The following is a 288,358-nucleotide window of genomic DNA, read 5'->3' on the forward strand; positions in this document are numbered from 1 at the left end:
CACCACCATCAGCATGATCCTCCACATGGCATCCAAGCACCGTAATAAGTGGGACCAATGCGTAGGTCCACAATCTGTGTCTGCGGGTCACACCACTGCCTCCTCTTCCCCTATGTTACGTGCTGGCCAATCCCCTGTTGAAGGCGCAGGCCCGGATGCCTCCCGCCCTGCACCTGGACATTCGCAAGCACCATCAGCGACCACATCTACTTCTGTGTCCCAGCGCAGTGTCCAAATGTCCTTACCCCAGGCCTTTGAACGCAAACGCAAATATCCAGCCACCCACCCACAGGCCATAGCACTAAATGTGCAGCTTTCAAAATGACTGGTCCTGGAAATGTTGCCATTTAGGCTTGTGGACACTAAGACCTTCCGCAGCCTGATGTTGGTGGTCGTTCCGCGTTACGCAGTCCCCAGCCGCCACTCTTTTTCAAGGTGTGCCGTTCCCACCTTACACCAACATGTGTTCCGTAACCTCACACGTGCCCTGACCAACGCAGTTACTGGGAAGGTACACTTAACAACGGACACATGGACAAGTGCATTTGACCAGGGACGCTACATTTCCCTGACTGCACACTGGGTGAACGTCCCAGGCCGGGAGCGAGTCGTAACCTGGGATGACACAGGTGCAACTGACCCCAAGGATTGCGGGCCCTACGTTGATCAGGGTTTCCGCCAGCACCTACATTAGTGGCCCCAATCCCCACTTCTCCTCCTCCTCCTCCACTTCCACCTCCTAATTATCCGCGTGCAGCAACAGTCAGCCATCAGTCGGTAGCTGGAAGCAGTGAAGCACTGCAGTTGGGAAGTGGCAACAGGCAGAGCTGAAGTTGATATGCTTAGGGAACAAACAGTATACTGCCGCAGAGCTATGGCAGGGGATAAGAGACCAGACTGAGGTGTGGCTCTCGCCACTCAACTTAGAACCAGGCATGGTTGTGTCTGATAATGGCCGTAAATTAATGGCGGCTTTAGAGCTCGGCAAGCTCACACACATCCCATGTCCAGCCCACGTCTTAAATTTAGTGGTTCAGCAGTTTCTCAAAACCTACCTAAATTTGCCTGAGCAACTGGTGAAGGTGCGCCGTGTGTGCATATTTCTGCGAGTCATCGACAGCTTCAGCAGGTCTGTCAAAGCTGCAGCAGTGCTGGAAATTGCCAGCTTACTAGCTGTTGTGCGACGTGAGCACACGCTGGTTACACATGTTGGCCAGGCTTTGTGAGCAGATGAGGGCAGTAGTGGAATACCAGCTGCAACATGGTCGTCTCCTTTCCAGTCAGCTTCCGCTATTCACAAGCGAGGAGTGGGCATGGATGTCTGACCTCTGTGAGGTTTTACGGAACTTTGAGGAATCAACACAGATGGTGAGCGGCGATAACTCTATTATAAGCGTAACCATCCCACTTCTGTGTCTACTGAAATGCTCGCTGCTCACAATTAGGGATGATGCTTTGCATGTGGAAGAGGTGGAAATGTGGGAAGATGAGCCCTACGTAGTGAATAGGGCGGTGGGAACACTAGTCCGCACCACTAACACTAAAGAGAAACACTAGGGAGAAGACAGACAATACTGACAAAACATATAGTCCCAGGTGGGCGACAACAAACAACCAACAGGGATCCGGAGGGTAATGCTCTGGTACGACAACCAGGGATAACAGCAACCCAGCTCCAGTGGGTCAGTATAGAAGTCCAGGCAGGAAGCTCTATATCTGGCAACCAGAGAAGTGGGAGAGGGGAATAAAAGGAGGTTGGGAGTGCTGGACAAGAAACAGCTGAGGAGAAGAAGCTACGGATCACTGAGTGAGACAAAAAGGATTGCAAGGCAAACCCAGAAAGCTACCATTAAGTAACAGCACTATCTTTAGACATGAAGCGCGCAGCCACCCGCTGCGACTTCCTGACCCCGGGTATAATAGAGTCCGACGTGGCTCTTGACACCCTCCGCGACCCGTGCGTTATACCATTTTAGACAACACGGATTACTGGTTATTCACCCTTCTCGGCCCCTGCTACAAAGAGAACTTCTCATCTCTCATTCCTCTTATGGAGAGGCTGAGCAAAACGGTGCAATACCAGAAGGTCCTTATTGAAAAATTGCTCCAAAAATTTCCATCTGACAACACTGGCGGCAGAGTCTGTAGTTCCTTGGCTAACGGAGGAGGGGATACAAGGGGAACACACAGCTGTTCCAACAGAGGCAGGGCAACACTCTCCAAAGCCTGGAACAGTTTCATAACACCCCGCCAGCACCCTCACCCTGATGCTCAGCCTACTGTCACAAGGAGGAAAACATTTTGGAAGATGGTGAAGGAGTACATAGCAGACCATGTCAGCGTCCTCAATGATCCCTCAGTGCCTTACAACTACTAGGTGCCCAAGCTAAACACGTGGCACAAACTAGCGCTCTACTCCTTGGAGGTGCTGCCTCCCCTACCGCCAGCATTTTGTCTGAGCAGGTATTTAGTGCTGCTGGTGGCATTATAACAGATAAGTGTATCTGCCTGTCAACTGAAAATGCTGACAGGTTGACTCTTATAAAAATGAACAAGGCCTGGATTAACCCTAACTTCTCGACTCCACCAAAGCTGATGAACATAAAGGCACTTTAAATGTGTTGTTTATAATGTACTGAATACACTGTATTCCCATGCACCTCTTCCACCAAAAAATGGGTATATGGTTGAATCTTCCTTTTCTCATCCTCCTCCTCCTCTTCCATCATATCAACATGCCTTTTCATCGCATATAATGCCCTCGCATATATGCCCTCGCATATAATGTTTTACAGGGTCAGCTCACCTACAGGCCCTCACCTACAATCTTTTACAGGGGCAGCTCAACTGCATTCCCCCCGCATATAATGATTTAAAGGATGAGCTCACCAGCAGGCCCTCACCTACAATCTTTTACAGGGTCATCTCTCCTTCAGGCACTTGTATATCATTTTTAGAGGGTCAGATCACCAGCAGGCCCTCACCTACAATCTTTTACAGGGTCAGCTCACTTGAAGGCCCTAGCATATAATGTTTTACAGGTTCAGCTCACCTGCAGGCCCTCTCATATAATATTTTACAGGGTCCGCTCACCTATAGGCCCTCACCTACAATCTTTTACAGGATCAGCTCACCTGCAGGCCCTCACCTACAATCTTTTACAGGGTCCGCTCACCTGTAGGCACTCGCATATAATTTTTTAAAGGGTCAGCTAACCTTCAGGCCCTCGTATATAATTTTTTAGAAGGTCAGCTCACCAGCAGGCCTTCACCTACAATCTTTTACAGGGTCAGCTCGCCTGCAGGCCCTCACATATCATGTTTTACAGGGTCAGCTCACCTGCAGGCCCTCGCATATAATGTTTTATAGGGTCAGCTAACCTTCAGGCCCTTGTATATAATTTTTTAGAGGGTCAGCTCAGCTTCAGGCCCTCACATATAATGTTTTACAGGGTCTGCTCACCTGCAGGCCGTCGCATATAATGTTTTATAGGGTCAGCTCACCTGCAGGCCCTCACCTACAATCCTTTACAGGGTCAGCTCAGCTTCAGGCCCTCACCTACAATATTTTACAGGGTCAGCTCACCTGCAGGCCCTCTCATATAATGTTTTACAGGGTCCGCTTACCTATAGGCCCTCTCCTACAATCTTTTACAGGGTCAGCTCACCTACAGGCCATCGCATATAATGTTTTACAGGGTCTGCTTACCTATAGGCCCTCTCCTACAATCTTTTACAGGGCCAGCTCACCTGTAGGCACTCACATATAATTTTTTAGAGGGTCAGCTAACCTTCAGGCCCTCGTATATAATTTTTTAGAGGGTCAGCTCACCAGCAGGCCTTCACCTACAATCTTTTACAGGGTCAGCTCGCCTGCAGGCCCTCACATATAATGTTTTACAGGGTCTGCTCACCTGCAGGCCGTCGCATATAATGTTTTATAGGGTCAGCTCACCTGCAGGCCCTCACCTACAATACTTTACAGGGTCAGCTCATCTTCAGGCCCTCACCTACAATCTTTTACAGGGCCAGCTCACCTAAAGGCCCTTGCATATCATGTTTTAAAGGGTCAGCTCAGCTTTAGGCCCTCGCATATAATGTTTTACATGGTCAGCTCACCAGCAGGCCTTCACCTACAATCTTTTACAGTGTCAGCTCACCTGCAAGCACTCGCATGTAATTTTTTAGAGGGTCAGCTCACCTGCAGGCCCTCACCTACAATATTTTACAGGGTCAGCTTACCTGCAGGCCCTTACCTACAATCTTTTACAGGGTCAGCTCACTTGTAGGCCCTCACCTACAATCTTTTACAGGGCCAGCTCACCCGTAGGCACTCACATATAATTTTTTAGAGGGTCAGCTAACCTTCAGGCCCTCGTATATAATTTTTTAGAGGGTCAGCTCACCAGCAGGCCTTCACCTACAATCTTTTAGAGGGTCAGCTCGCCTGCAGGCCCTCAAATATAATGTTTTACAGGGTCTGCTCACTTGCAGGCCGTCGCATATAATGTTTTATAGGGTCAGCTCACCTGCAGGCCCTCACCTACAATCCTTTACAGGGTCAGCTCATCTTCAGGCCCTCACCTACAATCTTTTACAGGGCCAGCTAACCTGAAGGCCCTTGAATATAATGTTTTAAAGGGTCAGCTCAGCTTCAGGCCCTCTCATATAATGTTTTACATGGTCAGCTCACCAGCAGGCCTTCACCTACAATCTTTTACAGTGTCAGCTCACCTGCAAGCACTCGCATATAATTTTTTAGAGGGTCAGCTCACCTGCAGGCCCTCACCTACAATATTTTACAGGGTCAGCTTACCTGCAGGCCTTTACCTACAATCTTTTACAGGGTCAGCTCACCTACAGGCCCTCGCATATAATGTTTTACAGGGTCAGCTCACTTGCTGGCACTCGCATATAATTTTTTAGAGGGTTAGCTCATCCGCAGTCCCTCACCTACAATCTTTTACAGGGTCAGATCACCTGCAGGCCCTCACCTACAATGTTTTACAGGGTCAACTTACCAGCAGGCCATCAATCCAATTTTTTTTAAGGGTGTATGATGCCCTCCTTTATGTGTAATAAAGGGTGTATTGGAGTGCCAGTTCCTTGTAATTTTTGGAAACCCTTTAACTAAGTGCATAGGCTTTATGAGTGTAGGAGTCCCACTACCTGAACAATTGTACCACAATGTGAATGAGGCCCTCCTTTTTGTGATATACAGGTTGTATCGGAGTGCCTTTTCCTTGTAATTTTTGGCAGCACTTGTACTTTATATACAAGTAAATATACAGGAAAGAATGTTTCCTTACAATTTTTCCTCTAAAATCGATTTTATCTTCGGTTTGGTGTGTATTATTGTTAGTCTGTAAAAGTGACGTACTACTCGGACAACATCGTTCCCAGCAGCGAACTGGGAGTCCAAGATGCATCCAGACATCCTCCCTATGCTGTTACAGAACCATTTCAGTGGTGGTTCCATCAATTTCTGACTTTTTCCTATGAACCAGACACCTCCCCTCTTCAGAGCAGGGGTTGCCTTGCTTAATGCTCGGGTTTTCCCATTGACTTCCATTGTGCTACCAAGCACCCGAGAATCCCGAGGTGTTTGGCCCGAGCACCTGAGCACTTTGGTGCTCGATCAAAACTAGTTGTATCTATTTAAAAAATTCCACATCTTTAAACTCTGTTTGGAAGGATTAGCCCCAGCATTGATACACGTATATATTTTTTTGTAAATTGAAGTGACTGTGTGGCTTTTTCTGCTTCAAAAATGTAGGTTGACCCTTAAAGGGAATCTGTCAGCTCATTCATTGCTATCTAACCAAGGGAACTGTATAGTAGCACACTGTACCATATTCATAACTGTACAACTTCTTATAGCATTTATTATTATTTTATGCACTTTTATAGTGCTACTATATTCAGCAGCACTTTACAGACTTTGGTTTGGGCTGTCCCCAATTGGGCTCACAATCTAAGGACCCATCAGTATGTCTTTGTAGTGTGGGAGGAAACCCACACAAACACGGGGAGAACATGCAAACTCCATGCAGATGTTGTCCTTGGTCAGATTGGAACCCAGGACCGCAGTGCTGCAAGGCACTAATACTAACCACTATGCCACCATGCATGTGCTGTTTTCAAAATAACTTTGATTGAAATGCAAATTAGGCTGCAAAGTGTCCAGCGGGGTGGGAATTTCGGCTGTAAGAGCCCTGTCCCGCCTCTTGCCCATGCCTGAGCTCACCTTCATGAGTGCCCTACTGTTAAGGAGTTAAGGATTTGAGTCTGTTGCCCTCAGCACTCAGTGCGCAAGCCCATGCAGTCTCCTGCTCTGCACATGTACAATATGTCTAAGAGAATGTCTAGGGAAAAGACTGGTGGAGTTTGGGCAGCAATGTGACTTCGCAGAGTAGCAGACATATATAATGTTGTAGAGGGGGTTCTCTGTGAACTTGTCGACAGGTGGGTTGCCTGCCACTAGCTTCTTGTACACTGCCAGCATGTTGCTACACTGCTGATGCCCCTATCAAAAGACTACAATGTTGCATCAGATATAAAATAAAGTTAAAATACAATGTATGTAAATTATCAGATAAGAGTCTGGAGGAGAGCTCATCAATATCCAGGTCCAAGCGCATGCGCAGTGCAGCAAGGTTTACTAACTTTAGATATAATTTTGCACTGCACATGCACTAGATGCCACAGCACGTTCAGTCAATCACTCATCATTGCCAAATTTACCTCACATATTTTAAACATTTAAAAATGTTGTTAGGGTTTAAAATAAATGGAAAAATATAAGCAAGCGTAGAAACTTTTGCATTGATACAACTGAAAAAAATTGCTTCTGATGTATTTTTAGTCTAAACGAGCAAACGCTGTTGAGTGATTTTTCCTACCTTGCTGGCTTTTTCTCTTTTTCTTTCCCTTGTTCATGTTTTTGTGATATTTCAAGCTTTATCTTTATATTTTTAGGGTTCTCAGCAAGTATTCATCATTTATTGCTTTTTTAAATATTTGGAGTGTTAAGTTCATACGTTCAAGGAAGCTAGAGTACGTCTGGGACAGTTTTTTTTTTAACCTTATCAGATTTTTTATTTATTTATTTTTATTCATTTCAATTTTTTATTTAATTTTATTGGTTACCTTTAAAAAAAAAAAAAAAAAAAAAGAAAGACCTAGGAGCTCACAAGCGAGTGATTTTCCCTTTGGTTTCTGACAATTTGTAGTGAGCGAGCAGCATATAGGTCCAAAATATACCACTCCCTTGGCTCTCCAGCAGAAATGAGGGGGAAAAGTGTTCATCTGAGCTCTTCTGCCCTTCTTTGAAGGTCTCAGCAACCCGGACCCCACCGATCACTATAACATATCAAAATCCCTTTAAAGAGGTTGTCTGGTTTAAGTTTGATAAAAAAACATATTTTTTTAAAGTGAACCCCCAGACAGGAAACAGATTTACCACTATACTTTTGAAACACTGTTGTAGACATAGGGTTTTTATTGCCTAAAAAGCTGCCAACTATCATTACTGGTTTCTTCAGAGGCATAATATTAAATTCATATATATCGCTATTCAGTAGGGAGCATGGTGGTACCAGTGCCTTATAGCTTTGGGGTCCTGGCCCTGGGTTCAAATCTGACCAAGAACAACATCTTCATGAAGTTTGTATATTCTCCCTGTGTTTAGGTGGTTTCCTCAGGGTACTCTGGTTTTCTCCCACACTCCAAAAATATACAAACAGTTAAATTGTCTTCCTATAAAATGGACCCTAGTGTATATTGGGGATAGGGGCCCATATGGCAGCCACTGTTATCCTAGCAACATAACCATCCCTGTGCTTTGAATCCCCTGTTGTATGTGAAATAAGTGTATTACAAACATTTGTTATTTAGTAGCTTTTTAGGTACTTCTACTTTCCAGCTTTTCTTTTATGGTAAAAGAAAACCTTTAAAGTAAAAGTAAATTTTTTCTGCATAGTTTATGTTACAAAAAAAGCAGAGAAGAAAATACGTTTCCATAAATGCATTTTTGCAACCTATTTACCATCAATAATCACAAAACAGACATAAGACATTATTTATGGTGATTGGTAAACAAATTTATTTTACACATTTTATATGGCGCTGCTATATTCTGTAGCACTTTACAGCCATTAGCATCGAGCTATCCCCAATGGGGCTCACAATTAGAGATGAGCAAATCCAACAAAGTTCAATTCTATCAAAATTTCAGTATAGATTTGAATCGCTGCGAAGCCGAATTTCCTTGTACTTCGTGGTAGAGAATCGATTTAACCTGAAGTAGTTAAAAAAATAAAATAAATCATACCTACCTCTTCCATTTGCTTGCAACGGGCTGCCAACCGCATCTTGATTGAAGATCTTGTGTGAAATCTCGCGGCCTGAGATGACAGGATTTCGGCTGAGATCTTATTATTTTTTAACTACTTCAGGTTAAATCAATATTTTTTTTTTCTGTTAATTTTAAACTGTATTATTACTCTTAGATGCCGTGATCATGTATGAACACGACATCTGAGGAGTATAATGATGGGGAGCGGCACTATCGCAGCTCCCTGTCATTGCATCCATTACTTACAAAAAATGTCTTTGGAGTGTGGGAGGAAACCCCCAGAAACACAAGGAGAACATACAAACTCCATGCAGATATTGTCCCTGATCGGATTCAGGACCCCAGCGCTGCAAGGCACCCATGCTAACCACTGAGCTACCGTGCTGCCCAAATAAAATAAAAGTGGTGAAATTGTATTTTCCCTTAATAAAAGTTGCTAGAACTTGTAATCTTACCAATTACTATGTGTTTAGTAAAATGGCCTGACAAAAAAAATGTTATGGCTGTTATGGGTATGACTGTGAGAAGAGCTGGTGGTGGTCACACAGTTTGCGTGTATAGGGACCTGAAATTCTTGACGGCAGCCCTGGGTGTAGTGGAATGGGATGAAGATGTAGCATGGAGGCCAGGTGAGTTCAGACTAAATTTCCTACCTTTTGGTATCAAGTAGAAGTGACTGTGGAAAGAAGCAATAAATGACAACACTGTTTGACTATTTCCAGAATACAAACGCATACCAAGAAAAATATCAGTGAGCGCTGGCAGGTTGCACGAGAAGTGAAAGATTATTATAAACTGGTTTTTAAATGGATCAGGTATTTACAGCAAAACAATGCAGACGATTTATTTTAATCTGTGTAGATTGTCATTATTTAATTTGCATCTATTACGATTTAACCAAATTTACTTAAGCTGCTTATTATTAAATCCCAATGGATAGAATCCAATAAAAACAGTTTGGAGTATATCCGGCATATTGACATTAGATTATCATCAGGGTTTGGCGATCACAAGTCTCGTTTTCTTCTGTTAAAAGATGATTGTTTTTTTATTTTATTTTTTCTTGTGCTAAATCACAAAAGTATGTTGAAAGAAATAAGCGATTCTCCAGGGAAAGTTTTCAGAAACTGGTGTGACATGTATATCATTCAGCGGGAGAGCAGTCCTCGTTCTTGGTGATGAAACACTTGATGGTTACATGCAGCCCATTTATATAGAAAGTGGTAGCTACAGGGCATACGGACTTATTCCTCAAGAGACCACTGAAAAAAGCCTGTCTCTCACTCTCATTGTACCCCATGGTCCTCCTAAGAATCTTGTTATCTCATTCTTGCTCAGTTCTGAACAGCTCTATCCAATGTCATACACAGGTTAGGACTTCTCTTTTTTGGCACCATAGATATATATTACTAAAAAATAGTAATAATAATGTATATACTAGATAGACACATGAGAGAGATTAATACATGGATGAATAGATAGATAGATAGATAGATAGATATTGTGGATCGATAGATAGATACAGATGTGATATAGATAGATATGAGATGGACATAATTGCATAGATATGAGATGGATAGATAAGCGAAAGATGGATGGATAGATACTGTAGATAGATATTGTAGATAGATAGATAGACAGATACAGATATGATATAGATAGATATGAGATAGACATAATTACATAGATATGAGATGGATAGATAAGCGATAGATGGATAGATAGATACTGTAGATAGATAGATAGATAGATAGATACAGATATGATATAGATAGATATGAGATAGACATAATTACAAAGATATGAGATAGCTAGATAATAGATAGATAATAGGAGATAGACATATGTAAGATTGATAGAGATCAATATAGATATAGATCAATAGATAGAAACAAAAATCTGGCAGAACTTTGGAATTGGTCAAATATATAACATTTTATTTTATTAAATCCACCTGCTGCACTGACTTTGCCTAATTAATGTGGTGTAAGGGAAATAACTCGTAAACTGTATACCTTGCTGTGCTACTGTGTTTCCTTAGCTCTCATGCACTGCAATGGGAGCTACTGAAATAGTGAGCATTGGTGTGCTCTGCTGTTTCCCGGCTGGCTGGTGGTTGGGACTGTGCCCTAGTAAGACTTACTGTGCCTTAGTAAGACTTACTGTGCCTTAGTCCATCTTTAGCGTCTGGACATTCTCTAACAATGCTTTAGCTTATGGGTATGCCAATTATTTTGTAAGGCATTGTTATCAATTGGAACAACCAAGGGCCTTCAGTGTTCAAAATAACATCAAAACGAAAGACAATGCAAGTGTAGTTCTTAATTCTACAGAGGCTGTGCTAGAAAAAGTGGGTTTTCTTACTATTTTACAGTGAGAGCGAGAAAGTGAAATGAGCGAAGTTTAGAAAAATTTGATTCAGCAACTTTGCTGAAGTTCGCCAGGAAATCAATTAGTTATGAATTAATTTTCCATGAATCGCTATAAATCAGGTATACCCATGCCACTCTGCCTTAGGGTATGGCTACATGGAGCGGGCGTGCTGCGGGCAAGGTGCGGCCATGCTGCAGTGAAGAACTGTGTGGCCAATTATCCCACACTGTATTTTCGGTATTCATTGTTAATGGCCATGTGGCATCTTTAAATAGGGGCTGTTACTGGTATGAGGCTTGACTGGTTAGATGGGGGCACAATAAGCATATTATTGCTGTTTTGGCCTGCAAACACAGACTATTAATCAGCTGTGGCATACCCAATTCTCCAACCCCAGCGCTCTCCAGCCCTACAGGTGGGAGCCCTTCTTCTGCCATCTGCTTTTCCTCCTTTTCCACATCATTTGATATTGATGAGAATATGTCATCAGGAACATCCAGCTTCTCCTCTCTCTGCATCTTGCTCACTTTTCTAGGACATGGAGACATTAAAGGAGGATTTGGAAGAAGTAAAGCCAGCAAAAGATGTGGATGGACATCATTAAGACCTGGCGCCCCTATGGGTGCAGACTAGATGGTATTGGTTGGCACGCTGGCAGTGGAATAATAAAGGTTTTGATTTTATTGTGTAGTGCCCCACTAGGTAAATGTGGGCACTACACAAGGGTCAATTGGGCCACGTTATTCTCCAACTCCTGAGGAACAGTGGCATTGTATTTTACAGTCCATTTTAATGTATATTGCTATGCTTTTATGAGTATTTTTCCCTGTTATGTGTGTATCAGGCCTATCAGGGTGTAGTTCCTCCTCCAAGACAGTAGAGGGAGCTAGGGAACCCCTAATATATATAGTCAGGTCCTGTTCAGGAAAAGTAGTCTGTGTAGTCAGGAGTCTGTGTAAAGACAGAAGAGAGTGTGCACTTTAGCCAGAGAGGAGCTGAGGGCCACCTCCTGACATGCAGCTAGACAGCCCATGCTTCTAGTGACCACCAGGAGAAGAAGTTGCCTCCTGAGAGAAACCTGAAGTTCCCACAACCAGAGCAGAGCAGAGCAGAAGCGTTACCAGCCAACCTGAGGGCTGAAGGGCAGAAGAGTCTAATTAATGCAAGGATATATATATACCTGAGGAAGTTTCTCTACCAAGGATAAAGCCATCAATAGGACATACGGGCCTTGGGATAAAGACAGACAGGATTCAGAGGAAAAGTGCAGCCTGGTCTGTAAGTTGTTTTAACCCTCTGAGTATCTTGCAAGAACATTGTGCCTGCCATTTATAAAGCTTGCTTATAATTGCTACTGCCTTATGGAACTTTAACCAAAAGACTGTACAAAGTTAAGTGTTTCCAGTAAAGGAAGTTTTGGTTCACCATAGCAATGTGTTCCTCAACTATTACTATCATAAATCGGTGTGCCACCGTTAACGGCACTGGCGTCACAAATCTTAAAGGGACCTTGCCCTCGGCACATTAAACACCTGCAACATCCAGGGCACCTCATCTACCATCAGGCCTGGTCCCTATACACAGAGAGTGCCCCAGAGGTCTCCTGTGCCAGCCTCTCCATCACTGCTGTACGCCTGCCCAGGGTCTTTCAAGAAACTGTGAGTAACCCAGAGCAACCCTCGTTTGCCTAAGTAACCGTGACCTCACCATCGCAATACCCTGCAGGGCTGCGTACTGCAGTTGATATTGAATTACATTTATGGATGATGTAAGAATAAATAAATAAGAATAAATAAATAAAACTGATGCAGAATAAGTCTCCCTGCACTCTCCTTGTAGTCTCCCAGCATTCTCCCTATGATTTCCTTGCAGTTTTCTTGCACTTTCCCATCCCAATATTCTTGTATTAATCGTTTTCAGCAACACTGTCCCTAGCGCATGAGCACTTGCCACGTCTCTCCCTATGCTCAGGACCATAGTGGAGACCGAGTGGGATGAGGGTTTTATAGGGCTGTGGCATCACAGGGGATGGCTAGCTGAACAGTATTATGGGTGATCTCGCGTTCCCGGGATTCTTACTTTCACTTTGTAACGTACAGCTCTTCAAACAGCTGATTGGTAGAGGTGTTCAACTTTGGGTCCTCACCGATCAGATACTGATGGGCTATCCTGAGTATAGGTCATTAGTCTAAAACAGTCAGAAAACTCCTTTAATGGGAGCAGCTTATCCTTGTCTGCCTTCTACTTTATGCTACTCTCTGCCAGTCCCTCCCTCTACTTCTTCATTGACAGGGCTGGGTTCCTGCATAGTCCTGTTATTTGGCCCATCAATCAAGAAAGAGAAGGAGAGGCTGACAGATGAAGCAGGAGTAGCAAGGGTGCACTGAGTGGCATGTTCCCGCCCTCGGTGCACTTAACTTCTCATTTACATATGGATTAAAAGTACTTTTTCTCTAGAATAAAGCTATGGATCACTAAGTAACAGGTATAATTACCAACAGCTTAACTAGCCCTACAAGGCATTGTAACTCATTTTTTGTGGATCAGAATATGACCCAGTCATTTCTATAGGACCACAAAAGATGTGGACAGCACAATGTTTGCTTCCATATGTTCTTTACGCAGCCTCGCCAAAAAGATACAACTTGTCATATTCGTGTCCATATTGCGGACATGGTCAGGCCTTACAGTGAATTTCCTGGTAAAATTATATTATTTTATGTCTGCAGCCACTATTAGGAGAAGAAAAGATCTTACTGCAAACTGTCTATACTTTGAAGTCAGTAATATCACAGTATGCAATAAGCTCCTAAGCTCCTTCTAGTGGGGGCAGCCAGAATTTAGTCTTTTTATTCTGTAAATGCATGAGATTTGGAGCTCTGTGTCAATGGTGGACATTCCTTTTGTTGCAGGGTCTTTAAAAATAATGTTGCCCAAAGGCATTGTGTATACCAGGATGAGGTGTATTATAACTATTGTGGTTGGTTGGATTATTTCCTGGGGAATCGCAGTCTAATAGGATGTAATCTTTGGAGACATGAACTTCTTTTGCAAGCACAAGATCAGAAGTCAGCTGAAGGACCCTTTTAAGTAAGGACTATGTTAAGTACAGATTATGAGTAGTGATGAGCGGCAGGGGCAATATTCGAATTCGTGATATTTCGCAAATATTTTGTAGAATATTCGTCATATATTCGTGAATTCGAGATTAGATTCTTGATTGCAAAAATCGGCAATATAATATTCGCGTAATGCACGCGAAATACCAGCGTAGGTCACTTATGTTAAATTTTTCATGCTGGTATAAGTTTCCTGAGACTGGAGAAAATGGTTGGCAAGGCAGAACATTAGAATATCTTTATATGCAGATAGAGTGCAATATATTGGCGCTTGAGAAGTTTCGGCAATTAATGATGTGCATATTTTTTCGCAATATGTGCAACTTGTGACATCACAGCACTATGTCTGTAGCATGTATGTATGGACAGCAGAACCTATCACACTACCTAACACCTGTCACGCTGGACAGGATACAAGATACAACAGAAATCCACAAACAAGTGTCTAGGCCAGAAGCTGGGGATAAAGGTAATCTCTTTACAAATCCCTACCAGCTCTCCCTAGACTTCTGTGCCCACGTTCAGACCCTAGAGGTGGGAATAAACGTGCCCCCATACCTAAGGCTGAAGATTCCCTAAAATCCCTAAGATGGTGACCGGGGGAAAGAGACAGCTTGCTTCCTCAGACCTGGAGGAGGCAGGCGTCTCTCTAACAGCCTAGACAGAACACACACAAGAAAACAAAACCAACTTATCTTGTCACAGAGCAGATACAGCAAATCATTCTTTCCTTTCTTCCTTACACTGAGCAAGATAGAAGCTATAACCCGCACAGGACACTGGGAAGGGGCGTAATTTAAACTCATACAAACGACCCCACCCAGTGCACCTGAAGGGAGGCAGATACAGCTCAACTCCAAAACAAAAAACTACACACGTGCTGCTAACCTGGCAGACCTCTTCACATAACCTGAGCAGGGCATGACAACACCCTGCACTGGAACCTATCAGCTACACTATAGATCAATCTAACCTACACTGACTATCTCCCCCCAACTATCTGAATTATATATAGAAGTTAACTGTCTAATGTAATACAACTACAACAAAGCACAGAGCGCAGCAATGACACTGCTGTCTCTTTCATAACTGCAATAAACTTTACAAAATAGCTGCTGGGGAGGTTCTTATTGTCATGGAACCATGAACCAGACGTACAACAGAGATGAGTGGAAATAAGAAGGCTTTATTGGAAATCAAGCCGTAGCAAAAGTCCAAACGGATGGCTAAACCGAAGCAGGGTCTTGCGTAGACAGAGGTCAGGAACCAGGAGGGTGGTCAGACGAAGCCAGGATCAGGAACCAACGGGGTAGTCAGACGAAGCCAGGATCAGGAACCAACGGGGTAGTCAGACGAAGCCAGGATCAGGAACCAACGGGGTAGTTAGACGAGGCCAGGATCAGGAACCAGAAGCAGCAGCAGTCTTAGAAGCATGTGAACACAGGAGGACCAAGCAAGGAACTGAAGCCACAGACCTTCTATATATATGAGCTAGGCATCCAGCTCCTCCCAGTGGGAAGGAGAAGCCGCAGGGTGGGAGGCTACAAGAAACCCAGAAACCAAGATGGCCGCCAGCACATGTCAAACGAAGGTAAGACTATGACAGTACCTCCCCCTCAAGGGCCCCTCCTCCGCGGAGTAAGGAACGGTTTCTGAGGGAAGCGTGCGTGGAAGGCTCGGAGCAAAGCAGGAGCATGGACATCTGCGGAGGGAACCCAGGAACGCTCCTCTGGACCATAACCACGCCAATGGACCAAAAACTGCAACCGACCGCGGACCAGGCGTGAGTCCAGGATATTGCTCACCTCATATTCCTCATGATTGCCCACTTGGACCGGACGGGGCCGAGGAACCGAGGAAGTGAAACGATTACACACCAACGGCTTCAACAGGGAGACATGAAACACGTTGGAGATCCGCATGCCAGGAGGAAGCGCAAGGGCATAGGCTACCGGGTTTACCCTGCAAAGCACTCGGAAGGGACCAACAAAGCGAGGCGCCAGCTTGGGAGTGGGCACTCGAAGGTTGAGGTTGCGGGTGGACAACCATACACGGTCTCCGACCTGGTTGGAAGGAGCGGGCGCTCGTCTGCGATCAGCCTGGAGTCTCTGGCGCTGCGCAGAGACCTCAAGGGACCTCTGGATCTGTACCCAAGAAGCACGTAGGACGGAAAGGTGATCCTCCACAGCCGGAGTATTCTGGGGAGAGAATACCTGCGGTAACACGGCAGGTTGGAACCCATAATTGGCCATGAAGGGAGACGTCCCAGAGGAAGAGTTCACCGCCGTGTTCCTGGCAAACTCAGCCCAAGGCAGGAGGTCAACCCAATTGTCTTGGTGATCGGAGACATAGCAACGAAGGAATTGCTCCAAGGCCTGATTAGATCGTTCTGCGGCCCCATTGGACTGAGGGTGGTAGGCCGAGGAGAAAGAGAGATGAATCCCCAACTGGGAGCAAAAGGCGCGCCAGAACCTGGACACAAACTGACTCCCCCGATCCGACACAATCTCCTTGGGCAAACCGTGCAACCGGAAGACCTCCCTGGCGAAAATCGTGGCCAACTCTTGTGCAGAGGGTAACTTCTTGAGAGGAACACAGTGGCACATTTTGGAAAACCGGTCCACAATCATGAGAATGACCGTATGGCCTCGGGATGCAGGGAGGTCCACAATGAAATCTATCCCCAGGTGTGACCATGGGCGCTCCCCGGTGGCTATGGGTTGCAAAAGGCCCAACGGAAGGTGCCGAGGGGACTTACTCTGGGCACAAACGGAGCATGCCGCTACATATGCGGCGATGTCGGAACGTAGAGAAGGCCACCAGAACAGACGTGAAACAGCCCAGGACAGCTGGTTCTTTCCAGGATGCCCCGCGGCCTTGGAGTTATGGTAGGTTCGCAACAACCGAGTGCGCAACTCCTCAGGCACAAAACACCTGCCGTTGGGTCTCCCAGAGGGAGCACCAGATTGAGCCGCCAAAATCTGCTCACCCAGGGGAGAGGTCAGGCTGGTGCGAATGGCGGCCAGGATCTGATTCGGAGGTATGACCGAAGTCGGAATCGACTCCTCCCCGGACAGCTCGGAGTACTGCCGTGATAAGGCATCCGCTCTGATGTTCTTGGAACCGGGTAGGTAGGAGACCACGTAATTAAAACGTGACAAGAACAGAGCCCATCTGGCCTGACGTGGTGTCAATCTCTTGGCCTCAGAAAGGTAGGTCAGATTCTTGTGGTCCGTCAGGATGAGAACCGGAACCACCGAGCCCTCGAGCAAGTGCCTCCATTCTTTAAGGGCCTGCACGATGGCCAATAACTCCCTGTCACCAATCTGATAGTTGCACTCCGCGGAAGACAGTTTCCGGGAGTAAAACCCACAGGGAAGCAGAGGACCCTCTGGTGTTCTACGCTGAGACAGAAGGGCGCCTACTCCCATCTCAGACGCGTCCACCTCGAGGACAAAGGGCAACCCAGGGTTGTGATGCGACAGAATCGGAGCCGACACAAAGGCGGACTTTAGAGCCTCAAAAGCTCGGATGGCCTCGAGCGGCCAGACCTGGAAATTACTGCCCTTCCTGGTCAGATCCGTGAGAGGCTTGGCTAGCATGGAAAAGTCCCTGATGAACTTCCGATAATAATTGGCGAAGCCCAAAAAGCGCTGCAGGGCACGGAGACCACTGGGCTGGGGCCACTGTAAGACAGCCGAAACCTTCTCAGGATCCATGGAGAACCCCTCAGCGGAAATGATGTAACCTAAGAAGGTTACCTGGGATCGGTGAAATTCGCATTTCTCAAGCTTACCGAACAGCCTGTTCTCTCGTAACCGTTGCAACACTCGTCTGACATCCATAATGTGGGCCTCCATGGATTCAGAATATACCAAGATGTCATCCAAATAGACCACCACACACTGCTGCAACAGGTCACGGAAAACATCGTTGATGAATTCCTGGAAGACTGCGGGCGCATTGCACAACCCAAAGGGCATAACCAAGGATTCATAATGACCGGTCCTGGTGTTAAACGCGGTCTTCCACTCATCGCCCGCCTTGATCCTTACCAGGTTATATGCCGCCCTCAGGTCGAGTTTGGTAAAGACCGTGGCCCCTTTGAGGCGATCGAACAGCTCGGAAATCAAGGGTATCGGGTAAGCGTTCTTGATCGTGATGCGATTGAGACCCCTGTAATCGATGCAAGGCCTCAACTCACCGCCCTTCTTTTTCACAAAGAAAAATCCAGCCCCTGCCGGGGACGAGGATTTGCGAATGTGTCCGCGTGAAAGCGCCTCCCTCACGTACTCCTCCATGGCCTCATTCTCCGCTACCGACAGTGGATAGACTTTGCCACGAGGAGGAACGGCACCGGATTGTAACTCTATGGCACAATCGTATGGGCGGTGCGGAGGTAGGGCAACCGTGCGCACCTTATCGAATACATCCCAGTACTCTTCGTATTCAGGAGGCAACAGAGAGTCCGAGGAAGTACACAGCAACTTGACAGGCCCATGGATGCAACTAACCCCACACTGCGGTGACCACGAGAGGATCTCGACCGATCTCCAATCGAAAGTCGGATTATGCTTCTGGAGCCAGGGGTACCCCAAGACCACCGAGTAGTGTGGAGACGAAATAACCTGGAGACAGACCGACTCTCTGTGAACGGCACCAATGGCTATCCCCACTGGAAGGGTCTCATGAGTCACGTGTGGCGGCAGAAGGGGTCTGCCGTCTATCGCCTCAAGAGCCAGTGGGGAACCTCGAGGCTGCAGAGGAATGGAATTGGCGGCAACGAACACTCTATCAATGAACAAACCACCAGCACCAGAGTCCACCAACGCCTGGGTCGTCACCGAGCCCCCGACCCAGGAGAGGACAACCGTGATCAGTGGTTTGTCAACACGGGAAACCGGGGACGAGGAGACTCCACCCAAGATCTGCCCCCGACAGGACCTCAGGTGCGAGCGTTCTCCCGGACGGTTCGGACATGCCAACCGAAAATGCCCACCGAGACCACAGTACATGCATCGGCCCTCGCGTCTCCGGAGTGCCCTCTCCCCCTCGGACAGGCGAGCAAACCCCCGCTGCATGGGTTCACCCCCAGACAAGTCATCCCCAGGAGGCGTGGGAGGAGAGGGAGGCACGGGTGGGACAGCAAACGTAGGCGCCAATCTGTTAGGAGACCTCCGCAGGCTCTCCTTAAAGGAAGGTCTCTCCCTGAGTCTGGTGTCAATCAAATCAGGAAAGAAATAAGAGACTCGAGCTCCACTGGTAGGTCCTTAGCTGCAACCTCATCCTTCAAGGCATCCGAGAGACCATGAGAGAAAGCAGCGACCAGAGCCTCATTATTCCAGCCCACCTCTGCTGCCAGGGTACGAAACTCAATGGCGTATTCAGCTACAGATCGTGAACCCTGTCTGATGGACATAAGGAGCTTCGCAGCAGAGGCAGCACGAGCCGGCACATCGAATACCTTCCGAAGAGAAGCAACAAAACCGGAAAACTCGGCAACCACCGGATTGTTGTTCTCCCATAAAGGGCTGGCCCAGGCCAAGGCCTTGTCCGAGAGCAGCGAGATCAAGAAGCCCACCTTTGATCTCTCAGTAGGAAAGGCATGTGGCAGCAACTCGAAATAAATGCCCACCTGGTTAAGGAAACCTCGGCACTGAGTTGGCTCTCCCCCAAAGCGCTGTGGAAGGGGGGCAGAACCGGTCATACCCCGAGACACCGCAGGCGCAGCAACAGGTGTCGGGGTAGACTCTGGCGCAACAACCGGGGCGGCAGTAGGAGCGGGCCCAGGAGCGACAACCGACCCATCGGCAACGGAAGCGAAATGAGCCGTGCGTTCAAGCAGGGTTTGCAACGCCACAGCGAACCGACCCAACAGGTGATCCTGCTGATCAAGTCTGGCAACCAGCGTAGGTAGCGAGGATGGCCCTGTACCGTCAGAATTCATGGCTTGGTCCTAATGTCATGGAACCATGAACCAGACGTACAACAGAGATGAGTGGAAATAAGAAGGCTTTATTGGAAATCAAGCCGTAGCAAAAGTCCAAACGGATGGCTAAACCGAAGCAGGGTCTTGCGTAGACAGAGGTCAGGAACCAGGAGGGTGGTCAGACGAAGCCAGGATCAGGAACCAACGGGGTAGTCAGACGAAGCCAGGATCAGGAACCAACGGGGTAGTCAGACGAAGCCAGGATCAGGAACCAACGGGGTAGTCAGACGAGGCCAGGATCAGGAACCAGAAGCAGCAGCAGTCTTAGAAGCATGTGAACACAGGAGGACCAAGCAAGGAACTGAAGCCACAGACCTTCTATATATATGAGCTAGGCATCCAGCTCCTCCCAGTGGGAAGAAGAAGCCGCAGGGTGGGAGGCTACAAGAAACCCAGAAACCAAGATGGCCGCCAGCACATGTCAAACGAAGGTAAGACCATGACACTTATATAGTAAGGGGTAGGCAACTTTTCTATTGTTTGCTAGGGATGTTGCTAAGCTGTGACAAAACCTTCTCATTGGCCCACAAGCTAGAAGAAGGGAGGGATGATCACCTGATGTGTACTGTGTTAAAAAAACAAAAACGAATATACGGCATTACAAATATATAGCACTATATTCAAAATATTCGCGAATTCTCAAAGTGCCGATATTCGCGATAAAAATTCATAATACGAATATTCGTACTCAACAGTAATTATGAGGTGTGACACAGGGTTTAGTAAGCTAGCCTTTGCCCTGAATGAAAAGAATGCTTTAGCTATCTGCCATTTATATGTGTATTATGTGACAGAACAGACGTATTTTAGTAAAACATGCTAATTTTAAAACATTTTTTTTCAAACAAGACACCTAAAAATTGCCATTCAGGGGACACACGCCTTGTCTTGAGATCCTGGCTGATGTCGTCAGCTGGATTTCACTGAATGGGGTGAGGTTGGCAGGTGAAACCAAAGTGTACTCTATTCACCCTCCGGCAGGAAAAACTGGATGGGTGGCTTTACCCTGTGGTTCCGGCACCACTGTGAACTTGTCAAGTCAAAATGTGTCACAATGTGTTTGCGTTGATTTTTTTTTCTCCTCTGCCATACAGAAGCATGACCGTGTTACGTCATTTTACGTTATGGAAATCCTGAATGGACGAAGAATGACTGAGCAAACACATGCACATTGCACACTCCTCAGAAACTGCTACAACTTCTCTTTCATCTCATGAATGCAGAAGATAGTAAGGCAGGACTTTTAGAATTGATCTATTTCCCACCCCATGTCTACAGTTGGCCATAGATTTTAGATAAATGAAACTTGATAGCTTCTGCCAACAAATCTCAATTCAATTCAACAATTCAAAAAACAAATTAAAAAAACTATTCAATTCAAAAAACAATTCAACATCTAGCTTCTCCCAACCCCCACCATACTTGTTGACACCCAACTTGTATGGCCAGCCAGTCCAATGTGTATGGCCAGCTTTACCATACAGTTCTTTAATAGAGAGGAGTTTTGCAGATTCTCACCAACCAGTAGCAAAGGAGGTGGAACTAACGAGGGTTAGATACCCTTAGGACCCAACAGAACCATTATGGGTTGACAATATGATATGCACGCCCTTGATTTTTGCATATGCAGTGGTGTACCCACCATAGAGGCAGACCATATAACTGCTATGGGTCCCTGAGCTGAACTGCTACCATTAGCATTTTCCATCAGCCACCACTACGGAGAGCTCAGTGCAAAGAGATTATTTACAGCTTCCACTGAAATCAGTGATAACTGTATATATTCCTAGGCACATAGCTCCCCCTAGTGGTGGCTGCAGGCAGCCACTTTTTTATATACTCATGTGAGAAGGAAGCAGGAGCAATAGAAGTCAGGTAAAGTAGGTGAGGCTGAGGGCTTCTTTTTTTAAATTAAAAAAGCTAATTTATTAGAAATATTATTTGGACTTTGCATTCCACATTGCCTGGGAGTGTTTTGCACATGCATACTGAGAAGCTAGGTGGGGCAGGCTCCCATACTAACTTTTGCTCTGGAGCCCTATGAGATTTGTGTACGTCTCTGCATGAATAATCATTATATCTTCTATTGTTGTGTTATTAACTTCTATATTATTTCTTTATATAATTTTATTCTTACATAGAAAATGAAGTTTGAGGTAACACAACCTTAATATACAACTGGAAGTGTAGCTTCATCTGCTGGTTTTATGACTGTTCTTCTGTGTATGACCTTGTTATATGTACAGATTTTAAAGAGGAGCGCAGCTGGCAACGCTAATAGACTCAGTTATGCTGAGCACAGCATCTGATGGGCCAGTACATGACTCAATGCAGGGACATTTTAGTACATTGGTGGGCCGAGTGGAGAAATCAACCCTCACAGTAGTTATGCCCCCTTAGTGCATCCACAGTAGGTATGCATAATGTCAGCTCACTTTAGTTATGTCCCTTTAGTTCTCCCTCACTGTAGGTATGCTTGCTTAGTGCTCCCTCACAGTAGTTATGTCCCCTTCTTGCCCCCTCACAATATTTCTACCCCTTTAGTTCCACCCTTACAATAGTTTCCCCCCTTTATGCCTAGCGAAGCCAAAGCACCTGTAGTTTTAATAAAATAAAAATGCACTTTTGATCTCAGCCCTGTTCCCTGAATGAATGGAACACATTCTCCCCGGGCTTGCGATTTCTCCTGCTCAGTGCACCGGGTGCAATGACGTCACCACATCGAGCCTGCTGTTGGGGAGCGCTCAAGTCAGGGAATGAAGAAGCAAGGAGCTGACATACTGCATCTATCCAACCATTTCACTGGATTTGGGATGGTTGGGAGGCATGAGTCATGTGAGCTGCTGCTGGTGGGCACGGTGCACTTTTACCATTTGCATCATGATTAAAGTGGCCCTGACTCAGTGACTCAAAAAACACCAGGTATGCTATCTAGTAGTGACTTGCCATAGTGACCATGTGTGGATCCAAACCACCATATTCATCTCTTATTACATCTAAGGCATATAGGGATTGTAATCTACTCCAACATTTTCAGTTTGCAAAACTAACCATGGCATGAACTACAATCAATTCTCTTGTTTCCATTGTCAACCATTGGTGGACCAGAGGGCCAGAGTCATATCTAGGCTCTCCTTCAACTAGGGCAAAGATCTTGTTCACTGTCCTAGTCCTGCATCTAAATACCCAAAGAAGAGTGGCTTTTTGGCATGCCAGGCACCTTGACTTGCCGTCCCCTTTCCCATCTATACCCTGCTACAGCCCCAAATGTCACTTGTCACTTGCATAATAAAAAATCTTGTACATTGGTTGATGCTGTGGTCTTCCACATTCGTCAGCTATAGGAGTGGTCCACCAATGTTAGCGACTTTGCATCTGAAGTATCTGTATTAGCCAAGTGTTGCTCATTCCATCCTTTGGAAATGACTACTGATATGGATATTTTAGGGATCCAAAATTACCTTCAATGCATACTATCATCAGAGGTGATACCAATCCTAAAGGAAAATATGGCCAATGGCAACAGATGTGGCTGGAGTCTCTATTGTTATGCAGCAATGTCTCTTTGGAGGCATGCAAGAGGTTAATCCTGCTGAATGGTGCCACCCTGACAAACTGTCGTAGCCCGAAATAAAATAAACAGCCATCATGTGAATGTCAGGCTCTTCTAGCGACAATATCAGTAAATAGTTACAAAGTAGCCCGGGCAGAGCCATGCGTCTGCATTAAAGAATTCCGCCTCCCTCAGAAACGAATGGATGCTTTCAACTATCATGGCACGGCTGCTTTATCATTCATATGACTAAACAGACAATCAATTCAGCCGCAATGTACTAGAATGAACAAATAAGCTATGAATGATGAGAAGGGGAAGAAAACCGGCCTCCTCCTATTTTCCCTTTTTAATGGCTCTAATACTGTCAGGGACAAGACCGGCAAGAGGAGGTTAATGAATTGCAAAGATCCTCTGGAAAGTGATTGACTCGTATTGGAGCCCACTCAAATAATTCATAAATATTTACTTTTATTAGCAACAGTGGGTGGCTTGTTATTTCAGATTGATTTCCTCCCCACCACGAGCCGATGAAAACCTACCACTGTGACCATTACAAAGTGGTGCCTTTTGTCAATATCTCCAAGATTAACATAGAAGATTAGAGACTTATTAAACGCACTTGTTTACAAAGCTCCTGAAAGGCGAAAATGATCCAGAAGTCGAGGTTTTAAAAACATCCTATTGTTTTAGTGTTTTCCGTTTGACATTTTGTTGGGATCAAGTTCAGATGAAAAGGGTGACTCGGACCCATTCATAGCAGTAGGCTCTTCTGCAAATTGATGAAAGAGGTTGTACAGGATGATACAAAAGTGCCACTCCTTTTTTCTAGGTTGTGTAAATAAACCAGTGACTCCCTGGACGTGTGTTATCTGCTATGGCGGTCACCACCATCCCATAGAAATGAATGGTATCCAGTGGAGAATCCAAAATTTGTGTCAGAACAACTAATAAAAAAAAAAATCAAGAATGAGCCCAGTATTTAGTCTGGGGCTAATCAGCGACATGTGTCATGAAAATCACATCAAATGATCGCAATATGACACACTGCAACTGACGAGCTGTTGTTTTACAGCCAAATCCCGGCTCTAAATTGATTGCAATTTGCACTCATAAAAAGTTATATCTTAATGGATACAACCTTACAGATTTTTGCATCAGATTGCACCCCATAACAATAAATGGGTTCAACAATGGATCTGTTCCTAATTTTTTTTATACAAAAAAGAAAAAAAGATTATATAGAGACAAAATATAATGTGAACTGTGATTCTCTATTAACCAAAGGATTTGGATACAAGAAAAAAAGAAAACGTAAGTGTGAATGTAACCTCTTATTGTCTTTGATTATAGCTAATTTGTTTATGAGCCACAGGTTGAAATATTTATTAAAAAAGTGTAAATTCTAGTATAACAAAGAGTTAAAGCCGCCATTAAAGCTAATTATATATATGTAAAAACACTTTCCTGGAAATCTTTATCCTCTAAACTATTTTTTTTTGTATTCATATTATGACTAGAGTTGAGCGAACACCTGGATGTTCGGGTTCGAGAAGTTCGGCCGAACATCCCGGAAATGTTCGGGTTCGGGATCCGAACCCGATCCGAACTTCGTCCCGAACCCGAACCCCATTGAAGTCAATGGGGACCCGAACTTTTCGGCACTAAAAAGGCTGTAAAACAGCCCAGGAAAGAGCTAGAGGGCTGCAAAAGGCAGCAACATGTAGGTAAATCCCCTGCAAACAAATGTGGATAGGGAAATTAATTAAAATAAAAATTAAATAAATAAAAATTAACCAAAATCAATTGGAGAGAGGTTCCATAGCAGAGAATCTGGCTTCCCGTCACCCACCACTGGAACAGTCCATTCTCAGATATTTAGGCCCCGGCACCCAGGCAGAGGAGAGAGGTCCCGTAACAGAGAATCTGTCTTCATGTCAGCAGAGAATTAGTCTGCATGTCATAGCAGAGAATGAGGCTTCACGTCAGCCACCACTGCAACAGTCCATTGGCATATATTTAGGCCCAGCACCCAGGCAGAGGAGGGAGGTCCCGTAACAGAGAATCTGTCTTCATGTCAGCAGAGAATTAGTCTGCATGTCATAGCAGAGAATGAGGCTTCACGTCAGCCACCACTGCAACAGTCCATTGGCATATATTTAGGCCCAGCACACACACAGGCAGAGGAGAGAGGTCCCGTAACAGAGAATCTGGCTTCATGTCAGCAGAGAATCAGTCTGCATGTCATAGCAGAGAATGAGGCTTCACGTCAGCCACCACTGCAACAGTCCATTGGCATATATTTAGGCCCAGCACACACACAGGCAGAGGAGAGAGGTCCCGTAACAGAGAATCTGGCTTCATGTCAGCAGAGAATCAGTCTGCATGTCATAGCAGAGAATGAGGCTTCACGTCAGCCACCACTGCAACAGTCCATTGGCATATATTTAGGCCCAGCACCCAGGCAGAGGAGGGAGGTCCCGTAACAGAGAATCTGTCTTCATGTCAGCAGAGAATTAGTCTGCATGTCATAGCAGAGAATGAGGCTTCACGTCAGCCACCACTGCAACAGTCCATTGGCATATATTTAGGCCCAGCACACACACAGGCAGAGGAGAGAGGTCCCGTAACAGAGAATCTGGCTTCATGTCAGCAGAGAATCAGTCTGCATGTCATAGCAGAGAATGAGGCTTCACGTCACCCACCACTGCAACAGTCCATTGGCATATATTTAGGCCTAGCACACAGGCAGAGCAGAGAGGTCCCGTAACAGACAATCTGGCTTCATGTCAGCAGAGAATCAGTCTGCATGTCATAGCAGAGAATCAGGCTTCACGTCACCCACCACTGCAACAGTCCATTGGCATATATTTAGGCCTAGCACACAGGCAGAGCAGAGAGGTCCCGTAACAGACAATCTGGCTTCATGACAGCAGAGAATTAGTCTGCATGTCATAGCAGAGAATGAGGCTTCACGTCAGCCACCACTGCAACAGTCCATTGGCATATATTTAGGCCCAGCACCCAGGCAGAGGAGAGAGGTCCCGTAACAGACAATCTGGCTTCATGTCAGCAGAGAATTAGTCTGCATGTCATAGCAGAGAATCAGGCTTCACGTCAGCCACCACTGCAACAGTCCATTGTCATAAATTTAGGCCCAGCACCCAGGCAGAGGAGAGAGGTCCCGTAACAGACAATCTGGCTTCATGTCAGCAGAGAATTAGTCTGCATGTCATAGCAGAGAATGAGGCTTCACGTCAGCCACCACTGCAACAGTCCATTGGCATATATTTAGGCCTAGCACACAGGCAGAGCAGAGAGGTCCCGTAACAGACAATCTGGCTTCATGACAGCAGAGAATCAGTCTGCATGTCATAGCAGAGAATCAGGCTTCACGTCAGCCACCACTGCAACAGTCCATTGTCATAAATTTAGGCCCAGCACCCAGGCAGAGGAGAGAGGTCCCGTAACAGAGAATCTGGCTTCATGTCAGCAGAGAATCAGTCTTCATATCATAGCAGAGAATCAGGCTTCACGTCACCCACCACTGTAAGAGTCAATTTTCATAAATTTAGGCCCAGAACCCAGGCAGAGGAGAAAGGTCCCGTAACAGACAATCTGGCTTCATGTCAGCAGAGAATCAGTCTTCATATCATAGCCTAGAATCAGGCTTCACGTCACCCACCACTGTAAGAGTCAATTTTCATAAATTTAGGCCCAGAACCCAGGCAGAGGAGAAAGGTCCCGTAACAGACAATCTGGCTTCATGTCAGCAGAGAATCAGTCTTCATATCATAGCATAGAATCAGGCTTCACGTCACCCACCACTGTAAGAGTCAATTTTCATAAATTTAGGCCCAGCACCCAGGCAGAGGAGAAAGGTCCCGTAACAGACAATCTGGCTTCATGTCAGCAGAGAATCAGTCTTCATATCATAGCAGAGAATCAGGCTTCACGTCACCCACCACTGCAACAGTCAATTGTCATAAATTTAGGCCCAGCACCCAGGCAGAGGAGAGAGCTCCCGTAACAGAGGATCTGGCTTCATGTCAGCAGAGAATCAGTCTGCATGTCATAGCAGAGAATGAGGCTTCACGTCACCCACCACTGCAACAGTCCATTGGCATATATTTAGGCCTAGCACACAGGCAGAGCAGAGAGGTCCCGTAACAGACAATCTGGCTTCATGTCAGCAGAGAATCAGTCTGCATGTCATAGCAGAGAATGAGGCTTCACGTCACCCACCACTGCAACAGTCCATTGGCATATATTTAGGCCTAGCACACAGGCAGAGCAGAGAGGTCCCGTAACAGACAATCTGGCTTCATGACAGCAGAGAATCAGTCTGCATGTCATAGCAGAGAATGAGGCTTCACGTCACCCACCACTGCAACAGTCCATTGGCATATATTTAGGCCTAGCACACAGGCAGAGCAGAGAGGTCCCGTAACAGACAATCTGGCTTCATGTCAGCAGAGAATCAGTCTGCATGTCATAGCAGAGAATGAGGCTTCACGTCACCCACCACTGCAACAGTCCATTGGCATATATTTAGGCCTAGCACACAGGCAGAGCAGAGAGGTCCCGTAACAGACAATCTGGCTTCATGACAGCAGAGAATCAGTCTGCATGTCATAGCAGAGAATGAGGCTTCACGTCACCCACCACTGCAACAGTCCATTGGCATATATTTAGGCCTAGCACACAGGCAGAGCAGAGAGGTCCCGTAACAGACAATCTGGCTTCATGTCAGCAGAGAATCAGTCTGCATGTCATAGCAGAGAATGAGGCTTCACGTCACCCACCACTGCAACAGTCCATTGGCATATATTTAGGCCTAGCACACAGGCAGAGCAGAGAGGTCCCGTAACAGACAATCTGGCTTCATGACAGCAGAGAATCAGTCTGCATGTCATAGCAGAGAATGAGGCTTCACGTCACCCACCACTGCAACAGTCCATTGGCATATATTTAGGCCTAGCACACAGGCAGAGCAGAGAGGTCCCGTAACAGACAATCTGGCTTCATGACAGCAGAGAATCAGTCTGCATGTCATAGCAGAGAATGAGGCTTCACGTCACCCACCACTGCAACAGTCCATTGGCATATATTTAGGCCTAGCACACAGGCAGAGCAGAGAGGTCCCGTAACAGACAATCTGGCTTCATGTCAGCAGAGAATCAGTCTGCATGTCATAGCAGAGAATGAGGCTTCACGTCACCCACCACTGCAACAGTCCATTGGCATATATTTAGGCCTAGCACACAGGCAGAGCAGAGAGGTCCCGTAACAGACGATCTGGCTTCATGTCAGCAGAGAATCAGTCTGCATGTCATAGCAGAGAATCAGGCTTCACGTCAGCCACCACTGCAACAGTCCATGGTCATAAATTTAGGCCCAGCACCCAGGCAGAGGAGAGAGGTCCCGTAACAGACAATCTGGCTTCATGTCAGCAGAGAATTAGTCTGCATGTCATAGCAGAGAATCAGGCTTCATGTCAGCCACCACTGCAACAGTCCATTGGCATATATTTAGGCCTAGCACACAGGCAGAGGAGAGGTTCATTCAACTTTGGGTAGCATCGCAATATAATGGTAAAATGAAAATAAAAATAGGATTGAATGAGGAAGTGCCCTGGAGTCCAATAATATATGGTTATGGGGAGGTAGTTAATGTCTAATCTGGACAAGGGACGGACAGGTCCTGTGGGATCCATGCCTGGTTCATTTTTATGAACGTCAGCTTGTCCACATTGGCTGTAGACAGGCGGCTGCGTTTGTCTGTAATGACGCCCCCTGCCGTGCTGAATACACGTTCAGACAAAACGCTGGCTGCCGGGCAGGCCAGCACCTCCAAGGCATAAAAGGCTAGCTCTGGCCACGTGGACAATTTAGAGACCCAGAAGTTGAATGGGGCCGAACCATCAGTCAGTACGTGGAGGGGTGTGCACACGTACTGTTCCACCATGTTAGTGAAATGTTGCCTCCTGCTAACACGTTGCGTATCAGGTGGTGGTGCAGTTAGCTGTGGCGTGTTGACAAAAGTTTTCCACATCTCTGCCATGCTAACCCTGCCCTCAGAGGAGCTGGCCGTGACACAGCTGCCTTGGCGACCTCTTGCTCCTCCTCTGCCTTGGCCTTGGGCTTCCACTTGTTCCCCTGTGACATTTGGGAATGCTCTCAGTAGCGCGTCTACCAACGTGCGCTTGTACTCGCGCATCTTCCTATCACGCTCCAGTGCAGGAAGTAAGGTGGGCACATTGTCTTTGTAGCGTGGATCCAGCAGGGTGGCAACCCAGTAGTCCGCACAGGTTAAAATGTGGGCAACTCTGCTGTCGTTGCGCAGGCACTGCAGCATGTAGTCGCTCATGTGTGCCAGGCTGCCCAGGGGTAAGGACAAGCTGTCCTCTGTGGGAGGCGTATCGTCATCGTCCTGCCTTTCCCCCCAGCCACGCACCAGTGATGGACCCGAGCTGCGTTGGGTGCCACCCCGCTGTGACCATGCTTCATCCTCATCCTCCTCCACCTCCTCCTCATCCTCGTCCTCCTCGTCCTCCAGTAGTGGGCCCTGGCTGGCCACATTTGTACCTGGCCTCTGCTGTTGCAAAAAACCTCCCTCTGAGTCACTTCGAAGAGACTGGCCTGAAAGTGCTAAAAATGACCCCTCTTCCTCATCCTCCTCCTCCTCCTCCTGGGCCACCTCCTGTTCCATCATCGCCCTAAGTGTTTTCTCAAGGAGACATAGAAGTGGTATTGTAACGCTGATAACGGTGTCATCGCCACTGGCCATGTTGGTGGAGTACTCGAAACAGCGCAACAGGGCACACAGGTCTCGCATGGAGGCCCAGTCATTGGTGGTGAAGTGGTGCTGTTCTGTAGTGCGACTGACCCGTGCGTGCTGCAGCTGAAACTCCACTATGGCCTGCTGCTGCTCGCACAGTCTGTCCAGCATGTGCAAGGTGGAGTTCCACCTGGTGGGCACGTCGCATATGAGGCGGTGAGCGGGAAGGCCGAAGTTACGCTGTAGCGCAGACAGGCGAGCAGCGGCAGGATGTGAACGCCGGAAGCGCGAACAGACGGCCCGCACTTTATGCAGCAGCTCTGACATGTCGGGGTAGTTGTGAATGAACTTCTGCACCACCAAATTCAGCACATGCGCCAAGCAAGGGATGTGCGTCAAATTGGCTAGTCCCAGAGCTGCAACGAGATTTCGCCCATTATCACACACCACCAGGCCGGGCTTGAGGCTCACCGGCAGCAACCACTCGTCGGTCTGTTGTTCAATACCCCGCCACAACTCCTGTGCGGTGTGGGGCCTGTCCCCCAAACATATGAGTTTCAGAATGGCCTGCTGACGTTTACCCCGGGCTGTGCTGAAGTTGGTGGTGAAGGTGTGTGGCTGACTGGATGAGCAGGTGGAAGAAGAGGAGGAGGAAGCCGAGAAGGAGGAGGTGGCAACAGGAGGCAAAGAATGTTGCCCTGCGATCCTTGGCGGCGGCAGGACGTGCGCCAAACAGCTCTCCGCCTGGGGCCCAGCTGCCACTACATTTACCCAGTGTGCAGTTAGGGAGATATAGCGTCCCTGGCCGTGCTTACTGGTCCACGTATCTGTGGTTAGGTGGACCTTGCTACAGATGGCGTTGCGCAGTGCACACTTGATTTTATCGGATACTTGGTTGTGCAGGGAAGGCACGGCTCTCTTGGAGAAGTAGTGCCGGCTGGGAACAACATACTGTGGGACAGCAAGCGACATGAGCTGTTTGAAGCTGTCTGTGTCCACCAGCCTAAATGACAGCATTTCATAGGCCAGTAGTTTAGAAATGCTGGCATTCAGGGCCAGGGATCGAGGGTGGCTAGGTGGGAATTTACGCTTTCTATCAAATGTTTGTGAGATGGAGAGCTGAACGCTGGCGTGTGACATGGTTGAGACGCTTGGTGACGGAGGTGGTGGTGGTGGTGTTGGTGGTACATCCCCTGTTTGCTGGGCGGCAGGTGCCAACGTTCCTCCAGAGGCGGAGGAAGAGGCCGAGGCGGCAGCAGCAGAATAGGCCGAGGCGGCAGCAGCAGAAGAGGTAGCAGGGGGAGCCTGAGTGACTTCCTTGGTTTTAAGGTGTTTACTCCACTGCAGTTCATGCTTTGCATGCAGGTGCCTGGTCATGCAGGTTGTGCTCAGGTTCAGAACGTTAATGCCTCGCTTCAGGCTCTGATGGCACAGCGTGCAAACCACTCGGGTCTTGTCGTCAGCACATTGTTTGAAGAAGTGCCATGCCAGGGAACTCCTTGAAGCTGCCTTTGGGGTGCTCGGTCCCAGATGGCGGCGGTCAGTAGCAGGCGGAGTCTCTTGGCGGCGGGTGTTCTGCTTTTGCCCACTGCTCCCTCTTTTGCTACGCTGTTGGCTCGGTCTCACCACTGCCTCTTCCTCCGAACTGTGAAAGTCAGTGGCACGACCTTCATTCCATGTGGGGTCTAGGACCTCATCGTCCCCTGCATCGTCTTCCACCCAGTCTTGATCCCTGACCTCCTGTTCAGTCTGCACACTGCAGAAAGACGCAGCAGTTGGCACCTGTGTTTCGTCATCATCAGAGACATGCTGAGGTGGTATTCCCATGTCCTCATCATCAGGAAACATAAGTGGTTGTGCGTCAGTGCATTCTATGTCTTTCACCGCTGGGGAAGGGCTAGGTGGATGCCCTTGGGAAACCCTGCCAGCGGAGTCTTCAAACAGCATAAGAGACTGCTGCATAACTTGAGGCTGAGACAGTTTCCCTGGTATGCATGGGGGTGATGTGACAGACTGATGGGGTTGGTTTTCAGGCGCCATCTGTGCGCTTTCTGCAGAAGACTGGGTGGGAGATAATGTGAACGTGCTGGATCCACTGTCGGCCACCCAATTGACTAATGCCTGTACCTGCTCAGGCCTTACCATCCTTAGAACGGCATTGGGCCCCACCATATATCGCTGTAAATTCTGGCGGCTACTGGGACCTGAGGTAGTTGGTACACTAGGACGTGTGGATGTGGCAGAACGGCCACGTCCTCTCCCAGCACCAGAGGGTCCACTAACACCACCACGACCATGTCCACGTCCGCGTCCCTTACTAGATGTTTTTCTCATTGTTATGGTTCACCACAACAACAAATATATTATTTGGCCCAATGTATTGTATTCAAATTCAGCGGGATATAAATTTGAGGCCTAGTATTTAGGCGCTGGGTGACCGGTATGGATTTAGTGACAGAATTAGACTTGGAAATGCACAGAAGCGTGTGTGTGAAGTTATTCTGAATGACCCTATGTGCACCTTCAATATTATATACCCTTTTAGGGATAGATTTCAAATAGCTCTGATATAGCAGAAACCACTAAATTATGAAATTGCTAAATTGGGAATTGTACTTCAACCCAGAACAAAAAATGTGCTTTGACGGACACTAAATATCTTGCCCAGCAACAACAGTACAGCGGTGGGTAACGAGAGATTTAGAGGGATTTAAATTTGAGGCCTAGTATTTAGGCGCTGGGTCACCGGTATGGATTTAGTGACAGAATTAGACTTGGAAATGCACAGAAGCGTGTGTGTGAAGTTATTCTGAATGACCCTATGTGCACCTTCAATATTATATACCCTTTTAGGGATAGATTTCAAATAGCTCTGATATAGCAGAAACCACTAAATTATGAAATTGCTAAATTGGGAATTGTACTTCAACCCAGAACAAAAAATGTGCTTTGACGGACACTAAATATCTTGCCCAGCAACAACAGTACAGCGGTGGGTAACGAGAGATTTAGAGGGATTTAAATTTGAGGCCTAGTATTTAGGCGCTGGGTCACCGGTATGGATTTAGTGACAGAATTAGACTTGGAAATAGCACAGTAAGCGGTGTGTGTGAAGTTATTCTGAATGACCCTATGTGCACCTTCAATATTATATACCCTTTTAGGGATAGATTTCAAATAGCTCTGATATAGCAGAAACCACTAAATTATGAAATTGCTAAATTGGGAATTGTACTTCAACCCAGAACAAAAAATGTGCTTTGACGGACACTAAATATCTTGCCCAGCAACAACAGTACAGCGGTGGGTAACGAGAGATTTAGAGGGATTTAAATTTGAGGCCTAGTATTTAGGCGCTGGGTCACCGGTATGGATTTAGTGACAGAATTAGACTTGGAAATGCACAGAAGCGTGTGTGTGAAGTTATTCTGAATGACCCTATGTGCACCTTCAATATTATATACCCTTTTAGGGATAGATTTCAAATAGCTCTGATATAGCAGAAACCACTAAATTATGAAATTGCTAAATTGGGAATTGTACTTCAACCCAGAACAAAAAATGTGCTTTGACGGACACTAAATATCTTGCCCAGCAACAACAGTACAGCGGTGGGTAACGAGAGATTTAGAGGGATTAAATTTGAGGCCTAGTATTTAGGCGCTGGGTCACCGGTATGGATTTAGTGACAGAATTAGACTTGGAAATGCACAGAAGCGTGTGTGTGAAGTTATTCTGAATGACCCTATGTGCACCTTCAATATTATATACCCTTTTAGGGATAGATTTCAAATAGCTCTGATATAGCAGAAACCACTAAATTATGAAATTGCTAAATTGGGAATTGTACTTCAACCCAGAACAAAAAATGTGCTTTGACGGACACTAAATATCTTGCCCAGCAACAACAGTACAGCGGTGGGTAACGAGAGATTTAGAGGGATTAAATTTGAGGCCTAGTATTTAGGCGCTGGGTCACCGGTATGGATTTAGTGACAGAATTAGACTTGGAAATGCACAGAAGCGTGTGTGTGAAGTTATTCTGAATGACCCTATGTGCACCTTCAATATTATATACCCTTTTAGGGATAGATTTCAAATAGCTCTGATATAGCAGAAACCACTAAATTATGAAATTGCTAAATTGGGAATTGTACTTCAACCCAGAACAAAAAATGTGCTTTGACGGACACTAAATATCTTGCCCAGCAACAACAGTACAGCGGTGGGTAACGAGAGATTTAGAGGGAATTAAATTTGAGGCCTAGTATTTAGGCGCTGGGTCACCGGTATGGATTTAGTGACAGAATTAGACTTGGAAATACACAGTAGCGGTGTGTGTGAAGTTATTCTGAATGACCCTATGTGCACCTTCAATATTATATACCCTTTTAGGGATAGATTTCAAATAGCTCTGATATAGCAGAAACCACTAAATTATGAAATTGCTAAATTGGGAATTGTACTTCAACCCAGAACAAAAAATGTGCTTTGACGGACACTAAATATCTTGCCCAGCAACAACAGTACAGCGGTGGGTAACGAGAGATTTAGAGGGAATTAAATTTGAGGCCTAGTATTTAGGCGCTGGGTCACCGGTATGGATTTAGTGACAGAATTAGACTTGGAAATGCACAGAAGCGGTGTGTGTGAAGTTATTCTGAATGACCCTATGTGCACCTTCAATATTATATACCCTTTTAGGGATAGATTTCAAATAGCTCTGATATAGCAGAAACCACTAAATTATGAAATTGCTAAATTGGGAATTGTACTTCAACCCAGAACAAAAAATGTGCTTTGACGGACACTAAATATCTTGCCCAGCAACAACAGTACAGCGGTGGGTAACGAGAGATTTAGAGGGATTAAATTTGAGGCCTAGTATTTAGGCGCTGGGTCACCGGTATGGATTTAGTGACAGAATTAGACTTGGAAATGCACAGAAGCGGTGTGTGTGAAGTTATTCTGAATGACCCTATGTGCACCTTCAATATTATATACCCTTTTAGGGATAGATTTCAAATAGCTCTGATATAGCAGAAACCACTAAATTATGAAATTGCTAAATTGGGAATTGTACTTCAACCCAGAACAAAAAATGTGCTTTGACGGACACTAAATATCTTGCCCAGCAACAACAGTACAGCGGTGGGTAACGAGAGATTTAGAGGGATTTAAATTTGAGGCCTAGTATTTAGGCGCTGGGTCACCGGTATGGATTTAGTGACAGAATTAGACTTGGAAATGCACAGAAGCGTGTGTGTGAAGTTATTCTGAATGACCCTATGTGCACCTTCAATATTATATACCCTTTTAGGGATAGATTTCAAATAGCTCTGATATAGCAGAAACCACTAAATTATGAAATTGCTAAATTGGGAATTGTACTTCAACCCAGAACAAAAAATGTGCTTTGACGGACACTAAATATCTTGCCCAGCAACAACAGTACAGCGGTGGGTAACGAGAGATTTAGAGGGATTTAAATTTGAGGCCTAGTATTTAGGCGCTGGGTCACCGGTATGGATTTAGTGACAGAATTAGACTTGGAAATACACAGTAGCGGTGTGTGTGAAGTTATTCTGAATGACCCTATGTGCACCTTCAATATTATATACCCTTTTAGGGATAGATTTCAAATAGCTCTGATATAGCAGAAACCACTAAATTATGAAATTGCTAAATTGGGAATTGTACTTCAACCCAGAACAAAAAATGTGCTTTGACGGACACTAAATATCTTGCCCAGCAACAACAGTACAGCGGTGGGTAACGAGAGATTTAGAGGGAATTAAATTTGAGGCCTAGTATTTAGGCGCTGGGTCACCGGTATGGATTTAGTGACAGAATTAGACTTGGAAATACACAGTAGCGGGTGTGTGTGAAGTTATTCTGAATGACCCTATGTGCACCTTCAATATTATATACCCTTTTTGGGATAGATTTCAAATAGCTCTGATATAGCAGGAACCACTAAATTATGAAATTGCTAAATTGGGAATTGTACTTCAACCCAGAACAAAAAATGTGCTTTGACGGGCACTAAATAACTTTCCCAGCTACAACAGGACAACGGTAACGAGAGATTTAGAGGGATTTAAATTTGAGGCCTAGTATTTAGGCGCTGGGTGACAGGTATGGGTTTAGTGACAGAATTAGACTTGGAAATACACAGTAGCGGGTGTGTGTGAAGTTATTCTGAATGACCCTATGTGCACCTTCAATATTATATACCCTTTTTGGGATAGATTTCAAATAGCTCTGATATAGCAGAAACCACTAAATTATGAAATTGCTAAATTGGGAATTGTACTTCAACCCAGAACAAAAAATGTGCTTTGACGGACACTAAATATCTTGCCCAGCAACAACAGTACAGCGGTGGGTAACGAGAGATTTAGAGGGAATTAAATTTGAGGCCTAGTATTTAGGCGCTGGGTCACCGGTATGGATTTAGTGACAGAATTAGACTTGGAAATACACAGTAGCGGGTGTGTGTGAAGTTACTCTGAATGACCCTATGTGCACCTTCAATATTATATACCCTTTTTGGGATAGATTTCAAAGAGCTCTGATATAGCAGGAACCACTAAATTATGAAATTGCTAAATTGAGAATTGTATTTCAACCCAGAACAAGAAATGTGCTTGAACGGACACTAAATAACTCGCCCAGCTACAGCACTAGGGACAGATTTAGCTGGATATAAATTTGAGGCCTAGTATTTAGGCGCTGGGTGACCGGTATGGATTTAGTGACAGAATTAGACTGGGATATGGCCAAAAAATGAACAGACTATTGCTGGTTAAATGCACTTGGTGTGACAGCTTCACCCTGATGTAGGCTTTAGCCAAATAACAACCACACCATTGAGGGTTAAATGCACTTGGTGACAGGCGCAGCTTGCCCCTGATTTTGTATATGGCCAAAAAATGAACAGACTATTGCTGGTTAAATGCACTTGGTGTGACAGCTTCACCCTGATGTAGGCTTTAGCCAAATAACAACCACACCATTGAGGGTTAAATGCACTTGGTGACAGGCGCAGCTTGCCCCTGATTTTGTATATGGCCAAAAAATGAACAGACTATTGCTGGTTAAATGCACTTGGTGTGACAGCTTCACCCTGATGTAGGCTTTAGCCAAAAAACAACCACACCATTGAGGGTTAAATGCACTTGGTGACAGGCGCAGCTTGCCCCTGATTTTGTATATGGCCAAAAAATGAACAGACTATTGCTGGTTAAATGCACTTGGTGTGACAGCTTCACCCTGATGTAGGCTTTAGCCAAAAAACAACCACACCATTGAGGGTTAAATGCACTTGGTCGCAGCTTGTGCTGGCGCACCACAAGACACAAAATGGCCGCCGATCACCCCAGAAAAATGAGACTGACAAACGGTCTGTGCAGCCTAAAAACAGTGAGCAATTGAGGATCAGCAGCTCAATGATCCACAGCTGCAGATCGATCAGTTAATCAAGTCCTTTGGAGGAGTTAATCTGCCTAATCTCGCCCTACTGTCGCAGCCGCAACCTCTCCCTACGCTAATCAGAGCAGAGTGACGGGCGGCGCTATGTGACTCCAGCTTAAATAGAGGCTGGGTCACATGGTGCTCTGGCCAATCACAGCCATGCCAATAGTAGGCATGGCTGTGATGGCCTCTTGGGGCAAGTAGTATGACGCTTGTTGATTGGCTGCTTTGCAGCCTTTCAAAAAGCGCCAAGAAAGCGTCACAAAAGCGCCAAGAAAGCGACGAACACCGAACCCGAACCCGGACTTTTACGAAAATGTCCGGGTTCGGGTCCGTGTCACGGACACCCCAAAATTCGGTACGAACCCGAACTATACAGTTCGAGTTCGCTCATCCCTAATTATGACAATTCTGAGGAATTTGTTGAATGAAGCTTCTGTCAACTGTTAGAGGTGGAACGAGTCAGATCATCGCTGTCAGCGGAAAACACAATAAAAAGAATTTCTTCTATATAGCCGCAAAGAGTTAATGCTTCCTTGGGCAGACAAGTTTCCAATTCAATTAGTTTTAATGAACCTTCTGCTCACTGGTTACTGAACTAGAAAGAACAGCAATAAATGCCCAGAGGAAAGAGTGAGGATATTAAAGGAGGGTCAGTGTATAGTATATAAATCTCATAGTTGACTAAAAGAGTAGACTTGGTCTAGATGTGGGATATAGGGGCTACCAGAAGATGTATTCCAGGGTACTTGGACTATGAAGAGATCATCCTGCCAGTGACTGAAGAATTTAATATTACTTTTGGTAACTGTGATACTTAGATATTAATTAGGAATTTTACACAAGGACAATTATATAGCATTTGGAATCTGGACAGAATCTTGAGAAAATCAAAATGACCAAATGGTATAAATGTTCTGGACTTTTTCGATAGAAATACCGTATTTTTCGCCCTATAAGACGCACCGGCCCATAAGACGCACCTAGGTTTTTAAGGAGGGAAAAATAAAATAAAAAAATTTGAACCAAAAGGTGTGCCTAATGGTGTTATGTGGGATCTGGGGATGGCACTGTTATGGGGGGGTTGGTGGATGGCATTGTTATGGGGGTCTGTGGATGGCACGGTTATGGGGATCTGTGGATGGCACTGTTATAGGGGTCCGTGGATGGCACTGTTATGGGGGGTCCGTGGATGGCACGGTTATGGGGATCTGTGGAAGGCACGGTTATGGGGATCTGTGGATGGCACGGTTATGGGGGGCACTGTGGATGGCACTGTTATTGGGGACTGTGGATGGCACTGTTATTGGGGACTGTGGATGGCACTGTGGATGGCACTGTTATTGGGGACTGTGGATGGCACTGTTATTGGGGACTGTGGATGGCACTGTTATGGGGGATCTGTTGATGACACATAAATAGCATTTTACGCTATGTGTCATCCACAGACCCCCATAACAGTGCCATCCATAGAATGACCCCCAATAGGGATGAGGGGCCGGCATCCAGCTCTGTAACTACAGCAGGCCCGGTGCAGTCACTGTATTCTGCTACACCGGGCCCGCTCACTGTAGGAGTCCTAACTGCAGGCAATGCTAACAGTAGTCTTTTATGCAGCCTGTACTTACGATACTAACTTTCCGGCAGGCAGCGGGCAGGAGGCTGAACTGGCGGGCGGGCGCTTACAACGTAACTCACTATGTCACGCGCCGGCTCTCCCTTCATTCATAAAGTGGGCGGAGCCGGCGCGTGACATAGTGAGTTACGTTGTAAGCGCCCGCCAGTTCAGCCTCCTGCCCGCTGCCTGCCGGAAAGTTAGTATCGTAAGTACAGGCTGCATAAAAGACTACTGTTAGCATTGCCTGCAGTTAGGACTCCTACAGTGAGCGGGCCCGGTGTAGCAGAATACAGTGACTGCACCCGCTGTAGTTACAGAGCTGGATGCCGGCCCCTCCTCCCTCATCCATGCCTACTAATACACCCGCCACCGCGCTGCGCAGCATGCGGTCGGCGGCATACAAACTCAAGTATTCGCCACATAAGACGCACTGCCTTTCCCCCCCCAATTTTGGGGGGGGGAAAAGTGCGTCTTATAGGGCGAAAAATACGGTAGTTAATAGTTAATAACTTATCAAATGGTCAAGTTCATGTCTTGTTACTATAAAACAGCCATCGACCAAGTTATTTTCTAAAAATGTCTTTCATAAAGATTTTAATTTAATTTAATTTTTTTTACATTTAATTTAAATAGGGCACTAACTTTTTGTTTAGCAAATATTAACAGCCATAAGTGAATATTCTATATATATATATTTTTAATAAAATGCAGATAGAAAGTCTTCTGGCTATCATTTTTTCACTTCACTCCATGTATTCTACGTCCTGTCCTGGCTCTTTAACTTCCTCCTTTGTTTTGACTTTACACACAGCAAACAGTCTTGCTTAACTTTCTCAGCCAGACCATACCTCGGCTAAAAAGGAAAGGGGGTGAGTGACTCAATTATAGTATGACACGTTGCACTGATAAGTGCAACACTCTTCTGTGGCCATCTATATCTATGGAGCTGTCAGTACAACAGAGCTGTGATCACAATTCTACTAATCTACTATTATACTGACAGATAACATCTTTCCCTCACAGCAGCAGTAAACTAAACGCTGCATTACACTGGCCGATATTTTGTCCGATAATTGCTGTCAGCTGACCCACTGAGATGCAACCACATGGAGCTCTGGATATTAAAAACTCACCAAAAATGCAGGTGCAGTATGAACAAGCACCAAACATCTTTGCTGGTTACCAGAAAACCTAAAGCTCAGGCATCCTCTGTCTGGAAAGGGTGCATTAGATACCTAAGGACCTTCAGCCATTGGCTGGGGAAGGATTTGGGAACACACACACTGGCCCCTGGAGGTGGGACTATCAGGCAGCAGCATGGAGAGGATGCTGGCAACCAGGATACTGCTGGCATGGAGAGAGCCACAATCCATGCCTACAAGAGATATCACAAACTGCAGACCTAGCATATTAATTTGCTTCTTTCGGTAGTCTGTGGGATTACAGGTTGTCCAGCTACCATATACACTGAGGAACAGAAGTATTTGAACACCCTGCGATTTAGCAAGTTCTCCCGCTTCAAAATCATGGAAGGGTCTGAAATTCACATTGTAGGTGCATTCCCACTCTGAGAGACAGAATAAATAAATAAAAATCAGGAAATCACATTGTATTATTTTTAAAGAACGTATTTGTCTTGCACTGCTGAACATAAGTATTTTAACACCTGAGAGAATCAGTGTTAATATTTGGTACAGAAGCCTTTGTTTGCAATTACAGAGGTCAAACGTTTCCTGTAGTTCTTGACCAATGACCGGGTTTGCGCACGCTGCAACAGGAATTTTGGCCCACTCCTCCACACAGATCTCATCTAGATCTGTCAGGTTTCAGGGCTGTCGCTGAGCAACACAGAGTTTCAGCTCCCTCCAAAGATGTTCTATTGGATTTAGGTCTGGAGACTGGCTAGGCCACTCCAGAACCTTGATATGCTTCTTACAGAGCCACTCCTTGGTTATCCTGGCTGTGTGCTTTGGGTCGTTGTCATTTTGAAAGACCCAGCCACGATCCATCTTCAATCTCTGACTGAGGGAAGGAGGTTGTTGCTCAAAATCTCACAATAAATGGTCCCATTCATCCCCTCATTAATACAGTGAAGCTGTCCTGAAAAGCACCCCCCATAGCATGATGTTACCACCCCTATGCTTCACAGTAGGGATAGTGTTCTTGGGATGCAACTCATTCTTCTTTTTTCTCCAAACACGACGAGTGAAGTTTAGACCAAAAAGTTCTACTTTGGTCTGATCTGACCACATGACTTTCTCCCATGACTCCTCTGGATCATCCAGATGGTCATTGGCAAACTTCAGACGGGTCTGGACATGTGATGACTTGAGCAGGGGAACCTTCTGTGCAATGCATGATTTGAAGTCATGACGGCGTAGTATTCTACCGGCAGTGACCTTTGAAACTGTGGTCCCAGCTCTCTTCATGTCATTGACCAGCTCCTCTCTTGTAGTTCTGGGCTGATTCCTCACCTTTCTTATAATCAGTGATACCCCACGAGGTGAGATCTTGCATGGAGCCCCAGTCATTTTCTAACAATTGCTCCAACAGTTGATCTATTTTTACCAAGCTGCTAGGCAATTGCCCCGTTCCCTTTTCCAGCCTTGTGGAGGTCCACAATTTTGTCTCTGGTGTCTTTTGACAGCTCTTTGGTCTTGCCTATGGTAGTAGTTGGCGTCTGACTGACTGTGGGGTGGACAGGTGTCTTTAAAGAGCTCAGACAGGTGCTACTAAGTTAGAATAATGAGTGGAGTAGAGGTGGACTTTTTAAAGGCACAGTAACAGATCTTTGAGAGCCAGAATTCTTGCTGTTTCTCAGGTGTTCAAATACTCAGCAGGTGTTCAGCAGTGCAAGACAAATAAATTCTTAAAAAATCATACAATGTGATTTTATTTTTTTCAATTCTGTCTCTGGGAATGCACCTACAATGTGAATTTCAGACCCCTCCATGATTTTATTTTTTTTTTCATTTTTTTTCAATTCTGTCTCTGGGAATGGTGCATTCCCAGAGACAGAATTGAAAAAAAATGAAAAAAAAAATGTGAATTTCAGACCCCTCCATGATTTCTAAGTGGGGGAACTTGCAGGGTCTTTAATCACTGTTTCTCACTGTAGCTCCCTTGCAATCCACATTTTCCATAGGCAAATACTGACAGAAACCTTCCAGGCTCAAGCCTAAACGAGACAATCGTACACCTGCCCCTTAGTTGTCTAAGGGTGCTGTACATTATATAACTGTGTAAAAAAATGTGATGTGAATTGAGCCTAAAGGCTCCTTCACACCGATAGATTTAGCAGACAATTGTTAGGAAGGAAGCGTTCCTTCCAGTCAAGTGCCTGCTTGTCAGTGAAGGTGATTGTTACATTTACAGGAAAAAACCTCCTCCAGAGAATGGGGAGTAGTGATCACTAATGCCATTGCTTGTCCCCATACAGAATCATTGATTGACGGCAGAAGAGGCTGTTTAGGTGGCGCGATCTGCTGCCGGCAAACAATAATTTTGGTGACTGCACAAACGTCTTGCTCGTTAATCAGGTAATCGGTGGCACCTTTACACCAGCAGATAATCGTTAATAAGTGTTTGTATGAACGCTTGTTAGAGATTATCTAGCCAATGCTCAGCCAATGTAAAGGGGCCTTTAGTTTTATCCTCTATACAGTAGATTGGCCATCAACAACATGACAATTTTAAAATTGTTGCTAGTCATCTTTTTTCTAGGGTGCTGAAGGAGGTCTGTCCGGCTTGAAAATCTTCTACAAAGGTAGGAACCTTTGTTCCTATGTTCACTCATGGCTGATTTGTTGCAGATATTTCTGTGACATCAATTCCATTCATCCAAACAAGGTTGTTTTTGGTTTTTCTAAATGCCTTTCAGATAAATGGGACAGTTGTAGAAAAGAGAACCTGTTAAAACAATTTTTGGACCCTATGCGTCATCATGCTTTCAGGAACTGACAGTATTTCTAAACTAAAAGGACCTCCTCCTGTACTTCAAAGCCCAAAATGAGTGGGAATTTTAATGAATGAAATACAAGTTTTACTGAATCTTTTCCCAAAAACCTAAATGCCAATCTGCTCATCTCCGTCTTTATAATATGCTGCCCAAACACCATGTCCACCATGGTGGGTTCCCTTCAATACAAGATTGCTTTAATCCCCTCTTACTTATGCACCAAAAAAGTATAAAAAAAAAAGCTCATCGAGCTTCAACAGGGAAAGCAAAGTACTTGAACGAAAGGCATTGTAAGCCATGTGCAGTACTTCCTATGTAGAAAGCTTCGGGAGACAACATATAACAAACAGAGATAGACTTTCGTGATTAGGGACTATTTTGCAAATGTAACATTTTTCACCCGAACACTTTGACTCGCACCTTCTGTCTTGAGCATGAAAAGGAGCCTTGGGGAGGGTATGTTCCGAAAAAATGTCTCTAAATAAATAAGAAGAGCTGAACCTCAACCGCGTCGCAAACCAAATCAATCCTGACTTGCAGACTCCGAAATCGCAACTGCACAGTAAGAAAACTCCAGAAATTGCCTCAAAGATATTACAATAACTTTGTCAAGTTGCACATGAGAAAAAGAGTGCCCCTAGCCATACAGTAAGCACAAAAATTCTCTTTGAGTATTGACATGACAGTTTTTGAAAGTTCAAGCAGAAAACCAATTATAATGAGCACCGAAAAGCCCCAAGCCCTGCTGTTCAATAAATAAAAAGTACAACAAACTATTCTCCAAAAAGGTTCTAGAGAGTTTCCTCTTGTCCCGCTACTTACAATATGATTACATAAATAGTCTCTATTTGCCGTCGTCTTGCCAGGCAGCTGTATTAAAGCACAAATCAAATCAAGTCAGGATTAGACAGTAAAAGAGCATGGTTTAAAGTAAGCTATCCCCTAGGAACTGTTCTCAGATTCATCAAACAGAGCTTAAAGTACAGTATATCTTATACCCCTGTGTTTCCAAGCTGCACCATAGCAAAACCGGTTATTATTTTTGATATCTAGAGAATGTTGATAGTAGCTTTAGAAGACCGGCTTGCTTATTAAAAATAAAAAAGTGATATGAACCACATCTAACACATATTATCATTTCCACCGGTTGGGATTCACGAGATGGACGTCAACAGATAAATGGTTCCCGGTGGTCTCTAGTGTGAAATATTAGGATTATGACTTTCCCTGTTTTTTTTTTCTCTCTATGTGTAATAATTATTACTAATAATTAAGAAGTGTTTGTCATTAGACGTTGAGTCCATTGATTAATGGCTGTGGGTAGCTTTGTTTTGCGCATCCTATAGAAATGATTTGGAAACCTTTCTGATTGAAGACAGATTAAAAGTGGAGAATTAAATTTACAGAAATATTTCAGCTCATCCATTAAAGGCAATGTAGACTGAAAATATGGCATTGTTGATTGAAATACAATAAGTAATTAATGACGTAGGACAACATGGTTGACACGCTGAGAAACAGCATATTGTACATCAGAATGAGAATGAATAAGATCAAGGCGAGGAGGCATCATTGAGGTCTCATTGACGGTACCAGAGCGAGCGTGCACAATTTGGAAACATTTTAGTTTAAAATGTATCTATGACATTGTGCTTTCAGTAAGTAAGAGTAGCTTAAAGACATGAGGTCATTTTTGAATTTCTTTAACCCCTTAAGGGCTTGTTTTATTTTTGTTTTTGCATTTTTAATTTTTCCTCCCCATATTCCAAGATCCAAAACATAATAATAATATTTAATATTTCATTTATAATATGTTTTTTGGGACAATTTCTATTTTTTAATTGCACCATTTAATTTACCGTGTCATGTATTGCAAAACGGGAAAAAAGTATTTTGTGGTGTGAAACTGAAAATAAAATAAAAATAATTCCACCAAGGTTTTTTGGGTTTTGATATTACGCCTTTCACTGTGCAGTGAAAATGACATGACATACTTATTTTGTGGATCAGTATGATTATTGCGATACCAAATTCGTATAGTTTTTATTTTGTTTTACTACTTAATTTTTTCTTTTTTTTTTCTTTGCATCACTATTTTCTGACAGCCATACAGAGCTCTACAGAGCTGTGTGAGAGCTTGTATTTTGCAGGGCCAATTGCAATTTTCATTGGTACCATTTTTAGGGTATGTATAAATTTTTTCATTGATTTAAAAAAAAAATATTGTGAATAGGGACTACAAATTGCAAATTGTGGATTGCCGGGCCAATCATCGCTAACGAACGTTCGTAGGAATGCTCCTTAGCGATGATCTGGCACTGCAATATTGACGTGGATCACCCGACATACGAGCAAACTCTTGTTCATCGGGCAATCCAAATCATTTGACAGGTTTAAAAATTATTGTTTGCCAGCAGCAGATCATGGTGTCTAATCACAATCTGCCAGCAAACAACTGGACAACATGGGGACGAGCGATAATATAATGATTGCTCCTCCCCAGGCTGTGCAGGAGATCACTGCATGTTATAGCAGTAGTCTCCTCCGCTAGCGAGCAGGCAATGCTTCCTTCCCGACAATCATAGGCAGAATTGGACTGTGTAATACAACCTTAAAACCACTGATTGCCCTGAATGTGGGGGAATGAAAAAAAAACCAACATAGGCAAAAATGCAGCTAAAGCCACAGATTACAGTAAATTGCTGGGGGTCCAAGTTACACACCTTATGATCAGCTTATATTGAAGAGAACCCGCTTAACAAAAAGGTGTTGTCCAATGTGGGGCTGCCCTATCCTTATGCTTTACAATGTCTGCTCAAGGTACACGGTCAGGGGCAGATTGGCCATAGACCTTACAGGTAAATTTCATGGTGGGCTGATGCCCAAGGGGCCGCCTGGGCCCTCCTCATGGCTGGCCAGTGGAAGTTTTTGGGGATATTTTTTGTGCTGCTGGCAGTATTTTGTGATGGACTGTGGCATTTGGCTCTGTTGGGATGATATACTGTGCCACAATCTGGTATTGCCGTCCATCAATTTGGACCCAACTATAAAACGGGGCCACTTTTAATATTTTTTCCAGGGGCATTTTAAGTTCCTAGTCCACCCCTGTACACAGTACACTGCTTTTGTGATTCAGAACTTCTCAACACAGTCCTCAAATTATCCTACCACATCTTTTATGCAATTTTAGATGTATTACATGAATTAATAAACCTATGGAAAAAGGAAATGGGCAAAACTTTCCCATCTTGGGGGGCAGATGGGGACTGGAGTTAGGAATCATTGAAATCTAAATAACTTATTATATGAGTCGACAATTGGGGAAAAACAAAAATGTATATGAACTCTTGTTGCCCAATCATTGCCCCTTGTAAACATGCCATTGATAACCCAAAGAACGGGTGTTGGGTGATCACATCTTTAAATTGGCTTTAAAAATCATTAGTTGTTGCTAGCACATCTGTCCACGTAAATAAGGATATGCTGCCAACAATAATGGATGTGTCTGAATGATTGCATTAACGATCCCTCGGGCACATACAGTGCTGATGATTGCTCCATGTAAATGGAGCTAAACGAGCATCAATCTGCATGTACTGTATATCTCATGTCCATTTCAAGGGCCCTAAGCCATGCATTATTTAAGAAAGCAAACACTAAGAATAGAGATGAGCAAATATCTTAAAATCTTAAAATTTAATTTGGATCTGATTCTACTGAATTGGCCAACTGATTGAGGTCTGAATATATTCAACCCAAATTTTAAGTGTCCTAATTGCCTGGAACAGTCTCTTTTGATTTCTTTCTCTCTGATCTTCCTGAATTGAATCACATAAAATTCAAATTTGGTAGAATCAGAACTTTTTGGAAAATGTGGGTAAAATTTCTGAATTTCAGAATCAATTTGATAGATCTATAACCCAGTATCCTATCTTATCCATGGGGATTTGTGGTGATCCAAATTTAGTGAAATCCAATGTGAAGCTTCTGGGCCCCCAATGCAAAATCTGTAGTTGGGTCCCCTACCTACTATGTGCCATATGTAATAGTGGACATTTGGCCTCCAGGACTCAGATGTTATATCCATGGGTTCATAAAGACTGCGATGATACTTTATTGCAGTCGAAGTGTAGCATCATGAAGCAGCCTTGATCTGATTGACCAGCTATAATCATGATAAAATGGAAGCAACAAAATGTGTCCTTCCAGTTCCTTACATAGTGGAATGAAAGGATCAGTGTTAATTTTAAATTTTCTTTGAGCGGGTGAAGCTGTTTCTGTTGTGTGCCCGGCTCCCCCGTCACAGGTCATTGCCTGGTGCGGCGTACCATGAAACAAACAAATAGAAAAAGGCACCTTCTGGCACTTTAAGCTTTGTATTTTTTTTTTTTATCTTACTACAGATCCAGTGGTTCCAAATTACAAAAAAAAAAAACACAGTCTTACTACATTCCATCTCTGGTTAGACTGGGAAAAATGAGTATGATTATCACATGTATTGAGAAGGGCAGGGAAGACAGCTGGAGTCATCTCAAAACTCGGGAGGCAAGGAGAAGACAAGAGGTCACAATTATGCTCCTGTATCACACTTCTCCTCACTCAGATCTGATATATTCTGTGTGTTCCTGTATAGTGCTTAGGGAAGTTCTAATTAAGGAGAGAAAGAAATTTTGACACATCTGAAGCAGAAATCAATATTTAGCGCTATAATCAGCAATTCCTGATGGCTTGACAATGTCACTATACACATTGTAACTCTCCATATTATGCTTTCAGAGAAGAGAGCCGAATGGGGCAAAGACACTATGTGCAAGATATCAGGAATCACACAGAGTTGTAGCTCATTCACTGCTTCTTCTGGAGCTGTCACTGGCATCCGAATATCTGAATTGTAACCTGTACAATATCCTGTGAAAAATTGTTATAGAAACTATCTATCTATCATTTATTTGTCCATCTATTATCTATCTATGCTATATCTATCTATCTATCTATCTATCTATCTATCTATCTATCTATCTATCTATCTATCTATCTATCTATCTATCATTGTCTATCTATTATCTATCTATGCTATATCTATCTATCTATCTATCTATCTATCTATCTAGTTAGCTATCTATTTATTATCTATTATTTATCTGTATATCTATCTACCTTTCTACTGTATAATCTCTGTAGCCACGTTTAATACATTGTCATATTGGTGGATCACAAGAGACAGCCATTCTGATTGTCCATCTAGCATATCATCTATAGATACTACTGTATCTGTAAAATAACCCCAAAGAGTGATAAAGCCCTGGCCTTCAGTTCTCAGCTGAGCTTCCTGGACCTTATATGACTTGGACCTTGATTAAGTCAGACCCTGAGCTCACCATTTTGTCCTCCGTGCCCCAGTTTCACCCTCTGTACATATGTTTAATGTGGATTCAGACTTGTGTTCTGTGGTACTTGAAAAGCACAGATGTTAGGAGTGGTTAATGGAGGTTCAGCACATTGTGACCGTCTCTGAGAGCAATCAATGCTAGGATGTGATCAATTGCACTGGATCATCACATGGAGGTTCCATCACTAATAGTAGGGTTTTGCTCTTAATTTATTTCTCTAATATGAATGCAAAGATTCACTTTAAAACAGGGTCCAATTGGACCTTACAGCTGCCACATTATCAGGTACTGTGGATCAGACAGCCATAGATAAGTATATAAAACTCATGTGTAAGGATAAAGAACTTCCAAGGAGAAAGCTCAAGACTAAAGGCTCATTTAAACGGTCTGAGATGCAGCTGATTGTAGGGAAGGAAGTGTTCCTTTGAACGCCCGTTTCACTCATTCATCGACTGATCAGCTGCACTTTAGATTGGCAGATTGGCAGGAATGAGCTCAGGAACCCAATAATCTGCCCGATTATTGCCCCGTCTAATTCCAACTTAAAGGGAACCTGTCATGTGGATATTTTATTATAATCTAACTAATTGTATACAATCATTAACTACTAAAAAGTGCCTTAGATGTATTCACTTACTGGTGTGACAGATGGTTACCTCATAATATACACACAAAGATGCCACATGCCGCATGCTAATGAGCTGATTTCAGTCCAGCGTGATGTCAGTGAGTCCAGCGTTTTTTAATTCAGAGATATAGCCACTCCCCTGCCCACCTGCTGTTGATTCATATGGAAAATAACTGTCAATCAGCAGCAGGTAGGCGGGGAGAGTCAGGAGCTCATTAATATTCAGGACTCATCATTATGAGCTGGAGCTTTTCAATACAAGATGTTGGCAGATTGACTGGGTCAATTAAAGAAAGTGACCCAGCATTTTGCTAAGAGAATCAGTCAATTATTTATGTTGCCCTTAGTTAGGACACCATAAAACTGGTGACAGGTTCCCTTTAAATGTTAACATAAAATATACAACTTGTAGTTTAATTGGAGAACAATACTCTAATTAATGTATGGCTCTTGTGCTGGAAACAAGTGCCAAGTTATCAGATTTATCTGGAAGATTGGATTAAAGTAATATCATGCATCTGTTTGCCTGACTATACACCTATTTATCATTCTGTCTATATACTGTAGGAAAGCGGGTCCGTTATTGACGGAAGGTATGTGTCACCGAGATTCCTGGCCTCGGTGAGGTAAGAGCCGGTAATTTCATGTGTCAGCGGCAGCTAGTGCTGGGTGACATGGTTTTGCTATTTAGTATGACTGTAAAGCCGATCCGGGCCTGCTCTTACTGGGAGCAGCCAAAGTGCAGGGTGGGTGGCTTCTCCCCACGTTCCAGGCTGGGTCTTGGTTTGGGCTATAAAACACAGGCAGCACTGTCAGGTTGTAGGAATTTACTCCTTTCTGACAGTGAAGCTCTGTCAGTCTCTGTGTTGGGACCTGGGAGTTTGGGACTCCTTGTTGGCATGAGAGCAGGTGGTTTCTGCTATGTCCAAGGACTTCTGTGTTGCTTATCCTTATGTGTGAATAAACACTGAACTGTTTAAGTTAAAGGTGTTGTCGTTGCCTCTATACTGCGTCCGCAAGCCTGTCTACCAGAGCAAATGCTCACAATTGGTGTCGGATGTGGGCAAACGCAGTGAGGCAGGCCTGAAGGCCAAAAAGTTTTTGTTTTCCCCGGCACAAGTGCATGTCCTACATTAAGCAGGCAAGGTTACGACCCATGTCCCCTGACAAAATGGAGGCGGTCGTGAAGGCCCTCGTGGAGGCTAACTTGCAGCAGCGGGAGGCTAACAAGCAGCAGCAGGAAACTAACCAGCTGCTATTACAACATGTAATGGCGTTGCAAGTGGCAGGAGCATCCCTAAACGTCGAAGATGCCCGGAATTCTGTCCGTGCGGCAATCCCTAAGATGACCCCCTCGGATGACATCGAGACCTATCTGGCGGTGTTCGAAAAGGTGGCTGTGAGGGAAAAGTTACCCCGAGACCAGTGGGTTGAGGTCGTCACTCCGTTCCTGGCGTCTGGACCCCAGCAAGTTTTTTCGATCTCCCCGATGATCAAGCGGACGACTACCTGACCGTAAAAGGTGAGATCCTGGCGAGACTGGGGGTGAATCTGTTGGTCCGGGCCCAGCGAGTGCATCCGTGGGAATTTAACCCGGTTGAACTCGCCAGACCGCAGTATTATGACCTGTTACACCGTTTGCAAAAATGACTGCAGCCTGACGTACTGACCCCCACTGCTATGCTGGACCATCTCTTGGCAGATGTGTTCTGGAGGGCTTTGCCGAACCCCCTTCAGCACTGGATCGGCCAGGTGTCTCCGGGTAATGCCTTGGAGATGGTTGACCTGCTGGAGCTCTACGAGGCCACCAGAAATCTACAGGGGGGTTCTTTTGGGAGGGGGCCAGTCAAATCCCGGAAATCCCCACCCCAGATTAGCCAGTGCCAGCCAAACATGCCCGGGACGTACCCCCTGTAGACCCATCCCCGGTGGTCTGCTGGTGATGTCAGGAGCCTGGACACATAAGGGCCGAGTGTGAACCCATGGACACCAACTATGGCTACCGCTACTCATTATATGCCAGGAAGTTGTGTGCCACAGGAACCTCAGAGACTATAGACAATAGCCACCTGTGCCAGGTGGAAGTGGGGGACACTCTGGCGGTGGCTCTGCTGAATTCAGGGAGCCTAGTGTCCCTGGTAAGAGCTGCCCTGGTACAAGTATACTAGCCGAAAGGTCGGCGTTGTGTGTATTCATGGAGACTTAAAGGACTATCCCACCGCCCTGGTTTCTTTATCAATGGTGACCGGCAGGGGGACTCATGAGGTGGCTGTCACCACAAAATTACGGTATGAACTCATAATTTGGAGAGACTTCCCCGGTTTCTCGGCACTATGGCCGGATACGAAAGTTACCGATACCCTGGGAGACAGACGTAACCCTAGCAGAGTGGCCCAGCTCAGGGGAGAGACCATAACGCTGGGAACCTGAGTCCGAAGATGGGGAGACAACCCCGCTAAGTGTGATGGTGGGAGACGAGGAGGACTTGCCACCGGGTCCAGAGTTGGGAGACCTCAATGTCTCCGGAGATAATTTTGGTACAGCACAGCACCAGGACCCGACTCTATCCTGAACCTGGGAGAATGTAGTAGTAGTTGAGGGTGAGCCGCAACAACCAGGGGCCGAGTCTATGTTCTCCCGTTTTGTGGTTCAACAGGAGATGCTGTACTGGGTAAATCAACTACGGGGTGAGCATATTGAACAGCTGGTGATGCCCAAGGTGTATCGCAAGCACGTGTTGGAGTTAGCCACCAACAAGTTCTTGGGGAAAACCTAGGCCAGCAGAAAACGCAGGACCGGATTCTACAGCGGTTCTACTGGCCCAGTGTGTTCAGAGAGGTGGAAGAGTATTGCAAATTGCCCAACCTGCCAGATAACCATCCCCCAGCCACATTTCCGTAGTCCTCTGGTTCCTCTCCTGATTATTGAGGTTCCATTCGAGCGGATCGCTATGGATCTCATAGGCCCAGTACCGAAGTCCTCTGGAGGGCACCAACACATCTTGGTCATGTTCGAATATGCCACTCGGTACCCGGAGGCTGTGCCACTGCGTCATACATCAGCCAAACTCATACCTAAGTAGTTAACGGAGATGTTTTCTCGAGTGGGTCTGCCTAAGGAGGTTCTGACTGACCAAGGGACCCCGTTTATGTCCAAGGTCATGAGGGAACTCTGTAAGTTGCTCCACATAAAACAGGTTACGGACGTCCATGTATCATCTGCAAACGGATGGCCTGGTAGAGAGGTTTAATCAAACATTAAAAGATATGTTAAAAAGAGCGGTGTCTAAGAATGGAAGGGACTAGGACCTTCTTCTGCCCTAGCTCATGTTCGCAGTGCGAGAAGTGCCCCAGGCTTCTACTGGGTTCTTGCCCTTTGAACTGCTATACAGCAGACACCTTCGCGGTCTGTTGGACGTGGCCAAAGAGGTGTGAGAACAACAACCCACACCGCACAAAAGTGTTGTTGAATACGTCACCCAAATGCAAGGATGGATGGAAACCTCTGGTTAGGGAGCATATGGAGGCAGCAAAGCAAGCCCAGAGTAGGGTCTATAATCAGCATGCTCGGGTCCGGAACTTTAACTTGGGTGATCAGGTGTTGGTTCTGGTACCGACTGTAGACAGTAAGTTCCTAGTTAGGTGGCAGGGGCCCAACGAGGTACTTGAAAAAACTGGAGAGGTAGATTACAAGGTACACCAGCCAGGGAGGCGAAAGCCGTATGTACCATGTGAATCTGCTCAAACCATGGAGATATAGGGAAACCTGTAGGAAGACAGCCCACGACCAGGGTTCTTAGGGGAAGCAGTTTCGACCCCTCTGTCTGTAGCAAGGGAAGCGGCTGCCACAGTGAAAATTGCTGACAGCCTTTCCTCTAAACAGGCTCAGGAAGCCAGCAAGTTCATTAGTTGGAACACGGATGTATTCTTGGACCTCCCTGGACGCATGTTCATAATCCGGTATGACATTATCACTGAGCCTCAGGCAAAAGTCCGGTTAAAACTGTGTCGGGTACCCGAGGCTCGGTGACAAACCATCGCAGAGGAAGTGCAGCTAATGCTCCCGCTAGGTGTCATCAAGGGGTCAAAAAGTGAATGGGCCAGTCTGATAGTCTTAATACCCAAGCCGGATGGGACATTGCGGTTCTGTAACGACTTCCGCAAACTGAATGAGGTGTCCAAGTTTGACGCCTATCCCATGCCACGAGTAGATTAGTTTATAGAGAAGTTAGGCCAAGCCGGGTATTTTTCTGTGTTGGACCTCACCAAAGGGTACTGGTAGGTACACTTGACAGAGGCTGCCAAGGAAAAAACTTCTTTCATCACACCAGAGGAGCTGTATCAGTACAAGGTATTACCCTTTGGTCTACATGGTGCTCCCGCCACGTTTCAAAGGCTAATGGACGTTGTACTACGTCCACATCGCCGGTACGCTTCGGCATACCTGGACGATATCGTTATCCATAGCACTGACTGGGAAAGTCATCTATCTAAAGTAGAGGCTGTAGTGGACTCCCTTAGGAGTAGGAAAAGGCTTCCTCCGCTTTGAAGTCTGCCCTGTGTGGGTCCCTGGTATTGGTGACACCTGACTTTAAGAGGGAATTTGTGGTAAAGACCGATGCCTCTGAAGTAGGCCTCAGAGCTGTACTCTCTCAGGACATCAATGGGGAGGAACATCCTGTTGTTTTCCTGTGCCGAAAGCTTACACCAGCCGAGACTAGGTACAGTATAGTGGAGACAGAGTGCCTGGACATCAAATGGGCGCACGAGTCTCTCCGCTATTATCTGTTGGAGAGAAAGGTGACCGAACACTCCCCTCTCAAGTGGATGAGCCAAGCCAAAGAGAGGAATGCTCGGGTCACCAGATGGTTATTGTCGTTACAGAACTTCAAGTTCTCAGTGGAACACAGGGCAGGCCGCTTACAGGGAAACGCGGATGCCCTGTCCCAGGTACACTGTCTGGCAAGTGTTCACCCCCTGAGGGTTAAACAAAGGGGGGAGGTATGTAGGAAGGCACAAGGGTTCATCATTGACGGAAGGTATGTGTCACCAAGATTCCTGGCCTCGGTGAGGTAAGAGCCGATAATTTCATGTGTCAACGGCAGCTAGTGGCTGGCATGGTTTTGCTATTTAGTATGACTGTAAAGCTGATTCGGGCCTGCTCCTACTGGGAGCAGCCAAAGTGCAGGGTGGGTGGCTGCTCCCCATGTTCCAGGCTGGGTCTTGGTTTGGGCTAAAAAAGACAGGCAGCACTGTCAGGTGGTAGGAATTTACTCCTCTCTGACAGTGAAGCTCTGTCAGTCTGTGTTGGGACCTGGGAGTTTGGGCCTGAGTAAAAGCCTGCTACCTTGTTGGCGTGAGAGCACGTGGTTTCTGCTATGTCCAAGGACTTCTGCATTGCTACATGGTGTGAACAAACACCAGACTCAAGGTGACTGTTTTCCTTGAAACTAACTTTTTGTTTTGTTTATCCTTATGTGTGAATAAACACAGAACTATTTAACATAGTAACATAGTATATAAGGCCATTAAAATACATTTGTCCATCCAGTTCGGCCTGTTATCCTGCAAGCCCTCTTGAATTCTTTTATTGTACTCACCATCTCAGGCAGAGAGTTTCATAGTCTCACTGCTCTCTTTAACTTAAAGACGTTGTCGTTGCTGTGCTCTTTTTAAGTTAAAGACATTGTCGTTGCCTCTATACTGCATCCGCAAGCCTGTCTACCAGAGAAAATCCCCACAATACACTGATCAGCCATACATTAGAACCACCTGCCAAACACCAAGGAGGTCCATTTTGTACATGCAAATAGATGTAACCTGAAACTAATCACAGACTCCATAGGATCTCTAAAGGTCTGTAGTTGGCAACAAGAAGAATGGAAGGGACTAGGACCTTCTTCTGCCCTAGCTCATGTTCGCAGTGCGAGAAGTGCCCCAGGCTTCTACTGGGTTCTTGCCCTTTGAACTGCTATACAGCAGACACCTTCGCAGTCTGTTGGACGTGGCCAAAGAGGTGTGAGAACAACAACCCACACCGCACAAAAGTGTTGTTGAATACGTCACCCAAATGCAAGGATGGATGGAAACCTCTGGTTAGGGAGCATATGGAGGCAGCAAAGCAAGCTCAGAGTAGGGTCTATAATCAGCAGGCTCGGGTCCGGAACTTTAACTTGGGTGATCAGGTGTTGGTTCTGGTACCGACTGTAGACAGTACGTTCCTAGTTAGGTGGCAGGGGCCCAACGAGGTACTTGAAAAAACTGGAGAGGTAGATTACAAGGTACACCAGCCAGGGAGGCGAAAGCCGGATGTACCATGTGAATCTGCTCAAACCATGGAGAGATAGGGAAACCTGTAGGAAGACAGCCCACGACCAGGGTTCTTAGGGGAAGCAGTTTCGACCCCTCTGTCTGTAGCAAGGGAAGCGGCTGCCACAGTGAAAATTGCTGACAGCCTTTCCTCTAAACAGGCTCAGGAAGCCAGCGAGTTCATTAGTTGGAACACGGATGTATTCTTGGACCTCCCTGGATGCATGTTCATAATCCGGTATTACATTATCACTGAGCCTCAGGCGAAAGTCCGGTTAAAACTGTGTCGGGTACCCGAGGCTCGGTGACAAACCATCGCAGAGGAAGTGCAGCTAATGCTCCCGCTAGGTGTCATCAAGGAGTCAAAAAGTGAATGGGCCAGTCTGATAGTCTTAATACCCAAGCCGGATGGGACATTGCGGTTCTGTAACGACTTCCGCAAACTGAATGAGGTGTCCAAGTTTGACGCCTATCCCATGCCACGAGTAGATTAGTTTATAGAGAAGTTAGGCCAAGCCGGGTATTTTTCTGTGTTGGACCTCACCAAAGGGTACTGGTAGGTACACTTGACAGAGGCTGCCAAGGAAAAAACTTCTTTCATCACACCAGGTTAACATCAAGTTAACATCAGATCCTGTAAATTGTGAAGTGTGCCCTTGAATTGGACTTGTTTCCCATAACATCCCATAGATGATGATCTGATGGAGATCTGGGGAATTTAGAGGTCATGCAATCACCTTGAACTCTTTGTCATGTTTCTGAAGCCATTCCTGAACAATTTTTTCAGTGCCATTATCTTGCTGAAAGAGGCAGCTTCCATTATGGAATACTGCTGCTGTAGGTGTCTCAACTGTCTAATTCAAATGAAGGCCAGGTTTTCCAACAGAACATTGCCCAGAGCATCTCTCTGCCTCCACCAGCTTGTCTTCTTCCCATTGAGCAGCCTATCTTTTCTCCTGGTCAGTGAGGAACACACACCTGGCTGTCCACATGATGTGATAGAAAAGGTGAATTATCAGACCAGATCACCTTTTTCCATTGGCCCATGGTCCAGTTCCGATGCTCATGTGGAGAATGCAGCTGGACAGGGGTTAGCATGGGTACTATGACCAGCCTGTGCAAGCTGCATAGTCTTGTGTGTTTTAAAACCTTTCTATGATACAGTATCTCCTCTGTGGGATCCGATCAGACGGGCTAACCTATACACCCCATGTACATCAACGAGTCTTGTTTATTCATGGCTCTGTCACTGGTTCACTGGTCTTCTTTTCTTAGATCACTTTGGATAGGTACTAACCACTCCTAACCAGAAAAAACCCCAACAAGACCTGCATTTTGGAGATCCTCTGACCCAGTCATCTGGACATCATAATTTTTTTTGGCCTTTATCAGAGTCGCTTAGATACTTAAACAGGTTATCCTATGATTAATTAAAAATCTGAAAATCAGACAGCATATAGTACATAGTAATCTCTTTCTAACAAAGTTAGAACCCGTTGTGTACTGCACATAGATCCAGAGATATCTCCAATTATAGCTCCAATTCCTCTGCTATTTCAAGCTGGCATTTCAGGGTATAGGTCCTTTCTGAAGGGCATATCCTTTCTGCTGCAGCTCTTGCCCTATCACAGCTCAGGGGTGTATGTCCTTTCTGCTGCAGTTCTCTTCCTGTAATTGTGATCGGATCGGCTAGCAGATGATGAGCCCTAACCTTAGCAGTGGGGGTGTGGCAGAACTGCTTGTGTGAGGATAGCCTAAAAGGGGCCACCTTGGAAGGAGGATGTGTGAGTTGAGGGCTGTGGGTGGGAGGGTGAGCTGAGCTGAAGACCGCGTCACCCAGGAGCTCACTGCTCCCACCTTTTGTAGTGCTGCAGGCGCCTCCCCTCACACAAATGCGGCGTCTGCCGCGCCTATACTTGTGATCGGATCGGCTAGCAGATGATGAGCCCTAACCTTAGCAGTGGGGGTGTGGCGGAACTGCTTGTGTGAGGATAGCCTAAAGGGGCCAAAAATGACGCATGAGACATGGATGGTACAAAGGACTCATGTTACGGACAGTAATAACTTCTGAAAAGCACAAGACATTTCGGAGCGTGGATTAGGAATGTACCTGGTACAGCATGAAGACTGCCAACGACCTAGTTTCTTTATGATGTGCGCCGGGGTACCATTTTTTGAAGCTGCGGAAGCTGCGCCTAGCCTAAAGGAATGCCCCGTGATTGACCGCGGGTTTACCTTTAGCTTGGAGAGGAGGATCCGTACATGTTTTAGGAAAATTTGAATGCTGAGGGGAACGGAGCCAAGAACTAGTAGGGGAGATCGAGCCGGGGCCTGTACGATGGTGTCAGACCATTCCCGTAGGACCGCTACCGGGCACCAGGCATTCCCGGTGGGGAAATATCTCACTTCTACGGTTTCCCCCGGCTGTGCCGTCTTCGAATGCTGTAGGGAGAGTGAGAATGCGGAACCCACCTGAACGAGATGTCCCTTCTGGAGGTAACCAGGGGAGGAGCCTGGGCATGTGAATTCGCCTGGGCGTAGGAAACCGTAGAAGCTGAGATATATCGCTGTCTTGATGAGTAGACTGGTACAGTCATGTGAAAAAATTAGGACACCCTTTGAAAGCATGTGGTTTTTTGTAACATTTTTAATAAAAGGTTATTTCATCTCCGTTTCAACAATACAGAGAGATTAAAGTAATCCAACTAAACAAAGAAAACTGAAGAAAAGTCTTTTCAAGATCTTCTGTAAATGTCATTCTACAAAAATGCCTATTCTAACTGAGGAAAAAGATAGGACACCCTCACATGTATTCCCTCTTAAATTGGCTCAGATCTCACACAGGTATATCACACCAGGTGCACATAATTAGTAGATCGTTACTCTGCATGTTGAATGAGGCTTGCCCTATTTAAACCTCAGACATTTAGTTTGGTGTGCTCCTGACTGTTGAAGTGAGAGTGAGCACCATGGTGAGAGCAAAAGAGCTGTCAGAGGACTTCAGAAAAAAGATTGTAGCAGCCTATGAGTCTGGGAAGGGATTTAAAAAGATCTCAAAAGATTTTGAAATCAGCCATTCCACTGTCCGGAAGATAGTCTACAAGTGGAGGGCTTTCAAAACAACTGCCAACATGCCCAGGACTGGTCGCCCCAGCAAGTTCACCCCAAGAGCAGACCGCAAGATGCTAAAAGAGGTCTCCAAAAACCCTAAAGTGTCATCTCGAGAACTACAGCAGGCTCTGGCTACTGTTGATGTAGAAGTACATGCCTCTACAATCAGAAAGAGACTGTACAAGTTTAACTTGCATGGGAGGTGTGCAAGGAGGAAACCTTTGCTTTCCAAGAGAAACATCGAGGCCAGACTGACATTTGCCAGAGATAAAGTTGACAAAGACCAGGACTTCTGGAATAATGTTCTTTGGACAGATGAGTCCAAAATTGAATTATTTGGACACAACAGCAGAGGACATGTTTGGCGTAAACCAAACACAGCATTCCAAGAAAAGAACCTCATACCAACTGTGAAGCATGGAGGTGGAAGTGTCATGGTTTGGGGCTGCTTTGCTGCAGCAGGACCTGGTCAGCTCACCATCATAGAATCCACGATGAATTCTACTGTGTATCAGAAGGTGCTTGAAGAACATGTGAGACCATCAGTTAGAAAATTAAAGCTGAAGCGGAACTGGACCATGCAACATGACAATGACCCAAAACATACTAGTAAATCAACCAAAGATTGGCTGAAAAAGAAGAAATGGAGAGTCCTGGAATGGCCAAGTCAAAGTCCAGATTTGAATCCCATTGAGATGCTGTGGGGTGACTTGAAAAGGGCTGTACGTGCAAGAAACCCCTCAAACATCTCACAGCTGAAAAAGTTCTGCATTGAGGAGTGGGGTAAAATTTCCTCAGACCGATGTCGAAGACTGGTAGATGGCTACAAGAACCGTCTCACTGCAGTTATTTCAGCCAAAGGAGGTAACACTCGCTATTAGGGGCAAGGGTGTCCTATCTTTTTCCTCAGTTAGAATAGGCATTTTTGTAGAATGACATTTACAGAAGATCTTGAAAAGACTTTTCTTCAGTTTTCTTTGTTTAGTCGGATTACTTTAATCTCTCTGTATTGTTGAAACGGAGATGAAATAACCTTTTATTAAAAATGTTACAAAAAACCACATGCTTTCAAAGGGTGTCCTAATTTTTTCACATGACTGTATGGTGTCCGAAAGGCTCGTTGTCTAGCATGTGAGACAGGGATTTGAACATTTCCCCTGTGATGGGTTCCCGTGACGCCTTGGGTCTGACCGTTGTACATAGAATTCCCTTAAGGATGGCTTTGATGGGGTGTGCCAAAAATAACGATGGTCTGTCGGGGTACATGCTGTACCAGAAATGCTGGATGCCAGTTAGGTATAATTTGATGGTGCTGTGGGACAGTTTAAGAGTCTTATGACAGTATACTATGAATGCTAGGATGTAAGACACATGGTCTAGGTGAGCTTGTGGAAATAGGCGTTTGAACGTGATGAAATGTCCCCAGGCCGTGTTGTAATTCCTCTGCGTGTTTTTGGACAGGGACTGATTAATGAGTGACCTAGCCACTTTCAAGTGGTGCCTCAATCCATGTGGAGGAGGTTGTAAGCTGGTGTTTGAGTCGGGCATGGGTCTGCATCTGGAGAAACCTGGAAGAAAGACTGTATGTTAAGTCTTGACAAGGCATCAGCGGCCAGATTTGCCTTCCCGGCAATGTGCGCGACTTCATAGTTGAAATGATGTTGTAATGCCAACCACACGAAGCGCCTTAGGAAGGCCATGACCTGCCCGGATGCTGATCTCCCTTTGTTGACCAGATCGACCACTACCATGTTATCAGAAATGAATAGTACCGTCTTGTTGGACCAATGACTACCCCAGGCCTGTGCTGCTGCGACTATGGGGTAAATCTTGAATAGAGGCGATGACCCTGAAAACCCCGGGATGCAGGATACCTCTGCCGGCCACGCGCTAGCTATCCAGTGCCCACCATAAATAGCCGCAAACCCAACCGATGATGAGGCGTCTGTGTGCACGACAGGAGAGTTGTTGGAGACACTGGGTATGAATAATGAGACTCCGTTCCAGTGTGTCAAGAACTGATCCCACATTACCAGATCTGCCTTGGCCTGGTGGTCGAGATAAATTATCGAATTTTGATCTGCTGCCTCGGGCAACAAGTGAAGGAGTCTGGAGATGAACGATCTACCCTGGAGGATGATCCTCATGGCGAAATTGAGCATCCCTAAAACGCTTTGCAGATTGACCCTGGACGTGACCCCCCCTTGGAGCAAGGTGCGCACCGCAGTTCTTATTCTAGACAGCTTGTCTGCTGGTAGACTGGCCTGACCAGATGCAGTGTCTAGCTGGATTCCTAAAAAGGTGATCCTGGTGCTGGGCCCGTCCGTTTTGTTATCAGCCACAGGTACGTGAAGTTCCCTGAAAACCTGTATCAGAGTATTGAGATCAACCGGTGATCGTGAAGGGGGTTCGATCAGCAGGAAATCGTCTAAGTAATGTATGACGTGGTATGCATGGAATTTGTGCTGCAAGATCCAGTGCAGGCACCTGGCGAATTGATCAAAAAGCCATGGGCTGGATCTAGACCCGAATGTTAACTTGTTGGCGAAATAATAACTCCCCTCCCATTTGACTCCGTGCCATTGCCATAACTGAGGTGATATAGGAAGGAGTTTGAAGGCATCCGTGATGTCAGCTTTGGATAGCCATGCTTGTTCACCTAAGGACAGAATGACCTGGATGGCTTCGTCTATGGAGGAATATTTCATTGAAAAATCTTCTGCTGGGATAAGCGAGTTGAGACTAGGTGTGGATAAAGAATGGGGCGCTGACAAGTCATAAATCAATCTTTTTTTATTATTAAACTTCCCGGTGACTACCCCTATGGGGTTGATCCTGAAGGTTTCAAACGGGGGTTTGATGAATGGACCGATGAGGTATCCCTTGGCTAGTTCGGCCTGAATCAACTGCGACACCACCTCGGGGTTGTTTAAGGCATATTGGAGGTTCCTACATTCGAAACGAAGCCTGGGGAATGGCGACCTGTCCTGTGTGAAACCCTGATGAACAACCACCGATTACAAATTTGACCCATGCTATGTCTGGATGACCCGCCAGGTGACGCGCAAGCATATCAATGTTTACCACGCTTAGTCATGCGGGGTTGTGCCCTTTCTGTGGGCAAGCGATGCGGGGGTGTGCCCTGTAGCAATTCGCGCAAAGATGCAAAAGGCGGCACTGATTGTAGAAGCAGCTGCCAGCATTGAAATTGTTACAGATCTGTTGTGACTTCCCCAAGTATCTGATGGGCCGACCTAACTTGTCCACCCTTGTAGCTGTTTTGGACTGCAATGCATCCAGGGAGTTTTTAGGGATAGGAAAGTCAAGTCGCGCGCTGGCATTGGTGCACCATTCTTCTGAATGGGAATAAGACCCACAATTGACACATGCCGGCGATTTCAGCCCGGCGAAGTGTCGACAGAACAGCTCAGTGTCCACGACTGCCCAATCTACAGTATGCTGGAACTGGGTAAGTAAAGCGGCCGCTTTGGCGGAGAACGAGCGATGATATTCATAAAAGGCGGTGCCCCCGTACTTGTGACCAAGGTCCACCACCTTATAGAGGTACAGATCTAACTCCTCTCTGCGTGTTGGGGACACTGAGCATATGAAGTCTCTATATAAGCTGAAAGCTAGAACGAATTCGGTGACACTGAGCTTCCTGTTCAATCGGTTGTCTCTAGATTTCAATATGACCGACACTTCGCCGCATGCGATCGTTTTGTTGTCTGGTACTTCGTGGGTGGCTATTAATAATGAGGCTAAGTTAATGTCCTTACCCTCGAGAATGTCCTTCCTCAGATTAGCAGGAATAAAGTGAGATGGGGATATGCTGGGGAAATTGGGTGGGGTATGGACTCCCGTGCCGGCGGAAGTAGATGGAACCACCGGAGCCTGACTGTCATCAGTAGGATTGGAAGCCCTGCTTTCCACGACCTCGAGTCTGGCCTGAAAGCTGGACATGGACGAGGCCATGTTATTGATGGCAGCGTGCAGCTGACTGATAGAAGTTTGTATGGTATTCATAGTGACCACATCTTGGCTGGGGCCCGAATCCGCCTGGAGGAGACGAAACAGTTCGGCCTTCCTGGCTGATGCGGGAAAAGGGATGCCTCTTCGCAGGAGTTCGGCTGATAGTTTTGGAATGGTCCAGGATCTGAGGGAATGGGAGTGATCCCTGTCAGACATCAGGTCGAGACTTCTCTGGGAATCGACCGTGCCTTGGCTCCTTTGATCCTGTGATGGTTCCATCTAAAACATTGTGAGACATGAAGGCCCTGTTGCCCGAATGTAGCCCTCATGCATGCACTAGATGGAATGCAATGCGTGTACTTTAGCCCTGGAACATAGTGAGTGGGGTGACCCCGGTATGAACTGAAATGGATGCGACGTGACATGAAATGATGCATGAACTGAAGGTATGGCGTTTTTTATTTATTTAAATGCGCCTGTAGTCGTGACAGGACTTTGCTGAGTCCTTGGACGTGAAGGACCGTGTCTGCCTGTAGACGTGACAGGACTTAAATCGTGTCCAAGACCGTGTGGAACTGATGTTTGCCTGCAGACGTGACAGGACTTAAATCGTGTCCTGAGTGCGTGAAGGACTACTGGTGCCTGAAGACGTGACAGGGCTTGACCTTCGGATCCGAAGGCGTGACGGATCTGCGCGCGTGCGCGAAGCGTACTTGGGTACCAAGTGAAGACAGACAGAGATATGAGCCTGTCAATTGATGGTGATGCGAAACTTGCGCCCCTGCGATGAGGGGGCACCGATGATTGGTGTGGAATACCCGGGCCGTGCTGCCCCCTATGGAAATGTCCCCTACGCGAAACTATCATGCAGCAGGGTAATGTTACCGTCGCCAGCATTTATCTCTATTTCCCTATTCCCCCCCCCCCCGCCCCCTTCCACAGGCCGATAATCCCCTTTTTTTTTTTTTTTTCGTTACCTTCAATTTTTCACTGAGACTGGCGCCCTGTAAAGAAAGTATACTTAGATGATAGAGTCCCAGAATTAGTGGTGCCACGGCCCTACCATCCCCAGACAATACCATATAACACACCCACAACGAGCGCTCCTTAAGTAAAAGATGCCGATCTTCCACTTGAGACAACCTGTGAAAGAAAACATGTGAAGAGGCGGGTTGATGCGCCGCAAGGACCGGGCGTGCGTGCCAGTGATCCAGCTACCGCCGGTGAGTATGATCGTGTGTGCGTTGCCTGCGCCGTCTCGCCCCCCCCACTTACCCTCCGTGTGTACCGATGTACGGCCCCTCGCTTCGGCTGCCCGCCTCATACTTACCCACCGGAGGAAGTTTCGGGGAACCGCGTTCCACGCCGACGCCTGAGCAGGAGAATCCCGGAAGTGACGTCCTGTCTGAGCTGAGCTGAAGACCGCGTCACCCAGGAGCTCACTGCTCCCACCTTTTGTAGTGCTGCAGGCGCCTCCCCTCACACAAATGCGGTGTCTGCCGCGCCTATACCTGTCACAGCTTCTAACAATAGATATGGCTGATGACAGTGGAAGGATGGAACAGAGCATGCAAGTCCACCTCAGACAGGTGGACAGAAAAACAAGGAAAAGAACAGCAGGCGGTTCTACACTGATACATTTTATTGAATAACCTAGTGGTTAAAGTAAATAGTTAATCATATGCAATTACAGAAGTATTCAGATCCAAGTGTTGGTCAGAAAAATGTAATTTATTTTTTATGGGACAAACCTTTAAAACTTGCAATTTTTCCTGCTTCCGACATATCAACTTCATTATCTATCTATCTATCTATCTATCTATCATCTATTTATTATCTATCTGTATATCTGTCAATCCAACAACTTCCACGTTTCATTCTCTCTAGTTGACTATTCATTACCTTACATTCCTGCCATATTTCCTCATTACTCCCATGGATTATCATTCATATCCCTCCATAGGAATACATTTCGTTTACTACCATACTATTTGCTGAATTCCTTGTACATACTACATGAAAATGAAATCTTCCAGGCCGTTAACTATTTAGTTGGGAAATAATGGAGAAAAATATCCTAAAATGGCATTTTGACAGCTTTGTTGTCATTAAAAAAAAATTCCTCTGCTGAAAATGGATGTAAAGCATTTTAGGTCACTTTTTGGTCTTTTGATACAATGTAAAAAGTGAGGCAAAATAAAAGTTGACAGGTTCATTTGAGGCTCATTTACATAGGGAACATTATTTTACACATTTCCACATAACATTATCAGTCATGCAACATTCATTGTATTGCTGTAGGTGAAAGTGAGAGACCTGATGTTGTGTGTTCTCGGCTGTCAGCCCCTTCTCACCGCTGTATTGCTGTTTAAGTGAGATGCCGGCGCAGACACTGGTACTGACTACCCCAAGTAGCACTAATTAGGGCCTGTCCAACTGTGCTTACCGTTGAGCAGTTTGCACCAGTGGGTGACAGGAAACAACCCAGGATCTGTCTTCAGAATGACAGTGATGAAGCAAGGTGGAGTGGATAGAGCGCCGTGCTACATCTCGCTGGCTGGAAATTATTTCCCTTTCCATTTGCCAGTACAACTTTGCCTATACTCATATTTCACAGATATGCAAGATACATTTGCATAGGGGAAATTAAGAAGCTATCACTGAACAAGAAAACCCTAAAAAAAAATCACTTTTATTTATATGCAGATAAAATTATAACAAAACCCCAAACTTATATCTATTACAGGTAAGTATGATGACCTATATCTGATGCCTGCACTGAAGATACAACATCAGCACAGTAAAAATAATACGGTATCAGCATGGAAAAGTAACCAGCTTATCATCTGCATGTATGATAGACCCTAGAGAGATGCAATGAACAACCAGCAGTTGTTCGGTAAAAATGGTTACTTGCATACAGATGGTCTCAGGATGTTAAGAGACTCACGGTTACACATCACCAGGTTGTCTGTGGGCCTGCAGCCGAGGAGATGGGGTGAGGAAGATGTTCTCTCCCTGGGTTATCCCTGCCAGCTATCCCTGCCTAGGAACGTTTTATCTTGGTGCCCTTATCATATGTGCCCTATGTATTATTTGCAGAGTTTATGCATCAACTAAACGCTGTCCTCTGATGAACCACTTGGATATCTCCTTTTGGGGAAACGCGTCAGGAAGATTTTTTATTCAGCAGGAACACCTAGGGAATTTGAGGGTTTAGCCACCGAGAAGTGGGGTCGACCCTTTCAGGGCGGATGCTCTGCTTTTAGGCAGGGATAGCCGGCAGGGATAACCCAGGGAGAGAACATCTTCCCCATCCCTTCTTCTCGGCTGCAGGCCCACAGACAACCTGGTGATGTGTAACTGTGAGTCTCTTAATATCCTGAGACCATCTGTATGCAAGTAACCGTGAGTTTTTACCGAACAACTGCAGGTTATTCATTGCATCTCTCTAGGGTCTATCATACATGTAGATGATAGATAGGATGGTTACTTTTCCATGATGATACCGTATTATTTTTACTGTGCTGATGTTGTTTCTTCAGTGCAGGCATCAGATATAGGTCATCATACTTACCTGTAATAGATATAAGTTTGGGGTTTTGTTATAATTTTATCTGCATATAAATAAAAGTTAATTATTAGGGGTTTCTTGTTCAGGTATAGCTTCTGCCTATACTAAGTTTTATTGAAATCATTTCTATCTCAGACAATGTGATTTATATTGTACAGATTTAAATCTGATACAAGTAATTAAAAAATATTTTGGTGCACTGCACTGGCATAGTGTTCAAGTCGCTGTGACCGCTGAGGCCTGTGATTCCCACAGCGGTCACAGCGCTCAATCACTTCCTGGCCCTGCAGGGACTGGAAGCAGTCAAGAATGGAGCAGCCGTGGGACAGGCAGGTGAGTCTTCCTTTTTTATGTTCAGGGGAATCAGGGGTACGGGCCAGCTAAACAGGTTGTTGACTCCAAGGCTGGACAACCTCTTTAAAGGGGTTGGCCCATCATAGACAATGCAGGCATATTGCTAGGATATTTCCCCATTGTCTGATAGGTGCGGGCCCCACCTAGTCCGAGAACGTAGCGGGGAGAGCGGTGGCTGGAGGACCCTGGGTTTCCGGGTTCTGGCCACTGCCAAGTGCTCTCCGCATACAAGTGAATGGGAGCACACCGCGCTTGCGCGGCCACCACTATTAATTTCTATGGTGTCAACAGAAATAGCCGAGCCATGGGGCTTTTCTTTTGGGTATACATACATGTGTTGAACTGCCAGTGCACTCCATTTGTATCATGGTGTGCTCCCTTATTTATTGCTCATACAGGAAATAGCCGAGCCAGTGCTCAGCTATTTTCGGAGGCCCCATAGAAATGAATGGAGGGCGGCTGCACATGTGCAGTGCTCCCTCCGCCACCTTTCCATGCTCTGTTCTTGGTGTAGGTGCAGGTACCAGAGATGCAGGTCCTTAGCGATAAACCCCCATTGTTTATGATGGGCCAGCCCCTTTAATCACCTCCTTTCCTGTGCTCCTATTGCGTTTCATATAAAGAAATATATATTTTTTAAAAATCTTCTCTCTGTGTCTCAAGAGCCCAGTCATGTCTTTCTTCTCAGAATCCTGTGTCTGGATGCAAGATAACTGGCTTCAACAGGAGCCTCTCCAGTCTGCCCTTTCTTTCAATACAACAAAAAAAAAAGCCATTCATTTCTATCAACATCTGTACTGTCCAATTGTAGATAAGAAATGCAAATGTTACAACAAACAGTAACTTTTTGCAAACATTGTATCATCATCAGATGGAATTTTGTTCTTAGTAGGATTTTTCAAAGGATGAAACAAAAGCTATGTTTCATCCCATACATCAGCATGCAACCTAAAGGCTCAGGCGTATTATGGATTATTATTATTATTATTATTAAAGTGAACCTGTCATGTGGAACATGGCATCTGAGCAGACAGCATGTTACAGACCAGGAGGAGCTGAGCAGATTGAGATATAGTTTAGTGTGAAAAGATTCAGTGAAACTTGCAATTTATTAATTTATATCCATTCTCTTTCTGGGCTTTGAAGTCCAGGAGGCGGTCCTATCAGTGATTGACAGCCCTCCTTCTATGGATGTATATACAGAGATAGCTGTCAATCACTTGTTGGACCGCCTCCATGATTTCAAGGCCCAGAAAGAGAACGAATATAAATGAATAAATTATGTTTCATTGAATATTTTCCCATAAACTATATATCAATCTGCTCAGCTCCTCCTGCTCTATAACATCCTGATTACTGCAGATTACTTAGCATTTTCATGGTGAAAGCGTTATTCATTTTATGGCGCTGTACATATGAAAAGGGGTACACATACATAATAAAAAACAAGCACAATAAGCATGAACAAGACAAATTACAAACTGGTACAGAGGGGATCTACAAGGGATGGGAGAAGGATACAGTAGGTGGGGGTGCATCACAGATGCTTGTGATATGCATCATTAAAGGGGTTTTCCAAGGTTTTGATGACCAATCCTCAGGATAGGTAATAAATATCAGATCAGCAGGGGTCCAACACCTGGCACCCACACAGGCCAGGTGTTTGAAGAGGCTGCAGCACACTTTGTGAGTGCCACAGCCTCCTTGCGGATTACCAAGCACAGCGCCATTCATTCTATAGTGCCTGTGCTTGGTATTGCAGCTCAGCCCCATTCACTTGAATGGGACTTGGCTGCGCCTAGGCCACCTGACTGATAAATGTGATGTCACTGGCCTAGGAAGAGGCCATGGCGTTCACCAGAGCACCACAGCCTTTTGAAATGGCAAATTGGTGGGAGTGCTGGGAGTCTGACATTCACCGATCTGATGTGGATGAGCTATCCTGATGATAGGTTACAATAATATCTCAGGCCTGTACCTTAAGTATCCATTTTTTTTTCTCTTGAATATTTAGTAAGAAACTAAGAGGAAAAATGTGGCATGCCCCATCCATTGAAGAGATGTTCTCCACTATTCTAAAGTATTGCTTCAATGTGACAATAAGATAATACAGACCCGTAGGAATTCCATGTGGTGCCATACATTTTCCATGCATACACCACCATTTTTTTGTACAAAACCTCTACTGCCTCATGTGAGGACCTTAAAAATTAGAATTCTACTATGGACCACATGTTGTTATTTAAACAGTATATTGAATATTGACTCCCATAATTTCCCGCCCAGAATACAATATATCAGTGCTGAGAATTTCATGAGACTTTCGGGTAATAAAAGTTTGGTCTTTGTATTTACCAAAGCCTTTGCTTTCATGAAATGGCTTTGGAAGAAAACTTTCAGCGCAATCGACAGCAGATATTGGTCCCAGCTGCTAATAAATATTTCAGCGTTTTTCACTGTGACATTCACAGCTGCAATAGATCTTTCCTCAAAAACAAGTGTGTCCTCATTTCTCCTGCCAGGTACACTGGCCGCCACATAAAGATGCAATTTCATTTAGAGAAAAGCATATAGGCGAGTGCCTTCGAGGACCAGAAACATGATTCACATGAAACAAAAGTGATTTTAAGTGATACAAAGGTATGGATTTGTGTTTTTGTATACTGTATATATCTACAGGAAGAAGATTTGCAGATTTAATGCTAAACTGAGTATTTATTGCAGTGATGCATGTTGTAAGTGGCGTAGGTCTGTTTTGTATTGGACACATATCGAGTAAAAGCCAAGATCCACAGGGGTTGATGCCATTACTGCCTCATGTACGACAGCTTTATAAGTTGGAAATTGCATGGTTTTCTTCACATTTTTAATAATGGATGGAGTGATGGAGATTGTTAATTTCAGAGTTGTACTTCACGCGACTCTAAAGCCACACTGTTGGTCATGACAGGTGCATGTGTTTGAAAAAGTGCAGCTAGGACATAAACAAAATATGGCATTCAGTTATATCCTAAGACTATGCTCACACATGCTGGATTCATCAGAAATCAGAACCCGAAATTTGGATTTATGATGCTGAATGCAATGCATCTGATGGGGTCCTTTTTCCTGACAGCATTCAAACTCTTCTGCTCTATTGTTTGAACAGTCTGTGGTACTTACAGTGCAAGTCCACAAAATCCTCCTTGGGATATGGAGATTTGCATAGCAGGCCAAACTGTGCTTTAGTTTCCTCAGGCACCCAAGGCAACTCCTGAACACAGGTGCCGTACAGTTAATAATTTCTTGTCAGACAAGTTATCTCTACTGGACTTTCCCTACACCTCTCCTTTCATCTGGCCTGCTTTCTATATATGTTCAAGACATTTCCTGAGTGGTACCAGGTTCAGGATGAGCTGAAGTATCAGCTTCCTACATGAGCTCCCTCTCAATGCAAATAATCTGACGGTGTGACGCTTATAGATAGGGACAGACAGTGAGCCCTATTAGAATCCAGCCCCCATTTCCCTACCGACTTGCAGTTCAAGTACTTGGTAGTAAGACTGCAACTGGTCAACAGTCCCTATTCTACTAAGGTGTAGAGACAGACAAGCACCAAGAGACAAAAAGAACACAAAGGGATAGTCATACGAAAATGGGTCAGAACAAGACGGACAATACAGTAAAATAAATGAGTCAGAGAGTAATCAAAAGACAAGCTGAGATCAAATACCAGATAGGATGCACAGTACAAATCATAGGAGACAGAAAGTAGTCAAAAGACAAGCCAAGGTCAAAAGCACAAGCAAATCCAAATGAATCCAAGAAACAGCAACCTAGCTAGTGAGCCCAAACAAGACTATCACTGGCACTGGTATATGGCCAGGAAGGAGTTTAAATAGAGCAGAGTCCCTGGATCAGAATCTGATAAGTCATGACTGAGCAAGTAGCCCACTGCTAGTCTCCACCAGCACATGTCCGCTGTGGGGAGAAACAGAGCATTGCTAAGGAAGCTGTCGCTTCAACAGAGGGCACGGCTTAGCAGCTCGTCTTCCCCGGCTCGAGTGCTCCGAAGCAGGAGATCATACCACTGGAGCCCAGACAGGTGAGTTTGTGACATATGGTTTACTTATTTTACTTACTTATATAGCAGTGATATATTCTACAGCTCTTTACAGACATTACCATTATAATGTCCTCAGAGGGTCCCACAATCTGTTCCCTACCAGTATGTCTGTGGGAGGGAGGAAAAACGAGTACCTATGGAAACCCAAACTCCATGCAAAAGTTGTCATTGGTTGTATTTGAAACTATGACCAAGCCACTGAACCACTGTGCTGAGTGAGGAAGGTGTGTAATAAGAACAAGAAGTGAAGCAGGAAAAAAATTATTGATTTTCAGCTTTAGCACTGGCTAAGACTTTCAGGAAGACGTGGGCAACATGTCCCCATCCACAAAGCTCCCAAAGGTTTTATTTACTTGGAGCCTTCTAGAGACACATGGTGGGACACTGAATGCCTATATGTTGGTCCATGCAGAGGCAGCATCCAAGTGAATGAGCCTAAATTTGTGACCAAATTAGAAGATCTTCAAAGGGGGTTTCAAGGCTTCTGATATTGATCTCCTCAGGATAAGTCATTAATATACAATCAGAGTCTGACACCCCACACTCCCACAATCAGCTGTTCATTGCAGCCTCTGGCAATGGAACTAGCACTATGAATGGATCAGGAAAGTGTAGTAGTCATACCAGGTTACTGCAGTGCAGCTACCTTCTCTTTAATGGGATTTCAACTGCAGTAACCTGGCATAGCCACTAGACTTTGAACGGAGCAGTTCTTCCTGTTACATTCAAAGTGCCAGTTCCAACACCAGAGGCTCCAGGGAACAGCTGATCAGTAGGAGTGCGGGGTGTTAGACCCTCACTGATCAGATCTTAATGCCCTATCCTCAGGATAGGTGACCAGTATTAGGAGCCCGGAAAACCCTTTAACCTTCTACTTGAAACATACATAACCATAGTATAAAATCTCATATTAGACATTGTGAGAAGACCCAGTAAAATAAAAAAGACTAATCTGAACCTTGAGGAAGTTATTCACCCAAGTACAGTAAATAAGATGGAGATATGGTGGTATGTGTAGCTTTCACAAAAGCCCCAGACCATCTTAGCTACACTTCAGAGGACAGTTGGGAATGAACCAATCTTCCTCAACCAAGCCATATTATACCCCAACAGATTTCTTTCTAAGTACAATTCTGTAATTTGCAACCTTAAGAAAATCCTATAAATATAGTCCATATAACTGACGAGTGACGTATATGAAAGTAATTCCTTTATAAACATTTTGCTGATTAGACCTCCAGTTCTAAACAATTTAAGTTATGGCTAATTTATAGTAATCATTTATACTGTATTTGACTTCAAGGTGTCATTTTAATGACAATCATACCAACCATGCGACTTCTTATATAAAAAGGCCAATTACAGAAAAGTCAGTGTGCCATTGATTACATTGATTGATCTGCATATCAGATTCGTTAATAGAGGTGGTACGTATTCACCAGACAACATAACAAAATAAATTGGCTAGAAGGTGATACGTGATGTGCACATTGAATGTCCATTTAAGGTTGACGACTCCAAGCTATGTTATCCATACGTCAGTAGTTAAATCTGTTGGCTGTGATAGCTCAAAGTTCAATGCAGTGAGATATATTCTCTGGAGATTGTCTGTAAACATAAAATTCACATATTTTGCATGTTCTTACCTATTAATATAAGAATGGAAATCTTCAACCTGTACATTAAAGGAAATATCCCATAGTTACTGCAAGGAATGGTCTTGTTGTCAAGATGAAGGTGACAGTTCTGGAATGGAAAGGTCGTTGGATGAGATCTTCATGTTCAAAGAGTGTTCACAAGACGTGGTCATGACAAAAAGACACCTGTAATTGGCCATGGCAGATGACACCCCAATCATAAGACAGTATAATTGGTAAATAATGCAGATCAGAAAGGCACACACATCATTATATGATAAGACATCCATATATATAATCTCTCACAGACAAGTCCTTTATTCTCAAATTTCTGAGGGAAAATAACAGCCATGGTCTGACGCTTATTCCAGGTGCAAAATATGTCCCAAAAAAACTTGCGTCACAGCTGGGTATTTTTTTTAACCTAGAATTTCCATAATATATAACTTCAGGAAATTCTTAAGTCCAAATAAATGACAATCAGAGGTAGAAATGATCTTGTGTAGGCACAAAATGTTGTGATCAGACTAGACACCATTGTGGAGGAGCACTGTGGAGTTTACTTGACTTGTGTCTCTTCAATATATACTATATGATCAGGACTAGGAGAATGAGTAGATGTCTTATAGACAGTTGATGTTGCAGCCCACAGCAAAGATCAAAATAGGTCCTTTATTATGTTGGTGGTTTTGAGTACCCAGGAAATCAGGGTCTGATGTTTGCTTCTTCACCCATGACCATTTGACCAGTTCCCCATGTCCACATTTGGTACTGATGCGGTTTCTCTAAAGAGGCGAGTTCTACACAGGTTGTTGCTCCCCAGCAAGAAAGAAAATGGAACCAACCTGAGTTGAGATTGATCACTCCACGTGCCCTATAGCAGCTGCATAATCTGCCTCTATGGTGTGTGTGGAGAAAAAGTTTTCCTCTACACTTCCAATGTAGCATCTTTCTAAAAGTGGACTCATGAACTTAGACATCAAAAATGCTTTGAGCTACCTGTATGTCCTGTGATGACTTATTTCATCATTGTGTTTTCTCCTCTTGGGCTGAACTTATGGTCTAGCCTGGGAAAACTGAATGTTGTCTAAAATCTTCTCCATGTGCGGATGGTTTCCAGTAGAGTAATTGATGTCCAATTGTTTCAAGATCTTTTTGAATTTGTTTCCTGTGATATATGCAAAGTACAAAAAATTCTAAACATTATGTATAAGATACAAGTTTGAGATAAACAATAGGTGATTTTATGATGACACATTCCCCTGACATAAAACAGGTTCCTTTAAGATCTTGTCTAACAATGTTCTAGTTATTTGCACCTGATTTGCAGCAACTAACTCTAATTTGAAATCTTTAAGATAACGCTAAGTGATGGGGTGTACAGATTTTTTCCACAGAAGGAAAAAGTTTATGTCTGTAGAGAAACAAGAGAAGAAGGATGTTTCCTGGAGTAGTAGAACGAGGACAGAAGGTATAGGATGCGTGATGTATCCTAATGGATACAATGGCCTATACTCTTTCTCCTTGGTGACAGGCTCTGTGGCCATTCCTCATTCTGTACTCATGCTGAGCTTCCAAATATGATGCAATCTAGGATGGAGGCTCCTATACAGATATGAACAGAGCTGAAAATAACTCTTCTGTTTTGCTGGGAGCTAGACTGGCATTGTGATGAAGGAAAGATGTACCAGTCAAGTCATCTAAACCCACACCATTAAAAGAACTTTTCTCATTTGTATTTAATTTTTTATATGTGATATGTAATATGTTGGCCTTGAGATGGATGAGTCGCCATAACTGAGCCGATGTGTCATTCCAGAATCCTTCTACATTGAGGCATCTAAATTTTGTCCACAGTGTTCTATTAACCCCTTAAATTCTGGGCCTATTTTCATTTTTGCATTTTTGATTTTTCCTCCCTACGTTTCAATAGGCATGACTTTTTAAATTTTTACTCATATAGCCATATGAGGGCTTTTTTTTGCCAGACAAGGTGCTTTTTTTAATGCCACCATTTAATTTACCATTTCTTGTATTGGAAAACGGGAAAAAAAATCTTAGTGGGGTAAAATTGAAAAAAAAAACAAAAAAAAACACTATTCCGCCAAGCTTTTTGGGGCTTAGACACCATGGTGTTCACTGTGCACTAAAAATGACATGACATCTTTACTCTGCAGCTCAATACGAATAAGGCGATACTGTATGTTTTTTAATTTGTTCAATTACTTAAAAAAAATAAAAACCTAAATTTTATTAAAAAATCTAAATTTTCTTTGCATTGCAATTTTCTGACAGCCATAACATTTTTATATTTTGTTCAACACAGTTTTATGATGGCTTGTTTTTTGCATAACAAACTATAGTTTTTATTGGGACCATTTTTTGTGGTATGTAAGACTATTTTGATCACTTTTATTCAATTTTTTGGGAGGGACAAGATGACCAAAAAATGTCAAACCGCCTGTTTTTTTTTTCTCATTGCGGTGTATACCATACAGGAATTTAGAAAAATATTTTAATAGTTCAGACATTTTCAGACGCGATACCTAATATGTTTTTTTTTATTTTTTATATATTTTTATATGTAAAATTGGGAAAGGTGATTTAAACTTTTAATATTATGGTGTTAATATTGATAATATATTAAAATATTGTCTTCCAAAATCTTTGCCACACCTCTCCACACCTGTGTGTGGCATTACCGCTCAATCCCATTCACTTTAATAGAACTTGATTGCAATACCAGACAAAGCCCACAGACTGTGGGCTTTGCAATCCCATTCCATTGAAGTGAATGGGACTGAGCTGCAATGTCACACACAGGTGTGGAGAGGTGGCAAACATTTTGGAAGACTATATTTTAATATATTTTCAAACAAACGAAACCAGGCACCATTCATCTCCATACACTTGTGCTCTTTTAGCTCTATCATTGTCTTATAACCAAAAATATTAGCACAATACTAGACCAACATAAGATCCAAAAATTATTATATACCTTTTAGCATTTTGACTTCTGCTAATAGGATCACTTTGATGTATGCGTCAGTTGCCTCAGATCCTTATATTTTATATCTTTTTGGAGAAACTTCCATCAGTTATATTTACAGAAGATGTCTTGTACCCTTGCGTCTTTCCTCATCTAATTCTGAACCAAGGAGCAAAGGTCTTTACCTCTTTAACCAAATTTCAATGTCTGCCAAATTCAATAGATCTCATTCTTGCAGAGGAGAGGCAGCGCTCTACATGCGTCCTGATCTAATTTTGCAGAAAAAGACACAATTTACATACTCTTTATTTAGTTAAAGACTTAAAATCAATACTTTGTCTGTACCTCTTTCGTTCAAGATACATCATGGTGTTGTACATTGATATATAAACGGATTTTTCAAAACCACACTCGTTGTTAATGCTTTTCTATTGCTTGTTTTTTGCAAGCTTCACTTCCAGTGTCCGGCAGATCATCCTAAATGTATTGTGATATTGGATTACTAGGGAATGTTAAGTTTTACGTTTCTAAAGCTATGAATTTAGTTTCTAAAGGTCATTTCATTTGCCAAAGAATATTTTCTTCCTTCTACCATTGTCTTTAAATAGTTATCTAGATCAAATGAAAGGTTGAATTTTTTTTTTCTTTTGAATATTTGAATGTAAATTAGACGATGGTATAGCTTACAGACTGCGTCAGACTGGGCTTCCTTGGGCCCACCAAAGGAAATTATTCTTAGGCTCAAACCCCAAATCATCAGTAATGTTTAATAGATTTTGATTGATAGAAATAGACCCTATTAGCAAGTTATTGGCTCCAAAGGCAGCTCCAAATGTTTTTTTTCTAGTGCACCTTTTGGGCCCACTATGGAATCAGAGCCTGGGCCCACTGGAGGATCTTCTGGTACTGGTGGGCCAGTCCAATGCTGCTTGCTTATTGATCTATCTATCTATCTATCTATCTATCTATCTATCTATCTATCTATATATCTAAAAGAAAACAGAAGTACTAGAAAAAAAATAAAAATTACTGGGTGCAAGGCCATGGGTTGAAAGCCAATGGATATACAATGGAAGATTGAGGCATCACTTCCATGCTTTATTCAACTCCAAATGCAACGTTTCAGCGCAACACAGTGAGGTTTTTCTCAAACTTGTGCCTTATTGTGTTGTGCTGAAACATTGCATTTGGAGGTAAATAAAGCAGGTCCACCAGCATTTCATCTTATTTTAGAGTGCTGCCTCATTCTTTCATTGCATATTTATCTATCTATCTACCTATCTATCTATCTTGTATTTGATCACAAATCTTCAATTAAAGGGGTTTTCCAGGGGAATGTACAATGGCATACAAAAGTTTAGGCACCCCGATCAAAATTGCTGTTACCGTGAATTAAGCAAGTTAAAGATAAAATGATCTCCAAAAGGCATAAAGTTAAAGACGAAACATACTTTTCAACATTTTAAGCAATATCAGTGTATTATTTTGGTTTTGTACAATTTTAGAGTGAAAAAAGAAAAGGAGTACCATGCAAAAGTATGGGAACCCAAATAGATTTGAGCACTCAGATAACTGTGACCGTGGTCTCAGATCTTGGACTATTAAAGTTAAAACTTGTCCACAATCATTGCTAGAAAAGGTCAGGTGATGCAAATTTTAAAGCTTTATAAATACACAGACTCCTCTAACCTTGTTCCAAAAACAGCAGCCATGGGTTCTTCTAAGCAGCTGCCTAACACTCTGAAAATAAATGTCTTGACCAGAGGATGTAAATCCTCTAGGTCAGCTGATAGTGGACTAGGCGTTAGCCCAATATTGCTGACTGCTGACTCCCAGAGTTAGGAGCCTGGTGTTTATACCCACCCAGAAAACAGCTAACTGCAGGAGTGTGTACAGAGTATAACAAAGGCAGAGTAATGGAACAAATGATCTTTATTGGCAGAAGGTAGACAAAAGTCACTTAAAGCAAAGGATGAAACAAAGTTCAGAGAAATATGGTATACTGGGTCAGGCGGACTCGTAGTCAGGCAGTGCAAGGTCAGAGGTCCAGACGAACTTACAGATGACGGCAGGCAAATTTGTAGTCAGGCAATGCAGGTTTCGATAATCCAAGCAATCCCAGTAGCAGACGGCAGGCAGAATCATAGTCAGGCAATGCAGGGGTCATTGCTTGAGGCAGACAGGCAGGGAAGGTCAGGGTTAATTGGCAAAAGTCCAGTACACAGCAGGGCAGAGCAGCAGAAAGCTTCAGCAGAGGTTAATAGGTATAACAACCACGCATGGGCACTTCATGGTCAGTGAAGCTGCCCTAAATACCAGTAACCCCACCTCTGGGTGGAGACAGTGATCAGGAAGGGTGCTCTCCTCTCCTATAACAAAGGGAGAGGTGCATGCGCGTGTGCTATAGCGCACAAGACAAGACCTGGCAGTGAGGGAGAATGCAGCGATATGCTGGCGGGTGCCTGCTCTTCCTGTCAGGTAGGCCAGAGCTGGGACTGGTGCTGCAGTGTGCAGACGGTGGTCTGCCGCACTGCGGTGAGGTCACGGACCCAATGCTGACAATGAAAATGGTTTAAGCCCACAAAGCAGAAGAAGGCTATAAGAAGATAGCAAAGTGTTTTCAGGTTGCCATTTCCTCAGTTCGAAATGTAATTAAGAAATGACAGTTAAAAGTTAACATGCAAAGCCCCCCCCCCAAATTTGAATGATTTTTCGCAAGTAAGGCATGCACCAAATTTTGTGACTTATGTCACCAGTTTTATGGCATGCAGAAGTTATGGATTTGGACTTTGCTGCACATGGTAAGGCTTAATTGCTTCTGGCACCAACCACACTACTGATATGGGCTAGCTATTCAATTTAGGACTGCATCCTGCAGATTGGGTATTGCAGATATATGGGAAAAGGACTTGCATGCCTGTGGTCATTTGGGGAAGATGACATAGTGTTCCTACAGAAAGACTTAGAGAGGATCTAAACACCTTACTAGCCTCTATGCACAGCCTTTTGGAAAGGCCTATCCTGTAATATTCCAGAGAACTGTGCCTATTGCTTGTATTTGTGCTGTAACCCCCATCATCTATTCAGTACAGAGAGACTTTATTTTTTAAATCAAGATGGCCTGGTCATATTCTTCACATCTGACCCCTGGGCCTTTTCTTGCCCTCCTGCTTTGCACCCTGCCACCTGTCCACTAAACATCAAGGGGCACCTCAGCCAACACAGGCAGTTTCTGCAGCAGGGGAATCGCTAAACCCGTGTTTCATCATGCTGTCCTGTCCAGCTGGCTCACTGCGTTTCATGTTACTTTGGGGCCCCCAATGAATGGAGTGCTCCATACTCCTGGAACTCTTAATCTGGCTCTGCAATTTACGGTACCTGTATATGAAAGGAGTCACACATAAAAGAACAAAATAATAATACCTTGTATTGCGAAATATTAAAAATAGATGTTAAAACCATGCATAAAAATGGAGTGGACAAAAATATTGGAGCACATATAAAAATCTGTCCCGATACAGATGGGATGATTGGTGCATGTTAATGCAGCTATGACCTCCGTACACGATCAGGCAGTGAATGTTTTCAATAATTGCCTGGGCATCGACCCATGTAAGAGGACTGTTATAGTGCTTAGTATAAAGTATTATAAAGACTACCAGTCAATCAATGCTCCCCAACAGATAACACTTACATAGATACTGAAGAATCAGGAAATGCTTTGGTATTTGGGCTGAGGTCTGCAGAATTATGCATGCAGCTGTGAATGAACTGTATGATATGGTGCAGCCATTTTTATACAGATTACATCTGTACGTAAAATGGCATACACGTTAACCTATGTTTTGAGCATATCTTAGTTCTGAATCAAAATTCTATCATGAAGGCTGGTCACTCTATTACAAAGGATCCAGTGGCTGGGTATTGCACAGAGCATCATTTAAGCCCCATCAAGTTCACCATGGTTGTCTCATGGCCTGGTCAAAAGTCAAGTAAAGACTTAGAATGGGAGAGAATTTGTTGTGGAGGAAGCAAAGAGACATAACTGCAGGTGACCACACCAGTGGGAAACTGATACAGAATCAGCATCTGCAAATGATTCTACTCCTGCAAGTAGAGAATGGTGCACAAGGTAAGATTCACGTGGCATAAATAGCAAATGTTGCTGTCAAGTTGATATGTGTTTCATGTAAAAAGGGGTTACCCACTTTATAACAATATTTCCATGGCCATACATTGCTTGCTGTGGCACAATAAACTGATAGCATGCATTTATTACACAAGAGCTGCTGGTCAGAAAGCCTCTGGTTGCCTGTCCATGGTCTGTATAGATTGTGCAGAGCAACAGCCATAAGTCCATAGGAAGCAAAATTAGCGCTTTCTTGGCTGTCCTCTGTTGCATCCTTTTCTGCTCAAGTGCTGGAACCATTCAGCTAATGTGCAGAAAAGAATGAAACCATTGATGGCTAAGAAAGTTGTAACTTGAGTCAACCACATGACCACTATCATTTTGCTTTCCATGGACGGGGTGGTTGTTTCTCTGGGCTATGTACATAGCTCATGGATGGGCAGGCTGGGACCTTTTCTGACCAGTAGTTCAGGTAAGAGTTTATTGTACCATGGAGTTCAGAGTATGATGAAATATTATTATAAAGTGACCAACCCCTTTAATATGATACTCTGTAAAAGATCAGTCCCGTTTATCGACTATGTGAAATGTGAACTTGAATTGTGCTAAAGGGACTCTTGAAAAATATCAAGTGTTAAGGGCAGGCATGTTACACGAATGCAGATGAAGTAAAAGTAGTCAAGGACATTTTGAAAATGGGTAATGAATTGACTTAGTTGTTACAGAAGCCACTGGAGACACTAGGTCATTGTATACTAGTGGCTGGTACAACCCTTGGAGTAACACTTGGCTGGACATACTTTGGTTGAGGGTATCCATCTTGGGCATGACCTGATCTCAGACCTCGAAAAAAAAACTGTACATGATTTCATTGACCATTCTGTGTCCAGCGTAAGAGAAATAGTCAACCCATGTTCTATATATTTCAACCATAACGCTAAGACTACGTTCACATCTGCATCGGAAGCTTTGTTCAGGCCCTTCATCACAAAGTTTTTCAAAAATAGCGGCGAGAAAAGTCCTGCATGCAGTTCTTTTTTCTCTGCTAAAAATGTTCTCCTGAATGGGATCCTTATGGATTTCATTATAGTCAAAGGGATCTGTTAGGCTTCATTCCTGTCAGTTAAATCTGAATCTAGCACTTCTGTTTTTTTTTTTGTTCTTAAGCTTCTTTGACGCAGCATAAGAATGGAAATAAATAGCGCTAATGTAAAACAGCCCTTAAAGAGGTATTGCCATCTTAGCCATTCATCGAATAACCCTTTAACGTGCCAAACCAGAAGTAGCCAGAGTTAGAAAGCCAAGCACTCTGTACTATGCTGTTTCCATAACTCTAATAGAAATGAATTGGAGTTAGAGAAACAGTGTAGCACAGCCCAATCGGATATTTCCATAAGCCTGCCTTAAAGAATATGTATTCCAATTTCATCCATGAATGGCTGAGATGGGGAAAAAGTGACTGTAACTGCCAAAAATGGTGTCCCTTTGTGAGAGAAAATATATAAATCATATTTGCACCAAAATGTATCTGCAACATTTTAGTGGAGTATAGCAATCCCCCCCTTACATGAGAATTAACACTGAAAACTATGTGGTTTCGTCTGTCCATCTGAATAAAGGTAAGCATGATCACATACAGTCTGTAAATGGCAGCTAAGTACAGGCTGCATTTGAGTGGACCACAGGATCTGTAGCTGGAGGGGAGAGTCTTTTTGAATTTTGAATGAACTAGTTCAACGATCTTGGTCACAATTCTCCAATCAGCAGTAATAGGCATAAATGTTAGATTCCTAACACCAGTTTTGAAGATACAGTCCTGATGAAAAGTTTAAGACCACTTAAAAAATGGCAAAAAATCATATTTTACATTGTTGGATCTTAACCCTTTCATGACCAAGGGTCATTGATGCCCCAGTGTCCAGGTCAAAATTTACAAATCTGACATGCGTCACTTTATGTGGTAATAGCTTTGGAACACTTTTACTTATCCACACCATTCTGAGATTGTTTTCTCGTGACACATTGTACTTCATGATAGTCATATATTTGAGTCAATATATTTCACCTTTATTTATGAAAAAATCCCAAATTTACCAAAAATTTGGAAAAATTCACAATTTTCCAAATTTCAATTTCTCTGCTTCTAAAACAGAAAGTCATACCTAATAAAATATTCATTACTTAACATTCCCCATATGTCTACTTTATGTTGGCATCATTTTGGAAATGTCATTTTATTTTTTAGGACGTTAGAAGGCTTAGAAGTTTAGAAGCAATTCTTAAAATTTTTAAGAAAATTTCCAAAACCCACTTTTTAAGGACCAGTTCAGATCTGAAGTCACTTTGTAGGGCTTACATAGTGGAAACCCCCCATAAATGACCCCATTGTAGAAACTACACCCCTCATGTTACGCAAAACTGATTTTACAAACTTTGTTAACCCTTTAGGCGTTCCACAAGAATTAAAGGAAAATGGAGATGAAATTTCTAAATTGCACTTTTTTGGCAGATTTTCCATTTTATAATTTTTTTTTCTTTAACACATTTAGAGTTAACAGCCAAACAAAACTCAATATTTATTACCCTGATTCCGCGGTTTACATAAACACCCCACATGTGGTCGTAAACTGCTGTACGGGCACACGGCAGGGCGCAGAAGGAAAGGAATGCCATACAGTTTTTGGAAGGCAGATTGTGCTGGATTGGTTTTCTGAACGCCATATGTTTTTTATTTTTCTGCCCATCGTCTTGTGCAGGGGCTCGTTTTTTGCAGAAAGTGTGGAGGTTTATATTGGTATCATTTTTGGGTACATAGGATTTTTTGATCATTCATTATTACACTTTATGGGGCAAGGTGACCCAAAAATTGGCTGTTTTGGAACAGTTTTCATTTATTTATTTTTACAGCGTTCATCTGAGGAGTTAGGTCATGTGATAGTTTTATAGAGAAGATCGTTACGGACGTGGCAATACCTAATATGTATACTTTTTCTTATTTATTTAAGTTTTACACAATAATAGCATTTCTGAAACCAAAAAAATGATGTTTTAGTGTCTCTATAGTCTGAGAGCCATAGCTTTTTTATTTTTTGGGCGATTGTCTTAAATAGGGTATCATTTTTTGCGGGACGAGGTGACTGTTTGATTGATACTATTTTGGCGGTCAAACGCCTTTTTGATCGCTTGCTGTTGCACTTTTGTGATGTAAGGTGACAAAAATTGCTTTTTTTTACACAGTTTTTATTTTTTATTTTTTATGGTGTTTATCGGACGGGGTCTATCATGTGATATCTTTATAGAGACGGTTGTTACGGACGCGGTGATACCTAATATGTGTAGTTTTTTAATTTTTTATTTTTTATAGGAAAATGTTATTTTTTTTAATTTTACATTTTTATTTAATAATTTTTATTTTTATTTTTTTTTTCACTTTTTTTTTATCAAGTCCCTCTTGGATCATGAAGATCCAGTGGGGCTGATGGCTGTACTATACTTTGCAATGCTCTTGCATTGCAAAGTGTAATACATTCAGATGCCCTGTAGGTGGCAACAGCGGACGCTTTTGCAAAGCGTCCGGTTGCCAGGGCAACCATCGGGGCTGCCATCGCAGCGCAGCAGCCCCGATGGTGGAGAGAGGGAGCCCCCTCCCTCTATTAACCCCATAGATGCCGCTGCCGCAGCATCTATGGGGTCACAGAATTTACAGCAGAGTGTCAGCATAGAGCTGACACTCTGATGATGGCGGCGGCTCAGGAATGGAGCCGCCGCCATCAAACAGCAGGGGGGCAGACGGGGGTCAGCGCTGGAAGGGGGAGGGGGGGGAGGGAGGTATGACAAGGCAGCAGGGGGCGGACTCAAGGAGGGGGCAGTGCCGCAGCACTAGGAACAGACGGAGGGGGCACAGATGGGCCTGCACAGATCGGGGCAGGGGGGTAAGTGTCTGCAGGCACAGATCGGGGGCGGGGGGCTGCACAGATGGGGGGCTGCAAGGACACTGATTTCAGGCTCTGATCTGCAGAGCGCAGATCAGAGCCTGAAACCGGCATTTTAACACTGCCGCGATCCGATTGGTTAGTCTGCACAGACTAACCAATCGGATCGATTGCCGGCAAGGGGCCACTCTGATTGGTCCCTTGCCGGCATTACTGCACTGTATGCTGTCCGTGACAGCAGCAGGGCACGGGCAGAAGCTTTAATCCAAGCGCTTTGCAGCGCTTGGATTAAAGAGCTGCCAGAACGTATATATACGTGGTAGCTGCACGGGGTATGTGCAGCTATCACGTATATATACAGATTGCGGTCGGGAAGGGGTTAACAAGGTTCCAAGTAGAGCTTCAACATGCAACAAGAAGAAATGAGAGTGAGACAATTTTTTTTTTGAGCATTCAATTAATTGAAAATAACGATTAAACTGAAACAGGCTGTTTTTCAGCTGATCCAAATTTTAGGACCACATGCCTTTAAAAGGGTCTACGCAAAGATGTGGATTTATTGTCATTTTCTGTCAGGTAGTCACACGTTGTGATGGTAAAGGCAAAAAAACTCTCCCTTTTTGAACGTAGTCGGGTTGTTGAACTGCATAAGCAGGGTCTCTCACAGCGTGCCATCGCTGCTGAGGTAGGACGCAGTAAGACAGTCATTTAGAATTTCTTAAATGATCCTGAGGGTTATGGAACAAAAAAGTCAAGTGGAAGACCCCAAAAAAATTTCACCAACACTGAGCCAGAGGATCCAATTGGCTGCCCGTTAAGACACTGGACGATCCTCAACCCAAATTAAGGCCCATACTGGTGCTGACTGCAGCCCCATAACCATCAGACGGCATCTGAGTCTGAAGGGCTTCAAAAACAAAAAAGTCATCAAAGACCTCATCTCCTTGAACGCCACAGAACTGCTCGTTTGGACTTTGCAAGAGAGCACGAAACATGGGACATTCAAAGGTGGAAGAAAGTTTTATTCTCTGATGAGAAAAAATTTAACCTTCATGGTCCTGATAGTTTCCAACGTTACTGGCATGACAAGCAGATCCCACCTGAGATGTTTTCTACGCGCCACAGTGGAGGGGGCGCCATAATGGTCTGGGGTGCTTTTTCCTTCAGTGGAACAATCGAGCTTCAGGAAGTGCAGGGGCGTCAAACGGCCGCTGGCTATGTCCAGATGTTGCAGAGAGCATTCCTCATGACTAAGGACCCTCGTCTGTGTGGTAACGACTGGGTTTTTCAACAGGACAACGCTACAGTACACAATGCCCGCAGGATAAGGGACTTCTTCCAGGAGAATAACATCACTCTTTTGGCCCATCCTGCGTGTTCCCCTGATCTATATCCAATTGAGAACCTTTGGGGATGGATGGTAAGGGAAGTTTACAAAAATGGACAACAGTTCCAGACAGTAGATGGCCTTCGTGCGGCCGTCTTCACCACTTGGAGAAATGTTCCCACTCACTTCATGGAAACGCTTGCATCAAGCATGCCGAAACGAATTTTGGAAGTGATAAACAATAACGGCGGAGCTACTCATTACAGAGTTCATGTTTGGAAGTTAGATTTCTGTTTTGGGGGGGTTTAGTTTTTTTTTGGAGGTGTGGTCCTGAACTTTTGATCAGCTGAAAAACAGCCTGTTTCAGTTTATTCGTTGTTTTCATTAAATTTAATGCTCAAAAAATGTTTTGGCTCACTCCCATTTCTTCTTGTTGCATGTTGAAGCTCTACTTGGAAGCTTGTTAAGATCCAGCCATGCTAAATATGATTTTTTGCCATTTTTCAAGTGGTCTTAAACTTTTGATCAGGACTGTACATGCCAATTACTAGTGATAATCAGGAATGGGTCAAACCAATATGTTTTGTCCAATTGGATGAACCCCTTTCTGGCCCATATCCAGGGGCGGACTGACCATAGTCCTTACAGTGAAATTTCCCGGTGGGCCGATGTCAGAGCCCTCCTCACTGCTGCTGCACAATGATCTGATGATCCCTGCATTAATTGCATTAGATGCTGGGGTGGTATTTTGTGCTGCACTACAGTATTGCTGGCCTGCCATTCTTCTGTTGTTCCTGCCTATTGGTGGCTTGTGTTGGCCATGCCTACTTGTGTTGCCCTGCTTTCTGTCAATTTGAACCTACAACATGGGGCCACTTTTACATTTTTTTCGGGCCACTTTAAGATCCCAGTTCAACCATGGCTGTAGAAATGACCTGCTTCTGCTAACGATTGGCTAAGATGACTTTTCTGGCATTTCTGGCATGTTGAGCCAAGACAAAGAAATTTAGAGCAGAATTGGAACAGCAGTGGTAGGGGATCGGTGAGCCATAAGAAAATATAATACTGCTGGACAACCCCTTTAAGAGAAACATTACTGAAATGAGAGCATGCTAAGGTCTTATACATATGGCACCTGCATCTACAGCAGCACACAGGAGTTATGAGACGCTGTACTAGGGATCTGTGCACACAATTCTGCCATACGTATGTCCAGAACTATGTGTGTTTCTACCTCACTATGCTGATGAGTTTTTAGAAGATGAAATAAAGAATATATCATTTTATGGACTAATGAGTGCATTGGTGTAACTTCTTTGCTGCCATAGACACAATCCCATACTATGTTGAGTGGTTTTAAAAGAGACAATTCATACTAAAAAGTCACACAAAAATGAAATAAACAGTTGATAACATTAGTTTTTTTTTATCTGGTTTGATGCTGCTGGGTCATGTGATCGCTGCAGCCAACGACAAGCTTCAGTGGTCACGTGTCACCCATGTGTCCTGTCACTAGGTCACATGAAGCATGAGTGCCAGATCACTGCTGTGGCCAGTCACGTTACCCGGTGTCAAACTGGATGTTGACATGGGAAGACCTGGGACCTGGCAAGCCGTCAGGGCAGTGATGGAGCCGGAACCTAGCTGCGAGAATCAGGTAAGTATGATTACCACATGCGACTCCAGCCAGGTCTGTAGACAAGGCCTACACAGGGGAACAACCCTTTTAATATTTCCACCAGGAAGGGCTCATGCACACAACCATGATTGGTCCAGATAACACACTTGTGTGTCGGCTGCATGTTCCAGGGCTCTGTTCATAATTTATGATACTGTCAGTCTCCATATGATCACATCATCATATGAGTACACTGCAAAAGCCCCACAATCAGATAGGAGCTGACTATACCATAAATGACTATGAGTTTGAGTCAGTAGAGCCATAGTCAGCCCGGGAGATGTGGCTGACATAAGGACTGGGATTCTCGGGCCGCTTACAGTCATGGGCCCCAGCCAATGGCTCAGTCACTAGACTAATGCGCACAACCATATTAAGGCCTTGTAAAACCTCTGAGTTGTCTAATATGGCACCCATAGAGGCATATGGAGCTCTACTGTCCCTCCATATACTTCTAACTGTATGTGAAGGCTCCTGTGGCATTCTCACCATTGGATGCCATGATATCTTACCATTCTCCACCAAAAGCATTGCTTCTAGGATACGTGCCATATGAGTCACAATGAGTACCTACTAATATACCGTAAGTTTATCTAGACTAAATTTAGTTCTGGTTTATGATGAATGGATAAAATTCTCATAGATATTACGGAGTGAGCCAGACAATGGCAGTGACTAAAAAAATGAGTGCATTTTCAGTGACATACATTGCCTAACGGAAATTCTTTTACTGAAGGAAATCAAACACATAAATCATTCCGGTTCTGTCAGAAGAAAACCCGAGGTTTCCTCTGACAACACACAGGAGTGTGCGATGCGGTGGCGTATTTAATGGCAAACAAAATATTTTATTGTAGGTGCGATAGGGTACGCTGAGTTTTTTGTAAGCTTCACTGAAGAGCAGAGAATTTGTAAGCTCCGGTAGCATCAGATCTGCTGATTGAAGGCGCCTCACCATGGTTTTGATTTTTTCTTTTTTTTTACTTTAATACAGCCGGTGTCAATTGAGTTAACGTTTCACACAGCTGTCTAAATGTAGTCAGTCCCACAGAAGTCAGTTACACTTTGATAATGTGTCTGTCACCATGTTCAAACAGTCATACACTGACACATTTTCACAGAATGAACATGTTTCAGCAGCGAAGTGGGGTTGGCCTTTTGAAATAGGCAAGAAGCACACTTTCCTTTCTAAGAAAAGACATGTAATCTAAAATAATAGCACGTCAACAGTGCCTATGGGAAAAGGAAAAAAAAAAGATTATTCCACACATATAATAGTATATATTTTTATTCCTATTAAATTCATTTTTATATGTTTTTAGAATTTTTTTTCAATAAAAATTGTCTGCAAAAACATATAGCCATAAAATCAATCGTTTTGTAAAATTAACTTACTGTTTAATTACAAGTGAACCCGAATATGAAGAAGTGAATTTGTGTCAATTTTTTCTCTCTCTATTACGCTATAAAAGTTTATTTTAGCCCAACTGTGTTTTACTTCCATTCCATTAAATCTTGCAATGAAATGAATGGATAACTGTTCTGTAAGTTTAGTGTGGGCATAACAGACAATTAGCAGATAATAACAAATCCTAGTTAACAAAGAATCTGCTTCTAGAAAGTGACCATGGATACTCTCAGTTTAATTAGTTGAGAAAAAAAAAAAAAACAATTAAGGAATTCCCATAGATGAAATCAGTAGTTTTTATTTGCAATAAAGCTTATTAGTTAGAAATTGGAAAAAGAAAAATCAGTTTATTACATGTAGAATTATAATGAATATAGTACTAATAATAGAAATAATTTTCTGTAAATCTAAGCAATTACAGTATTGATAAACAAGTCTTATAATAATTATGTATGTACAATAAATGAACTTAAAATATAAATATAAAATAGAATGTTGCATTATAAATAATAATTATAAACAAAAACTCACAAATAATTAAAAAATAAAAGCAAAATAAAATTAAAAATATACTATAAAATAATATGTAAATAAAATATGATATATAATTATATATATATAATAACACAATAATAAATAAATAAAAAGATAATATATACCGGTAAATAAAAAAACGAATTATATAAATAAAAATGCAAAAATAACATTTTTAAAATGTAAATATTACTTATATATTTATACCTGTCTACATAAAATGGCATGCAAAAAAGAAAAGAACAAAAAAACTATATATTTTCTTCTATTCTATGTAAGCTATTTATTTTATTTCTTTATTTATTTTTCATTAGGCTAATTACTGAAGTCTACATTCCTGCGTTTCATCTACCTTGCTTCTGGTGCTTGATCCTTTCCCAACCCTGAATCGACTGCAACTGAACAGTTGAAGCTGAACAGGAAGGAATTGCAGGTGTCAACTCGCAGTTTACAAATATGACATCTCCTCTGGTATAGCTGGAAATATGAAATATTGATTTATGTGCAGTAAAAGGTCTTATAAAAATGATCACATACACATGAGAGATTAATGCGCAGGAGATCAATAGAAATTTCATTCTTGACGCTAGACTGTCACCTATGGTGAAATGCTAAAATACAGAAATCAATATTATCTATGAAATGTCAAATTTATTATAATTATGAGGATGAAAGCTGGCCAAGTGGCTCCCAGGAGAGGAGGAATAGGTTATTGTACTGAAGCATCCTTCATGTCCCTTGTTCGCTTGCTGCCAATTTAAGAACAATATTGGTGCAGGAGTTTCCATGCTTTCTGTATCACCATGTAGTAACAAATTCCTCCTGGAATATTTAACTCATGAAACTGACAATAATACAAAAGTCCCCATAGGCAAAAGGTGTGGAACTTTTAAGGCAGAAATTAAGAGCATTCCAAGAACAGAGGGAATCTGGCCTGAGATAGATAAAACACAAATTGATTATCAAGGCTTTGAAAAATAAGCTTTTCTCCTCCAGCGAACCTCACTGGATGTTTTCCTCCAGACTGTTCTCTAGGAAGTAAAATTACCTATTAGTCGTTTTTACATTTTTTTATGACTAAGGCTATTAAGTTGATTCACCAAAAATGACATTGACTCTCTCTCTCTTGTTATGCGTGAATTGTTTTAGCGGCCAAGTTAATGAATTTGTGGTTGTCATCCAACTTCATATATGGAATTTAATTTTGCTTTTCCTTAAGAGCAACATTATGGGAATGCAGGATAATTTCATGTACTGTTTTATGTCGGCTTGGAATCAAGATATGTTAATCTTAATGTGTAGGCTCACCTTAGGTGAGCCAAGGGTGAACCCACTCTTAGAAGACAGTCTTCATAGGCATTGCTTTTAATACACTTTTATTAGCAGTTTTCTTTTACCTAAGGTGAAGATTCAGTTTTGTGTCCCTCCCTCACAAAGTAAAATCAAGCTTTACATGGTTTTATTCTATGTGCCCCGGCAAAGGAACAAGGGCTACACTTCGGTGACCAACTATCAGCCACATAGAAGTGCCCACCAATTTTATCCACTACGCATATCCAGTTTGCTCCCAAAGAACTGTTCCAGGTATTATTAAAGGGGTTGATTCTTCGTACCATTTCCACAGTTAGATAGGACTGAGCATCGACCGCAGGTGACCCGGCTTATAGAAAATGCTAAGCTGTGCCGCTGTTTCCGTAACTCCCATAGCAGTGAAAGGGAGCTATGCAAACAGTGTTGCACAGCATGTCTAGGCAATCAGATGTTGAAACACAAAATAAAATAAATGGAATTAAAAATGGAGAAAGGGAATTGTGGAAAAGAAGCGCCAAGGAACTACCGAAAAGAATGTGCGGCGGAGGATAGAATTCGTTTTGAAGGCCGCCCCCTAGATTATAAGCAGTACACCCAGGTGAACTGCAGGAATATTATAGAAATGAGCAGAAAAAAAGGAAATAATGACCCTCCTTTGGCGTGAAGCCAGGAGGACCGTAGGGGTGCCAATGAAATGACACAAATATAGATTATGAAGGCACTAAATGAGGCAAGGTGTAAGAATTAATAAAATAGATGAAAAAATAAGATAAAAAATGCATAATAATAATAATAATAATAATAAAAAGGCTTACTTCACCAGGAAGGGAGGGATAGGATAAGCTCAAAACACCTATACCTTCTCCTCCCCCGCCGAGGTTGTTTGTAAGATATTAGTATAGCTTCCGTGTCCCCGAAAAATGCGGCCAGGGCTCCAAAGTTAAGTAGAAGTCTTTATTCAAAATACAGAGCTTGACGCGTTTTAGGGTGAATCCCCCTTTTTCAAGAGAAATATAGGCAATCAGATGACCTGAAGAAGGTCTGTGATCAAATCTTTTAGGCAGGTATGTAAAAAATGCTGCAAAGTAAGAATGCTTTCAAAAATAGAAGTGTTAACAGTTTATTTTTATAAAGTAAAAAGATGCAAAGAAAATGAACAAAAAAACAACTATTTCCAATCAGTATTTGGTGTGACCACCGTTTGCCTTCAGTATAAGATGTTTTAGGTACCCTTGCACTCAGTTTTTGAAGGAATTCGGCAGACGGGTTGTTCCAAACATTTTGGAGAACTAACCACAGATCTTTTGTGGATGTAGGCTTGCTCAAATCCTTCTGTCTCTTCATGTAATCCCAGACAGACTGAATGATGTTGAGAGGGTTCTGTGGGGGCCATATCATTACTTCCAGGACACCTTGTTCTTTATGCTGAAGATAATTTTTCTTGACAAAGGTATGTTTGGAGCTATTAGGTTCAGGAAGTAGGCTATCACTACAATGATAGAGCTTTAGTATGTAAATAATGCTACCATCATCTACTATCTCTCCTTGGATTTTTTTGCTCTTGCCTATCTTATATCAATACTCACCTTATATATATGTCCCTTCTTCTCCTGCACCCTCAACATCCCTCAGGAAACAATTCACTTCTCGCCAGAAAATCTTCAGGGTAGAAGGTAGCCTTCTGATCTACCAGACCTGTTACAAACTGCTATAATTTTACCCTGGAAATTAGTCCCTTGATCGCATTTGGTATTGAGCAAATTGAAGTCAAACGAATTGACTTAGATCCAAATTTCAGGTAAAAATTTGATTCACCACAAGCCGAATTTCCTCACGTTTCATGGTAATGAATCAATTTTCCCTGAAAAGTTGGGAAAAAAATTCTCACTTCATCCATTTACATGTGAAGAGGCCGGCGCGGCTAAACTTGATTGAGCATAGCATGCGAAATCTCGCGCACTGTGACGTGTGACGTCACAACACTGGCCAGCGTGATGACGTTGTCACGTCACCGCGTGAGATATCACGCAGTGTCTTCAATCAAGATGGTTGCAGTGGCCTCTACCGGATTAACTCCTGAAAGCTCTCAATCTTAATTTCATATGCTGAGATCAGTGATGAACGTGGCATCTAAGGGGTTCAATGATGGGGGCGGCGTGACTGCATACAAAGAAATGAATCCACAGAAGTATATGTAAGACCCTAAAAACTATAATGTTTTATGTATCATTCTAAAACCTATTTCCCAAATTATGAATTGAAAATGATGCCAATCAAAAACTAATGCTACAAAAATGAAATCATAAATTATGAAACTAAACGTTCAGATATGAGCGGGCCGAGGTCCCGGGGGGAGGGGGGCAATTAACTTACCCTGGTTAACCCTATTGTACCCCTCAGCCCAGAGACGAATCAAGATGGTGGAAGCTCTCTGTCATCGTTCCTGAACTCAAAAGCCCTAAATCTCCCTACAGGTGTTTTGGGGGTATGAAACCCCCCAAGACCTCGACGTGTTTCCCCCAACAAAGTGGGTTCTTCAGAAGGTCAATATATTAGGTGAAATGATTGACACATAGATAAATAATAATAAATAACAGATAATGCAGTGAGGTGGCAAAGATAGACAGACAGAGTGATGGTTAGTACCATCTGTCTCACAGTTTAGAGGTCAGCGGGATTAGTATCCACAGCCTGATACCTATAAAAGAAAAAAAGAAAAAAAAAGAGAGGTACCTATATAAGATCCATGCAAAGTAACTACATTTTGCCAACAGTCATATTGGTAATAGAGACTTACTTGACCTCCAGGCTTGAAAGAGATGCCGCCTCCTGTTGATGCCTGATAATACGGGCATACTGGAGTGCCGGCGCCCCCTGAACTTTAAATAGTGTGCCAAGTCCCCCTTCCAAACCAAACAGCCAGTCATGAGTATACTGACTTTGGCCGCATCACCTATCAGGTAATCGCTCCGGTGAGCGCACTTCTGTTTCTTCCGTCCAGCCCTAAAGCGTCACTTCCTGCCTATGGAGCGCAGCTATGGAACATAACTTACCTTTGGAACCCGGAAGTAACAACTTCCGGACGGTGGAATGCAGAATGGGACGCAAGCGGCCAGCAGAGGTATATGATAGAGCCATAGGTGAAAAAGTCCTGGCTATATTGTAAGGTGAATTCAATAGGCAAGGAGGGTGACTGCGTTCCCATGGAGAGAATTAACCCTACGATGTCCGGTAATAAAAAACTTGCAGATAAGATATCTGACCGTATACCATGTTAAGCACCAGTATATAGGGGAAATGAGGGGGATATAAATTAACCCTATTGTGCCAGTTTTCTATACACAAAAAATGTCCGGAGAATTAAAGCCCACAGAATCAAGACATTCCTGAACAACCATAGTATTATCCAAAAGCATAATTGTTATAAAATAAAACGGCGGACCCCCACAGATGTAGGGAGCCACCTATAGGTGTACACTGGGGAAATTGTATTTATCCCTCTGTGTCAGGATGTTGCAAATATTTGGATGCTTTGCGTGTCACTGGCTCAGTTCTGACTACCCTACAGATTATAGAGACATATTACAACTAGAATAGAGACATACTGTCCACTCCCCTCGTCTTAGATGTAACAACAGAAATGAAGCCTCTCGTTAAGTCCAACCAGGGACTGGGAGTGGATTCTGAAAATCCCATAACAAAATGCTCCATAACAAAAAATGCCTAGGGGGCGACGATCAAGTTCTCACATTTGTCACGGTGGTGTAGTGACTATGAACTAGGCAAGGGGTAGGTGTAACTACCTTGGACAGATCTGGGTCCATGGCTAGGGTTCGCTGCTTCAAAAGTGGAGATTAACCTATTTAGTGTTTTACTCTCTGTCAGGGTATCCTGTGGTATAAGAAGAGTAGACCTGTCTTTTAGTGACGCTTGTTTATAGGCTTCCTTACGTATTTTCTGAGGATAGCCCCTGTCAAGAAATCTCCTCTGTAATAACCTAGCCTCCTGATCAAATAGTTCAGAATCTGAGCAGTTTCTAGGAGCCTGTAGATATTGCCCCTTAGGTATACCTCTTTTCAGAGGAAAGGGGTGATAGCTGTCCCAATGGAGGATGGAATTAGGGGCCATAGGTTTTCTAAATAAAGTTGTGACAAGCCTGTCCTCTTGTTTAGAGACCCTGACAGCCAAAAAATTAATACTATCCCTCTGAATCTCGTAAGTAAAACTTAGCCCTATGTGGTTGATAATCAAAGCTCCTAGGAAATTTGCAAACTCAACGGTGGTACACTCCCAGATGACAAATATGTCATCGATATAACGTGACCAGAAAATTATCTTCTCCATCCACCATTCTTGATGGTCGGGGAAGACAATAGTGTCTTCCCACCAGCCCAGGAAAATAATTTTTTTCTGATAAGGACATACCCGGACTCTCTACCTCTGCCACCTGTAAAATAGCATTCAGATATTTATACTCTGGCTATAAGGATAACCTTAAATCCTGGTGGGAGCTACGATCATTAGAAAGTTACCTTGATAATAAGGCTTACAAATTCCTATAGTTCGAGCTACTCGTATCTCGTCTCCATCTTTAACTGTGTTGTGGGAGGAAGAACTGACACGTAGCTCTCTTAATTTAATGAGAATCTTGCTTGAGGAGGAAATAAAAGGAGTTTGAGAAAACTGCAAAAAAATTACAGGAACTTATTGAGGCCACCCTTAAGTTTAAAAGTGACGCAGACTTTCCTAAACGTGAAGCGTCTCTACAAATAGCTGTAGAGAAGTTCCAAACCTTACTTAAGCAATGTAAACATAGACAATTTGTATGCAACCTCTGTGAGTTTAAGGAGAATAAGGCCTATTGCATTGAGGCAAAATCCATACCTCCCTCAGGCTCTGAGATATAGTAATCGGATATTAACCTTTCTGACGGCGAGACCCAACAAAATCAATATAGGGGTACCTATAATAGGGGAGCCCCGCAATCAAGGAGGGCAGGTAGAAGGTGGAAGAGATAGGGAAGACAAAGAGGGGCCCCCCGTGGAGGAAGTACTACATCTTCCTTTCCATCTGTGCCCTCTTCTGCGTCAATGAACTACACGCCCCAAGATCCCTCTTTTTTAGAGAAAACTCAAGCACTGCATCAGCTGCGAGATCGCGAGAAGACAGTAGAGAGTCGCACTCCCAACACCACTTACAAATCATGAATCCAACCACACGTAAACTGAATAACACAGAATGCAGTGTCCTAAGGAGGGAGTTATCTTTTCTACCCACCACAAAGTTTCGGCTATTCACATGGGTGAAAGATTTACACCTGTTTATAAAAAAGCTTAAGTGGCACAAATCTTTTGGTAATATGGAAAAGCAGACCTGTGATAGACTTAACATTAATTCGGAGTACCTCCCCGATTTACGTATCCTTGTGGACCTTTGGGAGTAGGGATCGCGTAATGTAGGTGAGGGTCCATTTACGAACCTCAGGAATAAAAGCAAAATAAATATGCCCCCCCCCAGCCAATTATGAACATATTGACAAATTTCTTTGTCTAGTAATCTCTGACCTCGAGAATCTCTGACCTCGAGAAAATAGAGTCCTATAATCATCAGGGATTTAATCTTTCCCAGGCTGAGATGCAGACGCTCAGAGATCTTGAGCAAGATAAAACCATCATAATTAAGCCCTCAGACAAGGGGGTAATCTGGTAATTATCGATCACCATCAGTATTAGAAAATGAGTGTAGACCTACTCAAGGATCCAGAAGGTTATCATACATTACCCTCTAACCCTACTGAAAGATTCTTAGGGGAACTCAAGGTGATTCTCCACACAGGTCTGACCCAAAGAGTTATAAACAAGGCAGAATTTGAGTTTTTATTACCATCTAAGCCGTGTATTGCTACTTTTTACAGCTTCTCGTGGTCCACAAGGGGGTCAGTCCACTTAAGGGTCGACCTTTTTGTATAAGGGGTAAATTCTATGATCCAAAACTGTGGGTTCTATGTCGATAAGGTACTTAGATCATTTGTCATCTCCCTCCCCTCATATACGAGGGATACCTTGGATTTCCTGCAAAAGATTGACGCGCTGCATATCGACTCGTTTTCTGACATCCATTGATGTTGAGTCCTTAAACAGTTCCATTCCTTACAAAGAAGATTTTAACGCGGTGGATTACTTTTTTACGTACACGGGGGACACAGTTTAGGGCACACAATGCATTCATACTTAACCTATTGGAGTTTACACTTACTCATAATTTCTTTCTCTTCCACCCTCATTTCTACCACCAGCTCAGGGGGATGGTTATGGGGAGCCAATGTGCCCCCACATATGCCAATCTCTTCCTGGGCTGGTGGGAAGACACTATTGTCTTCCCCGACCATCAAGAATGGTGGATGGAGAAGATAATTTTCTGGTCACGTTATATCGATTACATATTTGTCATCTAGAAAGGTACCACCGGTGAGTTTGCATATTTCATAGGAGCTTTCTACCACCAGCTCAGGGGGATGGCTATGGGGAGCCCATGTGCCCCCACATATGCCAATCTCTTCCTGGGCTGGTGGGAAGACACTATTGTCTTCCCTGACCATCAAGAATGGTGTATGGAGAAGATAATTTTCTGGTCACGTTATATTGATTACATATTTGTCATCTAGGAGGGTACCACCGGTGAGTTTGCGAATTTCATAGGAGCTTTGAACATCAACCACATAGGACTAAAGTTTACTTATGAGATTCAGTGGGATAGTATTGCTTTTTTGGATGGCTTGTCACAACATTATTTAGAAAACCTATTGCCACTAATTCCATCCTCCATTGGGACAGCTATCACCCCTTTCCTCTGAAAAGAGGTATACCTAAGGGGCAATATCTACGGGCTCGTAGAAACTGCTCCGATTCTGAACTATTTCATCAGGAGGCTAGGTTATTACAGAGATTTCTTGACAGGGGCTATCCTCAGAACATACTTAAGGAAGCCTATAAACAAGCATCACTGAAAGACAAGTTTACTCTTCTTATACCATGGGATACCCTGACAGAGAGTAAAACACTGATTCGGTTAATCTCCACTTTTGACGCAGTGAACCCTGAGGTTAGGAAGTTTCTGGATAGACATTGGCTAATCCTAGCCATGGACCCGGATCTGTCTAAGGTAGTTACACCTACCCCTAGCGTAACATTTCGCAGGAGGAGAAGTCTCAGGGAACGCCTAGTCCATAGTCACTACACCACCGTGCCAAATGTGGGAACTTGGCTTGACCGTTGCCCCCTAGGCATGTTTGCTTGTGGAGCATGTAAAGCATGCAAGTATTTCTCCACCTGCAAAACTATCATATGCTCCGCAGCTATTCGGGACTTTGCCAATTGTAAAAACAAGGGGGACTGTCTACATATGCCAGTGCCCATGTCCTAAGGACTACGTGGGCAAAACTATCAGGGAAGTCAGGAGACGTGTATGTGAACATGTCAACGACGTCCATAAAAACAATGCCACCCCAGTGGCTAGCCATGTTTTGGAGGCCCACTCTGGTAATCCGAGGGTCTTAAAATTTTCAGTACTGGAAGTGATCCCTCCATCACCGAGAGGAGGGGACTGGGACAGGAAGATCCTACAGAAAGAGACAGAATGGATTTTCAGATTCCAGTCCCAGTCCCTGGTTGGACTTAACGAGAGGCTCACTTTCAGTTGTTACATCTATGACGAGGGGAGTGGATAGTATGTCCCTATTCTAGTTGTAATGTGTTTCTATAATCTGTAGGGTAGTCATAACTGAGCCAGTGATGCGCAACGCGTCCGAATATTTACAAGATCCTGACACAGAGGGATAAATATAATTTCCCCAGTGTACATCTATAGGTGGCTCCCTACATCTGTGGGGGTCCGCCATTTTATTTTATAACAATTATGCTTTTGGATACTATGGTTGTTCAGGAATGTCTTGATTCTGTGGGCTTTAATTGTCCGGACAATTTTTGTGTATAGAAAACTGGCACAATAGGGTTAATTTATCTGATGGGGATGTTTATATCCCCCTCATTTCCCCTATATACTGGTGCTTAACATGGTATATGGTCAGATATCTTATCTGCAAGTTTATTTCCGGACATCGTAGGGTTAATTCTCTCCATGGAAACACAGTCACCCTCCTTGCCTATTGAGTTCACCTTACAATATAGCCAGGACTTTTTCACCAATGGCTCTATCATATACTTCTGCTGGCCGCTTGCTTCCCATTCTGCGTTTCATCGGCCGGAAGTTGCTACTTCTGGTTCCGGAGGTAAGTTGCGTTCCATAACTACGCTACATAGGCAGGAAGTGACGCTTTAGGGCCAAATGGAAGAAACAGACTTACGCTCACTGGAGTGATCACCTTGGTTTTTGGAGGGAGGGAGGACTTGGTGCGCTATTTAAAGTTCAGGGCGCCGGCGCTCCAGTATGCCCAGATTATCAGGCATCAATAGGAAGTGGCATCCGTTTCAAGCTGGGAGGTCAAGTAAGTCCCTATTACCAATATGACTGTTGGGAAAATGTAGTTACTTTGCATGGACCTGACTACGAGTCCGCCTGACCCAGTATACCATATTTCTCTCTTTTTTTTTTTTTTCTTTTTTAGGTATCAGGCTGTGGATACTAATCACGCTGACCTCTAAACTGTGAGACATATGGTACTAACCATCACTCTGTCTGTCTATCTTTGACACCTCACTGCATTATCTATTATTTATTATTATTATTATTATTATTAGTGTTCCTGACTCGTACTTCTGTTCCTGGATTCTGCTGCCCATTTGATCCCTGCCTGCTTGCCTTGACTCTCCTGTTGCCGATCCGCATTGCCTGACCTTTATCTGTGCCGCCTGCCCTGACTTTTTGCCTGTCTGACTTTGCCTCTGCCTCATCCTTTGGTCCTGCACTGTTGCTCCTGGTAATGACTCAGCCTGCAGACAACGCCTGCACCGCTTTCTCAGGTACCTCCTGGTCCACCTGGACCAGCTGCCTCACATGCTTATACTCCTCCATCAGGGGTACTGTGAAGGTCGAGGGGTTCACTTAGACAATGTCTTTAGAGGTGGTAGTACACGTGGCACAGTGGGATCACACCCGCTGGTTTGTGACACTCACTGTTTCCACTCATATCCAATTGTAATTTATGATATTTGTAACACTTTAAAATTATGATATTAGTGCTGCTGTAACCTGACATCAAAAGTGCTGTGGTAACCTGTCACAATCAGTTCTGATATACTTTGTAATGTAGATATTTGCAGAAAGGTTTCATTTCTGCTATCTTACTGCATTTGTTATAGTACCTTTACATCTATGGCCTGTTTAATTTTAATTGACAATTATCAATGCTCAGGAGGGAAGGGCCACTTATTAAACATTTTCACTGAGTCTATGTTAAAAATGCCCTAAACTGTGCAGGGTTAAAATAGCTGACAGGCTCACTTTAACTATAATAAAAAAAGGAATTCATCTCTCGGATCCCCACTCACTTCTGTTCCAAAGCTTCACATATTTTTCCTGGGCACTCTCATGCTACAACATACAGAACATTATTTGAGAATTAACTAAAAAAGTAATAAACTTTTCTTTCGAGATGAGCGTATTTCTTAAAATATGATTCAGTCCAATTTTGCTGAATTGGATGGACAATTTGATTCAGCTCTGAATCAGTTTGACCTGACCTCTCTCTCAAAGTTTGCGTTCTTTAGAATCTAAAGTGTTTTAGAAAAATTTGGGTCAAATTTTAGAATTGATTCACTTATCTCTACTCTTATGTAAAAATCTGATGATCTGCTCCAAAGTCAGCGTTAGATGGGGTTTCTAAAGCTCATATGCCCAGGACACATTGAAGGATTCTTAGTTCCTTTGGTGGGCATCATTTTTGGACTAATTTTTAAAGGGGTTTTCATGGATTTTGATGCTGATAACCTATCCTCAGGATAGGTCATCAATATCAGATCGGTGGGGGTCCAACACTTGGCACCCTTGCTAATCAGCTGGTTGAAAATATTGTTTACCTACTCGCCATCTACAGCGCAGTGGCGAGCAAGTGTAATTGCAAGCCGTCTCATTCACTTCTTTGGGACGGCTCCTTTCTTTTCAAGTGTATAGGAAGTGAGTCGGACAGCTTGTAATTACACAAGAGAAGGCAGCGCTTGCACAGAGAGTGCCTTCTCTTCAACCAGCTGATCAGTGGGGGTGCTGAGTGTCAGACCCCCGCCTGAGGATAGGTCATCAATATTAAATTCCATGAAAACCCCTTTAAGGTAGCTGTTATTTGAGCCCATAGTGTTATTTACTTCCCCTGTTGGTTTCTATAAATGACCTTCTTCTACGACTATATTTTCTGAGTTTGCAGTTTTCTTTCTTGTATGATGTAAGAGTTATCTGAACCAATCAGATGTGTTTCCTTCAGCCCCTCTGTTGTTATACCACACAGTGCCTCACAAACTGAGAGGGAGAGTAATGCAGCCACATCCCCCTCCTCTCCCTCCTATTAGTTAAACTTTCTGATGATTCAGAAGGTTTATGAACATTTACAGAATACATGCAGGTGCAGAGAGGATGACAGAACGCTGCACTTAAACCTAGTTAAACCAATAGGTACATTTTAGCATTTATTTTAAGTATAGCATTCTCATTTCCCCCTGATATGTATACTTTAATATTATCTAGAGATGACCAAATTGATTCAAAATAAGATAAAATATAGATAAAATAAGATAAAATATAATTAAAAAATTAACAAAAAAGCAAGAGACAAGAAAAAAAAAAAATATTTATATAAGTCTTAGGAGACCTCAGAGAGTCATACACATATTTATAGGCCATTTGGAGCAATAGATTTGGACCTGAAATGAATTGGTCGTCCAATTTGGCCAAATCGAACACAAATCTAATTTTATATGATTTGCTCCTCTCTTCTAACATCCTTTTACTGCAAGCCATAATATAAAACACTATTATAGGAGACTTTTTATTCAATTTTGGGAAATATTCACAAATATATTTACCAATCGTAACTACACTTAGAACAATTTTTAATGACATTTTATGGGAAAAATAATGCTAGACTATTGCTGCAAAATGGTTCTTGATTTTTTGCCTTTTAAAAAAAAATAATGTAATCTATTTTCTCCAGCATAAAATATGCAATAATGAGTTACTTCTACACGCAATCCTTCCACCCCTCTATTTTCTTGAAGTCGCTTTCTTACACTGAAGTACATAAAGCAGTTAAAGTTAATGCTGAACGCGGCACAGTTTGAGAGATAGGAATTTCTGGCAGTCAAGCCTCAATTAAGAGATAAAAGACAAACGTGTAGAGCATTTGATAAAGCTTAGAATACAAGGACAGGCCTGGATGTTCTTGAAGGTGTCTATAGCGATAACTGAATAGTCAGCTGGAATCATCTTCAATTGGAGTAGGTGCTCCAACTTATCAAATTTCACATATGGGAAATTACTGGTGCCTACAGGGATGATTAGCAATAACCCAGTGGGTCAACAGCATGCTGGGATAAAGGTGAAAACTGTATCTCGCTATCAACACCAAATACATCCATTTACAGAGAGATAGCAGTATTTTTTTTTCTCTAATATCCTTGCTTGTACAGACTATGTGACTAGATATTGAAAACCGTCCTACAACGGGGAAATTAAAATGCACACAGAAGGCTATCTTTCTGCGTGTACCATGACATTTACTTAAAGATTTGCGGGGAAATTTTTTACAACTGCTAAAATATTGTAAAAACAAAAAATATATATATAAATTGCACATGTAATATTCAATTGTGTGCCTAGAACATTTGGGAAAATGAATTTATATTAAACTGATTACGGGTGAGGAGTGTCTGGGCAGAAATAAAGTGAAGCGTGTTATTCAATATGAACAACATTGGGCCAGTAAAATGCGTAGGATAACTAAGGGATTTTACTGAAATACCCATGGATGGACCAATATTAGGTTTTAGGTACCTCCAGCAGTCAGTAACATGCAATGTTGCGACTACTTCAATTTTTATTTCTTTAAAAGGGAGTCTTCCACCTCCAGAATCAGGTTAAATGTAGTTACAGTATGTAAGCATACCGCGATGTAGGGTAGGTGCTCCAAAACAGAACTATACCTTTCTTATAGAAATTTGCTTCTCTCATCCTGATAAGTGAATAGCAGTAAAGGGTGAGCGAGCACTCATATCACTCATATTCAATATATCCATTATGGTCCAGATGATATAAGTGCTCGCTCACCCTTTACTGCTATTCACATTATTTTACCCTGGGGTAGGGCACCCCTTTTGTGAGCCAGTACACACCTTGCATAGCCATTAGGTGTGAGCCAACCACTCGTACTTTTCTTCATCCTGATAAGTGCTTGCTTATTTTTATGCAAATACGTTTTCAGTGCACCGCGGGTTGGGTCGCTATATTTGGTGCACCTGGCTTTCTCTGTATTATTGCTACCAGTTCTGAAATCTCAAAGACTGTCAATCAAGCAAGAGGGGAAGCACTGGGTGGTGCTACAGGTGGAGCAGTGGTGCACCAAATTGAGCTTTCAGGCCCACGGTGCACTGAAAACTTTATTGGCATACAAAACGAAGCATTTCTCAGGACCTGAGGCACAGGTTTTTCACAAAAAAGGTATGGTTATGTTTTGGGGGCACCTACCCTACATGCTTACTTTGAAACTGATTTTGGAGGTGACAGACTTCCTTTAAGAGGAATTCCAGCCTGCATTGTGCCCCCACACTTGAATTTTCCTCACCCTACACAGTATGTTAGTAACAGCAGGAGTCTCATGCTATTTGGATTTCTGGCAAACATATCAATGGTATAACCTGTTGAATATTTTGGATCCCTGCAGATCAGCTGATTATAAGGTAATATGATTCTGCAAGCACACTTAATCAGCTGGTTACAATGGAGTAATCCTAGGGTCTGTCCTACACTTGTGCAAAGCATACAGATCTGATCAGTTAGTGATGGACCACTTAGACAACCACTGATCACAAGCATGGGGTTTTGGAGTGGAGGGAATGATGGCCGTGCATGCATGTTACAACTCCAATCAACATTGTGAGACTATTCTACAGATCCTGGCTTTTTCTGGCAGTTTAATAGCAAACAAATGGAGCAGCAACAGGCATGCGGTGACCATTTATCTGTTCATTCTGGGGACTCCAGAACCCCATATTCATGATCAATGGGCGATCCAGCGTTTGGGCTGCTACCAAGTAGGTGTTTATAACCTGTCCTGTGGATGGGTACTAATTTCTTATGGAGCGACAACCCTTTTTCTTTTTAAATATTCTATTATTCTATTACAGCAGGCATGCTCAACCTGCGGCCCTCCAGCTGTTGCAAAACTACAACTCCCAGCATGCCCGAACAGCCTACAGCTATCAGCCTACAGCAGGGCATTGTGGGAGTTGTAGTTTTACAACAGCTGGAGGGCCGCAGGTTGAGCATGCCTGTACTAAAGGCTTTGGGGACATTCTTTTAAAACTATTGCATTCTACTTGTTTACAAGGGCTTGCAACAGATTGTTGCTAAATTAGTCCCTAGTGCTTTTAATTGTATCAGATGATGGTGCTTAAATGGATACACTTAAACTAGCAGTTCAATTTGCAGTCACAAATATTGGCTATACTGCTAGGCTTTGATACTAAACCTAAGTAGGTAGTAGGTCCGATATTCCCAGACCTTTTATTATATAACACCTATATTGGTCTGGGTCTATGGCTATTGTGCAACTATCTGTTAAGCACACCTTCATAGGACCTCTGTGTCCTTTCAGATAGTGGCAACAGAGTAGTTCACATACCCTGCTATCTATCTAGGACCCAGCTTCCACTGTCAGTTTTTCAAGAATTACAAAGGGTTCAGCCTCTTTTAATTTATTTAAAGATAATTCAAAAAAATATATTTTTTTTGAGTCATTCTACTCATTTTGGGCTAAAATTCCTTTTTGAAATTGGTCTTTATTAAAAATTTCCAGAATTTTTTGTGATACAGGGGTTAAAGTTTTGTTTATGGAGTCCCATCAGATGGCAGCTTATCTATAGATCTTATCTATGATCTCCTGACCTTATAAACACTCATTACAGCTAAATTGTTATCAAACTGATAAGAATATAGCTTAAATGAGTATTTATGAGGTCAGGAGATCAGAGATAAGACCGATAGATAAGCTCTCATCTGATGGGACAGGAAGTGGCAGTCTGTAAATAGACTGAAGTTTAAACCCTGTAACACAAAAACTGCTGGACATTTTTTAATAAAGACTATTTGCAAAAATATTTTTTGCCCAAAATGAGTAGAATGTAAACATTTTCTTTCTTTTTACTTTTCATTTTTATTTTTTTATCTGTCATTCCTTGTCCTATTACTTTATATGACTTTCTAAGAGGAGTGGAAGAAGGTGGTGACAACTGATTGGAGCTCAGAATAGTAATTACATTCACTTCATTATAATTAGAGATGAGCGAAATTTTTCTAAAAATTTTGATTCAGACGGTTCGCCGAATTTATTAACGGTGAATTGCGATAAAAACTGCTATTTCTGGGCTGCAGAAAGCCTTTATAGTGGTGTAGAACACTGTGCCTTGCAGTAACACGCATAGGGAGTCTGCTTTGGTAGTGAAATAATGTGACATGCAGATGACAGGCGTCACTCTTAGAATCACTGCACACTTCACTTATTTGGGCAGTCACGTGGCCAAAACTGACTTAATAACTCAAGTATTAACTCAGCCTTACAGGTAGATATTAGCGCCAAGAAGAAGCGCACTCCTTTTACACTGTCGTCAGCTGATTCCACATAGATGTCTACAGAACCAGTTCTATTAAACATTTATACAAGTAGAGCCCCCCGACAGAGTGGAGAGGGTGTTAGCAGTAAGTTTGTGTTGACGACACTGATTAATTTGCCCTTCCTCTGATCCTTCAGAACAATAACCCACAAAAAATGGATCCTATCTGTGGAGCATCCACCTTCACTTGGTCAGCATTTGCTCAATAATTCATAAGTATTGCTAATGCCAAATAAAACAGGACTGGATCTAAAACAGAGATGACACGTGAATGGAATATTTGCATGTCTTCTGTGTTTTGTACCCACTCCTGATTTTGGCTACCAAATCATAAGCCAATTCTGATGGGACCATACAGGCCTTACAGCTGCTACACAGACAGGATCCATTGTGCGTCTCATTTTTCCTTCCTTCTGACAGATCAGGTCAAGATGTCAGCCAGGCCGAAAGGCAAAATAGTGGCCCAGTCATTAAGTGGGGGGGGGGGGGGGGGCAGCATGAAAAGTCCACAGAGTGGCCCTATGACATAGTGGTGAGGTGGAAGCAGCATGAGGATGACAGAGTCTGTAGGTGCCGGCAGAATTAGGAGGAGGCCACAGAGCGGCACAATGACAGAGTATGGAGTTGGCTGCAGTATGAGGAGACCACTGAGTGGCACAAGGACAGAGTGTGGAGGTGGCAGCAGTATGTGTAGGCCACCGAGTGGCACAATGACAGAGTCTGGAGGTGGCGGCAGCAGCAGTAGCATCAGGAGAAGGCCACCGAGTAGCACAATGACAGTCTGGAGGTGGCGGCAGCAGCAGTAGCAGCATCAGGAGAAGGCCACCGAGTGGCACAATAACAGAGCCTGAAGGTGGCAGCAGTATGAGGAGGCCACCGAGTGGCAAAATAGCAGAGTCTGGAGTTGGCAGCAGTATCAGAAGGCCACCGAATGGCACAATGACAGAGTGTGGAGGTGGCAGCAGTATGAGGAGGCCACTGATTGGCACAATGGCAGAGTCTGGAGGTGGCAGCAGCATCAGGAGACCACAAAATGACCCAGTGACAGAGTGGGGAGGTGGTTGGCAATACCAGTACCCGCTGACAATGGTGGGTGAAAAAAGAAGCACTTGACATCAGATGTGTGGCATCAGGCGGGTGACAGCATCAGAGTAGTAGCTAAGGCAGGTACCCAGAAGAAACCGGTCTCTTTTGTCAAAGTCTGGGTGAGGTGGCATGGATGATATAATCAGATGCATCAGGCCTCTCCACATTTTGGGTGGACAGGCGAGTTCTTCTTGGGGTAACTATGGCCCCCGCCGCACTAACATCCCGCTCTGATGCCATACTACTGGCTGGGCAGGACAGCTTTTCCAGGCCAGTTGCAGCCACAAATCCAGTTCGGCTGCCCATTAGTCCAGCAGATCTTCAATGACGGCTGGCAGGATGCTGTCCAAGTATGCCACCACCTGCTGGTTCAGGTCCTGCTCCAGGTCTAGCTGCTGCTTGTGAGTAGTTTCTTCTCTATGCGGGTGAAGAAAGCTGCTCATCAGCAACTGTAGTCTCAGGCTGCTGCTAATGGAGCTGGTACTGCTCCTGCCACCCCACCCCTCCCCAGCAGCCATGGCAGTGGAATGTGAGCGCAGAGGGCCCCCCCCCGGTCAGACCTGCGAGAGGATGGACGATGGCGCAGATAGGCAGCGGCCAACTGACTACATAGGTTGTCTCTGTAGTAATTAAGTTTGTCCTCCCTCTCAGTGGGTGTAAAAAAGGCGTCCATTTTGGACCGGTAGCGAGGGTCCAACAAGGTGGAGAGCCAGAAGTCATCCCTCTGCCGAATGGTGACAATTCGGCTGTCACTACTCAAGCAAGTGAGCATGCATCGGGCCATTTGTGCAAGTGACTCGGAGGTACTCCCTGCCTCCATCTCCACTGCATACTGCCACAGTGTGTCTGTGTCCTCTGTCTCGTCTTCCTACTAATTTCGCTGCACATTTCCTGTGCTTCAAAGTTCTCCTCCCCATCCTCTTACAGTTAACCCCCACAGTTCTCATGTGGCCGTGAGATCTAGGTGCCATGTCTCCTGTCCCCTGACCAGCCATTGTTACCACCATCTGTTCCAGGACATGAAGCAGTGGAATTGCTTTGTTCATCCTGTACTCCTGGCGACTAACAAATAACGTGGCGCCCTCAAAGGGCCTGAGAAAACGGAAGGTGTCACGCATGGGCTGCCACTGGCTGACATCAAAGTTAAACAGGGGAGTACTCCTATCTGCTTGCATCATCAAGAAATCGTTGATGGCCTTTCTCTGTTTGTATAGTTGGTACAACATATGGAGGGTGGAATTCCAACAGGTGAAAATGTTGGGGGATGCCATTCTGCTGCTGCAGCTCAAGGAGGGTGTGCTTTGCGGTGTACGAGTGGCTGAAGTGCATGCAAAGTTTCCTGGCCATTTTTAAGATGTCTTGCAGATGGGTGGAAGACTTCAGGAACCACTTGACAATCAGACTGAACATGTGTGCCATGCAGGGCGCATGGCTCAGCCTTCCTTGACGCAGCGCCTACACCATGTTCTTCCCATTGTCAGTCACCATAGTTCCGATTCAGTTGTCCCGGAGCAAGCCAGGATTCGATTTCTTGATGAATCACACAGAGCAGTTCCTCCCCTGTGTGACTCCATTCGCCAAGGCAAACTAGGTGCAGAACAACATGACACCACCGTGCCCTTCACATGTGGTATGCTGGAGGGGCACTGTGACTTGTCCCTACAGTGGAGGCTGAGGACATGGTGGAGGATGAGGAGGCATTGTCGCAGGGCCAACGGCGTGACAACGTAGAGGCGGAAGCGGCGTGACCTGGCCAAGTTGCTGGTGTGGCTGTGCAGGAACCACATTCACCCAGTGGGTCATAAAGGACATGTATTGTCCCTGACCGTAGTTACAGATCCACACGTCGGCACTGCCGTGCACTTTGGCAGGCACCGACAGGCTGAAGGACTGGCCCACCTTCTGTTCTACATATTTGTGCAGGGCCGGTACTGCCTTTTTCGCAAAGAAACGATGGCTTGGAACTCTCCACCTCGGCTCGGTACACGCCATCAGTTCTCTGAAAGGTGCAGAGTCCACCACTTGAAAAGGGAGGGACTGCAGCACCAGCAACTTGGCCAGGAGCACATTCAGCTTCTGCGCCGTTGGATGAGTTCACGCATACTGCTGTCTCTTGGCAATCGCTTTGGTGATCGATTGCTGAAGGAATCACTGACGAGGAGGAGGAGCAGGAGCATCTGGACCAGCAGAAGATGGAAAGGACAGACAGCTACCTTCGGCTGAGGTGGTGTAGCCTTGACTGCCTAAAACTGGGTTACTGCAGCAGTCTGGAGCCACGGTTCTACCAGGCTACTTTATGGTGACGCTGCATATGTTGATGCAGGGACGTGGTGCCAACATTGGCACCCTGACCATGCTTCACCTTCTTCCCACATATTCTACATATGGTCATGTTAACCTCCTCCAGCAGCTTAGCAAAAAACTGCTACACTACTGAGCAGGTGATTTTCCCCCCAACAGCTCCCACTGACTGACTGCTACCGCCGCTGCCTCCGTGAACCCCTGCACCACTACTTCCCAGGCAGGTAGGCTGGTGCGAAGCCTACCAAACGTGCCCGGTTTACCCCGGGCACGTTTGGCTCCTGACCTCCCACTACTGCCACCCTGACTCCCAGCCATGCTACCACCTTGCTTTCTCAGCCGATGCCTCACGGGTAAGCTGCCACCCTCTTCTCCTGATGATGATGAAGCCCCTTCTGTACCCGGCTCCCAAGTGCTATCAGCTTCATCATCATCGAGTAGTGTCTGCACGTCAGGAGCCAGAGCACTCACAACACCACCTCCCACGCTACTCTCCTCATCACTACTTACCCGCCTAGCAGAGGAAGCAGCGGATGTCTCCTCCAGATCTTGGCTGGGAAGTAGCTGCTGTCCTCTAGTAGCTCTTCCTCGCTGAAAAGTGGAGCTGAGACTACAGCACATAATACCTCTCGTGGTGAAGGAACAGATAAGGACAGGCAGGTTGAGGACAGGTGAGGGCACAGGGCCTGCTTCTGGGCTATGCCAACTAAGGGTTGTGTCTGACAAACCCACCGACTGTTGGCTGGGGGTGTCTGATGTCACTTGGGATGAAGTGGATGACCGAATTAACCAATCAAGAAACGCTGGGTTGCTGGTTAAGACACAACCGATAGACAACACCGGTAGCTCAGGCCTCTCGCTGCGACTCCTGCTGCCACGCCTCCTTACTCTGCTGCAACCTCTGCCTGTGCCAGGAACATTTAGACCTCTGCCACTCCTCTGTGCATGGCTTGGCACTTCTCTGTCTGACATACTTTTAGCTGAACTAAAAAAATTAAAAGCAAATTAAAACACCCCTAAAAGCGACAAATATATTTTTCTTTTTGTACTTAAATAGGCCACTAAATGCTTTCACCACAAATAACTGCAACAGTGAAATGCATATATATTTTTCTTTTTCTACCGAAATAGGCCACTAAACACTTTCACCACAAATAACTGCAACAGTGAAGTGCGTATATATTTTTCTGTTTGTACTGAAATAGGCCACTAAACGCTTTCAACACAAATAACTGAAACAGTGAAGTGCGTATATATTTTTATTTCTGTACTGAAATTGGCCGCTAAACTCTTTCACTACATATAACTGCAGAAGTGAAATGCGTATATATTTTTCTTTTTGTACTGAAATAGGCCACTAAACACTTTCACCACAAATAACTGCAACAGTGAAGTGCGTATATATTTTTATTTCTGTACTGAAATTGGCCACTAAACGCTTTCACCACATATAACTGCAGAAGTAAAAGGCGTATATATTTTTCTTTTTGTACTGAAATAGACCACTAAATGCTTTCACCACAAATAACTGCAACAGTAAAGTGCGTATATATTTTTATTTTTGTACTGAAATAGGCCACTAAACACTTTCAACACATATAAATGCAGAAGTGAACTGAGAATATATTTTTATTTTTGTACTGAAATAGGCCACTAAATTCTTTCACCACAAATAACTGCAGCAGTGAAGTGCATATATATTTTTCTTTCTGTACTGAAATAGGCCACTAAAGGGTTTCACCACAAATAACTGCAACAGTGAAATGCGTATATATTTTTTATTTTGTACTGAAATAGGCCACTAAACACTTTCACCACAAAGAACTGCAATAGTGAAGTGCGTATATAAATTTTTCTTTTTGTACTGAGATAGGCCACTAAAGGCTTTTCAACATAGCAATTGCACCCCACTAACAAGAAAAACAAATTGCTGGAATGACAGAGCTGTATAATGGTTATTTGGATCCCCAAATAATCTATCCCTGCACTTGTAAATTTATTTTCTAGCACTGTCTCTACTGCCTTCTGACAATTCTCCCTGCACTAAGATGCTGTGAAATGATTCCTCCTTATCCTTTCCCTGCACTTATAAATCGTTTTTTTCAGTTTTTTTCCTCACAATGAGGTTTTTCCTATTGCTGTCCTAGCGCCTTCTCACATCTGTCCCTGCACTCAGAACGCTGGAAAATGTCTGAATCCAAGATGGCTGAGGCTATTTATAGGACTGTGACATCATAGGACTGGCTGGCTGCTGATTGGCCTTCCCAGAGTTCCTTGCCCCATGTCCTCACACATGCAGCCGCCATTTTAGGAAAAATTGTTATTTGTTACTACGAAGCGCGAGGAAATTTGCATTCGTTGCGATTCGATTTACTCATCTTTAATTATAATTAAAGGGAACCTGTCACCCAAAAATCGCCTATTAAGCTGTTTACAGTACCTTATAGTGCTGTATAGTCGTTTCCTGATGCACTTTTTGTTAGTTTTGCAGCATGTATGCTCAGTCAGAAATCGATGTTATATTCAGCTGCTGCCCCGTGCTTCAAGTCAGGCTTGAAGTCACGGGGGCAGCGGCCTCGGCGTCTTACATGGCCCTCTCCCCGCCCCCTGCCTCTGTGACTGACAGCCGAAATCCGATTCCGGGACCGCGCTCAACGGCCGCATGCGCAGTAAAGGGCGGCAGGAGCGCGGTCCCGGCTGCCGCGCGTACTACGCGCCGTCTTACTTTCGCCGCACTGCGCATGCGCCCGACATCCTGTATCAAACGCGCCCGCGCCCGGCATCTGGGCGCGGGCGCGTTTGATACAGGATGTCGGGCGCATGCGCAGTGCGGCGAAAGTAAGACGGCGCGTAGTACGCGCGGCAGCCGGGACCGCGCTCCTGCCGCCCTTTACTGCGCATGCGGCCGTTGAGCGCGGTCCCGGAATCGGATTTCGGCTGTCAGTCACAGAGGCAGGGGGCGGGGAGAGGGCCATGTAAGACGCCGAGGCCGCTGCCCCCGTGACTTCAAGCCTGACTTGAAGCACGGGGCAGCAGCTGAATATAACATCGATTTCTGACTGAGCATACATGCTGCAAAACTAACAAAAAGTGCATCAGGAAACGACTATACAGCACTATAAGGTACTGTAAACAGCTTAATAGGCGATTTTTGGGTGACAGGTTCCCTTTAAATTGTCTGCTATTAATTTTTTGTTCTACAATTTTTCAAGTTCAAATACAAGCCAAGTCAAACAAACGAAGACACACGCAGAGAATGCTAGTGAGGTAATAAGACCAATCACAGGCAACCTGTGGCCAGCAGGTTACCTGTCTAAATAGGTCTAATTAATGGGTCACGTGATGTGGCCAGTGTCACGTGACCCATGTCCATCAGATCTAAACACCTGAGCGCCGACACCTGAGTACCCCCTGCTCATTGTCTAGGGGATGAAGGACACCGGCCACGCTGAGGGAACGTGCACGTCCGGGTCGGGTCCTTCCTGCCCTCTTTTTACTATGGAGATTTGGATGCCGGCCGTGTCCTCACTCCTTCCCAGGGATAGGATGCCGGATGCCCCAGTAGTGATAAAGCTCCCTAATGTGCCCCCTGTAGTAATAAAGAATCTTCATAAGACAGTGTAGAGCCCCTAGTAGCTATAATACCCACTTGTAGAGACCCCAGTAGTTTTAATTCTCCCATGTGCTCCCTGTAGTTATAATGCCCCCTCTAGTACCACCAGTAGATATAAAACCCCTTATAGTACCCCAGTAAATATAATTAGAGATGAACAAATTTCTTAAAATTTCAATTTGGCTGATTCGCTGAAAAAAAAGAAAAAATTTGCTTTGTGACGAATTACTTCTTCACAAAGCAATTTTTTTTATAAGTAGCGGGTGCAGTGACAGGGAGCTGCGATAGCACCGCCTCCGTCATTGTACACTTAAGATGCCGCATTCATACATGATCGCGGCATCTGAGTGTAAAATTAGCAATCAAAAAAATTAAATCAAATTTACCGCCTCCATTTGCTTATGACGGGCCAGCTGCCGCCATCTTGCTTGAAGATCTCGAAATTCTGTGCGGAGCGAGATTACGTCATCACGCCAGCTGACATGGTGATGTATGACGTCATGACGCCGGTCGGTGTGAGGAGGGTATTATCGCACCGCATGGGATTTCGGCCGAGATCTTCAAGCAAGATGGAGGTTGGCAGCTTGTCGCAAGCAAATGGAGTAGGTAAGTTTGAATTATTTTGTTTTTTATACTATTTCAGGTTAAATAGATTCGCTGACACGAAGCACGAGGAATTTCGGCTTCTAGGCGAATCAAATTTATCCTGAAATTCGAATCCGTGGGATTTGATTCGCTCATCTCTAATTATAATGAAATGCTGTAGTGCCCCTAATAGGCATAATGCCCTCCTGTAGTGCTTCCAGTACAAATGCTTCCAACTTGTAGTGCTCCCAGTACAAATGCTACCACTCTGTAGTGCCCCCAGTACAAATACTGCTGCCTGTATTGTCCCTGTTACAAAAGCTACGCTCCTATAGTACCTTCAGTACAAACGCTGACCCTTGTAATGTCCTCAGTACAAATGCTGCCCCCTGTAGTGCCCACAGAACAAATGCTGCCCTCTTGTAGTGCTCTCAGTACAAATTTTGCACCCTGTAGTGCATCCAGTACAAATGCTTCCCCCTGTAGTGCTCCCAGTACAAATGTTTCCCCTTTGCTGTGCTCCCAGCAAAAATGTTTCCCCCTTGTTGTGCTTCCAATACAAATGCTGTGCCCTTATATTGCCATTAGTACTGTCGTCCCACAAAGTGAATAAAACAAAAAAAAATATTTGTCTGACTTCCCCTTGCCATCTGCAATGCAGGCCACAGGCCTCTTCTGGCCTGTGGTCCGAGTTGTCACCTTCTCAACTGATGTCGTCATGCTGCCTGAGACCTGGTGCAGGCAGTCACAATGATGTCATTGTACTTCGATTGCCTGGTCTGTTGTACTCATAGGCCCCAGAACCTAGTAGCTTGTAGCCTATGAGAGAGAAAGGCGGAACAGGGAGCAGTTGGCTCCCAATTCCCTCTGCAGTGATTCAACTGTAGTCGTATAGATGGCAGTCAGTACATTGTGACCCTGGACAAAACATGCGTGGGACAAGACAACGCCCTGCCACTGCCATTCCAGCATTGCTCTGATCCCTGTTTCTCAACTTCCTGACAATGCCAGGAAAGGGCTACTAAGCCTCATTGAGTTGACTCAGCAGGGCTTTGATAGCATTTACGGAGTGCTGAGCTGGGACCAGGAAGTGGAGAGCAGCAGAGATCAGAGCAGTGTCAGAATGGCAGAGTCAGTGGATCATTGGAGGTGAGTAATGCTTCTTTTTTTTATTTGCAACGTGCACCCCCCCCATTCTTTTTCAAATGACCTCCCTGTAAAAGCCCTTAAATTGTTTGGTCCTAATTTACATAGTAGTATAGTTACTAAGATGGAAAAGTAGCTAGCTCAGCTTAATATTCTGTGGTGCTGGATAACTATTACTTTTCGTTCATCGGTTGATCCTGTATTTCATGCAGGCACCCCTGATCATAGTTTTTGGGCAGCAAATTGTGTGTTTTAACTAGTGATCTGCTGCTCAGAAACCATAACTATGAGGACCAGGGATCGTAATAGCCATCCGCCATCTTCATACAGTGAAGTGGATCGCTGCATGTAAATACGCGGTCTCCTTCACTGAACGAGCAGCCAACTTTATGTTATTTTGTTCGTCCATTACTCCTACTAGAACGTTAGGAATTAATTGTCAGCTGGGTGAATGAATAGATGGTGTTCCACTGTGCAACAGGTGGCACACATTTATTGCAGACTGCTGCCAATTAATTTCTAAAGATAGGTTATCATTGATATCTATAACCCGGAAAACTCCTTTAAATAGTCAATAGAACTTTTCCTTCTTCACCTTCTGGAAGAATTTCCACAGATATTTTTTTGACCATGTACATTTTCTTCAATAACCCAGAAGGTTCTTCTGCCCATTTACCTCAATATATGTTAGAAAATACAGATTACAGGCCGGCATTTTCATGCTTTGGAAGGCTGTCTTCTGCAAGCTTTCATATTTGTATCATAAGCCTAATTTTCTATTTGCTTTTCAAGTGTTTAATGTGTGGATTTAATATGTTTCGGAAATCTTGCGCATTGGAGGCTTCGCATTTTAAAATCCCAAGTTCCCCCTGTTGTGTTTCCGAAATTAATAAAGTTAGTTTGAGTCTTAAATGTCACTTATTTTCTTTCTGAATTTTCATAGTCAATTTCACTAAGCAGAAGAAGTCGCTAATCCCACGTTCACATAGACGGAAGGTCAGAGTTGGCCGCTACGCTGAGAAATACCATATCAGGGTCTCTTTCCTCTCCAATTGAAAGGGGTATAAATTGTGGAATTAGTGTATTGATTGAAGGCTACTACTTCAAGCAATCAGTTTTTCTGGCTTGACAAGATTATTTTATCCTACTTTTCTTTTAGTGTTATGCCTTCTATTTCAACCATCCTTCAGGCAGTTGAAGTGACAGCTTGAATTTACTCAATAAAATCTAGCACTTAGGAAACCTAGTGAGCCGAACAAAAGATGAGAACGATTGCAAGGGGAAGGTGCAGTTAGTGTAAGCAAGCATAGCGCTCTATAAGAAAAAATATTAAGTGAAATTATGCTCTAATCAATAGATTTCTATGGAAACATGAGAGAACTTTTGCTTGGATGGGCAGTCAGAGGATAATGCCACCTGTACAAAAAAATAGTTTCGACTATCAAATGTTACTGAAAACACAGATTTTTTTAATTACTATAATTGCTACAAATAGCAACATGTTATTTAACCACATCCATAAGATGCTAATTTATTTCTACAGTATTTTGCTAATAAGTTTGATTGAGGGGTCTTTGTTGTAGCATTAGTTTTCCATCTGTGGTCACCAGATTTCACTGGAAATTGATGCTGAAGTTCCAGCCTCAGCTCCGACAGTATTAGAGCAAGTCTGGAAATGGAATCTTAAAGAGATTATTATCATTTACATATGGTCCATAAGACCAAAAAAGACCTTTTTGTTACATGTGCTATGAACTATACTTTAAAACGTAACTTTGTTTAGATTTAATTAAAGGGGTTGTGTTCCATCTCTGGTGTCCCATATCAGATAGGGCTGGGTCCCACCTCTCGGACCTGCATTTATCTCCAGAATGGGACCCCCAAAGTTAATGAGGACGCACAGCGCAATTGCGGCCACAATCATTCACTTCTGTGGGAGTGCAGAGTACTGGCTCGGCTATTTAAGGAACTTGCGTGGTGTGCTCTCCATTCACTTCTATGGGAGTTCTGGAAATAGCAAAGCGCGCTTGCTCGGCTCGCTTTGGAACTCTTAAAGAAGGGAATGGAGAACACGCCTTGCCTACGCGGCGCTTTCTTCTTTGCTTTGAGGACCCTGTTCCAGAGATAGGTACAGGTTTCAGAGCCAGAATGAATTGCTGCTCTGTAAGTGGCTATTGTGGAAGACTTGAGCCATCCTTGCATTACAAAGACAATCATTCATATCCATGCCTGCCATGTTTCTAGTGCTGCAGCTGAAATGTCTGACCATGACTTTCTCTCCAGGACTGAATTTTTAAAGGGGTTGTGACTGATTGGACAACCCCTTTAAAGAGGTTGTCCAACCCTTTACAAATGATGCCTTTGTAGTGTTGAGCGAGCATGCTCAGCCGAACTGCTGTTCGGCTCGAGCATCGCTATGCTCGGCACATCTGAGTGCTCATCCGAATACTGCGGGTGCTCAAGTACAATTTAATACCCGAGCATCAAACCAGGCACCCCCTGCTCTAAAGAAGAGAGGGTGTCTGGTTCACTAAAAAAGTTATACATTGATGGAAACACCATCAAAATGGTTTGGAATTAGCATTAAGAGGATGGCTGTATCCGTCTTGGACTCCTATTATCTACGACATACAATAGACAACCACACAAAGGCTATATGCCAAAAGCCAGGTATATGCAAGCCATCAATCTATCCATGAGACAGATAACAGGCTTAGTAAGCATAACTACTTCCAGCAATTTATATAACCCATTAAAAATTATATACTTTAATTATATTCCTTAAAAAGTGAAATAAATACACAAAGGACGATACTTACTAAGGGTCCACTCAGATGTATTGCCACACTGAGCACCGCAAGGTATACCAGGGGATGGAGGGGAAACTGTCCCTGTCGTCTCTCCCTGGTCTTGCACAGCCCAGGGACGACCCCTAATGGTGGGGACTCCCTGTCCTCATCTAAACCTCACACAACCCTGACATGGTGGTCGTGAGAGGGTGGGGAGGTAGAGAGAGAGTCCTCTACCTCCCCACCCTCTCAGGACCACCGTGTAAGGGTTGTGTGAGGTTTAGATCAGCCTAGGTTTGAGGACAGGGAGTCCCCACCATTAGGGGTCGTCCCTGGGCTGTGCAAGACCAGGGAGAGACGACAGGGACAGTTGACAGGGAGTCAGCATACCTTACAATGGCAGCCTTGTGCACTATGAGACATTCCAAACCAGCTCTCATCTAACTGTTGGATGGCTTGGGTGGACCTGTGCACCTAGATCAATATCATTAGGGAGACAAAAAGTTTTCTGATTGTCCTAACATAATATTCAATAACCTTTCTATACAGTTTTGTCATGTAAAAACTAATTTGCATAAACATGGGCATATGGGAAAGACATGCATGAATCTGCCTTGTTTTTCAGCTGAAAAACCATTTGCATGGAAAATTTGCGATCTACACTACTCATGAACAGCGCCATCTATTGGTTTCATTGTCTTATGACAAGACGATTACTCTTGTCATAAGACTATGAAACCAATAGATGGCACTGTTCATGAGTCAGAACAGCGCCATCTATTGGTTTCATAGTCTTATGACAAGACGATTACTCTTGTCATAGGTCTATGAAACCAATAGATGGGGCGCTGTTCATGAGTCAGAACAGCGCCATCTATTGGTTTCATAGTCTTATGACAAGATTATTAGTGTAGCCTTTTGCATGGAAAATTTGCGATGAAAATTTGCGATTAGAATAATCGCGATCTACACTACTCATGAACAGCACCATCTATTGGTTTCATAGTCTTATGACAAGACGATTACTCTTGTCATAAGACTATGAAACCAATAGATGGCGCTGTTTATCTTGTTGGGGTGCTAGTATGTGGGGAACACTGCTCAACAGAGTCCACACACTGTGTAGCACTCAGCCTATAAAAGCCTGCACTAACACTGAGGTGTATATCGGATTGCTGCTATCATTCACACATCTTCTAGCACTTTATCTGTGGTAATATAAGCTTGCTAGGGTGTATCTGAGGACTATTGCCCTGCTTGTAAGCAATGACTCATGAACAGCACCATCTATTGGTTTCATAGTCTTATGACAAGACTATGAATCCAATAGATGGCGCTGTTCATGAGTAGTGTAGATCACGAATATTCTGATCGCTAATTTTTATCGCTAATTTTTTATGCAAAAGGATACACTAATAATCTTGTCATAAGACTATGAAACCAATAGATGGCGCTGTTCTAACTCATGAACAGCACCATCTATTGATTTCATAGTCTTATGACAAGAGTAATTGTCTTGTCATAAGACAATGAAACCAATAGATGGCGCTATTCATAAGTAGTGTAGATCGCAAATTTTCCATGCAAATGGTTTTTCAGCTGAAAAACAAGGCAGATTCCGCTCATTTGCATGTCTTTCCCATATGCCCATGTTTATGCAAATTAGTTTTTACATGACAAAACTGTATAGAAAGGTTATTGAATATTATGTTAGGACAATCAGAAAACTTTTTGTCTCCAGGCTTACTGGCTCTCAGTCAGAAGAGAGCTGGTGGAATGTCTCATAGTGTACAAGATTGCCATTGTAAGGTATGCTGACTAAGCCTGTCATCTGTCTCATGGATATATTGATGGCTTGCATATACCTGGCTTTTGGCATATAGCCTTTGTGTGGTTGTCTATTGTATGTCGTAGATAATAGGAGTCCAAGACGGATACAGCCATCCTCTTAATGCTAATTCCAAACCATTTTGATGGTGTTTCCATCAATGTATAACTTTTTTAGTGAACCAGACACCCTCTCTTCTTTAGAGCAGGGGGTGCCTGGTTTGATGCTCGGGTATTAAATTGTACTTGAGGCTTTTGGCATGTGTGGTTCTCTATTGTATGTCGTAGATAATAGGAGTCCAAGATGCATCCAGCTATCCTCTTAATGCTGTTTCCAAACCATTTTGATGGGGTTTCCATCAATTTCTAACCTTTTTTTGTGAACCAGACACCATCTTCCGAGCAGGGGGTGCCTCGGGTTCTCCTATTGACTTCCATTGTGCTCGGTAGAGCACACGAGCATACCGATGTGTTTGGCCAGAGCACCTGAGCACACAATCACTTTGGTGCTCGATCAACACTAGTGTATGGTCCACTCCAAATTGTTATTTATTGTAACTACATGTTTCCACCACTAGAGGTCACACACATTTTTATCTTGCAGCCACAGGAAGTTAGAAGTGAGTTGAGATTAGAAAATGAGACACTAGGTCATCCTGGGTCTAGCCCAGGAGAACTAATTTACCTCAACCTTTGAGTCCAAGATTAGGACTATCTGATCCTACACGGTAGATTAGCCTTCCGGGGTATAAAGTGGATTATAACTTTAAGGACTGCAACCTTTTCAAATAATGAAGCAGAGAGTTTGCCTGCCGTGAGGGAGATTGCCCTTGGGTTGTTGGATTATTGAACTATAGACTATTGGCAAAGGAAGATGACTGCGGTCTGTCAGGTTTTAGTCAACTTTGCATTAGGTGGAGAGTTTCTAAGCTACAGGCTGCCCCACCATAATTAAGGACAGAAAGGCCATCTGTCAAAATACTTATTTACAGAGGATCTAAACTACTATTGAAAGGTTGAGTGATCAGAGCAAGATCAGGAACCAAGTACAAGTACGAACATCACCTTTACTAAAGTGAGCTGGAGTTAACCTCTACACTTCACCTCAAGGAGCCGGCTAATTTGGATTTGCAGCTTTACCATTTTTGCCATCTGTATGCAAGACAAAGTGATGATATTGGATGCCTTACTACATCTAACAAGTAAAGTTCTTGTTTGGTTTCACCACTGCCTCATTCCTCATTCTTCTGCTCCATCTATTGATTGCACCTTACGGTGCTGGCGTCACGAACTCGAACACGGGGGCCCAGCCACCAAAGCAACCTAAGCATAGACACTACCATCAAGGGTACCTTAACCTCCATCTGGCTGGTGTTCCCTGCAACCAAGAGTGCCCCAGGACGTAGTGCTGTTTTCCCATCCACTGCACGCCGGCCCCAGGGGACAACTGAACTGTGAGTATTACTATCCTCGGCACCTCATCACTAGTACACTCATCACACATAACCCCTAGGGTGTCCGGTTCGCTGCACCTTCTCTATCTAATTGGTGGGGGTCCGACTTCTCCCACTCCCACCATTAGGTTGTTTCTGAGTAGCTCTGGAATAACACAGCTCCATCTGTTGTACAGCAGTGGATGAAGTTGGGTTTTGCCATGTTGCTCCCTTTCACTTCAACAACAAATCACAGTTCTGCTAAATAAGGACATGAAAAGTCTAAGTCAGTCACTAGTGTGGTATAATTAATCTAATTATCACAGAGCACCTTCACCAGTATAAAACGTAACCTTGAGTAATATTAGTTAAAGTTATCCCAAAAATGTGTCATACAAAGCAATTTATCAATTAGTCTGGGTAGGCTAAAGAGGGAAGAAAAAACCTTACCCTTACACTCGCCCTACAGACTGATAGCCCTGCCTATCAAAACGGAATGGCTGCCCCAATCCAATGTCAGGAACCACCTAATTGACCCTATATGTCCCTGACAAGGGATAGATACCGCCACCCAAGAAAATACCTATTAAAACTACTGTCCAGTGTAAATTGTCAGTGGTCAGAATATACATGAAAAATAATAAAAATTCCAAAATAAATAATATTATCGCACATAGTACACATATGCTCCTATTTTTTCAGGTGGTGTCACTGTAGGATCAACATAAAATAAACAAAATGATTGGCACTCCTTGTGTCGTAGGTGGTGGTCAGTGGTATAAATAATGTAACATCAAAGTTAGAGAAAACCACGGCACTCCATCCAAAATTAATTCCACATAGAGCCATTGGCCAACGTTTCGGTCTATCCTAGACCTTGATCATGGCCGTTATCTTCTCTAACTATAGGATCACTAACATACAAGAGGAGCACATGTCATATGTCCCAGGAATGCAAACTTTGTCCCGACGCGTTTCTCTGAACCGTTCTCAGGGGTCGGTTCATCAGGGAACCACATTTGACAAAAAATCACCTACAAAAATCAACCAGTAATCGCAGTAAGTAAATCGCAGATCTCATGATAATACACAGAAGAGGGCAGAAAATCCACTGGGCATGTAAATAATGATACAGGAGACTGGACGGTGATCCATGCTAATGTAAAAAAGTGTCAATTTATTTGGAATTAATATTTTTTATTATTATTTAGCAACAGTGTCATCTTTATCGCGACTAATGGACAAAGGGGTGGGGAGGTTCAATAGGGGAAGGTTACTCCCCCACTTTTTTATTCAAAGATAAAGAGAGTGCAACAAATATTTCTGTGTTACACTGTAACCTCACCCAAAAATAAAAATAAGGAATAGAATGACTGATCCTCCAAATAAATCAGATAAAACATGCAAAATCTATATAATCATTAAGACCAAACGGGGTGATGGTATTGAACCTATATGCCCATCTAGCTTCTTTTTGTTTCAAAATGATGTTGAGATCTCCTCCTCTTATGCCTGTCTTTATTGTCTCAATCACGCAAAAGGCCAGGACTCTGACATCACCATTATGTTTCAGTGTCACATGTCTGGAGATTGGTTTATCACGTTTATTCCTAACATCACGGACATGTTCCAAAATCCGTCTATTAAATGCCCGGCATGTTTTGCCTACATACATGAGATTGGACATACATTTACATTGATATACAGTACAACTCCTTCAGTATTGCAATTAGCAAACGGGTGTGGTATATCTTATGTTCACCAGAGTCAGAGAACCTGAGATCCTCTAGAAATAAATTGACAAGCCTTACAGTGGCTGCAACGAAAAGTACCAAGTTGTCTATTGGTCAGCCAAGTGTCTTTTTTAAGCATCTCAAAATGGCTGTGAACCAAGGTATCTCTTAGGTTGCGGCCACCGTCTATACGTAATTACTGGAAAGTCTGGAATAAATCCTGAAATATCTGGATCCGTTTTCATGATATAAAGCAATACCCTCTATTTCAAATCCTCATCTATCGTACAGTTTGTCTGTGTTCTGAGGAACTGTCCCTTAGGAGTCCCTTTTTTTAAAGGGATGGGATGAAAACTCCCCCATTGTAGAAAACTATTAGTAGCGGTCTCTTTGTGATGTAAAGATATGTTTATTGTGTTATCTCTTTTCCATAGCCGAATATCTAGAAAAGCAATAGAGTCTTTCTGTATCTCATGAGTAAAAAACAGACCAATCTTATTCAGATTAAGTGCTTCAACAAATAGCTGGAAGTCTCATTTCTGACCTGACCACAATATCAGAATATCATCAATATATCTTACCCACAACATTATGAGTGAGATCCAGTTGGCATATTGGTCAGAAACGATTGTATCCTCCCACCAGCCCTCCTTTTCACTTCAACATGACCAGTAATGCAATAACCAGCTCCATCCACTGCTCAACGGACAGAGCTATGTGGTTCAGCAACTGAGTTTTGGACCAGAACAGACGATCAGCAGGGGTGCAGGGTGTCAGACCCTTGCCAATCAGATAGTTATGGCCTATCCTGAGCATAGGCTAATATGTGTAAAGGGTTGGACATCTTCTATAAGAGTGCACCTATCCCCCTTCACTTCTAAAAAAGATGGATTGCGGTGCACTTAAAAAAAAAGTGCAACCTTGAGAGGTTACCCATTTTAGACTAATTGTCTATTAAGTAGTTGATCATTTTGGTTGATCTCATCTAATTTACAAAACACAATTTAAAGGGTTTTTTCAAGGCTAGAACAGACCCATCAGAGTGGCTGACCTGTGGTGGTGATCAAACTTACCTGGCCCTTGCCGCTGAGTTCAGTCTCCATTGGTCCACGGCCTGCTCATCATCTCCCTGCTGCACTGAAATCAACATCCTGTTGATAGGTAGGGGGCATGTGACCACTGCAGCCAATCGGGTCTTTTATTTCCTTGAGTGAAGATGTGACATACATACTTGTGACTGCTCCAGCCAATTACTGGCCTCAGCTGTGCTGGCAGCATGTATTATAATGTATCTGACCACTGATGGGATGTGATTACTCCAGAAAAGAAGAAGGTAAGAATGTGAGTTTATTCTGGTTTTTGATCCAAAGGGATGAGATTTCTGAATATTGGTACCTTAATGATAGTTGAAAATTTGAAGTTTTCATATTTTTATCTACTGTGAAGCTGCTCTGCCATGGTCGAAAGCAAAACCAAGCAATCCAAACTGAGATGATCGGTAGTGCTCATGCCAGTGTCAATATGGCATCATTCATGGTAATATGGTAGAGTTTTTTATATCATTATATTAGTCTTACATAGTTATAGTCACAGTATATGGAACAATATTCCATTACATAGTAAAGTAATAACAAATCAGAAATAAATTCATTCAAAGTGCTTTGTGAATATGCTGAAGAAATAGTCTGTGTTTACGACTTCTTTTCTCACTGCAGGATACCTGGAAATGACTTGACTTGCATAAATATCTAGAGGCTTTTCTCGGAAGCTGAATGTTATGGAAAAACTTAAGAAAAATAAAGTAAAGAAAATAAAATTTCCAATTTACAAGGGGTGAGAACTATTACTTTTGAGTGTCAACTCGGAAAGAACAGTCTGATGCATGGTAAGCGGAAATCTCTTTGAAGCTTGACGTAGACTGTATTGAGGTCACCTGGAGCAGTCTCTCAAAGGATTGTGTCTGTATGTGTGACTGGACAATCTATTGAGTGAAACATGTCAATCTCAAGGAGCATCTGCCAGAATAGTCTCATACTGAGGAATTAGCTACAAAGATGTTGCCTTATCCTGGAATGGAACCAAGAACAAAGAGGAGTCTAGAAAGCCAAGTCATAATTTGCTCTTCCCATTTTCCTCCAAAATAACAAGACAAATCTCATCTTTTCTGTGGAAGAGTCACTTAGAGACAGTCAAATCACAACATAGACATTAAGATATAAGCTAGGAATATACAAAAATCTGCCATAACATTAAACCCATTGTAAGGTGAATTAAATAACACTGATGATTTAGTGACAATGGCGCCTGTCAAGGGGTAAGAGATATTAGACAGCACGTGTTGAAGTTGAGGGAAATTGAGCAAGTACAAAGATCTGAGTGACAAGAGACAAATTGTGATAACTAGATGACTGGTTGAGTATATCTCCATAAGGGCAGGCCTTGTGGGGTGTTTCGAATATGCAGCGGTTGGACTTGGTACCTACCAAAATGGTCCAAGGAAGGACATTTAGTGAATTGGTGGCAGCCTCATGGGCACCAAAGGTCATTGATGCTGTTTTGACCTACTGTAGCACAAATTGCTTAATAAGTGAATACTGGCTATGATAAAAGGTATCACAGAATTCTTCAATTAAACACAAAATAACTGAATCTATTGCAATTCTGCCCCTTCATATTGAAATTTTAATAGAGTTACATCTTTCAGCAACTACATCCATGAGTCTATGTAAAGGTGTCCATTGGCACTCCAACAATCCCCACAAACCCCTCATAGAACAGTGTCTAAACGTACTATTTCTGCACATTGACATTGTTATTTATTTATTTTTGGGGATAATTATGGTTTTAAGTTGGATCTCACAGTCCTGATCCGTAAATCTCCATTAGTTTCATTTGCCTTGTGGACTGCAGCAGGTTTTTCTTCGAGGACCTATGTATTTTGCTGTCTTGATTTTACCCTTTATCTCTACAAGCCCACCAAGGACTACAGCCTATATTAACCAATTAGGCTGCAGTTTTTATTTAAAAATTGCCTCTGAAAATTAGAGCTAGATGCTATGGGCAACTGCCTTAGGGCTCTTTCACACTTGCGTTCTTTTCTTCCGGCATAGAGTCCCGTCGTCGGGGCTCTATGCCGGAAGAATCCTGATCAGTTTTATCCTAATGTATTCTGAATGGAGTGAAATCCATTCAGGATGCATCAGGATGTCTTCAGTTCCGGAACGGAACGTTTTTTGGCCGGAGAAAATACCGCAGCATGCTGCGCTTTTTGCTCCGGCCAAAAATCCTGAAGACTTGCCGCAAGGCCGGATCCGGAATGACTGCCCATTGAAAGGCATTGATCCGGATCCGGCCTTAAGCTAAACGTCATTTCGGCGCATTGCCGGATCCGACGTTTAGCTTTTTCTCAATGGTTACTATGGCTGACGGGACGCTAAAGTCCTGGCAGCCATGGTAAAGTGTAGTGGGGAGCGGGGGAGCAGCATACTTACCATCCGTGCGGCTCCCGGGGCGCTCCAGAGTGACGTCAGGGCGTCCCAAGCGCATGGATCACGTGATCGCATGGCTTGTCATCCATGCGCATGGGGCGCTCTGACGTCATTCTGGAGCGCCCCGGGAGCCGCACGGACTATAAGTATGCCGCTCCCCTGCTCCCCGCTCCTACTATGGAAACCAGGACTTTAATAGCGTCCTGGCTGCCATAGTAACACTGAAAGCATTTTGAAGACGGATCCGTCTTCAAATGCTTTCAGTACACTTGCGTTTTTCCGGATCCGGCGTGTAATTCCGGCAAGTGGAGTACACGCCGGATCCGGACAACGCAAGTGTGAAAGAGGCCTTACCTCTTCCTTGCACTAATTTTGATAAATCTATGGACTTACCTACCAAATTGCCAATAACATTTTGCTAATTAATGCCCGTCTAATAGCAGTTTAAGTCCTGACTTCAGTCCTTGCAAGCTTTTCTCTTGACTTTTCTTTCCTTTGATTTAGTGGGAATTGGGTCTTGGGCTGAAAAGGGAATCTGTCACCAGGAAATTCAGGTTAAACCAGGCGCAATGCCTTGTAGGACTAGCTTTCACTTAGTAATCCAGTGCTTCACTCTGGAGAAAAAGTAGTCCAAATGCAAATGAGCAGTTGCGTGCACCAAGGATGGGGTCAAGCCTTTCTGTGCACCCTTGCTCCTCCTGCTTCCTCAGTCAGTCCCTCCCTCTCCCTTGACAGTACCAAATCCCTGTATAGTCAACTCACCTGATCCTGTCAATTAAAAATGAAATGGAGGGGCTGGAAGAGAAAGCATGAGAAGCAAGGGTGCACAGAGTGGCTTGGGCCAGCCCTTGGTGCACCTACCTGCTCCTTTCCCTTCAAGCTTTTAGTAATCGGATGCACACTGGCTGATGAGGATGCACTATCTGGAAAACACAATAAAAATATTGTAGTGCATGATCCCTAGCAACCAATCTGTCCAGCTCCAAAAGAAGTTGCCACCATGCTGAAGGTGGGTTAGATCTTAGTTGCAGTCATATCCTACTTTAAACTCAAATAATTTTTAAAGGGAAATTTAGGTATACGTACCACCAATTTTCAGGCAAAAATCATGATATTGAAGCCCAGCCTATGAATGCTCCTAATGGTGAATTCTGAGCAGGATTTCTATTAACTATGCCCCTTTTGCAGTCTTGTTCATGTGCAGTGACCCAGATCACTGCTAAAAAGCTAATTTGGTGCTGAAAGAGTTAATAACTTGTGTTATGCTCTCTAGGTGATCCCAAAAGCTGTATAGGTACCACTATTTGGTTAATTATACCCTAACTCAGCAGAAGGGAGGCTATCCCTACCTTCTCTGAGAGCTTAATGTGTAGCTGGATTGCATCAGCCAAGTTAGTCTGGCTTAGGAGAGTAGAAGATGTATACGAGTATGGCTGGAGCCTATGTAAATCTAAAGCTAGGAAAGAGCAGCTTTCTCCAGAAAAAATACATAATTCCTGTGAAGTGGAAAGCTGTCAGAGAACAGCAGTTGTGACAAAAGAAGACTAGCCCTGAGGGAAAGAGAACAGATATCCATAGACTGTCTAGAATAATAATGTTGTTTGTGTTAGAAAAGGTGTGCTCGTTTATAGCAAAAAACTTAGCTGCAATGGAAAGGGTATTGCTAAGAGAACCCGCAATACTTATATAATGGACTGGCCACCCAGTTGATGATCTGCACCCCTCAGCTTGGGAACTGGAGTACTGAATGTGAGAGTTTTGCATGCCTGTGATCATCTTGAAAAGTTTAGAACTGTTTAGAGTGAGACTCAGGGAGTACTCCTACCAACATTGCTGTCTATACACAGCTATTGAGAAAAGACTACACTGTGGTATACCTCAGAAATGCACCTGTTGCTGCTGTTTGTACTGCAACTCTCATCATCCAGAGTAAAAAAAACTGTCTATTCTTATCACTAAACTGGGCCTGGTTGTTGACCCTACCGCCATCTGCTGGCCTACTACATCTGCACTACTGCCTTGCACCCTGCCAACCGATCACCATCAAGGACACCACAACTACCACTAGGCAGTTCCCCAAGGGAAGAAAGGGTGCGCACTCTATTCACTGCATGGCTCCAAGGACCGCCGTAGAGAAGCTACCAACCTGAACTGTGAACCACTACTATGATCATAGCCACTTCCACTCCCCGCTACTCTGCTATCTTCTCCCGTGTCACTGTACTTGGGATTGTCCCACCAACATCATGACTCTTGACAACTGTGGGTATAGGAAACATTTCAAATAAGGGACATTCTTTTTCAGACATTTTTCTTTAGTTTGTGCATTTGTATCTTTTCCACAGATTGCATAACCGAGGGACCGACTATGCTATATATAACTTTACTGCATGGAGCGTTCGAGATCAAGATTGATACAAATGAATTAGTCTGTATGCGGTATATTACTTTACTATTGAGGTCATGAATCATACAGTGAGGCATTCACATATAGTTATTGATGTTTTACACTCAACAGCCTGAAGTGCTTTGGACATCGCTATCTTCTTATGCTTTTATATAAGACCTCGTGTACAAGCTGACTGTGCACATAGAACCTGCACATGGACACATATTAAAATCAATGGAGATTTCAATTGTGGTTGCCATAGTTACATCCAGGGAACGCTCTTTATGAACAATTTCATAAATGATGGCGATTTTTTTAAATTACAAAATTCATGATCTGCCTCACCTATTTTTGAAGGAAAGGGAAGGGAAGATCAGTGCATAAGAATTTACACAGCTACCATTGCACTTAATGGAAGCTATAGAATATGCATTGAGCTCCCCCTAGTGGTGGCTGCGGAAAGATAGCATGACTCTATGTCCAGAACATGAGAAGCAGTTGAGTGCAAGTTTTCCTCCCTCTGGGCCCCCATAACAGTCACATGGTCTGCCTCCATGGTAGGTATACCACTGCTTATGTGAATTACAGAGTAGGCTATTCTATCATTAATAACAAAACTTACAAAATGCGGTCTCTGTTCTGCTGTGGAAATCTGTGATCATCTACATTATTAATAAAGTACTGCATTGTTACTCATCTCACTTAGCTCTAGTGGCAAGTTCTTATGGTCAGCCTCAGCAACTGGTCATGCAGCGTGCCACAGGGAAGGAATGCAGAAGAGGAGGATAGGAGTGATCATAGCAAGAATAGTGGTAGCAGTACTCACTTCTCCGGGGTGTGCACTTTTCTACCCTTTGGAGCACACTGTAGTTCTGGGGTTCTCCTGCTTGCTGATGGTTGAGGTGCCCTTGATGTTGAAGATTTTGGGTACAAGGCCGGGTCCCTTGGTGCAGTTGTGGATATCTGTGCAGTGTAGCAGAGCAGGAAGCAGTGATGAGGCAGTTGTGCAGAAAAACAGTTTTTTACTGAATTCAAATGCAAACATATCAGGACAGTTCTTAGCATGCAATGACTGGCAGTTGGTGCACAAAATGCACTTTGCAAAGATCTTACAGGTTTTAAGATTGCACGGGTAGTTAATAGGCCAAAGTGTCTGTTTAGGGCAATCTTCCTTAATCTGCACTTCTCTAGCTAACTTCTACTTAAGAACTCAGGCATGAGTTGCACACTTTTCTTTAGACACAACAATGACAGTGTGGAACCTAAACATCAGACTATGCTCTGCACCTTTTTTGAACAGATTGCTGTATGCTTCCACAGTATGCTCTGCGGGATATAGATTTTTCTACACAGGTGGTCAAGCTGTTGGGTAAGTATGCCCAAGGGCCAGAAGCCTTTGCACAACTGGACATTATGGCTGTAGAGCAAGCATGTCAAACTCAAAGGCTAACATGGGCCAAAAAAACTAAATTTAAGTTTATGTGGGCCGCATAAAAAAAAAAACGCCTGGCCGTGCGGAGGCGTGCGGATCCGTCCAGACTTACAATGGAAGTCAATGGGGACGGATCCGTTTGAAGATGACACAATATGGCTCAATCTTCAAACGGATCCGTCCCCCATTGACTTTCAATGTAAAAGTCTGGACGGATCCGTTCAGGCTACTTTCACACTTAGATTTTTTTTTACAATATAATGCAGACGGATCCGTTCTGAACGGATCCACCGTCTGCATTATATGAGCGGATCCGTCTCAGACGGATCCGCTCTGAACGCAAGTGTGAAAGTAGCCTTAGGGGCGAGAACCTGGGATCTTTCATCCCTTGTCCTATTCAGCTCTATCAGGGTGAATAGGACTTCACACTGTCCCTACTGCTCTGTGCCTTGTGCACACAGCATCAGGGATGTTACCATGGCAACCAGGGCTTCTGTAGCGTCCTGGCTGCCATGGTAACTGATCGGAGCCCCAGGCTTACACAGCTGGGGCTCCGATCAGAAGCTGCCACTGCACCACCAATGAGGGGGAGGGGAGAGGTCCCTGTGGCCACTGCCACCAATGATTTCAATACTGGGGGGGTTGAGAGGGGCTGGCGCACTGTGCCACCAATGATTTTAATGGGATGGGGGGGTTGAGGGGGGGGGCACACTGCACCACCAATGATAAATTACCCCTTTATACAGGAGGCGGGTACTGGCAGATCAGCAGTTAACCCCTCAGGTGCGGCACCTAAGGGGTTAACTGCCTCTGATCGCAGCTCCCTGTCAGGGGCAGGGTGCCGGCAATGCGATTCTGCTGCCGGCACCCGCCTCCTGTATTGTGTTAAACTTCTTTCACTATCAGGCCACACAGAGCGGCGCCCAGCGATGTCTCAGCACTCACCATTAGTCCTGGGCGCCGCTCGTTCGACTGCAGTGCTCCATTACTGTCTCCTCTCCTGCTCCACATGCTGCTGATTACTATCGGAGCGATGGGAGGAGACATCAGCTTCACTAGTGGGCGTTCCTTCTTCCTGGCTGTAGCGCTGTCCAATCGCAGCGCAGGGAGAAGGAACGCCCACTAGTGAAGCTGATGTCTCCTCCCATCGCTCCGATAGTAAGCAGCATGTGGAGCAGGAGAGGAGACTGTAATGGGGCACTGCGGGCGAACGGAGCGGCGCCCAGGACTAATGGTGAGTGCTGGGCTCCGCTCTGTGTGGAAATAGTCCAATCATTGGTGGCGCAGTGCGCCCCCCCTCCTCTATTCTCATTGGTGGCGCAGTGCGCCCGCCCCTCCTCCCCCCCTCTATTCTCATTGGTGGCGCAGTGCGCCCGCCCCTCCTCCCCCCCCCCTTTCTTCTCATTGGTGGCAGCGGCAGCAGCACAGGGGGAGGGAGGACAGCTTCCTTCTCCCCGTGCTGCTGAGAGAACATGAGCGCGCCGATAGCAGCGCGCTCATGTTCAGAAATACTTGCCGGGCCGCAAAAATATTCATTGCGGGCCGCATGTTTGACACCCATGCTGTAGAGTGTATAACTTCTTGCAATGCAATTCACATCTACAGAACTTCTATTATGCACCTCTCTCTTTCTTCTGGCCTGCTTCTGTAGTTCTTTCTGGCTTTGCCTTGGTTGGTACCTGCTCCAGGACTGCTAAGCTCTCACAATGGACATGTATTTCCTTCACTGTCTCAAACTAGACTAACCTGTCTCTAGAATGTTCATTCATGGAGAAGGTGAAACCAGCCCCATGTAGTGGTGGTTGTGGATGTGACCTTTTAATACCATGTGCATGTAAAATACAGTTAAGGCCTCATGCACACAACAGTGTTTTTTCACTGTCAGTGATTTGGCTTCATCGGTCTGTGTCCGATTTTGCTTCAGTTGTGCCTTCCTCTTTTTTTGTCTGACAGGGGAAAAAAAAGGAAGGTTAATGAAAAGTGTAATTTTATTGCACCAAGGTCTTGTAGAAAAAAAACGGACACGGATGACATACCAGTTGTGCATCCGTTTTTTTTGACGGACCCATTGACTTGAATGGGTCCGTCCTTTGTTTTCCACTGACAAGAATAGGACAGGTTATATTTTTTTGACGGACTGGAATCACGGATCACGGACGCGGAGAAAAAACTGAGGACTATCAGTTTTTTTTCACAGCTCCATAGCTCCATAGAAATTAATGGGACTTCCGCTAAACTGTGAAAAATGACAGAACGGACGCGGATGCACACAACGGTCGTGTGCATGAGGCTTTAAGCATATACCACATAAAAGCACATTTGTGAAATCCTTTTTGCAGTTTTGCAGTGTAGATCTTTGATTGGCAATTTTTTTCAGTTTTTATTGATCCTGACCCTGACTTTGACTTGAATTTCTGTCTCGTCCTTTGGCTTTGTTGCCTGGTACCTCTAGTCCACTCCTGCTATTGTCCCCTGGTCTTTATCCTGATTATGGTTCTAGTTCATCCTTTGACTCCCTGCTTCCTGACTGCTTTCTTGCTAATGACTCCTGTGGGATTCCTGACTTTGCTGCCACCAAAAGGGACTATTGTGGGGATAACAACTTGGGAATCTAGTCCGTACCTCCCTGCAGGGGCTAAGGTAAAAGAATGTAGAGATACCACAGAATCTGCACACCTGTCTAGCCAGTGCCAAACAGTCCACTACTGTTTTCTGCTTAATTCGTCTTTAAAGGGAATGTTTCAATTTGTTAAAATCCAATTTTTATGTAAAACATTTTTTGTAGAATTTTTAGTGAATGTTTTTACATTTTTCCATGTCACTATCTATTTTAAAAATGTTATGTAATCTTACAATTTTTTTTATTGAATAATTTTTATTCATTTTCAGAACTACAATAAACAACATCATTACAAACATACAATAAAACAACTTATACTTATACTCTTGCAAGGCCTCCTGCACACGACCGTAGGTGTCCCGTTTCCGTATTGCTGACCACATATCCGAAACCGCAATACACGGGTACCATTCTGTGTGCATTCTGCACGGATTCGAGTGAATGGGTCCGCAAATCCGGAGATGCGGAACGGAAGTACAGAACGGAACACTACAGAAGCACTACGGAGTGCTTCCGTGGGGTTCCGTTCCCTATTTCCGTTCCGCAAAAAGATAGAACTTGCTATATCTTTTTTTTGCGGAACGGACGGATGCCAGCCCATTCAAGTTTAATGAGTCTAGATCTCTCCCGGTGGCCGCACGGAGGTTGCCTGTGCATTAGGGACCGCATATTGCGGCTTCTAATGCATGGAATGGAACGAATACGTTCATGTGCAGGAGGCCTAAGAGTAATCTTACAATTTTCGCACCGACCGCTAGGTCTAATAATAGGTCATGATTCCCTGTTCTGTACAGGGTAGCTATTCAGTAGCCATTATCATTATCACCACAAGCAGAATTACAATGGCAAGTAACAACTCTGTGATATCACAGCTTATCTACTCCCTCCGGATCTCTGCACAGGTCACAGAGAATACCTAAAAAAAAAATCTCTCATAGAAGCCAATGGGGTCCCCTTCTGTCAATTGTGTTTATGGCCTATGTGACTGCTCTCAAAAGACAGGAAATCTTAACATATTTTAGTACTACTGGCCAGTGTGAAAATTGCAGGGTTATATTCATTTTTTAAATATACTGTAGATAGTTGTGTGGAAAAAAAAAAAAAAAACTCATCAAAAAAATAAAATAAATGTTTAACATAAAAATATGAGACAATGTCATTTTCTGACAAGACATTCTCTTAAAAAATTTGACGCACGCGGCCGTACAGTATGGCCCCACAGAAAGTATGTGCCCGAGACCCACATTTTATATTTTATTGCTTTGTCTTCACCTATCCCCCTCTCCCCAAACTATTGATAAATGGTTACAAAGTAATCATTTATGTCAATTATTTATCACTGCTCTGACCTGTGAGAATACCTAAAGAAATGAACTTTTTAAACTTTCATGAATGCAAATACCTAAAGCGCGCACTTCTAAGGTGAGTATCAGTCCTTCTACAAGTACTGTACTAATGCCCCAGAAGTGTAAAACTCTAATAATTGCAGAGTAGGGGATTAGGAGGCGACTTCCAAGAAGAAAAATAAGGCTGAGGTTATTGCTTTTATCATTCTAATCAATTATGTATGGTGGAAACATACACACTGAAGAGTTGGCTCTCCAATGGGGTTATTTGCGGAGCTGAATCTCAGCAGGTTTCCTTAAGACTGAAGATCAAAAGCCTGTGAAGCTGGCTAAGCATCGGCTCCCTGTTTCCAGCTATATTATCTGAGAGGGATGAACATTTTACAAACTGAAAACTGACACATAGCAAGACAGTCGCTGGGAAGTCTTGATGGACCGTGCCGCCGTATTTATTTTTAATGGAGATATGTATTAGATGTCAAGAATTTTCTCTATAATGGCAGCCGATAATGAATCATTATCCTAAAAACTCACAAGGAACTCGGCTTGCAGACATTATAGTAAGACTTATTGAGAGACGCCAGAGATACAGTAATCTGCTGTAAGCATCTTGAATGGTGATTGTACGACTGAAATAATTATAGAAGTCAACTACGCTGCTAAAGTACATTATAATGGTACTTAAAGGGCTCCTGTCAACAGGAGCAACCCTATTGAATGCATATAGTGCTTAGTAGGGTGGAGCCTGCTGATTAAAATGACACCTGCCTTGTGACAATTGGTTGTTGGGTTCCCTAGAAAAAAAATACTTTTATTGCTTAAGAAAATGATAGCATCAGTACACGGATAGGAAAGCTCAAGGGCGTGGCCTAATGCATTGCTAAACTGAAGCCCTCATTTGCATAAATACTAAAAGTTTTTTTCCCCTCAGGATTAACACAACTGATTTTTACAGGGCAGGTATCATTGTAATCAGCAGGATCAACCCTATCAGATAGTAGGCCTGGCTTAATAGGGTCGATCCTGCCGACAGGTCTTCTTTAAAGGGGTTATTCGCATTTCAGGTAAATGCCACATCCACAGGCTAGACCAAACATGCCATGGAGATATCAGTGCACAAGCTTGGCCACCTCTTCACTAAAGAATATTGAGAATGCAGTGGATGATGATGAAAAAGGACCAGCAGACCCCCGTTCATCTGATAGGTGGAAATGATGGGATAACCTTTAAATATGTCATAATTGCCTAAGTTGGGTAAACGCCGTTAGAAGCATCCACAGGAGAGGGGATAAATGTCTGGGCCTAGGCCAATGACATCACGTTCATCAGTCCCATGACCTGAAGCTGCAATACCAAACACAGCCACCATACAATGTTCGGCGCTGTGCTTGGTAAGCTGTGAGGAGGCCGCAGCACTCACAGGACCTCTGCAAATGGCTGATCAGCAGGTGTGCCGGTAGTCAGACCCTCACTGACTTGATATGTCATCAGTATTGTACTCCTAGAAAACTCCTTTTACCAATGTGTAATAAAAATTCAGCAGCTTGGTGATAGTTTTGTGCTTCAATTATTCATCATGTCAAAGATCTCTGTTTGCTGTCAGTGAACGAGAACATGTTTTCACTTACATGTCGCAGACTAACAGCCTATACACACCTAGCACTGTTCACAGTTGAAAACTTGCTATAATTGTTTTTAGTCGATTGTCTAGATTGGATACAATTGTGCCAAACCCACAACATTGGGAAATATTAGATGGTAAGGTTTTCAGAACATTATGTTTTGGACTTCTTATATTATTAAAAAAAACAATTGCAGGACGGCCCTGAAGATAAATCTTATTTCCCAGGACCCAGAATTTAAGCATCCCAAGGAGTTGTCATCATTACCAAGCTAAGGAACAAATATTACAGTCTGCTTCACAGCACAGTGACTATCCATTAGAGATGTACAAGCTTTACCTATTGTCCATGATGACTTTGTATTTGGATGCACGCAGCTGAAAGAGTCTTTCACGATGTTGACACACCTCAAACACGGGAGGCTTATTTTACCTTTGCCCAACAAGATATTAGCAGCCTGAAATGGCAGCCAGCCCAAAAGATTTGAGTTCAAGAACCCGCAAAAGCTACAAAACTAGGATTTTCTCTAAGCTGAGGCATTATGAAAGCAATCATCAGCTATTGTGATTTTGTGTATGTGCTCTATTTACAAATGATAAAAGAATTTGGATATAAAAAATTAAACATAGGACATGGAGGAGTACCATGACCATCACCATGACCAGGAGTATCATGACTAGGGATGAGCGAATCGACTTCGGACGAAACATCCGAAGTTGATTCAGATAAAACTTAATTCTAATGCTGTACAGAGCAGGAGCTCCGTACAGTAATAGAATGTATTGGCTCTGATGCAATCATGTTGCAAATTTGGAAGCCCAGATCTTGGATCTAAATAAGCAGCTTGAAATACTTAGCTGCATTGCAAAACTGGAGAGAGGCTTAGACCTCACTGTGCAGGCACTGGCTGGGGTAAGTGAAATGGAGGGAGTGGAGGAGGGCAAGATCAGGACTATCAGATCAGAAGTTGGGTTAATGTAGAAAGAAGGGGTAGAGGGAAAAGTGCCAGGGAGGCTAGTCCTGAGCTGGCACGCCCTAGTAAATATGCCTGTTTGGCTAATATTAGGGATGAAAGCCCAGGGCCAGCAACACTGCAGCAGGTCGTTTCTCCTAGAAACCAGGAGGATGACCACTGCAGGAAGGATAGGAAAAGGAGTGCAGCAAAGGTCAGACAGATGCTGGTGGTAGGGGACTCTATTATTAGGCGGACAGACAGGGTTATCTGTCGCTGAGACCGTGAATGCCGAACAGTGTGTTGTCTGCCGGGTGCTCGGGTTCGGCATATTGCAGATCGGATTGACAGATTGCTGGGTGGGGCTGGGGAAGACCCGGCGGTCATGGTACACATTGGCACCAATGACAAAGTCAGTGGGAGATGGAAGGTCCTTAAAAATTATTTTAGGGAGCTAGGTGAGAAGCTCAAGTCCAGGACCTCCAAGGTAGGGTTTTCAGAAATACTAGCAGTGCCAGGAGCGTCACTAGAGAGACAACGGGAGCTTAGGGAGTTAAATAAGTGTCTCAGAAGCTGGTACAGGAAGGAAGGGTTTGGGTTCATGTAGAACTGGGCCGACTTCGCGGTCGGTTACAGGCTCTACAGTAGGGATGGGCTGCACCTCAATGGGGAGGGTGCAACAGCCCTGGGGGAAAAATGGTTAGATGGCTGAAGAAGCTTTTAAACTAGGATCCAGGGAGGGGGGGGGGGAGGTGTCATACTAATAAGGGGGTAGATAGTGTAGATAGAGAGTGGGTTATAGAAGGGGACAGTGGGGATTTAGTGGGGGCCGGGGTTAGCAAGGAAAATAGGGAGAAGACATTTATAAAAAATAGAACTGCTGGTAACAAGAACCTGTAAAATACAAAAATTAACCAAGGTAACCAAAAAATTCCAGATAATCACTTTACAGGTAATAGTAATTTAAAATGTATTTTCACAAATGGCAGAAGTCTAGGTAGAAAAATGGGAGAGCTGGAGGCTATGGTACTAGAAGAACACATAGATGTAGCTGGTGTGGCTGAGACATGGTTGGACTCTTCACATGACTGGGCTGGTAATATTGAGGGTTTTACACTATTTAGGAAAGACCGGGACAATAGAAAAGGTAGTGGCGGGTGCCTGTATGTGAGGAGTGATCTGAAGACAAGTGTGAAAGAGGCAATTGTGCGTGAGGATGGTGAGGATGTGGAAACCTTATGGGTGGAAGTTCAAAGGGATATAAACACTGAAAAAATAATACTTGGTGTAATCTATAGACCCCCTAACATCACAGAAGAGATAGAAACGCAACTGTATAACCAAAAAGAGCTGGCGGAACAGGCTGGTACAGTAGTCATAACGGGAGATTTTAACTTCCCAAACATTGACTGGGGTCATGGTTCTGCTTCAACTTCAGAAAATTCCTCAACTTGCTGCAGGGCCACTATATTGGCCAGTTTGTAGAAGCTCCCACTAGGGGCGATGCTCTGTTGGATCTGGTAATTTCTAACGATGCAGAGCTTGTTGGTAATGTTACTGTTCGAGAAACACTAGGTAATAGTGACCACAATATAATTATATTCGCCCTAAACTATAAGAAGCATACTCTGTCAGGCAGAGCAAAGACACTGAATTTCAAAAAGGCTAATTTCCCTGGGTTGAGGGCAGCATTTCAGGGCATAGACTGGGAGCAGCTACTGTCACATAATAATACAGAGGATAAATGGGAGAGCTTCAAATCCACATTGAGTAATTGCACAATTTTTTTTATCCCTTTAGGTAACAAGTATAAACGGCTAAAATTAAACCCCCATAGCTTACAGCTACTGTAAAAAGAGCAATAAAAGACAAAAAGAGGGCATTTAAAAAATACAAATCTGAGGGGTCAGCTGTAGCATTTGAAGATTACAAAGGGCTTAATAAAATCTGCAAAAGGGAGATAAAATTAGCAAAGATACAAAACGAACAGCAGGTAGCAAAAGAAAGCAAAACAAATCCCCAAACTTTTTTAAAATATATAAATGCTAAAAAACCTAGGTCTGAGCAGGTAGGTCCCCTAAATAATGGTTAAGGGGTGGGGGGTAGTCACTAAAGATAAGGAAAAGGCAGAGTTCCTAAATAGTTTTTTTTTAGCTCTGTATAGACAAAAGAAGAGAAAGGAGCTGATATCTGTAGTGCTGGGGCTGTTAGTACATCCCGTAATATACTCAATTGGCGAACTGTAGATATGGTCCAAGAGAAGTTAAATAGGGTAAGTGTGAGCAAGGCTCCGGGTCCAGATGGATTACACCCAAGAGTGCTTAAAGAGCTCTGTTCAGTCATTGCTGTGCCCCTGTTTATAATTTTTAAGGATTCTCTAGGTACTGGTACAGTGCCAAGTGATTGGTGCAAGGCAAACATGGTGCCCATATAAAAAAAAAGATCAAGGTCCTCCACAGGTAATTATAGACTAGTTAGTTTAACTTTTGTTGTGGGAAAAATGTTTGAAGGAATCTTAAGGGACTATATACAGGAGCATGTGACTATAAATAATATTATAAGTGATAACCAGCATGGGTTTGCCAAGGACAGAAGTTGTCAGACTAACCTGATTTGTTTTCTATGAGGAGGTCAGTAGTAGCCTGGACAGGGGGGCGGCTGTGGATGTAGTGTTTCTGGATTATCCAAAGGCTTTTGATACTGTCCCTCATAGACGCTTAATAAGTAAAGTAAGGTCTATTGGCTTGGAAAGTATAGTTTGTAACTGGAAGGACCGTGTCCAGAGAGTTGTGGTCAATGATTCCTATTCAGAATGGTACCAGGTTATACGGTAAGTGGTGTACCCCAAGGTTCAGTGCTGGGCCTTATTATTGAATTTATTTATTAATGATACTGAGGACGGGATTAATAGCACAATATCTATTTTTGCAGATGACACAAAAATGTGTAGAACTGTACAGTCTGCGGAAGATGTCCACAAACTACAATCTGACTTGAACACTCTAAGTGATTGGGCATCAACTTGCACATTCTAATTATGCCCTATTCCTCTTAATACTTCTCTGATTGCAAAATGATGTTAACATGCAGAGAATCAATCTGGTTCTTATTGTCCCTCCTTTTTATGGTATTGGTTATCCGAGGCCATTATTATGATATTCGCCTTTTTTATCCCTATTTTTGTTGGGGGAATGGTCCCCCCTAAGGTCCACCACTTACTGTCCCAGGATCCGTGAATAATAGAAGCGTTTTAGATTTCTCCATCTCGCTTTGATCACGTGACACTGGGTGGGCATGGCTTCCCTTGCAATAGGAGGGGTTTTAGGTTTAAATACCCTGAGTTTTGCCGCTTCACAGCTGCACTAGTGCCGGAGTGCTGCCTCCATACATGTTGGGGGGGGGGGGGGGTGGTGTGATGCTGCTCTGATATATGTAAAACAGCTTACACTATGCTTCTGCTGTAGGCCTCCTGATGATTTACTATAAGAAACGCGTTGAGCCACGGCATAGGGAGCAATAGCATAGGTAGTAACCGTTTGAAATGAGCATCTAGCGGCAGGGATTGTTAGTCTAACCCTTGACTGACTAAGAAGTGTGGTTTAGCCGAACTCCAGCTGCACCAACATGCAGCATTAGTGGAGGGTCTGGGGTCTATGTGTAACACTGCTACGTGATTTGATTGGAACTATACCCTGTAATATGTTGTAGCCTTTTACCAGTGGTAACAATTGTGCACAGTTTAAGTCTGGGGCGCAAATCGCAATTTGGGTCTGCGGCTTTATTTCAGTCAATTACCTGCAACGTTCATTGCTACCACTGACAACTGTTTGTTACTGTGTGTTTAACACATCCTTCCCAACCTTTTATTTGAATGATAGGTAATGAAACTTTCCCACCAACCAATACAATACTTTTTCCACTAACCAAAATTCTCTTCCCTCAACCATGGTTTAAATAGATGATTCTCCCCAAAAATCCATTACCATAGATCCTATTGTTTTTAACCCTTTCCCGACCAGTGCCGTAATAGAACGGCGCAGTGGGACATGACTTGCCACCCAGCGCCGTACTATTTGGCCCGCTGATCGGGCGGGTGCAGGAGCTCCGCCCGTCCGATCAGCTGCAGGGACCGACTGTTCCTGTTAGTCTGATGCCGGCGCATTAACCCCTTCTATGCCACGGTCAGCACTGACCGCTACATTGAAGGAGTTTGCTGTGGGTGAGGGAGCCCATTGGGTCCCCGCGCTGCTATGGCAGGGACCCAATGGGAGAGAAGGCAGCCCAATGCCGTGCAGAGGCTGCCCAATGCCTTGCACGGCATTAGGACCTGCCTTCTACGGGTGCCTAGGAGATCCAGCCCCAGGCCCGGTCTCCAAGGCAACCTGTTAGTGTATTACTTAGTGTAATACACTAACAGGCAATGCATTACAATACAGATTCTGGAGGCTTGGAATATAATCTACTTGCAGTTTAGCACTAGGCACTTTATATAATGATTCTATGATAACTGATATGGTGACCCCACATCTCTACTTATGCTTGTGTCATATTTTGGTATTGATACTGCTTGACATCTCCTGTGTGGCAATTTTCTTGCCCCATGTGTAGTTGCACCACCAATGTATTTTAATTGTGTTTTATGTAATATGTATGAATAAAGATATTTATTACTTCTTTACCAGATTGATCATTTTTGGTGTTTGTTATTGGGGAGTATATCCAGTTGATATTGAGTTTTTTCCCCCACATATATTAGTGTTTGTGAACCGTCGATGTGTTAAAGAAAAAAAATTGATTAAAATGGAAAATCTGCCCAAAAAAGGGAAATTTTAAAATTTCATCTTCATTTTCCTTTAATTCTTGCGGAACACCTAAATGGTTAACAAAGTTTGTAAAATTAGTTTTGAGTAGCTTGAGGGGTGTAGTTTCTACAATGGGGTCATTTATGGGGGTTTCCACTATGTGAGCCCCACAAAGTGACTTCAGACATGAACTGGTCCTTAAAAAGTGGGTTTTGGAAATTTTCGTAAAATTTTTTAAGAATTGCTTCTAAAATTCTAAGCCTTCTAACGTCCTAAATTTTTTTAATGACGCCAACATAAAGTAGACATATGGGGAATGTTAAGTAATATATACTTTATGAGGTATCACTTTCTGTTTTAAAAGTAAATAGGAATTTAGAAAATTGCTAATTTTTCTACATTTTTGGTCAATTTGGGATTTTTTGATAAATAAAGGTGAAATATATTGACTCAAATTTATGACAGTCATGAAGTACAATGTGTCACGAGAAAACAATCTCATAATGGCTTGGATAAATAAAAGTGTTTCAGTTATTACCACATAAAGTGACACATGTCAAATTTGCAAGAAATGCCCTGGGCAGGGAGGTGAAAACTGGCCCGGGGTAGAAAGGGTTAATTTCTTCCTCTTATTTATCTCCTCCCATACTTTTAAAGAAAATTCGCCCCCACAGAGGCCCTTCCAAAACACTTCAAACTTTCTAAACACTTTAGGTTTCTCCCATGCCCAACTAGAAAAGTCTTTTAATACCCTCAATAAAAATCTGTCTACAAAGTGTTACTCTTATTCTGAATTATACTGAAATGCATGTTCTTTAAAATAAAATATACCATATAAAAATGACAATGGGTGTACAATTTCATTTTATAATATTAAATTATTCTGGGACTATGAATATAATGTGAGACCATAACAATGTAGAAAATGCAAAAGATGTTCCAAAAATAAGAATAAAATTATGTATAAAAAAGTAAATAATATGCAAACAACACAACATAATATATACTATACAGCACAATAAAGCAAAATGCAATTCTTTATGTAAGGAACACTTAACTAAAAGCTATTCAGCATAAACTACAGTACACAATATTGCCCTACAGTAATGTACACAGTCCAAATTTCCCCATAAAGTGAACTCATGGATATCGCTGGCTATATCAAGGATCACTGATTGTCTGTTTGATCCATTTTGGGCCATAGTTCTGGTTATAATCAGTGCCAGAATTACGGGCAGATGTAGTTGGCAGCCTCCTGGAGTGCCACTGAAGCGTGAAGTTTTGTGTTTTTGTATAACCATTTGGATGCTGTGTCTGAGCTTCTGGTAATGCTTGTGCCAGGCACCAACTGTAACCAGTGCCAGGTGCCAACTTTAACCAATCAGTTCTTCACTTTAGAGGTCATTGGCTGAAAAGAGTGAGTGGTGGTCAGCATTATAACTACAGTGAAACTTTAGCAGAGAAGTAGGTCTCTCAAAATAGTGGCAGAATAGATAGAATATAGGGGAATGACAATCTATCACAAAAAAATATGGTCTAGATGAGGGTTGAGTGGAGGTGAAGGACAGAGCCAGAGGAAGAGCTGGTGGAACCGGTGAACTCTACTAAAATATATGACAGGGTGACTAGTTGTCCCTACATGGAGAACTGCAGAAGTGTGACAGGGTAGACCCCAGCAACTGAGGAGACATGTCTCCAGACAAAGGTAAAGTACAGTTGGTAGAAATTTGAAAGAAATTAGGGGGCACACTCAAAAGGGATCACTGGATAAAGTATAGATATTTATTAATATTTTAAGAACAAACCCTTAAAATCATTAAAATATATATTAAACAAAATGTGCAAAACTTCACTAGTTCTAACACCAATCTAGGAAAGTTGCCAACAGTGATATGATAGCAATGGGTATCCCAGTGAGAGTTTTCCAGTGAAAGTTTTTTCCACAGAGGTGTAGGACTAAGGCCTATAATGTTGGGGCAATGGTATAGTCGGTATCAGCCCAATGGCCCAGTCCTATTGGAGCGCTGATATTGTTAATGTCTATTTGTCCAATATGCTGGATTAGCAGAGGTATGTGGCAAATGGGAGACTGTGCTCCCGTACTTACAGTCTCTTGTCGCTTGTAGTGTTACGGCTCACCCTTCCTAGCTGGATCTTCACAGCGTGCGTACGCTCACAGCGTCTCGCGTGGTGTACTTGGTCAAACCGTGGCGTCCCACGTGACCTGGTAGTCTTGGGTGCCGGCTGAACACTAGACTGACGTCACTAAGTTGACGTTGGACTGACGTCAGTAGTGTGCGACTTGTATTCCGGTTTTGATGAAATAGAGATATCTCGTATATCAATGTCTTTTAAATGAAGAGCTTTCTTATTCTTCTCAAGAATCCGCGCTCACTCTGTCTCTGCCAGACGCGTTTCTGGGTCATACACCCCTTCCTCATTATAGGCCTTAGTCCTACACCTCTGTGGACGTGAGCGTACGCACGCTGTGAAGATCCAGCTAGGAAGGGTGAGCCGTAACACTACAAGCGACAAGAGACTGTAAGTACGGGAGCACAGTCTCCCATTTGCCACATACCTCTGCTAATCCAGCATATTGGACAAATAGACATTAACAATATCAGCGCTCCAATAGGACTGGGCCATTGGGCTGATACCGACTATACCATTGCCCCAACATTATAGGCCTTAGTCCTACACCTCTGTGGAAAAAACTTTCACTGGAAAACTCTCACTGGGATACCCATTGCTATCATATCACTGTTGGCAACTTTCCTAGATTGGTGTTAGAACTAGTGAAGTTTTGCACATTTTGTTTAATATATATTTTAATGATTTTAAGGGTTTGTTCTTAAAATATTAATAAATATCTATACTTTATCCAGTGATCCCTTTTGAGTGTGCCCCCTCATTTCTTTCAAATTTCTACAATCTTATCTGGGTCCTGTGGGTAGGACCAGAGGGTGAGCACCTGCCCATACGCAACGGGGGTGAGCCGCTGTACGTTATAACTTTCTTCAAACAAAGTACAGTTGGTGATGACTATGGGTGATTGAAGGAAATTGCCAATGATGTGGGCATTAGTCCTTTTCAGTGGCATTATTTGGTGCATATATCATCACTTTATCAACATGATATTGTCACGGCTGAGGATGGGGAAAACCCTCAGCCGTGCGATGACGGAAGATGTTAGTGGCTGCTCGGCCAGGACAACAGAATTAGGGAGCAGGTCACCTCCTAACGCATCCCTAATCTGACCCTAACTCCTAGCTGCATGAGCCGACCTTGAATCCCTACTCAGGAACCTCGAATCCCTACTCACCCTCCGCCGATCCCTGAACTAGGAGCTGGGTAGACCACCTGTTCCTCCTGGATGCGGAGAAACAGGAGTCTAAGACTGGCCGAGCTGCAATGGGATGCAACCATAAACAGACTATGGATATGGCAGGAGAGTGAAAGACTTCCACCTCTACCTGCCACAGACACACTGACTGGATCCCTGGACACAAGTGCTGGCTGTCCACACACAAACATAAAAGGACACAGCACACATAAACACACAGGGATAGAGAACCATAGCTGCAATAATAACAGATACCACATAGACATAAACTTAACATCACATAAACATATAGTATCACAATTTATGACCACAAGGGTGGCCCTCACTGGCAGATGGTATATGGGACCAGGAGAGTGCCTCCAGCTTACTACAAGGCTGGAGTACCCCTCAGAACTCAGGTCTCAACTGAGGTTAAATAGCCCATGTAGCCACACCCACACAGACACACCCAGTGCACACATACTAGGAAGGGAATTAACCCTTCACACACCAGGGAAGAGAAGAAGTCAACTTAAAGGGGAAGTGCACACAACTCAAACCCTGTGCACACCAAACAGGGAATATACACACATACACACTGGAGCTGTTACCGCTGGCAACGACATGCGTGGCAACCATGTCCTGGGAGTCAGCCAAAAGGCCGAGACACTGCCACCACATGTACAATATAGAACACGTTGCCACGGGCAGCCACCAGTGAACATAAACACACCCTAACCAGGTGTAACTGCATGCACTTGACAGCAAGCTGCCTAGCAACCGCTCAGGCTGCTCTGCTGCCACATAAACAATGTTGCCAGCGGCAACCACAGGTGAGGCAACATACTTTAGCCCTCACCTGTGATTGACAACAAAACCAATACCGCAGGCAACTGCCTGCGGTTACAGGAGTCACGACCATGACCATGGTCGTGACAGATATCATGTGACATCATTATACATTTTTATACAGTGCTGTGATTTTGTGATTTCATGGTGTATACGGTGAACATTCTGTATGCATTATCAGTGTGTTGTGACATCACTGTGTTTACTATCCTGCGCTGTGATATCACTGTGTTTACTATCCTGCACTGTGACATCACTGTGTTTACTATTCTTCACTGTGACACCACTGTGTATATTATACATGTATTCTGACATCACTATGTGCATTATCCCTGTGCTGTGACAGTACTATGATTATTATTCTGTACGGTGACATCACAGTGTGTATTATCCTGGATGGTGACATCACTGTGTATATTATACATGTATTCTGACATCACTATGTGCATTATCCCTGTGCTGTGACATCACTATCTTTATTATCCTGTACTGTAACATCACTACAGGTATGTGCATTATCCCTGTACTGTGACAGTACTATGATTGTTATCCTGTACGGTGACATCACTGTGTGTATTATCCTGGACGGTGACATCACTGTGTATATTATACATGTATTCTGACATCACTATGTGCATTATCTCTGTGCTGTGACATCAATATATTTATTATCCTGTACTGTAACATCACTATGTGCATTATCTTGTACGGTGACATCACTGTGTGTATTATCCTGGATGGTGACATCACTATGTGCATTGTCCCTCTATTGTAAAATCACTTTATGCATTAACCTTGTGCATTAGGAAGACTAATCTAGTCATTCTCTGAACTCACTGCTAATGGTGGTCATGGTGGATTAGGGCCCCATTCCTAGTTTTGCTATGGGTCCCTTTATATATATATGACTGAATAAAGTTTATATTTTCCTCCTTGAGACACCAATGATTCTCATTTATCGCTCTTGAGGAGTATTATAAAAAATTCTTAATTACAATATGTATGAAAAACATTATATATATCAATAAACCTGTGCTGGAATACAGCACTATAAAATTATTATTGGTGTGTGGAGCATAAAGGTCATGGGAAAATAAGTCATTTATAGATAACTATATTTTAAATATCTCTGTCTCTCCCTCTATGAATATAATTATAGACTAGGGCATGAATAAATGGTTTGTATTGCGCCCAACTTTTATCTTGAACAGGAAGCGGGTTGATTTACTTATTCATACTTGTTTTTTTTATAATTACAATAAAACACTTCATATCTAGTATCTTGCACAGCTAGATACATCGAGAGGATTTAGCTGCATGGCCCCGTGCCTGCCAAATCAACTGTATGGAAATCTAGGACACACTGAACTAGGTATCTCCTTTGGAAAAGTTAAGTGCGTTAACAAAGGCGTAATTCAGCTTCCGATTAACAGACTTTTCTTTCCTGCAGAAAACAATAGTTGTCTTTATAAAAGGCAATGGTCGGCACTGATAGTAGTGCTGTTACAGTACACATCTTGATCTGCGTTATGGTTTTGTTCACTATTTAAAAACTATTTTAAAGTTTGCATAAAAAAATGCAGTCACTTTGTAAATACATTAATTATCTTGTACTGTATCACAGTCCAGAGCTGCAATCTCAATTCTGTAGGCTTCAGAGCTGAACTTTCTAATGATTCAGTTTGTACAATTTCTCCCCTCTGCTCTGAGTGACAGCTGTAGCATCCAATCAGGATGCTTAGGAGCTTAGTTATGGAAAGCCTCAGAGTCTGCCATAGAAGCTAAACGTCCTCTGAGTTCTCATAGCGGGAGACCTGTTCGGTCACCGGGAGTGCAGTGCTCCAGGAAAATAACAGCTCAGGCACGGTGGTTACAGTTGACCCTGGCATCTGAGGTGTTAAAAGTCTGTGATCAGCGTTATTGCCGATTGCAGACTTTGCCACCTAGTGTCTGCTGTGTAAAACAGCAGGCATCTAGCGGCTATAGCGCCCACTCAGGTCCTGAGCGTGTGCCGTCTTTAAAAATCTTACATATGCTGTACATGTATGCCAGATATGGGAAAGGGATTAAATTCGCTCACCTCAATAGTGATGATCAGGGCCGGCTACAGGTTCATGTGGCCCTTGGGCGATAAAGTCTCAGTGGGCCCCCTTACACAGTGATAATTCTCAGAGTACAGATAATATAGATGTCCCCTGCAGTCCTATGTGACAGAACAGATAACTATCACGATCGGCGTGACTATCACATACGTGACACAGAGGGAGGGAAAGAGGAAGGCCCTGCCCAAGTGAGAGGGAAGGTGGTGACCCCTGACTCACCTTGCGGCTGGCACCTGGCTGCCCTGACGTCCCTAGACGGGTTCCTCACCCGTACGCCGATCACGTGCCTAAAACCCTGGCTTTCCCTAAGATGAGCCCTAGATAGTGAACAGGGCGGTGGGAACACTAGTCCGCACCACTAGCTCTAAAGGAAAACACCAAGGGGAGGACAGACAATACAGACTCAACATATAATCCCAGGTGGGCGACAACAGGAGACAACAAAAAGCCCAACAGGGATCCGGAGGGTAGCACTCTGGAACAACAACCAGGATTCACAGCTCCAGTGGGTCAGTATAGAAGTCCAGGCAGGAAGCTCTATAACTGGCAACTAGAGAAGTGTGAGAGGAGAATATAAGGAGGTTGGGAGTGGCAGACAAGAAACAGCTGAGGAGGAGAAGCTACGGATCCCTGAGTGAGACAAAAAGGATAGCAAGGCAAACACAGAAAACAATCACTAAGAAACAACGTGATCTTTAGACATAGAGCGCGCAGCCACCCGCTGCGACTTCCTGACCCCGGGTATAACGGAGTCAGACGTGGCTCTTGACACCCTCGTGACAATAACATAGTGATGGGTACTGGAGTACAGAAAACGTAGTAGTGTTACCTGCAGTCCTATGTAAATCCGCATATAACAATAGTGTCGATATTGTGGTAGTGTTACCAGCAGTCCTATGTAAAACCACAGATAACACTAGTGTAGATCATGTGGTAGTGTTACCTACGTCCTTAGTGTGCCTCCCTGTGCCTCTCCCACGGACTCCATGCTGGCGGCACTGCGTCCTCTTCCTTGTTCTTCTTGTCCCGCACAGAACATCCTGATGCAGCTGCGTCAAGACATAGGAATGGGCCTGGTGATGGTGACACACACACAGGGACAGACGCACACAGAGACAGACAAACACACAGGGACAGATGCACAGACATAGGGACAGATGCACACACAGGGACAGACACACACACACAGGGACAGACAGACACACACACAGGGACAGACGCACACAGGGACAGACAAACACACGCAGGGACAGATACACAGACACAGGGACAGACACACACACACAGGGACAGACAAACACACACAGGGACAGATACACAGACACAGGGACAGACACACACACAGGGACAGACAAACACACGCAGGGACAGATACACACACAGGGACAGACAGAAACACAGACACAGGGACAGACACACACACAGGGACAGACAGACACACACACAGGGACAGATGCACACAGGGACAGACACACACACACAGGGACAGACAAACACACGCATGGACAGACGCACAGACACAGGGACAGACGCACACACGGACAGACACACACACACACACACACAGGGACAGACAGACACACACACTGGGACAGACGCACAGACACAGGGACAGATGCACACACACACGGACAGACAGACACACACACAGGGACAGACAGACACAGCTAGGCCTCACCACACTCCAGCCTGGCTCCTCTCAGTACAGGAACACAGCTCTAAGCTCCTCCCCCACTGGTCACATGGGCGGGTGACATCTGGAAAGTCCTTTAGCCCAGTAGGAAACTCCATCTACCCTGTTCTGAGTCCTGGGGCCGCCCACCCCAGCAGTGCACTCCGCGAACATAGTCTGCATTGCTGGGGTAAGCTGCCCTAGAATTCAGAACAGGCAGTTTGAGGAAGACCAGGACACGGCTGCAGGAGTGAGCAGGCAGAGTGGGCCCCCACAGGAGCAGTGGGCCCCGACACTTGCTGACGCCGGCCCTGGTGATGATATATCTAACTGTATCTCTCTATCGATCTCTCTACAGTATCTATCTATCTATCTATCTATCTATCTATCTATCTATCTATGTATTATCTATCTAACTACAGTATCTATCTATCTATCTATCTATCTATCTATCTATCTATGTCTTTCTATGCTAGGTATGATTATCTTTTCCATAAATAATGTAAAACATTATTGGAGAGTCAAGGGGTATAATTTATACAGAGTGTTGACTAAATACTCTGTAAAGGCAAAATCTTGTACACTAATTGCATGTGTGAAAAGCTGTACAACAGGTTCCTCTGTGTTGCTGATGTTTGATTTGGCTCATTGTAATATTATTCTTGCAAACATGACAGGAAGCAGAACTGATTTCTCTTATTTGTGTCTACAAATGTAATCTTTCCAATGTCTGTCTCCTTATCTGTCTATCATCTATCTATCTATCTATCTATCTATCTATCCAGTGTCGGACTGGGAACCCTAGGGCCCACCAGTGGAAGTGACTTTGGGGGCCCACCCTACAGTTGCATGCAAATATTGCTAGTTGATTGTTAGGCCTTTATGACACAGCAATTCCAGGACACATAACTTTTTAAATAGTAAAACCGCTATCATTATATGGCTTTTTATTGCATGAACAGTGCAGTATCAATAACATTATTTAAAAAAAATTTTATAGTTTATTTCATATTTTTGAAATTTTGGACTGTAAAAGCGAGTTTTGTGGGATAAAGAGTCATTTTATTTCATTGTATTCAAAGAGCCATAGCCTTATTTTTCTGGCAGTGTAGCTGAATGAGGGCTTGTTTTTTTTTGCAAGATGAGTTTTAGTTTTAGTTTTTGTTACCACCATTTTGAGGTACATGTAAGGTATTGTCTTTGAAAGGAGTACATTTTAGTAAAGTTAATGCGGTGCAACATATCCATATGATATATACACTACATTATCTATATTATCGCACCGCTGCGCAGAACAGAACTAAGCTCGGCAATAAGATATGTTCAGATATGGTAACAGAAATAAGCTTTATACATGGATATGGCAGAAGAGCCAAGTACTTAAACTCAGTAATAGAACCAAGCTCAGTACTAACATACAATATCTGAACCAAACAGAGCACGAAGAAATGCTAACAGAACCATCAGAAACTAACAGATTGTATCATAACTAAGCTTTATACTTAGATAAGTCAACAGAACCAAGCTCTGTGCATAGATACGGTATCAGAACCAAGCTCTGTGCATAGTGATGGTAACAGAACCAAGCTCTGTGCATAGATACGGTAACAGAACCGAGCTCTGTGCATAGATACGGTAACAGAACCGAGCTCTGTGCATAGATACGGTAACAGAACCGAGCTCTGTGCATAGTGATGTTAACAGAACCAAGCTCTGTGCATAGATGCCATAACAGAACCAAGCTCTGTGCATAGATACGGTAACAGAACCAAGCTCTGTGCATAGATACAGTAACAGAACCGAGCTCTGTGCATAGATGCCATAACAGAACCAAGCTCTGTGCATAGATGCAATAACAGAACCAAGCTCTGTGTATAGATACAGTAACAGAACCGAGCTCTGTGCATAGATACAATAACAGATCCAAGCTCTGTGCATAGATACGGTAACAGAACCAAGCTCTGTGCATAGATACGGTAACAGAACCAAGCTCTGTGCATAGATACAGTAACAGAACCAAGCTCTGTGCATACAGTAACAGAACCGAGCTCTGTGCATAGATACAATAACAGAACCAAGCTCTGTGCATAGATACAGTAACAGAACCAAGCTCTGTGCATAGATACGGTAACAGAACCGAGCTCTGCGCATAGATACAGTAACAGAACCAAGCTCTGTGCATAGATGCAATAACAGAACCAAGCTCTGTGCATAGATACAGTAACAGAACCAAGCTCTGTGCATAGATGCAATAACAGAACCAAGCTCTGTGCATAGATGCCATAACAGAACCAAGCTCTGTGCATAGATATGGTAACAGAACCAAGCTCTATGCATATATATGGTAACAGAACCAAGCTCGGTGCATAGATACGGTAACAGAACCAAGCTCTATGAATAGATACAATAACAGAACCAAGCTCTGTGCATAGATACGGCAACAGAACCGAGCTCTGTGCATAGATACAGTAACAGAACCAAGCTCTGCGCATAGATACGGTAACAGAACCAAGCTCTGTGCATAGATACAATAACAGAACCAAGCTCTGTGCATAGATACGGCAACAGAACCGAGCTCTGTGCATAGATACAGTAACAGAACCAAGCTCTGCGCATAGATACGGTAACAGAACCGAGCTCTGTGCATAGTGATGTTAACAGAACCAAGCTCTGTGCATAGATGCCATAACAGAACCAAGCTCTGTGCATAGATACGGTAACAGAACCGAGCTCTGTGCATAGTGATGTTAACAGAACCAAGCTCTGTGCATAGATGCAATAACAGAACCAAGCTCTGTGCATAGATACAGTAACAGAACCGAGCTCTGTGCATAGATACAATAACAGATCCAAGCTCTGTGCATAGATACGGTAACAGAACCAAGCTCTGTGCATAGATACGGTAACAGAACCAAGCTCTGTGCATAGATGCAATAACAGAACCAAGCTCTGTGCATAGATACAGTAACAGAACCGAGCTCTGTGCATAGATACAATAACAGAACCAAGCTCTGTGCATAGATACGGTAACAGAACCGAGCTCTGCGCATAGATACAGTAACAGAACCAAGCTCTGTGCATACAGTAACAGAACCAAGCTGTGTGCATAGATGCAATAACAGAACCAAGCTCTGTGCATAGATACAGTAACAGAACCAAGCTCTGTGCATAGATACGATAACAGAACCAAGCTCTGTGCATAGTGATGGTAACAGAACCAAGCTCTGTGCATAGATACGGTAACAGAACCGAGCTCTGTGCATAGTGATGTTAACAGAACCAAGCTCTGTGCATAGATGCCATAACAGAACCAAGCTCTGTGCATAGATACAGTAACAGAACCAAGCTCTGTACATAGTGATGTTAACAGAACCAAGCTCTGTGCATAGATACCATAACAGAACCAAGCTCTGTACATAGATGCCATAACAGAACCAAGCTCTGTACATAGATACAGTAACAGAACCGAGCTCCGTGCATAGATACGGTAACAGAACCAAGCTCTGTGCATAGATACAATAACAGATCCAAGCTCTGTGCATAGATACGGTAACAGAACCAAGCTCTGTGCATAGATACGGTAACAGAACCAAGCTCTGTGCATAGATACAGTAACAGAACCAAGCTCTGTGCATAGATACGGTAACAGAACCGAGCTCTGTGCATAGATACAATAACAGAACCAAGCTCTGTGCATAGATACGGTAACAGAACCGAGCTCTGCGCATAGATACAGTAACAGAACCAAGCTCTGTGCATACAGTAACAGAACCAAGCTCTGTGCATAGATGCAATAACAGAACCAAGCTCTGTGCATAGATACGGTAACAGAACCGAGCTCTGCGCATAGATACAGTAACAGAACCAAGCTCTGTGCATACAGTAACAGAACCAAGCTCTGTGCATAGATGCAATAACAGAACCAAGCTCTGTGCATAGATACAGTAACAGAACCAAGCTCTGTGCATAGATACGGTAACAGAACCAAGCTCTGTGCATAGATGCAATAACAGAACCAAGCTCTGTGCATAGATACCATAACAGAACCGTGCTCTGTGCATAGATATGGTAACAGAACCAAGCTCGGTGCATAGATACGGTAACAGAACCAAGCTCTATGAATAGATACAATAACAGAAACAAGCTCTGTGCATAGATACGGCAACAGAACCGAGCTCTGTGCATAGATACAGTAACAGAACGAAGCTCTGCGCATAGATACAATAACAGAACCAAGCTCTGTGCATAGATGCCATAACAGAACCAAGCTCTGTGTATAGATACAATAACAGAACCAAGCTCTGTGCATAGATACAATAACAGAACCAAGCTCTGTGCATAGATACGGTAACAGAACCAAGCTCTGTGCATAGATGCAATAACAGAACCGAGCTCTGTGTATAGATACAATAACAGAACCAAGCTCTGTGCATAGATACGGTAACAGAACTGAGCTCTGTGCATAGATACGGTAACAGAACCGAGCTCTGTGCATAGATACGGTAACAGAACCAAGCTCTGTGCATAGATATGGTAACAGAACCAAGCTCTATTCATAGATACAATAAGGGAACCAAGCTCTGTGCATAGATATGGTAAGAGAACCGAGCTCTGTGCATAGATACAATAACAGAACCAAGCTCCGTGCATAGATACGGTAACAGAACCAAGCTCTGTGCATAGATACGGTAACAGAACCAAGCTCTGTGCATAGATGCAATAACAGAACCGAGCTCTGTGCATAGATACAATAACAGAACCAAGCTCTGTGCATAGATACGGTAACAGAACTGAGCTCTGTGCATAGATACGGTAACAGAACCGAGCTCTGTGCATAGATACGGTAACAGAACCAAGCTCTGTGCATAGATATGGTAACAGAACCAAGCTCTGTTCATAGATACAATAAGGGAACCAAGCTCTGTGCATAGATATGGTAAGAGAACCAAGCTCTGTGCATAGATACAATAACAGAACCAAGCTCCGTGCATAGATACGGTAACAGAACCAAGCTCTGTGCATAGATGCAATAACAGAACCGAGCTCTGTGCATAGATACAATAACAGAACCAAGCTCTGTGCATAGATACGGTAACAGAACTGAGCTCTGTGCATAGATACGGTAACAGAACCGAGCTCTGTGCATAGATACGGTAACAGAACCAAGCTCTGTGCATAGATATGGTAACAGAACCAAGCTCTGTTCATAGATACAATAAGGGAACCAAGCTCTGTGCATAGATACGGTAACAGAACCAAGCTCTGTGCATAGATACGGTAACAGAACCAAGCTCTGTGCATAGATACAATAACAGAACCGAGCTCTGTGTATAGATACGGTAACAGAACTGAGCTCTGTGCATAGATACGGTAACAGAACCGAGCTCTGTGCATAGATACGGTAACAGAACCGAGCTCTGTGCATAGATACGGTAGCAGAACCGTGCTCTGTGCATAGATACGGTAACAGAACCGAGCTCTGTGCATAGATACGGTAACAGAACCAAGCTCTGTGCATAGATACGGTAACAGAACCGAGCTCTGTGCATAGATACGGTAACAGAACCAAGCTCTGTACATAGTGATGTTAACAGAACCAAGCTCTGTGCATAGATGCCATAACAGAACCAAGCTCTGTGCATAGATACAATAACAGAACCGAGCTCTGTGCATAGATATGGCAAAAGAACCAAGCTCTGCGGGGCCACCCCACTGCCTCCTCTTCCCCTATGTTACGCACTGCTGGCCAATCCCCTGTCGAAGGCGCAGGGCCGGATGCCGGACAATGGCCGTAACTTGGAAGCAAAAAAAGGGTATATGTTTGAATCTTCTTTTCTCATCCTCCTCCTCCTCTTCCATACAGTATATATGCCCTCACTACAATGTTTTATAGGGTCCACTCACCTTCAGGCCCTCACTTCCAATGTTTTATACGGTCTGCTCACCTGTAGGCCCTCACTACAATGTTTTATAGGGTCTGCTCACCTTCAGACCCTCACCTCCAATGTTTTATATGATCTTCTCAATCATAGGCCCTCACCTCTAATGTTTTATATGGTCTGCTAACCTGTAGGCCCTCGCTACAATGTTTTATAGGGTCCGCTCACGTTCAGGCCCTCACCTCCAATGTTTTATACGGTCTGCTCACTGGTAGGCCCTCACCTCTAATGTTTTATACGGTCTACTCACCCGTAAGCCCTCGCTACAATGTTTTATAGGGTCTGCTCACCTTCAGACCCTCACCTTCAATGTTTTATACAGTCTGCTCACCTGTAGGCCCTCACTTCTAATGATTTATACGATCTGCTCACCTGTAGGCCCTCACCTGTAATGTTTTATGCGGTCTGCTCACCTGAAGGCCCTCACATATAATGTTTTAGAGCGTCAGCTGAACAGCAGGCCCTCACATGTATTAAGGCTGATTTCAGCCTGTGTTTGTGGGCGGGGCGTAGCTCCCTATATATTCCCTCCAATACCTTCCCACAGGCGGTGTGTCTCACTTACTTTGTAGGAAGAGCACATCTAGCCGGCCTCCAAGTTCACTTGTGTCTGGTGCGTCTCGCTGTTCGGTGTACGTCCGGAGAGAAGTTCCTTCTCATCAAGTAAGTCCTGCTAACTTCGCATCGGCGCGGCTGGCAGCTGCGCTCTCTCATTCCGGCTTGCGGTCCACGGTGGAACGCATCGGCTTCCGCTGTCTCCCCAGCCACTTCCTGCTGAGCGCAGATCGGGCCGCTCGCTTACCCACCGGAGACGCCTGAAACTCGCCTCGCACAGCGTGAGCATAGCAGTGAGTCAGGAACAGGTGGCGCGCGCCTCACTGCCTCACTGCTGAACCTTTCCTCAACCACTTGCCAGACGCAGAGATCGGGTCACTCCCATCACGACTGGCAAGGGCTGGCATCAGGCGTCTCAGCTGGTCCAGTCTACTGGCATCCTTAATGTACCTGGACAGTACAGGATTAGGCCATTCCTTGTATGTTACCTGGATCGTCCAGGCCACGTTATGTGTAATTATGTTACCTGGATCGTCCAGGCCCGGTTCAATGTTGTAGGTCACCTGGATCGTCCAGGCCATGGTCTATTGCCGTCGGTTACCTGGTTCGTCCAGGATTGGGCCATTGTTGTATGTTACCTGGATCGTCCAGGCCCGGTTCAATGTTGTATGTCACCTGGATCGTCCAGGCCATGGTCTGTTGCTATCGGTTACCTGGTTCGTCCAGGATTGGGCCATTGTTGTATGTTACCTGGATCGTCCAGGCCCCGTTATGTGTAAATACGTTACCTGGATCGTCCAGGCCCGGTTCAATGTTGTATGTCACCTGGATCGTCCAGGATTAGGCCATCGTCTGTACGTCTCCTGGATCGTCCAGGCTCAGTGCAATGCGGTACGTCACCGGACCGTCCAGGCCATGGCCTATTGCCATCGGTTGCCTAGATCGTCCGGGATTAGGCCATTGTCTGTACGTCACCTGGATCGTCCAGGCCCAGTGCGAGGTGGTACGTCACCTGGATTGGCCAGGCCATGGCCTATTGCTATCGGTTACCTGGATCATCCAGGATTAGGCCATTGTTGTATGTCACCTGGATCGTCCAGGCCCTGTCATGTGTAAATACGTTACCTGGATCGTCCAGGCCCGGTTCAATATTGTATGTCACCTGGATCATCCAGGTTCAGGCCATTGTCAGTACGTCACCTGGATCGTCCAGGCCATGGCCTATCGCTATCAATTGCCTGGATCGTCCAGCCCCAAGCAATTGTTGTATGTTACCGGAATCATCCAGGCGCCCATCACGTGTGGCACGTTTCCTGGATCGTCCAGGCCCCAGTTCATTGTCGCCCGGCACATGGACCGCCAGACCAGTCCATGGCACAGGTTTTGGGACCATTCAGGTTCGTTCAACGTGGTGTCACCTATATCGTTCAGTCTGGATCTGGCGTTCCTTGTTAACTAGTTCGTCCGGCCAAGATCGGCATGGTTACGTGGATCGTTAAGGTTCAGCTGTCTGATGGCAGGTCACGTCATTTTGTCCTTCTTGAGTTCCTAGGTCGTACCAGGCGTTGGGCAACATCCAGCTCCTTCAAGTTAGCCATTGCGGCTCCCATCTCATGTCACATCGGGGCTACCATACCCCGTCCGAGTCTGTCAAGGCCGGGCACGAGCCTTCCGGTCGTTCGTAGGGGTCTCGCGGTCCCCACTCTTCTCACAGCCACGTTTATTCAGTTTACAAAAATTTTCCCTCAGATTCCTAGGAGTGTCTCCAGCCGTCATAAAATCCAAAGTAGGCAAAAGTTCTGCAAGGTAAGATACACGCAACAAGATCCTAGCATTGGTAGGTTCTGTTCATGTTTATTTCAGTCCATGTTTTCCTCACCTAGCTCTTATTGTTGACCTTTCTATCCGCGGCAATCCAGATCAATTCATTCTTCACAAGTTCGGTTCAGCCAAAGCGGATCCAAGATGTCCCAGTTGTCTGGTACAGAAGACAATGTGTCTTCCTTAGGCTCAGTAGTCTCAGGTCGCAGCAGCAACAGATCTCTCCGCAACTGGACCATTCCAAAGCTAATTGCTGAGCTAAACAGGAAAGGGATCCGGTATCCATCATCAGCCAGGAAAGCGGAACTTTATAGGATCCTGATGTCTGAGGCTGGGTCCTCCGAGGAACAATCTTCCTTGTCATCTATACAGCTGTCGCTTTCCCAGCTCCAAGCTTCCATCAATGGGTTAGTCAACTCAGTCTCGGACATCCAGTCCAGAGTTGAGGTCCTGGAAGTCCAGCCTTCAACGTCCGGCCAAAGCCAGGCCACCGTATCAACTCCGGCCGCCCTACAGTCTCTCCAAGGTATTAATATTCCTACCCCCCAAATTGTCCCATCCCACTTCCTACCAGAAAGTCTCAAAAAAGATATAGTGGCAGGCAAGGACATAAACCTAGCTTCCATCCTCATTGCATCCCATGATGTTGCAGAGAACCGCGTGATCAACTGTGGGGACGTATCAATAGTCATGAAAGCCAAAGATGCACGTCTCAGTAGGAAGCTGTCCATCCCGGAATTTGTCCTGGCCTTCAGTGTTTATAGGGATGTGGTCTGCTCAGCCCAGCCTGACAGAAGGGAGGAATTGGATAGATACCTTTACCGGGTCACCGACCTGGGCCAGAAATATGGTGGATCAGCATTCTACGATTATCACCGGTCCTTCTCCGCCAAAGCAGCAGCAGCGCTCTCCCAGTTCCAGTTTGTCACCAATTGGGCGGAGATGGATACTGAGCTATTCTGCCGGCACTTCGCGGGGCTCAGGGCCCCCACCTGCTCAAACTGCCAGTCTATATTTCATACAACGGATTGGTGCCCAAACTACAGTCTTAACACGCCACAAGGTCCATGGCCCGGCCCCTCCGGCAGTCAGGGCAATTCCAGTTCAGTGGACAATTTAGGCCGGCCCATAGTTTACCTCGGCAAAAGCCAGTTGTGCAACAACTTTAATCTGGGGAGCTGTGCCTTCAACGCATGTCGGGCTTTGCACATCTGCTCGTTGTGTTTCAGAGCTCATCCTCGCTCCTCGTGCCCTAGGAAAACCTCACAACAACCATGACTAACCGACATCAATGTCGAACTACTGTCGATTCTCCTAGCCGACCACCCTGATCGAGCATTCACTGAATCCCTGATATCCGGTTTCCGCCAAGGGTTTCACACAGGGTTAATTTCTCTTCCCCAAAGTAACTGGGAGGGTCCTAACCTAATGTCAGCCAGTCAGGATCCAGAGGCAGTTAACACATTGATCCTAGCAGAGGTCGCCAAAGGTTTCTTGCTAGGCCCCTTCTCCGACGTTCCGTTTCAACACTGGCGCATCAATCCCATCGGTATTGTATCAAAACAGTCATCTAATAAAAAACGTCTTATCTATGATTTGTCTGCTCCACATGCTTCGTCCACTCCTAGCCTGAATTCTCTGATCCCTTCAGACGAATTCTCAATGAGATACTCTTCCATTGATCAAGCAATCCAGCTCATTTTGCTCTCAGGCAAGGGTTCTTGGCTCACCAAAGCGGATATAGCTGACGCCTTTAAGCTACTGCCCATTCAGCCACAGCTCTGGGGTTTTTATGGCATCAGATGGTCCAATAAGTTTTATTTTGCCAACCGTCTCACGTTCGGTTGCAAAAGCAGTCCTTGGCTTTTTGATCAGCTAGCTCAAGCTCTTCACTGGATATTGGTTCACCACGGGGGTTTGCCAATGGTCATCCATTACTTGGATGACTTCTTGATTATTGAGAAACAGCGTCCCCTCCCAACCGCATTAAACACTCTGAAGGAGTTATTTAGTCAGTTACAGGTCCCGTTAGCTCAGAACAAAACAGAAGGGCCAGCTCCACAAGTCACCTTTCTGGGCATTATCTTGGACACAGTCCGCATGGAGGCCAGGCTCCCTTCTGAGAAATTAATCAAGATTCGGTCAGCCATGAATAGAGCGGTGCTAAGCAACTCCATCACCAAAACCGAACTCCAGTCTCTTTTAGGGATGCTTAATTTTGCGACCAGGGTCATGCCGCAAGGGAAAGCATTCATGTCAAGGATGCTGCAACTCCTCCCCAAAGCTCAGGATCAGGACAGCTCCATTTTTTTAGATAGTCACGCCAGAGCAGATCTATCCATGTGGAATTCCTTTTTGTCAAACTGGAACGGCATTTCTTTATTCATCCCTCCCCGAACCTCACGCTCGCCCATCATTTTTTCGGACGCAGCAGGGTCAGTTGGGTTCGCTGCTATCTTTGGCAATCATTGGTTCGCGGGCAGATGGCCCCCAGAAATAAGATCCGATATAGAAGCATTAAAATCATCCCCCCTCATTGAACTATATCCCATAGTGGCAGCGGCCCAAGTTTGGGGTGACCAGTGGGCCAATTCCTCCGTCCTTTTTGTCACGGATAGCCAGGCGTTAGTCGACATCCTGGACAAACAAAGGGCTAAGTCTCCAAAAATCATGTCACTGTTACGCAGGTTAGTTTGGCTGTCCCTTTCCTTCAACTTTCGTTTTTCAGGGGAACATATTCAGGGGCTTAGTAACACAGCAGCAGATGCACTGTCTAGATCAAAATTTTCGGGTTTTTTTCAGGAGATGCCCGACGCAGATCCCACGGGTGCTTCAATCCCATCGCACAACACTCTAACGATGGACTAGAGTCACTCATCTCGACAGCGAAAAGCCTCATAAACCAGTCGCTAGCCCCAAACACGGCCAGGAATTATAGAGCCGGATTGAAAGCCTTCGACAGGTTCAGACGCCTTCACCCCCAGGGCGCCCATGACGAAACGTTGTACTTACTGGCGTTCATAGCTTTCTGTCATTCCCAACTCAATCTCTCACATAGTTCCATCAAGTTATATCTAGCAGGCCTTCAACACCACTTCATGCTCAGTAATCCGGGTCGTTCCTCCATATTTTCGAACCAGGCCATCAAGGCGGCCCTCAGGGGTATCCAAAAAACCGTCAAACAAACTCCCCCCCGCAGACAACCGGTGTCTCCCGAGCTATTCAGGGATCTGTCCTCTGCGTTAGATGGTCATCCTTTTGGGCCCTTTTCCAGCATGATAATACAAGCGGCCATGTTTTTAAGCTTCTATGGCTTTCTCCGGCCAGGGGAATTTACCGGCAGCCCTCCGGGGCAAGGCTGCCTCCGCAAAGACCAGTTGGCGTGGCACAACGACCATTTCATACTCAGCCTACCTCTAACCAAAACAAACCAGACAGGGCCACCCTCGGAGGTTAAATATTTCCCCACTCATAGTAAATGGTGCCCAGTCCGTATCCTAAATAAACTGCTGTCACAGTTACAGTCAACTCCTCCTAATAGTCCTCTCCTCCCCTTTAATGGCAAGCCCCTCTCATCCGTCCAATTCACGTCCCACATACGTTCCCTAGCGGCAGGCCTCGGATATGATCCAAGTACCATCTCGGGTCATTCGTTCCGTATAGGGGCGGCTTCATCTGCGTCACAACACCAGGTCCCTGCCCATGTCATCCGTTCCATGGGGCGTTGGCGGTCATCATGCTTCAACAGATATATTCCGAACCCACACAGGGAGATATCTCAGGCTTTTCAGTCATTGGCGTTATAGTACATAAACTGGAAGCATACGAATAAACAGGTTCTCACCAATGGAGTGTACTTGTCTTTTTGCCCTCTTCAGGCCTACCCACGCACATGGCTCCCGGCACAACTCAGCCATAGGTCAGGTTTGGCATGCCTTACCCACGTCTAGTACGTTTTAGCCCTGCCCATAAATAATGTTTTAGAAGGTCAGCTCAGCAGCAGGAACTCGCCCCTAATTTTTTATAGGGTCACCAGCATGCCCTCGCTCCAAATGTTTTGGAAGCTCACCAGCAGGCTGAGGATAATTTTTCAAGAGTATGATGTCCTCCTTTATGTGTAAGAAAGGGTGTATTGGAGTGCCGGTTCCTTGTAATATTTGGCAGCCCTTTCACTTAGTGCATAGGCTTTAGGAGTGTAGCAGTGTATCTGAAGAATTGTAGCACCATGTGAATGAGGCCCTCCTTTATGTGATATACAAGCTGTATCAGAGTGCTTCTTCCTTGTAATTTTTGGCAGCACTCACATTGTATATACAATTGAATATACAGGAAAATTGTTTCCTAACAATTTTTCCTGTAAAAATGTTTTATTTTTTTGGGGGAGGTGGGGGGTTGGTTTTTTTTTTGTCGGTCTGTAAAAGTGGCGTACAACATGGTTCCCAGCAGCGATATTGGAGTCCAAGATGCATCCAGACATGGTCCCCCTGCTGTTCCTGATCGATTTCAAAAGGTGTTTCCATCATTTTCCGACTTTTCCTATGAACCAGGAACCCTCCCCTCATCCGAGCAGGGGGTGCCTGGTTGTCTACCATTGACTTCCATTATACTCGGGTGAGCGCACAAATATAGCTATTTGTTCGGACCGAGTATCCGAACACTTTGGTGCTCGCTCATCACTAGTTGGAAGCACTAGCCCTAACACACCTTACAGGCAGGCACACTCTTACACCAGAAGGCATGGTTTTACACACACTTTTACATATAAAGGCACCCTTTAACACTGCACTACATACTGGACAGTATAGATTTCCCTTACCTACTTCATATGGTGGCCCTCAGTAGCATGTGTATTGTGGCTGCAGCATCCTGTTGTGTCCTCCATTTATAACAGCAGGGCTCCCCAGTGGTGTCAGCAGTCCTTCCATACTGAATAGAAAGTCTGATAAAGCGGAGGAGAGCCTGTGAGTACTTTTAATTAACAGGGGTTCGTCCAGCCAGCACTTTCTGTCAGTGAGCTTATATCCACATGTTCTGATTTTCACAACAAGCGCGGCAAAAAACTTAGCATTTTGCCTAGATTTTTGGGAAAATCAGAACCTGTGGATATAAGCTAAATTAGCACACTGACAGGAAGTGCTGACTGGACAAACCCCTGTAAGTTAAAAGTACTCACAGGTTCTTCTCCTCTTTATCAGCCTTCCTATTCAGTAAGGAAGGACCGCCTGTACTACAGCTTGGGGCAGCATGGCGGGCCCCCCAGTGGTTTACATCTTTGTAGATTGCAGCAGGAGATCATGGATATGTTCAGGGGGAGGGGCCCATGAAGACAGGAGGTGGGCCCATCCACATAGCTCATTGGCCATCTCAAAGACAGTGACAGTGAGCTTTCAAACGTGAAGGCTCACTTAGGGTGCAGGGGCCCACCGAGGAATTCCCCGCCTCCCCAGTGGGCCAGTCCCAACCTGTATCTATCTATCTATTGTGCTCTCATTGCTCTTAAAGTCTTGACGCTAGCCTTTACCATCCTATGACTGGCAACCTTGGAGCACTTAAGGCACCTACTGTATCCCTGTATAAAGGTGTCTGGTTAAAAGAGTCGTTTTATGCTAGTGTCCTGTAAAGGTGCAATGTATTTCATTTGCCTGTGTACTGAATGTAGCCTGTGTACTGAATGTAGCCTGACCTGACCTGTGCCTGATCTCCATATTGACCCGCCCTGACCTCGGACTGTCTACTGGATTTCATGTACTCCACCAGCTTTGACCTCAACCTGTCTCTGACTATTTGGTTTTACCTGACCCCTTGGTGTACAGCTGTCAACCAGAGACTATTCCAGGTAGTAGCCGCCTGGTGGTTCCCCTGCAGTGAGGTCCAGTCTCCTGCCTAAGGATTAAAGGGTGAAAACCAGGGGACTGCCAGCAGGGGCAGACTGGGAACTTAATGTTTAGAATGCTAAATGTTTAGAAGTCGGGTCAAAATTAATAGAAGGCAGGGCCAGGAATATCGTATTGTGGCACATTATATCACCCAAACAAAGCCAAATACCACAGTCCATCACAAAATACTGCCAGCAACATTTGTCAGTGGCGGCTCGTGCGGAGAGCTCAGATGACCTGGGCATCGGCCCAACAGGAAATATCTCTGTAAGGTGTATGGCCAACACCTTTGGTAGTCCCACACATACTTGTATAACAGTTTCTTAGTATTTCTTTATAGTGGGCTTTATAGTATTTTTTCTGACACATATCTCCAAGCCCCCTTCATAGAAAATTAAAACATTTTGCGTGCATTTGGTCATCACTAGTGGGAGCTTTCTGCATTCTGTATGGCTGAATGCTATTGTACATGCTTATGTAAGTACTGATCTTGCAAGAGTCTGGGCGGCTTGTCACAGTGCGGACCTCAGTGCTCATCCACCCTATATCACTCCACCACACTGCACCTGCCTCCACCAAAACATCTACATTAACCTTATACAGGCACACACATATCCCATAGATACTGGTGCATGGGACATGATGCACATAAGTGTCAGTTAGAGAAAAAAAACATAAAAGGGTGCTTCAGAAGGTATCATCTGGGAAAACATCAGTCTGGTCATAAAATCACGAGAAATAGATAATAGTGTAGAGCCCTTTGATGATGCTTTTCTTCTTATTGCAGAAATTAGGCCAGTGTATCACCGATTTATTATTTTTTTGGGATTGCCTTTATTGTGTTCATAGACAACGCGTTTCAAGACTGTACTAACTTCTTTGGGTGTAGCACTGAGATGTACGAGTTACACACAGGGAAAGTACAGCTTATTAAGGGCACATCTCCCTGACATCCTCTATACAGTCCACTACCACTTTCCCTTTCTTTACATGTATTGCTGAATCTCTTGGACCATCATCTATTGCAATGCCTGCTACCTCTAAAAGTGTGAGCCCTATTAAAGCGGTTGATATTAAAGGGGTTTTCTAATTGCATGCAATCAAAAATTCAGTATAGCTATTGAGCAGGGGCGGCTGCTATGGGGCATGCACCAGGATGGGTACTGGATAATAGAGCTGAAGGACCTGTGTGATGTCATTTGCATGTGATCAGTGCAGGAGGTGGCAGAGCTCAGCAGTGTGGAGATGAACTGGTGGTGAAGGAACCAGTGATGACGTCATGGGAGCTTTGTGTGGAGGAGGGGGCAGAGCTCAGCAGTGGATCTAAGAAGTGATGATGAAGGACCTGTGATGATGTCACTGACATGTGATCAGTGGAAGAGGGAACAAAGCTCAGCAGTGTGGAGATGAAGTGGTGAAGGACCTGTGATGACATCATGGGAGCTTTTTGTGGAGGAAAAGAAACTGGACAAGCAATGGATTCAATGTGAGCCAGAGATATGCTCAGAGTTATACAGTAGTTCTCTCCTCTTCAACCTCCTCCCAGTAATGTCCTCTGATACTAGAACTAGAGATGTGCGAAGTTTTGAAAAATTCAATTTAGCAGCTTCGCTGAACTTTGTCAAAAGATTTGATTTGTTACGAATTACTTTGTCACCAATCGCTTTTCATTGAACCCCTCATATGCCGCATTCAACGCTGATTGCAGCAACTGAGACTCACATTCAGGTGCTCAGCGGGTTAATCAGAGGTTGAAAAAAAAAAATTATACTCACTTCATCTACTTGATCGCAGAGAGGCCGTCTGCTCCCGTCTTGATTGAAGAAAACAGGCCAAGGGACCTGCGGCGAGCGAAGAAGACGTCACCATGTGATCACGCTGGCCACACATGGTGACATCATCAATAATCACGTCACATGCTTGGCCAGTGTGATCACGTGGTGATGTCATGACGTCATGTTGTGGTGTCTCACACTCGCTGCAGGTCCTTCACTTAACACTGACATGCTGGACCATGTTGTTCTTATCTCTTATACTTCATCCCTGGAAATTCCTCAGATATCACATAATAATGGTCTAGATATGCTGGGAGTTGCAGTTCTTTCCTCTGTCTTTGTTGACCGGACTCTTGGACGATCAAACTGAACTCATTGGAAGAGGAACGGCCGGTGGCATCCGTATTGTACCTGTAGAGGTGAAATTCTTGTACCGGCGCAAGCCGAACCACAGCCGAAACCTTTGTTGCCACGAACGTTTTCATTAATCAACAACTTAAGTTGGAGGTTCGAAGACGATCCCCGGCAGCGTTATTCCCATTTCCCACCGAGCATTTTCTGGGAAACTAAAGTCTTTGGGTTCCGGGGGGAGTATGGTTGCAAAGCTGAAACTTAAACTAATTGATGGAAGAGGACCACCAGGAGTGGAGCCTGCAGCTTAATTTACGGGAAGCCTCACCCGGCCCGGACACAGAAAGGATTGACAGATTGATACCTATTTCGCGATTCTGTGGGTGGTGGTGCATTGCCGTTTTGAGCATGTGGATCGAGTCAATTTGTGTGGTTCATTCCGATAACTAAAGACACTCCTCCGTGCTAATTAGTTACGTGACCCCCGGTGATTACGATTGTGTTGACCAGACTATCATCTGATGATAATGAACTTGGAAGAGGAACGGACGTTGAGCTGACCGTGTAGAAAATTGAAGGTGAGGGCCTGCTGCCGCTTTGTTAACTCTAGATAACTTCTATACTGATTGCACGTCCCGTGATGTTGACGATCTATTCCTACCATGGGTACCACGGGTAATGGGGAATCAGGGTTCGCTTCTGGAGAGGGAGCCAGAGGGATGGCCACGGCTACCACTTCCAAGAAAGGCAGGCGTCACACACGGCCTAGATATCAGTGCTGATTTGCTTCTCACTGGTCACAGCAAGCAGAGTTTGTATAATACAGAAACTGACTGTAACTGCAATTTGGAATTAATATAGGCATCACACACGGCCTAGATATCAGTGCTGATTTGCTTCTCACTGATCACAGCAAGCAGCGTTTGTAGAATGCCCAAAATGAATGTCACTAACGGTCGCCCTGACACAAAAAAATTACTCCCCCAAAATAAATTTTGCTGCCACCTCTAACAATAGTCCTTAAAAGGACTTTTGGGTCTCTGAAAGGTTTGAGATCAAATTCGCTCTACACTCGCTCTGTCCCTTCCTAACAGCAACCTGCGCGACCGGGTGCTATATAGCACCGGTGACGTGTTCCGGCCAGCCAATCACTGTAATGCCAGTAGAAAACATGTCTAATGGCATTACAGTGATGGCAATACTTACCAGCATGTTTATTGGCTGCTTAGAAGGCACCAAACGTCTGGGGAGGAGACTCGAGCATGGCGCTCGAGCACATGTGGTACTCGGCAGAGCGCTCGGATCTGCCAAGTAAAGCGATGCTCTAGCCGAATTGGTACTCGGCCGAGCATGCTCGCTCATCACTAGCTTTAAGCTGTAGGGCGTTTACGCACCATTCGAGTCAGAGAAGCCACCGCAACAGTAGAAATGTGTCTCCATCTCCTTACAATTTTTTGATTTTGGTCTCACTTCAATCTGTTATTAAGAAAACAGAGAAGTGAGTTAAAAAGGACAATTATTCATTACTGGGCTCCTCACGCCATGGTTAAATCCATCAGAAGGCAGAAACCAACAGACTGAGAGAAGCTGATTAATTTTTCAAGAACGAATACAATTTTGCACCAGTGTATCTGCACCTAGAGAATTATGTGATATTTTCTATGATAAAGCGGCAAGACTTGTTACAAAGTTGGAATTCCCCACAAAAGAAGATAAATGAATTGTTTGAGTTCTGGTTTATGTGTTTAACACTAATTTAAAGGTATTTGAATCCTTTCCCTTGATATTGCGCAGGATACAATGTTAGCACTCACAAGACACATCCACGCTGCCTATCAAAGGAAAGGCTACTTTGGAATAACTGTGCATAATTATACATTTATTTCAAATAATATCCATGTCTGTGCATTTCTTATCTTCTTCTTGTACTTTTATCCTCTTTTATGAATCATATCCTACCCAGGGAATAACTGAAGGGGAAAGGAATTATCACGGTGCAGACGTTTAGTATATTGCTTGCATTTACTGTGTATTTGCTTGAGAACTAAGACTGAATACAGATCCATTATCCAAATAATACTGCCATATGGGATCAATTAGGATTTAAATAGAGTGGGCTGGTAGAAATTCACATTTTTCCATTTTGGGTCACTGAAGCCAACCCACCTAAATACATGGCCACAGGTCCAGAAGCCATTTGCTGTCAAATATTGAATAGATCCAGCTTATGGATAGAGTCTTATAGGCAATGCTGCTTGGGAAAAACTATGCAAATTAGTTCTCTTTCAGAAGGAAGAAGCTATCTTTCTAGCACCACTTAGGACGGGTTCGCACTTGCGTTAGGGTATTCCGTTATAGGTTCCATTTATGATGGAATATAACGGAATTACGTTTTGATCCATCATAATAGAAGTCTATGGGCAAGCATAACACATCCGTCTGGTTTCCTGTTGACAGGATTTTGTTTTCTGTCCTGCATAATGGAAACCAAACAAATCAGTTATGTTTGTCCATAGATTTCTATTGTAACGGGCAAAACGGAATTCCACCTAAAGGCTTCCATTTTGCATTCCATTTTATGAATTCCATTATATTCCGTTATAAATGGAACCTACAGTTGCAAGAAAAAGTACGTGAACCCTTTGGAATGATATGGATTTCTGCACAAATTGGTTATAAAATGTGATCTGATCTTCATCTAAGTCACAACAATAGACAATCACAGTCTGCTTAAACTAACACACAAAGAATTAAATGTTACCATGTGTTTATTGAACACACCATGTAAACATTCACAGTGCAGGTGGAAATAGTATGTGAACCCTTGGATTTAATAACTGGTTGAACCTCCTTTGGCAGCAACAACTTCAACCAAACATTTCCTGTAGTTGCAGATCAGACGTGCACAACGGTCAGGAGTAATTCTTGACCATTCCTCTTTACAGAACGGTTTCAGTTCAGCAATATTCTTGGGATGTCTGGTGTGAATCACTTTCTTGAAGTCATGCCACAGCATCTCAATCAGGTTGAGGTCAGGACTCTGACTGGGCTACTCCAGAAGGCGTATTTTCTTCTGTTTAAGCCATTCTGTTGTTGATTTACTTCTATGCTTTGGTCGTTGTCCTGTTGCAACATCCATCTTCTGTTGAGCTTCAGCTGGTGGACAGATGGCCTTAAGTTCTCCTGCAAAATGTCTTGATACACTTTTCATTATTCCTTCGATTTCATTATTTCCTTCGGGAATTCATTATTCCTTCGATGATAGCAATCTGTACAGGCCCAGATGCAGCAAAGCAGCCCCAAACCATGATGCCCCCACCACCATACTTCACAGTTGGAATGAGGTTTTGATGTTGGTGTGCTGTGCCTCTTTTTCTCCACACATAGTGTTGTGTGTTTCTTCCAAACAACTCAACCTTGGTTTCATCTGTCCACAGAATATTTTGTCAGTACTGCTGTGGAACATCCAGGTGCTCTTGTGCAAACTGTAAACGTGCAGCAATGATTGTTTTGGACAGCAGTGGCTTCCTCTGTGCTATCCTTCCATGAAATCCATTCTTGTTTAGTGTTTTACATATCCTCGATTCGCTAACAGGAATGTTAGCATATGCGAGAGACTTTTGTAAGTCTTTAGCTGACGCTCTAGGATTCTTCTTCACCTCATTGAGCAGTCTGCGCTGTGCTCTTGCAGTCATCTTTACAGGACGGCCACTCCAAGGGAGAGTAGCAGCAGTGCTGAGCTTTCTCCATTTATAGACAATTTGTCTTACCGTGGACTGATGAAGAGCAAGTCTTTTAGAGATACTTTTATAACACTTTCCAGCTTTATGCAAGTCAACAATTCTTAATCGTAGGTCTTCTGAGAGCTCTTTTGTGCGAGGCATCATTCACATCAGGCAATACTTCTTTTATAGGGCAGGGCAGCTGTAACCAACACCTCCAATCTCATCTCATTGATTGGACTCCAGTTGGCTGACACCTCACTCCAATTAGCTCTTGGAGATGTCATTAGTCTAGGGGTTCACATACTTTTTCCACCTGCACTGTGATTTTTTACATGGTGTGTTCAATAAAAACATAGTAACATTTAATTATTTGTGTGTTATTAGTTTAAGCACACTGTGATTGTCTATTGTTGTGACTTAGATGAAGATCAGATCACATTTTATGAGCAATTTGTGCAGAAATCCATATCATTCCAAAGAGTTCACATACTTTTTCTTGCAACTGTATAATGGAAACTGTAAAACTCAAGTGGGAACCCACCCTTACTCTTTACGCTGCAAGTTAATATCCAATTTAACTTGAAACATGACTAGGGATATGAGTATCATACCCCTAACACATGTCCTGTGCCCTACCATACTGCCATATTATTGCTCTACACTTAAATGGCGTTTCCACTTGTTTACAAGTGATGGCCTATCCGCAGGATACGGCATTGCTATCTGATCGGCAGCAGTCTGACACCTTGCACCCCCACCAAACAGCTGTACTGCAGTAGCTCCTGTGATGGAACTACACAGCTATATCCAATGTGCAGAGGACAGAACTGTTTAGTGTAGCACAACTTCAATTGAATTTAATGGAAGCAGTGCAACAGTAGTCAGCTCTACCCACTGCACAATGGGAGTGTGTAGTTCTGGCGCTAACGTCTGCTTCTGGAGCGCTGCAGATCAGCTGATCAGCTCGTCTGCCCCATAGGCTGATTTTTAACTAGTGTGAGTATATAGCTTGGCCTGCTCTCCCTCACTCACTGAAGCAATCTGGCACCAGGAGAGAGATAGTGTGTGGACTCTCATTGCAGTCCTTGGTGGCCATTTGGCGCCGGGAGTGGTGTGGAGTGGGCCCAGCATGCATGTTGGTACCTGCTTTCCTAGGATATAATGGAGGCCATGTTGGCACCAAAAAATGACAGAAATTAAAGCGGGCCCAGCATGCATGTGGAACCTACACTTTCTGAATTATATGATAGCCGTTATGGCACATAACAGATAGAATTTAGTGTTAGGAACCCGTCTAACTAGAGATCGCCTTGACATGCGGCAGACGGGCTCAAATAATTTTGTACAAAATGATTTGCCAAGCATCTCTAACTTATTAGTATAGCATTTGCAACTGTGACACAATTTTGTACTTTATTTGGTTTGCAGTGAGCTGTTGCATTGTATGTCTTGTTTAACAACCTCTCTACACCAGCTGGATCTCTGCAAGATGTACCAATTTCCCCCAAAAACTTAGCTACAACTTTGTCTAACACAGTGATGACCAACTGACAGCCCTCCAGCTTTTGCAAAACTACAATTCCCAGCATGCCCAGACAGCCTACATCAGGGAATGGTGGGAGTTATAGATTTACAACAGCTAGAGGGCCACAGGTTGAGCATCCCTGGTCTAACGCAATCACACAAGTGTTCAAGTCACTGCCCCCCCCCAACATCAACACACTCCTCTTCTGCTGCAATGACTGTTCTGCTGTTCTTTTCATTTTAGGGTACCAATTTGGGGGGGTACTGTATCTCCTTATGGAGAGTGCCTTAATCGGCATGAGGAGACTCATAGGCCATACATGCTCCTCTGGCATTCTTGGAAGAAGGGATGCAAATGAGCTCTTATCAAGCCCTGCCTCTGATGCTACCAGACGTAAGGTAGCTATCCTATAAGTCAACCCAAATCCTGACCTAGGACTCTCACCCAGTTAAGCCAGTACTCTCTGTGCTGCACTGGTGAGGGACAATCAGCCTGAAACAGCTGTTTGCAGTTGGGATGCTGGCTTAATTATTATCCAAGTCACGCCTCAAGGCCTATGTAAAGGTTCAAACAAGGTGGCATCAGAGGCAGAGCTTGCTGAGAGCTCATTTATGATATAACATACCTTCTTCCCATTCTATGGTACACAATATTGTATAGAAAATGAAGATTTCAAGATTCTATAAAAATTCAACATTAACAAGTGCAATGAGCAATGTGTACGTATCCCTCGCTAGGTTAATGGCAACTAAAAAGCATTCAGTTCTCCCTGGGAACAGATAACTTTTCTTACAATGAAACGTTTTACCCCCCAATAAATACACTGATGTATTATATCTTCCCTCTAATTGCGGGTGAAAATAATGAAGGATGACTTGATGTTCTCAAGGATTAGTGCCTTGTCTATATATTTATTAAGCAATACCTAAAACCTATGTCAAACAATGTAAACCGAAACGCTTCTCTTAAAGAGAGACATGAGAGATTAAAGTTAAATCCTTTGATATCTGAGAATCTTGAAGTTGGCTGTCCAAGGAATGAAAGCATAAGACAAACTTTTGAAAACCTCCAGGATGAGCCCTAACTCTGGCGACACTGATTAAACACACCGAAATAAATAATTGCACAGGAACAAATACTTTTTAGGCTTCCTGAAAATTGCATTGTTTCATGAGGTTCGGGATTAAACGCTTCAAACAGTAAATATATTTAACTCATTAAATTATGAATAAATAGCCCATGACCTCTAATGCTCGCTATCTCTAAATTTGGATTAGGGCTCATACACATAGCTGCATTAAGGTTTTGTATGGAGATGCAGTAGGGTTTCACAGAGGTGCATAAGCTCCCTACTCTACCACTTGTGGTAGTGTGAACAGTGCTGGAAGGCGTGTATGACCCACTCAGGTACCTCAGATGGGTGAGACAACTGAAATCCAGAGAGTGGCAGTGGTCTCAGCAAAGCATAGTTTGCTTAGAGTTTTGTTTATTAATTCTAGACTGGATTTTTATTGGATTGGCCGGTAGGCTTGGCAGTGGGATCTGTCAATCCACACCCTTCCGGCATGGGTATTCCCTTCTACCTGATGTGATCACAGGTGAGGCCTGCTATAATGAGGCTGGCATAAAGCGCCTCCCAGTATGTCAGTCTGGGGAGTGTTTTGTGAAGCGTCCTGGTGAGGCTCTATGTCAGTGATCTCAGCCGAATTGGCTGAGGGGCCACGAGGCTAGGCGATAGCCTGAAGTTTGGGGGACCCAGCGACGCCTGCTGGAGACAGTGGGTGTACTGTGCTCTATACAGCCAGGAGGCTGTGGGACATTGGCTGGGAAAGCCGCATCTGTTCACAGGGTGTGAATTGTACCTAATAGGTAAGTCAGGGACGTTAATGTATTAGTTAGAGCCTGTTAGGAAACCTGACTTTGTGGCCGTATCCTTCATCTGCCATACACATTCAATAGATGTTGGCCAAAAGGTTGTTTGGCCAACTGCTACTGTATCTCTCCCAACTCCCTCATGAGAGAAGATTATCTGATGTGTAATCCTTAAGCTTATTGTAGGTGTAGAATTGTATAACAACTGTATTGTACTCTAAATAAAGATGCCCTGTATTGATCAGTGTAGAGTCAGAGCCACTACAGGGGGGGGGGGGGTCTCTCTAGCTGAAATGATGGTCTGACCGCTGTAGAAATGAAGCATTTTACACTTTTCACTGAAATCAGTGGACTATCTTTTAAATGCACTTGTGTCCTTAAGAGCGAAAGACATTCATTGTAGATATATTTACTCTGGCTAATAAACGAGGGTCTTGCATGGGGTTTCTCTCCCTTAAATCACAATGAAAAATAATTATCCTAGCCTGAAGCTCATTTAACAACAGTGTGAGTGTCATGTACTTACCCGACCATGCTCATGCGTCTAGTCCGGCTGTGCTATTACTGTGTCGCCGGTGTCTCTTTATCGCTGTACCAACTAGCCCTGTTGACAGTGGAGCTGGTTGGCCTCGCAGGGAGTGAAGACTGGGCCAATCAGTGTTAGCACCCATGTCATGTTCTTCCTGAAAGCGGGGTATTACGATTTGGCCTTCTTGCCTCCTGTGCTTAGCTTGTGTTTCATATGGATTCCTGAACTTCTGACCTTCTGCCTGTTAATGACGACATCTCGGACTGCTGATTCAGACTGCTGGTTCTGATGTTACCTGCTGGTTTTGACCCTGCTTGTTATATTACTCTGTGTTTTTTCTTCCTTAGTTCTAACTGTTTTCTCTGGTTTTGACCCTGCCTGACTTCCCCTTCTGTCTTTCCTAAGTACTGTAGGTCCTGTGCACTTAGTCAGGTTGGGACCGTCTCCCAGCTGGGGGCCACCATTTAGGGCTGATCATCCAAGTAGGTACGGATAGTGGTGTGGATGGAGGTCAGTTCCCTACCTGATGTGCCAGTGAGTACATTGTTGCCGCTCAGGCAACATTCTTACATAGTATAATTCCTCTTCAAACTGACTATATATTGACTATAGGGCATTAGGATCTGAGCACCTCCACTCAAGAGTAGAGATGAACACATTTCTTAAAACTTGTTTGGAGTCTGATTAGTTTGAATTGACCTTGTGGTGAGATTCGGGTACGAATCTATTCCACCCAAATAAAAATTTAAGTCTATCTCTCTCTCTCCCTGCAAAAATTCATCTGAATCAAATCTCATAAAATTCTGATTCTAACGAATCCAAGTAAAAAAAAAAAAAATATGGGCTGAATTTTGATTGTGAAGAATAGGTTCGCTCATCTCTACTCAAGACTAAATACATTGGCTCAGTTTATTATAACTAGTGATGAGCGGCAGGGGCTATATTCAAATTTGCGATATTTCGCAAATATATGGGCGAATATTCATCATATATTCGCAAATTAGAGAATTTGCGATCTCCATTAATTATTTTCTTCATTGCGAAAATTGGCAATGTAATATTCGCGTATTGCACATGCACAAAACGGGCGTGGCCTAGTTTGGCAACTGTTTTCAAAATACCTAAAGTTTGATGAGATTAGAAAACATGGTTGGCAGGAATTTCCGGGACAGTGAGGAAGAACTCCTGATCACTGTAAGTAATTTGACATTACAGCAGTGTATTTGATTACATTTCACATGCATTCAGAACAAGTGCTTTATAAGCAGATAGTGTTTTAAAATATTTGCGATTGCAAAAATCGTCGCTAATGATGCAAATGTTTTTTCGCAATACATACAGCTTCACATTTTATCAGGTCTCAGTAGATATTACTGATTGGTGCACTAAGTATTGTTGTGACATCACAGCACTATGTCTATAGCATGTATGTATGGACAGCATATAAATATCCCTCACATGCACATTGCACATCCATTTTCCTGCCGCACACTATATCCCACACATACACATACACACACACACACACACACACACACAGTCTATAGATTAGAGTTTGTGTCCTGTTGGTCAGGACTCAGGAGAAGCTTTCTTTGTCTGACCGCCAGTATTTGCTGGTTCATTTAGAGTTACCCAGGGTGCACCATGGGGAGGCGAACCAGCTTTACACACCATACTGTACCGTCACTTCACTAGACAGGTACATCTCTCCTCAGCTGGCCAATATCCGATTGCTTAGACCCCACACACATACAATTGCAATACATTTCAATCTTATAACGGTAACATTAAATCTAATATTTCCTCTTCAAAGACTTAAATACTTTTTGCTGTTTTGTTAAAGACATTATTTTAAATACTTGTATTAAAAAAATTGGGATTATATGCTTGCATCTTTATCCTGCAGCGCATGTTGGAGCGGGGCTATGACAGGACCCGGCTCTAGTCTGAGAAGCAGAGGATCGGGAGGGGGATCCGTTTCGAGCTATGGAGGAAGTTCAATGGAAGGCACACTAAGATGGCCTTACTAAAGAAATGGTCCGATCTGAAGAGGAGGAACTCGGAGCAGATCAGAGAGATCTGTGACAGTATATGCCCAGGTACAATACTTACATTACTTTGTATCTCTCGCCAACACTCTGTAATGTATATATTGTGAGACAGTGTCAGGTCTCACGCAGGTTAGAGTCAAGGAAGGGGTGTATAGTTCGGTCCACACCCCTATTCCACCACAGGTGAGACCAGCTGGAGGTACTCAGCCTGGCATAAAGCACCTCCCAGAGTGTCATCAAGGGGGGAGTGTGTTGCCTGTGGACAGAGGCCTGGAGGCTCTGTGTGGTCCAAGCCAGGAGGGCTGAGAGACCGCTATTCCCCATGCGTGCTGAGATACTGGACTGGAGACAGTGGGCGTACTGTGCTCTGTACAGCCAGGAGGCTGCGGGACATTGGTTGAGAAAGTGTCACGGACGGTGTACAGGAAACAAGACAAAGCAACATGCATATATGACTCACTGGATCCAAAGCTAAGGAACTAAAAGGGGGACCCCTGCACAAGACCTGAGACTTTCCCTGGCTGCTCAGCCTATGCAAAGATCCCAGAGGTGGATGGTTGCATATCCACGTACCTCGACTATATAACCCCTGAACACCCTACAATAGTGAGGGGACACGACCACCGGCTCCCTACACCAGACACGGAGGGAGTCAGGGTCACCTGGGATCCAGCAAACAGAAAATAACAGATAAATGTTCAGCACTTAACTTTGTAGCAGACTGGAAAACAGGATCAGCATGCACACACACTCCAGGAAGTAGTATAAGCCGCCCAGTAATGCATTATGGGGAGGAATTTAAAGGGAAGCACTCAGTCCAACTACATGACAGCTGAGAGAGGCTAACGAGATGAGGAACTGAACATCACAACAAAGAAAACTCAAGGAGGAGGTTCTGAAAGGCTTCTGTCAGAGCTTCTCAGCTGTCTGGTTGTGACAGAAAGCCGCATGTGTTCAAAGGGTGTGAACAGGGACTTAGGTGAGTCAGGGATCTGTTTGTTTAGTTAGAGCCCAGCTGGGCGAGTGTTTATTATTTTGTATTATTGTTTATGTTTACGCAGATGTGCTGCAATAAAGCACAGTGTTTGGACCTTAAACTTGGTGTCCTGAAGATATCTGTGAGAATGACCCCCGAAAGAGAGCTAACCCCCCACAATATATAGTTGTGCAAATAAGTATTTCATCCCTTTACAAATGATTACTTAGTACCTGGTGTGACACGTAGAAAATCAGCAGATTACATCATACATCTCTACCTCGCCATGAGTATATATATATTTATACACACAGCGAGGTACAGATGTATGATGTAACCGGCTGATTTAGTGCGTTTCACACACACATAAATATATATATATGTGTGTGTGTATGTTTATATATAAACTACGATCATCATTCTGTATTCTAGTAAAAGGCCCCGTCCATCATTACATTAGATACATCCCCCACTTAATTTGCATTTGTTATGAGTTCTGAGTTGTTTGTCTAAATTCTGAACATTTTGTGATTACAGGGGTTCCCATTCCCTCCGTCCACCACAGGCCTTCAACAGAGGATCTGGAGGTGGTGGTGTTGTTCGCCGAGGAGGAGGAGGGAGAGCAGTCAGACCCTCCCAGCAGCAGCAGCATGATGCGCCAACCCACCTGATATGGGTGAAGAGGTGGAGGTGGAAGAGACTGGACCCTCCCAGCAGTCGGATTTCCCCCTTCAGCTCCTGGTGACGATGAAGAGGAGGAGGTTGTCACCAGCCTCCGCCAGGAGGGTAAATATGTGCAATATAATTCTGTATCCATGCCTCTTAATCTGAATTGCAAGTAATTTTCATATTTTTTTTATCTTAACAGTACTGATTAATAAAAAAAGAAAATGAGGCAGATACAGCAGGAGCATGAAGCAGGCATGCATGAGATACGAAAGCAGATGTACAAGCAGATGTGGAAGATGGAGGTGCTGCACCGCAAACGGATGCAGGAGATGTGCACGTGAATGTGTGCTTCCGCTTTTTTTTATATTGTTTTGTTTTGTTTTCGTGTAATTTTAAACAATAAGGTTGCAGTAAGGCCCTTTTAGTCCAGGTCAAACTTTTCAGGATCAGGACAGACAGCAGCAGCAGGTAAATGGTAATGGTTTAGTAAAAGGCCTACACATAGCTCGGCCAAACGCATCAGGATAGACAGCAGCATGTAAATGGTAATAGTGTATTATAAGGCCTACACATAGCTTGTCCAAACTCATCTGGACAGACAGCAGCAGGTAAATGGTAATGGTGTAGTATAAGGTTTACACATAGGTCGGGCAAAATCATCAAGACAGACAGCAGCAGCAGCATATACATGGTAACAGGGTAGAAAAAGGCCTACACATAGCTCGGCCAAAATAATCAGGACAGAAAGTAGCAGGTAAATGATAATAATGTAGAATAAGGCCTACACATAGCTTGTCCAAACTCATTAGGACAGACAGCAGCAGGTAAATGGTAATGATGTAGTAAAAGGCCTACACATAACTCGGCCAAACTCATCAGGACAGACAGCAGCAAGTAAATGGTAATGGTGTAGTATAAGGCCTACACAGAGCTCTTCCAAACTCATCTGGACAGACAACAGCAGGTAAATGGTAATGGTGTAGTATAAGGCCTACACATAGCATGGCCAAACTCATCAGGACAGACAGCAGCAGGTAAATGGTAATGGTGTAGTATAAGTCCTACACATAGCTTGGCCAAAATCATCAGGACAGATAGCAGCAGGTAAATGGTAATGGTATAGTATAAGGCCTACACATAGTTCGGCCAAAATCATCAGGACAGACAGCAGCAGGTTCTTTGTTTGCAGCAGGAATGTGTTTGCATACAAATTGCAATATATTCCTTTGATAATTTTTATTTCAAAGGATTTTTAAGATTGTAAAGGCCACATTGCTTCCGCATTACATAAAGAAACATGTGATGCAATCACATGATCGCATCGATAGATGAATGCACACAGGCCATGAGCGTTCATCGACAGGGCGGTTACATGATAACAGATCACGTGTTCGCACCTGAAATGGAACGCCCGCTAAGCCGCCAGCGCCTCACATCTATGCGGTCACATGATCGAAACCACGGAAATAAAGAGACCAACTTGCAAACTGGTGACCTTGCTTTCAGAACATTATATATCCAACAGTTTATATTGCAAAGTGAAAAGAAGTGATTATGTATAAAAATCATTACATAGTTGTCAAGAAGTAACATAAAATATAAATGTATATATAGATATATACATGTGGCAATTAGGAAACCTGACTTTGTGGCCGTATCCTTCATCTGCCATACACATTCAATAGATGTTTTATTCAAACGTTTCTTTATATATATATATATATATATATATATATATACATACATACATATATATATATATATATATATATATATATATGATGAACAGAGCACATGCGCAAAAATGAAACATGCACACCAGTTTAAGAGAATCTTAATACTCGATAGTTGACAAAGTCCTAGGGCGAATAAGTGGTCCATGCTGGTTGTCCTCAGTAGGATCAGGACATACAGCAGTAGGTAAATGGTAACGCTGGAGTATAAGGCCTTTACATAGCTCGACCAAACTCAGCAGGATCAGGACAGACAGCAGCAGGTAATTGTTAACGCTGTAGTATAAGGCCTACACATAGTTCGACCAAACTCAGCAGGATCAGGAATGAAAGCAGCAGATAAATGGTAATGCTGTAGTATAAGGCCTACACATAGCTGGGCCTAAGTGCGCAGGATCAGGACAGACAGCATCATCAGGTAAATGGTAACGCTGTAGTATAAGGCCGACACATAACTCAGCATGATCAGGACAGACATCAGTAGCAGCAGGTACATGGTAACGGTCAAGTATAAGGCCTACACATAACTTGGCCTAACTCAGCAGGAACAGACAGCAGCAGGTTCTTTGTTTGCAGCAGGAATATGTTTCCAGGAATGGGCCCCTGCCAGACTGGGGCAACACCAAAAATAAACTTAGACACCTCTGACAGCGGCAGGTTATTCGTCTAGAGCAGGAATGTGCTCCCATGCATACAAAATGCAATATTTTCTTTTGACAATTTCTTTTTCAAAGGTATTTTAAATTTGTAAAGCCCACAATAAATTAGTACAAAATTGTATCTGCCCCCACTCCGCATTGGTGATGTAGGGGAGTGGATGTGATGGCCCAGTGCCTAGGTCCAGCAGGTACTCTTTCACCGCCCGTCGCTGCTCTCACAACCTCTCCAGAATATGGAGGGTGGAGTTTCACTGCGTCACACTGTCCACAATCAGCTTGTGAGGTGGCAGGCTGTTTTCCTGCTGCAGTTTGGACAGTGACATGGTGGTGGTTGGGGAACATCAGGAGTGGCTGGCAATCCTCTGTACCCTTTGCACGATATCGCTCAACCTTGGGTATGTGCTTAGGAATTTCTGTACCACAAGGTTGAGGACATATGCCATGCAGGGCACGTGTGTTAGACTGCCAGCATTGAGAGCGGCGAGAAGGTTGCTGCCATTGTCATAGACAACCATACCTGCCTGGAGCCTTCGGGGTGTCAGCAACTTGTGCACCTGAGCTTGAAGGGCGGCTAGAACATCAGGTCCAGTGTGTTTTTGTTCCGCTAAGCTGACAATCTGTATCACGGTCTGGCAACGGACGTGCCCAACACTTCTGTAGCTATGGGGATGATTGCTGGGTGGCTCGGCAGCGGTTGAGACAGTGGCTTGAGGGAGAGCAGCAGTTCTCCCCTGGACACCCCGGGGTGGCACCACAAACTGAGATGCCGCCACATCTGATGATCCCTCCCCGGCACCTCGGAGAGACACCCAATGGACTGTAAAGCTGATATAGCGTCCTTGCCCATGTCTGCTGGTCCAGGCATCCATTGTCAGATGCACCCTGTGGCTGACAGCATGATCCAGCGACAGGGATACATTCTTCACAATGTGCTAGTGTAGGGCACGGACATCTGTCCTGGCAAAGAAATGGTGGCTAGGGACACTCCATCTGGGTTGGGCCTGCTCCAACATCTGCCGGAATAGATTGCAGTCCACAGTATTGAAGGGCAGCAGATGTTGGGCTATAACCCTTGCAAGGAGCCCATTGAGTGAACGCACCCGTTGGTCCCCGGAGGCGTACGCTGTGGTGCATTCAAATGCCTCGGCGACTGATGGCTGGCACCGGACGGCAGTGCAGTTGACAGAGGACGGTGCAGAGGAGGCAGAGGTCTAGCTGCCGGTACCAGTACCTCGAAGAGGAGTGGGGGAGTTGGAATGCATTGTTGGAAGGGGATGGGGTGGCTGCAGGACAGTGGCAGGAGCTGCTGTCCCCTGCGCAGATCGACTTCTTCCAGGGTGAAGTAAGCCCAAACAGGCGACTTATGCACTGACCTCCTGTCAGATAGGGTGGTGCTGGCTTGCACTTGTTCGGGCTCGGTGCGCACAGGTGGAAGCGGCACCTGCTGTTGCTGCCGCACCTTCTGCTGCAGCCGCCTCCTGCTGCCATTACCAGTGGAGCCCCTGTCACTGGGCTCTCTGGTGACCTGGTGCACCGTTTGCCTCAGGTGCCTACCTTCCTCATTATTGCTGCTGTCACCTGACAAGGGAGGTGGCACCCATTTTTGGTCACCCTGCTCTTCGTCGCCTGCATTGTCAGACCCAAGGTCGACCAGTGGTGGACTGAGGGGAACAGCAGACGTGGAGCCCCTGACCTGGCTCCGCTGTCCCCTGCTGACATCTGGGTCTGACTAGGTGCGGGGGTTCTGTGGCTGAAACCACCCGCACAAGTTGGAAGGGATGTCACTGGAGTACTGACGGGCGGTACCCCCTCCTCCTCATCCCTTCCAAAAGGTCCTGAGCATCTGGACATAGCTGCAGCTCACTCTCCTGCATTACCTCCCCAAAGATGTCCCTCTCACTGTCGCTGTCAAACAGCAGCAGGGACGAGTCTTGGGGGCTGGGGGCTGGTCCTGCAGCAGACGGAGAGCTGCTTCTGCTCCCAGCCGGGGCAGAGGACTCCATGCCACTTGCTTTTGTTACAAAAGACACTACTGCCTTGGCGTCCTGAGACGAAATGGGGTGGCTGCCAAGCCCAAAAAAATCTCTGTTGAGGTGGACGCCCCAGCCATCTGCGCCTGCCCCTCCGTGGGTAGAAGAGTGGCCCCATTCTGGCAGCGGTTCACCACTGGAACCGACTCCCCTACCATGACCACGGCTGCCGGCACGACCACGGCTGCCGACACGCCCCACGTCCACTTATGATCGGCACACATTGTTTTTAAACACCCAAAAAAATATATAAAGAAAATGAAGAGGGAATTTGGGCTAACTTTATTGGGTTTGGGACATAGGGGCAAAAATGAAATAAAATAGACAAGAGACCCTAAGACAATGACACTAAAACAGCAAGCAAAATACTTTTTTTTTTGCTTTTTTCAAAGATGAACGTTGATGACAATAATCGCTCCCTAGCACACGAAACCCTAAGGACAATGACACTAAAACAGCAAGCAAAAGAGTTTTCATTTTTTTTTTTTTAAAGACGAACGACGATGACAATAATCCCTCCCTAGCACACAAAACCCTAAGACAATGACACTAAAACAGCAAGCAAAGATCTTTATTTATTTTTTTAAGACGAACGACGATGACAATAATCCATCCATAGCACCTGAAACCCTAAGACAATGACACTAAAACAGCAAGCAAATAATTTTTTTCAGTTTTTTTTCAAAGATGAACAACGATGACAATAATCCTTCCCTAGCACACGAAACAAGACAATGACACTAAAACAGCAAGGAAAATACTTTTTATCAGCTACATGATTCACTAACTAAGCTACACTGAGTATCTCCCACTAACTATCTGTATTATATAATATATATGAGCTATCTAATGTAATAAGTCTGATACAGCAAAGCACAACACTGCTCTCTCACAACTGCAGAAAACAGCAGGAAATGGCTGCTGGGGAGGTTATTATACAGTAAGGGGTAGGCACCTTTTCTATTGGTTGCTAGGGATGTTGCTGAGCTCTGACAAAGATATTGCTGCCTTCTTATTGGCCCACAAGCTAGAAGCAGGGAGGGAATATCATGTGTGCCTGGTTAAAAAAATCTCGAATATTTAGGATTATGAATTTATAGCGCTATATTCTAATTATTCACGAATTCTAGAAGTGCCAATATTCGCGATAAAAATTTGCAATTCGAATATTCCTGCTCAACATTAATTATACCTGAGGTTCTCTACATACCCTAAAGATGCCTGTTGGATGTTGGACGAATGTTCGTTTAACTGACAGCTGTTCTTCCTGACTCATTCATCCCGACACATAGAAATGCTAGGCTGAGTCTGTGTGTGTTCTTAGTGAGGAGAGGGGAGCTGCCAGACACCTCTGGTGGTGGTTTATCTCCTTTGAAAAAGTTGGCTGGTCCTGCTGAAATCAGTGGGTTTGGCTTACTTTCTCTTATATGTAGAGGCACCTTAAAGTGCATCTAGGATTAACCCTATTAAATTAGACATGCTGCCTGGTAGAGTTGATCCTACTGATTAAAACAATGCCTGTCTTCTGAAAATCAGTTGTATTCCAAAACTACTTTCCTTCTTTATGCAAATGAAAGCTTCAGTGCACAGAGGGCGGAGCCTAGCCCCTCTGTGCACTGCAGCTCCTCATATTTCCAGTGCAGGCCATGCCCCTGCACTGAAGCTCTCATTTGCATAAAAAACATATGTTTTTTTTTACTGCAACCGATTTTCACAAGATAGGTATCTTTTCAATGAGCAGAAGCAACTCTACCAGGCAGTTTACCTGGTTTAACAGGGTTGATCCTGCTGATAGGTGCTCTTTAATGGTTGTGTCGTTAAGGCAAACCCTTTCCATATGGTCTAATCCTCCCTCTATTAGCCAGAACAGAGAGTAATTTACAAAGAATAGCAGATCCATCCCCTCTAGGGTTGGCCAATCCTTTGAATGGTTGTACTGCTATATTTCCCAGACAATAACAGCTGATCATTGGGGGTTTTGGAAGCTGGATGCACATAGAACAGGCTAAAAAATGATCAAGACAACTTCTTCATCTGAACTGAGTAACACAGAAGAATATGGGAAAAAATTATTCTACGTGAAGTGTGAAAATTGCAAGAAGTGCTGAACAAGCTGCCATCATATTGTCTAATTAATGCTCCAAACAGTGTTATTACATACTGTCACACGTATTAGTACAAACAATTAGAACACGTTCCATGATTCATAACATATGAATATTTAAAACACAAGGGAATCCGTGCAGGAGAAATCTCTTCCTCATTTAAATGGGATTCACACTGAGTAGGAATCCTAGGGGGACCATGAAATTTTCTTAACTGTTTTAATCTACAAATATCTTTCTATTACTCAGAATGCTAAATGAGTGCTGAATCGTATGTAAGAGTAGGCTGTATTAAGCGTGACGCTGGGTACAAAAACGTCACGTTGGTTCGTTACAGGCCATCAAGTAAGCTCTCAGTGCTTTCATGGCTTCTAAAATTTGGTAAGCAATTTTAAGCAGTCACATGGCTAGCACTTTAAGGGTATGTTCACACATTGCAGAAACGCTGACAATTTTCTGCATCAGAAAATCTGCACAGTTTCAGCTGGAAATCAGCAAACAAAAATCGCACAAAATGGGATGTTTTCGTTGTAGAGTAAGTTGCACAAATGTTGCTGAGTTGATGCAGATTTCCCCCTCACCGTTGCAAAGTCTGAAATCCACTATGAAAATCCCAGGCATAAATTGATATGATACAACAGGTCAGTTTCCAAGGCAGATTTTTTCCCACAGAGTGTGAATGAGAATTGCTAAAAGCTCATTCACTTTGCCGGCGTTGTAAAACACTGCAAATTTTCTGCACGTAAATCCGCAACACAAAATCTGCAGCGTTTCTGCAACGTGTTAATATTAGTTAGCTAGATTTCTTAAAATTTGATTAGGGTCCAAATAAATTCAACTAGAATCCAAACTGCTCTGACTGCCTAGGAAACTCTGTCTCTTCGATTCACAGAAAATTAGGAAAAATCTGAACTTTTTGAAATATTCTGGTCACACTTCCAAACTTTAGAATTAGCCACTTCTCAACATTCCTCGAAGATCAGTAAACCCTAATTTTTTAAAATAACAATTTACATTGTACGCTTTAATCTATACTCAGCAGTAGCACCAAATGATTAAAGCCGGTCATATAGATTGTGTATCTGCCAAAGTCATTGATTTCGACCAGGCCTCCAAGCTCTCCCCTAATGGCATCCTATTGTACTCAGAAGATAAGCCGCTACAAGAGGAGTCTGGTGGTGGCTTTCTCCCCTCTCTGGCCCCGGCAGCACTGATTGGGTAGAGTCAGACTGTACAGGGACACACCCCAAACTGGTAACACCCCTCTGGACCTTCACTGCAAACTGCTGACAATTTATTCATAAATTCTTGCAGAAATAATAAAGGAATGGTACAGTAGAGAAACATAAGAACAGATGGTCCAGAACAGTTATTACATAGGAAATGCAAGCAGTTGCTAAAATCAGAGGAGGACAGGTCATAATATGTACTGGCTGCACAATCCCTTTAGGCTTCTCTGTAGACTTTCCTATGCTATTCCTGATAGATGACAGCACAGCTAGTACTACGGTGTATTATTACCGATTTCAGCATTGATCTTCTTACCACACCAGAATAAAATAAACATGTGGCCTACATTTTATCAACCTACATATAGTACAAACCTAAATATTCGTATTGTAGAATCGAATAACTGAATCTCAGAACTTGTCCTAGATTTCCCATGCAGAAACCATTCTTAAAATACTGTATTGGAAGATGCTTGGAATCTATCAGTAATATCTGTGTGTGCCATAAAGCAGCCTTAGAAGAAATTGTATTATAAATCTAGGAATGGCAGTTTCATCTATTCCAATCTTTACATATCTCAGTCAAATGATACTGGATAGAACACCTGTCATTACAAAAAGAAATGGTAGGGCCGGTGGGTAGAGATGTCGCAAACATAACATTTTCCGTTCGCGAACGGCGAATACGAATTTCCGCAAATGTTCGCGAACGTGCGAACCGGGCGAACCGCAATAGACTTCAATAGGAAGGCGAATTTGAAAACCCACAGGGTCTCTTTGTGGCCACAATAGTGATGGAAAAGTTGTTTCAAGGGGACTAACACCTGGACTGTGGTATGCCGGAGGGGGATCCATGGCAAAACTCCGATGGAAAATTACGTAGTTGACGCAGAGTGTGGCGAGTTGAAATCGCAATGCGATTTATAGAACTTGAATTAATCGCATTGCGATTTCAACTTTCTCAAATCCGACAGTACATTCTAGCATGGAGTCGTTCCCATGGTGATGAGGACGCTGCATGAGCACGGAAGTCGGCAGAAGTTCTAAGTTGAAATTGCACTGCGATTTATAGAACTTGAATTAATCGCATTGCGATTTCAACTTAGCACTGCTATATTCCATATTCGTTAACTTCGTTAATACAACTTTAAGTTTCATTCGTACGTGAATACAACTTAGAGCTGGGTTCCTAATGGTTGTATTGCTAGTATATAACGATGATTGAGAATATAGTGCTGTATTCGTTATATTCGTCAATTCTAGCAATACAACCATTAGGAACTTAGCTCTAAGTTGAATTCGCAATGCGATTAATATAACCTGCATTATTCGCATTGCAATTACAACTTAGATCTGAGTTCCTAATGGTTGTATTGCTAGAATTGACAATGAATACAGCACTATATTCTAAATTTTCATTATATTCTATCAATATAACCATTAGGAACCCAGCTGTAAGTTGTAATATAACCTGTATTAATCGCATTTCGATTACAACTTTGTGACACTGCAGCTTCAGAATTAATCTAAGACGGATGCTGTCCTTGCTTTTTGATAGGAGGTGGGAGGGTCTGGGAGGGAGGGTCTGCTGCTGATTGGCTGTAATGTGTCTGCTGACTGTGAGGTACAGGGTCAAAGTTTGCTCAATGATGACGTATAGGAGGCGGACCGAACATCGCATATGTTCGCCCGCCGCGGCGAATGCGAACATGCAATATTCGCTGGGAACTGTTCGCCGGCGAATAGTTCGGGACATCTCTACCGGTGGGTACCATGTGCTGTCTTTTTGACAATTTTGGATTTCTTGGTGGCTATCTCTGCAGATAAATTTAGATCAACAATAGACCAATTGTGTGTAAAATGTTGCCAGATAGTTTATCCCCTAAACCCAAAAGACAGGGTTTGAGTCTGATTTAAAGGCAACCTGTCACCTATTTTTTTACTAATATAACTAGCAGTGATGGCCATCAGAACATTGGATAAGCATTGTTAACGTACCTGCTGTATTGTAATACGTGCAGGCTACAGAAGTCAAACCATCCCAAATTTTTAATTAGAGACCAATTACAAAAATGCTTTCCAGATTATAATATATGCAAAAAAAATATCTGACGTCAAGCGATGCAGCTCCATATCAAAGGTGTCATGTGCTGCGCTTCCGGTCTTCACAAGCACACAGAGATATGGAGCTGCACTGCCTGACGTCAGGGGAAGGGGAGGAAGCATTGGGAGGCTATGGGGCGGAGCAGACTTCGGGGAAGGTGGGAAGTTTTGGACACTTTGAACAGGAAAGCCCGCCTAGCTGCACACTGTGAGCCGCTTTCCAAAGGAATACAAGATTGTATTAACACACAAACTACATACAGGTACGTTAACAATGCTTATCCAATGTTCTGATGGCCATTACTGTTAATGAAAGTCAATGGGTCCGCAGAAAATCACGGAAAACGGAACAACGGACATGGGACACAACAACGGTCGTGTGCATGAGGCCTTAGTTATATTAGTAAAAAATAAGTGACAGCTCCCCTGTAGATGGCTTAAGATAATGTTTTTTTCTTTAAATCATATTTATTATGAGCTGGAAAGCATTTTTGTCATTGGTTTCTATTATAAATTTGGGATAGTTTGACTTCTGCAACCTGCAGGTATTACAATACAGTACCAGCTGCTGGATACTGCTCAGATCTCATTCAGCTCTCTGACAGGTCAGTCCTATAAAGTCATAAAGATAACACCCCTTGATTCAAAATTGTTCTATTTGGTTGTAAAAATGTCGGCCTAAATAAGCATTCAGAAGGTCAGAGAAATCGGCTGAAGACTAACCCATGGGAGATCTCCTCTGACAGGTTGAGCTCTGATTATCACCAGTTTGCTGTGTATTGGAATGCAAGACAAATGGTCCAACATTTTTAATAAAAAAATTCTGTTTAGCCCATAATACATGCAATTCAATGTAAAAAAAAATGAACCAACTGTCTCCATAGCCCTTACATTTTGCAGTACAAAGCAACCAGAGATTGCACCCTTTTTATCCATTTTTCCTTGCAGTCCCAAATACTAGATATGTCCCAGGTCAGCTGTGAGGATTAGATGAGTCTTCTGATGGTTGACACCAATATGGTGGAAATTTCCCAAAACATGGTTTTATAATAATTCAAGGGGTTGTCCGGGCTACATATATTGATGACCTATCTTCAGAACTGTATATGGGGTGGAAGCAGAAGTCCATACGCTGTGCAGTTTCTGGGATCGGAGGACTGGAGAACCGCAGCATGGCCACCACACAGTGTATGGAGTTGTCTTCTCCCAGCTCTGTATGCAATAACAGCTAATCGGTGGGGGAGCCAGGTGTCAGACTCCACCAATCTGAAGGAAATCTGTAGCCAAGAGAACCCCGTTTTTTTTTGGAGGGGCACACCAACAAACATAAATTCAGTGTGTAATGCCTAGTGCATTCTAGAGTGCTCCTTTAAAGGGCATCTGTCAGCAGATTTGTCCCTATGACACTGGCTGACCTGTTACATGTGCGCTTGGCAGCTGAAGACATCTGTGCTGGTCCCATGTTCATATGTGTCCGCATTGCTGAGAAAAATGATGTTTAATATATGCAAACGAGCCTCTAGGAGCAACGGGGGCGTTACTGTTACACCTAGAGGCTCTGCTCTCTCTGGAACTGCTGCGTCATCTCCTCGTTGATTGACAGGGCCAGGCAGATGTGATGAAGTTTTCACTGCCTGGTGCTGTCAATCAAGTTGCATAGGGCGCAACAGTTGCAGAGAGAGCAGAGCCTGTAGGTGTAACGGTAACGCCCCCGTTGCTCCTAGAGGCTCATTTGCATATATTAAAACATCATTTTTCTCAGCAATGCGGGCACATATGAACATGGGACCAAAACAGATGCCTTCAGCTGCCAAGTGTACATGTAACAGGTCAGCCAGTGTCATAGGTACAAAACTGCTGACAGATTCCCTTTAAATAATGATAATCCATGCAGTCACTTTGCAATTCTATTGACTGCTCCTATCAAGAGCTGTACAACCTGGCTTCTAACATGGCCTCTGTTTGTACAGCACTGTGGAATAGGTTGGTGCTATAATACCCATGTAGTGTCTCGGAACGCAACCACTTCCACCGGTTTTCATATCTGCCTCAGAACGGAGTCGGTAACAGTGAAAAATCTCTGCTCTATAATATTATTTGCTGTGATCTTTCATGTGGAAAAGAAAGTGAATAAATTAGGGATTATTAATAAGGGCAGCGCACAGAAGCCTGGATACCTCAGATCTGGGTGCGGGACTACTACTTGTATATTAATTTTATGTAACAATAAACGTCGCTGTGCTGGGAATTTCCTCTGAAGAATTAAGAGATGATTGATAAGAGTGTCAGAACTTAAATATACATTCATTTTTGTAGATAAAGCAAATTTTTCTTCAAATATTACCAGAGTTTAATAGAGTAGATCAGTAGAGTGTGTACTGAGTCACAATTCAATCCCTTCTTTATAATGTCCATGCTATCTATATATCTATATACCAGGGATGCCCTCCAGCTGTTACAAAACTACAACTCCCAGCATGCCCAGACAGCCTCCAGCTATCAGCCTACAGCAGAGCATGGTGGGAGTTGTAGTTTTACAACAGCTGGAGGGCCGCAGGTTGGGCATCCCTGCCGTATACTAATACTCATCTGAACAAATTTTACATATAAGGGAGAGTCCCCACAGCTGTAGACAATCCCACTAGGATAAAGGAGCTAACATCTTGCCCGGTCCTGACAAACATGCCCCATTATTGAGAGTACTGTGAGTACTGCCAGTATGCTACTGCTCAGATGCCCTGCCTAGGAATTTGCAGCAACAAAATTTTATGACTAGCTAGGTTAATTTTAGTGGTGCATGCACACTAGCCGAATCGTGATCGAAAGCAGAGCTTCTGCGCTTGCGCCACTACTTTCAGTAATATGGCAGGTGCAAGATTGTCAGGGCCGCATGAGATACAGCCCTGTCAATCAATAGGCAGAGTGGAGATTTGTCTGTAGAGAGACAGCTGGAATTCCTTCAGATTAAGGCTACTTTCACACTTGCGTTCTGGCTCCGCTTGTGAGTTCCGTTTGAAGGCTCTCACAAGCGGCCCCGAATGGATCTGTACTGCCCCAATGCATTCTGAGTGGATGCGGATCCGCTCGGATCCGGATCTGCTTGCAGCGTTCGGGTGTCCGCCTGGCCGTGCGGAGGCAAACGGATCCGTCCAGACTTACAATGGGGACGGATCCGTTTGAAGTTGACACAATATGGCTCAATTTTCAAACGGATCCGTCTATCTATCTATCTAATCTATTGGTCCAATGGATAATCCAAAAAGAAAAACATGGATGGTGGACCCTCTTTATTCTACCCACATGTGGGTTAAATAAGGAGGGTCAACCACCTATTTTTACTTTACTTTGGAGGGCTGCTACTATATTTTTTTTTTGGATTATCTATCTCCTATCTATCTATCTATCTTATAACGGAAAACTGGCAGCACTCTCAAAAATTTAAAAATGTTTATTCACCCTTGCTGGTAGCGTGACGTTTCGGCTCTATACTGGAGCCTTTCTTTGAGAAAGGTTCCAGTATAGAGCTGAAAAGTTGTGCTTCCAGCATGGGTGAATAAACACTTTTTATTTTTTATTTGAGAGTGCTACCTGTTTTTCATTATTGTATTTTTGGGCCATTGTCAGGCCCCTTTGGGCTTGCACCTTGGGGTCGCCATATTTTTTCTTTTTTACCATTGTGCTGCTATTTTTCCTATGTTGTATCTATCTATCTATTACTGGAGGTGAGATTACCTAAAATTGGCAAGTATTTCGCCTAGAGCAGTACTAGGGAGAGTGGAGAGTGCCAGTTGGTGTAAGGAAGCTTATTAAGGAAATAAAGTGTGCAATTTAAAGAAACAAGAATAAAATAACAATGTATTTTTCTTAGAATATTATGTATCTCATGAATAATATCTGCGTACCTCACTATAACACATTCTGCTGATTGTCTATTTATTCTGTAGATGCTTCCATGATATGTACTTAATGGGATTAACAATTGGGAGAAAAGCCTTGTAATTGTGCAATAAAATTATTGTTTAATTCTCAGCGGACTACAAAGAACATGAGATAATGAATGCTTACACATGTATTTACACAGTTTTCCTAGAACTACATTGTATCAAGGGACATTTAACTTATGCATCATTTTATGAATTATCTGAGATAATTTGATAGAAAACACACACAGCTTTATGCTATTGTGAGGATTTGCTATATTTCCTATTTTGTAACATTTAATGAGAAGGATATCCATGGAATCGAATTACATTTACTGTAGATTTAATAATTAAAAATAAAAATGTTTTTAAAAATAAAATATAAAATGGATTCAAATAAAGTGATGAAAAATGAAGAGATAACTGGGATGACTACAAAATATATTTAGCATTTTCAAACATTTAGAAATCCCCATTTTGGTGATGCCCAAACCAGAATAAATAGAACACATCATGACTAGAGATGTCCAAACATTATGAATGTAAATTTAATGGTATGCAAATTATAGTCATGTCTAGTGAGATTTTCTGTACCAGTCTCCTGTTCTGGGGAAAAAAGCAATACCATACAATTAGGTGTTAATATAACAAGGTTTCTGAGAAGACGGTCCACTATTATCCTTGTTTTGATTATGACTTAAGTAAGACAAGTGAGATTATTATTTTATTACACATATCTGTTTTTTTGGGGAAAATAAATGATGACAACATGATAATAAGGCTTCATGCACACGACCGTAATTTTGGTCTGCATCCAACCCTCAAAAACATGATGTATTCATCTTAATCTATTTTCATATCTGCGTTTTTTTGCTGTCCGGTTTTTAGATCCAGCATGGGGATCTCAAAACCACAGCAAAACGCTTCAGTTATAATAATACAACTGGCTGCACCAGTTCAGAATGGATACGGTACCATTGACTTACATGGTTTTTGGTGCTGGATCCGGCTTCCACTTGCAGCGGTTTTGTGTCTGGCATGGGAACGCAACAGTTTTGTCCCCATTGACAATAAATGGGGACAAAACTGAAACATTATTCTGCAGTTTTGAGACCCTGTGCTGGATCTCAAGACCGGACAGCACAACGCAGATATGAAAGTAGCCTTAATGGGGTTGCAAAAGATGCGGACAGCCCACCCGTGTGCTCTCTCCATCCATAAGTCCATTCTACAGCCCTGCAATTTTGTGGACAAGAATAGTACTTTTCTGAAAACGGGAGGAAGAAAGGTGGCATGCTGGCATGCTCACAGCCTGAGATCCCTGTTTTGCAGATCTCGATTTGCATAACGCAAAACACTTACAGCCATGTACAAGTTTTGCAAAATATCACAAACAACCCCTTGAATATGAGAGTCATGGGTCTAGCCCATGAGACTTCTCACAAACAATTGATTTAGCCAGTGTTAGCCACCAGTTGGCTGGTCATTTCTCTGCTACAAATCTAGTATTACATGTGGCAACTAAAACCAATGACCAACCATATAATCCACTAGAGTGAAAGCAGATGCTTGTTAGTATCTCTCCTGTAGACCCTCCTCTATATCTTCCATATGCTATAAGAGTACATATAGACAAACCTCAAAATCTTTTACTCAAATCATTGTGATTATACTATACTATCTAATCTCATATAAAACTAAACAAAAGTAGATACTTCCCACTTTACATTTTTGCATTCAATTTTAAAGGGAAACTCTTGTCACGACCATGGTCATGGTCGTGACTCTTGAACCGCATGCTGTTGCCTGCAGTCTCGTTTGGTTGTTTCAACCACAGGTGAGGGCCGCTTATTTGTTGTCTCACTTGTGGTTGCCGCTGGCAACATGTTCTTATTATGTATGTGGCAGTATAGCAGCCTGAGCTGGTGCTAGGCAGCTTGCTGCAATGTGCATGCGGTTGCACCTGGCAACCTCTCTTTATAGGTGTGCCTTTTATCAGTGTGCACAGGGTGTTACGTTTTATGTATGCACTTTCCCCTTTAAGTGGTTGTCTTCCCTTCCCTGGTGTGAGAAGGGTTAATTCCTTCCTAGTGTGTGTGCACTGGGTGTGTCTGAGTGTGGGTGTGGCTACTTCGGGCTATAAAGCCTCTGCTGGTTTCAGTTAGCTGAGGGGTTCTTCAGCAATGGTTGCTGGAGACATCCTCCTGGTTTTTACCATCTGCCAGTGGGGGCCACCCTTGTGGTCATAAGATTATGTCACATGATGTTATGAAGATGTTTGTCTGGTCTTTATTCTTTGCAGCTTATGGTCCTGGTTCCTCTGTGATTGTGTGGTGTGTGCTGTGTCCGTTTGTGTAGTTGTGGACAGCAGCACTTGCACATGGGTTCTAGGCTTTGTGTCTGTGGCAGGTAGGTGTTGTATTTGTGACATTTACCTGCCATTGCCATAAGTTGTTCTTGTCTCCCTTTTCTTTGTAGCTTGGCCACTTTAGACTCCTGTTTCTCCGCGTCCAGGAGGAACAGGTTGTCTACCCAGCTCCTAGTCCAGGGCCACCCTGAGGGCTAGCAGGGACTATTAGTTTCCGGTGTATGAGCCCTCCTACCATCAGGGTTGGCTCATACGGTTAGGAGTTAGGGTCAGATTAGGGACGCAATAGGAGATGACCTGCTCCCTATTTCTGTTGTTCTGGCTGAGTACCCATTAACATCTTCTGGCATTGCACGGCTGAGGGTTTTCCCCATCCTCAGCCGTGACAACTCTTTACCGAGATCCATTCTGAGTCACTATACTGATCTTCTACATGAACATTATTGTGCTGACTGTACCTCAAAAAGAAATTAAATTTATTCATGGAATATATTTTAGAGGCTAGTCATGTTCCTTTTTAGAATATATCAGCCTTGTGTTGAGAAGACAAAGATCAGTGTTCTGTCTTCATACACGTTCACACAGTATGGAGTCTGACATTCAGCATAAACCATTCCTGTCTTTCAAATAAGAGGCCTGTTCTTTGTAGTCTAAATTGTTTATTGGTCATACATATGTGATTGATTGATTATATATGATTGATTGATAAAACAGGATTGTTTGGTAAAACTACAAGAATACAAATAACATGTATAAGTATTAAGCATTGCATAGCATGTACTATAACATTACATTAACACTGAAGCACATGGTAAAATGTCTGCCTGTACATAAGATTGCATGGCTAGCTAACAGTAATAACAACTCCCTCAGTAACAATTGCAACTAGCTGAACAGCTCTGCAACACCTAATTTTCCTTGAAAACAAAGGTAGATCTATCACTAGATATGCCATCTTTTCCAGGATGCCTTGCACACAATGCAGTGAACCACCCACAATGCAGTAGCATTGTAACAGGAAAAACAAAGTGCAATACAACTTAACACCGCTAGATGCTATAACCACATTAAACACTTCAGGAATACCAATACTAAGGCAGACGTGATATGTAATGATTCTCTAACTCAGCTGGGCAGAACAATCAGCCTAAAAAAAAAGCCATGCCCTCACCGTCAACCGGCACCCTGCATTAAACTTAAAGAGGTTGGCCACTTTCTGGCTACTGTTGACCAGTGTGTCCCCAATGTGGACAGCACAAAAGACTTGGCCAACAAGGGGGGTATATCATGAAATATAAGACATGGCAAAGAATATCAACAAAGGTTATATTAGTAAATGCCTTATAGTTATAAGTCTTATAAGTACATTGATCAACAGTAGCCAGAAAGTGGACAACCCCTTTTAAATAATACAGTAAATTAAAGGGCATCTGTCAGCAGCTTTTTACCTGTTGAATGTATGCTTCGCAGTTGAAGGCATCTGTGCTGGTCCCATGTTCATATATGCCTGCATTGCTTTGAAAAAAAAAAAAAAAGTTTTAATATATGCAAATGAGTCTCTAGCAGCAACAGGGGCTTGGACAGATGGATGCTGCATGCCAGCTTCTGGAGACCAAGTCAATGGATCACAAAAGATTATCTCTACATTCATGGATCATAAGCAAGGACGCAAAGAACTAGATCACTAGATGAACAATGTCTGGTGGGTCACTAGGCACTCATCAGAATGAATGTATACAGGTAGATTAACAAGAGCTGAGCAGTTTAGATATTTTGAATAAAATAGACATTGTTGTTTAGTATAGGTGATGGTTGAAGCTCCCAGATGGTAGCAGATTTTAATTGGGTTATGAATACTGTCTTAATAGTAAGTGGGTTTGGTATTTAGACATCTATAATAGAGTTAGGTGAAAAAATGAAGTGTTTTCCCTTGTTAGGATGCCATAAATGCATGATCCGTGGCTATTCAACTATTCATGACAACACTCATGACAACAAAAATAGCAAAGCTACATAATTTCTCCTCAGCCCCATGTCCTACTTGGTTCCCATTTTAAAACTTAACTTATTGTAGTTAAATAGTTGTTTCAGAGTCCATTTGTTTTAGCATAATAAGGCAGTGAGTGGGTGGGAATCACTGTGTCAACAGATTTGACTTTGAGATAACCCTAAGGGCATTCTCCTAGTATTTACCCTTTAAAATCTATACAGGGATCTAGACTTCACTGTGGGTGAACCATAAGGCTACTCCCTCCAGAAGTAGTCTTTGTGTGGTTAACAGGCGACCAACATAGGTCAGAGACACCGATGCAGAGCACCGAGGGCTCAGGCAAAACCATAGTCAGGAACAGGCTGAGGTCAGGGCTGGTGGAGTATTTGCTTAATGGTAAACAGAGAAGGGTCAATAAAGAGGTCAGGCACAGGTTATAAAGTAAAGGGCCAGAATCCAGTAAAAGGGCAGAAAGTCAATACCTGAACAGACAACAGAACAGACACCTTTTCAGGATACTAGTACACTAGTAGAAAACCTATTGCTCAGGCACCTTTCCATAGGGGTATAACAAGTTATCCCCTATCCACAGGATAGGGAATAATTATAAGATCGGGGGGTCCTACCGCTGGGCCCCCCACAGATCACTTACCCTGTGGAGCCGCTCTATTCATTTCTATGGGAGCGCCAGAGAAAGCCAAGCCCATAGGGTCACCGGAAGTGAAGCCATACCGGCAAGCAGGTGCCAAATTGCATGGAGAGACAAAGTGGAACTAGTGGCCAGAACCGCTGAGAAGAAGGCAGTGGGAGGGGGATAATGCCACTCAGCGAGGTAAGTGGAGTAGCGGCAACTATTAGCCACCGCAGTAATATAGCATTTGGAGGTCTGAGTAGTCAGATCCTATTGATCAGGAATAGCTCGAGATAAAACTTCCTAAGAGAAAAAAAGGGACAGCAACTTGCTGCCCATATTACACACCATAGCTAATTGTTAAAACTTTGGCTCCCATCAAGTAACATATCTATATATGAATATACTGCAATAGTGCCATATAATCAGCGAATAAATAATGCCAGAACTGGGACTTGGGACTTGACAAAAAAAATTGAGGACATTAACAGAGTTCAACAGCACCCATATTCTGTGACTGTTCCATTGGATCTCAGTCTTGGCAAGCCTGGTATGGAAAATGTGACACATTATTGAGATGGAATAACCTATGGGACTTGACAGAGGAGAGTACACCTAACCTAGAGCTACTAAACATATTCTGGCATCATCCCTCCAGATCGGGATCTTTTCCAGGGGCTGGATGGAAAATGTGGCACATTGTTAGAATGTTTTTGGTGTTTGTAATTGGGGTAATATCCGGATGATATAGATCCCCCCCCCCACATATATTGGTGTACATTGTTAGAATAGGAAACCAGACTAGTGGCGGACTATGTTTAGATAGCTGCGAAATGAATATAGTAATTATAACATAGCTTTTGTTAGGGTCCTTGATCTTTAAAGAGTTTTTCCAGCTTTAGGAGCCTTTCTGCCAGAACACCCCCCTCCTTTCACCTTACCAGACCTTAGGAGGGAAGCTTTTTTACCTGCTCCTTGCCACTGGGTTCTGGCTCCTTTGGTCCCCTGCTGCCATTAACGTGCTCTGGCCCCCACTCTTAAAGTTCTGGTTTGACAGAATCGTCTGTGCTGCTGTAGCAGTGCTATGTTCCCCATGGGAATAGTCACGAGATGCATGTGGACACATCACCGCTGCAGCCAGTCATTGGCCGCAGTAGCACATGTGACCCCAGTCAAACCAGAATTTTAGAAGTTGGAACTGGAGCATGGCAATGGAAGCATGAGACCAAAGAAACATGGAGCAGGTAAATATGTTTTCTTTTGCAGATCTGGCAAGATGGGGGGCTGGTAGTCTGAAAGAAGGGCCCCGAAAGTTGCACAGCCCCTTTAAGAACCCTGTGGGCAGACTTGAGCCTTTCATGTATTACATGGATAGTCATGTATCTGAATAACCATTATGTAATTTTTTATTTTCCCAGCAGTGACTGTATAGTGAGAAAAATGATCGGCACAATGAGCCCACTGAAGATCCAACCTAAAACACCATGTCCTGCTGACAGGTGCCTTCTATGAAAGTATATATGCATATAATTATGCTATTCCATACTTCACATAAAACATTGAAAAAATATATCCCTATTTAAAAATAAAAGAAAGTAAAGAAACTATTTTTCATTGTCATTTTAACGATCATTCCGTTATTTCTAAATTATATTACAGTGCCTTCAAATCACAAGAACTGTCCTGGTAACAAATTAGAGTATCAACTTTAACATCATGACAAAATGCAATTAAATTGAGATTTTCTTGAATCCCTCCAAATAATTCTATTTGTAATGTATTTTAAATCTCCCTGGTATACGTGTCAGCCACCTACCTAATATAAAAGCAAACAACAGATTGATTCATTCTGGTCAGGATTAAAAAAAAAAATGTTCAGATCATCAATATTGGATTGTACTAGAAAAGTGAGAATTCTGTTACCAACCCTTCAAAATCTACTCCTTCATCACAATGGACACAGTCATTTACTACAGAGGTTTGTGCTATAAATGTGATTGTATCTCTAAGGAACATAAGAGACAGGAAGGAAATCTAGAAGACATTTGTCAAAATTGGTTCAAATAAAAGTAGTTTGTTATTTACTGAAACCAATGAAAGTTCAAAATAGGTGGCCATTGTCAGTACAGTATGCGCCCCTAGCAAGTCCTGGGTATATATTGTGGATCCAAACATGGTCCACACAAAATGTAAATGAAGTACACATTTCAAATTTTAAGTACCAAATCTTCATTCTATTCCATCTTTTCCATCTTTATTACCATCAGGTTTGAGCTGAATACCTATAGGTGTATTCCCACCGTCACATTGGTGGCTAAGTGGCTTCTACACCCAAAATCATTAGTATTTGCAAAAAACAATAACTTTTGTAAATGGCCAATTCTTGAGTTGGCCTCCGCCCAATTAGCCATCCCCCCAATTAGCAATTTCCCCATCTGTAGTGCACATGGAGTAGACAACCACGTCAGTTTGCTATCTCACTCAGCCCTGTATTCAGTAAGTACGGACTGATTCTCCCAGCTCATGCCCAAATCACTTCCATGAGAACTGCCCGTGAAAAAGTGAAAATAACGGCTGGGAATGCATATTTATAGTTTTGACCATATTTACTTGTATCTCAGAGATGGAGACGTTGTGTGCTTTTAGGAACGGTAGACTGTCCACTGTCTCATGGTATCGGCAGGAGGACCACCCACTTAGCTCTCTGCAGAAGGCTTCACACAGGGAAGAAGAGATAAAAGCAAATAGAAATGACTATCCAAGTTTATTTTGGTGTTCCAAACTCTATTAACGCTACTTTGTGCAAAAGTGGATGATTATGGGATATCCCCTTTAACAGTCTATTTAGCAGACAATGTTCTATAATAATGGGCCTATGTTGGAACGTGAATAGATGATAGGAAAAGAAGCAATCCGTTTCTCATCTGTTTCTGATCTGTGTTCTGTACTGCATAAAGTAATACATGTTTTGGGAAAATGTATGATCGTATTTCTGTATCAGTTCCTTATGGTTTCCAAGATCTCTGCTTACTGTCATTCAATGAAACCTTTCATTGTTTATTCCAAAGGATAAGAATCCGGTCATGATGGAGACACAAGTGCAGGACTGGTTACAGTTAGGTGTCAGAGCCCTGCTTTCTAAGGTGCTGTGCACTTGTGTGTCCATCATATGACCTGGACAGATTTTTATCCCCCAGAGAGTAAGCACTAAAAAGTACTCTTGAATGACTGCAAGCGGAGACCTTGAAAACTGAAGAACTGATACAAATAGTATACTGGAAAATTACATTACTTTTCATTGTACAAATAAGTATACCTTTTCAAACGAGTTTTCCTACTTTCCGACACTTACGGACTATCAACCAGGTATGCCAAAAATATCGGAGCTGGACCCAATCTTAGGGAACATCGGGAGTCTTGTGACTCTATTCTGCAAGCAAAGGTGTTTGGTGGCCACATCAGCATGGAGAATTAATGGAGAAGTTAAAGTGTGGATGGCGCTGCTTTCAATCTTCTATAAGGGGTTATCCAAAGAAAGACTTTCTTGATTTTCCAAGATCAAGGATTATAATTGCATCTTTGCCATTAAAGTGGTTATCTAGTAAATGATAATGATGACCGATTTTCAGGATAGGTCATCTTTATCACATCAGTTGGAGTCTGAGTCCTGAGATTCCTGCCGATCAGCCGTTTCAGGGAGCTAATGTGGTCACCGGAGCTCTTGTGAGCGATACAGTCTCCCGGCAGTTTTCCAAGGACAGCACCGAACATTGACTTGAATGGGGCTGAACTGTAACTAGGCCATGTGACTGTTGTAGAGTGATCAAAAAACATATGGCAGCACACCATTACACATGCAAACAATAAAACTAGGAGTTATTCTGGATTACAGTGGTACTAAGCCTACTATACACGAAAAATTGAAGCTCTTTGTGCACATTTTTGATCAAACATGTGTTGGGCCCATCTACCAGCATCAAGGTGGCTTCTGCAGATGGGAACCTAACACTAACAGAACTGCTTTTCCTGAGCTCAACCTAAGCCTTAAATGTTCAGGGCGGTGTAGGAATCAGCTATATTTATACTCTGCTCATAAGCCCTGGGCAGATGGGTGAGGAGTGCTCAATCTAAAGGAGGGGGCTACCCTCCAAACATACTATGAGAAAATTTAGACTAGCAGCCTGAAAATTGTAGGCTTAGGTTAGGCCCAGGAGAGGCAGTTCTGTTAGTGTTAGGTACCCATCTGCAGAAGCCACCCTGACGCTGGTAGATGGGCCCCACACACGTTTGATCAAAAATGTGCGCAAAGAGCTTCCATTTTTCATGTATAGTAGGCATAGTACCACTTTAATCCAGAATAATCCATAATCACTAGATCTATTGTTTGCATGTGTAATGGTGGGCTGCCTTACGTTTTTTGTTTGCTGTCTGCATGCTAGCTTCATGGATGCGCACCTGTGACTTTTGATGTGCTAATCAAAATTTTCTTGATGTACATTGATGTAACTGGCCTTGGAAGAGGCTGCAGCAATCAAGAGACCTCTTCTAACAGCTGATCGGTGAGGGTCTCGGGTGTTGCACCACTGCAGATTTCATACTGATGACCTATCCTAAAGATAAGTCATAAATATCTCTTCCTGGTTAACCCCTTTAACCACTTTAACCCCGCTAGCTAAAACCCCCTTAATGACCAGGCCACTTTTTACACTTCTGCACTACACTACTTTCACCGTTTATTGCTCGGTCATGCAACTTACCACCCAAATGAATTTTACCTCCTTTTCTTCTCACTAACAGAGCTTTCATTTGGTGGTATTTTATTGCTGCTGACATTTTTACTTTTTTTGTTATTAATCGAAATTAAACAATTTTTTTGCAAAAAAATGAAATTTTTCACTTTCAGCAGTAAAATTTTGCAAAAAAAAACGACATCCATATATACATTTTTCACTAAATTTATTGTTCTACATGTCTTTGATAAAAAAAAATGTTTGGGCAAAAAAAAAATATGGTTTGGGTAAAAGTTATAGCGTTTACAAACTATGGTACAAAAATGTGAATTTCCGCTTTTTGAAGCAGCTCTGACTTTCTGAGCACCTGTCATGTTTCCTGAGGTTCTACAATGCCCAGACAGTAGAAAACCCCCACAAATTACCCCATTTCGGAAAGTAGACACCCTAAGGTATTCGCTGATGGGAATAGTGAGTTCATAGAACTTTTTATTTTTAGTCACAAGTTAGCGGAAAATGATGATTTATATATTTTTTTTCCTTACAAAGTCTCATATTCCACTAACTTGCGACAAAAAATAAAAAATTCTAGGAACTCGCCATGCCCCTCACGGAATACCTTGGGGTGTCTTTTTTCCAAAATGGGGTCACTTGTGGCGTAGTTATACTGCCCTGGCAATTTAGGGGCCCATATGTGTGAGAAGTACTTTGCAATCAAAATGTGTAAAAAATGGCCTGCGAAATCCGAAAGGTGCACTTTGGAATGTGTGCCCCTTTGCCCACCTAGGCTGCAATAAAGTGTCACACATCTGGTATCGCCGTACTCAGGAGAAGTTGGGGAATGTGTTTTGCGGTGTCATTTTACATATATCCATGCTGGGTGAGAGAAATATCTTGGCAAAAGACAACTTTTCCCATTTTTTTATACAAAGTTGGCATTTGACCAAGATATTTATCTCACCCAGCATGGGTATATGTAAAATGACACCCAAAAACACATTTCCCAACTTCTCCTGAGTACGGCGATACCAGATGTGTGACACTTTTTTGCAGCCTAGATGCAGAAAGCGGCCCAAATTCCTTTTAGGAGGGCATTTTTAGACATTTGAATCCCAGACTTCTTCTCACGCTTTCGGGCCCCTAACATGCCAGGGCAGTATAAATACCCCACATGTGACCCCATATTGGAAAGAAGACACCCCAAGGTATTCCGTGAGGGGCATGGCGAGTTCCTAGAATTTATTTTTTTTGGCACAAGTTAGCGGAAATTGATTTTTTTTGTATTTTCTCACAAAGTCTCCCTTTCCGCTAACTTGGGACAAAAATTTCAATCTTTCATGGACTCAATATGCGCCTCACGGAATACCTTGGGGTGTCTTCTTTCCGAAATGGGGTCACATGTGGGGTATTTATACTGCCCTGGCATTTTAGGGCCCTAAAGCGTGAGAAGAAGTCTGGAATATAAATGTCTAAAAAATGTTACGCATTTGGATTCCGTGAGGGGTATGGTGAGTTCATGTGAGATTTTATTTTTTGACACAAGTTAGTGGAATATGAGACTTAGTAAGAAAAAACAAAAACAAAAACAAACGAAAAATTTCCACTAACTTGGGCCCAAAAAAATGTCTGAATGGAGCCTTACAGAGGGTGATCAATGACAGGGGGGTGATCAGGGAGTCTATATGGGGTGATCACCCCCCAATGACAGGGGGGTGATCAGGGAGTCTATATGGGGTGATCACCCCCCTGTCATTGATCACCCCCCTGTAAGGCTCCATTCAGACGTCCGTATGATTTTTTACGGATCCACGGATACATGGATCGGATCCGCAAAACGCATACGGACGTCTGAATGGAGCCTTACAGGGGGTGATCAATGACAGGGGAGTGATCAGGGAGTCTATATGGGTGATCACCCCCCTGTAAGGCTCCATTCAGACGTCCGTATGATTTTTACGGATCCACTGATACATGGATCGGATCCGCAAAATGCATACGGATGTCTGAATGGAGCCTTACAGGGGGGTGATCAATGACAGGGGGGTGATCAGGGAGTCTATATGGGGTGATCAACCCCCTGTCATTGATCACCCCCCTGTAAGGCTCCATTCAGACGTCCGCATGTGTTTTGCGGATCCTATCCATGTATCAGTGGATCCGTAAAAATCATGCGGACGTCTGAATGGAGCCTTACAGGGGGGTGATCAATGACAGAGGGGTAATCAATGCAGGGGGTGATCAGGGAATCTATATGGGTGATCACCCCCTTGTCATTGATCACCCCCCTGTAAGGCTCCATTTAGAGGTCTGCATGTGTTTTGCGGATCCGATCCATGTATCAGTGGATCCGTAAAAATCATACGGACGTCTGAATGGAGCCTTACAGGGGGGTGATCAATGACAGGGGGGTGATCAATGACAGGGAAGTGATCAGGAAGTCTATATGCGTGATCACCCCCTTGTCATTGATCACCCCCCTGTAAGGCTCCATTCAGACGTCCGCATGTTTTTTGCGGATCTGATCCATGTATCAGTGGATCTGTAAAAATCATACGGACGTCTGAATGGAGCCTTACAGGGGGGTGATCAATGACAGGGGGGTGATCAATGACAGGGGGGTGATCAATGACAGGGGGGTGATCAATGACAGGGAAGTGATCAGGAAGTCTATATGGGTGATCACCCCCTTGTCATTGATCACCCCCCTGTAAGGCTCCATTCAGAGGTCTGCATGTGTTTTGCGGATCCGATCCATGTATCCGTGGATCCGTAAAAATCATACGGACCTCTGAATGGAGCCTTACAGGGGGGTGATCAATGACAGGGGGGTGATCAGGGAGTCTATATGGGGTGATCAGTGGTTCATAAAGGGTTAATAAGTGACGGGGGGTGTAGTGTAGTGTAGTGTTTTGTGGTACTTTACAGAGCTGCCTGTGTCCTCTGGTGGTCGATCCAAACAAAAGGGACCACCAGAGGACCAGGTAGCAGGTATATTAGACGCTGTTATCAAAACAGCGTCTAATATACCTGTTAGGGGTTAAAAAAATCACATCTCCAGCCTGCCAGCGAGCGATCGCCGCTGGCAGGCTGGAGATCCACTCGCTTACCTTCAGTTCCTGTGAGCGCGCGCGCCTGTGTGCGCGCGTTCACAGGAAATCTCGGCTATCGCGAGATGACGCACGGATGCGTCCAGGAGGAATAGATCAACCACCTTCCAGACGCATCCGTGTGTTACATGGTCGGGAGGTGGTTAAGAACAGGTATGTCCTACTTTACTTTTGCTCTTAGCTCCAGATGAGTGGAACAAAATGACCAGTTTTTGACAAAAAATTTCCATGACCAACAGGGTAATACCAAAGTTTTTTTTTTTTTTTTTTTTAAAAGCTGGTTAACTTGTACAAAACATCTTAAGATCTCTTGAGCCAAGAGTGAAGGTATGTTAGAAGACATCTGTATATGACTTATTCGCAGACTTATAATACGGCTGTTTGCATTAAACCTAAGGTTGGATTTTTACATGTACAGTATATGAGAGAAATTTATCATGAGGGTAACTTTTGAAGTCAGTTTATGCTTGAGTGTGTATTGGAGTACACTTTTGTCTAGAAATGCTACTCTAGTTTTTACGTCACCCTCCTACTGGAGTGAGATTGTGACTTTGCGACTATTAAAAAATTTGCAGTGATAAATATGGAGTGAAATTAATAAACATAGCTAATCATGCTAAGTTTCCACCCACTTTTCAAAAGTGGTGAGGGTGGTTTAAAGAAGCAAAGAGTCAAAAAGATTTGCACAAAAATGGCACTTGCAACAAAATATGTGACTTTTTATGCCAGAACCATGCAACATGTTCTGAAGATATTCTCTACTTGCTTCAATTTTACAAAAAGCACCACTCAAATTAGGATTTTACCCTTATTACATTTAGCAATTATCAATGTAACCAGTTCATTTGTGACAGATTGTAATAAAAATAGAAATCTGGCCCAAGGTTGGTCTTATGGTTAAAAGGAAACCAGCACATTTTGCCTTTCATCAATTTTCATGAATGCCACTACAATCCTTATTACCCAGCATATCCCGCAATGAGACAATTAGGATGGACCATGTATTAAATAATGATGTGATTCAATTTCGACCATCTTTTAGGTGATCTAACAAAGCTTCAGCTGGAATTTCTAGGTTTCGAAATAGTAGAAATTAAGCTGTGGCATTTTTTTTTTTCACAAGAATGACCTACTCGGTGGAATTACTACAGCAAACTAATCCTTTAGGGGAGATGGCTCTATCAATCTTTAGATTTTTCTAATGTGGAAGCAACTCAATTGCATCTCAGAAATCAGGGAGGTAATTACTCATGCAGACAGCACAAAATGGAAGAAAAAAATGCAAGTTCTGCTGAGTATTCCTTTTAGAAGTAGCAGTAGAACAAGCAAAACAGACCTATAATCAGTCAAATTCCTCTACTAATTTTTCAGGTGTTGAAGGCTATGGAGGGAATACATGCCATGAAATTTAACAAACCAAAGTGGATTTAATATAGGACTTTCTAAGTGAGCTTTGCTTTCTTACAAGCCAGCCCCCCATCGAGTTATTTGTCTCATTTGTTTACAGGGTGTCTTGTTTACTCGGCCGAACACAAATTTTACTTGAGCATTGCGATGATTGGCACATCGCGGTGTTCGGCCGAATACCGCGTGTGCTCAAGCGCGATGCTCGAGTCTCCTTCCTGCCAATAAATGTGCGTGTATGTACTGCCATTAACTGTAATGGAATGTAATGGCTACTGGCATTACAGTGATTGGCTGGCTGGAACGCGTCATTGGGTGCTATATAGCACCCGATGACACGTGTTCGGCCCCAGTCTTAGTCAGGGAGAGCTGGAGAGCAGAAGGGACAGATAGTGTAGGGAGTGAAATAGGAATATTTTAGCTTTTATACTTGTTATAGACCCAAAAGTCCTTTTCAGGACTATTGTTGCAATAGATATTTTTAGCGCAACCTGCGCTAAATAGCTTGCAATTGTTTGGCCGCTGCAGACAGCGCTACATCTCCTGTGTAACGTGTGCACAGTCTAAAAATATCTGTGACATCCAGTGTACTTTTTCCGTAGATGGTGTTCACTGCAGACAGTTACATTACCTGCGTTACATCTCCTGTATAACGTTTGCCCATCCTAAATATCAGTGACATTAATTCAGTGTAATTTTTTATTAGCTGCTGATGACAGCGACATTACTTGCGATATACCTCCTGTTTTACGTGTGCGCATCCTAAATATCAGTGACATTCATTCAGTGTCATTTTTTATTAGGTGTTGCTGACAGCGACATTACTTGTGCTATACCTCCTGTTTAACGTGTGCGCATCCTAAAAATATCTGTGACATTCTGTGTACTTTATTTGCACATACACTTACAAAACCTGCGCTACTGTATGTGTGACATACATGCAAGCATATATAACATTTAATATGCGCAAGGTGAGCAGTAAGGGAAGGGGAAGTGGCTGTGCTACTGATGGTGCACGCAGAGGCCGTGGCCCTGGGCGCAGTGAAACTGTGCCTGCTGCCAGAGCACAAGAATCACACTTATCCACGATACCTAGCTTCATGTCCCAGTTTGCAGGGCGGAGCAGGACATCACTCTCGAAGTCAGACCAGTGTGACCAGGTGGTCGGTTGGATTGCAGCAGATAATGCTTCCAGATGGTTAAGCACCACCCTGACTTCCACAAAGTCCAGTCTCAGTATCTAAGAGTCTGGTCAACAGAATCAACACCCTGATCCTCCTTCCTTCCACCATGGAGAGTCTTGGCAAACAAGTGATCCCACACTTGGATATTCCGAGGAGCTGTTTTCATTGCCATTTCTTGATTTGGCCCCCTCGCCAAGCCAACTTGAAGAGGGACATGAAGAGATCTTGTGCCCTGATTCCCAAAACTCTAGAGCAGTGATGGTGAACCTTTTAGAGACCGAGTGCCAATCTTCAACCAAAAATCCACTTATTTATCGCAAAGTGCCAACACGGCAATTTACCCTGAATACTACAGTCCAATATAGTACATCTTCTATGTACTTTATCATTTGGCTTTAATAACCTGCCTACATTTAATGCGCTGCTTGAGCTGTACATAGTGCGCCCTGCGCTGATGAATGGCGGGTATAGTCTAAGGCATATTGGTATGCCTTAGACTTTTTCCAGGGTGCGGGTGCTCACAGACAGGGCTCTAAATGCAGCCTCTGGCACCAGTGCCATAGGTTCGCCACCACTGCTCTAGAGCATCCACAGTCAGAAGAAGATGACGATGGGTAACGGCAATAAATGTTTCACCTATAACCAGGCATGGTTGTGTCTAATAATGGCCGTAACTTGGTGGCAGCTTTGGAGCTCGGCAAGCTCACACACATACCATGGCTAGCCCATGTGTTCAACCTAGAGGTTCAGCAGTTTCTCAAAACCTACTCCAATTTGCCTGAGCTACTAGTGAAGGTGCACTGCGTGTGTGCCCATTTCCTGCAGCAGCGCTTGCAATTGCCAGCTCACAGACTGTTGTGCGACATGAGCACACGCTGGAACTCGACGTTCCACATGTTGGCCAGGCTTTGTGAGCAGCAGAGGGCAGTAGTGGAATACCAGCTGAAACATGGTCGTCACCTTTCCAGTCAGCTTCCACTCTTCACAAGCGACGAGTGGGCATTGATATCTGACCTCTGTGAGGTTTTACGCAACTTTTAGGAATCAACACAGATGGTGAGTGGCGACAACACTATTATCAGCGTAACCATCCCACTTCTGTGTCTACTCAAATGCTCGCTGCTCACAATTAAGGCGGATACTTTGCATGTGGAAGAGGTGGAAATGGGGGAAGAAAGTACACAGGATGATAGCCAGACCACCCTTAGTTTGTCTTCCCAGCGCGAACTGAATGATGAGGAGGAGAAGCAGGAGACGGTTGCCTCTGCAAGAAAGGGTAGTACCCATGGAAGTTTTATTCCATCTGTTCAGTGTGGATGGGTAGAAGAGATGGAAGAGGATGAGGAGATTGAGAGTCATCCTCCTGATTAGGACAGCAAAGTCTTGTCTGGCGCACATGGCTGACTTTATGTTAGGCTGCCTTTCCCGTGACCCTCGCGTTGTACGCATTTTGTCCAACACCAATTACTGGTTGTTTACCCTTCTAGACCACCGCTACAAAGAGAACTTCTCATCTCTCATTACTGTGGTGGAGAGGACGAGCAAAATGGTGCAATACCAGAAGGTCCTTGTGGAAAAACTGCTACTAAAAATTTCCAGCTGACAACGCTGGCTGCAGAGTGCGTAGTTCCTTGGCCAAGCGAGTAGGGTAGACGAGGGGAACACACAGCAGTTCCAACAGAGGCAGGGCAACACTCTCCAAGGCCTGGGACAGTTTTATGACACCCTGCCAGCACCCTTAACCTGATTTGCGGCCTAATGTCACAAGGAGGGAAAATTTTGGGAAGTTGGTGAAGGAGTACATAGCAGACCGTGTAAGCGTCCTCAGTGATCCCTGTGTGCCTTACAACTATTGTAGCGTTTTGTCAGAGCATGTATTTAGTGCTGCTGGGGGCATAATAACTGATAAGCGCATCTGCCTCTTAACTGAAAATGCTGACCGGTTGACTCTTATAAAAATAAACAAGGCCTGGATTGCCCCTGACTTCTGTACTCCACCAGAGGAGACCGGCTGAACATAAAGGCACTCTAAATGTAGCTTTTATGGTGTATTGAATATACTATATTCCCATGCACCCCTTCCACCACTAAAAAGGATATATGGTTCAATCTCCCTTTTCTCGTCCTCCTCCTCCATCATATCAACATGCTTATTAGGCTGCCCTTGCTCCTAATGTTTTTGAGGGTCACCAGCAGGCCATCAACCATAATGTTTTAGAAGAACAGCTTAGCAGCAGACCCTCATACCTAAATTTTTAAACGGTCAGCTCGGCTGCAGGCCCTTGCCCACAAAAATTTTAATATGCTCAACTCGGCAGCAGGCCCTTGTCCACAAAATTTTTTAGATGGTCGGCTCGGCAGCAGGCCTTCGCACACAATTTTTTTTTAAAAGGTCAGCTCGGCAGCAATCCCTCGCCCACAATTTTTTTTAGATGATCAGCTCGGTAGCAGGCCCTCACCCATAATGTTTTAGATGGTCAGCTTGGCAGCAGGCCCTCACCCCCAATTTTTTTTAGATTGTCAGCTCAGCAGCAGACCCTTGCCCCAAAAATTTTTTAGATGGTCAGCTCGGCAGCAGGCCCTTACCCCTAATGTTTTAGATGGTCAGATCAGCAGCAGGCCCTCGTCCCTAATGTTTTAGAGAGTCACCAGCAGGCCATCAATCATAATTTTTCAAGGGTTTGTATGATGCCCTCTTTTATGTGAAATAAAGGTTGTATCGGAGTGCCTCATCCTTGTAACTTTTGGCAGCACTTGCACTTTATATACAAGTAAATATACAGGAAAGAATGTTTCCTAACAATTTTTCCTCTAAAATCAATTTTATCTTCGGTTTGGTGCGCATTATTGTCAGTCTGTAAAAGTAGCGTACTACTTGGACAACATTGTTCCCAGCAGTGACCTGGGAGTCCAAGATGCATCCAGACATCCTCCCCATGCTGTTCCCGAACCATTTCAGTGGTGTTTCCATCAAATTCTGACCTTTTACTATGAACCAGACACGCTCCCCTCTTCAGAGCAGGGGGTGCCTGGTTTATTGCTTGGGTTCTCCCATTGACTTCCATTGTGCTCGGGTGCACCTGAGCACCCAAGTACTTGGGTGCTCGACCAACACTAGTCTTGTTCTTTGGGCTACAGATAACAGAGGTTCAGATCTATTATTATTATTATATTTTAATTATATTTTAACTGGGTTTTTAAGATACTTTGAAGAGAAAATGTATAGGGAACTCCCTGAATAATACTTTATCAAGTTTCTTAAACCTACAGTATACTCCAGCACAATGGAAAAACTTCTCTGCTTAGAAATTCTTGTTACATAATCCACTGATTAAAATAAATAAATAAAAAAATCAAACGTATTAGGTACAAACTTGATTTAGTTTTATTTTTTTCGAATGTGAACAGATCTTATTTAGAATTTCAATAACTTAACATCCTTGATTCTTTTTTCTCTGAAGTATCACTTTATTCGAGAATCAGAAATAAGCCATTAGATGACAAAGAGGACATGTCCCCTCTCCTGACATGTCTGCTTTTACTAATTGCTTGCATCCCCCTTATAATAACAATTCTGGAGCATCTATTCTTTTTAACTCTATGTTGTGACCTGGATGTTACCAGTTGAGGTATGGTAGACAATTGCATGTCCACGTACCTAATACTATGTGACACCTGAAAACCCTATAATAGTGAGGGGACACGACCACCGGCTCCCTGCACTTAATACGGACGGAGTCAGGGTCACCTAGAATCAAGCCAGTAAGGAAACACAAATAAAGGAAACAGACTTATCTGAGGAATCAGCAGAAGCAGCCTCCAGCAGTGAACACAATCCAGGAAAAAGTATAAACCTCAAAGTGAGGCAGTATGGGAGGGAATATAAAGGGAGACAATTAGTGTAAATAGGTGACAGTTGGGAGAAGTAAAGGAGATGACAAAGTGAAACCAAAACAAAGAATGTCATGCAGGTAGAGAAGAACATCTAACAGACCTTCTCACAGAAGTGGCGGTGACACTTATCTGGTAACACTTTTCTGATTTGTTATTACCAGGGAAATGCAAATTAAATAGTTAATATAGTTGAAAAAAGGCATAAGTTCTTCAAGTTCAACCAGTTACTAAAACAGACATGTCAGGAGAGGTTGCAGGTCTTCTTTAACAAACACTGACACTCTGCTACTTCTCTAAATAGAATGACTGTTACTAGGACCCTGGACACAGTGGTTGGCAATAGATTACAGATAATAGATTTAAGACCTCCCGACTCTCCCCCGACATATATTTAATGAATATTTTTGCCCCATGCTTTTGTTCTCCCAGGAGAAAAGACGCTTCCAGAAATGTCTGGCAGTGCCATTCTGCTCTCTCCCCATTAAAAACACATACACATTTGGCTGATCCGAACGTGTATGTATATGAGGAAGTTGTGAGGGAGTCAGCAGAGACTTTAAGCATACTGTTCTGCTCACATCAGTAACAAATGTTCAATAGATCTAGCTCCTTGGAATTTGAAATAAAGCATAACTTTTATTTTCATAAATAAAAAAACTATGAGTGTTCTGCTGACAGCTATTGAAAGTGTATGACCGCCTTTAGTCCTTAGGCTCTTCTCATATCATGTTGTAAAGCCATGCATTGACATATGCCAAAAACAAATGTACAATGTAAAAAAACCTATAATAAGTAACATAGTAACATAGTATATAAGGCCGAAAAAAGACATCAGTCCATCCAGTTCGGCCTGTTATCCTGCAAGTTGATCCAGAGGAAGGCAAAAACACCCTGTGAGGTAGAAGACAATTTTTCCCACTTAAGGGGAAAAAAAATTCCTTCCTGACTCCAATCAGGCAATCAGAATAACTCCCTGGATCAACGACCCCTCTCTAGTAGCTATAGCCTGTAATATTATTACACTCCAGAAATACATCCAGGCCCCTCTTGAATTCCTTTATTGTACTCACCATCACCACCTCCTCAGGCAGAGAGCTCCATAGTCTCACTGCTCTTACCGTAAAGAATCCTCTTCTATGTTTGTGTACAAACCATCTTTCCTCCAGATGCAGGGAATGTCCCCTCGTCACAGTCACAGTCCTGGGGATAAATAGATGATGGGATAGATCTCTGTACTGACCCCTGATATATTTATACATAGTTATTAGATCTCCCCCTCAGTCGTCTTTTTTCTAAAATGAATAATTTTGATAATCTTTCAGGGTACTGTAGTCCACCCATTCCAGTTATTACTTTAGTTGCCCTCCTCTGAACCCTCTCCAGCTCTGCTATGTCTGCCTTGTTCACAGGAGTCCAGAACTATACACTCCATGTGTGGTCTGACTAGTGATTTGTAAAGTGGTAGGACTATGTTCTCATCATGGCATCTATGCCCCTTTTGATGCAACCCATTATCTTATTGGCCTTGGCAGCCCATGTGTACTTTTTTTTTTTTGCAGTGGCCCACTGTATATTCTGATGCACTTCCCTGTACAGCTGGCACACACTACTCTGAAGTTTACCAGATATGTTAAGTAACCATGATGCCAGCACAGCCTTAGACTGCTCTTTCACACTGATATATGTCATTTTGGGATTGAAAAGTTAGAAAATTATGAAATAACTAAATTTTGAAACTTGAATAGGTACTGTTTATATGTTAGGTACATGACAACAAATAGCTACACACTGTTATGACTTAAGAAATAAAATAATAAATAAATAAGAAAAACAAATAAAAAAACTCAAATACGTCTTTAAATTATCATTGTTAAATATATATTTGCATGTATGATTGTCATGTTATTATTGTTTGCTTCATCTATGTATTAGAAAAATGGTACAGTTGTTAATTATTGTACCCGATCTGACAACTAACTGCAGTAGCAGTTCGTAGTGTGATCTTATTTTTTAATTCTAGCCCATTAATATTGACAAGGATACATTTGTAAAAAGCTTCTTCATTCTATAGACCTCATTTAATTGGACACAGTAACAAAGCTGTCTACACAGAAGGCAGTTCTGGCATTTCACAAACATCTTCCCTATATATATATAAATATATATATATGTTTTTTTGACATTGTTTCATAAAGAACTCAGAACCTTTGCATCAAATGAAATTACATAATGTGAATACCTTAAAAATACTAGACATACCAAATGCAACTTGTCTAAATTTATAATAAATATATCACATAAATAATTTACCCAATGTAAGTTGTGTAGGGAAATAGTTTTGGTCCATTTGATCTTTAACTACAAACTTTTTTTATAATAAAAACTTTTTCATTTTCCATATTCTGTTTATTATCAAGTTATTGCTACCATTGCAGATTTCACAGCGAGAGAGAGACAACATTTAATAAAAAAAACTTTAAAAAAGTGATAGTTGTAATGCAAGGCACCAACAAACAGACCAGTGATGAAAGCAAAAAGGTGTTTATTCACCAGAAACATAAACGTCCAGGACACTTGCTGGTAACAAGGAATAATAACAAAAAACCAGGCAAGGAGATTCCAGGAATAGTCCCAACCAGTGCTGAATGATGCTGTGCACTTGGCAGTCGAGTCACTCCAGATCTTGGGTCCGCTGTAAGGACAAAGTTCCTGGCAGTCTTCAGTCACTAGGAGTTGTGACCTATACCTGGTTGAGGGAAAATAACAGTGGGCACTGATCACCCTGAGAGACCTCCTTTTAAATGCCTGCTGACCAATCCCAGGGTGCCAAGTGTCCACTACCATAGGTGAACAAATTGCCCTGCACCTGAGGACAAGGCCTAAGGCAATCACAAGTTGATTAACCCATGGCTGGCTCCCTAATCCACTTTGCTCTTGTGAGTCAGTATAATATGCGCCACTGGTCGACGAAGTGCATAAGAAGCGCGTACTCGCGACCGTGTATCCCTTTGCGAACCTGCCCTCGTGCGTACGCACGGACGCATGATTGACTCAGCGCGAGTATGCGAGCGCGTGGACCCAGATGCGGAAACGGAAGTCGCAGGAGACACCGTAGACAACCCTGGCCGCGGCGTCTTGTCACTCGCCTGGCCACTCTGTCCTCGGGACTCCGACGGTCCTCCCCTCCGATGTCCACGCGGACGCATCTCCGCACTGGCTCGCAAAGGGGTCAGCGCTGGTGCATCAGAGACACGCATAACCTGTCCCGCAACTCCACGAGGACCCCTCTTGGTTCCCCTGGAGTGCAAAGCAGGTGAGGATCTTACAATAGTCTTAAGAGACCTCAGGGTGGTCTCCTAAGCACCACATTTTCAATTCAGGCAGAATCAATTTGGACCTGAATTGAATCAGTCGACTGATACAGCCCAATCACACCAAAATACAATTTTGAATGATTCATTCATCTCTAATGGGCCTAAAAATTTTGTAAAGGAAAATACTTCTGAGAGCTATTATAATTAGAGCCTGGAAATCTTCTGATGAGTCCAAGCTTGGGCACAATAAGAGATCCCAGAGGTCTAGCTTAAGACAACCTTTTTTTGAGGCTGAATTTGAAACTTATACAAAGGATTATTTCTCATAGTTAGGTTGACAAAGAATCTATTAGATCTCTTTAATGTAATGTCCTGTGTGTGCATTGATATCAACTTCACTAGCCACACCCAGGCGTGATAACTGCCAGACCTGTATAATCAAGAGATCACTTAAATAGAACCTAAATCTGACATGCAGTAGGCTAAAATATCTCAAAAAGCAACACATGCCCCAATCTGAAGAAATTAAAGAACAGATGATAAAGTCATTGACATCTATCAGTCTGGTAAAGGTTGCAAAGACATTTCTAAGGCTTTGGGACTCCAGCGAAACACAGTGAGAGCTACGATCCATAAATAAAAAAAACATGGAACAATGGCGAACCTTCCCAGGAGTAGCCGGCCTACCAAAATTACTCCAAGAGCACATCTGGAGGCCATAAAAGAACCCAGAACATAATCTAAAGCACTGCAGGCTTCACTTACTTCAGTTAAGATCAGTGTTCATGATTCAACAGTAAAAAAGAGACTAGGAAAAAGTGTTATCCATGGGAGAGTTCCAAGGAGAAAACCAATGCTGACCAAAAAGAACACAAAGGCCCATCTCATGTTTACCAAAAAAGATCTTGATAATCCCCAAGTCTTTTGCGAAAATATTCTGTGAATTGACGAGTAGTGTTGAGCGCGAATATTCAAATATTAATCGCAAATATCGCAACTTCGCAAATTTGCTAATAGTGCTATATATTCGCCATATTGAATATTCGTCATTTTTTTTCATCTGAAAACATGATTCCTCCCTGCTTCTTTCTTGTGGGTCAATGAGTCATTGGCCCACAAGCAACTTAAGCAGGAAGGAATCATGTTTTCATAAGGAAAATAAAATGACGAATATTCTAAAAAAACTAATATATAGCAATATAGGGAATATATTCGTTATTAAGAATATTTGCATTTTTTTTCCCAATCTGTACGGTCGTTTGCATACTCCTCCCTGACAAGCGTCCCCGTCACCATGGGAACGCCTGTGGGTTAGAAAATACCATCGGATCTGAGTTTTCCCTGAGATCGTCATAACTCAGATCCGATGGTATATTCTAACCCACAGGTGTTCCCATGGTGACGGGGACGCTTGTCAGGGAGGCGTATGCCAAAGTGGAATAACAGTACAGATTGAAAAAAAAAAAGACCAATATTCTAAATAACTAATATATTCGCTATATTGCTATAACTTAGCTTTTTAGAATATTCAACATATTCGTCATATTCAAAATTTTAGAATATGACAAATATGACGAATATTCTAAAAAACAAAGTTATAGCAATATAGCGAATATTCGTAAAATACACATACAGACTGCAATTTAGCTAATATAGTGCTATAGTATTATTTTTAATAGTGTACATTTTTTCCAAATCGGAGCTTCAGAAGAGACAAAAAAAATTAGACTATAAAAAAAAAGATTATAGCACTATATTAGCTAAATTGCAGTCTATATGTGTATTTTACAAATATTCGCTATATTGCTATAACTTCGTTTTTTAGAATATTCGTAATATTCTAAAACAAGAATATATAGCAATATAGCAAATATTCGTAAAATACACATATTAGCCATAGCCATAGCCAACCAATAGGAAAGTTGCCTTATACAGTTAAAAGAAAATCACAATACGCGAATAATTAAATCGCATATTATTCGCAATAAATAGAATAATGACAAATATTCGATTTCGAAGAATATAAGAAGAATATTCAATAGAATATCGCTAAATCGAATATGGCACCTCCCGCTCATCCCTACTGACGAGACAAAAGTGTGCATCCTGTTACATCTGGTGTAAAACTAACATAGCATTTCTGAAAAAGAACATCATACTGACAGTCAAACATGGTAGTGGTAGTGTGATGGTCTGCGTCTGCATTCCTGCATCCTTGTCTTGATGACTTTCTGTAGTTGATGGAACCATGATTACCGGTAATCGTTTTTCTCGATACCCATGACGGCACCGAGTGCGACTCAGGACCTCCCATCAGGACAGGAAACCTGAGAAGATAAAAAGGACACACCTCCACCCAACACCAGTGGAAGAAATAAATAGAGAAGTAGCAAAGGGTTAAAGACCCCCCTTTTTTTTTTTTTTTTGCTGCTTATATCTATATTACTTTATATAGATCTGGCAAAATGCCATATATATATATATATATATATATATATATATATATATATCTATCTATCTATCTACCTGGGGAGGGAAATATCGGGTGCCGTCATGGGTATCGAGAAAAACGATTACCGGTAAGCAATGTTGTTTTCCCCTCACCCATGACGGCACCCAGTGCGAGATAAACTATAAGTAGAACCTGGGGGGGGGGCAACAGCCTGAAGGACTTTTTCCCCAAAAAGGGCGTCAGAATGGAGCTGCAATCTGTAATGTTTAAGAAAGGTATGCGGGGAGCTCCAGGTAGCCGCCCTGCAAATCTGGGCTAAAGAAACATCCGCTCTTTCAGCCCACGAGGTAGACACTGCCCTAGTAGAATGGGCCCCAAAACCTGAAGGAGGGGGGAGACCCAGGGAAATGTAAGCTCTAGCTATGGCCTTCTTCACCCATCTAGCAATAACCCCGCGGGATGCTTTTCCCCCCCTATTTCCTCCTAAAAACTGGACCAGGAGGTTCTCATCCTTTCTCCAAGGAGCCGTAACATCTAAGTAGACTAACAGGCATCTCTTAACGTCCAAGCAATGAAACTTCTCCTCCAAGCTATTGGAGGGGTTAGGAAAAAAAGAAAGCAACACAATGTCTTGGCTCCTATGAAAATCGGAGACAACCTTGGGAAGGAAAGAAGGCAGGGGCCTGATAACTATTTGGTTATCCTGGATAATCGTATAGGGTGGAAATGCCGAGAAGGCCTGGATCTCCGAGATCCTCCTAGCAGAGGTAATGGCCAGGAGGAACGCCATTTTAATGGATAAGACGTCAATAGGGACCTCTAATAAGGGCTCAAAGGGTCTATCGGTTAGGGCCGTCAAGACCCTGTTCAGATCCCAAGGAGGGGAAAGAGGTCTAACAGAAGGACAGATTCTGGCAGCGGCAGAAAGGAAACGCTTGACCCACGGATGGATTGCTAATTGGGAGTCAAAAAAGTAGCTCAAGGCCGACACCTGGACCTTTAAGGTGGAGGCCTTGAGCCCCTTGTCTAAGCCTGCTTGTAAAAAGTCTAAGATCTTAGGGATCTCTAGAGGACTAAATGGATCAGGGCTAGAACCTAGAAAGGAAGAAAAGACATTCCAAACCCTATTATACTTCCTAGCTGTTGAAGGTTTTTTACTACTTAGAAGGGTGGAAACAACTTTGCTAGAAAGCCCTCTCTTCAACCAGATGTCCCTGTCAATCTCCATACTGCCAATTGAAGAATCCCCGGATTGGGATGCCATACGGGCCCCTGGGATAGTAGATCCTCCCTTGGAGGGATCACCCAGGGAGGGCTTCTGGCTAGGCTTAAGAGGGTGGAGTACCAGACTCTCTTGGGCCACTTGGGGGCTACCATGATTATGGTGCAAGTTTGAGAAGGGGTTAGACAAGACTTCTCCTGATTCATTTTCCATCCCAGATCTTTCAACAGAGAGCACACCAGGACGAGCTCTGTTTGTAACTGCTCCCTTGTTTGGGCCATGAACAAAAAATCGTCCAGATAAGGTACAACTACTATCCCAGACGATCGAAGGAATGCCACCATCTCCGCCACGACCTTGGTGAAAATTCTCGGGGCTTGAGAGAGACCCCAAACGGAAGTGCCCTGTATTGTAGGTGTAGAAGCTGGCCCTTTACTTGAACAGCCGTCCTTAAATACTTTTGGGAGGAAGAGTGAATTGGGATGTGATAATAGGCATCCTCTAAGTCTATACTTGCCATCCAGCAACCTTGGTATAACAGGTCTAAAGTTGACTTTATAGTTTCCATCCGGAACTTCTTGTATCTCAGGAATTTGTTTAGCCGTTTTAGGTTCAGAATCATTCGAAAGGAACCGTTGGTTTTTTTTTACTAAAAAGAGTGGGGAGTAGAACCCCCTGCCCTCCTCCTTCTTTGGGACTTGGCAAACAACCCCTTTGTCCAACAATAACTGAACCTCTCTCTCCAGAACTGTGGACTTTAGAGGATCCTTTGGAGTTGGAGTATGGGTGAAAAAAACTTGGGGGTAGGAGCGGAACTCCAACCTGAATCCCTCCGCTATCCCCCCCAAAACCCACTTGTTCTGGGTGACGTTCGCCCAAGCCGGGAGAAAGGCAGAGAGTCTTCCCCCAACCTGGAGTCTGGCGTCATTGCTTGTCTTTTGGTTTGCTATCCTGGGTTTTAAAAAGGAAGCCGCTAGTTTTCCTTGGAAATCTATCCCTTTCCTTCCTATCATATGGCTTACCCCTCTGTTTCCTAAAGCCCTGCTGGGGCCTGCGAAAAAAGGGAGTCTTCTGAGGGACCGGAAAACCTTTTTTCTTGTCGGATGCCTTCTCCAAGATGTCATCCAGGGAGGACCCAAATAATCTATTGCCCTCACACGGAAGGGCACAGAGTCTGGCCTTAGACCCCTGGTCACCCTTCCATGATCTAAGCCAAATAGCTCTTCTGGCCGCATTCGTCATAGCTGAGGATTTGGCGGCAAAGCGCATAACATCTGTAGAAGCATCCGTTAGAAAATCCGCCGCTTTAGCAAAGGTGGGAAGAGAAGCTAAGATCTCCTCCCTAGGCTTCTTCTCTTTAAGATGAGCCTCTAGCTGTTCAATCCACAATCTTAAGGACCGAGATACCCAAGTGGCTGCAACTGCGGGTCTAAGACAAGTAGCGGAAGTTTCCCACGCCCGTTTTAGGTAAATATCTGCTTTCTTATCTAACGGGTCCGAAAGGCAACCCAGATCATCAAAGGGGAGGGCAGATCTCTTAGCTATCTTAGCATCTACCGTAGGGGCCCTATCCCAGCTGGAGGAGACTTTTTCTTCATAAGGATATTTCCTTTTCACCGAGGAGGGTAAGAAAAATTTTCTATCAGGATTTTTCCATTCCCTATTAATGATCGCTTGCATGTTTTCATGAATAGGGAAGACCCTATGTTTTTTAGGGCCTAATGCCTGAAAGGCCTGGTCCGCAACTGATCTAGTCTGCTTAACGTCTTCCAACTGCATAGTTGCCCTGACCGCTTTTAGTAATGGTTGCGTATCCTCAGGGGAAAAGAAAGATCTCCCTGAATAATTCATCCGAAGAGTCCGATTCTTCGCCATCGTCGGATGAATCAAAATCAATACTGTCACACTCCGTATCCCTCCCTGGTCTATCTGGGGACCTGGCACGGCCTTTACTGAATGCTTTAAAGGATGCTTTGATAATAGACTTCATGGACTTAGTGAGGGTCTGGGATTGTTCCGCTACCAACTTATCTATACATGTTGGGCATAACGCCTTCTGATAGGATGCAGATAGGGATGTTTTACATTCCGCACATTCCCTGTGCTTTGTCTTGGAAGCCGATTTTTTAGGTGGCTTAGGGATCTAAAGGGAGACAATCATATGAAACACCACATTAGAAATAAAAAGGAACGCTCTCACCCATTGAAGCTTCTTCCTTTTTTCCCCATCCTCAGACCAATACCGGACTTGGAGGCCTCAAGGGTTCCTGGGGTTCAGCGCGTCCTTCTGTAGGCTCCTACATGCTGAAAACTGGGATCGCTACGCGGCACATCCACTTTTGTGCCCCAGCTGGCTGCCTGAACCTGCCGCCGTGACTTGTATTTCAAAAACCGCGCTCCGGCCTCTACTTCCGGTTCCTGCCTGAAGCTCCGCCTCCCCGCCGCCTCCCCGCCTGAACACGGCCACAGCGGCTCCCCGCAGGGCCGGAGAGAGGGCAGGCGCAGGCAGACTTATGGGGAGCGGCTTCCGGCACGGCCACAGAACTACCGCTCCCCAGGGATAGGCCTTCCCACGGCATACAGCCACAGACCTTCCCCAGCTTCACCGGTGTCTTGCAGGTACGTCTTCAGCATCAGCTGTGTACTTCTCAGGATCTCCCATCCGGATGACAGGAAACCTGAACTGGTGTTGGGTGGAGGTGTGTCCTTTTTATCTTCTCAGGTTTCCTGTCCTGATGGGAGGTCCTGAGTCGCACTGGGTGCCGTCATGGGTGAGGGGAAAATCCTGAAGGAGAATGTCTGACCATCAGTTCATGACCTTAAAGGGGTATTCCCATCTTCATGATCATATTTTATTTAATTATATAACCCCCAGGGAACATTTGTCTAAATATATTGCTTTAAAAAAAAAACAATGTTTGCTCTATAATGGATGTCTCCTATTCGATTGATTATATTCGCTGCCCATGGATACGGCCACCGCTCGCCTGCCGCATCCATGGGCCGCGCTTGTGCAGTGGTTTCCCTGGCGATCTAGTGGCCGGCCTCTCACTCACATGCGCGGCCGCCCGAATAGAAGGAGAAGGCTGTATGGGAGAGATTAGTTTCCTATCAGCAGAGGAGGGCAGCTCTCTGGGCTTTCAGCGTTCAGCAGTGCAGCCCGGATCTCCTCAGTGAATGGTGAGGAGATCGGGGCTGTGCTGCTGTGTATAACTGTGCCGGACTCCCCCCCCTTCAATTTCAGTATGGCCGCGGATTTAAAAAAAAAAAAAATTCATGTGGCCAAATCATTGGTGGGCAGTGCGCCCTCCCGCCGCCCTTCCCAGTATTAAAAATCATTGCTGGGCAGTGCGCCCCCCGCCCCCCCAATCATTGGTGGCAGCGAAAGTTCGGATCAGTGGCAGCGACAGATCCGAGCAGTGTAATGCTGGGGCTCCGATCGGTTACCATGGCAACCAGGATGCTACTGAAGTCCTGGCTGCCATGTTGCGCCCTCCCCCTCCTCCCCCCACCCCATTATTGGTGGCAGCGGCAATTCCGATCGTAGTCCTAGCAGTGTAATGCTGGGGCTCCGATCAGTTACCATGGCAGCCAGGACGCTACTGAAGTCCTGGCTGCCATGGTTAGTCAGCATTATACTTACATGCTAGGTGGCCGGCTGGCGCTCCTTCTTCTTGTAACTCACAGGTCTGTGCGGTGCATTGCTTATGCTTATAGCAATGCGCCACACAGACCTTTGAGTTACAAGAAGAAGGAGCGCTGGCCGGCCACCTAGCATGTAATTATAATGCTGACTAACTAACCATGGCAGCCAGGACTTCAGTAGCGTCCTGGCTGCCATGGTAACGGATCAGAGCCCCAGCATTACACTGCTGGGACTCCGATCGGAACTGCCGCTGCCACCAATGATTGGGGGAAGAGGGCGGGGGGCACACTGCCCACCAATGATTTTTAATACTGGGAAGCGCGGGGGGTTGAGGGGCCAGGGGCGCACTGCCCACCAATGATTTTTAATACTGGGAAGGGTGGGGGGGTTGGGGGGCAGGGGGCGCACTGCCCACCAATGATGTTTAATACTGGGAAGGGCGGGGGGAGGGCGCACTGCTCACCAATGATTTTAATACCGAGGAGGGGGGCGCACTGCCCACCAATGATTTTTAATACTGGGAAGGCGGGGGGAGGGCGCATTGCCCACCAATTATTTTGATACCGGGGGGGGGGGGGGAGGGCGCACTACCCACCAATGATTTTAATACTGGGGAGGGGGGGAGGGGGAAGGCCGCACTGCCCACCAATGATTTTAATACCAGGGAGGGGGGGAGGGCGCACTGCCCACCAATGATTTTAATACCGGGGAGGGCGCACTGCCCACCAATGATTTTAATACCAGGGAGGGGAGGGCGCACTGCCCACCAATGATTTTAATACTGTGGAGGGGGGGAGTGCGCACTGCCCACCAATGATTTTAATACCAGGGGGGAGGGAGCACTGCCCACCAATGATTTTAATACCAGGGGGGAGGGCGCACTGCCCACCAATGATTTTAATACCAGGGAGGGGGGAGGAGGGCGCACTGCCCACCATTGATTTTAATACCGGGGAGGGGGGGGCGCACTGCCCACCAATGATTTTAATACTGGGGAGGGGGGCAGGGCGTATTGCCCTCCAATAATTTTAATACCGGGGAGGGCGCACTGGGGGCTGGTGGAAAGGCACTGGGGGCTGATGGAAAGGCACTGGGGGCAGGTGAGAGGCACTGGGGGCTGATGGAGAGGCTACTGGGGGCTGATGAATAAACACCAATAAATGAATCACGCAAGTGAGTACCCGTGCCAAGCCTGCACGCAAAGTAGGACACCAAAAAAGGGGAAAAAGGCTAGCACAAATGGAGATAGATATAAACTTTATACCAAGACCAAATACAATAAAATACAAGTAAAAGACAGTACTGTGGTGGATATGGGACACACAGGAGGAAAAACGGCACCACTAGTATATAAACATGTACAAATCAATATCAATGTAGATATCCAGACTAATAGAATCGTATAAATATAACATGGTGTATACGTAACATAGACAGAATGTCCAGAGCTAAAGGCAAAGTCACAGCTAATAAAACAGGATGGAGATCCAAAAAACAGTACAGAGTTATATAAAGTGCAAAGTGCAGAAACACAAAGTACAGGGATTGCAATTACTGAAACATCCACAATAGAGCTATGACATGAATACCTGAGTGGTGAACTGGATAATCCCAACGCACAAGCTTCTTCAGGGGGAGGGTGTGTGCTGATGAAGAGGCACTGGGGGCTGATGGAGAGGCACAGGGGGCTGATGGAGAGGCACTGGGGGCTGATGGAGAGGCACTGGGGGCTGATGGAGAGGCACTGGGGGCTGATGAAGAGGCTACTGGGGGTTGCTATGAGGCTACTGGGGGCTGCTATGAGGTTACTGGGGGCTGCTATGAGGTTACTGGGGGCTGCTATGAGGCATGGGGCTCTTATCTGAGGTCTGATTAGGGGTCATTCATATTGGGGTCTGAGCTGAGGTGTTATCTGAGGTCTTATTGGGGTCTTATTAACATTGGGGATTTTATTGGGGCTGTTAGCTGAGGTCTGATTAACATTGGGGGTCTGATTGGTGGTCGGACCTGAGGTGTAATGAAAAATATTTTTTTTCCAGAGCAGCTTTGAGAAAGAATTACTCACAGTCTCCCACACTCCTTCTGCCCAGCCAAGCCTGCCAGCACCCCTGAGGTCACGCGTGGATCTTGGGTGAGCTCCCACACTTTTTTTCACAATACTTGATACCTGGAAAATGGTGTCCTATCAGCGGCGGAGGAGGGGAGCTGTCCGTGCTCTCAGTGTTCAGCAGCGCAGCCTGGATCTCCTCAGTGAATAGTGAGGAGATCGGGGCTGCGCTGCTGTGTATAACTGTGCCGACCCCCCCTCCTTCAATTTCAGGATGGCCGAGCGGAACTCCATGCCCCCATGCCTGCACTGATTTCGGCCAGTAACCCCTTCCATCTGGCGGTCCGTAGGGACCACTGTATGGAAGGGGGAGCTCCCTCCCCCATCGGGAGCTGCTGTGTCAGCCACAATGGTTACCATGGCAACCGGACGCCTTCACAGGCATCCGGCTTGCCATGCTAAGTGTAATAGAAAATACACTGCAGTACACTATACAGTGTACTGCAGTGTATTATAGAGGCATCAGACTCAGGTTTATCAACACTGGTGCATGGTACAGAGCAGCGCTTCATAAATACAGCATTTTGTCCAGAAAATTGACAGATATGCCCCGTTATTTTTCAGTTATTTGCGTAAAAGGACATGAATAAAGGTAGGTTCACACAGAGATTTTTGGAGGAGGTTTTGAGGCAAATTTTCCTGCAGTTTTTTCATTCAAAACCAGAAGTGGGTTCGAAAGGAATCGGAAATGTAGAAGAAGGACTCAACGTCACCTTCCTTCTGGATTCACTGCTGGCTTTGGCTGAAAATTTTTCCGTGTCCGTTCCATATTTTTTTTCTGCTCTTATATGGAACTATATATCAATGAAAAACAGAGCAGCATTCGGGAGTGCTGCTCTGTTTTTCATTGATATTATCCTGGGACACTATTCCCACTGGAGCTTGCACCCAATTTCCAATATATTCCAAGGTTGGTGCTGCCATTTATGATATATGTATATATATATATATATATATATATATATGTATAGCAGAGCTGTATGTGAACCAGAGTGCTAGGGAATAGACATATGTAACAGAGATTTATATGTGGTGGTTTAGATAGAATCAATGCTGGTCGAAGAGAGAATCCGATGTAGCAGAGCTGAATACGCTGCCGTTCAGCCACAGTACTAATGGGAAAGGGAATAGACAGATGCAACATTGATGTATATGTGGCGGGTCAGCATCAATGCTGGTGGAAGAGAGAGACAGATGTAGCAGAACTGAATAAGCTGCTGTTCAGCCACAGTACTAATGGGGAAGGGAATAGACAGATGTAACAGAGATATATATTTGTGGAGGGTCAGCATCAATGCTGGTGGAAGAGAGAGACAGATGTTGCAGAACTGAATAAGCGGCTGTTCAGCCACAGTACTAATGGGGAAGGGAATAGACAGATATAACAGAGATGTATATGTGGTGGTTTAGAATCAACGCTGGTGGAAAAGAGAATCAGATGTAGCAGAGCTGAATATGCTGCTGTTCAGCCACAGTACTAATGGGGAAGGGAATAGACAGATGTAGCAGAGATGTATATGTAATGGGTCAGCATCAATGATGATTGAAGAGAGAAACAGATGTAGCAGAGCTGTATATGAGACTGTTCAGCCACAGTGCTGGTTGAAGAGATAAACAGAGACATGTAGCTGAGCTGTATATGCATCTATACAGATACATAGTGTAAGGTTTATACACAATTGTAGTACAGCTGTAATGGAAAAAATATCTGCATCAGTGCTGGTGGGTGGGGGATGGTCATGCTTTATGGAAGACAAAAGCACAGATTATACGTTGACTAGCTGACAAGCTTTTGAGCTAATGTATAATATTGAATTATATTTTTTGATAAACAAAATGGGTTTGTAAGAGATCAGACAGAGATTGCGTGTAAGGGTCCATTCACATGTCCGCAAATGGGTCTGCATCCGTTCCGCAATTTTGCGGAATGGGTGTGGACCTATTCATTCTCTATGGGGGCGGAATGGATGCGGACAGCACACAGTGTGCTGTTCGCATCCGCATTTGCGGAGCGCGGCCCCGATCTTCCAGTCCGCAGCACCGCAAAAGATAGAACATGTCTTATTTTTGTCCGCAGCTGCGGACAAGAATAGGCATTTCTATAGGGGGTGCTGGCCGGGTGTGTTGCGGACCTAAAACTGTGCAGAACAGCCACGTGTTACTGTACACTGAGCTCACTTATCACAGCTCTCTGATGATTCCCCAGCAGGGGGAGGGGCCTCACAGACACTGCAGGCTGCCAGACTGATGAGTCATACTCTTCACATGAACTAGAACGCAAGGACTGAGCTCTCAGTGTGATGTCATAAGGAGGTGTGGCCGGCCATTTACTCTAGCTGCCTAAGCCCGCCCAGCCTTAGCAGCAGAAAACCAGGAAGTGAACAGCAGAGCTAGCAGCAGGTGAGGATGAATTTGCAAGATGGGAATAACCCTTTAAACTCCAGCGTACTTGGGTACTATAGCATACCAGCAAGTCCACCTCTGAATGGCTAAAAAATACAAAATTGAGGTTTTAAATCCGAGATGCTATGACATGATCTTAAATAGGCCATTCATACTTGAAAAGCCTACAATGTGGCTGCATTAAAACAACTCTGCAGTGAAAAGTGGACCAAAATTCCTCCGCAGAGATGTGAAAGACTCATTGTCAGTTATTGCAAACGCTTAAATGCAGTTGTTGCCGCCAAGGGTGGCACAACCATTTATTAGGTTTAGGGGGTGTAACAACTCCCTTAGCTCTCCAGGATTGCCGTCTTCTCAGCTTAGACGGTTGGCACACCTCAAGAAGCTGGCTTCTCCAACACTGCAGATTTGGGTGCAAACTGGCCACAACCAGCTTTAGTGTCACTTTTACAGGCATCAAAACATAACCCACAAACATAAATCCTTATCCACTAACTACACAGTATTTTCCCTCTCTATCGGGATCTGGGTCTACCACCCAGCTCCCCAAAACACAACTTACCCCACACAGGGTTAGAGGGTCCTGGCTCCCACAGGCTTTGGCACAGCCTACTTCTTCCCCAGGCTGAGAGCCCTGATTGAGGAGCCCAGCCCACAGTTACCTGAGCTCCTTAGCTGGTGCAGACAGAAGGAAAACCCTATTTTCCCAGCCTTTCTTATTCTCATCCAGCTTCTCCACTGCCACAGGAGCAATTATGTTTTCACATATGGCCGGTATTTTTTTTCTCTCCGAAATCAGCATTAAAAAACGGTATTTTGGTATTTTCTCAGGTTATCTTTGTGTGATCTTCAATTTTTTTTTATAACCTGAAACATTTAAGTGTGACAAATGTGCAAAAAAAATAAAAATCTGGAATGTTCGTGAATTGCGCGCTCGTGGCGGGCCCCATTCACTTTAATGGCAGGCAATGGCAGGCGAACAGAGCGCTACCTGGTCCTGGTGGTCAGGAATGAGGACTGTGTTTCCCAAGGATCATTTTCTACTGGGAAATACAGGGCACCGTATAATACACTAGAGTCTATATAATATAAATATTTTAGCCCTACCCCCGAATAATATTACAATTAGGTGGTCATTTTTTTTATATAGAAATACGTCTATGTTAGGCGTATTTCTGACACAGATTGTGGCGCAAAGGTCCTTAGCACCGCAATCTTCATATTTTTCACGCTAATATCAGGTCTAAAAAAGGATTGCGTGGGCAGGGAAAGGGATACAGTTATTGGATACCACCGCCATATATTGACCTGATAACTCCTCTGTACAGTGACCGGATAACACCGCCATACCGTTACTTGATAACACCTCTGTACAGTGACCGGATAACACCGCCATACCGTGACCGGTTAAAAGGGTATAAGAGGACATAGTAGAGGGAATGACTAGGAGTACTGCACAGGGTATGGTAAGAGGGCACAATGCAGGGTATAAGGGGGCACAGTACGGGGTGAGGGGCACAGTACGGGGTGGGGGGCACAGTCACATGACCCTGTGACATTAAAAGGTCCTTATAGTGAATGCGGTTCATACACCACCATAATGAGAGGCAGAGGAGTGAGACAGGGGTGTGACAGTACAGGCCCCACAAATTAGGCAATAGGCATTCACCTGACAGCAAAGAACTTTGGATTTTGTGGCTGGAGGTGCATTAGGCGGTCACAGAATAAAAATGTAACTGTCGACCAGTATATACCCCAAAAATTAGGCAATAGGCATTCACCTGACAGCAAAGAACTTTGGATTCTGTGGCTGGAGGTGCATTGGGCGGTCACAGTATAAAAATGTAACTGTTGGCCAGTACAGGCCCGAAAAATTAGGCAGTAGGCATTCACCTGACAGCAAAGTACTTTGGATTCTGTGACTGGATGTGCATTAGGCCGTCACAGGATAAATATATAACTGTCGGCCAGTACAGGCCCCAAAAATTAGGCATACACCTGAAATAGAAGGCTCTTTATGCCACTGCATATACATAAGGAAAGAGCCATTCTTTGTTCTGGGTGGTGGCGGATACAGTATGTGTTGGCCGGCAAGTGGGCTGGAAATTCATTTACACGTGTTCATCACAGGTATTGAATTCCTCTGAGATCCATGCCTCATTCATTTAAAAAAATGTGAGGTAGTCCACACTGTCGTGAGCTAGGCGAGTGCGCTTATAGGTCGCAGTCCCCCCTGCTGCACTGAACATCCTTTCGGACAGGACACTCGACGAGGTGCAAGCCAAGAGTTCCATGGCAAATTGTGCCAGCTTCGGCCACAGGTCTAGCCTGCACACCCAGTAGTCAAGGGTTTTTTCGCTTCTCAGAGCATCCAAATCGGTAGTTTACCTGATGTAGTCGGACACATGTTGGTCTAGGCGTTCCCTGAGGCTGGATCTGGAGGGCGGCAGTCGATGGGTTGGCTGCAAGAATGATCTCATATCTTAAGTGACCAACACATCTTCAAACCGCCCTCTTTTTGCAGGCACGGTAGGATTGGTACCCCCACCTGTTTTGCTGTGGGTTTAAATTCCTCTGCTAGTGCCCGCAACAGCAGAATGCAGCATCTCTTACGGCAAGGCATGGAAATGCTGCATTCTGACAGCCCTCTGTGATGCTGATAACATGTCTGCCATTTTGTGTTTGTACCGGGGGTCTAAGTACGTTGCCACCCAGTACAGGTCCTTGACCTTTATGCTTTTTATACGGGGGTCCCTCCAGTCAAACACTGGAGCATGAAAGCCTCTATTTGCACAAAATTGGAAGCGGTGGAGCGACCTTGCTCCTGCTCATCGCCCAGGAGAATGTCATCCTCGGTCTCCTCCCCCCAGCCATGGACAACACCAGGGATCCCCGAAAAGTTTAAAGCCTGCACTATTTGGCAACGAATCGCTGCACGACTAATTTCAGGACGTGTGCCATGCATGGCATGTGTGTCATTTTGCCCTGTTTCAACTCGATCAGAGATTGTCACCGTTATCGCACACCACTTTACCAACTGTCAAATTGAGCGGGGTTAGCCACTGATCGGCTTGTGACCACAGAGCTGAAATCAGTGCAGGACCGGTGTATCCCATGGCTTCCAGGCACAACAGTCGCAGCACAGCATGGCAACGTCTCACCTGGCACGTCGAATAGGTTTTGGGGAGCTTAGGGGTGCAGCGGAAGAGGCGGTAGCAGTGGAAAAGGAGGTGTCAGTCGAGGTAAAGATGGAGGATGGAGTAGGAGGAGGAGAAGAGTCAGGCCTGCATGCAATCCGTGGCGGTAACACCAAATCTACACAGGTGCCACGGCTTGCATGCTTGACAGTCGTCAGAAGGTTCACCCAGTGGGCAGTAAAAGTTATATACCTTCCCTGCCCATGTTTGCTAGACCACGTGTCTGTGGTCAGATGTATCTTGGCACTGAAACTGTGTGCCAGAGATATATTAACTTGCCGCGGAACGTGGCCATATACTGTAGTTCAGGGATGCCCTTCTGGGAGAAATATTTCCTTCCGGGAACCTTCCATTGTGGTGTGCCAATAGCCACAAATTTTCTAAAGGCCCCCGAGTCCACCAATTTATATGGCAGTAGTTGGCGGGCTTGCAGTTCTGACAAGCCAGCGGTCAGCCATTGGGCAAGAGGATTATCCGGTGCCATAATTGTTTTACACCCGAACATTTGGACCACGGAAGCCTGCCTTGTGCGAGATGAACGCGTCGACAGCACAGTAAAAGGTGGAGTGGAGGACAAATGGGAGGAGAAAAGAGAAAGAGAAGAGGCAGGACTTGGAGCACCATGAGTGTGGCTTTGTGAGTTCTGACAGCGTTGCTCCCACTGGGCTCGGTAATTAGAAGCCATGTGCCTTCTTAAGGCTGTCTGTCATCCCTAGGTGAGTGTTGGGCTTACCGCGACTTTTGCGTTGTCAGCACAGGCTGCAGATGGCAACACTATTGTCAGCAGCTGACATGTTAAAAAAGCCCACAGTGCGGAGCCATGTGCCGGCGTCCTGGGAACGCAGAAGTGACCGTGCATGGTGGATGGCTCGCTCCAAATACATTTGCAGTTCTGTTTTTTGCCTTCTGTGCCCTGCGAGCTCTGTCTGCTTCTCCTCCCTCTCTGCTGCTTCGTCTCTTCCTCTGAACCCCCTCCTGTTCCTCTCTTGTGTGCACCCACGTGACATCCATCGACACATCATTATCGTCACCTTCACCACCACTGACATTTGAGATCTCGGAGTAGGCAGCAACAGCGGGGAACTCCCTCCTTGGACTGATCTGGCCACTGTCGTCCGACTGCTGGGTGGCGGCCGTTGCTACCTCCTCTTCCTTATCCGATGCCAAGAATGGCTGCTCATCCATAAGGTCTGGGAATGGATGGGAAAATAATTCCTCTTACTCGAGTGGAGGGGCTATGGTGGTGGTGGTGGTGTCTTTGGGGGTGCACACAGCAGAGAGTGAGGAGGGTGCAGATACAGAGGATGAGGAGGGTGCAGAAGCGGAAGGCTGAATAAGCCACTCAACCAACTCTGGTGCGTCCTTTGAAGTAATCTCACCCGCCTTCTCCAACTTCCCACTTAGGCTCCGGCCTGGTGCACCTGCCTGACCCCTACCACCCTGCGTAAAGGCCTGCCTCTTCCTCCGCCTGTCACTTTCCAAATTACCCTGTGTTAGTCCCTAGAGAAGAGCAGTATTTGTGGAAGCTGATGCATGGCAGGCCTCAATCAGTTGTTATCTGAAGCAGGTATATCACCCTCAAGCAGTAATTTTGTGGACGCAGGTATATGGAAAACCTCTATCACTATTTTGTGGAAGCTGATATATGGCAGGCCTCAATTAATTGTTAGTTGAAGCTAGTAAATCACCCTCAAGCAGTATTTTTGTGGACACAGGTATATGGAAAACCTCTATCAGTATTTTCTGGAAGCATACAAATGCACTATAATATACTATGTTAAAAAGTACATTGTAAGTATATCACACCCCTCTGTGTATCACACCTATCGATAGCACAACGTTACCAATCCTTAAAAGGACTTTTGTGGCCCTATTAGCTAGCGTTTGGTGTCCCTAAGTTCCTAACAGTCTGTCCCTGCTCCAAAATGCAGCCTTTCCCTACACTGGCAAAACACATAATATAAAATGGCTGCCAGATCGGGTTCTGTTATAGGGTTGGGGATGTGTCCATGTGCTGAAACATCTCAATTGGCTGTCCTTTCCCACCTGATGGATTTATCATGGGTCAAAGTTCGGCGCAATGCAAAATAATATGGCGCGTGTGGACATCGCCATATGTTTGCATGTTCGGCGAATCACGAACGAGCAAAGTTCGCCGCAAAACTACCGTCGGGTGAACCGCAAGGCCATCTCTAATGGTGGATGACTCTTACAGTTCTCACTGTGGGTCCTGGTTTTCTAGTTATGTCTTAGCAAGCAGTGAAAATTCTCAGCATTTCAAGAAAATATGGTTCATATCTAATGACATGGAAATGTGGACGGCTGCTGCATCGTTTCTGCTTATACTACTTTTACGTAAATCAGTTTGAGTTGATCCTGGCAGCCTAACACAGTCTTAAAAGCACAGCATGATCGAAGATTTCACAATGTGAAATTAAAGGCTTCAATAGATACTTCCCAGCCTAAATTGGGGAAAAAAAAAAAATGAATTGAAGAAAATTGTCCGAAACTTAAAAGTCTTATAGTTCATAATTGAAAGCGGGAACAATCTACAAAAAAATAGAATATCGTGCTTATTACAAGTGCTTTTTTAAAGCTTCTTGCTCTGATATATCAAATAATTGCATTAAATACATAGGTGCTCAGTCATTTTATCGTGTCCTGATGTAGAAAGTTGTCAAGGAAACATGTGAATAAAGGTAACATGAATAATATATCCCGAGCATGAATTAAGTCTTGCTCTTGGAAAAGTCTGTCTAATTGAAATTTCCACTTGATAAATATCAAAGGCAGACAAATACAATGATGGGTCAGACTTTCCCCTTAAAGAAAATGTAGGACAAAAACAAAATCTAAATTACGACCATTGTATTATAGCTAAGGATTTTAGAAATTATTATAGCCCTTTTAATTTTTTTTTTATAATTTTTTTTTCTTACCTTAACATTACTTTACAACACAAACTCTTACAGCTTGGAAAAAATAAAGCTATATATGTCAAAAAATATGTATAAGTATAATTGTAAAATATTTAAAAGATGAGAAAAAATCCTGGTTTAATATTTTATAAGGGAATCTACTGAAATGTCTTTTTTATTCACGCCGAGGGAATGTCAATTCCTAAGTTTATTACAGTATTAACATTTACAGTTAAGCAGTCCAGTTGGCTTTTGGTGACTCTTCAGTTAGGAACAGGTGAAGCATAGTAAATTGCCCAAGAAACAGCGAAAAAGATGATTCCAAAATCTTAATATCCAAGCCTATGAATTGATTGTTGTACGATGATTCAGCGTTCTTGGAGGCTCGCAAAGTTTCTAATGTAGTCATTCCTCATTTATTTCAGGGGAGAACTGTACCCTTGGTATATGCACCGAATGATTAAAAACACACATTTGCTGATATAAATAGTATATAACCCAGAATGTCGTATAAATCTTTTCTATACTTTGAAAATAGCAAAGCCTTAAAAATTGGATAAGCTTTTTTCTTCCAATCTGAACTTACGGGGTCGTTTAAGATCTGCAGAGAGAAAAATACAATTGTAAAAAGCTAATATACTTAAAGTACAAAAATGTAGAACATTTTTTTTACATTTTTTATTTGTTCCTGTAAATATATTGTAATAATTCTCTGTCTCTACTAGGATTCCTAATCTAATTTACTTTACACACCTTGGGGCCAAGGTAATAAAAAGCCAGTTCCTCTATCAGTATATTTTTGGTGTGCACAGAGAAAACCAATACAAACAAGGGGAGAACATGCAGACCTGGTGCAGATGTTCTCCTTGATTGGATATGAAAACAGTGCTATTAATAATGTACAGAACCTATAGAGTCTTTACATATGGCGCCCGCTCAGAAGTTGAGCGGATGCTTTAGCCACTAGGTGAATACTGTTTTACATAACAGATACCTGGAAGCATTGTCCGTGATCAGAGATAATGTCAAGCATGGTCAATGAACCCTTCAGATGCCGTAGTCAATTGGGACCATGACATCTGAGTTGTCTTTCCCCGGGAGAGCTGCGCTCCCATGGACCAAGCGGCTCTCCCGCACTGGTATCGAAGGGGATGTTTGGTTGCTGAGGCCTGCTGTAGGCAGGGATCCATAGGAATTTAGCAAATCTCCCATAGGATGCAGTGTTACATCATTGCAGTCCTTGGGAGAAGCAGATGATTGCATGCTAAAGTCCCCTAAAAGGGCTTAAAAAAAAGTTAAAAAAAATAAAAATTAAATATAAAAATTAAAATCACCGCCCTTTCCCCATTTCAAAATAAAAATCAATTAACAATAATAAAATCAACATCAATAGAATTGTCAGATCACAAATTGCCCAAACTATTAAATGTAAAATATGCATCATGCATCTAAATGTCAGAGTCGCGTTTTTTTTATCACTTCACCTCCCCCAAAAATTTGAATAAAAAGAGCTCAAAATGTCATATATACTCCAAAATTATATTAATAAAAGCTACAGATCGCCCCACAAAAATGAGCTGTCAATCAGCTCCATAGACATAAATAGAAATGAGTGAATTTCAGAAAAATTCGATTTGGCTGGTTCTCCGAAATCTCTGAAAAAATTTGGTTCGATCCGAATTTATTCTTGGCGAATCGCGTTAATAAACTTCTATTTCCTGGCTGCAGAGAGTCTTTATAGTGGTGTAGAACACTGTGCCTTGCAGTAACACGCATAGGGAGTCTGCTCTGGTAGTGAAACAATACTGTGAGTCAGTATGACATGTAGATGACAGGCGTCGCTCTTAGAATCATTTCACTTATTTGGGCAGTTACAGGGCCAAAACTGACCAAATAACTCAAGTGTGAACTCAGCCTTACAGGTCAATGTTAGCACCAGGTATAAAGAACCGTGCAGAAGCCCAAGATCCTACTAAAGCGTGAAAGAGCGCACTCCTTTTACACCAATTCACTGATTCCACATAGATTTCTACAGAACCTGTTCTATTAAACGCTTATACAAGTAGAGCCCCCCGACAGAGTGGAGAGGGTGTCAGCAGTAAGTTTGTGTTGACGTCACTGATTATTTTGCCCTTCCTCTGATACGTCAGAACAATAACCTCCAAAAAACGATCCTATCTGTTGAGCATCCGCCTTCACTCGGTCAGCATTTGGTCAGTAATCCATCAGTATTGCTAATGCCCAAAAAAACAGAAGTGGCTACAAAACAGGGATGATACGTGAATGGAATATTTGCATGTCTTCTGTGTTTTGTACCCACTCCTGCTTTTGGCTACCAAATCATAAGCCAATTCTGATAAAAATAGGGACCATGTCATGCAGGTCTTACAGCTGTTACATAGACAGGATCTATTGTGCATCTCATTTTTCCTTCCTTGACAGATCAGAAGAAGGGTCAAATAAATAATAATGTCAGGTAGGCCGAAAGGCAAAATAGTGGCCCGGTTATGAAGCGGGGAAGGTGGGAACAGCATGAAAAGTCCACAGAGTGGCCCCTATGACAAAGTGGTGAGGTGGAAGCAGCATGAGGAGACCACAGAGTGGCCCAATGACAGTCTTGAGTTGGCAGCACCATCAAGAAGAGGCCACAGAGTTGAAAAATGACAGTGTGGAGGTGGCAGCAGCATCAGGAGGATGCCACAGGGTGGCACAATGACAGTGTGGAGGTGGTAGCAGCAGCATCATGAGGCCACACAGTGGCACAATGACAGAGTGTGGAGGTGGCAGCAGCAGCATCATCAGGAGGAGGCCACAGGGTGGCACAATGACAGTGTGAAGGTGGCAGCAGCCTCAGGAGGCCACAGAGTGGTGCAATGACAGAGTGTGGAGGTGGTGGCAGCAGCATCAGGAGGAGGCCACAGGGTGGCACAATGACATTGTGGAGGAGGCAGCAGCAGCATCAGGAGACCTAAGTGGTGAGGTGGCAGCAGCATCAGGAGACCACAGAGTGACCCATTGACAGAGTGGGGAGGTGGGTAGCAATACCAGTACCAGCTGAAGATGGTGGGTGAAAGAAGTAGCACTTGGCATCAGATGTGTGGTATCACATCAGGCGGGTGGCAGCATCAGAATAGTTGCTGAGGCAAGTAGCCAGAAGAAACCAATCTCTTTTGTCAAAGTGTTGGTGTGGCACCATGGATGATCTACTCTAAAGCATCAGGAGTTGGTGGGTAAAAATGCTGGCTGATCCACACCTGATTCATCTTGACAAAGGTCAGTCTCTTCACATTTTAGGTTGACAGGTGAGTAACTATGGCCCCCGACGCACCCGCTCTGATGCCACACTACTGGCGGGGCAGGACAGTTTTTCCAGGGCAAACTCTGCCAGTTGCAGCCACAAATCCAGTTTGGCTGCCCAGTAGTCCAGCGGATCTTCAATGTGGGGTGGCAGGGTGCTGTCCAAGTATGCCACTACCTGCTGGTTCCACTCCTGCTCCAGTACTAGCTGCTGCATCTGCTGCTAGTGAGTAGTTTCTTTACTAGGCAGGTGAAGAAAGCTGCTCATCACCGTCTATAGACTCAGGTTGCTGCTGATGGAGCTGGAACTGTTCCTACCCCACCCCACCCTGCCACAGCGACCATGGCAGAGGAACGTGAGTGCACAGGGCCCCCCCAGTCAGACCTGCGAGAGGATGGACGATGGCACATATAGGCAGCGGCCAACTGACTACAAAGGGTGCCTCTATAGTTTTTCAGTTTGTCCTCCCTCTCCACGGGTGTAAAAAAGCCCCCATTTTGGACCAGTAGCGAGTGTCCAACAAGGTGGAGAGCCAGAAGTCATCCCTATGCCGAATGGTGACAATTCGGTTATCACTACCAAGCAAGTGAGCATGCATCGGGCTATTTGTGCAAGTGACTCGGAGGGACTCCCTTCCTCCATGTCCAGTGCATACTACCACATTGTGTCTGGGTCCTCTGCCTCATCGCCCTGTAGCTCTCCTGGTTGCTCCTGCTCCTCCTCTCCTGTCACCTGTGTATAAAAACCACCTATTTCGCTACACATTGCTTCTACTCCAATGTCCTCCTTCTCCTCCTCTTCCAGTTCAGCCCCCACAGGGCTCATGTGGCCGTGAGATCTAGGCGCCACGTCTCCAGTCCCCTGACCAGCCAGATTTACCAGCATCTTTTCCAGGACATGATGCAGTGGAATTATGTTGTTCATCCCGTAGTCCTGGTGACTGAAAAATAACGTGGCCATCTCAAAGGGCCTGAGCAAACGGCAGGTGTCACGCATGAGCTGCCACTGGCTGACATCGAAGTTACACAGGGGAGTACTCCTATCCGCTTGGATCATCAAGAAATTGTTTATAGCCTTTCTCTGCTCGTATAGTCGGTCCAACATATGTAGGGTGGAATTCCAATTGGTGGAAACGTCGCATATCAGTCTATGTTGGGGGATGCCATTCTGCCACTGCAGCTCACGGAGGGTGTGATTTGCGGCGTACGAGTGGCTGAAGTGCATGCTAAATTTCCTGGCCATTTTTAGGATGTCTTGCAGAACCAGATTTAACATGTGTGCCATGCAGGGTGCATGGCATAGTCCTCCTTTATGCAGCGCCCCGACACCATGTTCTTCCCATTGTCGGTCACCATGGTTCCGATTTTGGGTTGTCGCAGAGAAAGCCAGGATTCGATTTCTTGATGAAGGACACGGAGCAGTTCCTCTCCTACGTGACTTCATTCACCCAGGCAAACGAACGTAGAGGCAAAAGCGTCGTCACCTAGCCAAGTTGCTGGTGTGGCTGTGCAGGAACCACATTCACCCAGTGGGCTGTAAAGGACATGTATTTTCCCTGACTGTAGCTATAACTCCACACGTCGGCGCTGCCATGCACTTTGGCAGACACCGACAGGCTCAAGGACAGGCCCGCCTTCTGTTCTACATATGTGTGCAGGGCTGGTACTGCCTTTTTGGCAAAGAAATGACGGCTTGGGACTCTCCACCTCGGTTTGGCACAAGCCATCAGTTCTCTGAAAGGTGCAGAGTCTACCATGTAGAAAGGAAGGGACTGCAGCACCAGCAACTTGGCCAGCAGCACATTCAGCTTCTGCACCGTTGAATAAGTGCACACATACTGTCTCTTAGCAATTGCTTTGGTGATAGATTGCTGATGGAATGACTGATGAGGAGTAGGAGGAGCAGGAGCATCAGGACCATCAGATGATGGGATGGACAGACAGCTCCCTTCGGCTGAGGTGGTGAAGCATTGACTGCCTGAAATCGGGTACGTGCCATTGGGTGATGCAGCGGTTGCTGCGGCAGGCTGGACCACCACATCGGAGCCACAGTTCTCCCAGGCCACTTAATGGTGATGCTGCATTTATTGACGCAGGGCTGTTGTGCCAACATTACTAGGTGAGGAGCAGATACTGTATAATTGCTGTCTTCTCCTCCTCCTATGGCCGTTCTCAGGCTGGGATGCATAGGACTGGCACACCACTTGCCAGTACTGCTTTCTGTTTTCTATTGCCTGGCAGCTTACTATGACATCAGCTGACAGCCAATAGCAGAACTTTATGGGATTAAGCCCCATCCACCATTGTGAAGCTACTGTAGAGCAGGCTGGCTGCTCCAGCACTCAGTGCTCTACAATGCCTGCTCCCCCCATGTGTCTTGTTCTCTTAACCCCCATAGTAGGTTACTGATTAACCCCTCCCCTGCTGTTTCTGGATGGCACAGAGGAGTGATGGCACCTACTTCTCCAGGCTGCCTGTAAGGTATGTAAGTTGTGAGTGCGTCCATGTATGTGGTGAGTGCGTATATGAGTGCGTCCATGTATGTGGCGAGTGCGTGTATGAGTGCGTCCATGTATGTGGTGAGTGCATGTATGAGTGTGTCCATGTATGTGGTGAGTGTATGTTTAATTTTGTCCATGTATGTGGTGAGTGCGTGTATGAGTGTGTCTGTCACGATCAGTGTGGGGATAAAACTCCACACTAAACACAGGAGGAAAGGGAAACAGTAACTGGGCCTGGAAAATAGGGAAGAAAAAGGTCACCTCCTAAATAACCCTAATCTGGGCCCTAACTACCTATTAATATGAATAGACCTTAACCACTTAGCGCTACGCTAACGCCGAAAGGCGTCATCGCGGCGGCTCTCCCAGGCTACGCTAACGCCAATAGGCGTCATCTCGCGTGAGCCGAGATTTCCTGTGAACGCGCGCGTTCACAGGAACGGGAGGTAAGCGAGTGGATCTCCAGCCTGCCAGCGGCGATCGCTCGCTGGCAGGCTGGAGATGTGATTTTTTTAACCCCTAACAGGCATATTAGACGCTGTTTTGATAACAGCGTCTAATATACCTGCTACCTGGTCCTCTGGTGGTCCCTTTTGTTAGGATCGACCACCAGAGGACTCAGGCAGCTCACTAAAGTAGCACCAAAACACCACTACACTACACTACACCCCCCCCTGTCACTTATTAACCCTTTATAAACCACTGATCAGCCCATATAGACTCCCTGATCACCCCCCCTGTCATTGATCACCCCCCTGTCATTGATCACCCCCCTGTAAGGCTCCATTCAGAGGTCCGTATGATTTTTACGGATCCACGGATACATGGATCGGATCCGCAAAACGCATACGGACGTCTGAATGGAGCCTTACAGGGGGGTGATCAATGACAAGGGGGTGATCACGCATATAGACTTCCTGATCACTTCCCTGTCATTGATCACCCCCCTGTAAGGCTCCATTCAGACGTCCGTATGATTTTTACGGATCCACTGATACATGGATCGGATCCGCAAAACACATGCGGACGTCTGAATGGAGCCTTACAGGGGGGTGATCAATTACAGAGGAGTGATCACCCATATAGACTCCCTGATCACCTCCGTCATTGATCACCCCCCTGTAAGGCTCCATTCAGACGTCCGTATGATTTTTACGGATCCACGGATACATGGATCGGATCCGCAAAACACATACGGACGTCTGAATGGAGCCTTACAGGGGGGTGATCAATGACAGAGGGGTGATCACCCATATAGACTTCCTGATCACCCCCTGTCATTGATCACCCCCCTGTCATTGATCACCCCCCTGTAAGGCTCCATTCAGACGTCCGTATGATTTTTACGGATCGAACGGATACATGGATCGGATCCGCAACAACACATACGGACGTCTGAATGGAGCCTTACAGGGGGGTGATCAGTGACAGGGGGGTGATCACCCCATATACACTCCCTGATCACCCCCTGTCATTGATCACCCCCCTGTAAGGCTCCATTCAGACGTCCGCATGTGTTTTGCGGATCCGATCCGTGGATCCGTAAAAAATCATACGGACGTCTGAATGGAGCCTTACAGGGGGGTGATCAATGATGAAGGTGATCAGGGAGTCTATATGGGTGATCACCCCTCTGTCATTGATCACCCCCCTGTAAGGCTCCATTCAGACGTCCGTATGTGTTTTGCGGATCCGATCCATGTATCCGTGGATCCGTAAAAAATCATACGGACGTCTGAATGGAGCCTTACAGGGGGGTGATCAATGACGAAGGTGATCAGGGAGTCTATATGGGTGATCACCCCTCTGTCATTGATCACCCCCCTGTAAGGCTCCATTCAGACGTCCGCATGTGTTTTGCAGATCCGATCCATGTATCCGTGGATCCGTAAAAAATCATACGGACGTCTGAATGGAGCCTTACAGGGGGGTGATCAATGACGAAGGTGATCAGGGAGTCTATATGGGTGATCACCCCTCTGTCATTGATCACCCCCCTGTAAGGCTCCATTCAGACGTCCGCATGTGTTTTGCGGATCCGATCCATGTATCCGTGGATCCGTAAAAAATCATACGGATGTCTGAATGGAGCCTTACAGGGGGGTGATCAATGACAGGGGTGTGATCAATGACAGGGGGGTGATCACCCCATATAGATTCCCTGATCACCCCCCTGTCATTGATCACCCCCTGTAAGGCTCCATGTAGACATTTTTTTGGGCACAAGTTAGCGGAAATTTTTTGTTTGTTTTTGTTTTTTCTTACAAAGTCTCATATTCCACTAACTTGTGTCAAAAAATAAAATCTCACATGAACTCACCATACCCCTCACGGAATCCAAATGCGTAAATTTTTTTAGACATTTATATTCCAGACTTCTTCTGACGCTGTAGGGCCCCTAAAATGCCAGGGCAGTATAAGTACCCCACATGTGACCCCATTTTGGAAAGAAGACACCCCAAGGTATTCCGTGAGGGGCATATTGAGTCCATGAAAGATTGAAATTTTTGTCCCAAGTTAGCAGAAAGGGAGACTTTGTGAGAAAATACAAAAAAAATCAATTTCCGCTAACTTGTGCCCAAAAAAAAAATTCTAGGAACTCGCCATGCCCCTCACGGAATACCTTGGGGTGTCTTCTTTCCAAAATGGGGTTACATGTGGGGTATTTATACTGCCCTGGCATGTTAGGGGCCCGAAAGCGTGAGAAGAAGTCTGGGATCCAAATGTCTAAAAATGCCCTCCTAAAAGGAATTTGGGCCGCTTTGCGCATCTAGGCTGCAAAAAAGTGTCACACATGTGGTATCGCCGTACTCAGGAGAAGTTGGGGAATGTGTTTTGGGGTGTCATTTTACATATACCCATGCTGGGTGCGAAAAATATCTTGGTCAAATGCCAACTTTGTATAAAAAAAATGGGAAAAGTTGTCTTTTGCCGAGATATTTCTCTCACCCAGCATGGGTATATGTAAAATTACACCCCAAAACACATTCCCCAACTTCTCCTGAGTACGGCGATACCAGATGTGTGTCACTTTTTTGCCGCCTAGGTGGGCAAAGGGGCCCACATTCCAAAGAGCACCTTTCAGATTTCACAGGTCCTTTTTTACACATTTTGATTTCAAACTACTTACCACACATTTGGGCCCCTAAATTGCCAGGGCAGTATAACTACCCCACAAGTGACCCCATTTTGGAAAGAAGACACCCCAAGGTATTCCGTGAGGGGCATGGCGAGTTCCTAGAATTTTTTATTTTTTGTCACAAGTTAGCGGAAAATGATGATTTATTTTTATTTATTTTTTTCCCTTACAAAGTCTCATATTCCACTAACTTGTGACAAAAAAAAAATATTCCAGGAACTCGCCATGCCCCTCACAGAATACCTTGGGGTGTCTTCTTTCCAAAATGGGGTCACTTGTGGGGTAGTTATACTGCCCTGGCAATTTAGGGGCCCTAATGTGTGCGAAGTAGTTTGAAATCAAAATCTGTAAAAAATGGACGGTGAAATCCTAAAGGTGTTCTTTGGAATGTGGGCCCCTTTGCCCACCTAGGCTGCAAAAAAGTGTCACACATCTGGTATCGCCGTACTCAGGAGAAGTTGGGCAATGTGTTTTGGGGTGTCATTTTACATATACCCATGCTGGGTGATATAAATATCTTGGTCAAATGCCAACTGTGTATAAAAAAATGGGAAAAGTTGTCTTTTGCCAATATATTTCTCTCACCCAGCATGGGTATATGTAAAATGACACCCCAAAACACATTCCCCAACTTCTCCTGAGTACGGCGATACCAGATGTGTGACACTTTTTTGCAGCCTAGGTGGGCAAAGGGGCACACATTCCAAAGAGCACCTTTCGGATTTCACCGGTCATTTTTTACACATTTCGATTGCACATTTCGATTGCACTTCTCACACATTTGGGCCCCTAAATTGCCAGGGAAGTATAACTACCCCACAAGTGACCCCATTTTGGAAAGAAGACACCCCAAGGTATTTCGTGATGGGCATAGTGAGTTCATGGAAGTTTTTATTTTTTGTCACAAGTTAGTGGAATATGAGACTTTGTAAGAAAAAAAAAATAATAATAATAAATCATCATTTTCCGCTAACTTGTGACAAAAAACTAAAAGTTCTATGAACTCACTATGCCCATCAGCGAATACCTCAGGGTGTCTACTTTCCGAAATGGGGTCATTTGTGGGTTTTTTCTACTGTTTGGCCATTGTAGAACCTCAGGAAACATGACAGGTGCTCAGAAAGTCAGAGCTGCTTCAAAAAGCGGAAATTCACATTTTTGTACCATAGTTTGTAAACGCTATAACTTTTACCCAAACCATTTTTTTTTTACCCAAACATTTTTTTTTAATCAAAGACATGTAGAACAATAAATTTAGTGAAAAATTTATATATGGATGTCGTTTTTTTTGCAAAATTTTACAACTGAAAGTGAAAAATGACATTTTTTTGCAAAAAAATCGTTAAATTTTAATTAATAACAAAAAAAGTAAAAATGTCAGCAGCAATGAAATACCACCAAATGAAAGCTCTATTAGTGAGAAGAAAAGGAGGCAAAATTCATTTGGGTGGTAAGTTGCATGACCGAGCAATTAACCGCTAAAGTTGTGGAGTGCCGATTTGTAAAAAAGGGCCTGGTCACTAGGGGGGTATAAACCTGTGGTCCTTAAGTGGTTAAAGGTAGGAATATTCATATGCAGAATACCTAGGCCCTGATTTCCCTATAAGGCCCTGGAATGAGGTTAGAACCAGAGACAACCCTTTTCTCCCAAGATGGACGAATGGAAGTCTCTGTCTTAGGCCCAGATACAAACAACAGGGAATATAACAAACACAAAACAATAAGAAAAGACAAGACTTATCTGAAAGTAGAAAACTGACAACTCCAGAAGCACCACAGAGTACAACCGAGCAGCTAGTTAAAAGGCAGGAAGAAAATTTATAAACCGCACCTCCAAGAGTGAGAAGCTGCTACTTATGGGAAATGTAGTTTACCAACTAGGGATGAGCGAACTCGAACTGTATAGTTCGGGTTCGTACCGAATTTTGGGGTGTCCGTGACACGGACCCGAACCCGGACATTTTCGTAAAAGTCCGGGTTCGGGTTCGGTGTTCGTCGCTTTCTTCGCGCTTTTGTGACGCTTTCTTGGCGCTTTTTGAAAGGCTGCAAAGCAGCCAATCAACAAGCGTCATACTACTTGCCCCAAGAGGCCATCACAGCCATGCCTACTATTGGCATGGCTGTGATTGGCCAGAGCACCATGTGACCCAGCCTCTATTTAAGCTGGAGTCACATAGCGCCGCCCGTCACTCTGCTCTGATTAGCGTAGGGAGAGGTTGCGGCTGCGACAGTAGGGCGAGATTAGGCAGATTAACTCCTCCAAAGGACTTGATTAACTGATCGATCTGCAGCTGTGGATCATTGAACTGCTGATTGCTCACTGTTTTTAGGCTGCCCAGACCGTTTGTCAGTCACATTTTTCTGGGGTGATCGGCGGCCATTTTGTGTCTTGTGGTGCGCCAGCACAAGCTGCGACCAAGTGCATTTAACCCTCAATGGTGTGGTTGTTTTTTGGCTAAAGCCTACATCAGGGTGAAGCTGTCACACCAAGTGCATTTAACCAGCAATAGTCTGTTCATTTTTTGGCCATATACTAAATCAGGGGCAAGCTGCGCCTGTCACCAAGTGCATTTAACCCTCAATGGTGTGGTTGTTTTTTGGCTAAAGCCTACATCAGGGTGAAGCTGTCACACCAAGTGCATTTAACCAGCAATAGTCTGTTCATTTTTTGGCCATATACTAAATCAGGGGCAAGCTGCGCCTGTCACCAAGTGCATTTAACCCTCAATGGTGTGGTTGTTTTTTGGCTAAAGCCTACATCAGGGTGAAGCTGTCACACCAAGTGCATTTAACCAGCAATAGTCTGTTTATTTTTTGGCCATATCCCAGTCTAATTCTGTCACTAAATCCATACCGGTCACCCAGCGCCTAAATACTAGGCCTCAAATTTATATCCCGCTAAATCTGTCCTTAGTGCTGTAGCTGGGCGAGTTATTTAGTGTCCGTTCAAGCACATTTCTTGTTCTGGGTTGAAATACAATTCCCAATTTAGCAATTTCATAATTTAGTGGTTTCTGCTATATCAGAGCTATTTGAAATCTATCCCTAAAAGGGTATATAATATTCAAGGTGCACATTGGGTCATTCAGAATAACTTCACACACACCCGCTACTGTGTATTTCCAAGTCTAATTCTGGCACTAAACCCATACCTGTCACCCAGCGCCTAAATACTAGGCCTCAAATTTATATCCAGCTAAATCTGTCCCTAGTGCTGTAGCTGGGCGAGTTATTTAGTGTCCGTTCAAGCACATTTCTTGTTCTGGGTTGAAATACAATTCCCAATTTAGCAATTTCATAATTTAGTGGTTTCTGCTATATCAGAGCTATTTGAAATCTATCCCTAAAAGGGTATATAATATTCAAGGTGCACATTGGGTCATTCAGAATAACTTCACACACACCCGCTACTGTGTATTTCCAAGTCTAATTCTGGCACTAAACCCATACCTGTCACCCAGCGCCTAAATACTAGGCCTCAAATTTATATCCCGCTAAATCTGTCCTTAGTGCTGTAGCTGGGCGAGTTATTTAGTGTCCGTTCAAGCACATTTCTTGTTCTGGGTTGAAATACAATTCCCAATTTAGCAATTTCATAATTTAGTGGTTTCTGCTATATCAGAGCTATTTGAAATCTATCCCTAAAAGGGTATATAATATTCAAGGTGCACATTGGGTCATTCAGAATAACTTCACACACACCCGCTACTGTGTATTTCCAAGTCTAATTCTGGCACTAAACCCATACCTGTCACCCAGCGCCTAAATACTAGGCCTCAAATTTATATCCCGCTAAATCTGTCCTTAGTGCTGTAGCTGGGCGAGTTATTTAGTGTCCGTTCAAGCACATTTCTTGTTCTGGGTTGAAATACAATTCCCAATTTAGCAATTTCATAATTTAGTGGTTTCTGCTATATCAGAGCTATTTGAAATCTATCCCTAAAAGGGTATATAATATTCAAGGTGCACATTGGGTCATTCAGAATAACTTCACACACACCCGCTACTGTGTATTTCCAAGTCTAATTCTGGCACTAAACCCATACCTGTCACCCAGCGCCTAAATACTAGGCCTCAAATTTATATCCCGCTAAATCTGTCCTTAGTGCTGTAGCTGGGCGAGTTATTTAGTGTCCGTTCAAGCACATTTCTTGTTCTGGGTTGAAATACAATTCCCAATTTAGCAATTTCATAATTTAGTGGTTTCTGCTATATCAGAGCTATTTGAAATCTATCCCTAAAAGGGTATATAATATTCAAGGTGCACATTGGGTCATTCAGAATAACTTCACACACACCCGCTACTGTGTATTTCCAAGTCTAATTCTGGCACTAAACCCATACCTGTCACCCAGCGCCTAAATACTAGGCCTCAAATTTATATCCCGCTAAATCTGTCCCTAGTGCTGTAGCTGGGCGAGTTATTTAGTGTCCGTTCAAGCACATTTCTTGTTCTGGGTTGAAATACAATTCCCAATTTAGCAATTTCATAATTTAGTGGTTTCTGCTATATCAGAGCTATTTGAAATCTATCCCTAAAAGGGTATATAATATTCAAGGTGCACATTGGGTCATTCAGAATAACTTCACACACACCCGCTACTGTGTATTTCCAAGTCTAATTCTGGCACTAAACCCATACCTGTCACCCAGCGCCTAAATACTAGGCCTCAAATTTATATCCCGCTAAATCTGTCCCTAGTGCTGTAGCTGGGCGAGTTATTTAGTGTCCGTTCAAGCACATTTCTTGTTCTGGGTTGAAATACAATTCCCAATTTAGCAATTTCATAATTTAGTGGTTTCTGCTATATCAGAGCTATTTGAAATCTATCCCTAAAAGGGTATATAATATTCAAGGTGCACATTGGGTCATTCAGAATAACTTCACACACACCCGCTACTGTGTATTTCCAAGTCTAATTCTGGCACTAAACCCATACCTGTCACCCAGCGCCTAAATACTAGGCCTCAAATTTATATTCCGCTAAATCTGTCCCTAGTGCTGTAGCTGGGCGAGTTATTTAGTGTCCGTTCAAGCACATTTCTTGTTCTGGGTTGAAATACAATTCCCAATTTAGCAATTTCATAATTTAGTGGTTTCTGCTATATCAGAGCTATTTGAAATCTATCCCTAAAAGGGTATATAATATTCAAGGTGCACATTGGGTCATTCAGAATAACTTCACACACACCCGCTACTGTGTATTTCCAAGTCTAATTCTGGCACTAAACCCATACCTGTCACCCAGCGCCTAAATACTAGGCCTCAAATTTATATCCAGCTAAATCTGTCCCTAGTGCTGTAGCTGGGCGAGTTATTTAGTGTCCGTTCAAGCACATTTCTTGTTCTGGGTTGAAATACAATTCCCAATTTAGCAATTTCATAATTTAGTGGTTTCTGCTATATCAGAGCTATTTGAAATCTATCCCTAAAAGGGTATATAATATTCAAGGTGCACATTGGGTCATTCAGAATAACTTCACACACACCCGCTACTGTGTATTTCCAAGTCTAATTCTGGCACTAAACCCATACCTGTCACCCAGCGCCTAAATACTAGGCCTCAAATTTATATCCAGCTAAATCTGTCCCTAGTGCTGTAGCTGGGCGAGTTATTTAGTGTCCGTTCAAGCACATTTCTTGTTCTGGGTTGAAATACAATTCCCAATTTAGCAATTTCATAATTTAGTGGTTTCTGCTATATCAGAGCTATTTGAAATCTATCCCTAAAAGGGTATATAATATTCAAGGTGCACATTGGGTCATTCAGAATAACTTCACACACACCCGCTACTGTGTATTTCCAAGTCTAATTCTGGCACTAAACCCATACCTGTCACCCAGCGCCTAAATACTAGGCCTCAAATTTATATCCCGCTAAATCTGTCCTTAGTGCTGTAGCTGGGCGAGTTATTTAGTGTCCGTTCAAGCACATTTCTTGTTCTGGGTTGAAATACAATTCCCAATTTAGCAATTTCATAATTTAGTGGTTTCTGCTATATCAGAGCTATTTGAAATCTATCCCTAAAAGGGTATATAATATTCAAGGTGCACATTGGGTCATTCAGAATAACTTCACACACACCCGCTACTGTGTATTTCCAAGTCTAATTCTGGCACTAAACCCATACCTGTCACCCAGCGCCTAAATACTAGGCCTCAAATTTATATCCCGCTAAATCTGTCCCTAGTGCTGTAGCTGGGCGAGTTATTTAGTGTCCGTTCAAGCACATTTCTTGTTCTGGGTTGAAATACAATTCCCAATTTAGCAATTTCATAATTTAGTGGTTTCTGCTATATCAGAGCTATTTGAAATCTATCCCTAAAAGGGTATATAATATTCAAGGTGCACATAGGGTCATTCAGAATAACTTCACACACCCGCTACTGTGCATTTCCAAATCTAATTCTGTCACTAAACCCATACCTGTCACCCAGCGCCTAAATACTAGGCCTCAAATTTATATCCCGCTAAATCTCTCGTTACCGCTGTCCTGTTGTGGCTGGGAAAGTTATTTAGTGTCCGTCAAAGCACATTTTTTGTTCTGGGTTGAAATACAATTCCCAATTTAGCAATTTCATAATTTAGTCGTTTCTGCTATATCAGAGCTATTTGAAATCTATCCCTAAAAGGGTAGATCATATTGAAGGTGCACATAGGGTCATTCAGAATAACTTCACACACACGCTTCTGTGCATTTCCAAGTCTAATTCTGTCACTAAATCCATACCGGTCACCCAGCGCCTAAATACTAGGCCTCAAATTTATATCCCGCTGAATTTGAATACAATACATTGGGCCAAATAATATATTTGTTGTTGTGGTGAACCATAACAATGAGAAAAACATCTAGTAAGGGACGCGGACGTGGACATGGTCGTGGTGGTGTTAGTGGACCCTCTGGTGCTGGGAGAGGACGTGGCCGTTCTGCCACATCCACACGTCCTAGTTTACCAACTACCTCAGGTCCCAGTAGCCGCCAGAATTTACAGCGATATATGGTGGGGCCCAATGCCGTTCTAAGGATGGTAAGGCCTGAGCAGGTACAGGCATTAGTCAATTGGGTGGCCGACAGTGGATCCAGCACGTTCACATTATCTCCCACCCAGTCTTCTGCAGAAAGCGCACAGATGGCGCCTGAAAACCAACCCCATCAGTCTGTCACATCACCCCCATGCATACCAGGGAAACTGTCTCAGCCTCAAGTTATGCAGCAGTCTCTTATGCTGTTTGAAGACTCCGCTGGCAGGGTTTCCCAAGGGCATCCACCTAGCCCTTCCCCAGCGGTGAAAGACATAGAATGCACTGACGCACAACCACTTATGTTTCCTGATGATGAGGACATGGGAATACCACCTCAGCATGTCTCTGATGATGACGAAACACAGGTGCCAACTGCTGCGTCTTTCTGCAGTGTGCAGACTGAACAGGAGGTCAGGGATCAAGACTGGGTGGAAGACGATGCAGGGGACGATGAGGTCCTAGACCCCACATGGAATGAAGGTCGTGCCACTGACTTTCACAGTTCGGAGGAAGAGGCAGTGGTGAGACCGAGCCAACAGCGTAGCAAAAGAGGGAGCAGTGGGCAAAAGCAGAACACCCGCCGCCAAGAGACTCCGCCTGCTACTGACCGCCGCCATCTGGGACCGAGCACCCCAAAGGCAGCTTCAAGGAGTTCCCTGGCATGGCACTTCTTCAAACAATGTGCTGACGACAAGACCCGAGTGGTTTGCACGCTGTGCCATCAGAGCCTGAAGCGAGGCATTAACGTTCTGAACCTGAGCACAACCTGCATGACCAGGCACCTGCATGCAAAGCATGAACTGCAGTGGAGTAAACACCTTAAAACCAAGGAAGTCACTCAGGCTCCCCCTGCTACCTCTTCTGCTGCTGCCGCCTCGGCCTATTCTGCTGCTGCCGCCTCGGCCTCTTCCTCCGCCTCTGGAGGAACGTTGGCACCTGCCGCCCAGCAAACAGGGGATGTACCACCAACACCACCACCACCACCTCCGTCACCAAGCGTCTCAACCATGTCACACGCCAGCGTTCAGCTCTCCATCTCACAAACATTTGATAGAAAGCGTAAATTCCCACCTAGCCACCCTCGATCCCTGGCCCTGAATGCCAGCATTTCTAAACTACTGGCCTATGAAATGCTGTCATTTAGGCTGGTGGACACAGACAGCTTCAAACAGCTCATGTCGCTTGCTGTCCCACAGTATGTTGTTCCCAGCCGGCACTACTTCTCCAAGAGAGCCGTGCCTTCCCTGCACAACCAAGTATCCGATAAAATCAAGTGTGCACTGCGCAACGCCATCTGTGGCAAGGTCCACCTAACCACAGATACGTGGACCAGTAAGCACGGCCAGGGACGCTATATCTCCCTAACTGCACACTGGGTAAATGTAGTGGCAGCTGGGCCCCAGGCGGAGAGCTGTTTGGCGCACGTCCTTCCGCCGCCAAGGATCGCAGGGCAACATTCTTTGCCTCCTGTTGCCACCTCCTCCTTCTCGGCTTCCTCCTCCTCTTCTTCCACCTGCTCATCCAGTCAGCCACACACCTTCACCACCAACTTCAGCACAGCCCGGGGTAAACGTCAGCAGGCCATTCTGAAACTCATATGTTTGGGGGACAGGCCCCACACCGCACAGGAGTTGTGGCGGGGTATAGAACAACAGACCGACGAGTGGTTGCTGCCGGTGAGCCTCAAGCCCGGCCTGGTGGTGTGTGATAATGGGCGAAATCTCGTTGCAGCTCTGGGACTAGCCAATTTGACGCACATCCCTTGCTTGGCGCATGTGCTGAATTTGGTGGTGCAGAAGTTCATTCACAACTACCCCGACATGTCAGAGCTGCTGCATAAAGTGCGGGCCGTCTGTTCGCGCTTCCGGCGTTCACATCCTGCCGCTGCTCGCCTGTCTGCGCTACAGCGTAACTTCGGCCTTCCCGCTCACCGCCTCATATGCGACGTGCCCACCAGGTGGAACTCCACCTTGCACATGCTGGACAGACTGTGCGAGCAGCAGCAGGCCATAGTGGAGTTTCAGCTGCAGCACGCACGGGTCAGTCGCACTACAGAACAGCACCACTTCACCACCAATGACTGGGCCTCCATGCGAGACCTGTGTGCCCTGTTGCGCTGTTTCGAGTACTCCACCAACATGGCCAGTGGCGATGACACCGTTATCAGCGTTACAATACCACTTCTATGTCTCCTTGAGAAAACACTTAGGGCGATGATGGAAGAGGAGGTGGCCCAGGAGGAGGAGGAGGAGGAGGAAGAGGGGTCATTTTTAGCACTTTCAGGCCAGTCTCTTCGAAGTGACTCAGAGGGAGGTTTTTGGCAACAGCAGAGGCCAGGTACAAATGTGGCCAGCCAGGGCCCACTACTGGAGGACGAGGAGGACGAGGATGAGGAGGAGGTGGAGGAGGATGAGGATGAAGCATGGTCACAGCGGGGTGGCACCCAACGCAGCTCGGGTCCATCACTGGTGCGTGGCTGGGGGGAAAGGCAGGACGATGACGATACGCCTCCCACAGAGGACAGCTTGTCCTTACCCCTGGGCAGCCTGGCACACATGAGCGACTACATGCTGCAGTGCCTGCGCAACGACAGCAGAGTTGCCCACATTTTAACCTGTGCGGACTACTGGGTTGCCACCCTGCTGGATCCACGCTACAAAGACAATGTGCCCACCTTACTTCCTGCACTGGAGCGTGATAGGAAGATGCGCGAGTACAAGCGCACGTTGGTAGACGCGCTACTGAGAGCATTCCCAAATGTCACAGGGGAACAAGTGGAAGCCCAAGGCCAAGGCAGAGGAGGAGCAAGAGGTCGCCAAGGCAGCTGTGTCACGGCCAGCTCCTCTGAGGGCAGGGTTAGCATGGCAGAGATGTGGAAAACTTTTGTCAACACGCCACAGCTAACTGCACCACCACCTGATACGCAACGTGTTAGCAGGAGGCAACATTTCACTAACATGGTGGAACAGTACGTGTGCACACCCCTCCACGTACTGACTGATGGTTCGGCCCCATTCAACTTCTGGGTCTCTAAATTGTCCACGTGGCCAGAGCTAGCCTTTTATGCCTTGGAGGTGCTGGCCTGCCCGGCAGCCAGCGTTTTGTCTGAACGTGTATTCAGCACGGCAGGGGGCGTCATTACAGACAAACGCAGCCGCCTGTCTACAGCCAATGTGGACAAGCTGACGTTCATAAAAATGAACCAGGCATGGATCCCACAGGACCTGTCCGTCCCTTGTCCAGATTAGACATTAACTACCTCCCCATAACCATATATTATTGGACTCCAGGGCACTTCCTCATTCAATCCTATTTTTATTTTCATTTTACCATTATATTGCGAGGCTACCCAAAGTTGAATGAACCTCTCCTCTGCCTGTGTGCTAGGCCTAAATATATGCCAATGGACTGTTGCAGTGGTGGGTGACGTGAAGCCTCATTCTCTGCTATGACATGCAGACTAATTCTCTGCTGACATGAAGACAGATTCTCTGTTACGGGACCTCCCTCCTCTGCCTGGGTGCTGGGCCTAAATATATGCCAATGGACTGTTGCAGTGGTGGGTGACGTGAAGCCTGATTCTCTGCTATGACATGCAGACTAATTCTCTGCTGACATGAAGACAGATTCTCTGTTACGGGACCTCTCTCCTCTGCCTGTGTGTGTGCTGGGCCTAAATATATGCCAATGGACTGTTGCAGTGGTGGCTGACGTGAAGCCTCATTCTCCGCTATGACATGCAGACTAATTCTCTGCTGACATGAAGCCAGATTGTCTGTTACGGGACCTCTCTCCTCTGCCTGTGTGTGTGCTGGGCCTAAATATATGCCAATGGACTGTTGCAGTGGTGGCTGACGTGAAGCCTCATTCTCTGCTATGACATGCAGACTAATTCTCTGCTGACATGAAGACAGATTCTCTGTTACGGGACCTCCCTCCTCTGCCTGGGTGCTGGGCCTAAATATATGCCAATGGACTGTTGCAGTGGTGGCTGACGTGAAGCCTCATTCTCTGCTATGACATGCAGACTAATTCTCTGCTGACATGAAGACAGATTCTCTGTTACGGGACCTCCCTCCTCTGCCTGGGTGCTGGGCCTAAATATATGCCAATGGACTGTTGCAGTGGTGGGTGACGTGAAGCCTCATTCTCTGCTATGACATGCAGACTGATTCTCTGCTGACATGAAGCCAGATTGTCTGTTACGGGACCTCCCTCCTCTGCCTGGGTGCTGGGCCTAAATATATGCCAATGGACTGTTGCAGTGGTGGCTGACGTGAAGCCTCATTCTCTGCTATGACATGCAGACTGATTCTCTGCTGACATGAAGCCAGATCGTCTGTTACGGGACCTCTCTGCTCTGCCTGTGTGCTAGGCCTAAATATATGCCAATGGACTGTTGCAGTGGTGGGTGACGTGAAGCCTCATTCTCTGCTATGACATGCAGACTAATTCTCTGCTGACATGAAGACAGATTCTCTGTTACGGGACCTCCCTCCTCTGCCTGGGTGCTGGGCCTAAATATATGCCAATGGACTGTTGCAGTGGTGGGTGACGTGAAGCCTGATTCTCTGCTATGACATGCAGACTAATTCTCTGCTGACATGAAGACAGATTCTCTGTTACGGGACCTCTCTCCTCTGCCTGTGTGTGTGCTGGGCCTAAATATATGCCAATGGACTGTTGCAGTGGTGGCTGACGTGAAGCCTCATTCTCTGCTATGACATGCAGACTAATTCTCTGCTGACATGAAGCCAGATTGTCTGTTACGGGACCTCTCTCCTCTGCCTGTGTGTGTGCTGGGCCTAAATATATGCCAATGGACTGTTGCAGTGGTGGCTGACGTGAAGCCTCATTCTCTGCTATGACATGCAGACTAATTCTCTGCTGACATGAAGACAGATTCTCTGTTACGGGACCTCCCTCCTCTGCCTGGGTGCTGGGCCTAAATATATGCCAATGGACTGTTGCAGTGGTGGCTGACGTGAAGCCTCATTCTCTGCTATGACATGCAGACTAATTCTCTGCTGACATGAAGACAGATTCTCTGTTACGGGACCTCCCTCCTCTGCCTGGGTGCTGGGCCTAAATATATGCCAATGGACTGTTGCAGTGGTGGGTGACGTGAAGCCTCATTCTCTGCTATGACATGCAGACTGATTCTCTGCTGACATGAAGCCAGATTGTCTGTTACGGGACCTCCCTCCTCTGCCTGGGTGCTGGGCCTAAATATATGCCAATGGACTGTTGCAGTGGTGGCTGACGTGAAGCCTCATTCTCTGCTATGACATGCAGACTGATTCTCTGCTGACATGAAGCCAGATTGTCTGTTACGGGACCTCTCTCCTCTGCCTGTGTGCTAGGCCTAAATATATGCCAATGGACTGTTGCAGTGGTGGCTGACGTGAAGCCTCATTCTCTGCTATGACATGCAGACTGATTCTCTGCTGACATGAAGCCAGATCGTCTGTTACGGGACCTCTCTGCTCTGCCTGTGTGCTAGGCCTAAATATATGCCAATGGACTGTTGCAGTGGTGGGTGACGTGAAGCCTCATTCTCTGCTATGACATGCAGACTGATTCTCTGCTGTCATGAAGCCAGATTGTCTGTTACGGGACCTCTCTGCTCTGCCTGTGTGCTAGGCCTAAATATATGCCAATGGACTGTTGCAGTGGTGGCTGACGTGAAGCCTCATTCTCTGCTATGACATGCAGACTAATTCTCTGCTGACATGAAGCCAGATTGTCTGTTACGGGACCTCTCTCCTCTGCCTGTGTGTGTGCTGGGCCTAAATATATGCCAATGGACTGTTGCAGTGGTGGCTGACGTGAAGCCTCATTCTCTGCTATGACATGCAGACTAATTCTCTGCTGACATGAAGACAGATTCTCTGTTACGGGACCTCTCTCCTCTGCCTGTGTGTGTGCTGGGCCTAAATATATGCCAATGGACTGTTGCAGTGGTGGCTGACGTGAAGCCTCATTCTCTGCTATGACATGCAGACTAATTCTCTGCTGACATGAAGCCAGATTGTCTGTTACGGGACCTCTCTCCTCTGCCTGTGTGTGTGCTGGGCCTAAATATATGCCAATGGACTGTTGCAGTGGTGGCTGACGTGAAGCCTCATTCTCTGCTATGACATGCAGACTAATTCTCTGCTGACATGAAGACAGATTCTCTGTTACGGGACCTCCCTCCTCTGCCTGGGTGCTGGGCCTAAATATATGCCAATGGACTGTTGCAGTGGTGGCTGACGTGAAGCCTCATTCTCTGCTATGACATGCAGACTAATTCTCTGCTGACATGAAGACAGATTCTCTGTTACGGGACCTCTCTCCTCTGCCTGGGTGCCGGGGCCTAAATATCTGAGAATGGACTGTTCCAGTGGTGGGTGACGGGAAGCCAGATTCTCTGCTATGGAACCTCTCTCCAATTGATTTTGGTTAATTTTTATTTATTTAATTTTTATTTTAATTCATTTCCCTATCCACATTTGTTTGCAGGGGATTTACCTACATGTTGCTGCCTTTTGCAGCCCTCTAGCTCTTTCCTGGGCTGTTTTACAGCCTTTTTAGTGCCGAAAAGTTCGGGTCCCCATTGACTTCAATGGGGTTCGGGTTCGGGACGAAGTTCGGATCGGGTTCGGATCCCGAACCCGAACATTTCCGGGATGTTCGGCCGAACTTCTCGAACCCGAACATCCAGGTGTTCGCTCAACTCTATTACCAACAAGCAACACCTGAAGCAATGGGTGTGGCATTCACCAAAACACAGACACAATAAGATCCACAGTAAACTTGTCAATTTAACCCACGAGTTACCAGTCTCTCCGATCTCTCCAGTCCCCAGCCTCTCCGATCTCCTGGTACCTGACACGGAAATGTCCGCGACAGTGTCCATGTATGTGGTGAGTGCCTGTATGAGTGCGGCCATGTATGTGGTAAGTGCGTGTATGAGTGCATTCATTTATGTGGATGATCTGCTGCGACCTGTGCATGTGCCAGAAACATTTAGGCCTCTGCCACTCCCCTGTGCATGGCCTGGCACTTCTCTGTCATATTGTTAGATCAAATTAATTAAATAAAAAGGAAATTAAAACACCCCAAAAAAGTCTGTAATTTTCACACTTCACCACACGGCTAATAATTCCTTTATTCCACTATTACACGACAAAAAGGGCTTTAGAACATATAACTGCACTGCTGAACGACAAATAGGCTCTTACTTTTTTCCACTTATACACGCCACAAAAGGCTTTATAACATATAACTGCACCGCTGAACTGCAGATATGCATTTTTTTGCCACTAATACACAGAAAAAGGGCTGTCATTTTCTCACTTCACCACTAGTAATGATCGAACATGCTCGGCGGTACATTATATTATATTTAATAAACGCGCAGGTAAGTACTGCCCTCACTGTAATGCCGTAGCCATGTTGGCTGCTGTTATTACAGTGATTGGCTATCGAAACGCATCATCGGGTGCTATATAGCACCTGATGACGCATGTTCGGCTCATTCTTAGTCAGGGAGAGCTGTGCTGAGGAAGGGACAGACAATGTAGGGAGTGATTTAAGAATATTTTTACCACTAAAACTTTTCAAAAACGCAAAAGTCCTTTTAAGGACTATTATTGTGTGTGGCAGCAGTAATCTATATTTTTAGCGCAACCTGCACTAAAACTTTAAAGACCCAAAAGTCCTTCTAAGGACTATTGTGTGTGGCAGCAATATCTATTTTTAGCGCATCCTGCTCTAAATAACGTACAATAGCTAGGCTGCTGCAGACAGCGACTTTAGCTGCGCCACATCTCCTGTGTAAAGTGTGCACATCCCAAAAATATCTGTGACATACAGTGTACTTTTTCGGTAGTGTAATGGGCGTGCTTTAAAAATGTATCTGTGACATTCAGTTTCAGTATACTTTTTTGTGTAGAGGCTGCGGACAGTGACATTACCGATGGTACCTCACCTGTATAACTTTTCCTCATCCCAAATACCTGTGACATTCACTGTAATTTTTCATTAGGCGTTAGTGACAGCATTGACATTACCTGCGGGATATCTCCTGTGTGATGTTTCCAAATCCCAAATACCTTTTAAAATTTGTTTGTGCATACACTTCCAAATTCTACACTACTGTACGTGTGACAGACTTTCAATCATATATAACATTTAATATGAAGAAGGCGAGCAGTAAGGGACGGGGCAGTGGCCGTGAAGCTAATCGTGCACGCAGAGGCCGTGGCCCTGGGCACGGTAAAACTGTGCCTGTTGCCAGAGCACAAGAAAAACTACCTAGCTTCATGTCCCAGTTTGCAATGCAGCACAGGTCACCACTCTTGGTTGGTTGGATTGCACCAGATAATGCTTCTAGTCGATTAAGCAACACCCTGTCTTCCACCATGTCCAGTCTCAGTAGCCAAGAGTCTGCTCAACTTAATCCTCATCCTGATCCTCCTTCCTCCCACCATGGAGAGTCTGGGCAAGTAAGTGATCCCACACTTGGATATTCCGAGGGGCTCTTTTCAGCTCCATTCCTTCATTTGGCCCTCTCGCCAAGCACGCTTGAAGAGGGACAGTTCTTGTGACCTGTTTCTCAAACTCATGAGCATCCACAATCACAAGAATCACACAGCATGATGTCGGCGGCCCTCCCACGTTACGCAGTCCCCAGCTGCCACTATTTTTCAAGGTGTGCCGTGCCCGACTTACACCAACATGTGTCCCGTAACATCACACGTGCACTGACCAACGCAGTTACTGGGAAGGTTCACTTAACCACGGACACATTGACAAGTGCATTCGGCCAGGGATGCTACAATTCCCAGACTGCACACTGGATAAATGTAGTGGATGTCGGGAGCGAGTCGTACACTGGGATGGCACAGGTGCTACTGACGCCAAGGATTGTGGGCCCTACAACGATCAGAGTTTCCACCAGCACCTACGTTAGTGGCTCCAACCCCCAATTCTCCTACTCCGCCTCCTCCTCCACTTCCACCTCCGAATTATCCGAGTGCAGCACCAGTCAGTCATCAGTCGGTAGCTGGAAGCAGTGTAGCACTATAGAGGGGAAGCGGCAACAGGCCGAGCTGTAGCTAATATGCTTAGGGGACAAACAGCACACTGCCGCAGAGCTGTGGCAGGGGATAAGAGACCAGACTGAGCTGTTGCCCTTGTCACGTAACCTACAACCAGGCATGGTTGTGTCTGATAATGGCCGTAACTTGTTGGCAGCTTTGGAGCTCGACAAGCGCAGACACATCCCAAGCCAAGCCCACTTTTTAAACTCAGTGGTTCAGCAGTTTCTCAAAACCTACCCCAATTTGCCTGAGCTACTGGTGAAGGTGTGCCGCGTGTGTGCACATTTCCCCAAGTCATCTACAGCTTCAGCCGGTCGTCAACGCTGCAGCAGCGCTTGAAATTGCCAGCTTACCAACTGTTTTGCAACGTGAGCACGCGATGGAACTCAACGTTCCACATGCTGGCTAGGCTTTGTGAGCAGCAGAGGGCAGTAGTGGAATACCAGCTGCAACATGGTCATCGCCTTTCAGTCAGCTTCTGCTATTCACAAGCGAGGAGTGGGCATGGATGTCTGACCTCTGTGAGGTTTTAAGAAACTTTGAGGAATCAATACAGATGGTGAGCGGCGATAACGCTATTATCAGCGTAACCATTCCACTTCTGTGTCTACTCAAATGCTCGCTGCTCGCAATTAAGAACGACGCTTTGCATGTGGAAGAGGTGGAAATGGGGGAAGACACTGCACAGGTTGATAGTCAGACCACCCTCAGTTCGTTTTCTCAGCGCAAATTGAACGATGAAGAGGAGGAGGAGCAGGAGACGGTTGCCTCCGCTACAGAGGGTAGAACCCATGGAAATGTAATTCCATCTGTTCAGCGTGGGTGGGCAGAAGAGGAGGAACAGGATGAGGAGATAGAGAGTGATCCTCCTGATGACGACAGCAAAGTCTTGCCTGTTGGTATTCTGGCACACATGTTTGACTTCATGTTAGGCTGCCTTTCCCATGACCCACGCGGATTACTGGTTGTTCACCCTTCTTGACCCCCACTACAAAGAGAACTTCTTATTTCTCATTCCTCTGGTGGAAATGATGAGCAAAACGGTACAATACAAGAAGATCCTTGTTGAAAAATGGCTCAAAAAATTTCCATCTGACAATGCTGGCGGCAGAGTCCGTAGTTCCTTGGCCAACCAAGGAGGGGAGACAAGGGGAAAACACAGCAGTTCCAACAGAGGCAGGGCAACACTCTCCAAAGCCTGGGACAATTTCATGACACCCCGCCAGCACCCTCACCCTGATGCGTCGCCTAGTGTCACAAGGAGGGAAACATTTTGGAAAATGGTGATGGAGTACATAGCAGACCGTGTCAGCTTCCTCAATGATCCCTCAGTGCCTTACAACTACTGGGTGTCTAAGCTGGACACGTGGCACGAGTTGGCGCTCTATGCCTTGGAGGTGCTGGCCTGCCCTGCTGCCAGAGTTTTGTCTGAGCATGTATTTAGTGCTGCTGGTGGCATTATAACAGATAAGCGTATCCGCCTGTCAACTGAAAATGCTGACATGTTGACTCTTAAAAAAATGAACAAGGCCTGGATTGACCATGACTTCTCGACTTCACCAGAGGAAAGCTGATGAACATAAAGGCACTTTAAATGTGTTGTTTATAATGTACTGAATACACTGTATTCCCATGCACCCCTTCCATCACAAACAAGGGTATATGTTTGAGTATTCCTTTTCTCATCCCGCTTCTACTCTTCCATCATATAAACATGCCTATTGACGCATTTAATGCCCTCGCATAGATGCCCTTCGCATATAATGTTTTACAGGGTCAGCTCAGCTGCAGGCCCTCATATATAATTATTTAGAGGGTCAGCTCATCAGCAGGCCCTCACCTACAATGTTTTTACAGGGTCAGCTCACCAGCAGGCCCTCGCATATAGTTTTTTAGAGGGTCAGCTCACCAGCAGGCCTTCGCATATAATGTTTTACTGAGTCAGCTCAGCAGCAGGCCCTCACCTACAATGTTTTAAAGGGTCAGCTCACCAGCAGGCCCTCGGATATAATTTTTTAGAGGGTCAGCTCACCAGCAGGCCCTCGCATATAATATTTTACAGGGTCAGCTCACCAGCAGGCCCTCGCATATAACTTTTTATAGGGTTAGCTCACCAGCAGGCCCTTGCATATAATGTTTTACTGAGTCAGCTCACCAGCAGGCCCTCGCATATAATATTTTACAGGGTCAGCTCACCAACAGGCCCTTGCATATCATTTTATAGAGGGTCAGCTCACCAGCAGGCCGCTGGCCGGTGACCACCTAGTATACCTCCAGCCACATAATCACTTGTTCTTTATTGTCAGGTGAATGCCTAATGTTTGGGGCCTGTACTGAGTTTTGCTTTATGACGCATAAAAATGGCCCCTGATTAAAATATATATATTTTGTGGGAATTTTTGCCCCCTCTGGTATGTCACTGTCTATGTTGTTGGACTATTTGTGCACTTCTAGTAAGTATTTGGTTGCTGAAAATATGACCTGAAGGTTTTTCCGGTTCGCCTGACATTAAAGCGAATGGGGCCCGCCACGAACGCTCGGTTCGCAAACATTTGATCGCGAAAACACGCGTTTGCGAAACGTTCCGGTCGATGTTCGTCCATCACTATTCATATGTTCTGAGTTGGGAGCGTGGAGAACAAAAGGATCAGGTATATTGAAATATAACAGCCTAATCCTTCTTTCCCCAACATTTGCCTTTGGGGAAGAAACCACAGACCCTTAAATTACATTAGATGGTTTGCTGGCCCTGCAGAATGAGTCCTTCTGACATTTATCTAATGGCCAGCTTTAAGGCGTTTTGTCACAATGCATATTCTACATTTTTCAAACCATTACCTGTATCTGAATACTTTTGTAATTGCATGTAATTAAAAATGAGCTCCTGACTCTCCCCGCCCACCTGCTGCTGAATGACAGTTTTTTCCATATGAATCAGCAGCAGGTGGGCAGGGGAGTGGCTATAGCTGTTAATTAAATAAACGCTGGACTCAATGACATCACGCTGGACTCAAATCAGCTCATTAGCATGCGGCATGCTGCATCTTTGTCTGTATATTATTTGAGGTAACGATCTGTCACACCAGTAAGTGAATACATCTAAGGCACTTTTTAGTAGTTAATAATTGTATATAATTAGTTAGATTATAATCAAATATCCATGTGACAGGTTCCCTTTAAGTCTCTGGACCCATGTACAGTACAGGGCTGGTTCTAGATTTGTTAGAAAAACTATTCCCAGGTACTATATGATGTCTGGTTTTCATTTATGGCATAACCTCTTTAAACTCTACTCCTTTGATGATCTAAGAAGTTTTTGTAATTTTACCATCTAGTTTTGTACATGTCTTGGTCAGTTTGGGTCCGTATTTATTAGTATCCTCTAGAGATAAGCAAATCGCTTTATAGAATCAAAATTTGAAATGTTTAAAAAAAAATCTGATTCTATAGACCCTGATTCTTTGTTGATTTCGATTTGGATGAAATTTTTGGAGAGAAAAAGAGGGAGTTCAGGAAGGCCACTCCCAGCTGTTCATGACAACTGATTAGTGTCTAATCGATTCAGATTCGGTCAATTCAGACCCAAATCGAATTTACAGAGATTCACTCATCACTAGTGTCCTTATACGGTGATATTTGCACTGCCCACATTGTGATTAATGGACATAGCCCCCTCCCCCACAATTATAGGGATAACTATTCACATATATTTATAGTACCTTCACCCCTGGAGTCAGCGAACTCCTACTATTTATTATCATGTTCTTGCATAAGAAAAATAAATAAATAACATAAAAAATTAAAAATATTATTGCTCTGTCATTGTTACAAAATTGACACCATTAAATGAATGAACAGCAGGGAAAGCCTTCCTCCCATGGCCACCTATTAGACAAATAGAGAGCGGTGGCCTGTGAGTTATTAGTTTTTATACATTATCATCTCAAACACAGGGCAGAATAGTCTGATTTCAAAGTGACAGCTGGTGGTGGCTATTGCTGATACATGCTAATCCAGTTTTTATTATGGAGAAACTGCCTGTGCTTTCACACACACCAAAGGGGAGTTACTAAGTATAATCACATAGGAGGGAAGCCCCGGCCCCTCCAACACATGAGACAAAAAAAACTGAACGGTTGTCTCATTACACCAAATAAAATATAGATTAAGTAATGTAGGGTGGGGGATTGGTACATTAGGACGGTATTATCTCCCTGTTTTCCTCTATTCTTTATCACTTAGAACAATTAGATGACATTAAAACTAAACACCCTGAGGTTTTTGGCTAAAGAGCTTCAGTCCTTGTCAGTGGCCGAACACTTCAGTGAGCACTTGTTTAAAAATGATAATTAAAAGGTATATTACTATTCCCAGCTGTCAGAAGAAGTATTTGGAATTGCAATTTAGAGAAATCTTAGGCTAGGTCTGCACGTCCAGGTTTTTTCCAGCAGTTTTTGTAGCCAAAACCAGGAACAGATTATAAACGGATGAAACGTATAAAGGAAAGACTGAGTTTTATCTTTTTTTTTTTTATGACTTCTGGCCTTGAAAAAAAGAATAAAAAATAAAAGATTATCTATCTATCTATCTATCTATCTATCTATCTATCTATCTATCTATCATGTAGTTTCAGCAGTGGCTCTCAGTTGCCACTGTTCTGCCTATCCTGCCTGGTCTGCACTGTCCCTCTATGCAGGCGACAGCCTACTTGCTACCCCTCCTCTGCCCGTAGGGTACCCACACCCTCCAGGGCCAGTGCATGCACTCTAATCTTTACCAACTATTGGCTGGCAACCCTGGAGTACTTAAAGGGTTTGTGCAGGCCATATATAGTGATGATTTGTTGTCAGGATAGATCATCAATATCTGATCTGTGGGGTCTGATACCCGGCACCCCCACCAATCAGCTGTTTTAAGAGGAGTCAGCACTCCATGTGAGCGCTGCTTCCTGTTCATTACACTGCCCGTTGTCTCGGAAGTTTCGTGGGTGCAGTGTAATGACAAGTTCTTTCTCCATTCATTTGAATGGAGCGAGTACTTGTATTTGCACTACGCCACCACTCCAAAGGAGACTACTTGCAGTGTAATGATCAGGGAGCGGCGCTTGCATGGAGTGCCACCTCTCTTTCAACAGCTGATCGGTGGGGGTGCCGGGTGTCTGACCCCCCAAATCAGATATTGGTGGCTTACACTGACGATAAGTCATCAATATATATGGCCTGCACAACCCCTTTAAGGCACCTTCCCCTGCGGGAGAGTGCCTGAGCAATAGTTTTCTTAGCTTGCTAGTATCCTGCTAAGGTGTCCTTTATGTTTGTCTGCCTGTGTACTGACTTTTTGCCTGTTCACTGTATTCTGACTCCACTGCCTGACCTGACCTATGACTGACTGCTGTATCAATCTTACTCTGCCTGCCCTGATCTCGGACTGGTTCTTGTACTGCATCCACACCGACTGCAGATAGATAGATAGATATGAGATAGATAGATAGATAGATAGATAGATTGATATATGAGATAGATAGAAGAGATAGATAGATAGATTCTGTGTCTCAAGTAATAACCATGGCCAAGTACATAATATTAAAATGAAATACTTGGCTAAGTACGCTATGGAGCAAGATACAAGGTTACAGTTTATACTATTTGAAAAAGATGGTCATACACATTTGATAAATGAGAACTGAACTTGTCCATTTTGCAGGACTGTCTGACACTCTCCCAACAGATGATGCCAAGAGAAAAGAAACATTACCCGATCTATATTTTTTTTTTATGGAGCTAAGCTGATATCAGAGGTGTTTATCAAAGACTGAGCATGCATGTGTATAGGGGGAGCTGTAAAGAATAGCTTCAAACAAAGGAGAATATTCAAAACGAGCGGCACTCACCGATTGTAGAAAAGGTACACTTTATTCCATGGCAGGAGGGGGGTGCATACAGTGCAAACACAGCAATGAGCAACAGCCGTTTCGCGCGTGTGTGCGCTTCTTCTGGCTTTCCTGCCATGGAATAAAGTGTACCTTTCTACAATCGGTGAGTGCCGCTCGTTTTGAATATTCTCCTTTGCTTGAAGATATTTGCATATTTACTGCTGCTATAGGCTGAGCACCACCGGAAGGCATCACTCCTTGGTATTGGTATCCAAAATAACTATAGGTGCGGTGTAGTGCCACTGGTTACCTCTTCTACATTTTGATATGAAGTAAAGAATAGCTGTTGGCTTAACAAGCTTTCAGCTGACAGTTATTGAAGTTTTATGGACATCCTAAGAACTTCTATGCCCCAAGACATAAGATAACAGATTACACCAATAGCAACAACGTCTATGGCCATGAAAATACAAAGATATATGACAATAGTGGGTAGGCACTGTATTTCTATGGTCATAAACAGAATACATTAGTGGGTAAATTATTAGATTATGGACTTGAAAACCTATTCTACAACCAAGGATAGCTTCATGTGCATTTAACATTTCAAGTCATAACACTGAAGAAAAATTTTGGAAAAGACATTAAGAAGAAAATCTTGGAGCCTGAATATCTGTGTTGAAAACATTAAATCACAGAAAAAATGCACCACACGGATATGCCACTGACTATACTGGCTAGTCATAAATGCAGATATTAAAAGCTGAGACTTTTGCCAATATATTCCTGTCAGGAAGATATCGGAGCCCCAAGCACCACGTCACGGTTCTCAGCATGGCAAGGGGTCCTACCACTACGCTACCTATGGTGTGAACAAGGTCTGAAGGTGATGTAATCCAGCTCACAGCCAAGCTTCCACACAACCGCCTAGCAGGACAACTAGTGCAATGTGAACAAAGCCAGACTGTAAGCCACACCCATATCAGACCATGTAATGGAGGCTACCAGGTGCAAAGAGTGTTTGAATGCCAGGTGAAGGCACATACACTACATGTAAAACAAGACAAAAACACAGAAATAGTGGCAAATCTGGGGGAGCTGCTCAACCCCTAACACTGTAGCGTGTTTTTCATTGGGGGAGCAGCCCCACCGCATGTGGACCGCAGCAAACGACTATCCCCAGCAAAAAATATTTTGCATACGGTGGAGGATGTCGGCGCGGTCCACATGCACCACAAAGGCATCCTACACAAAACGGAGCATTGTGCGGATGAAAATATAATCATAAATCACAGAAAAAATGCACCACACGGATATGCCACTGACTATACTGGCTAGTCATACATTGAAAACATTAAAGCTTAATAACAATTAGTATTGTGCCCATCTTAATATCCAGCACCGTCTTGTTATTCCTGAACACTCCTTGTTCTAGAGTCTATGCTGCCTTTACTTTAAAGAACCAGTGTGGTGATAATGGATAGTTACACAGTGATGTTATTCACCACCCCCACAAGATATTATAGTCCCAATGCCTGAGTAATAGGATATCTCCACAACCTCACAATCCCAAATCTCTTCTTGGAGAACACAAGAATAATTCATCCTGTATCCCCCTCTATAGATCCTAAAAGCCTCCAGCCGTGACCCCAGACTGGCTAGTAATCTGTAGATTGTCCAACCGCCTGACTACTTGTCACATTTAGGCTCTAAGGGGCATCTAAGTCCACCAAATTTTATATTTATCTTATTATCTAATACATGTAGTATGTTTGCAATCTATCTATCTATCTATCTATCTATCTATCTATCTATCTGTCTAGGTTTCATTCTTTTATTCTATATGTGTTAGATTAATGTATAGAACTCTGCTGGACATTACATCAAAAGGCCAGATTTCAAAATCAATGTGGGTGATGTGCCTTTAACTAGTGCCTTAATTCTTCAGAAGCCATTAGTTTAGCAGGCATTGAAATTCTCTTTTGATTCTTTTGGCCTTTGAACCATCTAAATCCATTCCCACCATATGTTCACCAATGTGAGTAATGACCCTGGTGACGGTGCAGCAGAATTTGGATTGATAGTGAAAGAGTGGATGGATTACACACGGATGAAGAAAGAGTGAGCTGACGCCTACATACAGGACAGGAGTAGATGTCCATTCACTATTTACCATGAGTATATTTTACTATTTCTTGCTAATCTGTTGGCCTTGATGGCACCACCAGATTTCTGCTGCAAAGTAAAATCATCAATTTTACCCACATTCTTTGCTGACTTAAAAAAAAAATGTGTCTGAGGTTTCAAAGGATTTTCAATTTCTCATATAATGAAAAATATATAAAGTTGTTTTTATTACAAACAGGAGAAATTTCTAAAAATATAATCTTTTTGTAGCTGGCCAGCTAAGGCATGTCCTAGGTTGCTAGTATGTTACGGCTGAGGATGGGGAAAACCCTCAGCCGTGCGATGGTGGAAGATGGTCGCTGCTTGACCAGGACAACAGGATTAGGGAGCAGGTCACCTCCTATCACGCCCCTAACCTGACCCTATCTAGGAGGACCCATGCTCAGGAACCTCGGAGCTCTGACTCACCCTCCGACCGGTCCATGGATTTTGGAGTCAGGGTAAGACAACCAGTTCATTCAGGATACGGAGGAACAGGAGTCTCACTGGCCAAGCTGCAAGGAAGGGAGCACAAATACAACCTATGGCAATAGCAGGTACTTGCCACAAAGATAACACTCACCTGCCACAGACACAAAGCCTGGAACCCATGTGGAAGTACTGCTATCCACAAACACAAGGACTCAGCACACAACACACATCACATGGAAACCCAGGACCATAGGTGCAATAAACAAGCATAAAACCAAACACATCTTCTAGACATCAAATGACATTATATTTGCTATGACCAGAAGGATGGCCCCCACTGGCAGTTGGTAAGTAACCAGGAGGATGTCTCCAGCAAGCATGGCTGAAGCACCCTCCCTGGCTACTGCCTATAACTGAGGCTATATAGGGCCAAGAGGCCACACCCAACAATCAGACACACCCCGTGACTCACACACACAGAAAGGGAGTAAACCCTTCCAATACCACAGAAGGGAAAACACAACACAAAGGGGAAGTGTCCAAACAACGAACACACTGTGGCTGTTGCCGCAGGCAACGACATGGGTGGCACTCATGTCCTGGGAGTCAGCCCGAAGGCCGGGACACTGCCACCACATGTACACACAACGATCAAACGTTGCCACGGGCAACCACAGTGAGGGGAAGATGTAAGTGCACACCACACATAACACAGAGAGCACACAGACATACGAAAGTGCATATAAACGCGCACACAACTCCAAGGGAACCGCACACATAGCTGTTGTCCGCGGCAACCTCCAGCTACGGTTGACACTACAACCCTAACCGCGGGCAACTGTATGCGGCTCCCAAGGAGTCACAGCATTAAACATGGTCGTGACATAGTATAGCTTATATGTGTATACAGCTAAACCTGCCAATATCCTTAATACAGTTCCTATGTTTATGTGTTAAAGACAAAAGCAGAGTAATTTACTGTGACATCATGTTTTGGATGTCATATTACTGTTATATTTTGTGTTCACAGAAGCAGAAAAAGATAATATGCCTTTGAGATTAATTTTGCAATATAAGGTAAACTGAGTGACACAGCAGAAACAACAGAAAGCATAGTGTTAATCTGTTATTACTGGGCAGAAGTCACAACCAGCTTCTCATACAGCAAGAGCTTTCACCAATCACAGCGAACCTCACAGACAGCCTGTCTGGGAATTACCCCAACTCCGCTGGTAGAATCATTATTCACCAGAGACAGGAGCTGAAGAGACATTTACTCCACTGAGAGCTGAGTTTTATGGGAACAAGAGGCCAATATAGGTATTTATAACAGTTATATAATGTTAATATTGTTAGTATTGTGTTTAGAACTGTACACTGAACTAGATATATGTGTGTTTACTTACAGTTCCACCAATTGCAAAGTACAAATACAATTGCAACCATACAAATTCAATTGTAAGTTTAAATTGCAAGCTACAATTGCAAGCATTCAGATTCCATATTGCAATCCAAATTGCATACAACCATACCAGATCATACTCAACCAATCTGCAAATTGTCACTGCTAACTGCAAGTGGACTATTAGTTAGACCTCAGATATACCTCTCAGAGAGATTATAAAGAGCTTAAATAACTTAAAGTGAGAGTACAGATTCTGAAGAGAGAAATATATCCACCATTTTATGTTCAATGACAAGATTGAACAGTTGAACCACCATCCTATGCATACCGCCATTTGTGATATCTTTTCAACACGTGTTATGTACATGGACTATCTGTTGCAGAGGCGGCAGTGTTATATAAGAAGAAAAGTTGAAGTTAATAAAGAAGTTATTTGAAGCATTTGGTGTGCTCTTTAAACCTACTGTTTCCATAGAACGGCGCTAGAGGAATAACAGAGTAATAAACAGTCTGGTTAGACTAAAAGTCAGAAATATCATAGTGCTGCATCTGCCACACTTTTTGCTAAAATGCGATAAAACTCACAAGGGCCCTGAAGCAAGAAGAATAGCCACTTACCAGATATAGGCATGAAGTAAAGCAGCCACTGGCATGGTTCAAGATTAGAGTTGAGCGAACACCTGGATGTTCGGGTTCGAGAAGTTCGGCCGAACATCCCGGAAATGTTCGGGTTCGGGATCCGAACCCGATCCGAACTTCGTCCCGAACCCGAACCCATTGAAGTCAATGGGGACCCGAACTTTTCGGCACTAAAACGGCTGTAAAACAGCCCAGGAAAGGGCTAGAGGGCTGCAAAAGGCAGCAACATGTAGGTAAATCCCCTGCAAACAAATGTGGATAGGGAAATTAATTAAAATAAAAATTAAATAAATAAAAATTAACCAAAATCAATTGGAGAGAGGTTCCATAGCAGAGAATCTGGCTTCCCGTCACCCACCACTGGAACAGTCCATTCTCAGATATTTAGGCCCCGGCACCCAGGCAGAGGAGAGAGGTCCCGTAACAGACAATCTGGCTTCATGTCAGCAGAGAATCAGTCTTCATGTCATAGCAGAGAATCAGGCTTCACGTCACCCACCACTGTAAGAGTCCATTTTCATAAATTTAGGCCCAGCACCCAGGCAGAGGAGAGAGGTCCCGTAACAGAGGATCTGGCTTCATGTCAGCAGAGAATCAGTCTGCATGTCATAGCAGAGAATCAGGCTTCACGTCAGCCACCACTGCAACAGTCCATTGTCATAAATTTAGGCCCAGCACCCAGGCAGAGGAGAGAGGTCCCGTAACAGAGGATCTGGCTTCATGTCAGCAGAGAATCAGTCTGCATGTCATAGCAGAGAATCAGGCTTCACGTCAGCCACCACTGCAACAGTCCATTGTCATAAATTTAGGCCCAGCACCCAGGCAGAGGAGAGAGGTCCCGTAACAGACAATCTGGCTTCATGTCAGCAGAGAATTAGTCTGCATGTCATAGCAGAGAATGAGGCTTCACGTCAGCCACCACTGCAACAGTCCATTGGCATATATTTAGGCCTAGCACACAGGCAGAGGAGAGAGGTCCCGTAACAGACAATCTGGCTTCATGTCAGCAGAGAATCAGTCTGCATGTCATAGCAGAGAATGAGGCTTCACGTCAGCCACCACTGCAACAGTCCATTGGCATAGATTTAGGCCTAGCACACAGGCAGAGCAGAGAGGACCCGTAACAGACAATCTGGCTTCATGTCAGCAGAGAATCAGTCTGCATGTCATAGCAGAGAATGAGGCTTCACGTCACCCACCACTGCAACAGTCCATTGGCATATATTTAGGCCTAGCACACAGGCAGAGCAGAGAGGTCCCGTAACAGACAATCTGGCTTCATGACAGCAGAGAATCAGTCTGCATGTCATAGCAGAGAATGAGGCTTCACGTCACCCACCACTGCAACAGTCCATTGGCATATATTTAGGCCTAGCACACAGGCAGAGCAGAGAGGTCCCGTAACAGACAATCTGGCTTCATGTCAGCAGAGAATCAGTCTGCATGTCATAGCAGAGAATGAGGCTTCACGTCACCCACCACTGCAACAGTCCATTGGCATATATTTAGGCCTAGCACACAGGCAGAGCAGAGAGGTCCCGTAACAGACAATCTGGCTTCATGACAGCAGAGAATCAGTCTGCATGTCATAGCAGAGAATGAGGCTTCACGTCACCCACCACTGCAACAGTCCATTGGCATATATTTAGGCCTAGCACACAGGCAGAGCAGAGAGGTCCCGTAACAGACGATCTGGCTTCATGTCAGCAGAGAATCAGTCTGCATGTCATAGCAGAGAATGAGGCTTCACGTCACCCACCACTGCAACAGTCCATTGGCATATATTTAGGCCTAGCACACAGGCAGAGCAGAGAGGTCCCGTAACAGACAATCTGGCTTCATGACAGCAGAGAATCAGTCTGCATGTCATAGCAGAGAATGAGGCTTCACGTCACCCACCATGTCCGACCATGTCCACGACCATGTCCACGTCCGCGTCCCTTACTAGATGTTTTTCTCATTGTTATGGTTCACCACAACAACAAATATATTATTTGGCCCAATGTATTGTTTTCAAATTCAGCGGGATATAAATTTGAGGCCTAGTATTTAGGCGCTGGGTGACCGGTATGGATTTAGTGACAGAATTAGACTTGGAAATGCACAGAAGCGTGTGTGTGTGAAGTTATTCTGAATGACCCAATGTGCACCTTGAATATTATATACCCTTTTAGGGATAGATTTCAAATAGCTCTGATATAGCAGAAACCACTAAATTATGAAATTGTTAAATTGGGAATTGTATTTAAACCCAGAACAAAAAATGTGCTTTGACGGACACTAAATAACTTTCCCAGCCACAACAGGACAGCGTTAACGAGAGATTTAGCAGGATATAAATTTGAGGCCTAGTATTTAGGCGCTGGGTGACAGGTATGGGTTTAGTGACAGAATTAGACTTAGAAATACACAGTAGCGGGTGTGTGTGAAGTTATTCTGAATGACCCAATGTGCACCTTGAATATTATATACCCTTTTAGGGATAGATTTCAAATAGCTCTGATATAGCAGAAACCACTAAATTATGAAATTGCTAAATTGGGAATTGTATTTCAACCCAGAACAAAAAATGTGCTTTGACGGACACTAAATAACTTTCCCAGCCACAACAGGACAGCGTTAACGAGAGATTTAGCAGGATATAAATTTGAGGCCTAGTATTTAGGCGCTGGGTGACAGGTATGGGTTTAGTGACAGAATTAGACTTGGAAATACACAGTAGCGGGTGTGTGTGAAGTTATTCTGAATGACCCAATGTGCACCTTGAATATTATATACCCTTTTAGGGATAGATTTCAAATAGCTCTGATATAGCAGAAACCACTAAATTATGAAATTGCTAAATTGGGAATTGTATTTCAACCCAGAACAAAAAATGTGCTTTGACGGACACTAAATAACTTTCCCAGCCACAACAGGACAGCGGTAACGAGAGATTTAGCAGGATATAAATTTGAGGCCTAGTATTTAGGCGCTGGGTGACAGGTATGGGTTTAGTGCCAGAATTAGACTTGGAAATACACAGTAGCGGGTGTGTGTGAAGTTATTCTGAATGACCCAATGTGCACCTTGAATATTATATACCCTTTTAGGGATAGATTTCAAATAGCTCTGATATAGCAGAAACCACTAAATTATGAAATTGTTAAATTGGGAATTGTATTTAAACCCAGAACAAAAAATGTGCTTTGACGGACACTAAATAACTTTCCCAGCCACAACAGGACAGCGTTAACGAGAGATTTAGCAGGATATAAATTTGAGGCCTAGTATTTAGGCGCTGGGTGACAGGTATGGGTTTAGTGACAGAATTAGACTTGGAAATACACAGTAGCGGGTGTGTGTGAAGTTATTCTGAATGACCCAATGTGCACCTTGAATATTATATACCCTTTTAGGGATAGATTTCAAATAGCTCTGATATAGCAGAAACCACTAAATTGTGAAATTGCTAAATTGGGAATTGTATTTCAACCCAGAACAAAAAATGTGCTTTGACGGACACTAAATAACTTTCCCAGCCACAACAGGACAGCGTTAACGAGAGATTTAGCAGGATATAAATTTGAGGCCTAGTATTTAGGCGCTGGGTGACAGGTATGGGTTTAGTGACAGAATTAGACTTGGAAATACACAGTAGCGGGTGTGTGTGAAGTTATTCTGAATGACCCAATGTGCACCTTGAATATTATATACCCTTTTAGGGATAGATTTCAAATAGCTCTGATATAGCAGAAACCACTAAATTATGAAATTGCTAAATTGGGAATTGTATTTCAACCCAGAACAAAAAATGTGCTTTGACGGACACTAAATAACTTTCCCAGCCACAACAGGACAGCGGTAACGAGAGATTTAGCGGGATATAAATTTGAGGCCTAGTATTTAGGCGCTGGGTGACCGGTATGGATTTACTAACAGAATTGGACTTGGAAATGCACAGTAGCGTGTGTGTGAAGTTATTCTGAATGACCCTATGTGCACCTTGAATATTATATACCCTTTTAGGGATAGATTTCAAATAGCTCTGATATAGCAGAAACCACTAAATTATGAAATTGCTAAATTGGGAATTGTATTTCAACCCTGAACAAAAAATGTGCTTTGACGGACACTAAATAACTTGCCCAGCCACAACAGTACAGCGGTAACGACAGATTTAGCGGGATATAAATTTGAGGCCTAGTATTTAGGCGCTGGGTGACCGGTATGGATTTAGTGACAGAATTAGACTGGGATATGGCCAAAAAATAACTACACTATTGCTGGTTAAATGCACTTGGTGACGGGCGCAGCTTGCCCCTGATGTAGTATATGGACAAAAAATGAACAGACTATTGCTGGTTAAATGCACTTGGTGTCACAGCTTGACCAACCACACTACTGAGGGTTAAAAGCACTTGGTGACGGGCGCAGCTTGCCCCTGATGTAGTATATGGCCAAAAAATGAACAGACTATTGCTGGTTAAATGCACTTGGTGACGGGCGCAGCTTGCCCCTGATTTAGTATATGGCCAAAAAATGAACAGACTATTGCTGGTTAAATGCACTTGGTGTGATAGCTTGACCAACCACACTACTGAGGGTTAAATGCACTTGGTGACGGGCGCAGCTTGCCCCTGGTGTAGTATATGGCCAAAAAATAAACAGACTATTGCTGGTTAAATGCACTTGGTGTGACAGCTTCACCCTGATGTAGGCTTTAGCCAAAAAACAACCACACCATTGAGGGTTAAATGCACTTGGTGACAGGCACAGCTTGCCCCTGATGTAGTATATGGCCAAAAAACAACCACACCATTGAGGGTTAAATGCACTTGGTGACAGGCGCAGCTTGCCCCTGATTTAGTATATGGCCAAAAAATGAACAGACTATTGCTGGTTAAATGCACTTGGTGTGACAGCTTCACCCTGATGTAGGCTTTAGCCAAAAAACAACCACACCATTGAGGGTTAAATGCACTTGGTCGCAGCTTGGATGCACTTGGTCGCAGCACCGCACAAGACACAAAATGGCCGCCGATCACCCCAGAAAAAAGTGACTGACAAACGGTCTGGGCAGCCTAAAAACAGTGAGTGAGCATTTGAATTTCAGCAGCTCAATGATGCACAGCTGCAGATCGATCGATTAATCAAGTGAAGTCCTTTGGAGGAGTTAATCTGCCTAATCTCGCCCTACTGTCGCATCCGCAACCTCTCCCTACGCTAATCAGAGCAGAGTGACGGGCGGCGCTATGTGACTCCAGCTTAAATAGAGGCTGGGTCACATGGTGCTCTGGCCAATCACAGCCATGCCAATAGTAGGCATGGCTGTGACGGCCTCTTGGGGCAAGTAGTATGACGCTTGTTGATTGGCTGCTTTGCAGCCTTTCAAAAAGCGCCAAGAAAGCGTCACAAAAGCGCCAAGAAAGCGACGAACACCGAACCCGAACCCGGACTTTTACGAAAATGTCCGGGTTCGGGTCCGTGTCACGGACACCCCAAAATTCGGTACAAACCCGAACTATACAGTTCGAGTTCGCTCATCCCTATTCAAGATGGTGATCCCGCTGAGATCCCCACATGCAGTGATAAACCAGAAGAAAAAGAGGAGGATGAATTGGGGCGCTGTTCCTTGTCCACATTCTTCATCAGACACATCTTTTTGATAAAGTTCCTCAGAATTTTTTGAATTTTAGAAGTGTTTTCTCTAGGCGGTGTCCTTTTTTGAAGCAAATGGAAAATCTGAAAGGAGGTGGAGGTTGCAGCTGTATTTAGACTTTCATTGGCCATGTCAACCCTAGTGCCTTCCCGTTTCCTATGATATGAGTTCAGGGGTAAGGGTTCATTTACATGGGCCAATACACAGGGAACTTATTTGAAATTAACCTTTTGTTCCTTATCATTGCCAGAATGTTCAGCTACATTACATGCGGCAGAGCACCCATTCTATAAGGGGAACCATTCACTTCAATAGGTCCTGTGGGGATTCGCTTTGGTAGGCAGGGTAAGCGGACGCAGTACAGAGGCAAAAAACAAGGTTTAAATCAAAGTTCAGTGTTTATTCACACATAGCCAGAAAACAAGCCAAAAGAAAGTGTTCAGTCTTGGTGCCTGTTCACACCACACAAAGTTCACAGTGCAAAAAGACGTCACCTGGTCAGCAGATGATTTTCACCCAGAGTCCGCAGCAGTCTTTAGTGGCCTGTTTCCCCAGCCTATGGCTCACACAACCAGATCCCTCAGTGTCTCAGACCACAGACTCCTCAGCTCCTCTGTCATGGAGGATAATCCACCACCTGAACATGCTGGCTGGGTTTTTTATATTCCAGCCAAAACCCGGCCTGGAACCGTGGGGAACAGCCACCCACCCTGCTCTTTGGCTGCTCCCAATAAGAACCGGCCCGGATTGGCTTTACAGCCATTCTAACAGTTGAAGTGTCAGATTGCACTACAGACCTGACACTTCAGGAAAAAACCCGGTTCTTACCTCACCGAGGCCAGGAACCTCGGTGACACGTATCTTCCGTCAAAGACGGCTCCTTGTTCCTTCTTACATACCTCCCCCCTTTGTTCAACCCTGAGGGGGTGAACACTTGCCAGACAGTGTACGCGGGATAGGGCATCCGCGTTTCCCTGTAACCTGCCTGCCCTGTGTTCCACGGAAAACTTAAAATTTTGCAAAGATAAGAACCACCTGGTGACCCGAGCATTCCTCTCTTTGGCCTGGCTCATCCATTTCAAAGGGGAGTGGTCGGTCACCAGACGGAACCTTCTCCCCAAAAGGTAGTAGCGGAGAGACTCGAGTGCCCACTTGATGGCCAGGCACTCTCTCTCCACTATACTGTACCTAGTCTCGGCTGGGGTGAGCTTCCGGCTGAGGAAGACAACGGGATGCTCCTCCCCGTCAATATCTTGAGATAGTACAGCACCGAGACCTACCTCAGAGGCATCGGTCTGCACTATAAACTCCCTTTTGAAGTCGGGCGCCACCAAAACCGGGGACCCACACAGGGCCGACTTCAAAGCGGAGAAAGCCTTTTCCGCCTGCTCATTCCAGTGAACCGTCACTGACTTGCGTCCCAAACCTCATATAGTACCCCACCATACCCAGGAACGATTTTACTTGCCGAGTAGAGACAGGTCGGGGCCAATTCCTAATTGCCTCAATTTTGTTCACCTGAGGTTTGATCATTCCGCGCCCAATGACATACCCCAGGTACTTGGTCTCTTCTAACCCTATCGAGCACTTTTTTGGGTTAGCGGTTAAGCCAGCCTTCCTAAGGGAGTCCACCACAGCCTGGACTTTAGGTAAGTGACTTTCCCAGTCGTTGCTATGGACAACGATATCGTCCAGGTACGCTGAAGCGTATCGACGATGTGGACGGAGTACAATATCCATTAACCTTTGAAACGTGGCGGGAGCGCCATGTAGACCAAAGGGTAATACCTTGTACTGATACAGCCCCTCTGGCATGACGAAAGCCGTTTTTTCTTTGGCAGCCTCCGTCAAGGGTACCTGCCAGTACCCTTTGGTGAGGTCCAACACAGAAAAATACCGGGCTTGGCCCAACTTTTCAATAAGCTCATCCACTCGGGGCATGGGATATGCGTCAAACTTGGACACCTCATTAAGTTTGCGGAAGTCATTACAAAACCGCAATGTCCCGTCTGGCTTGGGTATTAATACTATCGGACTGGCCCACTCACTTTTTGACTCCTCGATGACACCCAGCTGGAGCATTAGCTGCACTTCCTCCGTGATGGCTTGTCGCCTAGCCTCGGGTACCCGGTAAGGTTTTAACCGGACTTTCGCCTGAGGCTCAGTGACAATGTCATGCCGGATTACGGACGTGCGTCCAGGGAGGTCTGAGAACACATCCGTATTCCGACTAATGAACTCCCTGGCTTCCTGAGCCTGTTTAGAGGAGAGGCTGTCAGCAATTTTCACTGTGACAGCCGCTTCCCCTGCTTCAGACTGAGGGGCCAAAACCGCTTTCCCTAGGAACCCTGGTCGTGGGCTGTCTTCCGTACAGGTTTCCCTTTCCTTCCACGGCTTGAGCAGATTCACATGGTACACCTGCTCCGGCTTTTGCCTCCCTGGCTGGTGTACTTTGTAATCTACTGGTCCAATTTTTTCTAGTACCTCGTAGGGCCCCTGCCACCTAGCTAGGAACTTACTATCTACCGTTGGTACCAGAACCAACACCCGATCACCCGGGTTAAAGTTTCGGACCCGAGCCTGCCGATTATAGACCCTACTCTGGGCTCGCTGCGCTGCCTCCATATGCTCCCTAACCAGAGGTAACACTGTTTCCATCCGTCCCTGCATCTGGGTGACATACTCAACTACACTTTTGTGCGGTGTGGTTTGTTGTTCCCACGCCTCTTTGGCGACGTCTAATAAACCACGAGGGTGTCTGCCGTATAGTAGTTCGAAGGGCGAGAACCCAGTAGAGGCCTGGGGCACTTCTCGCACTGCGAACATGAGATAGGGCAGAAGAAGGTCCCAGTCCCTCCCATCCTTAGACACCACTCTTTTCAGCATATTTTTTAACGTCTGGTTAAACCTCTCTACCAGGCCATCCGTTTGCGGATGATACACGGATGTCCGTAACTGTTTTATTTGGAGCAACTTACAGAGTTCCCTCATGACCTTGGACATAAATGGGGTCCCTTGGTCAGTTAGAACCTCCTTAGGCAGACCCACTCTAGAAAACATTTCCATTAACTCCTTAGCTATGAGTTTGGCTGACGTATGACGCAATGGCACCGCCTCCGGGTACCACGTGGCGTAGTCGAGGATGACCAGGATGTGCTGGTGCCCTCTAGCTGACTTCGGTACTGGGCCTATAAGATTCATAGCGATCCGCTCGAAGGGAACCTCAATAATCGGGAGAGGGACCAGAGGACTACGGAAATGTGGCTGGGGGCTGGTTATCTGGCAGGTTGGGCAAGACTTGCAAAACTCTTCTACCTCTCTGAACACACTGGGCCAGTAAAACCGCTGTAAAATCCGGTCCTGCGTTTTCTGCTGGCCCAGGTGTCCCCCAAGAACATGTTGGTGGGCTAATTTCAACACGAGCTTGCGATATGCCTGGGGCACCACCAGCTGTTCAATATGTTCACCCCGTAGTTTATTTACCCGGTACAGCATCTCCTGTTGAACCACAAAACGGGGGAACATAGATTCGGCCCCCGGTTGTTGCGGCTCACCCTCAACTACTACCACATTTTCCCAGGCTCGAGATAGAGTCGGATCCTGGTGTTGTGCTGTACCGAAATTATCCCTAGAGACATTGAGGTCTGCCAGCTCAGGACCCGGCGGCAAATCCTCTACGTCTCCCACCATCACACTTAACGGGGTTGTCTCCCCCTCTTCCACCGAAGTGGCGGTCACCCCTACAGCTGGTCCTTCTGACTCCGGTTCCCAAGGTTCTGGCCTCCCCCCTGAGTCAGGCCACTCTGCTAGGGGTACATCTGTCTCCCGGGTAACTTTCGTATCCGGCCAGAGTGCCGGGAACCCGGGGAAGTCTCTCCCAATGATCAATTCATATGGTAGCTTTGTGGCGACGGCCACCTCATGCATCCACCTGCCGGCCACCATTGACAGAGAGACCCGGGCGGTGGGATACTCCTTTAAGTCCCCATGTATGCAAACAACACCGACTTTTCGGCCAGTATACTCAGCCGGCCGCACCAGGGCAGCTCTTACCAGGGACACCAGGCTCCCTGAATCCAGCAGAGCCACCGCCAGAGTGCCCCCCACTTCCACCTGGCACAGGTGGCTATTGTCCATAGTCTCTGAAGTTCCTGTGGCACACAACATCCTGGCATATAATGAGTGGCGGAAGCCATAGTTGGTGTCCATGGGTTCCCCCCGATGGGGACAGTCCGCCCTTATGTGTCCAGGCTCCTGACAACGCCAGCAGACCACCGGGTTCAGGTCGGCAGGGGGTACATCCCGGGCGGGTCTAGCTGGCATCGGCCGCCGGGTCTGGGGCGGAGTTTTCCGGGGTTTGACTGGCCCCCTCCCAAAAGAACCCCCCTGTAGATTTCTGGTGGCCTCATAGCGCTCCACCAGGTCGACCATCTCCAGGGCATTATTCGGAGACACCTGGCCGATCCAGTGCTGGAGAGGGTACGGCAAAGCCCTCCAAAACACATCCGCCAACAGCCGATCCAACATAGCAGTGGGAGTCAACATGTCCGGCTGCAGCCATTTTTGCAAACGGTGCAGCAGATCATAATATTGTGGTCTAGCGGGTTCAGCCGGGTTAAATTCCCACCGATGCACCCTCTGGGCCCGGACCAATACATTCACCCCGAGTCTCGCCAGGATCTCACCTTTTACTGTCGGGTAGTCGGCCGCCTGATCATCGGGGAGATCAAACAATACTTGCTGGGGACCGGACGCCAGGAACGGACCAACGACCTCAGCCCACTGGTCTCGGGGTAACTTTTCCCTCACGGCCACTTTTTCGAAGACCGCCAGATAGGTCTCGACGTCATCCGAGGGGGTCATCTTCGGAATCGCCGCGCGGACAGCTTTCCGGGCATCGTGGACATTCTGGGACGCTCCTGACGCCTGCAACGCCATCACATGTTGCAATAGCAGCTGGTTCGTTTCTTGTTGCTGCTTGTTAGCCTCCTGCTGCTGCAAGTTAGCCTCCACGAGGGCCTTCACGACCGCCTCCATTTTGTCAGGGGATACGGGTCGTAACCTTGCTGGCTTAATGTAGGACATGCACTTGTGCCCGGATAAACAAAAACTTTTCGGCCTTCAGGCCTGCCTCACTGCGCTTGCCCGCATCCGACACCAAATGTGGGGATTCGCTTTGGTAGGCAGGGTAAGCGGACGCAGTACAGAGGCAAAAAACAAGGTTTAAATCAAAGTTCAGTGTTTATTCACACATAGCCAGAAAACAAGCCAAAAGAAAGTGTTCAGTCTTGGTGCCTGTTCACACCACACAAAGTTCACAGTGCAAAAAGACGTCACCTGGTCAGCAGATGATTTTCACCCAGAGTCCGCAGCAGTCTTTAGTGGCCTGTTTCCCCAGCCTATGGCTCACACAACCAGATCCCTCAGTGTCTCAGACCACAGACTCCTCAGCTCCTCTGTCATGGAGGATAATCCACCACCTGAACATGCTGGCTGGGTTTTTTATATTCCAGCCAAAACCCGGCCTGGAACCGTGGGGAACAGCCACCCACCCTGCTCTTTGGCTGCTCCCAATAAGAACCGGCCCGGATTGGCTTTACAGCCATTCTAACAGTTGAAGTGTCAGATTGCACTACAGACCTGACACTTCAGGAAAAAACCCGGTTCTTACCTCACCGAGGCCAGGAACCTCGGTGACACGTATCTTCCGTCAAAGACGGCTCCTTGTTCCTTCTTACAGTCCGTAAAAAAAATGGAACTTACTCCGTGTGCATTCCATTTCCGTATGTCCATATTCCCGTTCTGCAAAAAAACAGAACATGTCCTATTATTGTCCGCATTACGGACAAGGATAGTAATGTTCTATGAAGGGCCAGCTGTTCCGTTCCGCAAAATATGGAATGCACACAGATGTCATCCGTATTTTTTGCGGATCTGTTTTTTGAGGACTGCAAAATACATACGGTCGTGTGCATGAGCCCTTAAGTCAGATATTTTGCAGGGATATACAATTGGAGTTAGTTTTGGGTGGTTGAAGGTTTGTGGAAAAATATATTTGAAATATGACTTAGGCCTCTTGCACACAAACGTTGTGTGCCCGTGGCCGTATTGCAGCCCACATACGAAGGGTCTGCAATAAACAGGCACTGGCCCGTGTGCACTCCTAATCGCGGATGTGGACCCATTCACTTGAATGGGTCTGCAATCACGGGGATGCGGAACGGAAGCACGGATTGGAACCCCCCAGAAGCACTATGGAGTGCTTCCATGGTATTTCTGTCTGTGCCTCCACACCACAAAAAAATAGAACTTATTCTATATTTTTGTTGTGCGGACAGATTACGGACCAATTTAAGTTCAATGGGTCTCGATCCGTTCCGGCCGCCACATGGACGTTGCCCGTGAATTAGGGTCCGCAAATTGCGGAATGGATGCACAACGTTCGTGTACAAGAGGCCTGAATGACATCACATGGTAAGTAACATCTGGGTAGTTAAAAAAAAATAAAAAAAATTGTAGTTTTAATAGCTAATTATCATCTGTTCAATGTCCCCATCTCCTCTTCTTCATAATAAGATGTCAAATCCTCCATTTCACTATTACACTAAACACCAAAATTGTGACTTCAATTTCTGGTCTTGTGGTTAATTTGTTATATGTAAATTCACATGGAATTAAGATTCATTTAGTTTAAATTCATGATAAAAAAAAGTGTCAGGAAATAACGCTTGTGCCTATTCCTTGTGAGGAGAGAGAGAGAGAAAAAAAAAGCTTAGTCTTGATTAAAGTTTAATTAAGGATCTCATTTGGCAGTACTTTTCACACCGATCTACACCAGCAGATTTTCCAGGGCTTAACTTTATCGTGCAGAAAATCCCCTTTTATTACTCCCAACCTGTTGTAGAAGCTGTTGGCACAGAATGACGCTTGGTTCATTCACGCTCTTGTTTGCTGCTGAAAAAAAAATAAAAAATCGCAGGTCTCTAGAGAAAGCTCCACCGTGGTTCAATTTAATATCAGTCCCATCACTACAAGGCTCCAACTCATTATTAATGATACTATTCATTAATTTCTTGTTGGGTTGGATGTTATTATTTATTAAAATATTAACGAAACCTCCTGAGATGGATACATAATGAGAGGCTCCTCACTGTTTTCAAACCAAATGAGATAATGCTCATATAGCTATAAACACACAAACACATAGGCATACATAAAGACACATAATATATCACACACACAAGTGCATACATACATACAAACATAAATATGTACAGACACTCACATAAATAGACACTCACATACAGTCATGTGAAAAAATTAGGACACCCTTTGAAAGCATGTGGTTTTTTGTAACATTTTTAATAAAAGGTTATTTCATCTCCGTTTCAACAATACAGAGAGATTAAAGTAATCCGACTAAACAAAGAAAACTGAAGAAAAGTCTTTTCAAGATCTTCTGTAAATGTCATTCTACAAAAATGCCTATTCTAACTGAGGAAAAAGATAGGACACCCTTGCCCCTAATAGCGAGTGGCTGTTTGGCTGAAATAACTGCAGTGAGACGGTTCTTGTAGCCATCTACCAGTCTTCGACATCGGTCTGAGGAAATTTTACCCCACTCCTCAATGCAGAACTTTTTCAGCTGTGAGATGTTTGAGGGGTTTCTTGCACGTACAGCCCTTTTCAAGTCACCCCACAGCATCTCAATGGGATTCAAATCTGGACTTTGACTTGGCCATTCCAGGACTCTCCATTTCTTCTTTTTCAGCCAATCTTTGGTTGATTTACTAGTATGTTTTGGGTCATTGTCATGTTGCATGGTCCAGTTCCGCTTCAGCTTTAATTTTCTAACTGATGGTCTCACATGTTCTTCAAGCACCTTCTGATACACAGTAGAATTCATCGTGGATTCTATGATGGTGAGCTGACCAGGTCCTGCTGCAGCAAAGCAGCCCCAAACCATGACACTTCCACCTCCATGCTTCACAGTTGGTATGAGGTTCTTTTCTTGGAATGCTGTGTTTGGTTTACGCCAAACATGTCCTCTGCTGTTGTGTCCAAATAATTCAATTTTGGACTCATCTGTCCAAAGAACATTATTCCAGAAGTCCTGGTCTTTGTCAACTTTATCTCTGGCAAATGTCAGTCTGGCCTCGATGTTTCTCTTGGAAAGCAAAGGTTTCCTCCTTGCACACCTCCCATGCAAGTTAAACTTGTACAGTCTCTTTCTGATTGTACTTCTACATCAACAGTAGCCAGAGCCTGCTGTAGTTCTTGAGATGACACTTTAGGGTTTTTGGAGACCTCTTTTAGCATCTTGCGGTCTGCTCTTGGGGTGAACTTGCTGGGGCGACCAGTCCTGGGCATGTTGGCAGTTGTTTTGAAAGCCCTCCACTTGTAGACTATCTTCCGGACAGTGGAATGGCTGATTTCAAAATCTTTTGAGATCTTTTTAAATCCCTTCCCAGACTCATAGGCTGCTACAATCTTTTTTCTGAAGTCCTCTGACAGCTCTTTTGCTCTCACCATGGTGCTCACTCTCACTTCAACAGTCAGGAGCACACCAAACTAAATGTCTGAGGTTTAAATAGGGCAAGCCTCATTCAACATGCAGAGTAACGATCTACTAATTATGTGCACCTGGTGTGATATACCTGTGTGAGATCTGAGCCAATTTAAGAGGGAATACATGTGAGGGTGTCCTATCTTTTTCCTCAGTTAGAATAGGCATTTTTGTAGAATGACATTTTCAGAAGATCTTGAAAAGACTTTTCTTCAGTTTTCTTTGTTTAGTTGGATTACTTTAATTTCTCTGTATTGTTGAAACGGAGATGAAATAACCTTTTATTAAAAATGTTACAAAAAACAACATGCTTTCAAAGGGTGTCCTAATTTTTTCACATGACTGTACATATAAAAACACATACATACATATAGAAGCACATCTCCACACACAGGATCTGGAAGAGGGTTAGACAGAGTAGGCAGCTGCCTCTGACGTCATAAGGGGGTGGGGTGCTATTACTTTACAATTTATTTTCACAGCCAGTTGTACATTTTTATTATGCCAGCTGAAGCAACTGTACATACTGTACATAAATACATTTTACATGCACGGACATATTATGCATTGCCAGCATTCTCAGTCATTTATGGTCCTGGTAGGGTCAGGGCTTTCCATCTAATAGCAGAATTTTAAGGTGACCATACACGACCATAGATGAATATCTGGCAATTTTGGTTGGGTTGGTTAACAATGGGGTGATTTGATATCTGGAAAAAGAAAGACCAGGTTCTGTAAGTTGGGTTTCAACATGCATAATATTTTTGTTCTCAAGGTAGATAAGCTTCCTCAGAGGTGTCGTTAAGTACTAGGTTATGACCATCTCCCTAGGGAGAACATATGACCTCTTATTGAGCCAAGCATGTTTGGGGAAGGGGGACAGGAGGAATAGCTGTTGGCCAAATGAGCTGGATGACTGATAGCTATCTAAGGTGAATGCAGTAGAGAATACCACAGAACTCAATTCAGATGCTAAATTTATATTAGTTTATTGTATATCCAGTTGTATACTGTAAGTACAGGCAAGTCCAGCGTTTTGGTCCACCGGAACCTTGATCATTGCCTATGAGCCATAAGATCGGTGCAAGTTTGCTGGATGTCAGCGTATCTAAGGTGAATGGTTACCTTAAAAGGAGTCTGTCAGCACTTTTGACATTCCTAAACTGCTGACAGCACTAGGTTAGGATGTAGTAAGAAGAATATACAGTGTTGCTGGTACGTCTACTCTAATTTGGTGGTAAAAATAAAAAGGAACCACAGATTCCTTTAGTGGGCAAATACCATCCATGAACCCAACGCCAGAGGACTATTGTCAATAAACATTGGCACATTTTATCTAAATCCTACCTCCCATTTAGTGTTGAGCGCGAATATTCGAATTACGAATTTTTTTCTCGAATATCGCAATTTCGAGATTTCGCGAATATTTAGAATATCGTTCTATATATTCGCGAATTCGAATATTCGTATTTTTTTTTTATTATAATATTTTTTTTCTTTCCCACTTTTCTAAAGTTGTTCTTACCTGTCCTTTGGATTCCTGGCTTCCTGGCTGCTCCAGTCAGTGGTGTTTTCAACTTACTGCTATATTCCATATTAGCTAAATTACAATCTAATCTATATGTGTATTTTACGAAATTTCGCAAGTTGCGATGCGAGTAATATAACACGAAATAATCGCATGAAGATTTCAATTTAGCACTGCTATATTCCATATTCTAGCCTAATATGGAATATAGCTGTGCTAAGTTAGCACTGCTGTATTCCATACTAGGCTAGAATATGGAATATAGCAGTGCTAAGTTGAAATCTTCATGCGATTATTTCGTGTTATATTACTCGCATCGCAACTTGCGAAATTTGCAAATGTTCTTAATATTGCTCTAACTTCGTCTTTTAGAATATTACGAATATTCTAAAAGACGAAGTTAGAGCAATATTACGAAATTTCGTAAAATACACATATAGATTGTAATTTAGCTTATATAGTGCTATAATCCCTTTTTTTTTCCTCTAATTTTTTTTGCCTCTTCTGAACTTAAGTTTTGTAAAATATGTACACTGTTAAAAAATATTACTATAGCAGTATATTAGCTTAAATACAATCTATGTGTATTTTACGAAATTTCGTAATATTGCTCTAACTTCGTCTTTTAGAAATTTCGTAATATTGCTCTAACTTCGTCTTTTAGAATATTCGTAATATTCTAAAAGACGAAGTTAGAGCAATATTAAGAACATTTGCAAAAGCCGAAATTGCGATGCGAGTAATATAATACGAAATAATCGCATGAAGATTTCAACTTAGCACTGCTATATTCCATATTCTAGCCTAATATGGAATATAGCTGTGCTAAGTTAGCACTGCTATATTCCATATTAGGCTAGAATATGGAATATAGCAGTGCTAAGTTGAAATCTTCATGCGATTATTTCGTATTATATTACTCGCATCGCAATTTCGGCTTTTGCAAATGTTCTTAATATTGCTCTAACTTCGTCTTTTAGAATATTACGAATATTCTAAAAGACGAAGTTAGAGCAATATTACGAAATTTCGTAAAATACACATAGATTGTATTTAAGCTAATATACTGCTATAGTAATATTTTTTAATAGTGTACATATTTTACAAAAAAAGTTCAGAAGAGGCAAAAAAAAATTAGAGGCAAAAAAAGGGATTATAGCAGTATATTAGCTAAATTACAATCTATATGTGTATTTTACGAAATTTCGTAATATTGCTCTAACTTCGTCTTTTAGAATATTCGTAATATTCTAAGAGACGAAGTTAGAGCAAATCACGAAATTTCGTAAAATACACATATTAGCCTAGCCATAGTCAATTAGCATAGGAACGTTGCCTTATACTATCAAGATAAATAATCGCAATACGCGAAAAAAATTTCGTATATTATTCGCGATAATTGGAATAATTACGAATATTCGATTTCGACGAATATAACACGAATATTCATTCGAATATTCGCGAAATATCGCGAAATCGAATATGGCACCTCCCGCTCATCACTACTCCCATTAACAGAATAGAAATAAGACAAAGTACATTGTCTTCTCCTAGACAAGGTACATTTCCCTGCCTCAATTGTGTAATTTGCTCTAGTGTCATCAAGGGTTCATGTTTTTCTCACCCACATTCAGGTGAAAAGATTCCAATACGGGGCACATTTACATGTGATAGTAGATTTGTGATTTACATTCTCAAGTGTCCCTGTGGATTGTTATATGTGGGGGAAACCTCAATGAGATTGAAAGACAGACTGAGTAAACACAAATCTACTATCAGAAAAGGTAATTTACTACTCCCTGTGCCCCTTCATTTTCACCAACAAAAACATAATATCGCACAACTGCGTTATCAAATTATTAAGGTTGTTTCGTTACCCCGTTGTGGGGGTGACAGAAAAAACATTGTTACTAAAGAGAGAGGCCTACTGGATCCATCATTTGCAAACAATGGAACCCAGGGGCCTCAACCGTGAATACAATGTATCCTGTTTTCTTTGATGTATCCTGACGGTCTTCTTGCTACATTGTTTCTTTGGACGCCAACCCACTGACACGTGCACCGCAACTCTACAAAAAGCAGTGCCGACCTGTTATCTATTAGCACTAGGTTAGGGTCTGGCAAGAACAGTACAAACATAACTTTAGTGGAGTTTTTTTTTATCATCAGGAGTAGTGAGAATATGAAGTTTGATTTTGCTAAATTCTGCTCTTTTAAGTGTCCAAGGTGAGACTTAATTGGGAAGTACTTTTGCACTGAGCTGCTTCATAGGCCCTCCCCTCATCTCTGATTGATGGCTCTAGCATCCAACCTGCCGACTGCTACAACTGTCACTCAGAGCAGAGGGGATGGACTGTGAGGCAGCTCAATTCAGAGAGCATTTGACTGTGAAACCTTGCCCTGGGCACTTGCTGGAATACAATTTGGCAGGATAATACTTTATAAGTACATTGTCCTGATGAGAAAAGCTTCACAAAACTTATGCTTGTCCTGCTCTCCTCAGCCTCTATTTAGTGCTGTCAACAGTTAAGCATGATCAAAACTGCTGGCAGACTCCCTTTAAGGGAATAAGAGTGGGGAAGGGTGCATTATAAAGCCTGTGCCTTGGGCTCCAAGAGAGCTTATGCTGCTAATGTACACACATGCACATATACAATCACACAGTGTATACTCAATTCACACACTCAAACAGATGAACACTCACATACCTATACAAATAAGCACACGCACATACAAATCTCCTTATTATCCTCTTCTCATCAGTCCTACAACATTCCTAATTGACATTGTGAATTTATTTTAAAATCTGGCCAACTGTCAACAGCAGTAGGCAGGGGCTGAGAGAGCAGCAAAAACACACCTCTGGGGAGTTTTTACTATCAGGAGTAGTGTGAATGTAAACTTTTATTCTTCTTCTGCAAATCGCTAGCAGGTGGAGCATCGTTGTGTAGTGCTCTCTGCATTGAGCTGTTTCATAGCCCTTCCCCTTTGAGTGACAACTCGTGCTCTCCAGGTAGGATGCTACAGCTGTCACTCAAAGCAGAAGGAAGAGGTTATGAAGCACAATAGCTCCACCTGCTAGGGACTTGCAGGAGCAAAACCTAGCAGAATAAAAGTTCATGTTCACACTACTCCTAATAATAAAAAGCTGCACAAAGTTTGTTTATTCTATCACCAGCCCCTACTTAGTACTGTGAGTAGTTTAGCATGGGCAAACTTTCAAAAAGGAGCCCTGATTAGTAAGGTTATAACATTATTGCACATGGTCAAAACTGCTAACATATTCCCTTTCAACAAGCCACCTCTATGTCAAATGAATTAACTCTTGTCAAACTCATCTGATTCCCCAGAATTTTCATAAGAAGCAAAATTGTCTATACATTTTCACGGTAAATACATTGTATTTCTTCCTTTGTTTCTTTCTAGTTTTACATTTGGTAAATTTCTGACCAATGAATTCTACATCACAGAGCCTTCCATCCAGAGTAACTTAACCCCACTGTGACATTTACCTGTATCATAGTTCTATTTTTTATTTAAGAACGTGCCCAACAAGCAGATTGTACACCGCATTAGTCATTTTGGAACATTCCTACAGCTTTACATATGTGGTTTTATTAGATTATTTTTCCTATTTGGTTATTTTGAGTCTCTGTGTACATTATTAAATCTCGGCATTCATTCGAATAGTCTGTTTTTTTAAAAATCTTTTGTACCTATGCATATTAATAATGCAAAAATAAATGCTAATAACTTGCAAGTATTTTAGCACTTCTTTGTAGTCATTTACATCAGGTGGCATACAAAAGAAGCATCATTTGTCTTTAATCTCCATAACAATTGAGGTAACATCTGAAAGTAAAGTTTTAATTTGATGGTTGCTTATTCACGTCTGTGCAAATCATTTGTGTATAAAGTCACCTCATGACGTTCAATGGGATTAGCCTGGAATAATTCAACTTGTTTTTAATCTCTTTTAATATTGGTTTCTCCATCCAGTTTCCAATATAGTAGCCTTCTGTGTATAAGCTTTTGGCCTTATGATTATTGCCCATGGTAAGAACACATCTGTGCATTACTCTACTGTCATATGTTGTCTAAGTAATGTCATGTTAATCTTTTTTTTTAATTAATCGATCAATTATATTTTTATCTTATTTTATTATGATTTATATAACTTGAATACATTTATTATTATTATTATTAATAATAATAATTTCTTGATTTACATTATAATTATTTTCCCTATATTATTCTTTATTTATTTATTCATCTTTCATATTGTAACTAGAGTTGACACCTGGATGTTCGGGTTCGCTGAGTTCGGCCGAACTTCGCAAAAAAGTTCGAGTTCGGGACTCGAACTTGACCCCGAACCCCATTGAAGTCAATAGGGGACCCGAACTTTTGGGCACTAAAATGGCTCTAAAAAAGTCCTGGAAAGGGCTAGAGGGCTGCAAAAGAAAGCAAAATGGGGTAAGAGTAGGACAAGTGCCCTGCAAACAAATGTGGATAGGGAAATGAATTAAAATAACATAAAATGCATAAAAAATTAAAATAAATGTTCTAAACCTGAGCACAAGTAAATGATAGTGGCACCTGCCACCCTGCAAACAGAAGATGTGGCAGCAAGCAACGCCACCATGTCTTTTACCGTCACCAAGCATCTTCACACTGTCCCATGGAAGCATTCAGCTGTCCATCTCGCAAACACTGGAGAGAAAGAGAAAGAGCAAGTACCCCCCTACCCACCTACCCACCGGCATCCCTGGCCCTGAATGCCAGGATTTCAAAATTCCTGGCCTTTGAAATGCTGTCATTCCGACTGGTGGAGATGGAGACTTTTAAAACACTTATGGCGGTGGCTTTCCCAAAGTACGTTGTGCCCAGCCGCCACCACTTTTCCAGGCGAGCCATTCCTTCCCTGCACAACCAAGTGGCAGACAAAATCAGGTGTGCACTGGGCTACACCATCTGTGGCAAAGTCCACATAACCACAGATACGTGGACCAGTAAGCACAGTCAGGGACGTTATATCTCCCTAACAGCACACTGGGTAAATGTAGTGGCGGCTGGGCCTGAGGCGGATAGCAGTTTGGCGCAAGTACCCCCCTACCCACCTACCCACCGGCATCCCTGGCCCTGAATGCCAGGATTTCAAAATTCCTGGCCTTTGAAATGCTGTCATTCCGACTGGTGGAGATGGAGACTTTTAAAACACTTATGGCGGTGGCTTTCCCAAAGTACGTTGTGCCCAGCCGCCACCACTTTTCCAGGCGAGCCATTCCTTCCCTGCACAACCAAGTGGCAGACAAAATCAGGTGTGCACTGGGCTACACCATCTGTGGCAAAGTCCACATAACCACAGATACGTGGACCAGTAAGCACAGTCAGGGACGTTATATCTCCCTAACAGCACACTGGGTAAATGTAGTGGCGGCTGGGCCTGAGGCGGATAGCAGTTTGGCGCAAGTACCCCCCTACCCACCTACCCACCGGCATCCCTGGCCCTGAATGCCAGGATTTCAAAATTCCTGACCTTTGAAATGCTGTCATTCCGACTGGTGGAGATGGAGACTTTTAAAACACTTATGGCGGTGGCTTTCCCAAAGTACGTTGTGCCCAGCCGCCACCACTTTTCCAGGCGAGCCATTCCTTCCCTGCACAACCAAGTGGCAGACAAAATCAGGTGTGCACTGCGCTACACCATCTGTGGCAAAGTCCACATAACCACAGATATGTGGACCAGTAAGCACAGTCAGGGACGTTATATCTCCCTAACAGCACACTGGGTAAATGTAGTGGCGGCTGGGCCTGAGGCGGATAGCAGTTTGGCGCATGTCCTTCCGCCCCGAGGATTGCAGGGCATTTCTCTTTGCCTCCTGTTGCCTCCTCCAACTCCACTTGATCCTCCTCTACCACCTCCTCATCCACTCAGCGTAACACCTTCACCACCAACTTCAGCACAGCCAGGGGGAAACGATAGCAGGCTGTTTTGAAACACATCTGTTTGGGGGGAAAAACCCACACCGCACAGGCGCTGTGGACGGGCATGGAACAACAGACCGATAAGTGGTTGGTGCCTCTGAGCCTCAAGCCCGGCCTGGTGGTGTGCGATAATGGGCGAAATCTCGTAGCAGCTCTGGGCCTAGCCGGTTTGATGCACATCCCTTGCCTGGCGCATGTGCTGAATTTGGTGGTGCAGAAATTCCTGAACACCTGACAGTAAAAATCAATTCAGTAAATTCAGCTCTTAGATTCTGGGGGGACAAATTCACTTTTATTAGCGGTCAAGGACCCCTGCGGCCTGAGCTGCAGATGTGACAGGCAAATCATTTTCTTAAATTTGTCGGTTAGATTGTTGGGTAACATTTCCACTGTATTATAAATCGTAACAAAGACCAAACAAGAAACATTTTCACAAGAGAAAATTAACCCGACCAGCTTCCCACCCTACAACACCCCCATTCACTCAAACCACTCATTTATGCCAATTCACACACTATTTACAAATTTACTTATAAAAATATTTACATAACTATAAGACAAATAAACTAAATAAACAAACAAAACTATATACATGACTTACCCTTAAATTCTAAGGCCAGTCATATACAAGTGGCTCGGAGGGTGTCCAGCTATGGCACAGTTCTGGAAGATGAGGAAGAGGAGGAGGAACCATGTTCACAGCAGGGTGGCACCCAAAGCAGCTCATGGGCATCACTGAAGCGTGGCTAGGGGGATACAGAGGACACAGACGATACACCTTCCACAGAGGACAGCTTATCGTTGCCTCTGGGCAGCCTGGCAGACATGAGCGACTACATGCTGCAGTGCCTGCGCAACGACCACTGAGTTGCCTAAATTTTAACCAGTGCTGATTAGTGGTTGGCCACCCTGCTGGATCCCCGTTACAAGGACAACGTGCTGTACTTAATTCCATCACTAGAGCGTGATCGGTAGACGCGTTGCTGATCGCATTCACACCTGACACCTGGGGCTCAAGGCAGAGGAGGAGGAGGAAGAAGTCGCCAACGCAGCTGGGTCACCGCCAGCACCTCAGAAAGCATTGTTAGCATGGCCGAAACGTGGAAAAGCTTTGTCAGCACGCCACAACAACCAGCACAACCAGCTGATATGGAACGTCATAGCATGAGGCAGTATTTCAGAAAAATGGGGGAACAGTATGTGTGCACACGCCTACACATACTGACTGATGGGTCTGCCCAGGGGCGTAGCTACAGGGGAAGCAGCTGCTTTGGGACCCTGACCCAGAAAAAAACCATCCAGGAGGAGGAGGACTAAAAGGCTTTGTCAGGGCCCCCTCAACAGTATTACACAATGAAATTATATACAGTGGCAGTATAGACAGTGTAGAAAACGGATGGAACAGCTGCCGGGCCTGGTCTGAGAGAGCGATCTTTAGTAGCCACAGGAATGGGGGTGGCATGAAAGGAAGGGGTTGCAAAAAAATTTGCTGTGAGGCCCAGTCATTTCTAG

This window comes from Bufo gargarizans, chromosome 8, assembly GCF_014858855.1.
Source record: "Bufo gargarizans isolate SCDJY-AF-19 chromosome 8, ASM1485885v1, whole genome shotgun sequence".
Lineage (NCBI taxonomy): Eukaryota > Metazoa > Chordata > Amphibia > Anura > Bufonidae > Bufo > Bufo gargarizans.